Genomic DNA, 217375 nt, shown 5'->3' with positions numbered 1-217375 from the left:
TGTGACTTAGGGAAATCAGAATGGTTAAGAAATAGTAAAGGTGGGAATGAAACTCAGTGATAACTTATGGGAGAATCCCTGGGTCCAACCAAGCACAAAGAACACCAATGTACAGGTATAATCAGGGAAGAGTTTAATGTGGACAAATATTTACTTATACCTGAGTCAAATATTTACTCATACCTGATTACATGGACAGCAATATCCTCATAAAAATTATGAATGCCATATTTACATATCCATACCATATACAAACGGAATCTAGGTTAGGGAGTGAGAGCAAAACCAAAAAGCAAAAACAAAACCTCTGTTCGTCCATACAAACAAACGTTTTACCGCTTAGTTTTCCCTGCTCCCACTTCCATTTGTTAGCGCACGGAAAGGTTTACCTTCCACTACACTGAGACAGAAGCCGGGCGGAGTCTAATAACAGCCTCACCCAGCGCCATCTACCAGAGGGCAGCCGCTGTTACCCCGCCTTCCGAGTGCCCCAGGTCGCCTCAGCAACGCTTTTGCCTGAGGCGCGACGGGCCATGTGACCAGCGTGTCACGTGACCGGTCAGTCGGCGTCCTCTCGCTGGGTGGTGTAGGCTGCGTACTGACCCAGCCGCCCTGCTGCGTCCGGCCTGTGTCATGCAGGAAGCGGGCCGCGCGTGGAGCTGCGCCCCCACCTGAGCTGCTTACGCCGAGGTGCGGCGTGGCGGGGCCGCGCGCTCCCGGCCGCCAGGGGTGTGGCCGCTGGGAGGCCGCGACAGGTGGGTGCGCGGAGGTCTCGGCCCGGGAGAGGCCGCGTGCTGCGGGGCGGGGTCCGGTCACCCAATCCGCGGGCGGCCGAAGGTCTCGGGCGCTCTCAGGTGAAGTCTTGCGGCGGCTGGGCTGTGAGGGCGTGCACCAAGCAGCCTTCCCTGCCTCTGCCTCTGTCCCTGCTTCAGTCTCCAGGTCCGAGATGGAAGTGTGAATTCGCCTTCTCTGAGTGCCTGACGTGGCGTCTGGAGGGTGCTGTTCAAGTAGAAGCGCTGGAGGGAAAGCGTAGGTAGGCTGCTTTGCATTTTAATCGCCGCCCATTCGCTTGTCTTTTAAAATGTTTTTCTTGGAACCGACTGGGATTCTCTTTCATCTGAGTCAAGTTTTTAATAGAGAACTTATTAGGGAAGAATCATAATGGCTCTTGTTCTTGCTCTCACGTTCCTTTAACGCGGCGAAACCTCCTTTAAGAAAACACGCTTCTCTGAAAGCTCATTTGAAAGAAAGAAAGAAAGAAAGAAAGAAAGAAAGAAAGAAAGGGAGGAAGGAAGGAAGGAAGGAAGGAAGGGAGGGAGAAAGCAAGCAAGCAAGCAAGCAAGCAAGCAAGCAAGCAAGCAAGCAAGCAAGCAAGCAAGCAAGCAAGCAAGCAAGCAAGCAAGCAAGCAGGCGAGCCAGCCTGCCCTTTTCAGCCTTATTGTCTCTTCCAAGTAAGGACACACAATGGTTATACAACTGTCAAGATTTATTATGGAGTGTTTTTGTTGTTGTTGTTGTTGTTGTTTTTGTTTTTTTGTTGTTAATTCGCTGTCTCAAGATACATATGATGTATGGCCCTTCCCATTATTCTTTATTTTGTTCGATTATATGTCGTGCAATTAGAGGAATAATAAGTAACTTATCTCCTGGACAAAGCACCAGTATTTCCGATCAGTGCCAGGAGGAGCAAGGGCGCGTTTATATAGTAGATTTCACACCTACTTGCTTGGTTAGTTACTCAAAATGGGAGAGTAATAATTCGTTTAGAATACTCAAATCGCGTTCTGTGAAAAGGAATGTATGAATTACACTTGTCAGAGTTATGGAATGACGTGGACTTTTTAAAATAAATGTTGAAAATCTGAAGCAAGGGAATTTTGAATTTTGAGAGATTCAGTGTGTGAGACCCTATGTTCAACAAAATCAAACAAAACATCCTGTTTGATAGTGAATGAAGGAATGCAGAGTGTGAAATTGCCGAGGGAGTTAAAATAAAGCGCACTTTCCTAACTTCTTGTTTCTGGAGATTTGATTGATAAGAGGTGTACTGAACTTTGATGTTAGAAGGAAAACTGCCGGGCATGGTGGTGCATGCCTGTAATCTTGGCACTGGGAAGGTAGAGGCAGAAAACACATTTTCACAGTTTGTCCTCTTGAGGGGAGTGTGCCCCTTAGGTGCAGTGTGACTTCTTTTCCAAGACAGCGCCTTCCTTTACCTTCTCTTTCAGTTGAGGCAAACTGGGCTTTTGTCTGTTTATTGTTGTTGGTTATTACGTTCTTCTCTGGGTGTGGAAATTGTGTTGCGTGTCTTGGCTACAACCAGGATTGTCAGATAAAATACAGGATTCGCAACTAAATATGAACTTCAGGTAAATACAAAATATGTGAACATACCTAAACTAAAAACAAACTTATCATTTATTTGAGAACGAGGTTTAACTGTTTACTTGCTTCTTGTTGCTAAGTGTGACTGTTATAAGTCCAGCATATTTGTCTCATTTAAACTAGCACTAGGACAAAAATTAGCTCAAGGCCCAGAAAGGATGCAATAGGTGGATTTCCTTGTTAAGCTTCCCTGTTGGGGGCTGCAGAGGTGGTTCTGTCGTAGGGGGATTGCATAGCACACAGGGGGCTTTTGTCCAGTCTCCAATACCAAAACAACCAGTAGTGGAAAGTGAAGAGCCCTCTTTACTGTCAGGTGAACCATCTACTTGAAGGCATCTTCTGTCACAGGGGTTCTGTCCCTCTCTTTCCTTTACCATGTTCTGTTTCTTCACTTTTCTTTCTGAGGAGTGAACATAGATTGGGTCTCACACAAATCGGGCGACTGCTCTGCCACTGGTCTGCATCCCACAGCCAGTTGTTTTTAATTTCATACACGAGTACTGTATGGACATCATCTCCCGCTCTCTCCATTTCTCCCTGTGCCCCCACAACTCCCTCTGAAACGCATGGCCTCTTAGCCTCTTACTCTTTATTATTGTTTTACACACACACACACACACACACACACACACACACACACACACACACACACTTACTTTTGAATATAACCTGTTGTGTGTGTGTGTGTGTGTGTGTGTGTGTGTGTGTGTGTGTGTGTGTGTGTGTGACAGGGAACTTATCCCTGGAGAAGATTGGTTTGCTCTCTGCAGCCATTATTTCCCTGTAGCTCTTTTCCCAAGGGTAGGGCCTTGTGAGATTTCCCTCATCCACATTGTCATGTCCAAAGGTGCTGTCATTGTTCAGGGCTTCTCTGGGAAACAATATTGGTGAGATTTTGTGGCTGCAGCTTCCCCGTCATACACAGAAGACGCTTATCTTGTAGCCGACTTCCTGTCCTGGGCATGTGGCTCCTCCATCTTCGCCCTCTCCCTGTCTTGTTCCTGATGTTCCCTGAGTCACAGTGGCTGTGCTGTAGATATATCAGTTAGGGCTGTTCACCCAGCAGTCAGTTGTTCTCTGCATTTTGCTCACCTTGTGGCTTTGGTTCCTGTGGCTAATGGTTCCTGTCCGTCAGAGAAAGAAGCTGCTTTGATAAGGAGTGAGACCTATGCTTATCTGTGTGTATGAGGGTAAGTGTTTACAATGCAGTTAGAAGTTATGCTGATTTACTAAAGTAGGTTCTTCTCTTGGATCGATGTAGACATCACCAGTCACGGAGTTGGCTAGATTTATATCACTCCTCTTCTGTTGAGCTGGCTTTAAGTCCAATTAGATGGCTGTTACTTCAGCATCTAAGTGCTGGTTCCTTAGTTACTTTGCTATTGCTGTTAAGAGACATAATGACCAAGGCAGCTGGGGGCTTGCTTACAGTTTCAGAGGGTGTTTATGACCATCATGGTGGGGAGACTGGCAGTAGCTGAGAGCTTACATCTGATCCACAAGCACGAGGCGTAGGTGGTGGAGGGTGGGGATGGAGGCGGTGTTGGGATAGGCAGACTGGTGTGGATCTTTGAAACCTCAGAGTCCATCCCAGTGACACAATTCCTCCCTAATCCTTCCCAAAAGAGTTCCACAACTAGGGACCAAACATTCAAATCTATGAGCCTCTGGGGTCATTCTCATTGAAACCACCACACCTCTGTTGCACCTTTTGGAATATCTTGCCTTTCTGATCATTGCTGTGGTTTGTAGGTGGTACAGCTGCATAGCACTGCTGGGTCATTTTTTTTTTTTTTTTTTTTTTTCCGGAGCTGGGGGCTGAACCTAGGGCCTCGCGCTTGCTTGGCAAGTGCTCTACCCCTGAGCTAAATCCCCAACCCCGTCATTTTTGTTTCTTAATTCACTCAACAAACCTGTGTCTTCCAGTTGGGAACTGTGGTTACTAATACAGAAAGTTACTATTTAAAGGTGTTTGTTGATGACCGTCATTTTGGGGAGGGTTGCATTTGCTTTATTTATGTCTTAGTCTTATTTTGTGTTTTAGTATTACAGCTTCATTTGTTTTCTTTGTATATTCTTTTGGATGTGCTTATTCAGTCCTAAGTATTGCTTCTAGTATATTCTAGGGCTGCTTTTATGGAAATGAGTTTATTATTTTATGTGTGTAAGTGTTTGCCACATGTATGTGCACTGCATATGTGCCTGGTGCCTGCAGAGGCCAGAGAGTGCATTGGATCCCTTACAATTAGAGTTACAGGGCATGAGTCTTCATGTGAGTGCCTGAAATTGAACTGAGATCTTCTGGAAGAGCATCCAGTTCTTAACTGTTGGGCCATCTCCTCCACCTTGGAAGTAATTTCTTTCTTTCTTTCTTTTTTTCTATTCTTTTTTTTTTCAGAGCTGGGGACCGAACCCAGGGCCTTGCAAAGCCAAATCCCCAACCCAGGAAGTAATTTCTTTAAGCCTATTTGTATAATGGGAAGTTTTTCTTTGTCCTTCATCCCCAACAGTTTCCCTGGGCACAGTAGTCTAGGTTGTCACCCATGGTCTAGTAGAACTTGAAGTGCATTGCTCTAGGCTCTGGTGGCTTTGGAAATTTTCCATTAGAATGCAACAGTTGCTCTGATGGGTTTTCCTTTACGTGTGATCTGTGCTTTCTCCCCCTCTCTCTCCCAGCACTCTCTTCTTGTAATGTCAATTAAATACTTTTTCTACAATCTGCTGTGAGAAGTTTCTTTTTTGGTCATGTCTATTTGGTTTGAGTGTGTCTTTCCTCAATTTGGGGACGTTTGTTTTGTGGTCTTGTTGAAGATCTGCTCTGTGTAGTTGATCTGGAATTTTTGTCTTCATCTATGCCTGTAGACTTTTGAAGATGACTTTTCAAAGTGTCCAGCTGTTTTACGTGCTCTCTTCATCTGTTCTTTAAAAAACTTTTCATAGTGTTTGCTTGAGTAGTTCAAATCGTCTACATCTTCAAGCCTGGGCAGCCGACTTCTATTTGATCCCCTCTACTTCCGGGCTTTCCCCTGAGTTCTGAGTCATGTCACTGAGTTTCACTTTAGCTCTGTTCTCTTCAGCATTTTTACTTCTTCACTGAATCCAGTTTTCAAATCCTGAATTGTCACTGTCATTTCATTCAGTCATATATTTGTTTTCTTGACTGTCAATCTGGCATATATTAGAGTCCTCGTTAAACTCGTGGAGCAGCCCCTCCCCATCCTTTTTAAATTCCTTTACATGTTTGATAAACTTTGTGATTATTCTTTTAAATTCTGTCCTGTAGTCCAGCTAGGTAATTCTCACTGGCTATCTCCATCCATCCGTCCGTCCGTCCATCCATCGATCTATCTATCTATCTATCTATCTATCTATCTATCTATCTATCTATCTCCATCCCATTTATGTATATATAGATATATGTGTGTAGATATATATGTATATACACATATACACTCACATACATATCAGGGAGCACATAATGTCTTGGTCTTTCATATCGTTTGTGTTTATGACCTGAGCACCTGAGCATGTAGACTTTTTTTTTTTGGCTTGTATGTCTGATGTGAGATTGTAGCCTGATGCAGAAGCTGGTTGAGTGGAGCTGTACCAGGGACAGCCAGTGCTTCTTGATTGCTGAGTTGTGCTTCAGGCAATTGGACTGTTTCACTTTCCTATTAGCAGTGTCAGAAAGTTCCTGTTCGTCTGCCTGTATGCTCACGAGTGTTTGGTATGAGAAAAATCAATTATCCAATGAATGTCCAGTATCGGTGTGTCTAAAGAACTCTTCTTGCACATCAGCCAGACAGCAGTAAGTACGTTATATGCCCTGATTCTACCACTTGATGCCAACCTGACAATGTAAAGAGAAAGCTCAACCAAAAAGCTCGCAGAGGGTTTAAGTGGGTGTTTCTTCAGATAGGACAAACAACTGACCAGTAAACACAGGAACAAGGATGCTGAAGGGAAACACAAAGATCACAGGGAAGAGCTAGGATGTAATCAGAAGTCTAACTTTGGTCGTAATCGCAAAGCCAAGAGTTCAATCCCCACCCCATCACACTTACTAGAATTACTAAATTTTTAAAAAGGTAGATATAAAAAGTGTTGGTGTGGCTGTGAGGAATTGGACTCTCCATGTCCAGTCAAGAGAGAACATGCAATGGTGGCAGTTTCTCCAGTGCTTACATAGTGATACACCATGACGTTACAGTTGCACTTCCAGGTAATATGCTTGTGAAGAACACAAATATGACCACGCCAAACTTTACACATAAACCTGTGTAAGCTCAAATGGAGAAACAACTCAAATTACTAGCTCAATGGCAACCTGGTCTCATAGTAAAACCTCATCTCGAAGAAGACATTGTGGTAAGATGGTGTGGAAACTTAAATACGTAACTCACTCCTGTCTTGCTCTATTGGTAGGCATCTAGTATGCTCCAGTTTCCCCTTTATGTAGTGTTGCAGTGACCATTCTTGTATGTTGATATTTACACATTCGTGGGATGATTATTACACTGTAGAGCCCAGGAAGTAGGACTGTAGAGGATTTGTATCGGGTAGTGGAGCTGTTTGCCTTTAGTGAGGTTCCGCTTCCATTAATGAAATGTAGGTGCTTGTGCATCATGTTTGAATTTTCATGCCGGAGGACTTGGCCATCATAAAATCTTCAGTTACCTTTCCTCTACTCTTAAGTTTTGGTATAATCCTATTTTTAGTGAAATCAATAATTAATATTTAATCAGTGACCCATTGTTGAATCACAGAGTCACTTAGGAGTCTGTGACTCTAGTCCATTTTATTTAAAAAATTTTAGTTATCCAATTTTCTCTCAATTTAATTCTTCAAGTACACATTTCTGTTTTTCCCTGATGTGAAACGTTTGTCATTGTTTCATCATCTCTGTGCTTTTCTGGGGAAATCTTTCCCCACCCTAGACCAATGAAATAGGAACACAGTGATTTGTTTTTACCTAAAAGTTCGAAAAATATATGTTATATGGTATTAGAGCAACAATAGCAGCAACTGCATATTTTTGTAATGCAAAATCCAACAGAAGTTTGTATTATCTCCTTCGTTTGTAGCTATGCCAAGGTGGCAGAGAGTTAGGAGAAGGTTTCGGGTGAATGTGGAAACATTCCAAGCCAGACCTGAAAGTGGATGACCTCACTCACCTACAGTGTGGTGTCCAGGATTTAGCCACATGACATCTAACATGATTGGAAGAAGATGGGAAGGTGCAATCTTATCGATTGCTCAGGAATGGTGAACTGTAGTGAGTGGGAAGCAGTGACCCCAGCTTTTCCACTCCTCAGACGATTTCATTCTTCCTGGGACTCACAGCACACAATATTCTGTGTGAAGAAGCCCGCCCAGACGCCCTTCCAGTCATGGCTGTCAGTTCAAAGTACAGATCTCTAGAAAGATCTGTACTTTGTTCATGGCTGTCAGTTCAAAGTGCAGATCTCTGTCTTAGAAGAACCTCTAGGAAATGCTTGAGACTATGAAAAACTGTCTTTAACTAGGCTTCTCTCCGTGCCCCATGCTATAGCTGACTTATTTTAAGTAAATACTTTAAAGAATTACTAAAAGCCTTAAGTTTAACCCTGTTGTGACAGTTGTAGGGATGTTCTAGGACTTAGCCAGATGGAACATGGGCTTGGAAGGGTGACTAATGTCACTGGTCACTGCGATTTTACCACATCACCTCTGACCTGGGTTTGTCAGTGACATGGGGACTCTACTCCTTCCATAGTGTCCTTGTGGAATTAACTGAGTTACCATAGGCTAGAATCTATGATACAGAGCACACACTTGCTATTGACACTTACCTAGGCATTTATTGTCGTGAGGAGTAATTATAAAAATGCAATTTATCACAAAATGAGGTTTTAAAAAACTTACCAACTTTTTAAAAAAACATTACCACAAAACTGTAAGAAGCTGCAGTCCTGTTACATAATATTTTACTGTTTGGTACAACTCTGAGGGCAGCACCCAGAATCTCCAGTTGACCTACAGCTTTCCCAAGTGGCTGCCTGTGCATTGGCAGGGCCTCGCTTTTCTTTCTGACTCATTGTGTATGTGCACCTGTGTATATACCTCTGTGTGTACCTCTGTGTGTCTCTGTGTTGTGCCTATGTGTGTGTCTGTATGTGTACACCTCTGTGTGTGTGTGTGTGTGTGTGTGTGTGTGTGTGTGTGTGTGTGTGTGTGTACCAGGGTACTCTTGTGGAGGTAAGAGGATAGTTCTCATACTATGTCAGTCCTGAGGATCAAACTTGATGCTCTTGTCATCCATTCATAATTATATGACAGACGTCTGGGTATAACACTTTTCAGGACAAAAGCACATCTCACAGCCTAGAGAAGAGAAAAGGCTAGGATTGGAAGATCAGATGATGTGAGAGAAACTTCAGGGCTGATGTACTGGGAATCATTAAACTTTGTTCATATATTCAGATCGAGGGCGTCTCTATTGATTCATCACAATGGACACATTTCTGTGTTTTTGTGTTTTAGCTGTGCTGGCGATTGGACTCCTGGCCTCAAGCTTGTGAAACAAGCACTTACTCTACCAACTATTATAGTCCCAGCTTCATGTTTTATTGCTTTTTTTCTTTTTTAAAGACAGGATGGAGTTTTGTAGCCTCTTCTGTTCTTGAACTCCTGCCCCAGTGTCCCACTGCTAGGACTGATGTATATCCTACCTTGCTGACTTTAAGAGGCAAGTTTCTAATGGTTCTCCCTGTGTGGTGTTGAAATGAGCCACTTTAAGCTGCAAGTACTCCCCAACACTGGGGACAAAAGTTAAGTTAGACATGGAGGTGATGTTTGGGGGGTAGATCAGAGTTATTCACGTCTTAACCAGTCTGGGTACTAAAGGACTTCCCCGCCATCTGACCTTCATCAGAGGAAATTATGACTCAATAAAAAGAAAATAAGGAGGACCTGCTTTGTGAGTCAGTGGTCATGGGGTTAGTTAACTATGACAGCGTCACGGTGTTCTTGACTGCGTTCTTGCTTCTCTCTGGTTTGGGTGGAAGCTCAGGCTGAGTGCTATGTTACCAGCTTTCACAGTTCCATTCCTGCAGGTCTTCTGTCCCTTCTAATGATTCTTCTGGGAACAGCATTGCTACTTTCTTCTTGGCTGGCCTTCATTACTTGCCACCTTTCTCCTGACTGACCAAAGCTGGGTTTTCCTTCTGCCCTGATGAGATACTCAGCTCAACTTGTCATCATTTTGTGGGTCTTTGCCAGCTCTGCCAGAAGTGTTTGTCAGCCTGGGCAGTTTTGATAGTTGTTATCTGCTCACTCTTGCTGCTCGGAAGCAGCATTTGAAGAAACACAAGATAATGACAAGAGAGCGTACATACCACTCTCGTGTTTCCCATGCCTGAGGAGAATTTTGGTATCCAGAGGGACAGTTCTCCCACCCTGTTGTAGCATCTGATTTAGAGGTGTGTGTGTGTGTGTGTGTGTGTGTGTGTGTGTGTGTGTGTGTGTGTGTGTGTGTGTGTGTGTGGTTTAGAGGTCCTAAACTACACAGCTGTCCTAACCCTGCACTGTCTTTTCCCTGATGAACTGGAATTGGATATTGCTATGATAGTAACTTTTCTTTGTGTGGGAGCTTCCTTGTGCACTGGAGGATGTCAGTAGCATCCCTGGCCCCTTATTAACTGACAGTAGCACTTACGAAGCAGTGGCGAGCAGAGATGCACCGCCCCCATCACTGCTATTGAAGACCACTGAGGTACCGATGCCCGCTCCCATCCCCGGCCTCTGCCAGATTAAGTCACCTACTCCTTGTCTGGGTGTCAGTGTTCCCAGCCTCGCTCCTCTCCTCTGACCACTGTGCTCTGCTAGTGAGGCGGAAGTGTACAGTGGAAGTGAGACTGAGAGGCAGGGCGAGCTGGCACAGATGGGTGTGTTTTGGGTGGTGGCTAGTGATCAGAAGGTTAAATGTCTTTTGATATGAAAGTGAGCAGATGACACTTCACAGAACATAATTAGGTATGTGCTGTCTGTACTGTTCAGAGCCTGCCTTGGGGATTTGGGTTAGGAAAGAAAACTTCAGGGATTGTTTTTCTTAATATTTTTATTCGAAAGAAGCAGGGGAAAAATGAAACTTCTATTTGATTAACTGCCATGTGTAAGATGTCTTTAGTGTAATAGCTGGAGTCTATTCCTTTGGCATGTAAGAAGTGATGTGGATGCATGGGTCAATATGAAGCAGCCTATTTTTACTGAATATAGCTGACAGAGATGTAGGCCTTGAGGTGCTGAGAAAGCAAAATGGGAAGATGGGAGGGCCCCCTCCTCGCAGGGGAAAATGTGAACTTTGAACTGGGTAGAAGGGGTAGGCAAATTAGATCTCATAGCAGAAGGCTAGACCATACTTTAACCCTCATTAATATTTTCATTGCTTGCTCACTTTTAGTTCTTAAAATCTAAACTTTAGTGAATTCCTTTTTCTTAAGATCATCCAGAATACCCATTTTGTGGACTTTAATTTCTTGACACATTTTTACAACTTTTTCTCATCTTAACATCTTTTAGTGATAGGATGTTGATGTTGTGGTTATATCCTAATTTCCACATTTTGAACTTGTGTATTGTTCTATAATTTTATTACTATAACTACCCTTTGGTGAGTGTCTTTTATTTTGGAGTGTTTCTATATGTAGGTATGTGTATGGGTGTATGTGTGGAGCAGGTATTGCTGCACTCATGGAGGATGGAGGAGGATGGGATGTCAGGGGCCTGTCCAGCTGTTGGCACGCTCCTACCACATGTGCTCTCACACACTGGCCGCTCTCTAGCCCCTAATGCATGGGTTTGAGCCTGGCTTTCAATCCACAGTAGAGATTATTTCTTTAAGAGGGCACAAAGTTAAATAATGAAGGTATTTTTAAGGCTCTCGATTTATATTACTGAACCACCTTTCTGAAACCAGCTAATTAGTTATTCCTGCTTTTAACTCCTGTAGGGTGGTCATTTTATGAAGTCTTTGCCAATTTTTTAAAAGGAAAATTACTGATTATGGGAAGAGATTTCATCATCCTGTACTTCCTAGTAAAGCTGACTTGCTTTTCTTTTTTCTTTGTAAAGTTCATTAGTTTGTCTTATGAATTGGCTACAAATTGTGTGTTTCCCATTAATGTGTTGGGCATTAGTATTTTTAAAGCTTTGACTTACACAGTACTTCTCCTTTCTCCTTTCTTTTCTACTTCAGTCTGCCTCTTCCTTTGTCATGGTGGGCATCAAACCCAGGGCTTTCTGGCGTGCTCTAAGTTCCACTTCTAAAAGCTCTTATGTATTAAAGGTCTTTTTTCCTGGGGTATTTGTTTGAAACATTTTTTCCTACTTTTTCAGTTTTTCCCATTGCTGTATGATTTTTTTCTTTTAACAGAGAAGTGTAAGTGTGTACGGATCTGCCGTCCACTCTTTGTTAGAGTCCATTTGCTGTATTTTACTCAGGAGCCAGGCCTTTCTCTTCTCTTATGAATTCTAAAGTTGTCTTCCTGTGCAGTGGTGACCAAACTCAGTGTAGAAAGCCCACGGTTATCCTTTGGGTGAAGCAAGTCTATGGCTGTCTTTCTGGTGTTTTTTGTTCTTCTGTTCTCTCTGCTTGTATCTAATCCAGAATCATCCTGGATTCAGCTGTCATTTCAGACTCTTGACAAGGGTTAGTTCCTTAATCTCTCTTTGTTCTTGACATCAGTGTCTTTGAAGGGTACAGGACAGTTATTTTCTAGAATATTCCTACTTGTATTTCTCTGTAGTTGCTTCATGGTTATATTCAGTTTTAAATTTTAGACAATTATAAAAAACCAAAAATATTTCTGTTCTTTACAGTATAATATAATAGTAGCCATATAATGTTAGTTTATCATATATTAGTGATAACATTGGGAACTTGTGGTGAAATTGGTGCTTTTCTCTTTGAAGTTAAACTCTTCTTTACTTCATCAGACTTTTGCTTATTAGGCCTAGGTTTGAATTGTGTGTGTGTGTTTTTTTTAATCCAGATTTCTTTCTTTATTAATTGTCTCCTATTAAGAGGAAGAATTTTCCCTCCTGCCATGTCCTGCTCGTTTATTCATTCAGTTATTTATTTGAATGACATATATGCATATTCTGACTTAGTAATATATAATCACTATAGTGTACTTATGTACATATTTTTGCACACATCTATATTTTTGTCTTTTGAATCTTCATTTGTTAATGTTTCTATAATAAATGTAAGATTCGGTAGTTTATATAATAAAAATATTCAGGAATATTAATTTTTCAGATGGGTGTGATGCTGCATACCTTTGATCCCAACTGTTAAGACAGATGGAGCTTTATGAGTTCGAGGCCAGCCTGGACTACATAGCAAGTTCCTGACCAGACAAGTTTACATAGAGAACCAATGAACCCTGTATTAGTTTTGACTAATGCACTCTTGTTCCCTGTTTTTTCTCTCCAGTCTTTTTAGCTGTCTACCTTTTAATTGAAACATTTATGTAGTCTCTTTATATTTAATGGTTATACAGCTGAGCCAAATCTTTGGCATCTGAAACAAAAAGCAAGATTGGTTAGTAACCCCGAGTCAGTGCTTTTGAAGTGCTTTTGAGACCTCTGTTCCGAGATGAAGCTGAGAAAAGCCATGGCCACCTCAGTTCTTACTCTGCAAACAGCAGTCTTTCCTGCTCTACTTGCACTCCTCAGTTAGCACTCCCTCTTCTTTCTCCAGACACAGTCTCACAGTATAGCCTTCGTGGCCTTGTACAGGTCTGTGATCCTTCTACTTCAGCTTCCTGAGTGCCGGGCTGAAGGCGTGTGCCACCGTACCTGGCCTGCAGTGTGTACCTTTTGACGGCGACTTGCTCAAAATAACTCCCAACTTTAGTGTAGGGGTTTATTATAGTGTTCCTGTGTGCAGGGAGATGTGATGTCCCTGTGGAAAAAATATTTGTATATAGAGAGAAAGACAGATACTAGGAGACAAAGAGAAAAATAGTAAATTATATTCCTTTATTCACAGATGTTATGTCTGTTTTCTATCTTCTTTGCAATTTTTTTTTTTTTTTTTTTTCGGAGCTGGGGACCGAACCCAGGGCCTTGCGCTAGCTAGGCAAGCGCTCTACCACTGAGCTAAATCCCCAACCCCTGTTTTCTATCTTCTTGATATACTTTATAATATTTCTTTTTATTATGTTATTTCTCTCTATAAAGACTATATAAATTATATATTATATATTATATAGTATGTATAGTAAAATATTATACATTATTTGTTTGTTTGTTTGTTTATTTATTTTACATCCGCAGCCTCTCACTCCCCTCTATCCTCATCTATTTCTCCTCCATTTTTTTATTTTCATAAAAGGGCAGGCCTCCCATGGATATCAACCAGGTTGATATCAAGTTGTAGTAAGACTAGACACCTCCTCTCCTATTAATGTTGGATGAGGCAATCCAGTAGGAAGAGAGGGTCCCAAAGGCAGGCAACAGAGTCAGAGACAGCCCTTGCGCCCACTCTCAGGAGTCCCACAAGAAGACCAGTCTACACAACTGTTACATGTGTGCAGAAGCCTAGGTCAGCCCCACGCAGGCTCCCTGGTTGGCGGTTCGTCTCTGTGAACCCCTATGAGCCCAGGTTAGCTCATAGATTCATAGATTCTGTATGTTTTCTTGTGGTGTCCTTGAGTCCTCTGGCTCTTCCCTCAATCCTTCCTCCCCCTCTTCCACAAGACTCCCTGTGCTCCGCCTAATGTTTGGCTGTGGGTCTCTGCAACTGTTTCCATCAGTTGCTAGGTGAAGCCTCTCTAATAATTGGACTAGGCACCAGTTTGTGATATCTTGAAATAATTTCATCACCCTCCCCCACCCCTTTGCCATCTGTGTTTGGTTCTATCCTAGGTCTCTGGGCTATCTGACCTCTGGTTTCTGGCTCTGCAGGCAGTGACAGGGGTGGGCTCCCTCTCATGTGTGGGTGTCAAGCTGGACCAGTCATTGGTTGGCCACTCCCACAATTTCTATGCCACCTTCACCCCAACACATGTTGTAGGCAGGACAAATTATAGGTCTAAGGTTTTGTGGCTGGGTTGGTGTCCCAGTTCCTTCACTGGAAGACTTGCCTGGTTACAGAAGATGGCCAGTTCAGGTTACATATCCCCCATTACTAGGAGTCTTAGCTGGAGTCACCCTCATAGATTCCTGGGAGTTTCCATTGCATTAGGTTTCTAGCTTGTCCCAGAGATGCTCCCCCACCCCCACCCTATTCCGTTTGTTTCTCCTAGTACTCTCTCCCTCCATCCTCTGCCACCTGAGTCCCTGTTTCCATCCTCATCCTGCATCAAGACCCTTCCCTCATCCATTGTGATGTCTGTTCTATTTCCCCTTCACAGATGAGATTCATGCATTGCCTTTTGAGCCCTCCTTGTTACTTAGCTTCTCTGGGTTTGTGGATTATAGCATGATTTTCCTGTACTTTATGACTAATATCCATTTATAAGAGAGTACATACCCTGTTTGTCTGTTTGGGTCTGGGGTACCTCACTCAGGATGATTTTCTTCTAGTTCCATTCATTTGCCTGCAAATTTCATGATATCATTGTTTTTAATTGTGTAAATGTAACACAGTTTCTTTATCTGTTCTTCAGTTATGGGACACCAGGTTCTGGCTATTCTAATTAAAGCTGCTTTGAACATAGTTGAGCAAGTGTCCTTGTGGGATGAGTGTACCCATAGACTATTCCCAGTTTTCTGAGAAACTACTATGCTGATTTCCACATACTGCTGTTTTCAGTATTTTCACTCTCTTTGTCTTCCTTTTGGTCTTCCTCTCTTCTCAGTGCCATCATCATTGTCGTTGTTGTTGTTGTTGTTGTTGTTGGTGGTGGTGGTGGTGGTGGTGGTGATGGTGTGTGTGTACACATGCATGCTTTGCTGGGACAGTAATATCAGTATTTCCTCTTCATTCTTGAATAGTAATTTTGCTGGCTATGATAAGCTGATTAACAACTCATTTTGTCAGTACGCTGAGGAGAGCATCGTGCTGTCACCTGGGTTTTCTTATTGCTAATGGGATCTAGTTGTAGAGATCACCTGTCTTTCTGGCTATTTTTAAATACTTTCTTTGTATTTATTTTGAAATTTATTATAGCAAGTCCATGTGTAAAGTTTCTTCTCTTTATACTACTTTGTGTGTATTGTAATTCTTTAATCTAGATTGAAATTTTTCTTCTATTTTTATTTTTAAATCATTTTATTTTTAATATTAAAAAACTTATTTTATTGTGTGTGTACAGGTGTTTTGCCAACATGAATGTCTGTGCACCAGTTGCATGCTTGGCGCTCAGGGAGGTCAGAAGAAGGCATTGGATCCCTTGGGGCTGGATTTACAGATGCTTGTAAGCTGCCTTATGGGTGCTGGGAATTGAACCTGGTTTTCTGGGAAAGCAACCAGTGCTTTTTACTGCTAAGTCATATTTTTAGCCCTTTATCTATTTTTGAAAATGCCCAACTCATGTTTCCTCACATGTAACTTACGTTCTCTGTTTCTCTGGGATGCGAATAGTCTTCAGGGAGCTCATGCCTTTTTATTGTCTGCTGTCTGTCTTTAATATTTTTCATTTCTTAATGATGGAAAAATTCTTTAATGGTCTTTTAGCTATGTTTAATCTGTTTCATTCATTTGGCTTTGTTTTAATCATTTTTATTGATTTCTAGAAGTAGTGTTTTCTTGTTTAAAATTACATACTTGTTTACTGCGCGCGCGCGCGCGCGCGCGTGTGTGTGTGTGTGTGTACGCATGCGTGTGTGTCATATCACATGTGTTGAGTCAGAGGACAGAAGTTTGTGGACTCAGTTCTCTCCTTCCATCTGTGTGGGTTGGGTTGGAACTCAAATCATTAGACTTGGCAGTAAGTACCTTGCCCATGGAGCCACCAGACTGGCCCTTATTCCTTTTCAAGCTGTCCAGTTTTGGTGTTTTTTGTTGTTGTTTTCTCATTTAGTTCTTTTATTTAAATATTTAATATTCTTTGAGAATTGAATACTCTGAGGAAATGACGAGAATGGCGTCTGTGGTTTGTGTTGTCTAATGATTCTACCGTATGGAGATCTCTGTGTGAATATGGTATTTTTTGTTTTTGTTTTTGTTTTTTAATTTTTATTTATGTATTTTTATACTCCAGATTTAATTCTCCTCCCGGTCCACCCCTCCCCCTCCCCCACAGTTCCACATCCCATACTGCCTCCCTCTCCCTCCCCTCCACCTCTCCCATGTGTCTCCACAAGGAGTCCACACCCCACCCACCCCACACCCATACCCACCAGACCTCTAAGCTTCCTGGGGCCTCCAGTCTCCTGAGGGTTAGGTGCATCATCTTTGACTAAACCCAGACCCAGAAGTCCTCTGATATATGTGTGTTGGGGGCCTCATCTTAGCTGGTGTCTGCTGCCTGGTTGGTCTGAGAGATCTCAGGGGTCTAGGTTAATTGAGACTGCTGGTCCTTCTACAGAATTGCCCTCCTCCTCAGCTTCCTCTAGCTTTTTCCTAATTCAACCAGAGGGGTCAGCAGCTTCTGTTCCTTGGTTGGGTGCACACATCTGCATCTGACTCTTTCAGCTGCTTCTTGAGTCTTTTGGAGGGCAGTCATGATAGGTCCCTTTTTGTGAGCGCCCCATAGCCTCAGTAATGGTGTCAGGTCTTGGGGCCTCCCCTTGAGCTGGATCCCACTTTGGGCCTGTTGTTGAACCTTCTTTTCCTCAAGGTCTTCTCCATTTCTATCCCTGCATTTCTTTCAGAAGGAAGAATTATGGGTCAGAGCTTTGACTGTGGGATAGCAACCCCATCCCTCACTTGATGCTCAGTCTTTCTGCTGGAGGTGGGCTCTACAAGTTCCTTCTCCCCATTGTAGGGCATTTCATCTAGAGTCCCCCACTTTGAGTCCTGAGACACTGCTACATTCTAAAGGGTCCTCCCAACCTCCTTCCTCCCAAGGTCACCTGTTTCCATTCTTTCTGCTGGCCCTCAGTCCTTTTTCCCCCACTACCAGATCATGTTCCCCTCTCCCCCATTGTGGTTGCTTCCTTCTCCTTCCCAAGTGGAACTGAGGTGTCCTCAGCTTATTGACTTTCCCTTCCCTGTCCCTTCCCCCCCTCCCCCATTGTGGTTGCTTTTTTCTCCTTCCCAAGTGGAACTGAGGTGTCCTTAGCTTATTGATCTTTTTGAGTTCTGTGGACTGTATCCTGGGTATTCTGTAGTTTTTTTTTTTTTTTTTTTTTGGCTAATATCCACTTATTAGTGGGAACATTCTGTGTGTGTTTGAGTTACCTCACTCAGGATAATATTTTCTAGTTCCATCCATTTACCTGCAAAATTCAAGATGTCCTTGTTCTCAATAGCTGAGTAGTATTCCATTGAATTAACAACATTTTCTGTATCCATTCTTCTGTCATGGGACATCTGGGTTGTTTCCAGCTTCTGGCTATCACAAATAAGGCTGCTATGAACGAAGTGGAACATGTGCCCCTGAGGCATGATGGGACATCTTTTGGGTATATTCCTAAGAGTAGTATTGCTGGGTTTTTAGGTAGGTCTATCTCCAATTTTCTGAGGAACCTCCAAATTGATGTCTGTAGTGATCTAAATGACTTCAAATAGAGACTATTTGAATTCTGCCAGAAAGTCAAGAGCACTTTTGTTCTGGGTAAAATTAACCACTTAGCAGAGTTCCAATCCTCAGTTTGTCCTATTCTCTTCCATGGCTTCCTGAGAGGAAGGGTTTTTGTGGAAGATGGGGAGATAAGACAGTAGATGGGAAGTAATTGAAAAACAAAACTATCCAACTGGGCTTTTTGTTTGAAATCAGAAGGAAGAAAATACTTTTGGAACCAACACTGGGCATTTCATCTTGAAATTCAGCCTTGGAAGAGGACAGGCAGCCCCAGAGTTCACCACTCTGCTGTCAGGTTAGGGCTGCAGACTCAGGAGCATAAAGAGGGCTGTGATGCCGCAGAGCTGCTCAGGATGTGCTGGCTCCCTGTGACAACAGAGCTTTTGTTTGAGCAGCAGCGATGAGTTCAGCTACATGATGAAGGCTTTACAGGTTCTCATTTGTTGTTTACAGAAGAACGAAATGAATTCCCTATCCAGATCTTTCTTTCCACCTATGAATGGCACGAGATGCTTATGATGAGTTGCAGCCCTGTGGTGAAGGCATTTAGGAGGTGCTGATTGGTTGGATTTACATAGTATTGGAACACGCCATTGTGCCAGGTAGACTCAAATTCACTCTAGATGGGGATGGCATTCTTTAGAATGAAGGTATTGTTTTTGTTTGAAATAGATTTCTCTGTATAGTACAGGCTGATCAAGAACTTGGAATCTTCTGGGAAATTTATGGTGTTAATCCACTTGTCAACAAGAATTGTGTTTCTTATCTCCCTGTACAAAGCTTAAGTCCAAGTGGATCAAGGACTTCCACATCAAACCAGATACACTCAAACTAATAAAAGAAAAGTGGGGAAGAGTCTCGAAGAGTCACATGGGCACTGGGGAAAATTTCCTGAACAAAACACCAGTGGCTTATGTTCTAAGATCAAGAATTGCCAAATGGAATCTCATAAAACTGCAAAGCTTCTGTAAGTAAATGACGCTGTCATTAGGACAAAATGGCAACCAACAGGTTGGGAAAAGATCTTTATCAATCCTATATCTGATAGAGGGCTAATATCCAAAATATACAAAGAACTCAAGAAGTTAGACTCCAGAGAGCCAAATAACCCTATTAAAAAATGGGGTACAGAGCTAAACAAAACATTCCCAGCTGAGGATTATCAGATGGCCAAAAAGCACCCAAAGAAATGTTCAACATCCTTAGTCATCAGGGAAATTCAAATCAAAACAACCCTGAAATTCCACCTCACACCAGTCAGAATGGCTAAGATCAAAAACTCAGTCTACAATAGATGCTGGCGAGGATGTGGAGAAAGAGGAACACTCCTCCATTGTTGGTAGGATTGCAAGCTGGTACAACCACTCTGGAAATCAGTCTGATGGTTCCTCAGAAAATTGGACATTGAACTACCTGAGGAATATATCCAGCTATACCTCTCCTGGGCATATACCCAAAAGATGCTCCAACATAAAACAAAGACACATGCTCCACTATGTTCATAGCAGCCTTATTTATAATAGCCAGAATCTGGAAAGAACCCAGATGCCCTTCAACAGAGGAATGGATACAAAAAATGTGGTACATCTACACAATGGAATACTACTCAGCTATCAAAAACAATGACTTCATGAAACTCATAGGCAAATGGATTGAACTAGAAAATATCATCCTGAGTGAGGTAACCCAATCACAGAAAAACACACATGGTATGCACTCACTGATAAGTGGATATGAGCCCAAAAGCTTGACTTACCCAAGATACAATCCACGGACCACATGAAGCTCAAGAAGGATGACCAAAATGCAGATGCTTCAGTCTTTCTTAAAAGGGGGAACAAAAACATTCATAGTAGAGGAGGCAGAGTTTGGAGCATCGACTGAAGGAACAGCCATTCAGAGCCTTCCCCACACGTGCCCCATATATATACAGTCACCAAGACTAGATAAGATTGATGAAGCTAAGAAGGGCATGCTGACAGCAACTGGATATAGATGTCTCTTGAGAGACACAACCAGGGCGTGTCAAATACAGAGGCAAATGCTAGCAGCAAACCACTGAACTGAGAATGGGACCCCTGTTGAAGGAATTAGAGAAAGGATTGAAAGAGCTGAAGGGGCTTGCAACCCCATAAGAACAACAATGCCAACCAACCAGAGGTCCCAAACCATTACCCAAAGAGTATACATGGACTGACCCATGGCTCCAACTGCATAGGTAGCAGAGGAAGGCCTTGTTGGGCACCAATGGAAGGAGAAGCCTTTGGTCCTGCCAAGGTTGGACCCCCAGTGTAGGGGAATGTGAGGGGGTAGATGGGGAGGGGAACACCCTTATAGAAGAAGGGGAGGAGGATGGGATAGGGGGTTTATGTTTAGGAAACCAGGAAAGGGAATAACATTTGAAGTGTAAATTTAAAAAAAATCCAATAAAAAAATTGTGTTTCAAGAACAGTTGATGATGCCAAGTATTTTAGGGTTGCTGTGTAGCTAAACTGTGGATATAGACCAGAAGCAGAGCAAGATTGGAGACTCTGCCAAGTTCAGGGGACACATCCTGGCGATTACCAACAATGCATCAGTGATGACAGTAGGTTCTGCAGGTTGAGCCCAGTTCCAGAGTGACATTTCCGTGCTGGGCCCATAGCTCCCTCAGGTCAAAACACTTCTTTGAAGCTATCTGCGTTGAAAAGTTACAGCTTTACCTTTTAAGGATACATTGGGTTGGAATGTTTATTTTATTGGAACAAGGTGAGAATTGTTCTATAACTTCTGTGTTAAATTTTACTGGTTTTTATCACATATTTCGTCCCTTTAGACCTCAATGTGTTCCACTTTACATAGCTTTATTTCTTTCAAAATGGTAGTTTTATTTTATTATAACACTGTAAGTTACCTAGAAACACAGCTTATATAGAAAAAGCAGAATCGTGTGGTGATTTGGCCGCAGTACTGGGTACTGTCTTGCTGCAGTTGGTTGGTATCAGGTGCACGTATACATGAGAGTGAGCACTCTCACAGCCAGCTGATGTGGGGCAGAGTGATGCCCTGAGCCACTGCCAGGACGTAGCAATATTGTCAGTACAAACACCCTGTGTTGACATGGTTACTACCAGGACTATGGCAGCCAGGGCGGTAATTATCACCCATGCTGATGGACCTGGCCAACAGCTGCTGTTTGCTGTGCACTGGCTGCCTTTTGAGGAGTTTTTTTTTTTTTTCTTTTTTTTTTTTTTTTTTTTTTTTCCCGAGCTGGGGACCGAACCCAGGGCCTTGCACATGCTAGGCAAGCGCTCTACCGCTGAGCTAAATCCCCAACCTTGAGGAGTTTCTTGAACTGGACCTACAGCCTCTTTGCTTTTTGTGGGGTAATATGAGTCATGAAGCCCATTTGTCCTCCAAACCACTGCGCTCTCATGTTCTCTTTCAGAGCTGGACTCCTGTTTTAGAGTGGCGTGCTTACCCGTTTGTTCCCGCTTACTGGATGTCAAGGTCATTTTTGTAAGCAGGTTCTCAGTCACGCACAGAATCTCACTATCTTTTTTAGAGTGATCTTAGGTTCAAAATGACTAAGGGTTCAGCTGATATCAAAACTTAATCCAAACTGTAGTACCAAGTGGAAAGGTACTATTGATAATGTTTTTATACACTATGCTAAATTATTGTTATCAGAAATGGTTTTAAAATTTGTAAGCATGTAGTATATATGCAATTGTGCATGTATATATGTGCATGTTTGCATGTGTGTGTATGTGCATGCGAGATCTTGTCTGTGAGAGAGAGAGAATATATATATATATATATTCTCATTGAGGCAATGTCTTCTGGTTAAACCCACAGCCAATATGGCTAATCTAGATTGCTGGCTTGATCCAGGGATCTTCTGTCTTTCCCCAAACTCTGCCATTACAGGTAGCCTGCCACTCACTCAACATTTACATCAGTCAAATGCGATCAAATTCTGGTCCTTTTATTTGTAGGGAAAGTTTTGTTGTTGTTCTGTTGAATTCTGTTGAGCTACCTCCCTGGACCCATTATTAGACTCATAGTTAAGTACACCTCCTTTCCTTTTCTTTTCCTCATCATTATTAAAATTATTAAAACTGAATAAGTAGATTTACCTGGAATATGTGGAAGGAAGAATGGTCAAGTACTTGGTCTGTTAGTTTGCGGCCAAGTTGCAAATGCTAGGATTACAGGCATATGCTGCCGTGCTTGGTTTTTTTATGCAGTCTTGGAGATCAAATCTTGGGCTTTATCTGTGCTTGGTAAGCTCTTTACCCACTAGGCTATGTCCCCAGCCCTGTGTCCTTTCTCTTCTTCCTTGATTTGTTTTCTTATTTTACTCTATAGAGTTTATCTTCCAGGTTTTTGCTTTAAAAAAGTGCATGGGAGAATTGTGCTACACTATGTCTCCTGTACTGTTGGTAGTACAGGTGGACATAGATTTCCATGCTGAAATAGTCTTAGAAATTTGAAGGTGTTTGTATTTTGCAGTGCTGTGGAGAGGTCTGATTTCATTTGACTTCGAGCCCTTTGCAATGTAACACCTGTCTCCTATAGGAAGATTTCTCTTTGTTTCGGATCTTAGAACTTTATGCTAACACAGTGGGTAAGAACTTTTTGCTTTTGAATTCATTGCACTGGGTACTTAGTGGCCTTTCAGCCTGGGGCTTGTCTCTTTTTGTCTTCAGGTTTCTTGAATTCTTCTTGGTTTAATTTCTGTGTGTTTGTAGCCCCTTCTTTCTGAGTGGAACTTTGAATATTCTCATAGTCACAAATCTTTTGTCTGCCCTTTCCTTTTTGATTTTTTTCTGTCTACAACTAAAAAGATGACTGAAGCAAAAAGTACTTAACATTTTCGACTGATACTAGATTTTTTGTTTGTGCATATCTATCTATCTATCTATCTATCTATCTATCTATCTATCTATCTATCTATCTATCTCAACCATTCATTCCGTGTATTTTCCTTGGGTAACTCATATGAAATTGTTTATTAGGAAGGAGATATGCAGGGAAAAGCCTGGCTGACAGAGAAGCTCTTGAGTAGCCAAGTGAAAACAGGGCCAAAGAACTTCAGGTACATCCCCTGTGTTCAGGGAGCTCATTTCTTTACATTACACATGGTAATGTCATGAAAGGATTGACACCTGTGGGTAAGTTCATAGGCCTGGTAGAAGGAAACTGAGGAACTTGACAGTAAATATGTGGACACGCCAAAAGTGCCTGATCCTATGGTCAGATCCAAGGCATCTTAGTTAGGGTTTCTATTGCTGCAAAGAAGCACCAGAACCAAAAAGCAAGTTAGGGAGGAAAGGTCTATTCAGCTTACACTTCCAGATCATAGTCCATCACTGGAGGAAGGCAGGAACAGAATTCAAACAGGCTGGAACCTGGAGGCAGGAACTGATGTAGAGGCCACATAGGGATGCTGCTTAACCTGATTTTTTATAGAACCCAGTACCATAAGCCCAGGGATGGCAGGCACCACCAACCCTGGGCTGGGCCCCCTCCATTGATTACTAATTGAGAAAATGTCTTACAGCAGGATATTGGCGTTTTTGTTTTGTTTTTAGCTATTTTACTGGGTTCTTACACCTCTATCTCCCTTCCAACCTTTATTCCACCCTTACCCTTTTCAACTCCCCAACACTAGGTCAGAGAGAAAGAAGATTAGAGGAGAAAGAGGGCATACTTCCTGCTGATTAGGGCTTTGTGTTCCTTGGGATAAGTTCAGTCTTCCTTGTCAGAATATTCAGCAGTCCTGCAATCCAGCAATAGCAAATGCAGCAGCAATGCAGCCACAGGACAAACCAGCAGGAGTTAGGGGAGCAGTAGCTGCCACAGGTCCTCTCAGGACTCTCCCATTTATAGCCTTCTCTAGAGTCCCCAGTACTCTCGGCAGCTGGCAGAGATCAGCCTCTGCTAGTGTACAAAGCAAATCATAATCACCTCCTGTGAAGCAGCCTCTTAGTCCACACTAGACATCTGTAGTATGTGTGGATAAACAAGCATTGTTTGTTTCTGGCTATTTACTATCCACCTAACTTTGAAAACATATATAAGAGGTTAAATAAAGCTTATTTCTGTAATTAGCTAAACTACAAGTTAACAAGACTACAAGTAAGATTATTTATAGATAACTAACACTGACTTGCATTTCTAATTTTCCTAAACAGTTTGCAATAGTAGTTTTCATAAGACTAGAACTTCAAATTACATTTAAGTGAGTTATATTTGTGTAATACATTGAGCAAGAATTGAATAAAATAACCTTAAATTTCTATCAATATACAGTAATTTATACTATTGTAAAATATTTGAGACTAGTGTATTCAATAATCTACCTTTTACACTATTATCTTATAGCCACACCTTTTCCCCCCTGTTTACTCTTTTTATCATTCCCTCTCCCACTCCTTCCCCCAACACTAGACAGGAGAGAAAGATAGAAGAGAAAAACAGGAGAGAAAGAAGATTGGAGGGGAGAAGAGAACAAGAGAAAGAAATCCATGATTCTAACATCCTTTACTTTGTTTCCTTCCTGTCCATGACCAGTAACAACTTGTAACCAACCCCCTAAAATAATAAACATCTATAACTCACTGAATGAACAGAAACTACCCACCACACCTCCTGGGAATGGGGCCTCGTGTTCTTAAAATTGCTTCCAATTGTTCGGGAGTAAAGACATCTTTTGGGGATCCTAAGAAAATTGGCTAGGTCCTGGGAGAGCTTGCTGTATCTTTTGTTGTCCAGTGTCTGTGAGATAGGAAAAGCTTAACTGAAGCAGTCTATGAGGCTGGGCCATTTGAGACCAGCGGTTTTGAAATTGACCTGTATGCAAATTTTGAGAAAAAATAACAGGGAGTCAGTGAGGCTGGATGACATACATGGTCATGCTTTGTGTTTCGTCTTTTTGCTCTGAAAACACACAAACTTTTAAAGGCAATATAGGTACATTTTTGCACTAACATGTGTATGGAATGTGCAATGTGTACAAATCAGCTAGCCCTGTGTTTGAGCAGGTGAAGTGCATCTTCAACTTTATAAGTCTGTTAGAACTGTGTAACCAAATTGTAATATAAATCTCTATCCATGCTAAATGTGATATGTAGTAATTAGTTATGAAGACCAGGTAGTCAAAAAGATTTATTGGCTATGCAGAGACATTCATGTCTCAGCTAGCAGGAGGTCGTCCTAGTCTTTAGGCCAAATCTAATCCGATACGTTTTGATGGTAACCATATTTTCTTCATTCCCTGTAGAAATGTGAGCAAACAGCATCCTTGCCACAAAACTATTGCAGGCGTCCACTCTGATGTCAACACATACTTCCTGTATATAGGTCGTCTAATTCCACAACCCATTGTCTCTCAGCTGTTGTTCCTTCATTGACATTAAGAAAATCTGAAGTTAACAAAGCACTACTTAGTGCGTGCCTGGGGTGTTTACTCTCCCTTTTTGTTTAATAAGCATCTTTTTAAAAGTGAGATTAGTTGTCTGTAAGACAACTGCTTATCTTGTAGGGTTGTGTGGTGTACTGTGATGTGCTTTGAATTATAATATGCAAAGAATTGCTTTGTCTTATTGGATACATATGTGGGGGCATTATCAGTCTTATTTTGTGCAGGTATCCCCATAATTGCCATTATTTCCAGTAAATATGTAATTATAGAATTAGCCTTTTCAGAACACAATGCAGTTGCCCATTGAAGCCCTGAATATGTATTGGTGGTATGATATACAACCTTCATTTTCCAAATTCTGCAAAATGAAGCACATCCATCTGCCAGATTTCATTTCTTTTGGTACTCCTACAGTTGCTCTCTGCAGGTAATAGAGTTTCGTTATACAGAGAACAAGTAGGACATTTTCTTATAATTTTCTTGGTTTGTCACCAAGTGATAGAAAATGTTTTCTTTAAACCTTTACTGTTAACATGGTGTTTTTCCATGAAATTTTGAGGCTTCTAACACATTTCCTATTAATAATTGGTCAGTTTCCTCATTTCTTTGTGCCAGTGGATCTGGCAAACCTGTATGAGACTGCATATAAGTAATACATAATGGATAGTTTCTATATCTGGTGGCCTGTTGTAACAAAGTTAACTATGAATTATCAGGAATAAATTCAGTTTCTATTTGCACAACAACTCTTTTTGCATATTGAGAGTCAGTAATTGTAGTAAGAGATTCAAGAAGATCTAATAATTCCATAAGGATTGCACACAGCTCTGAATTTTTAATTAAAGTATATGGGCTTTGGAATCTTTGCTTATTTTGTCTGATTTATAGTTTGCCATTCCCACCTCATTTTCATCAGTACAGAACATAAGTGCTTCAAGAATTGGTGATCTCTTTACAATTCATGGGAGAACCCAATTACTTCTTCTTTTTTTTTTTTCCTTTTCTTTTTTTCAGAGCTGATGGACCAAACCCAGGGCCTTGGGTTTGCTAGGCAAGCGCTCTACTACTGAGCTAAATCCCCAACCCCCAATTACTTCTTTTTATAAACTGCAAACGCTTACTCTTAGGATATTTGTTATTAACTTTTCCCAAATAGTTACTACAAGCTCTTTGCCAATTTTCATTGATTACCCATGACATAATCTCAGCATTAATAAGAAGCATTACAGTTTCAGCTGGCTGTTCCTGATAATTGACAGTCTTATTCTACCCTTTATGATTAATTCAGAAATCTTCTCTATGATTTTATCTTTTTAACTGCTTATGTGCTAAGAAAATTCATTCCCTTTGCATAATGAGACAAGTAGGAGAATGTGTTGAAGGCAAAAGTAAACAAAATATGATCAAGGTTATGATCAATTTGATCTTCATATATTCATCTTGCAGTCTGTGTTTTACCAGAGTTAATTATTTTTCTGCTTCAGCTGTTAATCATCTTGGATTGTTTAAGTGGGAATCTCTTTGTAAAGTCTGAAACAAATTGCTTAACTCATGAGTAGTTAATCCAATTGTAGGCCACAGCCAACTAATATCTCCCATTAATTTTGAAAATCATTAAGAATTTGCAACTGACTTCGACAGATCTGTACCTTTTTTTTCTTTCCTTTTTTTCAGATCTGTACCATTTGTCATCAAATTTTTTGTTGACTTATTTTATACCCAAATAATTAAGAGAATCTCCTCTTTGTATTTTTTCAGGAGCAATCTGTAACCTCTAGCATGGAAGAATTCTTTGTTTCCTTAAACATCTTCTAAAGTATGTGTCAGAATCAGTCAACAAAGTTATCTATGTAATAATTAATAAGATTGAGGAAATTGTTTATGAATTATTTCTAGTGGTTGTTGCACAAAATATTAACATAAAGTTGGACTATTTAACATTCCTTATGGAAGCATTTTCCAGTGATATCTCTTTATTGGACCACTGTTGTCACAAGTAGTTACCTTATCATGTTCATGCAGAGGAATTGTGAAAAGGTAATCTTTTAAATCAATTACTATTAATAACCCATGACTTAGGTAACAAAGAATGTAAAGGAATGCCAGGCTATAACAGATCCATTGATTGAATTACTCTATTCAATCTTTAATCTGTTAGCATCCTCCATTTCCCTGGTTTCTTGTTATAATAAACACAGGCGAATTCCATGGGCAGGTAGACTCTTCTGTATGTTGAGTCTCCAACTGCTCTTGTACCAAGTGCCTCGTTCTTAGCTAAGGGCCGATGTTCTACTCACACAGGCTTATCTGTCAACCATTTTTGGGGAAAAGCTGTTGATGTTTCAGCACAGGCCCTTCTTTTAACTTGAAAACTCAATCGCTGTTGTCTTATATTTGCACAGTAGGCACAATTGTGCTTGTTTTGATGACACATATTAATTCCCCCTCAAGAACATCTACCATTTCCCCTAATTTCTTTATGAGCTGTCTCTGGATTGCAGGAATATTAATCTGAGTACCCCACTGTTGTAAAAAAAAATACTTTCCTTATGAATTTGTGGTATGTTAGCCACATAAGATCTCAACTTCCCCGTTTGCCCTTCTGGTCCCACATATTTAACTGGTTGTACACTTTGTCTTATTTGAAATAACTTACCAATTCTTATAACCTCTGTGCAAACCTTCTGAAGTAGTCATTCTGGATTCCAGGATTTTGGAGAAATGATAGTCACATCAGCTCCTGTATCTACCAAACCTATTTCAGTATCATTTACTCGTAGTTTTAATTTGAGTCTCTCATCTTTAACCACTGTTTGCCAGGAAACATGTTTTTCAGTGCTCCTAAATCGCCCTGTTCCCAAATTCCCTGGGAGCGGCTTTGTCCTTCATGTAGAGAAACTGAGCAGTTCTATCCCCAGTCCCATAATTCTTTTTTACATGTCCCATAATTTTAATTTCTTCCTTGCAATCTCCATCTGTAATACCTGGGTGCACAATGAATTCTGGGGAGCTGCTGAAACTCATGGAAGCATTTCCTTAACTGAGATGCCTTCCTTTCTGATGACTCTAGCTTGTGTCAGGTTGACAAACAAAACCAGCCAATACACAAGGCGGCATATGGACCTATCTAGGGTTCCTCTCTCTTGAGAGAGTGATTGGATTTCCTCTAGTGAAAAACAGACTTGTATACAATATTGGAATATTCCTTTTATGATCATGACTAAAAGGAAAATGCATTTACTAATAGTTCTTGCTTATTATTTTCTGGGTTGTAAAAGATTATGGTTCCTGCCACAGACATATTTCTAGCAAAGCCCAGGAACACACAAACTAAAAAAAAATATCCGTGTGAATAATAGCTCTGAAAGCACTGGCCAAATGCTTTCCAGGATGCTTCTATCTCCTATCTCCTTTTCTATTGGATATTTTATTTATTTATATTTCAAGTGTTATTCCCTTTCCTGGTTTCTCCTCTAGAAACCCCCTATCCTATCCTTCCTCCCCCTGCTTCTATGAGGGTGCTCCCTTACCCAGCCACCCACTCCTGCCTCCCCACCCAGACATTTCCCTACACTGGGGCATCGAGCCTTCCCAGGATAAAGGGCCTCTCTTCACATTGATGTCGACAAGGCCATCCTCTGCTACATATGTTGCTGGAGCCATGGTCCCTCCATGTGTACTCTGTGGTGGTTCAGTCCTTGGAAGCTCTGGGGGGTCTGGTTGAATGATAATTGTTTTTCTCTCTGTGGGTTGCAAACCTCTTCAGCTCCTTCAGTCCTTTCTCTGTCTCCTCCATTAGGGACCCTGTCCTCAGTCCAATGGTTGGCTGTGAGCGTCCACCACTGTATTTATCAGACTCTGGCAGAGTCTCTCAGGAGACAGCTAAATCAGGCTCCTGTCAACAAGCACTTCTTGGCATCCACAATAAGGTCTGGGTTTGTTATCTGTATATTGGATGAATCCCAGGATGGGGCAGTCTTTGGATGGCCTTTCCTTCAGTCTCTGCTCTATACTTTGTATTTCTTCCCTTGAGTATTTTGTTCCCCTTTCTAAGGACTGAAGCATCCATACTTTGGTCACCCTTCTTCATGAACTTCATGTGGTCTGTGAATTGTATTTTGGGTATTCCTAGCTTTTGGGCTAATACAATTATCAGTGAGTGAATACTGTGTGTGCTCTTTTGTGACTAGGTTACCTCACTCAGGATGTTATTTTCTAATTCCATCTATTTGTCTAAGAATTTGATGAAGTTACTGTTTTTAATAGCTGAGTATATGTATCCATTCCTCCCTTGAAGGACATGTGAGTTCCTTTCAGTTTCTGGCTATTATAAATAAGATTGCTATGAACATAGTTGAGCATATGCCCTGGAGCATCTCTTGGGTATATGCCCAGGAGTGGTATGGCAGGGTCCTCAGGTAGTGCTATATCTAATTTTCTGAGGAACCTCCAGACTGATTTCCAGAGTGGTTGTACCAGCTTGCAATCCCACCAACAATGGAGGAGTGTCCCTCTTTCTCCATATCCTCACCAGCATCTGCTGTCACCTGAGTTTTTGATCTTAGCCATTCTCACTGGTGTGAGGTAGAGTCTAGGGTTGTTTTGATTTGCATTTCCCTGATGACTAAGGATGCTGAACATTTCTTTAGGTGCTTCTCAGCCGTTTAGTGTTCCTTAGCTGAGAATTCTTTGTTTAGTTCTATACCCCATTTTATAATAGGGCTATGTGGTTCTCTGAAGTCTAACTTCTTGAATTCTTTGCAAATATTGGATATTAGCCCTCTATCCGATGTAGGATTGGTAAAGATCTTTTCCCAATCTGTTGGTTGCCATTTTGTCCTATTGACAGTGTCCTTTGCCTTACAGAAGCTTTGCAATTTCATAAGGTCCCATTTGTCAATTGTTGATCTTAGAGCATAAGCTTTTGGAATTCTGTTCAGGAAATTCTCTCCTGTGCCCATGTGTTGAGGCTTTTCTCCATTTTCTCTTACATTAGTTTCAGTGTATTTGGTTTGATGTGGAGGTAGCTTGATCCACTTGGACTTGAGCTTTGCACAAGGTGATAAGAATGAATCAATTTGCATTCTTCTACATGCTGACCTCCAGTTAAACCAGCACCAGTTATTGAAAATGCTATCTTTTTTTCATTGGATGGTTTTTTTTCCTTTGTCAAAAATCAAGTGACCATAGGTGCGTGCGTTCATTTCTGGGTCCTCAGTTCTATTCCATCGATCTACCTGCCTGTCTCTGTACCAATACCATACAGTTTTTATCACTATTGCTCTGTAATACTGCTTGAGGTCTGGGATGGTGATTCCCCCAGAAGATCTTTTAGTGTTGAGAATAGTTTGTGCTATCCTGGGTTTTTTGCTTTTCCAAATGAGTTTGAAATTGCACTTTCTAACTGTGAAGAATTGAGTTGGAATTTTGATGGGAATTACATTGAATTGCTTTCATCAAGATGGCCATTTTTACAATATTAATCCTGCCAATCCATGAGCATGGGAGATCTTTCCATCTTCTGAGATCTTCAGTTTCTTTCTTCAGAGGCTTGAAGTTCTTGTCATACATTTGCTTGCTTTGGGTCACATGAAGGTATTTTTATTGTTTGTGACTATTGCGAAGGGTGTTGTTTCCCTAATTTCTTTTTCAGTCTGTTTATCCTTTGAATAGAAGGTTACTGATTTGTTTGAGTTAATTTTATACCAAGCCACTTTGCTGAAGTTGTTTTTCAGCCATAGGAGTTCTCTGGTGGAATTTTTGGGGTCACCTAAGTATATTATCCTATCATGTGCAAATAGTACTATTTTGACTTCTTCCTTTGCAAATTGTATCCCTTTGATCTCCTTTTGTTGTCTGATTGCTCTGGCTAGGACTTCAAGTACTATATTGAATAGGTAGGGCAAGTGTGGACAGCCTTCTCTAGTCCCTGAGATTAGTGGGATTACTTCAGGTTTCTCTTCATTTAGTTTAATGTTAGCTACTGGTTTACTCTATATTGCTTTTACTGTGTTTATGTATGGGCCTTGAATTCCTGATCTTTCCAAGACATTTATCATGAAAGGGTGTTGAATTTTGTCAAATGCTTTCTCAGCATCTAATGAAATGATCATGTGGTTTTCTTTCTTCTTTGAGTTTGTTTATATAGTGGATTATATTGTTGGATTTCCATATATTAAACCACCCCTGCATCCCTGTGATGAAGTCTACTTCATCACGATGGATGATCGTTTTGATATGTTCTTGGATTCGGTTTGTGAGAATTGTATTGAGTATTTTTACATTAATATTCGTAAGTGAAATTGTTCTGTATTTCTCTTAGTTGAGTCTTTGTGTGATTTAGGTATGAGCATAATTGTGGCTTCATAGAAGGAATTGGGTAGTGTTCCTTCTGTTTTATTGTGGAATATTTGAAGAGTATTGGTATGAAGTCTTCTTGCAAGGTCTGATAGAATTCTGCGCTAAACCTATCTGGTTCTGGGCTTGTTTTTGGTTGGGAGACTTTTAATGTTTGCTTCTATTTCTTTAGGTGTTATGCGCTGTTCAGATGGTTTATCCAATTCTGATTTAACTTTGGTACCTGGTATCTGTCTAGAATATTGTCCATTTACTCTAGATTTTCCAGTTTTGTTGAGAATAGGTTCTTTTTAGGAGGATCTAATAGTTTTTTGAGTTTCTTCAGCTTCTGTTTTTATGTTTCCCTTTTCATTTCTGATTTTGTTATTTTGGATACTGTCTCTGCCCGCTGGTTAGCCTGGGTAAGGGTTTGTTTATCTTGTTGATTTTCTCAAAGAACCAGCTTCTGGTCTTGTTGATTCTTTGTATAGTTGTTTGTTTCTAGGCTTTAGTTCACCAGCTGTGTCCTTGTGCATGAAGTTCCTATGAAACATTCCCATCTGTCTGGGCGGGCTTCAATTTTTTGATATTTTTTCCAATAACTTATTTGGCTAGATATTGTGGCACAGTCTCACAATTAGAAGACCTCCTGAGACAGAAACAAAATTGCTAAAAGTTCTATGCATAAGTGTTCATATTGGTTTCAGGTCAGTCAGGACTCCTAACAAAACCTTATCTCAAGAGATAGGAAGGAAAAAATACTTTGTATTAACATGTGTAAACAGATTTCTGTCCCACTAGCATGTTTTCCAGCCCTTTGTTTCCTCGTTCATGTCTTTAAGTATAGAGTCAAATCAACACACCTTTGTCCTTTATGACTTTTTAAGCATATGTAAATTCTAGTTTTAGAAAGACATTTCTGTAGTTGAGTTTCTTAATAAATTCATATGTAGTTGAATTTCATTTTGTTTGTTTCATGTGAACTTTCTATCTATCAGAATTTACTCACTTATGTTGATACATTTGGATGTGCAGGACAGACTGTGGTAGGAGAGTCTCTTCTGTCACTTAATTCTAGGATTGCATTCAGGCTGTTCAGCTTGGCAGCACTGCCTGAACCCTCTGGCTATCTCACCAACCCACACAGAATTTATTTTGATGAATAAAATGTGTGAGTATTCATTTACATTCTTTTCAGGATTATCAAGCTATTCCAACCTCAATCATTGAAAAGCGTAGCTTTCGATGTAATTTTAAGGTTGCTGCTTGCGTTGGTTAATGTATTCTTCAGTATGGTTCAGTCTCTGAGCGTTTCAATTCTTGTTCATGTTCCTTGCTGTTTCTCAATAATTATCTTAAAAATATTTAAATATTAAATAAAATCCATCTTATTGATTTTTCCCAACATTTTTATTTAGTTCACCTTGTTTTTTAATATATGATTTTATGATCATTCTTCCATGTGAATTCTGTCCTAGACTTTGAGTTACATTTTTTTTTTTTGTAAATTTCACATCATGCACTTCAATCCCACTCATCTCCTCCCCCGTGTTCCTGCTCTACCCTTAAAACCTCCAGAATAACAGCGAAGAAAAATCTCTGTGGAAACTGTAGTTTGTCACAGCGTGTCTCACATTATAGCCTTTTGTCCACACTTCTTTGCTTGCAAATATTCATTGCACTGACCTTTTGGTCTAGTATGAGGCCTCTGACTTCTGCTATTCTGTCAGTTCTGGAACCTTGTTCAGACTCCTCTCAGGTATCCTGTCGATGCCTTCATCGAGATCCTGTAGTTTTGGATCTGCAGGACTGGCCCTTTCAAGCATTCCAGCAGTTCATCAGTGTGGTGGATGTTGGGGTTGGTCAATTCAAAGATGTGGATCTGGGCTTGAGAAGTATCAGGGCTGGTCAGCCCAGTGGCTTCCCTGCACTGTCACCTGACTTGGGGCTGGCTCACCAGCAACCCCGAAACCAGAGCCAGATCTACCCTGCTGCCTAGGCAAGGTCCAGGGCCTGTTCACTTGAGTGCTGCAGCAGGTGAAGGTCAGGACTAGCTCACCTGTTCCCACGACCCTGTGCCAGTTGTCTCACCTGCCATAGGTGGCAAGGGGTGAAGGTCCAGGGAGGGCATCACTCCCTTGACTTGCTGCCATGTGCCAGACAAATTTTGGGGCCAGCTTTCCCATCCTCAAACCCTTGGGGCTAGCTCACTCATGCCCCTGCTGTCAGGGTCAGCTCTACAGTGCTTCCTAGGTGAGGTTCAGGGCCTGCTGTCCCAAGTGCTACAGAAGGTGTGGAGTAGGCCCTGATTTCTTGTTCTCATGACCCCATCAGGGCCAACTCCCTGACCTGCAGTAAAAAGTAGGGAAAGGGGTCTCTCCTTCACTGACTCCATCACACTGCAGACAAGAGGCAGGACTTCCTTTCCATACTCACACCTGTAGGCTGTTATTTTGACCTGTTCACAGCACATTGTTTGAATGAACGGAATCCTGCATTTATCTCAACTGTCTGGAAAGAGTATGTAGCAGTTGGATTGTTTAGCCACGTGGGGTGTTTTCATGACCAGGCCATTGTGCTAGTGCTCTCGGTTTATTGTTCTTGCTCTTCTGTCTCCATGTCAGCAGGATTGGAGGCCCAAGTTTTATGACTCTTAAGCCTAAGAGGAAAGGTACATAAACCAGTGATGGAAAGGCAGACCGTGCCAACAAAGTCTGCTGGTAAATGTACTGCTTGGGCCTGTGTGTGCACACGCAGAAACAGTTATTTGATTTTCATATTTACCCTTTTTAACTGGTGAGGGGTTAATACCTTTATCTTTTACAAACAGGAAATAGCGGTTTAGAACTTCACCGTTGTGCCGTACCTCTCACAGTTGGTGCCAGGACTTGAACTTTGATTTCTGATTGCTGCTTTTGTACTCTTTCCCTTGTCCTTTGAGGTGGAAGGGAAGGAGAACAGTGTTCATCTCTAGGCTCTCTGGAAAAACTAACTAGGTATAACAAACACAAAGGGAAAATTAAAATGTTTTTCATAGTTCACTTATTTCCTTATTTATTTTTTACAAAATAGCTTTATTGAGATTGTTTACATGAATTACAACTCACTGACTTAAATAGGTATAATTCATTGCTCATGGATTGTGTGACTTCACCATAGACACTTTCAGATCATGCTAATTACTCTAAGGAAAAGCCTGTTTAAGCAATCACACACTCACATTTCCTGACTTTCACCTCGACAAACCCAGCTGCCTACTGTCTGTTGTCTGTGTACCTTTACCTATTCTGGATATGTCATACAAATGCTATCAAGTGTTAGTCAGTCCTTTCTGACTGGCTTCACTTATTAATTTTTTGTTAAAGTTCATTCATATTTTTTATTGATGACTATGATTCAAGTGAATGGGTATGTGCTGTAGCTACTTACTTAGCAGTTGATGGATTTGGGTTTTTTTCTACTTTAGGCTGTTATGGAAATGTAGTGTCATGAATAAATTTAGGGGCAATGTTCTTGAATAGGGAAGATATTTTCATTTCTTTTGATGTGTATTCCTAGAAAATATGGGTCAGATGATTACATATCTATTATCTTGAGAACTAGACTTTCTCAAAGCAGCCACATGCATTCATTCTCGCCAGTAGCGTCTGAAGGTGTCAACGTCAGCACATCTTACTAATGCTTGTCTGTGTGTCTTCCGTTAGTACGCAGTTAGAGCAGCGCCTGTGCCTTTGATTTGCACGTCCTGATTCCTGACGATGCTGAGTAACCGTGTTTTCACTGGGTACTTTTTTTTTTTTTTATTTTTTTGTTACTGCATTGTGAGAAGTACAGGGTTCTTGATGGATATACAATTGGCAAACATTTTCTTCTATTTTGTGTTTGTTTCTTCTTCCTTCAATTTCTCCTTTTCCCTGTTTTGTTTCTAAGAGAAAAGGCCTCACTGTATATAGCTCATGCTGACCTTGAACTCCTGATCCCCTGCCTCCCTTGTGCTGAGTTCTGGGATTCAGACCAGAGAGAGAGAGAGAGAGAGAGAGAGAGAGAGAGAGAGAGAGAATATGAATATGAATGAGAATGAATATGAACCCAGGGTCTTGCATGCTATGCCAGCACACCATTGAGCTGCACGTTTAGCTCCACTCCTCAATTTTATTATGGCAGCTTTCAAAGCACACACAACATTATTTTGACAATTTCTTGTTTTTCTATTGTTTCTTAGTGTGAGGAGGAGATCCAGGTTTATTTTATTTTATTTTTTGCATGCAGCTGACCAGTTGTCCTGGCATTCTGTGTAAAGTATCTTCTTTCTGCTGTGGAAGTGAAATCTTGTTATCTATTTTCTTACTTTTTGATTCTCAGTGATCATTTGCCTAGTATAAGATGAGCCTTTCTGAGTAACGTCCTTGTAGCTCCTTTCTTGTGTGTTGGTCTGTAACCATTCCTCCTTTCCCTGTTGCTTTATGATCTGATCTGTGTGCAGGCATGACTAAACCATGCACAAGCCCCATATCTTCTGCCTGGCTACTGACACTGTTGGAGTTGAGCAGCCTCACAGACACTGCTGTTTCAGAGAGGAGTTTTTAGGGAGGTGGGACAAATATTTGTCAAATATGGCCTTAGGGTGCTCTGGCCCTGTTGTCTACCCTCCCTGTTCACCACCACATGCCCAACACATGGTTAACAAATGAAGGACCCCAAATTAGAGACATTCTTTTGGTTTAAAGCTCTGTCCTGCCAACATTGAAATGGTATCATAAAACATTACTGCCATGAACATGGAGAGTTTGTATGGAGCTGTTTCTGTAGGAGCAGCAAGACAAGAGAATGGGGAGGAGAGAACCCATAATTCGATTACTAACAATGGGAACATATAGAAAATAAGCAAGTATATTTGGTTATGTAAGACAGCTTATATAGACATTGTTAGTTTACATAAAGGCAGCCTTCTCAGGGTCTCAGGAATGGCTATGATTACCTATGTCTTCCCTGAGAAGCCATAATTGAGCTGTAAGTCATGGGCAAAATCTATCCTGCCACCTGTTTTTGCAAATATATTTTTATTGATAAATAATGTCATGGTTTATTTTATTTTACCATAACAAAATATACCCAAGACTGGGCATTTTATTTTACTTTTTATTTTTAAAAAAGGTTTAATTAGGCCACAGTTCTGGAGATCCATGCATTGGCACTGGCTTCTGGTGAGGCCCCTGGCTGTATTGTAACAGGCTAGATTTCATCACAGGGTTGGAGAGGGAAACAGTGAGGAGACAAGGAAAGGAAATAATGGAGGGAAGAGAAGCAGGGTGAGCCGGAAGCTTTGTAACAGCAGTTCTTGAGCTCACTAGTGAGATAACCTCACTTCCAGAAAAACATCTGTCCTCAAGACTTATTCTTAAAGTATCAACCTTGCAGTGCAGGCAAACCATAGTGGACAAGCCATATCTAAACCAGAACACAGTGCCATTCCTGTTTATTTACCCATTAATCAACGGCTGCTTTCGCAATATACAGTGGAGTCCAGTAACTAGAACAGATTCGTCCTACAATGCCCGAAATATTTATCTTGCCCTTTATAGGAGAAATTGGCCAACAGCTGGTTTGAGTAATCTAGACTTTTGGGAGGTCATGCCTGAACCATAGATAATTTCAATTTCAGACATTCAAAACCTCAGTGTTGCCATTATATGAATTTGAGGTCATTCAGATCGACTGACTGACTTCTTTCCTTCCTTCCCTCCCTGTCTCCTTCTCTGTGTCTCCCTCCCTTTGTCCCTCCCTCCTGTCCATCCTACTCCCCCTCTGTTTGCTTGCTCTCTCTCTCCTTCCCTCTCTCCCTCTCTCTCTCTTTATTATTATTATTATTATTATTATTATTATTATTATTATTATTATTATTATTAAACTTTACACTAGGGATTGAACCCAGGGTCTTAGGTATATAGACAAGCTCTACCACAGAATTGTCACTTGACCCTAAGACATCAGTGGTAAGTTTGCTCTTTTTGTGTGTGTCTAATGTTTGTTTTAAGTTTTATTTTGTTTTGTTTATACAGGATCTTACTATGTAGATCAGGCTAGTTTCAAGTTTGTAATCCTCCTGCCAAAGGTATTAGTTTTAAGGAAAGGTTTTTATATCAGGATGAGGTTTGATATTCAGGGGAATAGACAGGAATACTTGCTCATGAGCAAAAATTTAACTTCAAAAATAATATAAAGAGATATTGTTCTTTTATAGTCAAGATGACAACAAAAGACTGCTCTGTGACCCTGCTTCCTTTTCAGACTGACATTTTAGTACAAGAAACAAATGTAGTGTTCCCTAGTCATTTTCTGTCCCTTTTGAAGACCAAGTATTTGGTCAGAATAATTTCCTCAAATTAACAAAGTGCAGTCTTACTGTTAGAAATTAGGAATTTTAGCTCAGCTCTGTTTCTTTTCTTCTCTCTCAGCTTGAAGTCAATGGCCCAAAATGACTCTGCTAGTGGAGACTCACTTCCGTAAGGAGGAAGACCAGGTCAGAGGTTGGGATGAGCATGCCACTGCACCAGATCTCTGCCATCCCTTCTCAGGATGCCATTTCTGCTAGAGTCTACAGGAGCAAGACCAAAGATAAGGAGCAGGTAATGTGAGAACTTCTTCAGCGCCTTCCTGGACCCCCAGGTAGCTGTGGCCAGACACTGGCTGAGGAGCTGTTTTATTTTGAAAGCAAAAATATGGCAGCGGGGAAGCCCTGGCATCAGGAGCACGAGGTGGCAGTCTCATCATTTCCATACAGGAAGCAGAGAAAACACCGCTGCTCGGACCGCTTTCCCTTCTTTATTCTTAGATTGGTTGTCCCACCTAGGTTAACTGAGTCTCTAAATTCTGTCACAGACACACTAATAGCTCTGACTCCTAGGTGATTCTAGATCCTGTGGTGTTTACAGTCGGTGTCAATCACCCACACAAGTACATCATCTGGATACTTGTTTTTCATGTGTATTTCACATGCGCCCCATTTGTAGCAATGGTGTGAGCATGCCATGGCCCGCCCACCAATAGATTCAGTGGACAGCTTTGGAGACTGATGCTCTTCCCCATGTGGATTATTTTATTACAATGTCCTCAACTGTAATCTAGAATAATCCCTGAGCTCTGAAGGGCTGGTTTCCCTGGAGATGTGCCGATGAGCACAATGAGAACACAGCTGGCTGTGTTCAGAAGCGATTGTCTTCTGCAGGTTTCTGGGTTCTGAGGTTTTGGCATAGGCTTCTTAGCGTCTTAGCTATAAGTGACACGGTGGTCTCAGTTGGCTAAGTGTCCTGATCATGTGTTACACATTCCTGAGAGGAAGTTCTTTAGAGTTTCAAAACAAGACGCAGTGTATAGATGCATTTGAGCAAAGATTAGGGTTTGTTACTGCATGTAGGAGATTATAATCAGCCTCTCTCTGTTACCACCCTCTGACGGTCTGCCTGACACATAGAAACATTGGTCGGATAAGGTCAGTGATGGAGGGATTTTAGGACTTCCCTTATAAAACGGGTTTTCTACAGTAGTGCCAAGCTAAGGGGAAAGGAGAAGGCAGAGTGACTCAGGTTGAGAAAACCACAAGGTCAACCCAAAATCTGCAATTTGTGACGTGCCTGTCCTGAGAGTGAAAGAGAAGCTCTGCAAAGGCTCTTCCTCCTCCTCTTCACTGAGGTTCTGGGAGCCGCAAAGACAAGGTCTTTATCTTCGGTTATACCCAAGGTGACTTTAAACACAATTTTCTATAGCATGCACTGCATGAGCGTATATATGGAACTCTGGATTGTTAATGACTTGTACATTGTTATACTATCTATGGATGAAGACAGGTCTCACTTCAGTGGCCTTAGAACTGCTGGGAATACTTTGTAATCTGTAAAGGATTTTCTTGCTATCACTTATGCGTAGATAAACTATTCTTTAAGTGGACTGCTGCATTTAGGTTGGTTTTATTTTCTGAGACAGGGTCTCAGTATGTAGCTCTGGCTGTCTTGGGACTCTGTAGGCCAAAGTGGTCTTGTAGAGATCTACCTGCTTCTGCTCCTGAGTGTTGGGATTAAGGCCAGGAGCCACCATGGGACTTTTTAGGTTTTTATAGACAGGAGCCCATTACTTTTCAGCCTTTAGTCTCCTTTTGGAAACCTGAGTTGCTTCATTAAAAATTTTTTTTGTCTTAATTGTCTTAGAGAATACATTCTTATTTTTCACATCCTAGAGTTAGTAATATCTTGCTTCAAGACTTATTTTAAAGCAACTTTGTATACACTAAGTATTAATATAAAATTACTGTTCTGTAAAAGTCTTAAAGTTTATGGCTGGTCTCCAGTCAGTGTCTGACAGTCATTGTAAGTCCCTTTCCGTCTTAGAGCAGTATTCCATTCTTCAGTCTTAGGTCAGTCTAGCGCACACTGTAAGTAATAGCATCTTTTTCCAAATTAAGGAGATTAGGAGGCAGTGAATCACAAAAGTTCAATTGCTGCATCCTGTGCTAAACATTACCACTATCTTTATTATGACTGAAAAAAAAATGCCTCTTCCGTTACCAACACTGCCACTTAAAAACTGTTGGCGCTGGAAAACCCCACCCACCTTCTGCTGAGACAGGTTTCAGTGTTCACTCTGTTGTCCTCTATCCGCCCAAAGGGTGAAGCGGAGCTGGGACAAATAGGTTGCATGGTTCTTGGTCCCCCTGGGAAAGCTGGAGGTATTAGAGCTTTTAGAAGAAACGCGAGAAGGTTTGGACAGCAGTGAAGGTGGCAGTGATAGCCCCAGCTGCGGGGTGGGAGGTGGGGTTGGGGGTTGGTAACCACAGCTAGGCAGGTCCAAGATCCCATGATGAGAGAGAGAACTCTTCCCTAAGAGTTACACTTCAGTAAAAATAGCCACTCACATATGATCCTAGTGAAATAATGTGTGTGCTTTATTCCACGTGGATAGGGACTATATAAACGTTGCAGAGTAGGGCGGGACCTAGGGTTAGATGTTTCCTATGCTCGTTTGTGATGTTAGTGATGCTCTCTTTGAATGGGAAGGACTCCAGGTGTTTTCCCTACCTGATTGATTGTCATGGTCCTCTCAGTGGGGTGTCATTGTTCCCAGAGCAGGTAGAGATAGGCAGGGAATGACTACACTCCTACCATTTTCAATTCTGAGATTCACAGATCTAAGTTCACTCAGCCTTACCAGTTCTTCTGTCTTGTGGCACAGTTCATTTGCCCCACACTGTCTCCCAGGCTAGTCCCAAACTCCATCCTCTTCCTTTGTTCATCTGAGTGATGCGTGTTCATCATTCCAGATGCGTGCTGCTGCTTCTGCTGTACTCTTCACTTTTGCCAAGGTTAGACAAGCTAAGTGGCTGGTGCATGTTCTGCCACTCTGTCTCTCGCCTCATGTGTGATCAAACTCCGAGTATAAATGGGTGCCTTTCAGTAGAGGACCACATCACCTGGCACCCAATCTGTAAGATTATCCAGAAAATATCCTGTTCTCAGAGCCTCCTCAGGTGCCGTCCACTCCTTCCTTAAAGAACTGGTCCACATCTTTGCATTCGTGAAAGCGTAATAAAAATGTGACCCACAGTTCATTTGTGCTTAGACAACTACATAGAAAGCAAAAGACATTTTTCATACTTTTAAGGAATTCTAATTCTCACACTGTTGATCTCTGCATCTTCCTTTTGAGATCAACAGAGGGATTTCATCATGAAGCATCAAATTGACAGTTATCTAAACAAATTTCAGTTTGCTCTGAGAGTATATAAATGGAGAAGATTTTAATACAAGGAGGTAGATGCTTTATCTACACTTCATATACATTATGTAATTACCTAGGTTATATTCATCTGTACTCAGGGTCTGTAACAAGAGCCTCATGTTGACGAAGGGACAGCAGTATTCTGAAGCGTATTCACTAAACTTTGACCTCTTAACGGTTGCTGCTTTAGTATACTAGATAAACAGTGAGAGCCCACAGGAAGAACTTGCAGGAAATCTGAGCTTTACTATTCCAGACCTTGCTTCCACCGTAGTGCTGGGCCTGCCTGCTTGGTATCTTCAGGGCAGCCTGTTCTCAGAGCCTCCTCAGGTGCCGTCCACTCCTTCCTTCCCTCCCTTCTCCTTCCCTCCCCCCCTCCTTTTCTGCTTCTTTTTTTCTTTCTTTCTTTTCCCACTTCTATTTTTGCCCATCTCCTTACATTTTTCCCACTTTAGTCTCCAAAGTTCAAGGTGGCAACATGCACTAGTGGTCTACCTACTTCTTTCAGATGAGTGTGTGTGTGTGTGTGTGTGTGTGTGTGTGTCTTGTGCATGGATATTTAAACTATTAAGGATCCAAGGTCTCTCATCAACACAGTTTCTAGCCTTCTCTTATTAGCAACTCCACTGTTTACTTCTAGGAACTGTTGTTTTATTTTGCAGATTAAAATTGCTTCTTTAGGCTTGAAGGGGGCTCGAGACCCCATATATGAACAACAATGCCAAGCAACCAGAGCTTCCAGGGACTAAGCCACTACCTAAAGACTATGGACTGACCTGGACTCTGACCTCATAGGGTAGCAATGAATATCCTAGTAAGAGCACCAGTGGAAGGGGGAAGCCCTGGGTCCTGCAAGACTGAACCCCAGTGAACTAGACTGTTGGGGGAGGCGGCAATGGGGGGGGTGGGAGGAACACCCATAAGGAAGGGGAGGGGAGGGGATGTTTGCCCGAAACCGGAAAGGAATAACACTTTCAAATGTATATAAGAAATATTCAATTAATAAAAAAAAAAAAAAAAAAAAAAAGAAAAAAAAAAACCATAGGAAGGGTTATGGAGGCAAAGTTTAGAGCAGATACTGAAAGAATGGCCATTCAGAGCCTGTCCCACATATGGCCCATATATATATAGCCACCAAAACTAGGTAAGATTGATAAGGCTAAGGAGTGCATCCTGACAGGAACCGGATATAGATCTCTCTTGAGAGACACAACCAGAACATGTCAAATACAGAGGCAAACGCTGAACTGAGAATGGGACCCTCTTTGGGGAAATTAGAGAAAGGTTTGAAAGAGCTGAAGGGGCTTGCAACCCCATAAGAACAACATTGCCAACAACCAGAGCTTCCAGGGACTAAACCACTACCCAAAGACTATACATGGACTGACCCAGTGCTCCAAGTGCATATGCAGCAGAGGATAGCCTCATTGGGCACCAGTGGAAAGGGAAGCCAAGGTTTGACCCCCAGTGCAGGGGTATGTCTCTGGGGGTGGTAAGGGAGAGTTGATGGCGGAAACACTTTTATGGGGTAGGGGAAGGGAATAGGAGGCTTATGGGTAGGAACTGGGGAAATGCAATAACATTTGAAATGTAAATAATAAAATCCAATTAAAAAAGAAATATCAGAAAAAAAATTGCTTCTTTACAAGTTTGCATGTCAGTATTCAGCCTACCGTTTCTCTAGTTCTTGGCTTCTTTATAGAGGCCTAATTAAATAAAGAGATGTTTTAGGGTGTTTACTGTGAGTTGCTTCTCTGTTCCCAGATATAAGGACTCTGGGGCTTTACTATTTTTACAAATGCATAAGCTTTGCCTTGTTCTCTGACTAGGTCATAACTTAATATCCCATTTATTTTAATCTAAGTTTTGCCATGTGGCTGGTTACCTCTGCTCAGGTTTCATGTACTTGTCTCCTTCATGCTCCAGGACTTGCCTTCATGGAGCCAATGGCTTCTTGGCCCAATCCCAGAATCCTTTATGCCCACCAGTTGTCCCACCCGCTATCCTACCCTTTCCTGTAGGCCGTAGGTTTTTATTGACAGGTGAAGTATCCATAAACCACATGCGATTCTTACACACACGTGCACACACGCATGCACACATGCACATTTCTACATAGAGATGGATATGCACTTTTGAAATACGAAGTTAAATCATGTCAGGTTACTACCTCGGTCATCATTTGTGCGGCTCCAAGTCATTATTTACCTTTCTCGTGAGAGACTCTCAGGGCATTAATGTTTGCCTCAGCTGATTCTGTTGCTGTAACAGAATACCTGAGTCTGAGTAAGTTCGAACAAGACTTCTAGTTCTGTAGGCTGGTCAGCTTCTGGTAAGGACCTCTTCATGTCCCATGCATGACAGAAGACAGGGGGGTATGAAAAAGGAGAAGGGAGTTCAGAGTGGGTGGAGTCTCTAAGGAGACGTCCTATACTAACCAAAACGCTCTCCTGGAAACCATGCTCCCCCTTTTATGGTGGCAGATCCTTCATAACCAAGTACTTCCTAAAGGCCTACTACCATTGGGGACAAGGGGACCAACCATATTCATAGTAACATTCTCACATCTGGAAATAGGGATGGATTTTCTTGTGGTGTTTGTGGGGCCATCTGTGTAACATCTTTCAAATCTGCCTCCCAGAATGCTCATCCTGTTTGGTAGTCACAGCTAGCTAGCATAGCACAGCTATGGGGATCCTCCTAGTTTGCTCAGCCATATATAGGAAATTGGAGCCTTCTTGTCACTCATGAACCAGAGATGATTCCTTCTTTACTAACTGCCATTTCCAGCTCATTGTCGAGTGTGGAGATGACTTCTGATGGCTTCCCTGGAGATAGAAAAGGCGGGGAGGGTGCTGTTACCAAACGCTAAATTCAGCTTTGCCAACTTTGAGCTGCTTTGCCTTGTTCACATGCTTGGGTCTTAAAGTAATGGCTGTTTACTTCTTTAGAGCTGAACTCTGGGCATTGGTTTGGGGAGGAGATTTTTTAGAGTTCACATTATCTAGATAAAACAGGCAGAATATACTGGAAGAGAAGCATTTGCTGTTGGCTTCATGTGTGGCAAATAAATTGAGTGACGGTTATAGAGTTAGCCGGGTGTCACTGATGAGTATGACTTGTTGTCTGTTGCTACTCGTCTGTAGCTGTTGAGTGCAGTGGTGATGACTTCAGATATGTTTTCAGTAATGTTGAAAATTGAAAACTATCTAAATTTGTTTTTTCATGCAGAGATTTCACAAAATAACACTGTAGGATGCTACTATAGTATTGTAAATGAAATTAGTGCCTTTGAATACCTACCTGGCTTCAACAAGACAACTTCCTTATCTCATATAAGAATAAACAGACTCCCACCCCCAAAGTTATGGAAACCTGAGTTTGAGTGTTTCCCATGTTTCTTCTAAAATAATTTCTTGCAGATGAATATAAATACACCCTACACATTTATATAACTGTAGCAACAGTGTATTGTGCCTTTGAAGGAGCCATTCCTGCCGAACACCTGGGACAGTACATTGTGATAGCTGTCTCAGTGCACCACAGCCTGGCCATTGTTTGCGATGAGTCTTTCTTGGGTTCCAGAGTCTCTTAGCTATTGTTCCCAAGACCCCGCCTCTCATAATCCCTCTACCCTCCCCCTGTGCAGTGTGTTCTGACTGTCACCATAGTTTTCCTCTGGGCTCAGTTCTACCTTAGACATTTTTAATTTTTTTAAATAATTTTCTGTCCTTATAATGTATTTTCACTTTTATGTTTGTGAATATAGAATTATAACCTAATTAGCTCTAGCTTCTTGTTTAATTATTAATTTTTTCCCCTTTTCCCCCTCTGATAATTTTCTTGCATGTTTGGAGCATGAAGAATGCTACTGCTAAGGGTCTAAGTTATTGTAGCATATGCTTGCTTCGTGCTCACTCTGCCTGCTTGTTCTTAGTGTTGGGCCATGTAGACAACATAATCTTCATGTGAGCACTAAGGACACAGACTCTCAGTCTTCTCTTCTTTTGATAGACAAGCCTTAGGAAGCAGCTTGCTTGTTCTCTGTACTAGTGGGTGTAGGTAGAAGTCTCATGTACTCTTCACAGTCATACTCTTTGCTGGCTACTTAGGCCAGCCTCTGTGCCTCTGAGGACCTGGCCTACCTCTACTATCGTGGACTTTGCATGTTGCTAAATTGTCCTGTGTGGTTTACACTCATTATGAAGTTGCCTCTGGAAATGGGATTCCCTATCCCATCACTTCAAACTGAAGAATGTTAGTCTCAAAAGCAACAAGATTCCCTGTCAAGAGAGGGGCTGTTCCTCTTCCCCCAATTCCATGGTGGGGAGAGAGGGGATGACTAGAATGGAAACCATTTCTGACCGAGGTGCTCTTGTTTATCCCGTGATATAAATGCCTGCACCCAAAGCTCAGCAGTCAGAAGCTCATCACAGACCTCAGTCAGGAGCTCCTGCTCTCCACGCTGACTTCCCCAGCTGATTTCTGGACGTCTGTAAGCCCAGGTTGAAATGCTAACTTTTACTGCTCTCTCAGTCCAGATGTTCGAGTTGCCTGTGTTGGATGTTGCAAACTCCTGATACGATGGTGTTTTGTTCTCTGCTGCCCTGTCTGCTGCTTGTGATTTCATCTATTTTTGGTGACTAGAACCTAATAAGCTTACTTGCTCAAAACCAAAGTACTGCTGCCATATATCATTTTCTAGATTATACACAACAATTTGCCATAATTAGTAGAACTTAGTTTCACTGGAATTCAAAGGGTAAAGATAGGAAATAGACAAGGCTGGAGTGGCCACGTGGAGGCTGTGAGCACTGAGAGACCAGTACTGAGGTCACTGAGGTGAGCTAGTTCCCTGGCTCAAGGCCACTTGAAAGGCAGTTACCCAATCTGCGTGATGAGAAAGTTGCTGGGGTCAAGAAAAACTAATCGATTTCATGAAGATGGATGAGAGGTGGGTGGGGCAGGGCTGGGTGTCCACACACTGATGGTCAGGAATAGATGACCTCCAGCCTAGACAGCAGGGTCACATGCACTGCCACAGAGACAGGAAGGATGACAAGGATGACTGTGGACGTGGAAGGTCCGATGTAATTGGCTGCTTCAGCCGTGGAAACCCAGAATTGAGTTGTGTTCGAATCCTTAGAGAAGTCCAAGTCAAGGAAGGTTTGCTATGATCCCAGCACTCAGGGGACAGAGGCAGGAAAAGCTGCTGTTGCAGGCCAGCGAGGCTGTACAGTGTACAGTGTGACTGTCACAGTGATAGAGGCCAGCGAGGCTGTACAGTGTACAGTGTGACTGTCACAGTGATAGAGGCCAGCGAGGCTGTACAGTGTACAGTGTGACTGTCACAGTGATAGAGGCCAGCGAGGCTGTACAGTGTACAGTGTGACTGTCACAGTGATAGAGGCCAGCGAGGCTGTATAGTGTACAGTGTGACTGTCACAGTGATAGAGGCCAGCGAGGCTGTATAGTGTACAGTGTGACTGTCACAGTGATAGATAGTTTAGAATACAAAAAGCCCGGGGAGTACATGAAATTACCCCCAAGTTGAATAATCTGAGAAAAAGAATGGTGTGTGAAGGGCACCAAAGTGGTCACTGAGTCACTGAGAACACTTCTTATCTTACGTAGGGTCCTTGTCCTCTTGAGGCTTGCTACAATTTGGATTACTTTATTCCATTGTTCTATCCTTTTCTTTTAATTCTTTTTTTTATTGGACTATGTTTTATTTACATTTCGAATGTTATCCACTTTCCTGGTTTCCCGTACATAAACCCCCTATCTCATAACCCCTCCTCTTTCTTCTATGAGGGTGTTCCCACACCAATCTCATTCTTCTATGAGGGTGTTCCCACACCAATCTACCACCCCTTCCCACCTCCCCACCCTGACATTCCCCTACACTGGGGGGTCCAGCTTTGGAAGGACCAAGGGCTTCTCCTCCCATTGGTGCCCAACAAGGCCATCCTCTGCTACATATGCAGCTGGAGCCATGGGTCTGTCCATGTGTACTCTTTAGATGGTGGTTTCGTCTCTGGGAGCTCTGGTGGTTGGTATTGTTGTTATTATGGTGTTGTAAACACCTTCAGCTCCTTCAGTCCTTTCTCTAACTCCTCAATGGTGACCCCTTTCTCAGTTCAATGGTTGCTGCATGCATCCGTCTCTTTGTATTTGTCAGGCTCTGGCAGAGCCTCTCAGGAGACAGCTATATTAGGCTCCTGTCAGCATGCGCTTCTTGGCATCAGCAATATTGTCTGGGTTTGGTGACTGTATGTGTATGAGCTAGCTCCCCAGGAGGGGCAGTCTCTAGGTGGCCTTTCCTTCAGTCTGTGCTCCAAACTTTATCTCTGTATTTCCTCCTATTAATATTTTTCTTCCCTCTTCTAAGACGGACTGAAGCATCCACACTTTGGCCATTCTTTTTCTTGAGCTTCACATGTGGTCTGTGGATTGTATCTTTGGTAATTTGAGCTTTTGAACTAATATCCACTTATCAGTGAGTGCATACCATGTGTGTTTTTCTGTGATTGGGTTACCTCACTCAGGATGATATTTTCTAGTTCAATCCATTTGCCTATGAATTTCATGAAGTCATTGTTATTGATAGCTGAGTAGTACTTAATTGTGTAGATGTACCCCATTTTCTGTATCCATTCCTCTGTTGAAGGGCATCTGGGTTCTTTCTAGCTTCTGGCTATTATAAATAAGGCTGCTATGAACATAGTGGAGCATGTGTCCTTGTTATATGTTGGAGCATCTTTTGGGTATATGCCCAGGAGTGGTATAGTTGGGTCCTCAGGTAGTATCATGTCCATTTTTTCTGAAGAACTGACAGACTGATTTCCAGAAAGGTTGTACCAGCTTGAAATCCCACCAAAAATGGAGGAGTGTTCCTCTTTCTCCACATCCCCACCCTCATCTGTTGTTACCTGAGTTTTTTATCTTAACCATTCTGACTGGTGTGAGGTGGAATCTCAGGGTTGTTTTGATTTGCATTTCCCTTATGACTAAAGATATTGAACATTTCTTTAGGTGCTTCTCAGCCAGTTGATCTTCCTCAGTTGGAAATTCTTTGTTTAGCTTTGTATCCCATTTTAATAGGCTTATTTGATTCTGTGGGGTCTTAACTTCTTGAGTTCTTTGTATATATTGGACATTAGCCCTCTATAGGATGTAGGATTGGTAAATATCTTTTCCCAATCTGTTGGTGTCCCTTTTGTCCTAATGACAGTGTCCTTTGCCTTATAGAAGCTTTGCAATTTTATGAAGTCCCATTTGTCGATTCTTGACCTTAGAGCGTAAGCTATTGGTGTTCTGTTCAGGAAAATTTCCCCAGTGTCCATGTATTCGAGGCTCTTCCCTACTTTTTCTTCTATTAGTTTGAGTGTATCTGGTTTTATGTGAAGATCCTCGATCCACTTGGACTTGAGCTTTGTACAGGGCAGTAGGAATGGATCAATTTGCATTCTTCTACATGCTGACCTCCAGTTAAACCAGCACCAGTTGTTGAAAATGCTATCTTTTTTTCCATTGGATGGTTTTGGCTCCTTTGTCAAAGATCAAGTGACCATAGGTGTGTGGGTTCATTTCTGGGTCTTCAATTATATTCCATTGATCTACCTGCCTGTCTCTGTACCAATACCATACAGTTTTTATCACTGTTGCTCTGTACAACTGCTTGAGGCCAGGGCTGGTGATTCACCAAGAATTTCTTTTATTGTGGAGTATAGTTTTCTCTATTTTGGGTTTTTTGTTATTCCAGATGAATTTTAAAATTGCTCTTTCTAATTCTATGAAGAATTGAGTTGAAATTTGATGGGGATGGCATTGAATCTTTAAATTGCTTTCAGCAACATGGCCATTTTTACAATTTAATCCTGCCAGTCCATGAGCATGGGCGATCTTTCCATCTTCTGAGATCTTCAATTTTTTTTTTCTTCATAGACTTGAAGTTCTTGTCATACAGATCTTTCACTTGCTTGGTTAGAGTCACACCGAGTTATTTGTGACTATTGTGAAGGGTGTCATTTCCCTAATTTCTTCCTCAGCCTGTTTATCCTTTGACTAGAGGAAGGCTACTGATTTGTTTGAGTTAATTTTATACCCTGACACTTTGCTGAAGTTGTTTATCAGCCATAGGAGTTCTCTGGGAAGTTTTGGGGTCACTGAAGTATATTATCATATTATCTGTAAATAGTGTTTATTTATTTTTTTTACTTCTTCCTTTGCAAATTGTATCCCTTTGACCTGTTTTTGTTTGATTGTTCTGGACAGGACTTGGCGTATTATATTGAATAAGTAGGGAGAGAGTGGGCAGCCTCGTCTAGTACCCGATTTTAGTGGGATTTCTTATGTTTCCCTCCATTTAGTTTGATGTTGGCTACTGGTTTGCTGTATATTGTTCTTACTATGTTTATGTATGGGCCTTGAACTTTTGATCTTTCCAAGACTTTTAACATGAAGGGGTGTTGAATTTTGTCAAATGCTTTCTTAGCACCTAATGAGATTTTTTTTCTTTGAATTTGGTTATATAGTGGATTACATTGATGGATTTCCGTATATTGAACCATCATCCCTGCATCCCTGGCATGAAGCCTATTTGATCATGATGGATGATTATTTTGATGTGTTCTTGGATTGAGTTTGTGAGAATTTTATTGAGGATATATGCATTGATATTCATAAAGGAAATTGGGTCTGAAATTCTCTTTCTTTGTTGTGTCTTTGTGTGGTTTAGGTATAAGCATAATTGTGGCTTCATAGAACAAATTGGGTGATATTCCATCTGTTTCTCTTTTGTGGAATAGTTTGAAGAATATTGGTGTTAGATCTTTTTGACGGGCTGGTATAGTTCTGCACTAATCCTGTCTGGTTCTGGGCTCTTTTTTTTTTTTATGGTTGGGAGACTTTTAATGACTTCTTCTATTTCTTTAGGAGTTATGGGGCTGTTGAGATGGTTTATCTGACCCTGCTTTAACTTTAGTACCTGGTATCTGTCTAGAAAATTGTTCATTTCCTCCAGATTTTCCAGTTTTGTTGAGTATAGGCTTTTTGTAGTAAGATCTGATAATTTTTTGAATTTCCTCAGATTCTGTTCTTATGTCTCCCTCTTCATTTCTGATTTAGTTAAATTGCATACTCTCTCTTTGCCCTCTGGTTAGTCTGGCTAAAGGTTTATCTATCTTGTTTTTTTGTTTTTTGTTTTCAAAGAACTAGCTCCTGTTTTTTTTTTTAATATTTATTTATTCATTTAATGAATATGAGCAAATTGTAGCTGTCTTCAGACACACCAGACCCCATTACAGATGGTTGTAAGCTACCATATGGTTGCTAGGAATTGAACTCAGGACCTCTGGAAGAGTAGTCAGTGCTCTTAACCACTGAGCCATCTCTCCAGTCTGATTTTATTGATTCTTTGTACAGTTCTTTTGGTTGATATCAGCCCTGAGTTTGATTATTTCTTGCCTTCTACTTCACTTGGGTGTATTTGCTTCTTTTTGTTCTAGAGATTTCAGGTGTGATGTCAAGCTGCTAGTGTATGCTTTCTGCAATTTCTTTTTGGAGTCACTCATAGCTATGAGTTTTCCTCTTAGCACTGCTTTCATTGTGTCCCATAAGTTTGGGTATGTTGTGCCTTCATTTTCATTAAATTCTAAAAAGTCTTTAATTTCTTTCTTGACCAAATTATCATTGAGTAGAGTGTTGTTCAGTTTTCATATGTATGTGGGCTTTCTGTTGTTTTTGTTGTTCTGGAAGACCAGCCTTAGTCTATAGTGATCTAACAGGATGCATGAGATTATTTCAGTCTTCTTGTATCTGTTGAGGCTTGTTTTGTGACCAGTTATATGGTCACTTTTGGAGAAGATACCATGAAGTGCTGAGAAGGTATATTCCTTTGTTTTAGGATGAAATGTTCTATGAATATACGTTATATCTATTTGGTTCATAACTTCTGTTAGTTTCTCTGGCTCTGTTTAGTTTCCCTTTCCATGATCTGTCCATTGATGAGATTGGGGTTTTGAAGTTTCCAACTATTACTGTGAGGTGCAGTGTGTGCTTTGAGCTTTAGTAAAGTTTCTTTTATGAATGTAGGTGACCTTGCATTTGGAGCATAGATATTCAGGATTAAGAGTTCATCTTGGTGTATTTTTCCTTTGATGGATATGAAGTGTCCTTCCTCGTCTTTTTTGATAACATTTGTTGACAGTCGATTTTATTTAATATTAGAATGGCTACTCCAGCTTGTTTTTTGGGATCATTTGCTTGGAAAATTGTTTTCCAGCCCTTTACTCTGAGGTAGTGTCTGTCTTTGCCACTGAGGTGTGTTTCCTGTTTGTATCAAAATACTGTGTCCCTTTTCTCTATCCAGTCTGTTAGTCTATGGTGTTTTTTGTTTTGTTTTTTTTTTTTAATTAGGGAATTTAGTCCATTGATGTTGAGAGTTATTAGGGACCAATGATTGTTGTTTCCTGTTATTTTTGTTGTTAGAGTTGGAATCATGTATGTGTGGCTATCTTCTTTTGATTTCTTTGCCATGAAACTACGTTCTTGCTTTTTCTAGGGTGTGGTTTCTCTCCTTGTGTTGGAGTTTCATCTATTATCTGTTGTTGGGCTGGATTTGTGGAAAGATACTGTGTAAATTTGTTTTTTTTTTCATGGAATAGCTTGGTTTCACCATCTATGTTAATTGAGAGTTTTGCTGGATATAGTAGCCTGGGCTGGCATTTGTGTTCTCTTAGGGTCTATATGACATCTGCCAAGGATCTTCTGGCTTTCATAGTCTCTGGTGAGAAGTCTGGTGTAATTCTGATAGATTTGCCTTTATATGTCACTTCACTTTTTTTCCTTATTGCTTTTAATATTCTTTCTTTGTTTTGTGCATTTGGTGATTTGAGTATTATGTGATGGGAGGAATTTCTTTTCTAGTCCAATCTATTTGGAATTTTGTAGGCTTCTTGTATTTTTATGGGCATTTCTTTCTTTAGTTTAGGGAAGTTTTCTTGTATAATTTTGTTGAAGATATTTACTGCCCTGTTTAAGGGAATCTTCACTCTCTTCTATACCTATTATCCTTAGGTTTAATCTTCTCACTGTGTCCTGGATATTTTGGGTTAGGAGCTTTTTCTGCTTTACATTTTCTTTTGTGATTGTGTCAATGTTTTCGGTGGTATCTTTTGACCCTGAGATTCTCTCTTCTATCTCTTTTATTCTGTTGGTGATGCTTGCATCTATGACTCCTGATCATTTTCCTAGGTTTTCTATCTCCAGGGCTGTCTCTCTTTGTGATTTCTTTATTGTTTCTATTTCTATTTTTAGATCCTGGATGATTTTGTTCAATTCCTTCACCTGTTTTGTTGTGTAATTCTTTAAGGGATATTTGTGTTTTCTCTTTAAGGCCTTTTACATGTTTACATGTGTTGTCTTGTATTTCTTTAAGGGAGTTATTTATGTCCTTCTTAATGACCTCTAACATCATCATGAGTTGTGATTTTAAACCAAAATCTTGTTTTTCTCTTGTGTTGGGGCATTCAGGACTTGCTGTGGTGCGGGAACTGGATTCTGGTGATACCAAGTGGCCTTAGTTTCTACTGTTTAGGTTATTGTCCTTGCCTCTGACCATCTGCTTATTTCTGGTGTTGCTGGTCTTGCTGTCTCTGACAGTGGCTTGACCCTCCTGTAAGCCTGTGTGTCAGCACTCCTGGAGACTGGCTTTCTCCCAGTGGGATCAGTTCTGGGCACAGGAGGAAACTGGAAGGATCCTGTCCCAGATTACTCCTTAGTTCCTGTTTTCAGAGGGCTCTAGGCAGGTTCCTCTCCAGCCAGGAATGTGAGCAGAGGTGGTGGTCTCACCTGTGTTCTCAGGATTGTCAGCACTTCTGAGAGTCCCAGTCTCTCCCCAAGGGATCTGGATATAGAGAGCTGTGTCACAGGGTCAGCTCCCGGTGCAGGTAGAAACCGGAAGGATCCTGTCCCACAGTGCTCCTCAGTTCCTATGTCCTGAGTGCTCCAGATGGGTCTCTCGAAGCAGAATTGGTGACCTTACCTCTGCTGTCAGGTGTGCCATTGCTCTTGGTGACCAGTTTTCAGTTCTGGGTGCAGGCAGAAACTGGAAGGATCTTGTCCCAGACTGCTAGATTCCTGTGTCCAGAGGGCTCCAGGCGGGTTCCTCTTGGGCCAGGAATGTGAACAGAAGTGATGGTCTCCCCTGTACTCTCAGGATTGTCCATACTTCTGAGAGTCCCACTCTCCCCCTCCATAGGATCTGGGTACAGAGAGCTGTGGCACTGGATCCACTCCAGGCACAGATGGAAACTGAAAGCTATCCTTTCGTTTCAGTAGGGGATAAAATATGTTTTTAATTCATGTTCCTCTTTCTGAGTTTGAGAATTTCCCGTTTTTAGTCAGTGGAATTCAGTTTGTCCATTTCAGAAGCCTTTCTTAACTCAGGGCAACTACTACAGTTGGAGTCACCGTACCTCTGAGGTGTGGTGAGAAGAGCTAGTGGTGGTGTGGGATAAGTCGTACAAGGAGGTCCCTCAGTTAGTTTAGCATATGCCTGGCATATGCTGAGTCCATCACTTATCTATCAGCCCCAGGAAGGATTATTTTTTAGAGAAATCCTTAGTCTGCACTTGGGCAAGATTTAAAGTCTTCCTAGAGTGATTCTGTCTCTAGGGATCAGTGTGTAGAGACACTGCAGAAGAACAGAAGATAACAGCTGAGAAAGAGGCAATAGAGAGAAGAAGGTAACAGGTTAATAACTTGAAACGTGAGAAATAGAGACTCAGTTGTTATCATCTTCTACTGGAAGACTGTTTCATCACTTACAGTTAGTATTCCCCAGCAGTCCTTTATGTTTAAGGTTGGTTTACCCCAAGGTCAGTCTGCTAAGCACATGAAGATACAGAGAAATTTCATGAAGGCAGACAGGAATGTGAAAGGCACATCCCCAAACTTCACTGTATCAAGTTTTTGCTTCTTGTAATACTTATAAGCATTTCTTTTGTTAGTTTCATGCAAAAAGAATTTTGGTTTCAGACCCAGAATTTTAAACTGTAGAACTGGACCCATATACATGTTTAGCATTCAAGATGAGACCCGTGCCAGTCAGCACATTTCTCCCAGTGAAAGATAAGTTCGTATATTCCTATTGCCTAAAACTCCACGCTTCGGGGCTTGAGATGTTTTTGGAAAGCACTTTCTGCTCCTAATGCTTGCAGAAGTGTCTTCCCCAGGGAAAGTTGTCAGGATGCTTGGCAATGGGTAGTGGACATGGTAAACAACACAAAACTTTGTGGCCCGATTCGTTCAAATTCTGAAGTATTGATTTGCAGTCAGGTGCTATAGAGAAAAGAATCACACCCTTTCTGTTGACCAGTCCTGGCCAGAGTTTTGGTTTTTTTTTTGGTGGGTCCTATTGCCTTGCTGAGTTGACTTCTCAGATTCAGAAAGTCATGGTGGACTGGACCAGCAGCAGAACACCACCAGTAAACATCATTTGGTTTTGCTGCAGGTCTGCTGAGAAAGGCTTTGCAGCGTCTTAGTCTAGTCACTGATTGAATGATTGTCACTAGGTATCAAATCTGAGAAATAGTTTAATGTGACTACGCTGACTAACAGGATGACCGATGCTTTGTCAGTTCATGCCATGTCACCATGCCAGCTTGCTTCCCTCCTGCTCTACCCGGCACCCTCTCCTTTAATTGTAAAAGGATGAGCTTCCATGGCTGCTCTCAGTTGGTCACTGTCAACTTCTAATGGCAGCCACTATACTTGGTATCCTTTGAAAAACTTCCCCAGCCACCACTGCATTTGCAAGTTCAAGAGGAGTTCCTGGCCAGATCACTGATGACTGCTGAAAGCCGTCCCACTGCTTTATGGCCCTTTGAAACTTAAAAAAGAAAATCATTTGATTATCTAAAATTATCACCACAGATAAAGTAAATATGAGATAAATGATAGGAAAGAAAAAACAAAAAGCTATAAAAAAATGAAATAGCTATAAATGATAACTAACATAGCCACATATTTAAGAGTGTGCCCTAATATCAAACAGCAAATTACAGCTGTGAAAAATTGCAGTTATTTCTGCCCTGACCCAAGAGAAGACATTTTTCTTTTATGTTACTCATATTGTCATTATCAAGAGTGAGAGGAGGCCCTGAAGCTTGGGAGAGCTGATGTATCTGTTGCCCACGAGGAAGACGTTTAACAGCCTATTTAAATGCTGATTCATAGCCCTGTTATCAACTGTTAACTGATGATCTAGTGAAACTGGTGTCCAAATCATGGCATGGTCATGTCATATTATAAATTGAGCTAGACTGTGACACCCTTTAAATCTGCTTTTTTTTTTTTTTTTTTTTTTTTTTCGGAGTTGGGGACCGAACCCAGGGTCTTGCGCTTGCTAGGTAAGCGCTCTACCACTGAGCTAAATTCCCAACCCCTTAAATCTGCTTTTACAGTTCAATATTCCCATTGACATTTTAATGGTAAAGTATAAGCTTGTTGGCAACTAGGTATACTTTTATTTAATAAATAAATATTTTATTTAAGCAAAGTGGATAAAACTAGCTATATGGGAAACTGCTTGGAGAGTTGCTACTGGGAGAGTATTGAAGGGAAACAAGTATGGCTATGAAATTAGAGGATAAAGTGGCTTAGGTTCCTTACTGGTTGGACTAGATAATATTTATATCTTTATTATTTTTCCTTTGAGAACAAAGTTTTGAGAGAGCTGTATGTATCTGTGAACTCATGGTCTTCCTGTTTCCAGGGATCTGGACTCACAGGGATGCAATACTGTGCCCCATGCTAAGTCTCTGTTATTTCTGAGCATCATCTTTCTAAGCATCCTTAGCCATATTTGATTCCTTTATAATGGGTTTGAAATTGTATGCTAAGAAGCTAAGGCAAGTTTCTTTTACAGTAGTAGATGGTTGTCAGTAGCATTCAGCATAGCCCTTGGCTGTGTGTCAGGAAGTGGAGTAGAAGAGAAGCTTCTCATTTTTTTTGTAAGAATAAGGAGGATTTTTCCAGGGGTCTCTAGCAGTTCCCATCAGGAGCTTTCTAAAGTAGGCTCTTGCTAGCCTGATGTACTCAGGGAGGAAGGGTGTTGGCATCCCTTGGGTCATGGCAAACAGAAAGGGAATATAGAAGAAAATCAACAGTTGAGTTGAGAAGAGAGAAGAAAGGGTCAGCTTGTCAGTATCTATCTCTCCATTGTAGGTCTTGTGTCCCAGTACTACATTTTGACATTGTAAAAAGGTGTGTCTGTGTCTATATGTACATGTGCATACATGTATATGTATGTGTATACATGTATATGTATGTTGCCACAGTGAACATGTAGCATTTAGAGAAAAGCTTTATAGCATTGGTTCCATGTTGTGTCTCTTATGTGGGCTTCAGTGATTGAAATCTGGTTGTGAGGCCTCAACAGGTGCCTTTACTCTGGTGCATGTTGCCAGCCCTGGCTTGGACAACTGTTTCAGTGAATCCATTTTAGATCAGTGAGTTTATTCCAGCACTTGGAAGGCAAAGGCAGGAGGATCTCTGTGGATTCAAGGCCAGCCTGGTCTACACAGCAAGTTCCATGAGGTGACAGAGTAACACCCTGTCTCAGCAAGTAAGTAAACAAACAAGTAAACAAGTTAGAAGATTATTGGTTGTGCTTTATTTTCCTTAAGTAATCTCTCAGTTTAAAAAAATAATAGAGTAAAGCCGAATTCCAAAATATCCATCTTCTTAGACTCAGTAGTAAATAGATACAGAGTAAATAGGTTAAAACTGGCAGAAACATACATTGCAGCTTCAGCAAAGACATCAGCTAATGATCAGTGGGAAAAAAATAGTCTTCAAGAATTTAGAGGGCTTGCTTTAGAGAAATTCTTAGCCTCATACTGTGCAGAGAGGCTCTTTGTCAGGAGTAGTCTGTCAGAAACAGAGAGACACATTTGTGTCTTCCTTGGTGTCAAAATTAATTAAATTAACACATTCATATGTGGCTTCAGTTTTCTTGGCTACAGTTTACCTAGTCTCTATTTACCTTGGTAGCTGGATGTTGGCTAGAACTCCTTTATTTCTGTCTTAGTCATGAATATTGGCTCTCAGATCATATTGCACAGGTGTGCATGCTTGCGTGCCTGTGCTGCAGAATTGCTACGGAAGTGTTGAGGCCACAGCAACGCTGAAGGAGTTCAAGGAGGCTGTACAGGAGGCACAGGCAGAAAGCTAATGTAGGTGCAAACCAAGTAGTTGGGTGACAGTGGGACCGTCACAGTGTTAGGTGTCATTTTTTCGGATGCCACCACACTTGGCTTCAGTGTCCTTCTGCTTATGGGGTCCATGAGTATTGTACTCCTCCCTGGCCTGGTGTGTTCAGTAGGTCCTCAGTCCCGTTTTTCCTGACTTTTAAATTAAGTATTTACTTACTTAATCATTTACTCTGTCTGTCTTTCCAACCGTGGTGGCAGTTCCCTAGGGAATGGTTATGCCCGTGTGCTCATATATTCCTGGTCTGTTTTACTAGCTTATGGGTAGCATCTCTTTACTCTTAGGAGTGAGTTATTCACCTACCCCTACATTTGCATTCTAAATAGAGCCTGATGCTGTTTGTTCTCTACACTGTCTGACAGAGAAGGAGCGAGCAAATTCTGAAAAATTATTGACAACCATGGTAGGAATGAGGTGGTGGGCCTCAGCTTTCCTAGCTAGAATGACAAAAATCCCAGAGGACTGGAAGCCTTTGCTGAGTGCTTCCCTCCTGGGACAAAGAAAACATATTTGAGAAGAATGGGGTATTAATGTATGGGCTCAGAAGGAAACAGAAAAGGAATAAAAGACATGGTTTATTCGGGAGCTAAGTGTTAGTGACCAGGACCCAGAACCACAAATACCATATTCCAATGAAGTGGCATTTCGTGAACTCTTATAGAAACAGAGAGAAACCCATAAATAAGTCACATTCAAGTGTGTTGATGGGTACATCAAGTAGGCTGGTGGTAGTGAGATGGGAGTATCCAGCTGTCTAATAGCACATAGCACTCAGCCTTTTAGTTAGATGAAAACTAGAGTTCTGTTAAGGTAATACATACTAAAAGATTTTTATCTGTTAGGTTATGAGGTCTGACTTTATCTGTTAGTCACAGAATATTAGGTCCAACACAGAGTGAGGGACAAGAAATAACTTGTAATTAGGCTCTGCTTCTGCAAAATCCTACCTCCCCACATCACTGAAATTCTGATCAGTCGGTCAGACTGCTCCTTTCCAGAAGTCTAGTTTGCAGGTTCAGTGTAATAGGCTGAAGTGGGGAAACTCAGCTAGTTGGTCTATTGAGATTCTCTGTGTAGAAGTCCTTTCCCAAGTGTGACAGGACCCTTCTGAAGCAATAGAGATTGTATGTGCCACCATGTTCTAGTTCCATTCTGTTGCTGTGATAGACACTGTGGTCAAAAGCAGAGGAAGGGGTTTACTTTAGCCTGCAGGTCACACTGCATCACTGAGAGAAGTCTGGGCAGGGGCTCAAGCAGTAACTGGAGGCAGAAACTGGCGGAATGCTGTTCTCTGGCTCTCACAAGCTCGTGCACAGACAGCTTTCTTCTGCATCCCAGCACCATCTGCCCAGGGAGTGATGCTGATGCCGTTATGGTGGGGTCATGTAGGGTCACAGGAGAGCATCCTTTTTTCTCTGAAGATTTAAAGAATAAAAAGGTAGGAATAATAAAGAATAAAAAGGTAGGAATAATAAAGCCTCAACACTCAATTTTTATTGAAAGCAGCACCACGTGCACACAGGAAACTACACAGAGGCAGACTCCTCCAAGCCTGGCCTGGGGTCCAAGTTTGTCTGGCAGAGCCAAAAACTTCTGTATGTTTAGGGGTAGAATGGATTCCTCTTCTGTCTCAGAACTGAGTAGTTTGTATTACTGTAGGGGATTGGATAATCTAGACAAAGAAAGGGAAGCTGATTCATTCCTACTGCTAGAGATGGTTTATTTCCCCAACCTAGATTTTAAAGTCTCCTGGGGTGCCTAAGCCCACCCCATCCTTACCTTGGAGAGGAAGAAAAACATCTTAAATGTTTAACTGAGAAGTTCATTAATTTACCTAGACCGTCATTTTTGTCCCTGCCTACCTGCTGGGGATCTGACTCTGTATCTCTCAGTGCCTACCTGCTAGCCAATCCTGTATCAATTAACAATCAAGCCAGTCCTATTCACACGTGTCCACTGGACTTGCTTTGGGCAATCCCTCAGTTGAGATTCCCCTCTCAAGTGACTAGGCCAATGAATGTCAAGTTGACAGTCAAAGTTAGCTCGGACATGTCACAAGAGAAAGGCAGGGGGAGGCTTTAAGTAATGTTTTTGGGGCTTATGTCTTGCGTTGGGAGAGTGAAGTTCAAGTGGCTATGGCTAGTTTTGGAGAAAAGGGAATTTTAGTTTCTGTAACCTGCCTTGGATGGTGAGAGGATGTTTCTAAGCCCCTGGTTCTGTCTCTTTCTAGTAAAGAACCACACATTCCGAAGCTGTACTTTGGGTTGTTGTTTTCTCATTCCTGACAGCGGCAGCTTCTTGTAGCATTTACCCCAGCTGACTTCCTTCCTTCACCACTTTCCACAGACCTCCACCCTTCCCCCCGTGTAATGCATGTGTGCTGTGGAGCTGAAAGGGAAGGCCTCCCTGAGCACACAGTAACACAGAAGGGCCGGAATGTTACTGTGGAGCGTGGGCTGATGAAGAGACATGCTGAACTCTTTGAGAAAGGCAAAGGCTTATTAATGTGTTCTAGAGGAAAGTGTTTGTCTGGACTCGAGCGCTGGGGTGTAGTTCAGCAGGTAGAGTGCTTTCCTCTTAGGCTCAAAGTCCTGGTATGCAACATATGTCCTTGGAGCACAGCCTGTGATACATGAGACCCTACTGATAGAACAGACAAAAACAACCAGTCCAAAGAACAGGAGGAGAATTCTTGACTATTCTTGAGAACTTTGGAGCAGACTAATAAGAACTTGAGTTTGGGAGCTGGAAAGATGGCTCAGTGATTAATAGCACTTCTTGCTCTCCTAGAGGACCCGGATTCAGTTCCCAGTACCCACATCTGACTGCTCACAACTACCACCTAAGTCCAGCTCCAGGGGATTCGGTACCCTTTTCTGTACCCTGATGATACCCACATGCAAATGCACCTATGCATACACATATACACATAATTTAAAAATAAAATCTTTGAAAATTTTTGTTTTATTATTTTGTATATGTGACTATTTTGCCTGCATGTTTGTCTGTGCACTACCTTGTGCCTGTTGCCCTCAGAAGCCAGAAGATAGTGTGGAACTGGAGTTACAAACAAGTTCTGAGCTGCCATGTAGGTGCTGGGAATTGAAATTGGGTCCTCTTGAAGAGCAGTCAGTGCTCTTAACTGCTGAGCCATCTCTCTAGCCTCTAAAATTAAAATCTTCATTATTGTTGTTGTTATTATTTTATCTATTTATTTATTTATTTTTGAGACAAGGCCTCTACATAGCTCTGACTGTCCTGGAATTCACTATATAGACCAACCTGTCCTTTAACTCACAGACATCTATCTGCCTGTCTTCTGCCTCCCAAGTACTGAGATTAAAGAATGAACCACCTAACCATAACACTATGTCTAGTTCCGAAAAAATAAAATCTTAACAATAACATCACCTCATAAATTTTAGAAAGCATAAACTCAGAAGTGATATTATAAAGTAACAAAATGAAATGAAAGGAAAGACTCAGGGCCAAAGATGCATTGAAGACCAGTTTGCAAACTAATAAGTCAGAAGCAGCTAGGAGCAAAATACTCCCCCTCCCCCATTCACAGATAGCTCAAACACGACCCGTTTGCCAGCCAGACACCAGTGGAGAGTGAATGGAGCAGGTGGAGAACAAGATCGGTGACTAGACTTCCTAAGGCAGTGGCCAGAGGCGGTCATCCAGTCTTCAGTTCAGGCTTCTCTTGGAATTGAGTTTTGAGTAGTTTTCAGATGCTTTGAATGTCATACATTTGTAAATATGCAAGCATTGACAAGTTGCGGGAAACAAATGTTCATCAGCCTCCTTGAAGGATAACAGTGAGATAAAAGGTTTATTTATAGCCAGGGAGCAGGAAGATCCCCCTTGAAGAGTTCGTTTCCTAGCATCACTGGTCAGAACCCACCTCCCCCAGCTGGCAAGGTTTTCCAAGCACTCTGCTGCTTCTCTCATAGCTCAGCTCCAGAAGGACAAGTTGATGGAAGAAAAAAATATTGTTCTTTCAGATATCTGTGGTTAATTATTTACCATTTCTACCCCTTTTTTGAAGTCTCTCAAGTAAGTCTGGGTGATAGGTTAACATACAAGAACAAACAGACCCGGGACCATCTACTGCCATCGACTGGAGACCGACCTTCAATTATTTGCAAGTCAGCAAGTGTACTTAGAATCTTTACATGCGTATTGTTGTAGGAGGGCCAGAGAATAGAAGTGAAGTTGGTTGCGGGAAGGGACTCGTGAATTATTCATAAACGATCTCATTCCTTGGAAATCAGCTGGAGGAAGCAGTTAGTCCAGTTTGATCACAGAATGTTGCACTGAAGTTCAGCAGTGGAGCAGTGTGGCTCTGCTGGCTGCTTCCCGGCTGCAGGGCAGCTGCGTTCAGGCTCAGTCCCAACCCCTCCCCACCTCGCACTGGCGCAGGGCACTATGCTGCTGGAGAGAGCTGTACTGAGGACACGCCCATGCATTTCTGTTGGAAGATGAAGCTTCAGGTAAGAGAAGTGAACTGTCAGCACTGCCCAGGTTTCTCACTGACTTTAGGGATGCCATAACAAGCCCTGGAACCAAAGAGCTGCTCCAAACAGTAATCTTGCAGTTCATACTGTCAGGGAAGTACGTTGTAATACAATTTATTCTAATAGACTATGTCCTTGCATTTGCTAAACATATTCTTAAAACAATAAACATTTAAATGTCATGTATCAATTTTTGATACTATCTTTTGATGTAAAAAATATTTTTATTAATGTTGACCACTTAATTTTGAATCGTGGAGTTTGGCTTTGTAAAACCTGAGAAGAATAATGTAGTATTTGAATCAATAAAGCTACAGACTCTTTTCTAGAGGAGGTATTGTTTGCAGAAGCCACCTCCTTTCTTTGTGGAACAAAGGGCCTTTGTTCTGTTTGTGGATGTTATTTACCATGTATCCATGTGAGCTTTTGTGTGTGTATGTGCATGTGTGTATGTGTTATCATGTGTGCATACATACACTTGAAAACTAGACCTGTGATTTCATTTGTCAGGGCTATTCTGATAGTGCCCTTTGCTTTGTCTGTTGGATTTTGTTTGGCTGATGCCTTTGTTGAGACTGTGGGATGTTCCAGAACTTGGGACACAAAATTACACAAAGGTAATTGGAACCAAATTCGATGATTTTCTTGTCTAGTCTTCTCTTTGTTTTTGAGAAAGGGTCTTGCTGTATAATCTAGGCTAGGCTTGAACTGATAATCCTACTGACTCAACTTCCCAAATAGTGTGATTTTAGGTAACTTTCCTACTCCACTTTATTAAACTCTGTGAGTATGAGGGTCTCTGCTTTATTTGCCAGTCCATTCTTCAAGGCCTTAAATTAACAGTCCCTGCTTTGTAGTAGCCAGTATGTTTCCAAATTAGTACATTCCTAACTAAGACTTCTAATACCTTTTGTGCTTTATGTGGAATATAGTAAGTGTAATTTCAATAATTTTATAGCAAGTGATTCTAACTTGCATTGATATAGATTATTTTAGCTTTAAGGTTTCACATATTTATCTAATACATTAAAGTGTTTTTTAAGATTTATTTTTATGTGTTTGAGGGTTTGCCTATATGTGCACCATGTGTAAGCCTGGTGTCCACAGAGGTCAAAAGAAGGCATCAGGTCAACTGAAACTGGAGCTACAGACAACTAAAAGCTGCTATGTGGGTATTAGAAATCAAATTCCAGTTCTTTGGAAGAGCTGTCAGTGCTCTTAACTGATGAGTCATCTCTCCAACCCCTATATATAATTTTTAAAAACCAGAAATGTTTGTTCATTTAGTTGTTTGTATAATTATTAATAAAAATCAGTTATGAATACAAAGATCCTTAGTGGAAAATGCATTGGAAAAGATTATATTCTTCACTACATTATTACTATAGTTATTATTTTCCTAATTATACTATATTGTATGTTACAAATTGAAAAGCATTTGTCAGTCTGTGTCACAGAAAACTATGTGTTTATTTACTTATGATTTCAGGAGTTTTAAACTGCATATATATGGTGCTTAGTGATATTAAGGAAAGCAATACGTTCTATTAAGACACAATATGTTTAGCTGGACATGATGGTGCATGTCTTTAATCCAAGCCTTAAGGAGACAGAGGCAGGCTGATGTCTGAGTTTAAGGTCAGTCAGTCTGCTTCATACAGTGAGACTTTCTTGTTTTTTAAAAAGTTACTGTCTTAAGAGCTCAGAGTCACCACCAGTGTCATCTCCTTTAATGCACCCCTCACCCATTAATGAAGCCCCCTCATAAAAGAGAAGGCTGAAGTGGCCAGATAGCTGCTGAGCTCCCTGCTCTTCAGGGGACCCAAGTTCAGCCCTTAGCACCATATCAAGTGGCTCATAACTGCCTGAAACTTTAGCTCCAAGGGACACAGCTCACTCTTCAGGCCTCTGAGGATACATGAATACACATGATATTCACATGGACACACCCGTATATGCATAAGAAAAAATTAAATTAAAAAAAAAGAGAAAGCTGAATTCTAGAGTCTAGATAAATGACCCCAAACAAATCTTAGATATTCTGTTTTATGTTTTGTCATCTCACCTACTTACTGAACGCTTGTCACTTTCTCACTTTATTATTAATTGCTTAAAGCTTTAAAATGAATTGAAGAACAAAAGTATAGCAGACAACCACCTCACTGTTAATGTAGATTACACAGCCTTAAGATAATTAATGACGTATTTGTCTTACTGTAAGTTTACCTTAGTATATTTGTTGAATAGTTTTTAAATTACAGTCACATCTCCTATTTATAAGTGGTGTGTGTGTGTGTGTGTGTGTGTGTGTGTGTGTGTGTGCGCACGCGCGCGCGCTCACACATGTGCATGTATATATAATGCTACCATCCGTATGTGAAGGGGATCATGCAGTTTTTTCTTTCTGAATTTATAAGTTACCAATTATATCTTTTCCTTTCCTTAAATGTTTTTAAATTTCAATTAAAGCAGGGTGCCCATTCATAATCTATAATTCTGTTGTTAGGAATTCTCATTAGCACTCAACAAACAATGTAAACATTGAATGTTCCCCATTTCTTTAATTAAAGCCCCTCTACAGTTTTAAGTTGAATTAACACAGTTATCAAGCAAAACCAGCTGGAGTATCAAAGAGCTGTTTTTTTCTAACCATTTCCTTCATCCTTGAATTAGGTTTTGGATGAGTGGCAGGGGAGACAACTGAATGTTAGCATGTAATGAACTGAGTGCTAGTACATTAACAGACTGAATGGTTCCAGTGCCAGTGTAGTGCTGCATGCCTTTAATCACCTTTAGTCCCAGCACTCAGGAGGTCGAGGCAGGAGGATCTCTGTGACTTAAAGGTTAGCCTGATCTAGAGAGAGCTGTCCAGGACAGCCAAGGCTACTTAGACAGACCCTGTCAAAACAAAACATGAAGGTTTGACCATCAGAAGGAATTCACCAGCCATGAAGCCAGTGCCATGCAATAGATACAAAGTGAATGAGAAAATAAAATAAAAAGGGAAGGACATGACTGCTTCTAAGTATAGTGGACAAAACAATTTATTGTAGATTAAAGGGAGAGCATAGCCAGAGGCAGGAACATTTAAGAGAGTCAGAGGGACATGTCTAGGTTGAGCCAGGCCATGTAAGGAGAGGGAAGAAGGAAGAGGAACTACTGATCAAGAGGGCAGCCTGGGCTAAGAAACCAGCCCAAAGAGTAAAGGGTAGATCAAATAAGGGCAGGTAGCCAAAATGTCTGAGTAACATAGGGAAGGGCAGCCAAGCCCATGGTTTGGAGAAGTTTAGGGTAGGGGACAGGGCATGCCAGCCATACCCTACAACAAGTAGAGACTGGGAGATACTGGGAGAACCAGGCAATCAGGGCCACTTTGCTATGTTAAATAGACTCTTCAGCCATTTGTGCTAGGGTTTGAGACTTAAGCAAAGGGTCAGTCCTGGGGGTTCCATATCAAAGGCATCATGTAACTGAAGATGCAGTAAACACAGCTCCCCGATTAGAGAGGGTGAGATAGTTTATTCTGGAGCCAAATATGAGTGACTGTGACCCAGGAACACAGATTTATGTTATCCCAAATACCATGTTCCAATATGCTAACAGTTTCATGAAGTTTTTATAGTAACAAAACAAAGAAAATAATAAATTATGACCCTTCAGATGAGTCAGGCAAGTGACATCAAAGTAATGACACCTCTGCTGTAGGCCTATCTGATGACATTTTTAGCTCTGGGTAGACAAAAGCTACGAGACTATTTATACATTGATATATAATAATATTTATCTAGTAGTCACTGTTAGGTAGACATTAGGACTAAATAGGAGAGGAAGCCCCAGGATGAGAATAGGATGTGGTCTTTCTTTGGGGAGCTGTTAGCTGTCACACTGCAGACAGCAATCACAGAAAGATCAAGTTCTGAAGCAAGAGAATTTCTAGGTCCACTAGACAAAGCAAGGTGCCAGCTTTTCAAGGTCTCTAAGGGAGGAGGAGGGGCTTAGATTAATGCATGACCCATATTGTCCATGTACTTGTGGGATGAGAGCTTGCCAGGAGCTTGATGCTTGGTCTGTGAGGGGGCATCTGAAGGGTCTGTGATCTAACAAGACAGGGGGACTTTAGGTCACATTCAGCAGTGGGCAGTGAATGATTATTTGAAGGGCTTTAGATACCCCAAGATAGCTTGGCTCTGGATCTGCAATATTCCAACCTCCTCACAATCACTGACAATCAAATATCAGCCTTGTAGAATGTCTAATGTAGCTGTGATTTATTTTTGGGGAACTTTAGCTAACAAAATAAAGGGGTCTATCAGGTAACCCTTTATCCCATCCCCCAGTGTGTCTTTGGGAATGGCAGTGAGGTTTCTGTTTAAATGGGTGGAGAGTAAGTGGTATACTTAGGGAAGCTGTCCTGGTCAAGCTTGTAGTGACCCATCCATGACTGACCCATTAATGTGTTGTTAATGTGTTACTTGTTGTCATAGTGAGGTCACTAGTCTGGTTTCTTCTTATAAGATGACTGAGTCTGCACCAGGTTCACTCCCCACACTCCGTGATTAATGACCTCATGCAGGGGAGAGGGGCTCTGTCTTGGAAGATTGTGCTTTTTCCTGGGATTTAAGGTGAAAGGTTTAGCCAAGGTATAGGGAAGAGACACAGAGAGAAGGTCGAGACACCAGCCTTTTGTCTTGTTGCTTTTTGGTTACCTCTGGGCCAAAGTGAGGAGTTGATGACTTAGCAAAAGCAGCTTCTAAGTGCCTGTTCCAACTTGGAAATATTCTGGCAGGAGTGGATTAATTACAAAATGTCCCTTATTCCTCAGCAGAGACTAGTCTTGCCTGGCGATTTGACAACTTCTTACATGAATAAAAGTTACCCCTTCCCCTTCAGGCCATAATGTTTCCAATATGCTTCATGATTTGTTTATTTTTTTAAGCTCCCTGTCATTTTTACAGTGCCTGCCCCCCCCCTTTCTGTCAACTGAAATGAAAATTGAGGAAATACCTCCATAAGATTGGCCTGTAGTCACGTCTGTGTGGCATAAGCAAGCCATGGGGAGCAAGTAAGCAGCACTCTTCTGTGGCTTCTGCTTTGGTTCCTGTTTCCAGGTTCCTGACTTCCTTCTGTGATGTGGAAGTGAAAGCCGAATAAAGCCTTTCTTCTCCAACTTGCTTTGGGCCATGGTGCTTACCACAGTAGTAGAAAGCAAAGCGAGAGACAGAATTGATGCAGACAGTCGGCTTTCACACAGCGAGCCGTAGCCTTTGTGCGTTGTTCCAGAGTAGAGCTTGCACTTCAGTGTATTCTCTAGGCACCTGCCGTAGCAGAGTAACTTTGGAAACTTAGTGGAAACACAGGCTCTCCAGGCATCTGAGCTCTAAGAAGTCACAGTCTGCATTTCAGCAGGGTCCTCCCTCAGTAAGGTCACAAAGTTGGAGACACCGTAGTCTAAGAGAGAACAGGAAGGCAGGATGTGGTGTTCCAGGGGACTCTTGTGTGTAGCATCTGAAAGGAACCTACCAAACCAGTGGAAAGATGGGAGTGAGCAAGGGAGGATGTGCATTTCAAGGGAAAAGGGGTGTGTGTGTGTGTGTGTGTGTGTGTGTGTGTGTGTGTGTGTGTGTGTGTGTGTGTTTCCTCCTCCCCGTGGTCAAACATGCTGGCACAATTGAGCAGCGACCAAGTGTGTTAAAGATCCAAATAAAAATAATTTGCCAACTTTTTATTATTTTTGGTTTGAAGCTTAGTTTGGGCTCTATTTTATGTCTCTAATGTTTGACAAACTTTTCTTCTTTGAAAAAAAGAAAGGGAGGAAGGAAGGAAGAAGGAAAGAGAAAGGAAGAAGGAAAGAGAAAGAAAAGCTCCATTCTGTCATACTATAGACTCCATAAGGTGCACTAGAGTCATACTCTGCTCAGGGGTTTTACTTTTTTATGCTGTTCTTCAGCTTCTCCATAGTTTGTATAGTCTTCGTCAGTACTCTGTTCCAAGCAGTGTTGTGGTAATGTTAGGTAATGTTACCAGGCTAGGGGGCATATTTGTTCTGTATCTAATGCAGATATGTGTAGGAATACCACAGTAGATCAGTGTGGAATGAAGATGACTTTGAGTGGAAGTCCATATTTGGCTCTGTTGTGCTCCTAATTGTTAGATTTTTCTGTTGTATCTAAATCCATAGACGTTAAATAGTAGTGTTTACAGAAGAGTAAAGGAAGCAATTCTTTTTAATATTGGAGAAGCAGCCCTAAGTAGTGAGGCTCAACCTTTACAATACCAGGACCTTCTAGATGTTTCTCTTTACTTAAAAAAATTTCACAAGAGTTTGCATCATGTCCCGCGCTATCGTCTCGCCAGCAAGAACGCACGCGGACACACGAATCCTTCTGCAGCAAAACGTTTATTGTATCTTAAAGAGGGGACGCGGGGCGCCAGCATGGCGCGGCTTATATACACCCTAGCGCGGTGCATCCACACCTCATGATCTCATGGGCACGCCCCGGAGTGGGCAAAGACCTGGCACAAAGACACTCTTGCACATGTGCTCACAGTTAACTTCCTGAAAGGAAGTCGGGCTGGCGCAGTGGAAGCCAGCGCCATCTTGTGGTGGCGAATGTTATTGTGGCTCTCCACATCTCCCCCTTTTTGTTTTACTAGTATGAGGCTGGTCTAGGTCCCTGCAGTTACGTACATCTGTTGTGGCTCCTGTCTTAGGTCGTTCCTCTATGTCACAGCCTTATCCGTCGTAGGGTAACCCTATCGCCACCGGGCCCCGTGTCTTAGATTGGTCTGTGCATGAGGAAAGTTGCCCGTCTCTGGATACCGCAGTGTTGTGTGACAGTAACTGTTAAACGACCTAGGGAGAACTCTATAAAAGAGGCCAGCCAGAAAATGAGTTAGTGGGGAAATCACCCTATCGAGTGTAATGAGGAAACCTCAGCGATGTAGAAGGGCTGATCAAAGAATCTATTGAGTCTCTCTCATCCCAGTGTAATGGATCCACAAATCCATGGGGTGCAAGAGCAGAGAACTCAGATAACCAAATTCCAGGGGAGGCCCCTTGTTCAATGGCCACAAGTGTTTGAGTGATAATGACCTTGTCACGTTTTTGTTGAGATCTGAGTTTGTAAACCAACCATAGCATGAACACTAATCCACAGCATAGGGCTGCACCAAACAGAGCCACTCTCGATAAGTAGTGGGCACCTCATCTGGTTCTAGCAACTACTCCAGAAAGTTCTGTACAACCAGGGTAGAGTTCCCCAGTCCACAGCAGCTTCACGCAGATAGCATTCCTGTGAAGCTGTAGACTGCAAAATGACAACACCAGTTAAGGCAGCAAGAGTCACCAGGGGAATAAGGGGGGCAGTAATGGCTGGAGTCCAGTCTTCTCCAGAAAGCAGCAGTGCACAGAGGGTCTGTTTTCTTACTTGTACCTTTTCTCTTTGAGCTCTTTAATCTTTTATCCCGCTCTGTTTCTGACATGCTGTCTTGTAACTCCCCTAGCACTCCCTGTCCTGCTATCACAGTTGGGCGGCATTTCTCACCTTCTAGGCACGACCTCTGATGGTGCCTAGCAGCAGCCACAAAATCAAAAACCAAAAGAGAAAGAATGAAGGCTGCTAAAACAATAACAAAAGCTTCCGCCGCATCTTCTAGTGGGGGAGAGAAGTGAAAGAGGTCAAGACCAAACATATCTCTCAGAGCTTATCCGCGTCCTGTAGCTTTGGATTCTCTCCACGGACAGAGGGCCCCCTCGGTGCCTGGCGATGGTGTGGCGTTTCTTCCGGGTTTCGGCACCAGATGTCCCGCACTATCGTCTTGCCAGCAAGAACGCACGCGGACACACGAATCCTTCTGCAGCAAAACGTTTATTGTATCTTAAAGAGGGGATGCGGGGCGCCAGCATGGCGCAGCTTATATACACCCTAGCGCGGTACATCCACACCTGATTGGTCGCTTACCCATGATCTCATAGACACGCCCCGGAGTAGACAAAGACCTGACACGAAGACACTCTTACACATGTACACACAGTTAACTTCCTGAAAGGAAGTCGGGCTGGCGCGGCGGAAGCCAGCGCCATCTTATAATGGCAAATGCTATCCCGGCTTTCCACGTGGGGCGCAGTGGAAGCCAGCGCCATCTTGTGGTGGCGAATGTTATTGCGGCTCTCCACAGCATCATCAGATTTTTTTTCAATTTACTTTTTCTTTATGGTGGAAAAAGAAGTATATATTTAGAATTAGCCCTCTGGACTCACTTTAGATGATGCCAATCTTGTTGGCAACATCTAGAGCATCATAATCAGGAGCCAAGCGAACATACGCCTTCTTCTCTCGGTCAGGCCGTATCAGGGTATTGACTTTGGCCACATCAATGTCATAGAGTTTCTCCACGGCCTGTTTGATCTGGTGTTTGTTGGCCTTGACATCCACAATGAGCACAAGCGTGTTGTTGTCCTCTATTTTCTTCATGGCTGACTCGGTGGTCAGTAGGAATTTGATGATAGCAGAGTGGTCAAGCTTGTTTCTCCTGGGTGCACTCTTTCCAGGATATTTTGGAGCCGCAGGGTCTTGGGCCGCCGGAAAGTGGGTGACGTTCAGATCTTCTTTTTGTGGCTGTGGACGCCTTTCAGCACTGCCTTCTTAGCTTTCAAGGCCTTCGCTTTGGTTTCAGCTTTGGGAGGGGCAGGAGCTTCCTTCTTTGTTTTTGGCACCATCTTGGCGAAAAGGGTTGCCCAGCCTCAACTTACTTTTTAAAAATCAATTTATTCTCTCATACATTATATCTCTACTCTAGTTCCCTCTTCTTCCTTTCCTCCCAGTTTTCCTACCCACCTCTTCCCTCCCCATCCACTCTTCCCCTGTTTCTCTTCAGAAAAGGGCAGGCCTCCCAGTAATGTCAACCAAACATAATATATTAAGTTGTAGTAAGATTAGGCACCTCCCTTCATAAAAAAGCTGGATGAGGCAATCCAGTAGAAGGACAAGGGTTCCCAAAGCAGTCAAAAGCATCAGAAATAGTGCCCCTCCCCCATTGGGAGTCCCACAGAACACAAAGCTACACAACTATAACATATATACAGGACTAGGTTAGACCATGCAGGCTTCCTGATTGTTGGTTCAGGGTCAGTGAGTCCCTATGAGTCCAGGTTAGTTGATTCTGTGGTGGTTTGTGTGTGTGTGTGTGTGTGTGTGTGTGTTGTACCTTGACCCCTTCTGACTCCTACAATCCTTCCTCCCCTTCTTCTGCGGGATTCTCTGAGTGCCACTTAATGTTTGGCTGTGGGTCTATGCGTCTGCTTCTATCAGTTGCTGGGTGAAGCCTCTCTGCTGACAATTGGGCTAGGCAACAATCTATGAATACATCAAAAATATAGCAAAATATCATTAGAAATCATTCCATTGACTTTTTCCAGTCATGTTCGGTTCTATCCTAGGTCTCTGGGCCATCTGGCTTCTGGTTTTTAGTCCTCCAGGCAGCGTTTGAGGTAGACTGCCTTGTGGCATGGGTCTCATGATAGTCCAGTCATTGGTTAGCCACACTCACAGTTTCTGTGCCACCTTTACCTCAGCACTTAAGAACCAAATAACATCTACAAACCAAACAGTCTAATTAAGAACTGGGGTACAGATCTAAACAGAATTATCAACAAAAGAATTACAAATAGCTGAGAAACACTTGAAGAAATATTCAATATCCTTAGCCATCAGGGAAATGGGAATCAAAATGACTATAGGATCCCATCTTATACTTATCACAGTGGCTAACATCAAAGCCACAAATGTTAACTCTTGGCTGCAAGGATGTGTGGAGCAACGGGCACATTCCTCCAATGATGGTGGGAATGCAAACTTGTACAGCCACTTTGAAAATCAAATTGCGTTTTCACAGAGAATTGGGACTTGATCTACCTTAAGACCCAGTTATACTACAGCTGGGGAAATAACCAAAAGATGTTCCATCCTATCACAAAGATACTTGCTCAGATATGTTCATGGAAACTTTATTTATAATAGCCCCAAACTGGAAACAACCTAGATGTTCTTCGACTGAAGAACTGATTTATTTTTTAAGTTTATTATGCAAAGAGCAGTGTTTGGTTCTTAGTATAGATTATCCGTGTTATAGAGCTTAAGAGCTGGGACCCTCCCACCCTGGTATTTATTGCCATTGGAGTCGTGAAAAGGTCTTAGTGGATGATTTATTGATTCTTTTAGTTCCTCAAAACTTATCTGTAGATTTCCTGATGCCACCAAACTGGCTATTTTATTTGTTTTGTGGAAGGTGTCTTAGTTACTTTTCAGTTGTTGTAATAGAATATCATAACTAAGGTATGGCAGCCGGCAAGCAGGCAAGGCAGCAGGCAAGAAGGTATGGTGGCAGGCAGGTATGGTGCTTGAAGCAGTAGCTGAGAATTTATTGATCCACAAGCACAAGGCACAAAGAGCTACCTGGGAATAGCATGAGTATTTTTGAAACCTCAAAGCCCCACCTCCCAGTGATGTACTTCTTCCAATACAGCCACACCTCCTAATCCTTCCTAAACAGTTCCACTAACTGGGGACCAAGCATTTAAATATATGAGTCTATATGTGGCCATCATCAGCCAAACCACCACAGCAGGTAATATGATACTAGATATAACTCGTTTTCTGTACAGATAGTCCAAAGCATGGTATTTTAATTTAATGAGCTACTTAAAATCTGGTGTCAAATCACCAGTACATTCATTGTGAAGCTAGAATTCATTATAGAGCCTTTTATTTATCTACAGTACATTTTCAATCATAAATGATGCTTGAACAGATACAGAATTTTTGGACAATCATTGTATTTCTATTAGGTGAGTGTATAAATAATGTGATGGAATGAAGCCTAAGTTCTTAAAAGCTATCTTAGGTGCCATATTCTGAATTCTTTAAGTACTCTTTATAATTTTATCCTTTCCTTTATAATAGTCTGGCATAAGATCAAGAAGTCTTTCATTAAGGGTAAACGCTTAATAATAACAGGGACTATATTGTACACTTAAAAGAGAACTATGTTTTGTTTCTGTTTAGATTTATAAAAGAATATGATAAAATATTTAGAATTTGCATAAACACATATTTTTGTAACACCAAAGAAAAGAACATTACCAAAATAGAACTGGTAATTGATCTGAAGACTTCTTTACCAACATTTTAAGAACATTGGGCATTCCAAGCAAAAATATGAGAAAGAGGGCAGTGTGGAATTTGGTATGTTGAAAAAAGGGAAAAATTTAGCTTCTTTCACTTGCTTCTCAATCCCTTCCACCTATGTTGATGATTACTGGTCTTGTGTGTGAAAGTGCCAGCAGACCAAAAGATGAGTCAAGTGCCTAATCATCTTCAGGCATGGATGGATGGTGGAAAAGCCTAAAGGGGGATTTTGAAAGACCTTTTGTACCTCTGACAATCATAGCTGAGGTAATCAAACAATTTTTACCTCAGTAAACTTTACTTAGCCTTTCATGGCTTGAGTGAATGTAAAAGAAAATGGATCATAAAAATAGAAGTGAAAACTCTTCATTTTGAAATAGATTTTCTTTTGTTTGTATTTAGTGGGAGGTTCTCAATAAGACAAAAGTGCATATAGGAATACTTCTTTGTTTGCTAAGTCAGAGGCTCTCAACTTCTGGGTTGTGATCCTTTTGGGACTTTAAACAACCTTTTCACAGGTGTCACTTAAGACCACCAGAGTATACAGACATTTACATTATGATTATAATAGTAGAAAAACTACATTTAGGAAGTAGCAATGGTTGGGCGTCACCACAACATGAGGAGCTGTAGTAGAAGGGTTTGTAGCATTAGAAAGGTTAGAACACTGTACCAAGGATACTGTAGCAAAATGGCTTAAGTAACCAAAAATTTCTCTATTTGGTGACTGGATGTCTCAGCATAAAGTACCAACAAGATTGGGTTCCTTTGAGCTTCTCTCTTCTGTTTCTGTGTCTGTATAGTACTTTCTGCTTGTCCTGTTCCTATCCCTTCTTAGAAGACCACCTCTGTCCTAGTAACCCTAACAAGCCAGGCTTGGCCACCCATCCTCAGTTAGCCAATTGAAGACAGTGGTGAAAAGCAGAAAGAGAATATTCAGTGTGGCTACACTAGGAGCACACAGAAGTCCAGTGATCAAGTTCTTCTCTGAAGTCCTAGTAGGTTAGGTTTGAATAGAGACCAAAGGTACGCATAGTATGATGTCATGACTAAAGCAACATGTAAAAGAAAGAACTTACTTTGGGACTTGTAGTTTCAGAGGGTTAGAGTCCAGAGCATGACAGCAGGAAGAGCTGAAAGTTTATATCTGAATCAAAAGTAGGAGGCATAGGCAGACAGACACATAGAGACAGACAGACAAGACACCTTTGAAACCCTAAAGCCCATCTCCACTGACGTACTTCCTCCAACAAGGCCACACCTCCTAATATTTCACAAACAATTCCACCAACTAGGGGTTAAGTATTTTCAAACATTTGAGCCTGGGGAGGCTATTCTCATAATCCTAGTCAAGACATGGCCCTGCCTTTTACCACGGTGTCAGCTCCAGTCTCTATGGTAAGGATGTCTGACAAGTTGTTAGGACATGTGAAATTTGGGTCTGAGAGACAAACTCTCCATTTTGCTGACACCATACTCCTAGTCTTTTCCTTTCCTGCATGATATTCTTGGAATTCCATTGTTTTGAAGTCTCTTTGTTTCCAGCACTGACTGCCAAAAGGAGAGGCACAAGTGTTTCTTTAGAATATCTTCATTCCAGCCCGGATGTTTCCATTGTTGGACTGTGGTCCTCTTTAATGACCTCTTTACAATTTAATCACCACATTGCAGGCTCCTGTCTCTAAATATGGTTATAGTCCAATTTCAGGATGTAAGGGTTTGGACTTCAGTGTATAAAGTTGGATGAAAGGGGGAAGTTATCTGTTATCTGTTGAGAGGGACAATATAGAAAGTTATTTTTAAAATTTCACATTAGAATTCAAAAGATCTTCAAATATTAGCAAGTAAAAATGGAGATGAGCTATGAGATTAAGAGGCCAAGAGGGGAGAATTTCCTACATGGGTTTGTGATGGGCTGTGATCACTATGGGAGGGAGGAGACCAGTGATCTGACAGACTTGATGGAGAGGAAGGGCATTGGGCATTTGACAGTCGGAGGTGGGGTCACACACCCCACCCTCTTCCTTGTCTTTTTAGTGGTCTTTCATAACACAGACCCTGTCAGGTATAAGGGTATATAGGATTTCTCACCTCTGAACTATGAATTTGAAAGTGTCTGTTGCTGTGATTTTATTTTTATTTTTCCAAAATTCTGTTCTTTCCATGATAAGTTTCTTTAGGTCAGGGACCATTATTTTATTTACTTTTGCCCAAATTTCTAATGTCTTATACCTAGGAATATATATCTAGTAGATTGGTTTGTGCTTGCTTACAGGAATAACATCTTATTAGAATAATTGATTACTTGTTCTTTGCATGCTTTTAATTGGAGCTTAATTACTACCTTTTTGTCTTACAGAATGAGAAGACTTTGGGACATTCCATGAGTCATCCAAGCAACATTTCTAAGGTGAAGTGCTACCAAAATAAATTATTTTATATCTTGGGACTTTTGTATTCTTCCACTTTGCATGTATTCATTGTCATGTTTTTAAAGTGTACATTCCCGTGTGCATGTTAGTGTATGTGTAACCTGGAAGGCAGAGGTCAGGTCAATATCTTTCTCTATTACTCTCTATTTTATGTTTTGAGAGCAGGTCTGTCACTGAGCAGGACTAACTGTAATCCAGGCTCACATCCTCACCACCTGAGCCCCTTTCAGCCCTCTTTTCTTGACGCATTTCTACAATCTACTCTGGGCCTGGATATGATATTTTTCCAGCGAAGCAACTTTGAGTGTGTGCTAGCGGAGACGACTTATTGGAAAAATTCTATTTCCAACCCCTCAAATTACACTTTTCAGGCAGAGAAGTCTTAGGTACCAGAGTCTGTTTCTCCACTTAGGACCGTGTTTGGCTGGAAGTGGATTTATATGACTCTGGGACAAGATTTCTGAAAGCAGTCTAGATCCAGGTTCAGAGTCGTTTCCAGGCTCACTCTTCTCTCTGTTCTACCTTTCTTACTATGTTGTCATCATCCTGCTTAGCCGTGGTCACACAGTGCATCTGTGCTTCCTGCAGTGTTTACATAGGTAGCTTTCTAGAAGCACAGTGCATGCTAGAATCTGGCCCAGTAGACACCAGCTTCCCACACAGTGGGAACTACAGCATAGGCTCTGCAACTCTGGGCCTGAGAACTTGAAGCAGATTCCGCCCCGATGTGCATGGTTTCTGAGGTCAGTGGGAGCGGCTAGTTGAGGGTTTATAATCCCTTCTACACACCAACATTGCTACAATAGCCACAGAGGAGAAGAAGTGTTCGCAGGACCAAGGGCTATGTACAGCATGGATAGAGAGGAAGACCAGAGATGGATATGAGCCTGAAGCAGAGTCCCCTGCATCACCAAGGAGCTTCCAGCAAGCACTTTTACCTTCACCCCTTGCTCCAGACCGTGCTGGAGAGAGAAGCCGAAATGGTGTAATATATAGATTAAACCACAAGCGTGGTAGACCAAGAACAGGGATTGTCGGGGCCTGTGGACTTGGAAGCTGAAGTGACCTTTAAGGTACCCTGGAGGACACCCTCACTGCCACATCAACTGATGATGTGGGAACCAAGGGCTACACAGGTGAACTGGTGCTGTTTGGTACATGAAGCCTCTGTAGGAGGGAAGGAGTTCAGAAATGTAGTCACTAATAGGAAATATTAACTGGTGCGATGATTTCTTAATCTATTTTATATTAACTTCACTTGGCTCTCATTGGTTTTTTTATGATGCACACTTAACATTTAAGAGTCTTAATTTAGTTCTGTACCGCTCAGGCTTTGTAGTTGTTCTATATGCTTTGTACTCATTGTGCTGTGCACTTTTTACTATTCTTCCTATGCACAACCCATATCCACCTCTCTCTCCTCCTTACCTCATTTCATCCTTCCTCACGCCCTGCTCTTTGTGAGTGTTTGTGTGTGTGTGTGAGGAATAAGAAAACAATCTCATTTGTCAGTCCTCACTGTCCACATTGTTTGCCTGGGAGCTTCCAGGGCTCTCCTGTCTCCACCTCCCAACCTCCCATCTCCACATCCCAAAGTAGTGTAAACTTATACACTACTTTGACAGTTTATGGGGGTTCTGTGGATTCAAACTGGTGTTCATATGCTTGTGCATCAATACCTTACGCACAGCGCTGTCTCCCCAGTTCCTTTACTTCTTACCTCTAACCTTCCATATCTTTAATTTTTAAATTATCTGAATCCTAACTATCTCAGCCTCCTCATATCTGCTACCTTTTCCTCCTCAGTGCTTCCTCAGTTGACATAATACTAATCCCTATCTCAGTCCAGGCTAGTTTCCTTCTACATATAAACTTAGCCTTTTTGCCTGTCTGTCTGTCTGTCTGCCTGCCTGCCTGCCTGCCTGCCTGCCTGCCTGCCTGCCTGCCTGCCTGCCTGCCTATCTATCTATCTATCTATCTATCTATCTATCTATCTATCTATCTATCTATCTATCTATCTATCTTTGAGAATCTCATTATGTAGCTCTGGATGACCTGGAGATCACTCTGTAGACCAGGCTGACCTACCTCAAGTTCACAGAGATCCTCCTGCCTCCGCCTCCTGAGTACTGGATTAAAGCTTGCGCCACGATGCCTGATAAGTATTTAATATCTAACCATACACTTACTCCTGTGATCTTTTCCCTCAGTAGTTATGGAAATTAGAAGTGAGGAGGTTTTAAAACCTCAGCAGTATATTTTCACAGTGGGCCGATCTAGTAAGTGTGATTGCATTCTGGGGCAATGCAGGGTATTAGTACACTTAGTTCTCAGAACATGTAAACCGGGAATTTAGCTAGTGATACTATACATAAACTAGTCCCACCTGAGCATTGCAAATACTTCAATTAAAAAAATACAGCTGATTAAAAACCCAGCCAAGGAAATAATTCCTGATGCACAAGCCCCAGTGCAGAGATATAAGGAGCAAGAAAAACTATATGCCCCCTCTGATACTGGACTCCAGTGCAAGAGAATTAGATACAATTCCAGATGAAGAATCCAGGAGAATAATTATAAGAGTGTAGAATAAAATCAAAGAGGACACAAACTTTTGAATGAACTGAGAGAATACAAAGAGCTGAATGAAATAAGGTCAGAGCAGGATATGAATGAAGAATTGAACAAAACTATGGAAATACTGAAGAGTCATACTGAAATTTTAGAAAATTTTAGACATGAAATACTCGGTTGAAAAACTCACCAATTTGGAATGGATTAAGTGAAAAGTAGATATGAGGAATGTATGGTAAGGTAGATTGATTAGAACATTCAGACATTGACAACAATACAGTAATAAAGTATAAAATACAACACATGATGTGTTGGATACCATCAAAAGACTGAAATTATAAGCCGTGAGCATAGAAGGAGAGATCTTTAGGCTAAAGGTGTAAATAACATATTCAGAAAAAATCTAGCAGAAAATCCTCCAAATCCAGGAGAAAAGATTTGGATGATTCAGGGCATTTACAGCTCCAAACAGACCAGAGCAGAGTAAAGTGCTGAAAAGTGAAGAGCACTTGTAGGTCACGTGTAAAGTCCATCAGAATTGCTAGGTACAAAAGGAACTGCTTTCAGACCATGATTTTAAGTCATTGTAACTAGTCCCAGACACATGTGCATTAATCAAAACAGGAAGATTACAGTCAACACAAGAAATAAACTTGATTAATATTATGAAAGCACATATATTAGACTCAATGCAATTTCAATGGAATTCTAATAGAAATTTTTCATGGAAATAGAATCAAAATCCTTAAATACATATGAAAGTGCAAAAGTCCTTGGGTCTCTAAGGCAATACTGAGCAAAAGAGTAGTGTTGGAGGGAGACACCACTGTGTCTTGATTCCAGGTTAGACACCAGTGCAGGGCCCGGAGATCGGTGGAATAGAATAAAAATCCAGATACAAACCCACTGTTCTTCCTGTGGACTGGAGTTCTGTTCCCAGTGCTCATCAGCCTCTCACAACCACCTGTATCTTCCACTTCCAGGGAACCCAGTGCCCTCTTGTCTCCACAGGCACTGCACTTATGTATAATAAACACACGGACACACACACATAAATAAAATCAAAACAAGTTTTTTAAAAGAAAAAAATAACAGTACATGCTTTGGAAGATGTGGATAACCTATTAAGTCTATGTCAGGAAGACAAATGTCACCCTTTCTCTCATTTGTGGGTCCCAGACTTATAGCAACAAAAATATGGCATGTATATGACATGAAGTACAGGTGTGATCTATAGGAGAACAAAAAGGACAAGGGGTGGGCAGAGGTGAGATTGGGAGGAGCAGGGGATGGTGGAGGATAATGCTCAGAATTCATTATATGCCTAGATTTAAATATCCACATGAAACTTCCTATCATTTACAATGGATAAACATCAATTAGGAAAAGATTATTTGCAAGATTTAGGTTTTTAAACTAAAAGTATAATGCGTCACCTCCTATAGGGTATGACTTGCTCCATCCTTTAGCTGTGTATAAGAAAATCTTTTTTAAGTTTAGAGGGGTTTTGGCTGTTTTGTTTAAGGAGTAGCACAGAACTGGGCATGGTGGATTGTGCCTGACTGAGACAGGGGGGTTGTTTTGAGTTCAAGGCGAACTTGAACTATATAATGAGTTTCAGGCCACCTGAGGCCTGTGTATAGAGTTAAAACCTTGCTTCAAACACACAAAGAAAGCAGGCTTGTCCCCTCAAAAAGACATGTTTTGTTGAAGAGGGAGGAGCCCCACTAGGGACATGCTTCTGTATTATTGGACATTAATTGCAGGACCCAGGTAGCCCTGGCTCATCTCACCTTGCCAAGGATTCATTAGTCTGGTAGGCCAGCCCACCTTGGAGCCATGCTCATCAGAAACATTGTCTGTACCTCACTTCACCCTTATGCTTACTGTGTTGCTACCAAATAATTTGAGAACTCAGAATTTTACATTGGTTTATAATGTCTGAAATCACATTTACTTAGAAATCACATTGATTAGTTTCTACCTGAAATTAAAATGTAACTATTACACAGTATGTTCCTCAATTTATCATAACCAAGGAGCTCCCAGTTGTCATAATGCTGCCACTTTATGAGATAGCTCTTACTGAGATGGGGATTTGTGAGACTGTGAGAGAGAGCCTCTTCCTGTCAGTGCTATCACTGGGTTGGGGCAGCACTATACTGAGCGCAGACTCAGAAAAAGTGCCACTGAGATCCTACCCCCTGTAGGTTGCCTCGCCTCACTGTAAGATTTGTCCTTGCTTGTAAACACAGAGAGAAGTAGGTATAGTATAGCCTTCTGGCAGTTGCATGAGCTTAGATTTTGTCCAATACTTGACTATGTCCTAGACATTGCCTTTGGTTGAGAAAGATTTCCATATGATGCTTATCAACAGAGAGGACTCCTAGAAAAGAGGAGACTGAAGCTGAGGTAGACATGACAAGAAACCCAGGGTAGAAGAGCTGCTCAGAGAAGGTGTGGATAGAGAGGGAATGCTTAAAACAGAAGGGAAAAGTCAGTCAGGCTGGAGCTCAACTGTGGTAGAAAGATAGTACACACACACACACACACACACACACACACACACACACACACACACACCACATGCACACACACTGGGGAATCTCAGCTTTCAGTTAGCAGGTGGAAGGCAGCAGTTACTGTCGTGGCACCCAATGTGGATGTCTGGAAACCATGATCCTGTATTGGCTAAGTCTATTCCAGTGAGTCCTTTAGCCTTACATCGGACAGAGAAGGAGTGTAGTTCCTTGAGGAGGCTTGAACACATCTGCCAACTGGAACGGCTTTAGATGCCAGGAACTGGCCTAGGTCAGCAAATCACAGGGGCCTCTGCTGTTGGATCTTGACGTGATTTTGTAGTTCTCAGTGTAATTTTAATTTGTGCATGGAATGAGCATAGAAAAGACAGCACCGAAGCACAAATACACAAAGGTTATTTGCCCCAAGGGACCCTGTGAATCCCTATTCCAGGTGACACATATTTCTGGCATGAAGGATTTCCAGCACTTGGTGTAGTGAGAAGGAAATGAAAACCTGGTGTATGGCTGCCTCCTCGGGGTTCTCTATTCCTGTAGTGGCAGAGACCAGCACTTCATTCAGATCGTTTTCAGAGATTTGAAGAACTGTAGTTGTATACCATGAGCATCATATACCCCTTGTTAATCAAGCATTCTAAGGTAGAGGTTAGACTGGACATATTTAATCTCTTTAATTATTGTAGTGTTAGTTGGCAAGCATATCTCAGAGAAATTGAGTCTTATTTGGCTTCTTTTAATATTTTCTAGTTATTGTGTTTAAAGAGGATTGATACACGTGTGTGTGTGTGTGTGTGTGTGTGTGTGTGTGTGTGTGTGTGTGTGGGGCATGGATGGAGGCCAGAGATTGACATCTAGAATTTTCTTCATTTGCTCTCTGCCTTGTATTATTTTGAGATAGGATCTCTCATTGAACTTGGAGCTCAAATTTGGTTAGACTGGTTAACAACTGAGCTTCTGGGATCTGCTGTCTTTATCCTTATCCCAAACACTGAGCTTCAAGTGTACACCATGCTTAGCTATTTACAAGAATGCTGGGGATTCAAACTTACCCACTGTCATCCCTCTAGCCTCATAAATGAGCCAGGTATAAAGATATGGGAGAGGAGGGTTAAGAAACCCAAGGCAGAGCCACCCCTGCAGATGGGTATAGGAGCATCCCCAGAGACAGAGGTGGCCTAGGGCTGAGTAAGACAGTCTGCTGGGAGCCCCTAGTCTGCTGAGGCTGGTGAAGTTTTAAGGCAGCCTCAGAACCTTCTTTTGTTAAGGCATGTTGGAAGTTACTCAGTGGTAGGCCGCTTGCCCCATATGCACAGAACCCTGGGGCTGGTATGTGTTTACCTAGAGAATATGTGTGTGTGTGTGTGTGTGTGTGTGTGTGTGTGTGTGTGTGTGTGTTTACCTAGAGAATGTGTGTGTGTGTGTGTGTTTACCTAGAGAATGTGTGTGTGTTGTGTGTTTAGGAAGAGAGAATGGGTGTGTGTGTGTGTGTTTGTGTGTGTGTGTGTGTGTGTGTGTGTGTGTTTACCTAGGATGGTTTTAAAATGGATGGTTTTAAAGGGGAAGCCCTGGTCCTGCTAAGACTGAACCCCCAGTGAACGTGATTGTTGGGGGAGGCAATGAGGGGAGGATGGGAGGGAACACCCATAAAGAAGGGAGGGGAGGGGTTAGGGGATGTTTGCCCTAAACCGGAAAGGGAATAACACTTTCGAAATGTAAATAAGAAATACTCAAGTTAATAAAAAAAAAAAAAAAAACACTACAGAGGAATCTCAAATGGCTGAGAAGAACTTAAAGAAATGTTCGTAGACCTTAGTGAGCAGGGAAATGAAACTCAAAATGACCCTGAATTTCCACCTTACACCAATCAGAATGGCTGAGATGAAAACCTCAAGTGGTAGCTCATGTCGCTGAGGATGTGGACAAAGAGGCACACTCCTCCATTGCTGGTGGGGTTGCAAATTGGCACAGGTACTCTGGATATCAATCTCAAGGTTCCTCAGATAATTGGAAATAGATCTACCTGAAAATCCATCTTTAACAGAGTTACAGAACAGAAAGACTTTGCATAGTAGGTTATAATGAATAAATCAGTGAGCATACAAAAGAAAAAAATATGGATGGTTTTACTTTACTTACCGCCCTCAGCCTCCCCTGGTTTGGGAGTCAGGTCTAGTGTAAGTCCTGTGTTCTGACTGGCAGCATTCTCAGCCTCTGGTTTAGTCTTAAAGTTTTGTACCCCTTGGACTAAGGCTGGCAAGACAAGGAGCCCGTGCAGAAACTCTCTCAACCTTAGGAGGGTAGGTGGGGCTGTACTGTGAGAAGGGGTCTGTCCTAGCATAGGTGGAACCTGTGGACTCACTATGTGAGTCATCAATGGCAGAGACACTTTCCAATAATCACCGTGATGCTGTGTGTGACCCTCCTGCCTTTCCTCTGGGTTTATTTGATTCGCGCAGCAGGTTTATGGGTTGACTTGATAATTAATTTATTGTGTGTGTACCCTTATGTGTGTACAAGTGTACAAATGTATGCATGTACATGTGGAGGCCAGAGGACAACCTTGGGTGTTGCATCTCAGGAACTGCCCGCCTTGTTTTTTTGAGACAGGGTCTCCCACTAGCCTGGAACTTGCCAAGTAGGCAGGCTGGCTGGCTAGCAAACCCAGAATGCATCTGCTCCATCTCTCCTGTGGTGGGACTAGAAGTGGACACCATAATACCGAACTTCTTCCCACCAGCCACGTAGGAATGCAACTCAGGTCCTCATATTTGTTTATTGACAGAGCTGTCTCTTCAGATCCTCAGCCTGATATTTAAGTGAGATTAAACTCTGCTTGGTGTATGCTCAATGGAGTGGCCCCAGAGCATAGTGAGAACTCCCGGGTCAAAAAGCCTTTTCTGCCATTACCTTAAAACTCTGTAAGAATTATTTTTGGTAGTGAAAAATTAACTATTTAAGGGAAGTTAGAATAGTGAATGGTCCTTTTGAGTGATACACAGATACAGATACAGACCTTTGTGTAAACCCACACTGATGATTTTGAACCTTTATATGGTCACAGTTTTAGTTTCTGGGTCTATGAAGACTTCTTTGCTCAGAAATTGTTGCCTTAAGTATTCTTTATGCTAAACATGCATTATTCAGTTGAGGATCCAGCTGTGGAGACTTCAGGAAGACAAGTCTTAAGAAAGCATTTTTGCCACAGCTTTCCTTCCTGATACTGTGTCCTTTGCCACTTATTGTACTGGCGACATACTGCTGTCCACAGGACTGGGTGCCACAAGGCCAGGAAAGAAGGGAGCCCAGTGTTTGTGTTCCTTGCTAGGCAGCATTGAGTCATTTGTAATGCAAATACTTTTGTATCCAGTAGTTCTTTATTATGCATTCTCCCCCATGAATTCTATATTGTTTCCATTTACTTTTAATGGCCAGACTAGTTAATTGTTCTTGGGAGGCTGGTTCTTGGCACTGCCTTCCAGCAAGAGCCACAGTGTATGTGTCAGAGCAGCCACAGAGTGACCCTCTTCTTTAATTGTAGCTCACTGTTTAGGTTGGAGACAACTGGGTATTTATTTATAGAAGGGAGCAGTGGCTCTCACAGAGTAATTTCACTAAACGCAAGTTTTCTGAGACATAGTCTCAGCCTGCATTTCTCAGTGACCAAAACATCAAGTGAGGCGTGTCTATTTTATGAAGTCAGGTCTGTTGAGGGGGTGGTTAGCAGCAAATCACTACCTTTTAGTTTGGAGTGGGAGGACAGTAACCTTTAGCAACTTCCTGGGAAGGAAACACAAATTAAAAGGTACCCTGATAAACAGGATTCCTAAAATACTGTGCTCCAGTATGTGCCACCCTGTCTGTGGAAGCCTGAGATGCTCTTCCATTGTCATATAACACAGCTGCCTTTGATAGAGAGACATGCGTGGACTGTACACATGGCCTTAGTGAAATGCTGTGACTGTTTAAAAGGAGAGAATTTCCATGGCTGGTCACAGAAAGGGAATTTCAAGAGTCATAGCAGAAGTGGGCCTAAGGCTAGAGAAGGTTGTGAGATGGGACACCCATATGGCCGTGAATGGTAAGTAGCAATCAGTCTGGGTTCTGCTTTTGAACAGAACTATATCCTATAAGCAACCATCATGAGGGTGGTAGAACTACTGCTCCTGGGGCTTGTGAGCAGAGCTTCCTGCCATGCTACCCCCAGGGCTCCTCAAGGACTGTGACAATTGACTTCTGTAGGTGCTTCTGCTGTCATCATTGTTTGGGAATTTGGTTGGCTGGTTTTGGTTTTCTTTGCTTTGCTTTGTTTACTTGGTCTTGCTGTAAAGCTCTGACTGTCCTGGACCTTGTCCTCCTACCTCTGCCTCCTGAGTGCTAGGATTATAGGCTTGCACTACTATGCCCAGCTGATTGGTAGTTTTAAGCCACCCAATTGTATTGATTTGTTGCCCAGCCAGAGGAATCTCACATAGGTGGTGTTAAGATTCTGAGGTCCCTTTACTCAGTGACATCAGGGAAGCACAAGGCCCTGGGTTCAACATGAGTCCCTTTTTGAGTCTTTTCTCAAAAGAAAAATATTTGTGTTTCTTTGTAGAAATAACATTCCTGTAGTTACTTTTAGTTTGCTTTGACCATGATCCGTAGTGAGATATATGTTGTATATTAAAACCTAGTTGATACACAGACACAAATGAAAAATAACATTGTTTCTAAAAGGCTTAGTCCTATTTTAGTTTGTCTTTTAGTTTACTATTTCCTGTTTTTAAAAGGTAGGTGTCTTCATTACTTTTCTACTGCTACAATGAGACACCATGATAGAGACAACTTATAAAAGAGCTTATTAGGACTCTTGTGCCAAAGGGTGAGTATGGCGTGCTGTGTGACAGGGGATATGGAGCAGGCAGGACAGCATGGACCAGTAGCTAAGAGCTCCCATCTTGACCCAGCATGAGGAAGAGAGGGCTAACTCAGGACGTCATTGGCTTTTGAAATCTGAAAGCCAGTGAAACAACTCTTCCAAGGCCACAACTCATAATCTTTGCCAACTGTTCCACCAACAAGGGGCCACACCTCCAGGCCAGGCCTGGCACAGCAAGGGCCCAACTCTCTGGTACCAGCGTCCGTAGTCCGTATTAGTTTCTCTCTCTCTCTCTCTTTCTTCCTTCCTTCCTTCCTTCCTTCCTTCCTTCCTTGCTTCCTTCCTTCCTTCCTTCCTTCCTTCCTTCCTTCCTTCCTTCCTTCCTTCCTTCCTTCCTTTCTTTCTTTCTTTCTTTCTTTCTTTCTTGCTATAATAAACTACCATGACCAAGGAAGTTTATTAGAGAAAGCGTTTATTTGGCTTTATGGATCCAGAGGGTTAAGGGTCCCTGTGGCGAAGCGTAGGCATGGTCACTGGAAGCTCACAGAAGTAGAGAGCAAATCAAAAGTGGACCAAGTTTTTTAGCTCAGAAAGCCCACTTCCAGTGACACATTTCCTCCAACAACACACCTGAGCTTCCCCAAGTAGCTTCAGCATCTAGGGACCAGGTATCCAAATGCCCAGGGTGTGGAGGATACCTCATTCAAACCACCGAAACTTTGACTTGAGAATCTACTGGGAAAGTGTTAGGAGCTGTAGGCTTCTGTTTCTTGTGGTCATACCAGTCCTCTGGATCCCTGTTAGAGAAATGGTAGATTTTACTGAGCTTGATGCCAACAAGAAGTCCGTCTCTTTAAAAGCATTTTGGTATACAGATTGGTTCTTCAGTTTCTAAACATGTGCTCACATCTTGCTGGATTTTCTTGTTTTTATTGGAGGAATAGACATTTGTTGAAGTCATTTATATATAATAATTATAAGTATGTTTTAAGTTTTTCTTTAAACTTTCTGATCTAACAAGAACATACATGACAAACATAACACTTGTCTTTGGCTTGTGTGTCACCTGCTGAGAACATCCTGTAATGTTTTTGTGAAACTGACGAAGGTAAAATCAGGCAGATCCATTAGTAGGGGACTGTTCTTGTTTCCTAACTAAAGCGCGGCCTTGAGCTTTACCTCCATGCTTTTCCTGTCTCATCTTGCTGTTCTTGGTGTCTGCTGCCTCGTGCCCGCCCAGCACTAGGTGAGCGCTCTGTGATGCAGCTGAGGTAGAGACTCTGTAGGAAATGCACAGGCCTCACAGTGTCTCAATGGTTGTTGCTTCCTCCATGGCTGTCAGGCTCTACCCTTCTACCTCCCAGCTTTGCCCCGTGCCCTTAATCTGTATATGCATAGATATTGTTATTCTGCCATTAAACCCTTTTAACATAAATTACTTGAAGTTGAAAGGGGAGTAACAGGCAACTTCTTTTGAGCTTCAGCTTCCCAAATGGAGCCTACCTCTTCCCAGGACATTGGTTCTGGTTGGGGACAGATCAGACCTCATCCTCCTCCACATGGGTTACCTTCCTTTCATAATATGGAAAAGTAAATTTGGTTCCATGAGGATTCTGTCTTTCTGAAACAACAGGAGGAACTGACTAGGTAATTCCTCCTGTCTTCTGTCCTTCGGATGCGGGGGTTTTCTTCATACCTCAGTGGCACCCAGCAACTGAGTTTGACCTCCCCCAGCACAGAAGTGGTTAACGGGTGTGAATACACATTGGCGTTCTGCCAAGTTTGCATGGTGGTGGGGAGAGGGGATTAGATGATGACTCTTTTCTCTCTTATGTACTGTGTCTTCATGATGTATTTTTGGCTTTTCCTGTGGCAGCTAACCAGAGCTGGATCATGAGGTTTTTCAGACTCAAAGTGGTTTGGGAACTAGAGAGCAGAGAATCCTAGAGTTTGCTGGAGTTTGGATATTTTAAGATAGGTCTCACACTGCCTGCCTGTGTGTGTGATTGACAGTAAAGCTTTTTTGCCAAAGACCTTATGTGCTTAACTCAGGACGGGAGGAGCACCCAAGGAGTGGATGGGCCCTGGATCTGGTGGCTGCTGTGGACTGAAGATGCTGGGAAAAGAGAAGGGCGGTGATGTAGATAGGCTGTGAGACATGAGGAGGAGCACTGAAGAGATAGTGCCCATGTATGTCCTGAGACTCCTCTCACTGCATTTCAGGGAAAGTCTGAGGAGTGACAGAGGCTAGTCTGGGGTTTTTGTTTCTGTATCTCCAAGTAGACCAAACTTTAGATTCTTGAGAACTCTGTCTATTAATGTGTTTAAAGAATATGCCTTTCTTAGTTTATTTCATGTTGCTGTGGAAAAAAAAGCAAGTTAGGGGAGGAGAAGGTTCACTTCATCTTCAGTTTACTGTCCCTAATGAAGAGACGCCTGGACTGCTCAAGCAGGCAGAAGTCTGGAGGCAGGGACTCAGCAGAATTATGGAGGGACTTTTTACTGGCTTGCTCTCTCAGGGATTGCTCAACCTGCTTGCTTGCTTGCTTGCTTGCCTTCCTTCCTTCCTTCCTTCCTTCCTTCCTTCCTTCCTTCCTTCCTTCCTCTCCTCTCTCCTCTCTCTCTCTCTCTCTCTCTCTCTCTTCAATCTTTATTTAAATTGGATATTTCTTATTTACATTTCAAATGTTATTCCTTTTCCCAGGTTCCAGGCCAACATTCCCCTAACCCCTCCCCCTCGACTTCTACCTAGGTGTTCCCCTTCCCATCCTCCCCCCATTACTGCCCTCCCCCAAAGAATCTTGTTCACTGGGGGTCCAGCCTTGGCAGGACCAAGAGCTTCCCCTTCCACTGGGCCCTTACTAAGCTATTCATTGCTACCTATGCAGTTGGAGCTCAGGGTCAGTGCATGTATAGTCTTTGGGTAGTGTCAGCCTGCTTTCTTATACAGCCTAGGACTACTTGCCCAGGGATGGCTCTTCCACAGTGGTCTAAGCTCTCCCTATATTAATTCCTAATCAAGAAATGCCCTCACAGACTTGCTTACCAGCCATTCCGATGAAGGCATGTTCTCAATTGTCATTCCTTCTCAGATGGAATCTGAGTATCAAAGTGACAAAAAACTAACCAGTACAATTGATCCCATGTTAATTTGACATACAGACACATCACTACTAAACCATAACCTTTCCTTTTTTATCCTCAAGATTCCATGTTACTATTGCACTAATAAAGCATAGTGTATAATTTTAAAAGTCCTCTGGTCTTCAAAAATGCAGACACATTAAAAGTTCAGTCTCTTTAAAATATCCAAAGTCTACTAAAATACCCATTGAAACAGAACCCAAGTATAGATGTTTAAGTAGCCCAATGTCTGAACTCTGGAACTCACAATCTTTTTGTCTCCAAAGGGCTTTGTGCTGCCCTGCTTCTCTGCTCTGCCATCATCAGCACATGTTTTATAGGCTATGCTAGTTATTATACTCCACACCTGCTGCCATCCCTGTTAGTCATCCCATAGTCCTGGATCTCCAATATGCTGTGGTCTCTACAGGCTACACCTACACTAAAAGCCTCACGGCCTCTCTTTGGGACCTTGACCATGCCACATGGTGTCATAGATTTTCCATGCCTCCTTTAATCCTGGGGTCTCCTCTGCAACTGAGACTGTAATTTCATCAGTGGCCTCTCCTGGATTTACACTGTGCCAAGCCTTAGCCGTTGTCCAGGGATGACCCCTTCAACCTGTAGCTTTCATGCCATCAAACCTGTAGCATCTAGAAGATTCTTATATATATCAAGTTCAGCTACAAGTTTAAGTTGCAGCTTGTCCATCTCTGGACCACAACTGTGTGCTCATCATGAGGGGATGCTTCCCAAAAGCTTCCACATTAATGATGCTGGTCTCTTTTAATCCTTGCTGATTTTTTTTAAGCTCCAGCATTAATTATCCCAGTAAAGCAAAAGTTTTACTTCAGTAGTTCTGGTCTCTTGTGGATCACAGCTCATTCTTCAGTCATGGCTGACTAGAAAACACAGATTTTTCAACTCAAAGTATGCAGTGAACCATCTTCTGAACTGATCTCAGCATTCTTCTAACTCATTAACTTCTAAGAACTTAATGACTTTTCTATCCCAAAGTTCTAAACATTTTCATAATCCTCCCTCAAACATGGTCAGATCTGTCACAGTAATACCCTGTGATCCTGGTATCAATTTCTGTCTTAGTTTGCTTCCTTATTGCTCTGAGAAAGACTATAACCATGCAACTTGGGGGAAGAAAGGGTTTTCCTCATCTTACTGTTTACATACAGTTTTGAAAAGGGAAGCCAAGGCAAGAATTCAAGCTAGGGAGGAACCTGGAAATAGGAACTTAAACAGACGCATGGAAGAACATTGCTTACTGGCTTGCTCCCTGTGGGGACTACTTTCTTATTATAACCTGGGGCTACCTTGCCCACTGGTGGCACTGCCCACAGTGGTCTGGACCCTTATCTCTCACTCATTAATCAAGAAAATTCCTCCACAGACTTGTCTACAGGTCAGTCTGGTAAAAGCGTTTCTCAGTTGAGGTTCTCTTCCCAACTGACTAGTTCTTCCCCCATTAAAGGATCTGTAGACAATATAGACAGTACAGATAAACTGACGGCTCAGGTGTGCTGACTGAATAATACCAGTGACGTTACTGTGTGCATACATCATATCAACATGTGTCTTCTGGATCAAATTTCTTGAGATTAAGTTGGATTACAGATGTTTACTTTTGTGTTATAAGACTTCTTTCTAGGCTGGTATGCTTGGACATTGATAATGTAGGGCAGAGGGCAGTGTTTTGGTGATGTCAATGCTGTTTAATGCCTGATATCCTCTTGGTAGAGTGCCAAGGTAAGAGTATCCTTCTAGGTTACACTCAGAAAGTGAGGCTAGTTCTCACTCTGAGAATTGTGGGCCAGCATGGCATGCTCTGGAATCACAGGGCAAGTTCTAGGTAAGGTTGAACTGTGATGGGAGTTTACTCAAGGACCATGACTCTGTTTCCCGTAGCTTCTTGGGTTTCATGGAGCAGACTGTCACTCAGGCTGGCTGTTCTCAGTAGGCGTGGAGTGCTCATGGATGTGTGCTGCCCTGTGATGTTTAGACAGCAGTGCACTGAATAGTTATGGCAGTGGTTCCACGAGATCATGATGCACCGGGAAAATTCCTCCAGTAATTTTCCCAGAGTTGGAGCCCAGAGTTGACAGTGCAGTTAGGTTTTGAGGCCCAGTACTTGGGTTCTCTGTGTGAAATGGTCAGGTGGAGAACCACTCGTCAGCCTTGAGAAGGGTTATCTCAGGAACCAGGGGAAGACAAGACACCTCATATGCTTTCTTTCACATTGGTGGAGTGTCTATAGGACTAACTTTCCTGATTTGCATATGAAGTAATTAAGTTTGTGTGCTTAGGGGAAAAGGCTACAGGATCTTCAGAGCTTGGAAGTGATATTCTGTGGTCTCAGAGTATCTTTAGTTATATTATTTTCCACAAGTAAGAAAAATTAAGAATTGCTTTGTCTTGACGTGTAGGAATCTAATGATTATTCCAGCCAGGCATAGTGGTGCACACCTTTAATCCCAGCCCTCATGAGGCAGAGGCAAGGAGACAGGGGCATGGGGACAGGGGGAGAGGGGGAGAGGGGCAGAGGGGCAGAGTCAGGGGCGGGGGAGGAGCAGAGAGGGAGAGGCAGAGGCAGACTGATCTCTGTGAGTTCAGGGTAGCCTGGTCTACATAGTGAGTTTCAGACCAGCCAGAACTACAAAGTGAGACCTTGTCTCAACAAAACACAACAAAGAACCTAATACATATTCTCTTAAAGTAGTGGGAAATAGCAGATGTTATTTCATTTTCTACCTTTTGCCATTCACAAGGAGACAGTGTGTCTGGGTCTCTTGGCTTCTTTATAAACACTGACTGAAAGTGTGTCATTGCAGGCTGGGAGTAGTCCTCCATCCACGACCGCTCCAGTGCCTGCCTTCTCTCGCACTTCTGTAACACCATCCAACCAGGACATCTGCAGGTAACAGTCTGCTTCACATGTTCCTGTGGCCTGTGGTGGCCCAGAGTTCTCAGTTTTCCATCTGCTTGATCATTCCACCTTTGGTCTAAACAGCCCGGTTTTCTGTGCTGTTTGCTTGCCAAGTTACAATACAGTCTCATTTCCCCACTTTGATGTCTGCTCTCTTTAAACTTGTTTTTCCTTTCTGTGCTTTATTCCACTGTTCTGCATGCAGTTCCAGTGCAGTGTTTTCTGAGTGTTGTCACTACAGTCCTGTGCAGTCTGCTGTTGTCTTGAAAGCTCCTCCATGCCAGAGTTCTCTGACACAAGGGCTCACTGTGACAGTTATCTGTAAAGACACATTACAGGCATCACAGAAAAATCCCTTTGGTTCAGACTGGGACCAAGTCTTGAGGCCTGCTAAAAATACCAAGGCCAGAAGAGCACTCAGATTCTCAAAGTCACTAAGTGATGTGGGTGAGAAGACCCAGGATACTTTGGAAAGCTTTGACTATATGGAAAGAACTTGTTCTGAAGGGAAATTGGTGCTTCCTCAAGGTCCATCTCTCAAAAAGAACAGGCTCCATCATAAAGACAAAGGAGCAGAGCACTGCCCACCCCTCAGCCATTCCAAACACTCTCCTATCTTATCCCTTGCTACCAGCCATTCAGCTGTCTCAAAGAGGGAAGCTGGCAAGGGAAGCGTGCGCATCCCACTTTTGGAGGAGAAAGCTGATGGTGAGGCCAGGTTGAGAAGCCAGCGACTGCTCCGGTACCTGTTCTCACTCTCCCGTGGCTCAAGTGCCAGCAGCCTACCTAGGTTCCATGAGCTGGAGAACCATGCCAGCCGTCTGCACACTGCCAAGTCGTCCAGCTGGCTGGCAGGGAGCATGGGTTTCTGTTCCGATGAAATGGGAGACGACGACGTCTTTGAGGATGCATCATCTGCCAAATTGAAGAACAGGGTCCTGCGTGCACCCCTATGCTCAGTAGAGAAGGATAGTGACCTGGATTGTCCTTCTCTGCTCTCTGAAAAATGCACTCCTATCTCTCCTGTGTCTACTTCAGGGGATGCCTGCAGGTTGGTTTGCCAGGAACCACCATCTGGCTGTTTCTGTTATACCTGTATAACCTTACCTTGATTTAATATGTGAAGTTTCTGGAAAATGAAGTAGCAAGACATTTATTGTCAGCAATGGGACAAATTATGTTTCCTATACAGTGACACCACTTGGAAGCTAATTTCATAAGATGCAGAAACTACACATATTAAAGACTATGCCAACTCCACTTAGCAAAATAAGCAGGCTTTGCCTAGACATGTGGGGAGAAATAGCACCTCCATCTTTCTAGCTTGCCCCGTGAGTGTGGGAGGGCTGGTCTCCTGTGGCCTGCCCACACTTTCCTTCCCCCCTTGCCTCCCTCTTACCTTAGGGCTGTGTCCAAGTCCAAACTCTTCTTCCCAACTTCATCTTCCTGTACAGCATTCTCATCGGTCTCATCTGTCCCCAGTACTGTGCCTCCCTCAGTTTCCCTTCTCAGTGTCAGTTGTTAAATGTCTTACTGTTGGATCAGAAAACCTGTTCCAGAAACAAGTAACCCAACCCTCTAGCCAGGCTGGGCCAGGCCCTTTTCAGAACACCTGTTCTGCCTGTTGACCAGCTGCTGGAAACAGTGTTCTCAAGTGCCTGAGTCCATGGAGGTTAGTGGGTGAATCCAAGATGATTCCTTGGGAGTAATGACTTCTTTAACAATTCTTACTCAGTGCTCTGAGAGTCCCCAAAAGAAATGAAGTTGCAGAACCATGGTGAGTTTTAAATGCAGACAAAGTACTTGGTCTCTGCTCAGCCCCCAAGAGAGGGTGGGAGGGTGTGGCTGTTGTGCATGTGACTAGAGGGTGTGATTTCACTAGAAAGCAAGCCTTTTAAGCCACTGTAGTGTTGTAGAGATGAGAGTGCTTGTTTTGGTTTACATAGACTTCCCCCTCTAATGTCTTATGTTCTGGAAGGTGTCTTTATTGTTGCCTAAATTTTATCTTTGAAAGTTTGAAGTCTTCCCTAAAAATGCGGATCTTGTCATTTTTTGTATCCCTTTCTGTTGCCAACTGCCATCCTGATGTTGCTGCTGTGGTAAGCTGATGTTCAGCTAATCGTGGTTGTGCTCATCTGTGCTTGTGTGTCTCTGTGCTCACAGCCACCTTTACAGTTTTCATTTCTGAACTTTGGTTTGTGGAGGAATTGGCCTTCTGACACACCATCATCTTCCCTCTTAGAGCCCTTCGTTCACTGACTAGTTTTCCTTCCACCACAGGATCTGCCACTGTGAAGGCGATGACGAGAGCCCTCTGATCACCCCCTGTCACTGTACAGGGAGCCTACACTTTGTGCATCAGGCTTGCCTGCAGCAGTGGATTAAGAGTTCTGACACACGCTGCTGTGAACTCTGCAAATACGAGTTCATCATGGAGACCAAGCTGAAACCTTTGAGGAAAGTACGTAAGAAGGGGTGGGCGCTCGGTAGAGTCATCCCTTCGGACTATCCCGGCCATCTGTGTTCACTGCTTTAGAAGCCAGGGCCTGGAGTTCATGTCGTAGATTCTCTTCTGATCTGATGACTCGGGTCTGACCTTCACTCTTGATGCTGTTCTTTCCTGAGACTGTTTTCCTCTTCCCCTTCTCTCCTCTGGCCACCAACTATCCTATGACATCTTGCTCAGCATTTTATTTGTGTGTCAACTGATTGGTGTCTTTTGTTAGGACACTTAGTTATGAATGTCTCTCTCCAACACTCAGCCTAGTTCAGCACAGTTTGTTTGTGTATGTCTGCACTAAGTATTTGCTAGCTGAAAGGATTCCTACCCAAGGAGGTCCCCAAGTCACTGCTGCCTTCCTGGTGCTGGCTTCCCATCCATACTTGTCAGTATCATACTTCTCTCTTTGTACCCAGCACAAAAGATTATATTTGGAAGGAGAAAAAGGCCCCTGCTGTGCCAAGAGCTTTAATATATAAGTTGCTAGGGAACTTACACATTATGGGGCTGATTAAATGCTAAGTTACCTGGCAGTGGAGCACACAGAGAAAGACATGATCCTCCTGGGACAGTCTCCTGGGAGGAGGGGCATTGTAGATGGTTTGGCTTGGGGAGTGCTTCTCTCCAGTGTGTAAGATTTGCAGGCAGAGTGAACAGGCTTTAAAGGGCCTGGTTGCCTGTGGAGAAAAGTATCCACTGAGGTAGTAAATGTGAGCACTTCAGGAGTGTGAAAAGCCTGGAGCCGTGGGTGTCGCAGGAAAGAGTGAGAACCCAGGCACAGAAGACACAAGGTGCTGATCCCAGAGGCCTGCTTCTTCTGAAACCCCAACAGAAGGCAGTTGGACGTTAGAGAAGGCAGGTGCAAACTGCCCAAGAAAATGCTTTGCCTGGTCAAAGGCTCCTGGGACCCACTCTGTGCTAATCCGTAACACTTGGATAGCATAGATCATTAATGAAGCTCTGTTTGCAGCTTAGCCTGATAGTCTGTGCCCATCATTAACAGAAGATATGTAGCATGTTTACACTTTCTTCTTTCCCTCTCATGTCTTCTGAATCGGGAGCCAGTAAGTGACAGGCCAGTCTGTCTGGAGTAGGTTAATGAGCTCCTTGAGGGACAGCACTGACGGAGTTCCTTGTACCAAGAACTCTTAGGCATTGATTTAAAGCTGTTGCTGCCAAAGTAGCAGAGAACCAAAGAGTGAGAGCCTTCTGCCATTCCCCTTCCCAGCACAGATGCGACCCGTTCCTAGTGTGTTGCGGGTCATCTCTTTTCTTCCAGTCGTCCGTGTCAGTTAGCACAGACCTGACCACAGCAGCTGGGTCTCAGCTGACGTGCTCCCTTTGTCCAGCTCTTCACTGTCTGACTACAGCCCACGGAGGCTGCCGTTCATCTCAGGCCTAGCTTCTCTTCATTGCACAGAAACTTGGCTGTGTCTGCTACCTCATTGGAGCCAAGCGGCTTAAAGGAGTTTGGGGTGTTTGGGGAAATTGATGTGGCCTGGGAGAGGGAGGGAAGGAAGCTGGTCATAGCTGTGAGCAACCAAAGCTCTCTCCCATCGTGATCCTTCCCTCTGACGCTGAGCCCCATGTCTCTGTGTTGTCTTCCAGTGGGAGAAGTTGCAGATGACGGCCAGTGAGCGCAGGAAGATCATGTGCTCAGTGACGTTCCATGTCATTGCCATCACCTGTGTGGTCTGGTCCTTGTATGTGCTCATTGACCGCACAGCAGAGGAGATCAAGCAGGGTCAGGTGACAGGTGAGCGCATGGGCCATGAGGGCGGGGTGGGGGATGCTAGACACAGGTCCTGGGACCTGGGGTCAGAGCTCTGATTGTATAGAGGGTGAACACTCAGGAGACGCAAGCATCCCTTTATTTCTCTGTGTCTTCAAAGCCACTGACATGAGATGAAATTGAGACTCCTGAGAGAGCAGGGTAACCTGCATTGAGAGCCCTTCATACTCCTTTCGGGGAGGGAGGATTTGATGAGTAAGAAATGTACATTCAGAAGCTCTGTCCTATTTCCTTCTGACCTGAGATCCCATGCGCTAACTGAGTCTCCCCCTGCAGGAATCCTAGAGTGGCCTTTCTGGACTAAGCTGGTAGTTGTGGCCATCGGCTTCACCGGAGGACTTCTCTTTATGTATGTCCAGTGCAAGGTATACCTACAGTTATGGAAAAGACTCAAGGCTTACAATAGAGTGATCTATGTTCAAAACTGTCCAGAAACAAGTAAAAAGAATATTTTTGAAAAGTCTGCACTAACAGAGCCCACCCTTGAAAATAAAGAAGGACATGGAATGTGTCATTCCACCACAAATTCTTCTTGCACAGAGCCTGAAGACACTGGAGCAGAAATTATTAACGTCTGACCATGTGGAGGGTGCCATTTCCTTAGTGTCCATCAACAGCTGAAGGGATTTGTTTACTGCCAATTGTGTTCCTTCCTCTGTCGTTTAATAGCATAGACTGGGCAGGTGACTATTTATAGTGGTCTCTTTTTCTCAACCTTCCTTGGTGTGAGTGTCCTAGAATTCCTGTGGAGCAGGTACCACTGGGCCCCATTCTGTCAGGCTTCTCTGTGGTCTGGGAAGGTGGGAGACCCCATGTATCCACAATGAGGAGCTGGCTGTGTTCCAGCCCCTGGTCTTGAGCAGATTATGGAAGTAAAAAGCTAAAGTAGAAGACAGAGCAGCATGAGGGAGATGGATGATGGAAGATCCCCAGAGGACAGAGCAGCATGGTACGGGAGGCTGCTGGTTGGGAGGGTTCCCTCTGACTAATAAGAGCTAGGGGTGGGAAGGGAACAGTGCCTACAAATAAGCCCCTGCCTCGTTCAGCTGATGCTGCCGCCTTGCTCTCAGGCAGATGAGGCCTTGGAGCCCCATGTCTGCTGGTGTGCGATTCACTGAGCAAACAGCACTTTACGGAAGTTCTTATTTTGGAATTCCTGTGTCTAATGGGAGTGACACTTTTAAAAGCGTGTCACATTTAGAAATGTTCTCTTTATTGCCTGTTATCTCTTACATCAAAATTGAACTGAAACCATTTCTGCCTTATATATTCTGAGTAGTAGATGTCCTTCCATGTCAAGAAAAGACTTGAGACTTAAAGCAAGACAGGCAGGTCTGAGACTCCATGGGAATTAATGGATGCCATGGCGTAATTCCTCTGGTTTTGAATCTGTTTCCTGAAAAGCCCTATCTCACAAGCCCACCCGTATATTTCTATGTTGTGAGCATTGAAATGGAAGGGGTTTGAGATCTAATGGATCTGACTCAGCGTGAGCATTTAGAAAATGCTCCTTTGACTGACAGATATCTCCAGATGGGGTGGACACATGTTGAGGACACCCCTGTGATCCAGCTCTGCTGTCTGCTGTGCTGACAGAGTTCTGTGGAGTCACTGCTGAAAGATACGAGGTAAACAGGCCAGCTCTGGGTTGAGGCCTTGGCCTGAGCAGCCAGCTAACTGCATGAGCCACTGTGTCACTCACCTTGCCCCACACCCACTTATCGCCTTAACCAGACTTGACAGGATCATTTAGGGTCCTTAGCTCCACATATGATCTAGTCTGTCTTTGGGGTTACCTCCTGCACTTTTTTTTCACAAGACAGACAAAACCAAATCACTATTGCTAAATGGCCTTTGCCCCTTTAAAAAGTCTGTTGAACATTTTTTTTCTTGAAGGCCATTGTCACAGTGCCAGACAATAGTCAACTCACAATGTGACAAGGGGAACCACAGAAGTGTCCTCTCCAAGTGGCTGCTGTCGGCTACAGGGTCTTCAGATTCTCTTGAGGTGGCCAGGGCAATGCCTAGGGTCTGGTCCATCTCCCCGAGCTTTGGCTGCTTCACCTGGCTTCTTCAGAGACCAAGGCAAACCGAAGATAAATCTTTCTGAGTTCCTAGTAGAAGCTCTGTGTTTAGTTTTCAGGAGCAGGTAGAGGCTAGAAGGCTTGTGGAAGCAAGTTCTGTCCTGTTCTCCCCTTGTCTGCTCTCTGGAGTCATCGGTTTCCTTGTGAAGCTCTTCTGCCAGGGCTTTCAGCCATTGTCTAACGGGCCCACTCTGAGGTCAGCCTGCCCTCTCTCCCAGACCACATAAGCCTCCTGTGCTCACTGTGCCTGCCCCAAAGTGCAATTACTCACATGCAGTGAGGGCACTGGGAAGCTACAGACTGCCCACTAGGCCCTGACTATTCTTTTTAGCAGCTGCTGCCTCTGAGTCTCTGGTCCTATCCATCTGTCTGTGACATGATGCTTCAACAGTGGGTGTGCAGTCAAATGAAGACGGAGGCTTTTGTAGAGAAGAGAGCTTACCTCAGTGGCGGTTGTCTCTGCACAGCTGACCAGGGCTTGTACTCCCACCATGGCATCCATGTCGTTCCCTTCATTTCAGGAAGCCTAATGGTATGTCTTCTTTGGCTTCTCTGATGAACGCTGTCCTTCATCCTTCTTCCTCTCCCAGCCACCCCTTGCTTCTCCCCCCACCCCACCCCCAGGTTCTCTGATCTAGAAAACAACTACACGTGGGCGACTCAGTGCAGGTGACTGGCAAGGCATGGTATGAAGGCCTAGCAGAGCTCTGGGCTCTTCCAGTCTTCTCTAGTCCTGGGCCTCTGAGTAATTTGCAGGGCTATCTGTCTACCCCACTGCTCCTCACTTTAGCTTAGATGCAGTGGGAAGATGGCATGTAGTTGGACCAAGCAGATCTAGGATGATGCCCCAGGCCAAGGAGGGCTTGTGCTTGTGGGTCCAGTGAAGAAGAAGTAGTCTCAGGGTGTCACTGGCCGCCCTCTCTAACTTGGCCTTTACCCCGTATGTCATAGACCCGTTCACACAGCTCTGACTTTAGCTGCCACAAGTGAGTAGTTGGGGGTTGTGCTCAAGTGTATCACAAGAATTTCCTGGAAATGTAAGCATTCTCTTCCTAGTCTAGGTTTCTCTGACTCTCCTTTCTGGTTTCGGTACACTCTTCAGTCTTGTAGGCTTAGTTTCTAAACCTGTGGGTGTGTCCAAGTGGACACAGATGTGCAGGCTCAGGCAGTTGAGGATAGAATAGTTTAAGGCCTTGGGTCATGTCTAAGTGACAGGAGAGTGAAGGCTGTGTGGGCAGGGTGAAGGTCTTGTGGGTGTGGCTAGTGCACATGCATATTTGAAATACTCCGTGTTCAAATCTGGTTTGAAATAATGCAGCTCAAGGAAAGCCCAAAGCATAGGGAGGTCAAAGGCACTTGTCTGTGGGGAGTGAGTGATGAAGGAGCGTAACTGGTGCACATTTAGATGCAATGTTTCAAGTTGATTGTTAATAAAAACCAAATTTACACTGGTGTGTGTAGTGTAGTTTCTAAAAAGCACTTCACATTTTAAATTTTTCTTGGAAAATTTCTAGTAATCTAAATGTCTAATTTTTTAATCTTTTTGTGTATGTTCATGTTTCTCAGTATTACTGCTTGAACGACTCTCTGTACGGGGATTTGTATGTGCTATACACGGGGTGTCTAAAGGTAGCAATAAAGCCTTTCGTTAAAAAGGGATTTTGTGATGAGAGTGTTTTCCAGTGGGAAAGCTAGGATACCCTTTCCAGCCTGCACATCAGTAAAGAACAATGAGGCTATAGGGACGGGGGTCCAGACCTGAGAGGGCTGGGAGTAAAGAGGATTTGAATTGATGTTAAGATCCATGCGATATTTGCTTTTGTGTGAGTTACTTCACTTAGTCATTAGGAGAGCAAGCATCAGCCGGATGCCCTGCTGGAAGGAAGAGGAGGGATGCAGACAGTGAGGCCTGTGCTAGCCTGTGACATTGGAATAAATGAGGTGGGTGCCCTGTCCTTCCAGGTCTCTCTTCTTTAGGGGAAGGCCGTTCATTCATTGAAGGCAACAGCAGAGACAAGGAAACAGCCTAGATGTCCTTTACCTGGTGAATGGATAATAAAGATATGGTACCTATTTATAATGCGATTTTTTTTGTTCAGCTGCAAAGAAACATAAAACCTGCTGGTCAACGGATGGAAACACTCTCTTAAGTGACATGACCCAGACACAGACACATGCTGTGGTTCTCATATATATAGCATAAATTCAGATCTTTAGATTTGTGTATTTAATTTGAATACCTGTAGAGTCTACAAAACCAGAAAGGGCCACTGGTGTGGAGTGGGGGCAAAGGTCTTGTGAGTTGGGGGAGGTAGTAGACTGGCTTTGTTATTGGTGGTCGAAGGGAACAGTGGGGTGGGGGTGGGGGTGACTGGAATGCAGCCTGTGGAACGACGCCTGTTTTAAATGAACTTTATTTTATAACAAACTCTTAATCCAAGAAGTTTCTCTAAGCACCTACTGTATGCAGGCAGTTGGAGGAAGCATAAGTAGAATGACGGACCCCTGACCCAGTGGAACATTATCACTTACTCTGTTGCTACTGAGTGAAGAGGCACTAAGCTGGACTGGGGGACACAGCCACACACCCCTGCTCTGGATGGGAGGCCCCTGAACTATGTCACCGAAGACAGGAAGAAGTAGCATGTGCTGAAGCTCTGTGAAATCTCCCCATCCTAGAACAGCCTTTAGTTTACAACCACACCTGGGCCCAAGAGCGGCACTGCTAGCTTGGGAGAGGCACCAGCTGCTGGAAGATCTACAGCCTGCCAGGCAAGCCACTGGCCTGCCCAGAGAGCTGCTGGGACAGGGACGGCAAAGCCTTAGATGGCTACACTGTTTGGAATCCTGTCTGGTGACAGGTAGTAGTAGGGGAGCTTTTTGTTCTTATTGCGCTCGGCGATCACGCTGACGATGGCCTCCAGGTTCTTGCGGAATCGAATCATGGCTTCTTTCACTGGCTTCTCGATGAAATGCTCCTCTGGGTACATGCCCAGAAACAGCTGAGAGTCAGACATGGAAAGATAGTTTAGGAGGGGTCACTACTCAACTCTACCACCTTTGACCTTGGCTACCTACTGGGGGTGCATGTATGCATGTGATGGAACACTATGTGGTCACACAAAATCCTGTCTTTGGAACATAGATGAACTGGGAAGCCGTAGTGTTAAGTGAAAAAAGCAGATGCAAATACCATATATGGAATGCTAAAAACAGCTGTCTCAACAGGTGCACTGGCACACACCCGTCTTTAATCTAGCAAGTCTCTGAGAGTTCCAGGCCAGCTAGGGCTGCATAGTGAAACCCTATCTAAAAGAGTTAAGTCCTGCCTCATCATCTCAAAGAAGTTACCAGAGAGAAGGAAAAATGGCAAATTAATGATTCAAAGGAGGCCTAAGTAATGTTCTACAGCATGGTAGGGTAAATAGTTCATACTGTAGTGTGTGTCTCTAAACTAGAAGATTCTGAATGTTACACAAGGAAGTGATTTGTTTGGGGTGATAGGTCAGATGCCATAACTGAGCAGTATCACTCTATACACACATCACACTTCTATCTCATAAGTATGCAATTTACTGTGTGTCAATTAAAAGAAAAACAGATTATATAAATCCCACCTTATTTTCCCTATGAAAGGCTCAGGGCTGGAGATTTGAAAGGAAATTACTTCCTTGTTGCCAGGTGGGTTTTAAGACAAGGAAAGGTGCAGGGTAAACCTGGAGAGTCCTAGCTCTGAAAGTTCTGTGGCCACAGGGTCCTGCTGGCCTGCCCTTGGTCGGACAGGCAGGGGTCCTGAGCACTAAGAGGTGGAGGATGGGCATCCTGCAGGGTAATGTGCTTACACCAATGTCTGCAAAGGGTTCAGTGGCTAGAAGGGGGTAGGAGATCTGGGGTTTAGTTTGCAGAAGTTAAGTCAGACTTGTCATCCTTTGACTAGGAAATTAGTCTCCTAGGAACAGCTCTCTGGTCACACTCAGCACAGACCCAGCACATTAGCAGGTCTGGGACAAGCTGGAGGTACTTGGATGGGAACAGCACCGAGACATTGCAAAGGGCTGCTTCCACCAAGACCTTTACTTAGCATAGCTGTGAAGGATACCTAAGCACACATAGGTGGAACGGGAGCTCCGATTCTCCCTGTGGGGAGCCAGGAAACCACATGGGTGAGATTTATCAACAAGTGGGTATGGGGTATAGGGTGATGTCACACACACACACACACACACACACACACACACACCCCTCTGGTGACTTGGAGCAGAGCCTGTGCCTCCCACTGCCAGCCTAGCCTAGGCACAGGCCCAGGCTGAGGACCTTGAGTGGAGTAACCCCACCCCCAGCCCCATCCACTTCTAGCAGCTCCACCTTAGAAATCAGGATTCTTGGCTACAGGTTTCCAGCTTGAACCAGAGCCCCAAAGCCGTGGACTGGAGATTGAGTTGAAACTAAAGTGATCTACACTGTTTCCAGCAATGCCTGGTCTCACCTCATTCTCTTGAAACTGGCTCAAGGCCCACACTGCACCTAGATGCCAACATGAGCGGCCACGGTCTGGTAGAGTATCCACAATCTGCTCGATGGTGACCACACCCTTGGCCGTGGGTGGTGGGGCCCGCATAGTTGGAGGAGCGTTGGGGATCCAGGAGCACCAGTCATACTGTGAGAACAGTAACAACAACATGGGTGCCCAAGAAGCACAGTGGCTTCCCCACCTCAGATCCACATGTCTACATTTCCTTGGTTCATAGGGAACCAGCTTAGCGGGCTCCACTCCTCCCTGTGGACACCACCCACCCTTCTGATGTCCCCACTGCACCTGCCTTGGCCCTCTCCTCTCCTGGTTTCCCAAGCCACACCTTTGACATTGTTCCCCTCCTTTGTGACTCACCTTGCCTTTCTTCCAGGGTCCCTAAGCCTCCCTCCTCAGACCCTATCCTTTCCTCCAGGGCCTACAACTGCCCAGGCCTGGCGGTTGCCTCAGGGGTGCATGCAGAATTCATGCCTGCTACTGCTGGGTTCAGGCTCAGAGGCTGCGTGGTTATGGGAAGGCCAGAAGGACAAAAGCCTGGGCCAGAGGTGGGAAGTTGGATATGGTTCCCACTGTGAGGTACCTAAGGTTGTTCTTCCCCAGAAAGGGTTATCAAGACCTACCTGGCCAAAGTTTACAGCTGCATGCTGGGCCGAGGCTGTGAAGATCACCACCGTCAGGTACTCAGACAATTTCTCCCTGCTCTTGATGGATTTGGGGAAACCTAAGACAAAGCCACAGACCATGAGCTCAGCTCTGTGAGGGACACCCACCTCTGCCTCTCCACCCACACTTGGCAAGATGCTCAGAGAAAGGGAGGTTGGCTGCTCTGAGGGAAGCTCTGGTGGATATGGGGGAGCAGGGGTTGGGTACCCTTGGGAGCTGAGTCACCTGCCTTCTGTTCCTCATGACCTTGAGGTGCACACATGCCCTGCAGCAGAAGCAGAAGCAGAGTGTCGTGGTAGCTTACCTGAGGCCTTTCTGCCCCGCATGCCATAAACGTAAACATCCTTCACGAAGTCCTGCAGTTCCTGGTCCTCCTCCACCACCTGGTCATCCTCATAGTAGATGCTTACCACCTCAGTTGTGAACCTGGTTCAGGAGGGCTAGCAGGAGTGGGTATCCAGCAGGTTCCTCTCCCAATCCTATCAGTTCTTAATATCTGACTCTGGATGTCCTCCGCCTCCTCCCTCCATCAACAGCCAACCCAGGAGCAAGCTTGCCTCATCATACTCTTCTTTAGGGTTTCCCCCTCCCACAAAACCTGGTCACACTCACGACTGGATAGCTTCCCACACGAGCAGTCCATCATCACGATAGAAGTAGTAGGGGATGTCCTCGGTGTTGTCCATGCCCCGGGCCTTGATGGCCTCCGGGAAGCACAGGGAGGAATAGGTCAGGTCCTGGACAGCTCTCTGCACCATCTGCACGTGCCCACCACCTCCGGTGGCATTGGCCTGGTGAGAGATCCGAGAGCCTGAGCTTGGTTTTCCCCAAGAACTGTCCATATCCAGACCTCCTAGATTCCTCTGGAAGACACTTGGAGGCCAGTGGGGTGGCTGGCCACAGAAAGGGCCAGCCTGTGTCCTGTGATGTGGAGTGAGAGAGCTGTTCAACTTTAAGCAGGTCATGCTCCCACTCCCCGGATGGGATAACATGCACTGGACACTCTATAGCCATAATACAGAGAGCAGGCTTTGTGCAGAACATAGCTTTTGGGCATCCAATCAGCTTCCAAGAGATGGGAACATCAAGGACCCGGGTAGGCAATTATCGGGCAGTTCTGTTTAAGTGCCCTGAAGGTCACAGGCAGGATGACAGGGATATATGGTAGTGTGGGAGAAGTCACGGGTGTCTTGTAAGGTAGAGGTTAGTGGCTTGTGTGGAGGAGGCTCAGACACTGGCACTGGACATAAACAGGTGACTGAGAGACAACACCGGGAAGAGGAGAGCTGGCTGTGGTATTGGTGGAAGGACCAGAGTTCCCCACACTTTTCAGATCTCAGATAGGGATGGAGCCACAAGGCAGGGCTTGTTCAGGCTCCCCATGAAGAGAGGGCACTCACCTTGTCAAAAAGGCCGTACTCACAGATAAGCTGTTCCCGGGCCTTAGTGTTGATGGCAATGGTGAACCTCACGTGGGCTACCAGCAGCTGGGTGGGGAGAGATCTCACTGAGGGACTCAATCTCACTCTGCACTCCCAGCCCAGCCAGCCCACAGGGCACAGTCACTCTGCCCCCCCCCAGGAGGAAGTGCCTGTGTGGAGACCTTCCTGCCCAGTAGCTATAGAGGCCCAGTGGCCACCATTGTGCTGCTTAGGAGTTAGGGCCCTGGTGCTTGCTTCCTATTTCACTGGGAACAGATCCTGACCATCATCCTCTAAGGCGGAAGTCCTGCTGTGACCTCATTTACAATGAAGAGACCAAAGCACCAGCTCATTTGCTTCCTCCCTCTCCCTCCCCCTCTCCCTCCCCCTCTCCCTCCCCCTCTCCCTCCCCTCTCCCTTTCCCTCTTTCTTTCTTTCTTTCTTTCTTTCTTTCTTTCTTTCTTTCTTTCTTTCTTTCTTTCTTTCTTTCTTCCTTCCTTCCTTCCTTCCTTCCTTCCTTCCTTTCTTTCTTTCTTTCTTTCTTTCTTTCTTTCTTTCTTTCTTTCATGGTTTTTCTAGACAGAGTTCCTCTATGTATGTAGCCCTGGCTGTACCAGAATTCAGCCTGTAGACCAGGTTGGCCTTGAACTCAGAGATCTGCCTGCCTCTGACTCCCAAGGGCTGGCATTAAAGACTTGTGCCACCCGTCACTACTGCTGGCTTAGCAGCGGTATATTTTAGCCTGTAGTTAACCCAACAATCAAGTGCTGGCAGCATTTGGGAAGAGAAGGAAAGTGACCTAACTGCCCTTTCAAACTCTGCTTTCTGGCCAGCAGGTTGTGGCAGGCTCCTTGTAACTTGGCCCTTGAGTATCTGTTCCCAGGCCCCTGTAGCTATCACCACCCCACCCGCACACACCCTGGGATGCCAGCTATACTCTCAGGTATTCTTTCCTTGTAGGCAGAGCTGTGGCTGGCTGTACCTTGAAAAGGGGGTGCACAGCAGGCAGCTGGCGGTACATGGCAATACCGAACACCTCAGACACCAGATGCGTGCGCAGAAGATGGGTGATTGTTTGATGGATATGGAAGTCACTGGAACGCACCCAGATTTTGGCCAAAAGCCAGTCGTATTTTGAGTCCGTAGGGAGGAAAATTGGGTTCTTCTCTCCAGGGGTTTGGTTGAGCTGGCATGTTGAAGAAAGAGAGCACACCACTTTATTTCTCCTTTATAGCTGTGGGAGAGCCCTGCCTCTGGGGAAGTTCCACAAGAATCTAAACATCGACTATGAGGACTTTTAGACCACACGAAGTATGTGGTGAGTGGTGGAGGGCCCTAGTGCTGTGTCTTACAACCTGTTTGTGAACTGTAGGTTCCTTGTCTGTAACTTGAAGACAGTGGAACAGACCTCAGGGAAGGAACAAAGCTGCAAGGGGCCATGACCCATGCTTTCCTCATTGGCTCTCCCCAGTGCCTGGCATCCTCCCACTTTGCCCACTTCTGCTTAGCAGCTCCCTCCATCTTCCTCCCCTCTACCCTTACCTTTGCACCTTCTGGGCCAAGGCTGGGGTCTCAAGCTGAGCCCATTTTTGCAAATCAGGATTTGCATCTGGAGCCCTGTTCTGAGCCCCAGCTCTGAAACCAGGTACACAGGGGCCCACAGGGGCCCTGTGCCTTTGTCCTACCAGTTTCACTCCATGCTTGGGCCAAGTGATTTTTCTCTAAAATGTAAGAGTTTGCTATCTGTTCTTTAAAGGACCAATTTCTTTAAAGCCAGAAGCCCTTGAGCACGCTTAGCTGTATCCCCCTAACTAATATGGGAAATGGTTTTGCAGTTAAATGTGATGTCCCGTAGGCTCCTGTGTTGAACACTTGGCTGCTAGCTGACAGTACTGTTTTGGAAGGTTTGGAAACTTTAGAAGGTGGACCTTGCTGACTTAGCTACTGACACCACTGTATAAGGTGGGGTGTAAGTGGTGTGTGTGTGTGTGTGTGTGTGTGTGTGTGTGTGTGTGTGTGTGTGTGTACATACTCATGCACACATGCACTAGCAAGGAACTTGCCCGTGCAAGGCAAGTACTTTGTTGCTTAGCCACATTCTCAGCTCCTATTTGTGACTCTTAACAAGCTTCATTTCAGAACCTGGGGGTGAGCTGCCCTATGAGTCTGGAAGGTGGCGACCATGCTACCCTATCTTTTCAGACATGGAAACTTTTAAAGAAATGGATAACCCAGGAAAGCTTCTGTGCCAGAAGTAGGTTCTGTGGGGGCCTTCCAGAGCTTATAGAGACTTTTAGTAGAGGCCTGGGAACAAATTTAGCTGTCTCTAATATGGAAGATGGCTTTGCTGTTTGAATAAGATGTCCCTGTAGGCTCCTGTGTTGAATACTTAGTCGCTGGCTGGCAGTGCTGTTTTGGAAGGTTCGGAACTTTTAGGAGCTGGAGCCTTGGGTTTTGAGGTTCCACAGACTGGCCCCACTTCCTGTCCATTGGCTTCCTGATTATGGATGGAACCAACCACTTCCTATTTCTGCAGCTATGCCTTACCCTCCACGACAGACTGTACTTAACCTGAGCACCAGAATAACTTTCTTTTCCTTAGACTGTTTTCACTAGAGAGGCTAGAAGTGACTTCCTGATTTGGCTCTCCATCCAATAGACCACTAGCCAATAGAAATATAATGCAAGTAACACGAATTCAAATTTCCAGGTAGTCACATTTTTTAAATTATACTTTTAGTCAGCCATATTTTTTTTTTAAAAGAAAAGGAAGCACATAACCCCTGGGCAGATATTCACCCACTTTTCTACAACATGAGACCGTTCTGAAACTAGTTGGGGCAGGTATCACTCTTTGACTCTTCTTCTAAGTCTATGGACTGTGAACACATGGAATTTCCACTGCGTTTTGGTCTGGATTATCTGCATCTGGAGAACGCCAGAGCAAGGAGCTCTGTGTCCCAAGCCACTCTGCTGTGGGGGAGAAGGCAGGGCCACTAGAGGAGAAGCTGTCTCCTAGTGCCTGGGGATGGACAGGGAGGGCAGGGAGACACCACCAATCCTCATGGTACTCTTAGCACTTGTTCGCTTATGGATTTGCCCTCTACCTTTATGAGAGAATTCAGGTTACTTAAGTGATCAGGTTTAAGTCAGAACTCGCATCCTCACAGGACAACAGCCCTTTGCAGGCAGGCCTAGTGAGCAGGGTGGTCCCTCAGAGGACTGCTCCTCCCAATGGTCACTCTGTTTCCTTAGTTGCGTGGCCCAAAGATAGCTGCCCCTGTGGCCTGCTTCCTAGAGCACAGGGGCCATCTGTCCTACTCAGGCGTCCTCAGACATTGACTCTGGAGGCTTTCTGCTGTGTCCTGAGGTTTGACTTACATGTTATCACTAAATCCTCACCACAGCCTGACCAACAGGTTTGCAAAGAGAGAAAGTGAGGTTCTGAGTGACTAAGCCACTCTCCAGGTCATGCAGAGATCCAGAGCTGAGTGGTGATGCTCAGCTGCTCTGTCTGCTATAACTCCATCGCACTGTAGTTCCTTCTCCTCTCTGTCTGACCACGCCACACAAGAGCCCCCATAGTGGACTTTTATGCACAGCCTGCCCCACCCTCCTTCCACCATTCCAGGTTTGGGCTCGTCCCAGGTCCTCTAGATATGCCCAGGACATTATTTTAAATGCCTTTGAAGGAGGCCATCCTTTGTTTCTGAGTAGAAAATTATATATGCTTGTTATATATGCTTATTATTATATATGCTTATTATTGTAAACTACTCCAGCATTTGCAGAGAAGTCCAAGAAATAGTGAGCATGTCACTTTGATCCAGCCACAAGGGGGCGCTGCTTCCCCAGGTCTCTGCATATGTGCATATTTATGTCTGATTTTCATAAATAGAAACTTACTGTGAGGAACTTAGGCCTGCCTGTCCTTACCATGTCCAACCTGTTCTGTATGCAGCCTGGTGACCCTGTGTCCTGCGTTTCACCAAGTCAACAACGTCTACCCATGTGACCATAGCCTACCCATATATGGTTTGTGGTATGCAATGTTGCTGCATTCATTTTGCATAAATGAGCTGACGTCACCCATAGTCCATGCCTTGCTTGTCTGCTTTGGTGCTAGCCTTAGGAAGGACCAAGCCGGCTGAGAGTGGATGCAGTCCTCTTTGAAGGTGCACAGCACTGCAGTGTTCCATCCCCTCAGCCTCTCCTACGTTCAGTCTGTCTGCAGCTTCACCCAAACCAGAGCCATGATCTCCACCCTCTAGCACGATATTCTATTGATCCTCGGAAAGCCTAATTCAGTGCAGTCTTGGCAGAGAACCTCTCAGCACTGTTTCAATTGTCCTGGCCTTGCCAGCCTCAACATGGAGACCCATGGGCCTCTTACAGCACGGCCTGCAATTCAGCCTGGTCCAGCACCTCTGGGCCCTGCTCAAGGGTTGGCCCAGTAACTGTGTGGCTATCACAGCCCTGGGCTGCATTAATTCTTCTGGGCAGCCATAGACAAAGGGTTAACCATGTCCTGTGGCTTGTCCAATACCCTACTTCCTGCTAACGATGGAAAAAGCTGAGAGTTGAGCCAGGTCCCTGGCTCTAATAAAAATATGTCTGGGACAGGCGATTTCAGAACACCTGTCAGTGGTAATCCATCCCTCTCCTGGCGTCTTCCAGTGGTGATTTCCCACATCTGCTGTGCCTTCATTTGATGCTTCAGCTTCTCACACATAGAGCTTTCTCTGATAAGAGGCTCAGGACTCCTGGAATGCAGAGGGTGGGGGCCTAGGAAGCTGGGGGGTATAGATACACAGCCAACTGATTTGATTAATTAATTATTAGACAATTTGACCCTGGGTGTCACTCTGTAGCCCAGGCCGGCCTTGAACAGACAGCCTGGGATCGCAAACATAAGCTAAACTTCAGCTTGAGACAGCTGGCTTGAATCTCAGCTCTGTGGCTTCGTAGGGGCACCTGTGCCTTAGTCTGCCTTTAGCCTTAGTCTGCCTTAGCCTGGGTAAGATGACTGAGAGCAGGAAGGTGGTAATTACACAAATGGAGACTGGTACTGTGTGAAACCCCATGATCGTTGTAGGACCCAGACTATTTGGGATGTCAGAGGTACATAAGTCTCTTTACGTGGCAAGTTCCTTCTCCAGGTCTAGAACTACGCTCAACACAGCCATGTTTTACAGTACCCATTTGGGAATCATCCTGAACAGAACAAAAGTTCTAAACTGCTTCTCCGGCGGTTCCAGGCTTTATTCGAAACTAACAACTTTGCTGGAAAATTTAAAATGTGTCACAGTTTTACTGCTTCTTGGTCTTATGGCTAAGATCAAGCACGGTGTCTGTTCTTAGACCCTTAACCTGCAGCCGTTTCCAGGGTTTCTAAGCTTCTCCAGGCGAAGGCTTTTGGACTGTGCTGTGTAGAGGCCTGCACGTCACTGATATTATTCCCATTACACCCAGGCTCCAGGTCAAGACACGGTGCTAAATGCTCAACTTTCCATCCCCCGTGGGCTCTCTGAAAAGCCCTATTCCCAGGGACCTTCACATAGGCCTGCTTTGCCTTTCCTGGTCTCCTCTTTGTAGTCTGAACATCAGCTCTCACAGTGCAGGTAATGAAACCCTGTGCCCGCCTGCCCCTCCCCCGACTCCCACCCCCACACTCATGAGGCTGCTCCCATGGCCCTCCACGGTCCTTGGGGTTACAAGAATCTTCTTGTATGGAAGACAATGTTCCGGGATGGTGAAGTCTCCGATGTAGCTCAGTGGCTTCTGTTTGCAGCTTAACCCCTGGCTTCATCTATCTGGCTTGTGTGGGCATGTCGATTTGGGAGCACTCGTCAGGAGGTGGGCGGGAGGAAAAGCATGTCATTGCAGGACAAGCCCTCCCCAGTACTTAGCGTCGGAGGGAATTTCTCAAAGATACCCCGGAGAGCCACTGTCTGCCTTTTGTGGTGCAGACAGCCGTTTCACAGCAGCAGTGAGCCCCAATAGCTCATTTTTCTCTTCCACCTTAGAGAAAGCTAGAGTGAAAGCTTCTAGCTCCCCTCAGCGGAGTGGAGTGGAGGGTGCCGCCCCAGACAACCCCACCCCCACCCCCACCCCAGCACCAAGCCCTTGAGGTGCAAGTCCTACAGAAGGGTGGAGCTGAGCAGCCACTTACCTGGATGGCGATGGGAACAATCTTGTTGGCTAGGTTCTTATACAGCAGGCAGATGGGGGCGGCCAGGAACTGGTGTGTACAGGGGTCAGTTTTGTTAGCATCAATGCCATCCAGGAGCTCGTAATCGACGATGAAAATGTTCCCTTCCTGTGGGAGGCAGCCAAATATAGTCAAGCTACTTTAAGCAGAAATGGACCTGAGGGCCAGGGGCCAGGGGCCGGGTGGGACTGGTGGTCTTCAGGACATGCTCACCGCACCCCCGTACAGGCACCTTCTCTGTAACCTGGTGGGTAACAAACACTCGAAACCGTTTTACTAGGAATGGGTGATTCCTCACTTGACTGCACAGTAACTAAGTGCTGGCTGACAGCCGGCTATCCCTTCCTTTGTCAGACCCCTGCTGGCTCTGCAGGTCAGTGTGCTAATCACTGGAGGAGTCTGTCTAACCTACTTTCCTCTCTCTTCAAGGCTAAGGGCACAGAGGTAAGTCCTCACTGTCTCCTGCAGTGTATTATTATAACATCATACTCTACATTTACTTTCAACGCAGCGATCCATTCACCTATCATATTGGACAGAATGAGTTCCGAGCTTCCTCCTTTGTGGTTCAGAGATGTATTTGAACCAAAATATTTGCTGCAAACATTTAAAATATGTCACAGTCTTGGGTCCCAGAAACAGGTAAACAGGTAACACCTATCAGAACAGACAGACAGACAGACACTCACAGACACAGACATAGACACACACACACCACACCACACTTGTACCAGGATAGTACTACCACAGCCTGGAGCTGAAGTAATCATCTTGTGGAAATCAGATCCACACCGTCAATCAGTAATGAAGACTTCTTTGGACAGTTGCAGTACCAAAACAAATGGTCAAAAAGACTGGGGCTTCTTATTAAGTCACATCTTGTCCTCAGGCCCAAGACTTCCTCTGTTTAAACCTAAAGCTCACGCCAGTGTCCCAAGATGGATTTAGGGGTCACTGGACCCCATTATCTCCTCCCTGCTGTGTGTCCATATTGACTAAATATCTCTCTGCTTTTACCCATGTTACCTATCTCTTTTGTTTGCGTTAGGGGCTGGGTGGCCAAACCTACCCTGTCTGGGCCTTGGGAACCTGGGCTTTTACCCTAAAACTTTGGGTGCAAGTGGAATTCAAAACACATGGGTCTGGGTCTCCAGCTTTAAAGCCAGTTTACATATTTGTTTTCTATTTTCTAATTATTTATTTTCAAAGCTAAAATGAAAGACTGGCCACAACTAACTCAGGTTCATTGTCCCCGAAAGCTGCTCGGTGCTCCTGGAAGAAGTCGAAAGACTACTCTGAGGACGGTTTGGTGAGGCTAGAGGGGGTCGATGGGAAAAGTCAGACACCCAGATGCTGCTGTAGGACTTCATTTAGACCAAGTTCAACACTCGGCAAATTAGCCATTGCCACCCAGGACAGAGTCCTCCAGGAAAGGAAGAGATGGGAGGGGTGGGGCTACTCTCTACAGATATGGGTAAAAGAAAGGTCCTTGAAGGGTTCTTCTATTCATGTTCTAAAACTAAATTTCATTGGAAAAGATTTTAAAAAAGGGGTTGGTAATGCAGTTCAGTGGAAGAGAGCTTGCTAAGACATGTGGGGCTCTGGGGCCAATTCTCAATACTGAAAACAAAGCAATTTATGACCTTTGAGCTTAACATGTCACCGAGTTTGTCAAAGAAAGGTGTCAAGAATGATGGAGGGCCCCATGAACTGTGCTTGGTGTGCTCGCTGGGGACAGTGTAAGAGACAAGGTGGTATGCACGTGAGAGTCTAATCAGTATGCACGTAAGAGTCTAATCAGTACTGGATGTTAGATTACTAGCTTATTTCCTCGTGATCTAAACCACAGCAGAACATCATCATCATGTGTTTGATGGGCCAGCTCAAAGCGAAGATAACCCATAAGCCACCTTGCCTGGAGTTGGTAGGGGCTTACCAGTAAGAGGATGTTGCCTTGTCTTGGAGAACAGGCAAGGTCCTGCTTTTGAGTGGTTAGGGACAATTATGGCAGTTTAGGTCCCCCTCAGTTCTAAGATATGCTTATTTCTGTGCATGGGGTGGGTGTAAGGAGTTATTATTGTGGGGTGGGTGTAAGGAGTTATTATTGTTGCTGGATGTCTGCATGCCTAGAAGTATGACGGGTCTCATGTAGGTCCTGATGAATGGGGAAGGACTCCCTACGTGCACCAGGACCCCAACTTCAGTTGGTTAAGTAACACCCAAAGGCAGGAAGTTAGGGCTGAATGATATGTGTTTGGAGTCTCAGTGTGGGCCGGGTACCTAGACAGGTGACCAGAGGCAATGGGTCATATGAACAGCTGGAAACGGAGGCCCAGTGGTGCTGGCTGCAGTGGGGAGATGGAGAAGACAGTACGCAGAGGGTTGTTGAGACTGTCAGCAAGCAAAATAAAATCTAGCACGGGAATGCCTGACAGATCTCATCAGATACAAGCCGATTCGGTTTGGACTGCATCCATCTCAAGATCAGCCTTGGAGCTGGGGATGAGGGCTGGAGCCTGCAAGTGAGAACTAGGAAAGACTGGCTTGTGGAAGTGGAAGGTGTGCAAGGGACGAGTAGTGCCTATGTTTCTAATTTGCAATATACTTCTTTTCCCAGGTTCCTCACATTTACAAAGTGGGTGACAGTTGGGTGAAGATGTGTAGAACACACCTGTTACAGGGAATGACACACTGTAAGCCCTCTTGTAATCATTGATATGGACATTGAACGCACTGACACTGTCTTTGCAGATGTGAGGACTGTGTAGATACAACACCTCCTGGGACTGAATGTGGCTCGCACAGTGCCCAAGACCCTCCTGGATACTGCAACCAGGAAAAGGAAGAAACTACTGATTTCACACTGTCAATCAAACACAAGCCAGTAGTAGTCTGGGGATCAGCAAGCACTGGGCAGCAGGAAGTGGCTTCTGTGGAAAGACTAGGTCTCTTCAGCAAGCAGGCCTACCTGTACTTCCTGTTCTAAACTGAGCTGCCGCTCTAGGCTGCACTCCACCATCTCTGTGGTCACTGGGAGCTTCTTAGGCAACTCTGTGCAGCGCTTGATGAGTACTGGGTTGCAGCCATTCAGGAACTGGTAGCCAAACATGAGGTCCTCCTGCCAGTGGTTCTTGACTCTCTCTGTGGGGAGAACAGGAGGGCGGACCCTCTACATAGGATGGCGGGGCAGCCCCTCATGGCCCTGCATGAGGACAAGTCTTTGTAGGGAGCCTTTTTGGGGTCATCAGGATCCTCTCACTTGTCAGTCCCACTTGCTGTATCCCTACTCATGGTTGAGTCAGACTACGCAGCTAGTCTTCCTTGAGCTACACCTCAGTGAACAGTGAGACTCCCAAGCACCTGCTCTTTTCAAGGTCTCTGGTCCTTCAGCCCAGCATGAAAAGAGGGGAGAAAGCTGGTCCCTTGTGCTGAGGTCAACGTCTTTATCCAACCATTTCTGCCTCCTTAAAGAGTGATGGCTGTCATGACTGCCCAGGACAATGCCAGAGCTCCAAACAAACAAACTCTGGTCCTAAGGACCCCATTGCTTTAAATTTTATTTTTACTACCGTTAAGTGTGTGTGTGTGTGTGTGTGTGTGTGTGTGTGTGTGTGTGTGTGTGTGTGCGCGTGCACAGGTGTCTTCAGAGACCTGAGACTTTGGATCCCTCTGGAGCTGGAGTTCTTGGTGGTTGTGAGCCCCCCAGTGTGGATGTTTGGAACTGCACTTGAGTCCTTCACAAGAGCAGCCATCACTTCCACCTCTATTTTGATGTAGCCCAGTCCTGCCTCGGCTCTGGGTAGAAGAGCCACAAATATAAAGAAAATGTATGTATGTATGTATGTATGTAAGGAAAAAGTCCCAATGGCCTTGAGACTTCTGGTGAGATGATGCCAGGGTGCTTGGCTTGGATGTCTGCAAGTCTCAGACAGAAAAATAAACTCTTCTGCCCACAGAACCCCAAGATCCCACTTACCAGAAATAGTGTTGCTGATTTTGACGAAGATTTTCTCAAAGTCAGCAAAGTCATGCCAGGAAGACTGGAACATGTGCATGAAGCGATTGATGAACAGGTTCTCCATCCTGCAAACCAGGGGACAGGTCACCGTGCCCACCACTATGCCTGGCAGAGTGTCTTACTTTGTACTCGGGAGCCTCCTGATAGCCCAGGCAGTTCCATGGGATAGGTGCTGGCCTCGTAGGACCAGGGAAGAAGTTAGTGTGTGGCAGATACCATTCCTACTGCACCTCAGCTGTGCAAGAGACCGGGCTATGAATCACACCTCTGCGCCTGTTCATTCCTTTGCAGAGCACAAGCCATAAATGGAGCAGGACTTTTAAACTCTTGAAACCTGCCCCTAGTGCTTTCTTTCTGCAGCAAGGCTGCCCCTCCTAAGCTTCCCCGAATAGTGCACCAAATATTACCCACCCCAAGCCTGTGGACATTTCTCACTTAAACCACACTCAACCCCCTGGCCCCCCTAGGTCTGTGGCCATATCATAGTCCAAAATGCATTTATTCCAACTGCAGAAGTCTCCAGAGTCTTGCAAGCTCCACCCTGTTAAAAAACTCAAAGTCTCTTCTGAGACTCAAGGCAATCTCTTAATTATAACCCCTGTAAAAAAGGAAACTGCATACTTCTAACACACAGTGTCACAGAATGTACATTACCATTCCACAAGGGAGGCAAGTGGGCATAGTGAAGAAATACTGGGTCAACGTAAGGCTGAAACCCAGCAGGGCACACACCAAATCCTTCAGCTCCACGCCTATTGTCAAAGGGCTTCGATGGCTCTGCCCTTCTGGCTTTGCTAACTACAACATATATTTCTCTCTTGGGCTGATTCCAATCTATGTATGCAGCTCTCCTATGTATGTATCTCTCAGCTCTGACATCTCCAAAATCTTGGGGTCTCCACTGCAACCCAGGCCACACTTGTACAGCTTGATGCAGTAGCCTCTCAGAGTATTTTGCTCTTATGGTCTTCACACAGGGGCACCCTTCTAAAACCATGGAAGAGGAATCCACAACCCCTTCATTCTTGCACACTCCATGCCTCTAAAGTCAGTACCATATGGATGATACAGTTAAACTCAGCTGTCAGCTTGGGACAGACCCTGGTCTCTTGAATCACGGGAACAGCAGCTCTTCCAGTCAGTTCCTTTCTAGGAGCAGAAATCTCCATAGGCTCCTGTTCAAAAGTCGGAAGCTTATCTGTGTGACACCCTTCCTGGGTTCCAGGGCATAAATACCTATGCTAAGTTCCTTAGCAATGACAGCCTCTCCTCTAACACATGCTTGGCTGCTAAACTTCCTGTGACTTTTCTCTCCCTAAATTGTACATTTGTATTTCTTACTGCCTCACTTTCTCTTTTTCTTTTGTAGACCTGCATAAGTATCATTGATAATACATTATGTAGTCTTGACATTTCCAAAGATTAAATATCTACTACACATTGCTTTTCAATTCAGCCTCGGGTAATCTCTCAGGGCATGGACAGAAATCAGCCAGACTCTGCCAACTATCACGGGAGTGGCCTCCAGCTTAGTTGCTACTTTAGCCCATAATTCTCTCTGACACCTTTTGAGCTTGGCCTCTATAATCTACGTTGCTCTCATCACTGGTGGCTTTCAGACTCCTATGTAGACTGCCTGTTAAGCTATTTACAACATTCAACTGCTTTTCTAGTTCCAAGTTCCAAAGGCTTCCTCATTTCAAAGCAAAGCAAAGCAAAACAAAAACACCCATGGCCAACGGAACAAAACCAAATAGTAAGAACCTACTCTCTGCGACCATCTTCTGTCTAATTTAATTTCCTGTCGATGGGATAAAGCATCATAACTGTGGCAAGTTATAGAGGGGAGAGTTTATTCGGGCTCATGGTCCATAGGGTTAGAGTCCATAATGGTGGGAACAACATGGCAGCAGGCAGCAGAGAGCTGACAGTTCTCACATCTTCGATGGCAAGCACAAGGCAAGAGAGTGAACTGGAAGAGGAAGCCTTCAAAGCCCACCTCCGGTGACACACTTCCTCCAGCAAGGCTGAACCTCCTAAATAAACCTTTTCAACGGTCTCCACCAACTGGGTACCAAGTGTTCAAATATCCAAGCCTACAGGGTCATTTCTCATTCAGACCACCACGGCTACTTTATATATAAATTATGTATTTATATATAGGTGCATATATGTGTGTGTAAATTAGTTTATCTTGACCCACTGGGATCTTGATTTCCTTACCTAGAAGTGATCAATGATACCTGTGAAAACACCCAGTGCAAGCAGACTGATTTGTGGTCCTCAGTCCTGGCTGCCTGTTGGGCATGCAGGTAATCAAGTCCCTCTCTCCAAGACTTGTCTGTGGTTGTGCTGGATGCAAGGAAGTGCTAAAAGTCCCTCTGGGGTGGGGGTGGGATTTAGCTCAGTGGTAGAGCGCTTGCCTAGGAAGTGCAAGGCCCTGGGTTGGTCCCCAGCTCCGGAAAAAAAAAAAAAAAAAAAGAACCAAAAAAAAAAAAGTCCCTCAGGGACTATAAGGCTCAGTTGGGCTTCATGAATTTAGGGTTTTCTAGATTTGTATGATTATAAAAGTTCTCCAGGAGTCAAAGTATAGCATGAAAACTATCCTTGATGTGGTGCTGAAAGGTCAATGTTTTTTGACAGAATATCCGTGGTTGTGCCAGCATCCTGCCGTAGTAATAGTGTGCAGACATGTAACCCAGAGTTCAGTGTCTCTGCTTTTTATTAGCAAAGGACTTTAGGCAAGGTCCTCAACCTTCTTATTCCTTCTCAGGTTCTTCAGCTGCAGAGGGGGCGATATGTGCTGTGGTGTTTGAACGGCCCCCATAGGCTCCTATATTTGAATGCTTAGTCATCAGGGAATGGGACTATTTGAAAGGATTATAAGGTTTAGGAGGTGTTGCCTTGTTGGAACAGGTGTGTCCTTGTTAGAGGACACTGGGGTTGGGCTTTGAGGTTTCAAAAGCCCACATCTGGTCTAGGTCTCTCTCTGCCTGTGGACCAGCATGTAAAGCTCTCAGCACCTTCCCCAGCACCATGTGTGCCACCATGCTCCCTCTCCCCACCATGATGATAATGAACTAACCCTTGGAAATGTGAGCAAGCTCCCAGCTAAATGCTCTCTTTTATAAGAATTGCCTTGGTCTTAGGGTCTCTTCACAGCAACAGAACAGTGATAAACCCATGTGCCTACTTCATGAGGTCCCTATGACAAACGAACAGGAATCCAAGTCATGGGACCAACAGTGGCGTCTGAGTCATTGTCACTATAGAATCTGGCCCCTGGCATCAGCCTGGGCACCATCTTCAGGTAGACTGGCTGCAGGAGTGAACTGGAAGTGGAGAGGGAGTGTTATAAGCAAGAAGAGCCTCTCTGTGAGCCGAAAGCACAGTGCTGTCCGTGCTAGAGAGCTTCTGGGTCAAGGCTGTTTAGATATCCGTCATCTTAAAGTTGGCGGGTCTCTACCTCCTGGCCTTGATAGAACAAACACATGGGGAATGGTGGTCAGCTGACCTGCTCCCCCAGCTCAAGGCCAATAAAGGAAAAGAATGAGGGTCCTATTATAAGAAAGACCAACTGTGAGTCTTTTCTATCAAATGCTCTAAAACTTGTATTCAGGACAAGGAATTAAACTATTTTTACTCCCCCCGCCATAACCTTGGACTTTTATGGAAATGCTTTAATTTCCCCTCCCCCAGTGAAATCTTGATTTAAAAGTCCACTGCTGTATTTTAGGCATTTGTAGTGACCTCTTCCCCCTTCCTTAATTTCTTGAGCCAGCTCCGTTCAGATTAGCTAGTTAAGACTGCGAGTGGGAATCAAGCAAGTGGAATCCCTGTCTTGGTGTGTGGCGCCCCCTTCTGACCAACAGTACTGCTTGTCTTCTCCAGACACTTGAGGTGGAGTGGCGTGCTCTTTCTTTGAGACACGAACTCTTTTCTACCACTCTCCCACCCCCAGCTACCAGATGGGCCACCCACACCCTGAAGTCCCTAAAACTTACGCTTTTGAGTAGTTCAGAACAAAGTCCACTCCCTTTTCACTATCAAACTGGATATCTCGGGGCAGATCCTTGTGGCATTTAGCATCAATACTCAAAGGGAAGCCAGGGTTCCACTCCATCCATCTGGCACAAGAAAAACGAAAACACTATGTTAGAGATGGCCCTGTTGGGTGTCCCCTGAGCGGAGGCTGCCATGTTGTCAGACAAGGTTATACACGGTGGTCTCTTTTCCCACTATAAGCTCAGTGCACTATAAGCAGAGGTGCCAGGAATCCTTCCAACGTAGTATGGCAACCATCTGTGCTATGACATGATCACAATGTTACAGATATGAGGCCCGCTTATACTGAAGATTTAGTGAATGGAACAGATTGCATTGAAAGGAGTGAGGAAGATCCCAGAGACATTATTTAACACAGGTGACTTTGAATGGCCCCAGAGCCTAAGAGGGGCCTGCCTTGACAGTCAAAGGTAGAGAGGGCTTTAAGGCTCCCAAGCCACACTCAGCCAGAGTGTCAAATGTCGTTCCAGCTTGGTCAGTGCACATCCTGATCCTGTGTGCAGTGGTTGGGGAAGGAGATAGCTTTCACGGTGGAATCAGAGGGCATTAGAGGAAGTGAGAAAGAACACTGGGTGCAGAGCACTGAGGGAATGCCCCTCTAACATCTGGCCTGCAGCAGGGTTAGAGGTGGTCACAACTAAAGTAGTTCCCTCTGAAGAGAAGCAGACACCAACTCCAGTGAGAATGTTTAACTCCTACAGCCTTCATGCATCAACTCACGGAACACTCTCTGAGAACAAACTAACAAAAACAAAATCATGTTCATCCATTTGGGACAGAGAAAATAAATTGGTTTTGCTTAAATGCCGAAATATTCATTCTGAGCTCAGTTTCCATGTACATTCCCAATTTTCCTTGCCATTAAAGCTCTCTTTAGGGATGCGGGTTTTGGACATCGAGAAGTCTTCAGGACTTTAACATGACCTGTGCTCCCACTGGGGCAGACTTCTCCTCTTCTCCTTGGTGTCTAGCTGGTCCAAGGACCCTCTTAGAAACTGTGTATAAACAGAGCTGATGGATTAATTGAAACTTTGATGAGTTTGTGGAGTTTGGAATATTTCAGGTCCAAGAGCATCATCAAAATATAGCCTCTTCTTCATAATTAGGGGTTTCCGGGTCTTTGAGGAATGTGCCTCCTCTAATTTAAGTTCATCAGCCTGAAAAGGGCTGACTGATAGGCCCTTTTCTTAGTGTTAACCTCCTAATCTAGCTTTGAATTTGTTGGCCAGTCTAACAGCAGGGGGCCCTGTGGCCCTACTGGTGGGAGAAATAATCTCCAGGCCTTTATGGCTTTGTCTCAGGTCAAGAGTGTGAGGAAAAAGCTGGCCATCACCCCCCCTTTAAATCTATTTGGGGTCCCACTGTCTATCAGAGATCTGTCTAACTTCTAGACCTTCCTCAGCAGGCTTTATGACCTTCCGTTTTTATTGTTCCTGTGAGCTTTACCACAAATACATTAATAAGCACAAAAATAAGAATAGTGTACAAATGTTGTTTATTTGGAAAAATGAATAGAGGTGTCTCCAATACACATCCAAAAGTGAGCCAGTCATTGGGGTCTACACTGTTTGATCATCCATCATCAACTCTCATCGGTCACTTAAATGTGAAAAGGTCTTCATGCTTGGCAGTTCCAAGGATACAGAGCGGAGCTGACATTTCCAATGATCCAGTGTACCAGGCGCCATGTGTACCAGGGATAGCATTCACACTTTATTTTTAAATTATATTCATTATTAACTTGTGTGTAGATGATATGTGAGAGCACATGTGAGTGTAGTTGTGTGCACAACAATGAGTGCAGGTTTAAAAATAAATAGGGAGCTATCTAGATGGTACACTTAATCCCAGCACTCAGGAGGCAGAGGCAGATGGATCTCTGTTGAGTTTGAGGCTAGCCTGCTCTACATAGCTACTTCCAAGCCAGCTAACGCTATACAATGAGACTCTATCTCAAAACCAGAAATGAACAAAAATATCATGGAAACACCATTGAAATGTATTTCAGATAAACACATCCTTTATTAATGCTGACCACCATAGTGGGGACTTGATCCCAGATTGCTATTAAGGAAGAATGGGGAACAAAGAAGATTCTCTACTTATGTGTTTTCCTGGAAGGGGTAGATGCCATGAGGTACTTTGGTCCAGAATTCAGGCAAGAGTTGATAAGGAATGGGCCACAGTTCAAAGTGTCCCTGACCTTTGGGAGTAGTAGGAAGGCTGGGCTCGTTTGCAGTAGGGAAGAGAGAAAGCACCTTTGTCAGTACCCAGGGCATTGTGATTTTGGCAGGGTTTCAGGAGGTGCAGCTGCAGCTCTCCTGGCTGCTTAGTTTCCTGGCTGCTTAGTTTCCTGGTTGCTTAGTTTCTTAAAGCTCCAGGTTCCTAAAGCATCAGCTTCTTGATGGAACAGGACCTCCCTCTAAGGTCTGCTCTGGGGAATTGGTTCTCTCCTGCAGCAAGTCATGAGTTAAAGATGGACTCAGGTCATCGAGCTTGCATGGCGAGTGCTTTTACTAGCGAAGCCCTTTCACCTTCCCCAAGTTTCCATACAAATTTTCTGCAGAGTTTGGAAATTGTTTCGTCAGCTCAGAAAGAACTTTCTCAAGACATGACATGAGGGGGCTCACATTTACCTTCTTTGCAGATGAGAGCACTGCATGAGAATGGAACAACTGGCCAGACAGCTTGCTGCTGGCCTCCAAAGCCAGACACCACGTCCCTGCTACTGAATGAGACATACAGACAATTCAACCCACAGGAGCCAAAGACATAAATAGGCCGGGGAAAACAAAAACCTCACACTCCATGGAGGAAGACCACAAGGATCAACTAGATAGAAATAGGAAGAGGTAGAAAAGACATCTGGTTTGGAGGGAGAGAACTTAAGGAGGTGTAGACTACAATTTAATGAAAAAAAGAAAAGACATCTGTCCTCATAAAGACATGATTTATAAAGTCAGAATTCAATAAAGAAATAGGAAAAGAGTACAGTTAGTGTGGGAACTGATCAGTCTCTTAAAGGACAAAGTGTATTCATTCTATAATGAACTATTTGAGCACCATCTTTGTGCCATGAAGCACTCTTGACGTCTTGCAATCTTGGAGGCAATGTAACACAAGTGGATAGCAGTGCTACAGAGAAATGCAGAAGAGCTGTGGATGGAACCACTAGACACGAACACCAAATCAGAAAATTTAGTAAACTTCACATTTCTCACACTTAAAGGGGTAGACACTGTAAAGTGTTTGTGGATTTTTCTTTCGGAATAAAGCCATTCTATTTTTATTACATTTTTAAAATTATTTGAATTTTTTCATATAACATATTTTCATCATAGATTTCACCTTCCTCAACTCCCAAGTTTTCCATACCTCCCTACCCACCTAAAATTCACACTTGGAGAAAATGGATTTTCCCTCTCTGAGCAGGTATCAATTTTAATTAGCATCCTGGTTAGGAGTGGGACTTGTGCCCACTTCCCTTTATCTAGCTTGGATTTGTGTAGTCTTTGTATATCTGCTACTGTCTCTGTGAGTTTCAATGTCCATCGGCCCTTTTGTGTCTGAAAGACACTGTATTTTTGGAGCCTTCAGCTCTTTCTGCCTCTTCTGCATAGATCCCCAAGGACGGGAGAAGGGGTTTGATAAAGACTCCATTTAGGATTGAGTATTACAAGACCTCACATTGTCTGCACATTCTCCAGTTGGGAGTATGTGTGTTTCTGTGTTAATTCTCATCTACTTCAAGAAGAGATGTCTCTGATGGGGGTTGAGTCCTATATATTAACCTATGTCTTTAGGAGTTGGCATACTTCTTTAGCAGAGTAACAGTAGTAGTTGTTCCTCTAGGGCCTATGACTCAGGTAGTCTCAAGTTTCTGGCTTCATTAACAGTTTTTGGATGTGGGTTTCATCTCATAGAATAGGCTTTAAATATGATTTTTAAAAAGTGGTTGGTTATTGCATAACGTCTGTGCCATTATTGTACCAGTGTATCTTGCAATGCAAGATACAGTTATAGGTTTCTGGGTTTGTAGCTGGGTAGGACTGATGACTACGTTTCTCCTCTGGTCACATGTACAGCACCTTCCAGCACTATGAATGCCAGTCAGTATGGCTAAAGTTTCTGGTTGGGCACCAGCTTAATTTTTCCATGTTTGATGACATAAGTAAGTGGTGTCTTCAGCAATAGGGACTTTCTGTTAGGTTCTGAAGGATAACTAGTAGCTTTGACAATAGCCTATACTGTTTATGAGGGACTGTCTGTGGGTCACCTTTAACCAGTGATTCAACAAGAAATAACCCATTCCTGATACTGGGGGTTTTACCTGATAGCATATGATGTCCAGTTGGGGCATTGTCTCTTCCATTATATGGTAACTCCATTTAAATCTCTGTTATACAATTTAGGAAGCTTTGAGAGTTGTGAGTTTCCATATGGCCATTCAAAAGGCCTTTAGTGTTAGTTGTCCCTTGCATAATTTCTCCTCTCCCCATTTCAACTTTCTATTTCAGTTTCCTTTATGTTTATCCATAACACTATATTCTAAGTCTCTTTTTTTGGAAGATTCCTTCCTCTCTCTGGTTTCATATGAGCTACCTAACTTCTGTGGCTATTTTAAATGAAAAGCTCACATGGAAAGCTTAAGATCTAATATCCACATAGAAGAGAAAACATGCAATATGTGAAATTATAGCATATGGAGGGATAATATGGCTACCCAAGAGCCAAGAGAAGTTAACAAAAAGTTCAGTACCATGCATGAAAACCTCCTTTTGAGCTGTTAATCAGGGAAATCCAAGAGAGCTCCTGAAACAATATAGGCTATTGCTATTGTCATTGATTGCTTCCCAGAAATGAAAGGCAAGTTCTTACTGCTGAAGACAGCTTGCACTCCATACGTAGAACATGGAGGATTTGAGCTGGAAAGGAACCATAAGAGTGGCCCTGAAGACTAGTTTCCACAGTACCAGAAGGTGGTTTTATATGTAGGGAAGGAAAGTGTCAATAGTCTTTACCAGCTGTGGTTGCCTATAAACTACAATGACCACCATGGCCATTGTATCCCACCTCGGAAGTAACCAACAGCTATTTACTTGGACTCAAAACCTGCTGAACAAGAAAGAAATCCTTCTTAGCACTGGAAACCTAGCCAACTGCACTTGGCTAGGGAGGTCATAGATTATATTACAGCCAATTTTCTGAACCAGTGTAGTTTTTAATGGAATTTGGAATACTTATTCAAACACTCACAGGCAAGTGGCAAGGAACTTGTTTTTGCAGCAGAAGGAGACCATTACAGAAAGCCACAACTAGTCCAAATGAAGAGAAGAAATGGTTCTGTGGTACCCAGGGGATGTATCTACCTCACATCGCTAGCATCTAAGACTCAGGAAGCACCAAAGAAGAGGGGGCAGGAAGATCGTAGGAACCAGAGGAACAGAAGGTCTGCTTTGTGATGGTCTCTTCTAACTATGACAGGAAAGGTACGTCCATAAAGTCCCAACAACATGGCTGCCAAAAAGGAACCCAAACAATTCCAAAACAAATGCCATCCCAACACAGACGGGGGGAATCTCAGGGCCCCACTCCTAGATGAAGAGCTACAGGCAATTACCAGCTGTGGAGAGGAGAGTCAGTCAGTCTTGGGCATAGATGGACCGCGTGGTTTATGTAATACCAAGTGGTCAGCCCTAGAAACACACACATGCGGGCACCACTAGGGAACAGGGGCTCCGCAGGCTGTACTTACATGTTGACTGGTTTTTATGTGTATTTACCAACAAGGGTTAAAAAAAGAGGAGACTGAATTGGGGGATGGGTAGACATTGGAAGGGGAGGAGTTAGGGTAGAAGTGATGCAGTTGTATTTTAATTAAATTATAAAAAGACTTAAAAATAGTTATTTTAATTTAATTATCTTAAAGCTTTTATTCATTTAGTTGACAATTAAAATTATACATATTTATAGTGAATTTTTTAAAAAATGGACTTTTTGTTTGGCTAGCTGCCTGCTTCTCTTATCTATTACCTTTTTTCCTTTAGGCTCTGTGTTTCTTAACTGACCAGATTATAAAAATACCAGGGATGGCACCTTAGTTCATCCGTCTAATAAGCCTGTTTATCTGGTCTTCTCTGTTGCCAGCATCTCCATCTTCTACAACCTCGTGGGGAAGACAGTTTGAAGGGCCACAGGAAGTTATTTGCTTCCTTGAAGCATTTCTCAACGGTATAGATCTCATGAATTAGATCCGCTATGCAAAATTTACCACGCGACTGAGCAATCAAGGAATTAATCTGTCAAGGCAATCTGCCTTTTATTGATTTTGCCATAGCCTCGCTTGTAGATGAGTTCATTTACTGACTTCAGGCTGGGGTGCCCCCATGCAATGTACGGTTCCGCAATCCTCGGCATGTTAACTGAAGCCCTGTCGAGCTTAACAAAGGTGCCATGGAGGATCTGCCTAGGACGAAGCAGCTGCAACACCTTGTGCGCCTTTGGGCTAACTCCACTGATACCTCGGAGTCTGGTGACAAACTCCGATTTTGGTTCTGCGGGCGCATAGACGTTCCCAGCAATCCTTGCCGTCCCAGGCATCCGAATCTCAGCCCAGTCTATCGGCCTGCACTCCTCGTGAGAGTGCTGTGCCTTCTCACAGATGAGCTTCCTCCTTGCCTTTCGCAGTGTCTCCAGGGCAAGCTTCCTCAGGCTCTTCACCTTCTGGTTTTTGGCACAGCAGGAGCCTTTCTCTTAAGAGTTTCTGGCACTAAGGCAACCTTCTTTTTCCTCTCTGGTACAGCCTCCATGGTTCCAGCCGGAAGAGCAGGGTGTTTAATTGTTTAACTTTAGGGATAATAGTACTCTTTTTTGTTATACATAAATGTCTTGTCAGATGCAGAGGGAGGAAAAAGGTTGTATTGAGATCATAATTGCTAGTAAAACTGGTATAAATAAAGGATGTCTTCCTAAACAACTTTACCGTATTCTCTCTTCTGGAGACTGCTCTCCTGGCTGTTCAGCCCCCTGTTTATCAGAGCCTCAGAATGAGCCTTCCTAGCGTCAGGAGATATAAAACAGCACTTGGCTTCTGCATGTGCAAAAGTTACCTGACGCAACTGTGAGCTAGTGTTCTCAGAAAAGAAAGCTTACGCGTATTCGAAAGGTTTTACAAGGCTGTTCAGCTTATGGGAACCTTGTTATTATAAAGAATTGGTGTGCAGAGCTAGAGAAAAATTATCCTGGGCCACCTCTCGTCTCTTTAATAGCCAATCGTTGCCTGCCTCTGTATCTGATTTATCATCCTTCCAACTATCAGGTAAAATCTTTGGACTGTATAAACACACCAGTTAACACCAAACTGAGACTACCACCAGGTGACTCTCATACCTATATCAGATTTTCCCCAAATTGGTGTAGCTCATGCAACCAGAGTTCCCACTGATGTGTTTGCAAATGCGTTGGTTTAAGGCTGTCTCTCATTCTGTGCGTATGGATGTTTATGAATTGGTTCTGTGTGGGGATGCAGCATTCAGAGCACCCACGTCAACCAGGGCCATTCATATTTGCCTCACAATACATAATTTCATTTTATGTGAGGCAAGAGCTGTTTTGAGACAAGAGATTAATGTTCTGGAGACAGATCTGCCAATGATTAAGTGACTTACATATCAGATATACAGGTTGCTTCTCTGTTTGTAATATTCAAAACAAACATAAGTAGGGATCAGGCTGAGTGTTCACCAGTAGGGGAGTCATTGGCGTTTGTAGCGCTTATGTATAAAGCACAAATACGTAGCAATTTGTGAAGAAGAAAACTATGAGACACAATCCCACCCATTCCACAGGCAAGAATGAAAACATCTCATGTCGAATGTGTTGGTGATGCAGGGGAATGGCATCTTATGGTAACACCAGCTAAGGGCACAAAGTGTCTGGGCAGTTAGGCAAACGACTATTAAGATTTAGAGAACTCAGACGATGCACACACTTGGTAATCTCACAGATCTTTGTCTAGACATATTCCCCAGAGTAATTCTCTCACGAGAGCACGGACAGTCAGAAATCTCACTGTGGCTCAGTCTGAAAGCACTAGGAGGTACCCATGTGTCCATCAGCAGGCAGGCAAATCAACATAGTAGAGTGGTGTCCAAGAACGATGCCTCTGGGGCTGGGGGTAGAGAGTGCTTGCTTGAAAGACACAGACATATTAGATCAGGGATGTCCTCAGACCATGATGTACTGTGTCACACCCATGGATGGTGCAGTCAGGGAAGCCATGGGCCACTCTCTCTGACCTGGGCCTTTTCTGTGCCCTTTCCCAGATGGGCTGCTGAGAAATGCCAGCAGAGTTCTTGGAAGTACTCTCGTGCTTAGCTTCCATACTCTGGAAGCCCAAAAATCTATGTGAAAGGGGAACTTCATGATTGTGCAGACAGTGCAAAGTTCAGCATTTCCTGACCGGAAATGGGGCCATGGGTAGGGGCAGGGCTGCTGAAGAGAGCAGCTGAGTGGAAGGAAGGAGTAAAATAAGATCTAAGAAAGGGACGAGATATCTCACACCCCACTTCTCCTCTCCACAAGACCCAGGCTGTGATGAAGTAAACAGTTTCCAGGAGGTCAGGTTACACTGTGATCTCTTAGATGAATGGATAAGAAGTCCATATGTGTGTACCAAACCACACTAAGATGTTAGTGGCTGGCAATAGATTAAGTCCCTCTCGAGTTTTGTCTTAACCCACCCCACAGACTACAAGTCTTGTAGAATTCTATAAAGGGCTTTGTCACAGGGGGTTGAAGTGAAGAAGAGAGCTGAAGAAACTTTCTTCAGTCCCATGGGAGGGAAGACAGACTCTGGGACAATTCTCTGAATCAAGTACAGAAGTCCCAAAACACGTCACAGGGTACTGAGTAGAAAGGCTTGCAAACACATTGAATTTTTGAATTTTTGGCATGAATACAGTATAATCAGGTTACTTTTTCATACCAGGCAGTGACGGTGCAAAAGGTTTTTTTTTTTTTTTAACGTTTTAATTGTGAACTAGGGTATGTAGACATATGCATTTGTCTCTGTCTCTCTCGATCTGTCTCTCTGCCTGTTTTTTCTCTCTTTATCTCTCTCCTTCTTTCTTCCCCCTCCTCCTCTCAGACTTGAAGCATCGCTATAGTCACCTCCCCAGTCAGTGAGAGTACGCTCAACCCTTACTCTTAGCATTGGTATGCTTAATTTTCTTTTCTTCTTTGAAACAGGCTGGCCTTGAACATCTGGGACCAAATGGTTCTTCTGTTTAGCCTCCCAAATAATCTAGGACAATAGGCACGGCACCAAGCCCAGTCACCCCTGTGATGTGATGTCACTTCTTTGTTATTGGTCATAGCTCCACTGCCACATGAGTTCAGGGCCAGCCGCGTGTGCTTATGATATCTGGCCTTCATCGTGTGATTATTCATATTGGTCTCTTATTGGTTCACTGATAGATATTACCTTGCAGTATGAAGTGAAATAAACTCTTTCCTTCCCAAGTTGCATTTGGTTATTGTGTCATTACACCAATAGAAACTCTAAGGAAGACAGTTGCCATGAATGTTTGCATAGAAGTGTTTGGTGTAGGCATATGGCTTAGTTACTCTTGTTAATGTCATTACAGTACAGGGGACTGAATCCATGGCTCTTATATATACTGGATAAGTGCTCTGCCATTAGCCACACCCCTAATTCTGGTTGTATTATTCTTGGAAACACCTATGACAAGAAGTGCTGCTAGTCACATGGAGATACTATCTATAATTCTGAGAAAGAACTGATGTGTCTCTCAGAACGGCTGCGGCTGTTTGACCCTACCAGAGGGCTGGGGTTTGATCCCTGTCCCCTCCTTGGCAGCATTTGTTATGATCTGATAAATTTTGTTAGATTTCTCTGTATATTTTGAATTCAAGCTCCTACCCAGTCTGCATACGTTGGCCCACTCTGTCTTTTTACTGTTCTGGCGGAGTCCAGTGAAGTACAGAAGATTTGTTTTGACCAAGTCCAGTGTGGCAATTATCCTGTGCTGTGTGTGCTTGGTGTCATAGCTAAGAGGTTTTGCTGAACTTGGTTATGATGATTTGCTCTTCTGTTCTCTACCTGTTGTATATAGATGATATTCCTACATTGAAGTCTATGCTACAGTTTGAATTAATTAAATTTTTTTTTACAGATTTATAGGCATATAATTGTTATGCCATAAAATCACCCAATGACAGTCAATAATTAGTCTTTTTAAAATATCATGGATATGGGCAACCATCACCATAGTCAATATTAGAGCATTTTTAGATTCCCCAAGGGAACCCGTATCTTTAGCTATCATTGCTACTACTGACCCCTCTGTCCCTAGGCAACATCTGTGGCTTGGATAATAAAGGCTTGACTCCTGCTAATGGTCTTCCCGGGAAATGGTAGCCAGAAGTTCAGTCACAGGGCACACGTTGAGGGGCTACTGGACCCTGGGCCCTTTTGTCTGTCTTCCAGCTTCTGTGAGGTAAGTAGCTTTGTTCTCTACCACAACGACTCTGTAATGGTGTGCTTCTTTCACACAAGGTTAAACCATGGCTCCTCCTGGCTAAAAACCCAAACCTCTAAAACTACGATCTAAAATAAACATTTCCTATTTTAAGTTATTTTACCTCAGATATTTTTCAATTGGAGAAAATGCTAGCAGTGGTGGTTAATGTTGATGGTCAACATGATGGGGCCTAGAATCACTTGGGTGATAAACCTCTAGCATGTTTGTGAGGTAATTGCAAGAACCACCCCAAATGTAGGTAGTACTGTTCCATGACATGGGGACCTAGACTAAATACAAAGGAGAAAGCGAGTACTAGGCTTCATCTCTCTCTGTTCCCTACTACGGCTTCAGTGTGATCAGCTCCTCATGCTTTGCCTCTGTGTCTTCTCTTAGACTGTACAAAACCACAAAACAGCAAACAAACCAAAGTCCAAGGCAAAACGATCTTATTTCAGTTGTTTTTCTTGAACATTTTGTCACAGTGATGAGAACAGTAGATAATATATAAGATTGGGAAGTTAAGATATTACCATACCAATGCCGATCATGAATTCTCTCTCTCTGTCTCTGTCTCTGTCTCTGTCTCTCTCTCTCTCTCTGTCTCTCTCTGTCTCTGTTTCTCTGTCTGTCTGTCTGTCTCTGTCTCTGTCTCTGTCTCTCTGTCTCTGTCTCTGTGTGTGTGTGTGTGTGTGTGTGTGTGTGTGTGTGTGTGTGTGTGTGTGTGTGTGTGTACCTGCCATGACATGTGTATAGAGGTCAGAGGACAGCTTTTCTTTCTACAGATAGTGAATGAAATACTACAACATGCACGGGCCCAGAAACTATCATGTAAAGTGAAACAGCCCAGTCACAAATGTCACCAATTATATTGTTCATTTTATAAGGACTGTTCAGATCAGGGCAATCCTTAAACATACTAGTCTATGTGTGGCTGCTATGCTAGTTTAGGTATTATTTATTTCTACCTTTGTTGTGACAAAGTATTCAACAAAAGCAACTTCCTAAGAGAAGGCTTACTGTGGCTTACAGTTGAAGGGTGCACTCCATATTGGTGGGGAAAACACAGAGGGATGGGGTTCTTACCACCTCAATTAACTCAATCTGAAATCTTCCTCACAGACATGCCCAGAGATTTGTCTCCTAGGTAATCCTACACCTAGTCAAGTTGACAAGATTAACAACCACAAGCCCAAAATCCTTGTCAATTTGGTATCAAACATGTCACTTTAAAGCCATAAACTCCCACCCCTGTTCTCTATAGGTTCATACCAATCTTATAAAGCCTCTTCTGAGACTCTCTCTCATTGGACACCTGGATAAGAGCAGCAGACAAGAACAAGCTAGATGCTATTGTGTCTTGAAATTTCTGCTGCCAAACATATTTTCATTAATTGAACCTCATTCGAGTTCTCAGGCCATGAGCAGAATGAAGCCAGATCCCATGCCATAGTATGACACAAATGGCCTACAGCCCAGTCACCAGTGGAGTCCTGTTTCCTCACTGAAGACTCATGAATCAGGTCTCTACTCTTTGTACTTCTCTTGGCACTTCAACCTTCTGAAGTTCTACCAAGATGATCCGGTAAGCTCTGGTTGAAGCATCATGGGGCTTCTCTAGCCCAAAGGTTCAAACTCTTACATGTTCCTCCCACTAACCAACTTCAAAGGCTTTTAAAGAACTACATAGTAGGGCTGACAAGATGGTCAGCAGGTAAAGGTGCTTACCACCAAGCCTGATGGGTAGAGTCTGACCCCTGGAATCCACATCAAATTACACAGATATATGACGTTTTATCCATCCATCCATAGATGACATTCATCCGTAGACATTTACGTTGTATATATCTTTGTGTTAGTGGGGTTATTAGGACAGCGATTATGCATGTAGAAATCTTAGTGAGGACATACATATTAGTGTTTTCTCATTACCATGACTTTGATAAAAACTTCAGGGAAAAAAAGTTATGTTTTGTTCAGTTTGAGAGATCTCATCCATTCTGGTGGGGCGGGTGAGGTGTAATGGAGCCATTTACATCTTGGTGGGGAAGGTGAGGTGTATAGAGCCGTTCATGTCATGGTCGCCCATGAAGTGGAGAAAGGGGAGAGCCAGGGATCTCCTTGCTTTCCCCCTTTCTCCCTTTGTTATATTTAGGACTCTGGGCTTGTAGGATGGAGCCACTCATGCTCAAGTTGGGTCTTTCACACTCACCTAATTCTCTCTGGAGCTCGCAGGCACACTGACCTATTTGTGCCTCATTCTCCAGTCAGTGAACAGTAGCCATCTGAACATACATCTTCCTTTTTAATAGGTACATAATCAAGACTGGGGTGGCTGGGTAACATAATTACTCTATTTGATAGTTTGGGGAATTACTAAGCCATTTTCCAAAGCAGAAGTTGAGAATGTTAACATTCTCAACAGTGGTATATGAATGTTGCAATGTCATCAAAATTTGTAATAATGACTTTCTGATTCTTGCTGCCTAAGTGGGTTTGAATTAACATCTCACTGTAGTATTGATATACATTTCCCAGACAACTAATGTAGCACCTGTCTTTTTTATATGTTTACCCAGTTATATTTTTCTTGGAGAAATGTCCATTTCTTTGGACTTTGAATTCTTACCCCTTTTAAAACTGTATTATTGAGCAGAATTTGAAGGAACAGCCAACCTGTGATTGGTGTACTTGAGACCCATGCCATGAGAGGGAACCCAGCCCTGACACTATTAATGATATTCTGATATAATTTTAGACAGGATCCTAGCATCACTGTCATCAGAGAGGCTTCACCCAGCAACTGATTGAAACTGATACAGAGACCTACAGCCAGATGTTAAGTGGAGCTTGGGGAACCCTGCAGAAGATGGGAGGAAGGATTGTAGAAGCTTGAGGGGTCAAGAACACTACAAGAAAACCTACAGAATCAACTAACCTAGGCCCATAAGGACTCATTGAGATGGAACTGCCCACCCGAGAGCATGCACAGGACTGACGTAGACCTGCACATATGTAACAGTTGTGCAGCTGGGTCTTCATGTGGGACTCCTAAGGTAGGAGCAGGGACTGTCTCTGGCTACATTGCCTGCCTTCAGATCCCTTTCCCCTAAGTGGGCTGCCTTGATTAGCCTCAGTAGGAGAAGTTGGGCTTAATCTTACTGTAACTTGATATAGCAAAACTGGGTGATATCTATGGGAGGCCTGCCCTTTTCTGAGAAGAAGGGGAGTAGGGGGAGTGAGAGGGTGGAACTGGAAGGAGAGGAAGGAGGGGGAAGATGTGATTGGGATGCAAAGTAAATAAATAACTTCATAAAAAAGAAAATTGTATTATTTCTCTCTTGAGTTTTAAGAGTTCTTTATACAGTTTGGACATGAATCTTAAGTCACACAAATGTCTTGCAAATATTCTATCTCCTCTGTGGGTTCTTTGTGTGTAGGTGTGTCTGGATGCACATGTGTGCCCTTTCATGCAGAGGCCAGAGGACAACTTACTGCTGCCATGTTTTAGGAATCCCTTGTTTTTGAAATACGCTCTCTCCCTAGACAGGAGCTCACCAAGTAGGCTAGGGTGGCTGGTTAGAGAGCCCCAGGATCTACCTGTCTCTTCATCCTCAGCACTGGGATTACACATATATGTTACCATATCTGATTGTGTGTGTGTGTGTGTGTGTGTGTGTGTGTGTGTGTGTGTGTGTGCAGTTAGAGGAAAGAGGTTGATATTGGGTGAATTGGGTCACTCTCCACCTTATTTCTTCAGACTGGATCTCTTCACTGAACCTGGATTCACTGATTTAGCTAGACTAGCTGACCAGTGAGCTCTGGTGTGACACCTGTCTCTGCCCCAGAAGTGGTATAGTCACTCACTGTATGTGTCTCTGGACTTTTGCATGGATGCTAAGGAAACTTAACTCCTCCTGCTTGTGTGGCAGGCATTTTATTCTGCGGCCCCCACAGCTTTTTTAAAATGTGAATTCCGAGGGTTGGACTCAGCTCCCCATGCTCATCAGGCAAATACTTGATCAACAGTCTTTCATTTTCTTCACGCTGCCCTTTGAAACGTTGGTGATACCAAGTCGTCTGATCTTTCTCTTGCTATGTATGATGTGGCGTCCTGTCTCAGAGTCCTTTGCCAACTCAAAGCCATGGATGTTTACTCTTGTGTTTTCATAGGATTGTGTGTTTTTAATTCTACCATTCAGTTAATCCATTTGGTGTTAGGTAAGCATCCAATGTCATTTGTTTGTACTTTGGCTGTCCAGTTTTCTCAGTGCCATTTATTTAAAAGGGTACTCTTTACATATAGATTTGTCTCGCTGATTCTACCAAAAATCAATTCACCATAAGTATTAAGGGATGTTTCTGGACTTGGAATTCTATTTCATTGTTCTGTGTATGTATCCTCATAATATGGCTATATTTCCCTGAATACTATGATTGTGCAGAAATCTGGATGTTGGGAAATAAAGATTCTTTAACTTAGCTTTCTTATTTTCAAGATTGGCCTGGTGATTTTGTATGCCTTTGATTTCCGTATGTATTTGAGAACATCTTGTCAATCTTGTGTCAAAAATGCTAGCTGGGATTTTAACAGCGACTGCACTGAACCTCTACATCATCCATCATTCCTGGGGGAAGCACTGCCACTTTAGCAAAGCTGCGTGAACTTGAGATGTTGTCTGCTCACCTAGGTTTTCTTTAGTGAATCGTTTTCAACTGTGTTCTAGGGTTTTGTGGATAGTTTTACACTGCGTCCGCTAAACATCTCACTAAATAGTCTATTGAGTTTTGAACTTACTGTAAGTAGATATTTTTCTTCTTTTGTTAAAATGTATAGAAGTTTTTATTCAGCTTGTATCTCATAATCTTACTAATTTATTAGTTATTTAATTATTTATTAGCCATAAATAATTAAACTTTGGTGAATTTATTAGTTATATGTAAGACTGTGTCCTCCATGAAAGGTGACTGTGCACACAGTTTTCTTCTTTCCTAACTGACCAGATAGACCCTTCAGTGAAATGCCAAACAGAGGCAGCATGAGTGGGCATCCTATCATTTTCCAGATCTTTCTTACCATCTTGGGAGTTTCCTATAGATGTTCTTTATTGCGTTGAGGACAATCTCTTTGATTCCAATATTTTAAATGTTTCAATTTGAAAGGATGTTGAGTTTTCTCAAATTCATTTTTGTGTATATAGTATATTGTATTATATCATATTTAAATATATACACATATATTTACATGTTTATAGGTACTTTTTAAAGATTTATTTATTTATTTTATATACAGCATTCTGCCTGCATATGTGACTGCAGGCCAGAAGAGGGCACCAGATCTCATTACAGATGGTTGTGAGCCACCATGTGGTTGCTGGGAATTGAACTCATGACCTCTGGAAGAGCAATCAGTGCTCTTAACCACTGAGCCATCTCTCCAGCCCCAGGTACTTTTGATATATATAAGTATATATGAATTATATATATGAATAACAATGTATTGAATGTTCAAAAGTGCTGTATCCCTAGGGAAAATCTTGTCTGTTAATACCATATGAACTTGGCTTGCTAATATTGTGTTGAAAATTTCTGCAGTTGTATTCTTGAGAGATATTCGTGTATTGATTTATTTTTAATGATGCCTTTGCCTAGTTTTTGCACAACACTGCTATCATACAGTGTGTTGGAAAATATTGCCTTCTCACTCATTTGGGGGAAAAGATTGATATTTATTCCTTAATGTTTGCTAGAATTTACCTATGAAGCTACCTGAGCTTTTATTTATAGGACATTTGAAAATTATTAATTCAATTATATTACATGAGATTGGCTTATTCTGATCCTCTATTTCCTTAAAAATATTGTATGTATGTTTGTGGTAATGTATGTGGGTGTCTGTGTGTATCTGTTTGTTCAGGCATGTATGCATGACATTGTGTGTAGAGGTCAGAGGTCAACTTTGGGGAGTTGGTTATGACCTTTCACCTTTTGAGGTTGTTTCTAGTGCTGGGCCCTCTCTATATTCCAGGCTGGCTGGTCTGAGAGCTGGTTGGTTCTCTTGTCTCCATGACCATCTTTCTATAGTAGTGCTGGGATTAAAGATGTACACACTACTACATCCAGATTTTATGTGTTCTAGGGGTCAAACTTGGGTGGCCAGGCTTGCATGACTTCTGTCTTTACTTGCACAGTCAAATCCCTGGCCCTGGCTCATTTAATTTTTGAGTAAGTGATGGGTTGTGCCTTTCTAGGATTTGTCCATTTCCTCCTACATTGGCATGCAGCTGTACACATCTTTTTATTCACTCAAATTCCTACGAAGTATTGATTTTTTTCCCCTCATGTTTAATTTGAATAATTTGGACCCTTTTTTCTTGATCACATGTAATGACCTATCAATGCTGTTGTAGATTATGTATCACTTTTATAGTTAAATATTACATGAAGACATAAGTAGCTAAGGCAGTCCATATAATAATGGGAAAGGAGACCCACTCTCTTGGACACATTCTCCCCAAGCATCATGTGGTTCTTCTCAAACTTTTTCCTTGACTGCCTTCACTCTGACTGCCTGAAGGTGGAGGTAAGATGATGGTGCCTACACTCTGGTCAGGCTTGTCTCCTACCATGGACCAGGTACAGGAGGGCAGCCACTTGTCCATGCCATAACTCACCGATACTGTTTTTGACGCGCTTCCAGTTCTTTCCGCCTGTGCTGCTTGAGGATGTGGATTTGGTCATCTCGGGCCAATTTTGCTGTGAAGGAAGGACAAGTATGAGAGCAGCTTGAGGAAGAGCAACAACGTCCAAACATTGTCCAGTGGTCAGGTTTTCCCAGATCTCTTCCATTAGCCTTCAGTATGCTGCTTATGCAGGAATCCTGGGACCCTTTGTTTGTAGCTCGGCTGGCCTGGAACTTCCTATTTGCCCAAGGCTAACTGTAAACTCTTGATCCTCTTACTTTTGCTTTCCAAGGGCTGGGATTATAGGCATTTACCCCCCCCCTCCTCGTGCCAGACTTCAGTGGATAGTAATAAGCCACTTCAGAGTGGTCCAATAGCTGTTATTTTGATATATTGGGATAAAAGAGTGGCTGACTTTCCTGTCACCAGAGAAAACAGCAGAACTCATGGCTCTTACGCTTTTAAGTCCATTTGGTTGCTTCACAGAGAAATGCATGCCGTAAGCCCAATATGCAGGACACTGTCCAGTCCCTTGTGCTATCTACACAGAAGACAGGCTCTACTCTAAAACAAATGTGCTCACCTAGGTTACACCTAGGGTGTAGGAAAGTTATAGCAGGCATGGACTTAGACAATGTGGTTAAAAGTCACGTGACCCAGAACAAGCTGCCTTGACTGCCTCATATAAAAATGTAGATTATAATACCTACTTCTCAGGATCTTATGGGGGATGTTAGTGTGAGAACATTGTAAAGCATTCTGCAAAGGGTTGGTCCTCTTATGTGTCTAATATTTGAGAATAATGGTTATTGTTGGTTATCCATTATGGGGGTAACCCATAACCTCAGGGTTTTTCTGTCTCTCTGTAAGTCTGAGAGTCACAGCATTTTGTCACGTGGCCTGTCATGTCATCTCTCATTTCTGGAGCTTTGGCAAGTTACTGAAGGTCCTTTCTCAGAGCATTCAACATAGATAAAACTGTAATCAGCTATACTCTAATCTGAGGTAAATCCAGCAAACACAGGGTGATTGTTTCAAGGTGCTATGAATGGTTCTCAGACACCAACTCTCAGTTCTCTTTTCCCTTATAGCAGACCCATTTCCCTCAGTTCTCGGAAAACTCCAGAGCTCTCTAGATCACTGAAGTGTTCCCAAAGGGGAAGATCAAGACAGTAGAGCAGGATCAATAGCCCTGAGGTTGAGATGAGTCTAAACTGTGGCAATGCCTATTGTCACTGACTATGCTAGGCACTGTTGGGAACATTTGACATTTTCTTTGCTAAGTGCCTTAGATAACCAGATATTCCTTGGGCACCTTGACTCTAAGAAGTTTCATTTATTTACCTGCATTTGGTATGAATAGATTTCCATGGAATTCAACACAACAAGTTGACCCAAGAGACTGGCTCAGTCTCCCCAGTTATGAGACTCCGGCTAACAATGGACAGAACTTCCCAGGCTGTAGGATGACAAATCCAGTTGCTTCTGAACTGAGTGTGGCAGAACACATCCCCAGGGGCTGGCATGAGCCCTGAATTAACCATTTCCACATGCATATGCTGTAGATCCTGGGACCACAGCGATAGTATCACTTTTATGATAACCTAAGTGAAGGGGTAAAATGCTAGATGTAGGCCATTGTATGGTGTGTCAGAAGTCATCTAGGAGGGGCTAAGCCTATAGAATGACTTTCCTGGAGATAACTCACTGTTTTTTTACATGGTCTGCTATGGGTGAGCTCTGGGAGGTGAGGTCCCAGAAAACTTCATTCCAGAATGGCTTCTTGTTAGTGATATGCCTCTCCTATCACTATTATATAGTCTAACAACCTCTGAGCATCAGTGCACCCTATTAGGCAAATTTCCTGCCAATCAACATGAAGAACTTTCATGAATTAATGCTGTTTAAATGGAGTAATGATTTTACATTTTATATAGAACTCGTGATTTGATTCAAATAATTTTCAGAGGAAAGTTCTAAGAGATGGTTTTAGTTGTTTTGCTGGGAAAAAATCTAATAAAGTTAGAATCAAGAATAGAATGTACCCACTCCTCATAATAGCAAGTAAAGGCTGCATAATAAGAAATACAGTGAGCTTCCATAATTACACTAAAAAGAGAAATGGCTTGGGACAAATTCGTGTTCAAGGAAAAACATTCAGGTCCAAGGATGAAGCCACAGATGTGCACTATGATAAGACCAGGCCATGTAAAAACTGGTGCTTTGAACTTATAATGACTATGAAATACTGCTTTGATCTTGTTATTGAGAGTGCTAACTGTACTGGGTTTCAAGAGACAGAGTTTCAAGGCCAGAGATCATCAGTCTTTTGGTCTTTGTTCAACTTTGTGTTCCACCTCAGCTGGTTCCCCTGAAGCTGGGTAGGCCCCCAGATGTGGTGGGAAATGGGGTCACTTGTGGGGTGGGCCTTCTTCTTGTCGAATTGTTCAAGGCATTGATTGTTGTGCCATATAGGTTTATCATGGTCACCACTCCTTTGGCATTCTTTAAATTCAGATATTTTGGTGTCCTTCACAGGTGGTAGAGTTACACTATACTGGTTCCAGGCATGGGCCTGGAGCCTGGCAGGTTCTATTCTCTGTTTCTTGGAATACTTCCTCCTAGAAGTGAGCTACCATGTAAGAAATGAAGCTACCCTGAGTCCATCATGTTGTGAAACTCCTTAAAAAATGGAGCACTATGCAGAGATGGAGGCCATGGAGGCTGAGCCATGGGGGAGAAGAACCTCTTCAAGGTGAAGCTTGCAGTCCAATGGGTTAATGGCACAGAGGACATAGATGAAGTATTTGGCAGATCCTTTCCTTCCATGATTCTGGACCTACATGATCATTAGCCAAATTAAATGACTGCTTAAAGTTAAGATGGTTGGTTACCAGCAGAGGTTAATGGAACTTGTCAGCCAGATTATTTGTGTCCCTGAAGACCCCCTTCCATTATATCTTGTTGATAAAGCTGATAAGAATGGATTGCATCAGTGGGCTTCCCATCAGACTCAGCTCTGGAGACAGGCCTGAGGGGAGGTCCTGGGAGAGTGTGTAGGCTGAGGGTGGGGCTGTGGTTTCTTCTCCACTCTGCTCTTCCTCCTCTCCAGGGATGTCCACTTCTCTATCGAGGTCACAGCTCTGCACAGACTCATAAGATGGAGGCTATCTTTAAAATGTTGCCTTTCTACATTGTTCTTAAACTCTTTCTCTCTCCCAGCTTATCAGGATTAGCCAAGTTATTATCCCTATACACAGAGGTGGCTCTGGATACTTCAGTGCCTTCCTAAAGTTCCTCTCTTGATGCCTCCTCAAATCATCTTACTCTGCCTGCATTATCGTGCATACTGCTATGCAAAGTTACAGAATCTGTAGGCAGGAAAGGCTTACCCACTGAGATCTTGGGTGGGGCAGACAGAAGAAAGATTCTAAACACTGGGTTAAGAGAAGCACCCTGTCCATAGCCTTCATTGTTCTAACCACAGGATGACTTGAACAACGTGCGTGTAGGTGGGTGAGTGGGAAGGGGTTCCCAAAGAGCTTGGGGGAGGAGGTTGTAAAACTCCTTCTAAATGCAAGTATTCAGGTCAGAAAAATTCCCAGAATTTGGTTTAAGTCAAGTTCCACATCAAGGACAATGGGATGAGATCTGACGGCCAAAGGACTATAGAGGGAAAAGAACAATAATAACTTTTCTTCTTCTTCTTCTTCTTCTTCTTCTTCTTCTTCTTCTTCTTCTTCTTCTTCTTCTTCTTCTTCTTCTTCTTCTTCTTCTTCTTCTTCTTCATCCTTCTTCTTCTTCCTTCCTCCTCCTCCTCCTCCTCCTCCCTCCTCCTCCTCCTCCTCTCCTCCTCCTCCTCCTCCTCCTCCTCCAACTCTCCTTCTCCAACCCTCCTCCTCCTTTCTTCCTCCTATTCCCCCTCTTTTTTTCTTCTTCCTCCTTCTCCTCAGTTTTCTATCAAAATGGTGGTGGTTTAATTATCAATCTCATCTTGTCTACATCTCCTCACTGTGAAGATGAGTCATGGCAGAGGATCCTTATCAGAGAGGTGCTCAGCTGCCATAAGCAGCAGCAGCCATCCTCACGGCAGTGGCTGTCGGCAGATAGAGGCTCATCCTTCCTCATGAGACTGAAAGCAAACTCCAGGGCCAGGACTAAAAGATAGAAGTTTGCCAAGGCTTAGTTTGACCCATGCATATAAGCAGCTAGTGTGCAAAGGGTGTCACTCAGAGGGGGGTGAGGGGAGAGTGCAAGCAGCCTTAGCTGACCTTTGACATCATCTTCCTTCTCTGACCCTCTGTATCAGTTGGCTGGGGCTGGGGGCTGAAAAAGAATGTCATCTTATGGAAATAACAAATTGAGCCCTGCATACCCAGGATTTTGGGAGGCTAAAACAGCAGAACTGAAAGTTCAAGGCCAGCCTGAGGTATGCAGTGAAACTGGGCTTTGTTTCAAGGCAAACAAATAAACTGGGGAATAGTGAACTCCAGCTTGCCTCTGGCCCTTGGAGCTAGCATTCCATTGGCAATCTTAGTCTGATCCTTTAGTGTTCAGGTCTTCAAGAGGGGTCCTCTGACCTTGAACACTTCCCCCCATCTTAGGACATTCAGAGAATTTGGCTTCGGAGGCCATGTGCTAACCTGCAGCATTCCCCATTTGCAGGACTCTTGTCACAGGTGCCTGTTAAGAGGCCCTCATTAACTGGTGGCGAGAGGAGAATGTCTCTTTCCACACTTTTCCAAGAGAGTGTGCAGAGGGAAGCCACAGTTGGTGTGAGTCCTCATTAGGCTATTAGCTCAGCTCTAGAGCTGGTTAGAACTGTGGAAGACCATATCTCCTATAAGGGAACAGGATACAGAGATGTGCTCCATCCAAGATGGAACCCTAATGCCCAGAAATACAGCTCTCTGAGAAGGGGAGACTTTCTGGTTTCCAGGAAGCCTGTGAGTGGCAGGGGGTCCAAGCAGCTTACCACATCCATCCCTCAGGACAATCTCGCCCTCGCCTGTGATCCAACGGTAACAAGGGAACTCTATGTAGTCCCCGTGGGGTGTCTTCAGTGTGATGTATTTCAAGTACCAGTCATCATGGAGCCAGTATTTGCGCTTCTCGATTTTGACTAGGTAGATCTCACCCAGTTCTTCATCCACAGTGACGTCATAGGAGTCCACCTGGGCAGGAGAACGGGACAATCAACTGCTGTCTCCCAGGCCAGAATTCTGACTCTGCTGAGAGCATTTCTTCCTAAATGTGCTGCTCTAGCACAGCAAATATTTGAGTTCAGTGATATAAAGTGGCAGTTCAAGGTCATTCTAATGTTTGCCTTCTTGAAGAAACCTGTACAATTAGACCTGGTTGGCCACCTCAAGCATCCAGTCACTCCTCTGATGTTTTCCATACAATTCAGTGTGCAAGCAGTGGACTCCCACTGCCTTTGGGAGTCCTCATTTGGTCTTAAGTAACATATGACACACATTACCTCATTAGGCACGTTGGTCTCCTTTTCTCCTATTATTTTTGACTTATGCTAGTTTAATTCTCAAGCTTGCCTTATCTGAAATGGGATGAGGGAGTGTTGCTTTTTATATAATTAATTTTTATGGCTGATGCTAATCATAAGTTTGTGGAGTATAGTATGACTTCTCAGTACAAGTATAGAGGAAATATTGGCAAACCAGGGTAATTGATATTTCTGTTACCTCAAATACTCATCTTAGAAACAGTAAATTTGAGATATACTACTTTGAGATATAAAAAAATTATGAGTTATTGCCACTGTACTGTGCCATGAAAAACTAAAACATGTCTCCTACCTAACTTTATTTTGGTGCCTAATCTCAACCCCACCTCCAGCTCCTTCCTGGACATTACTTACTGTGACTCTTGTCTCTATTTCTATGTAATCAGTTTTGTGGCTGAAGATATTACTGTGTCGCTAGAGCCCATCTGTGTAAAGTCAGGGTCCAGGTTCTTACAGGGGGTGAGGCTACCTAAATTACCAAAGAGATTCCTTAAGAATTTTGGCTAAACAATGAATAGCCTAGTAAGGGCACCAGTGGAAGGGGAAGCCCATGATCCTGCCAAGACTGAACCCCCAGTGAACAGGATTGTTGAGGGGAGGGTGGTAATGGGGGGAGGATGGGGAGGGGAACACCCATATAGAAGGGGAGTGGGAGGGGTTAGGGCGATGTTGGCCTGGAAACCGAGAAAGGGAATAACAATTGAAATGTAAATAAGAAATACCCAATTTAATAAAGATGGAGAAAAAAAAAGAATCTTGACTAAAGATATATGAGTGAGTACTCATATGAATGAGTACAGAGAATATAGTGCATGTGAATGTGATGGAATATTGTTCAGTCTCACACATGTACATATGAGGATGCATGTACGAGTCTGCACACACATGAGCCCAGAAGAGTTGGGGTCAACGAAGGGGAATTGGGCCAGAGGGATAGATGACCTGGGGTTTGGCACTCTGAGTTCACACTGTAGGTGCAAACTTGCCAGTCATATGGCTTCATCAAATTGCTTTATTTCCTTCTCCTCTTCTTCCTTCCCTTCTTCAATCTCCTCCCCACATCTTCCTCTTCATACTCCCCCTCTTCCTACCCTTTCCCTTTTTACCCTCCCTGTCTTCATCCCCTTTTCTTCTTCCTCTGCTTCTTCCCCCTCCTCATCCTTCCCATTCTTTGCCTCCCTTCCCTCCCTTCCTCCTCCTGCCCATCCTCCACTTCTCCTCCCTGTTCTTCTCTTCCTCCTCTTAGACCTCCTCCTATGCTTTTTGGTGTGTGTGTGTGTGTGTGTGTGTGTGTGTGTGTGTGTGTGTGTGTGTGTAAGGTGTAAGAGAGAGAGAGAGAGAGAGAGAGAGCGCAACCTTGGATGTCATTCCTCCGGCATTGCCACTCCCACACCAAGTCAGTGTCTCTTACTGGCCTAGAACTAAGTAGTCTAGGCTCACTGCCCAGAAAACCTCAGAGATCCACCTGTCTCCTTTTCCTAGGAGCTAGGATTACAGAGTAGCCTCAGGATGACTGGCTTTTTAAAAATATGGGATCTAAGAATCAAACTCGGGTCCTTGTACTTGCAAGATGAGCACTTGACTGCCTGAGGACCTCCCTAGCTTGTGTTTCTTCAGCTTTCAAGAAGAGATAGCAACCTGCTCGCAGCACCATTGAGAAATCAGAACGGTGGCATACGTGAGTAGCTACTCTCTCCAAGGGCACACTCCACTGGGTGTATATGTTAGAACTGACTGGTGTACGTTCTCAGACTCCATGGGAGCTCATAAGGCGAGGAACCCTGCAGTGTCTATAATCAGCCCCAGCCAAACCTTTGCACTGCAATTTATTCATAGTTCCCTATGCCTGTGGAGTGAGAGGAACACCCTATGTGTTTAAGCCCTAGACTTGGTGGATGGGGAACTCTTATAAGGACAAGGGACAGTGGGAGGAATTTTTCATGCATGCAAAGGAGAGGGAAGTCAGCTTGTGGTCAGGACCAAAGGGCAGCCACCAAGAATGCCTGGACCCAACCCCAGAGCAGCTGCTTCAGGGGAAGTGGTTTTCTGTGGCATTGAGAGGCTAGAGAGAATGTTCTTGAGGGTTGGAAGGGATGACATCAGGAAGGTTAGGGTGAATGAAGAGAGGGCACTCACTCCAAAGTAATAAGAAAGATATGAGGAGAAAGCCATGCACTTTGAGGCCATCTATGCAGCTACAAGTGGCGACCTGTAAGAAAGTTACTGCGTAGCTGGGTGGTGGTGGTGCAGGCCTTGAATCCCAGCACTTGGGAGGCAGAGACAGATAAATCTCTGTGAGTGTGAGGGTAGCCTTGTCTACAGAGCTGCAGTTCTACGACAGCCACGACCACACAGAGAAACCCTGTCTCAAAAAATCCAAACCAAACCAAACCAAACCAAGCCAAACCAACCAATCAACAAAACAAGCAAATAGCAACCAAAAGAAAGACAGACAGAAAGAAAGAAACTGAGTAGCTTTTCCGGGAGTGGGGAGACTGACCCTTTAGCACACCTATAGTATAGTCGCAGAAAATGAGACCTTACAGGTCTGGCTAAGGGCCTCAGAGCTGCACTGGGATGAGACCACTATGCAATCTTAGAGGGACTTAATCTGCTCTTCGATAGGATCTTTCATAGAAGATGGAGGTCAGGCCTGTAGTCTGGCTTATCTTTGGTTAGGCCAGAGACCTTGCTACCCTGGCCTCAGGCCTGAATGTGACAGGCGATAAACAGGAGTTGAGGGGTTCAGTTAGAACCCAGGAAGTCTTAGAGATAAAGTATGTTGTTTGTGGGTCTTGAGTTCCAGAGTGTAGCTAGAACAAGATCACAGAGAGCAGAGAGAGGCTTCCCTCCAGGAAAGTACAGGGTGACGTGTTGCCTCACCCAAGAAGGCTTTAGGAGGGCATGTGGAGTCACCACATATGCTGACATTTTCCATCTTGTTTTATGGTTGAGTGTGCTGGGATGGCATTTAAGTCCTTGACCTACTGAGTTCCTTATGGCGAGCGCTAACACGGTGCGTGGTCCAGGTGCTCAGTGGATGCTGAGCACGTGAATGTTAAGACGGTCGCTCCATTTCACAGGTGGGTCTGAGACTCGGCTGGCGAGCAGGATGTGTTAGTGAGAGGTTGACCACCTCAGAGCAGGGAGGAGTGAGCAGGAGATTTCAGATATGGGGAGCTGGCAGAACAATGTTCTCAAATCAGGGAATTCACACAGAGGAGGACACAGCTGGAACACAGCTCCCAAGACAGGGATGTCATGCATTGGTCAGAAAGCTGGGGAGAGACACAGAAGCACGTAGTTCACTAGCCCAAGTCAGGAGGGGCCAGAAGACTGATTTCACCCCCCCCTTTTTTTTTTTTTAAAAAAAAAAACTTTGTTGTATATTAGGTTTTAAAGTTTCCATATACAGTCATACATCAGTGATAGGGCTACATTCTGGAAAATGAAGTGTATGGTAAGTCATTTTATATGTAATTCTGTCATTTTATATGTAATATATACATATATATGTAATATGTAACATTTTATATGTAATATATACATATATATGTAATATGTAACATTTTATATGTAATATATACATATATATAAATAATTACATATATATGTATATATTACATATAAAGCATAGATATATCCTACTATACACCCAGCCTACATGGTATAACCTATTACTCCTAAGAAATATATATGTACTGAATATTGCTGTATTGAATACATTAGGTAATATATAATAATAAGTATGTATGTAAACATGCTGAATTTAGCTGTTAAATGAAATTTAAAATGAAATTTCAGCTGTTATAACCTTATAGCATACATGCCACCATCATATATGTAACCTGCTTTGACATAAGTATCATTATGTGGTACATGAATATCTCAGCAGTGTTGCGATCAGCCTCTGAGCTTTCTATCGCTGTTCTATAAACAGAGGTCCATGGCTTGTGCCTCCATCTCTGCATTTCTCTAGCTCACCGTCCACCTTTAGTTCTGTCACCCTTCTGTGGATGCGTGGGAGAGAAAATGGATCTCTCCTGCAGTGAGGGCATGGCTACCTGGGCTGTCCATCTTGGATGGGGTATGAGACACTGGTGGAGGAGGAGGAGGCTGCAGAGTGTGGGGGGAGGGGGGAGGGGAGGGCAAAGGAGAGACAAGGGCAGGGGGAATGGGAGCCCAGAGGGCAGCAATAAGAAGACCAAAAGTCGCAGAGAATGAGAGCATTGGGAGCAGTAGTCAAGAGGATGTGGGGACAGAGCGGGAAAATGAGGTTGCACTGTTGGGGCTGAGAGGGGACAGAAGTTGCAGTTAGGGGAAGCGGAAGGAGAGAGGTAAAGGACATTAGAGTAGTAAAGGAAGGAGAGTTGGAAGGTGAGCAGGGGGAGAGAAATTGACCATTGGGAGGATAAAGGAAGGTGAAGAAGAGGATGAAGGGCAGATGCAGGGGAGATGGACATTGAGAGAGAACTAGTATATGAAGGTTAATGAAGAAATATTTGTTCTCCATCAATATTCTCTTCCTCATAAGCCCTTGGTCCTGCCAAGACTGAACCCTGAGTGAATGTAATTGTTGGGGGGAGGGCGGTAATGGGGGGAGGATGGGGAGGGGAACACCCATATGGAGAGGGAGAGGGAGGGTTTAGGGGGATGTTTCCCTGGAAACCAGGAAAGAGAATAACATTCGAAATGTAAATAAGAAATACTCAAGTTAATAAAAAAAAACAAAAGACAAAAAAACAAAAAAAAACAAAAAACCACCAAAAAAAAACCAAAAAAAAAAACCAAAAACAAAAACAACCCCCCCCCAAAAAAACCCCAAAAATATTCTCTTCCTCATGAAGAGGTACTACAGAATCTACTCTCCATAAATATAAGAATATGTGTTAGATATATTTAACTGTAAGATATATTATCTGTAAGATGAATTTACATGTACTGAATATGTTCAAGAACCATGAACTCAACAGCACACCCTACCCTCAGCTTTACAAAGTAGTGTTGGACAGATCAATTAGCCAAGTAAGATGCCCTCAAATGTTCAAGATTTGTTAGGACTGTCCCATGGAGGACTGGCTTATGAAACAAGGTCATTCTAGGTTCTGTCTGGGCTCTCCTCAGCAAACAACAGGGACCACTGAATGCCTGATACTCAGGAGAATTCCATCTGCAAAGGTTCCTAACCTGAATCCCTATGCAGAACTCTTGTGGGGATAATGGGGGATGGGCAATAGTGGAATTTATTAAAACAGGTTAGCACTGACCATTACTCAGTTGTACATTAGAAAGGGGTGCTGGGAGTGACTGTCTAGCCTTCACAGTGGCTGTTATTCACGGAAACACTGTGGCACTTTTCTAAGAACAGTGGGATAGCCTTATCTTCTCGGCTACCGGTTCCCTTAAGGTTTCTTGTCTACCTTTACCCAAAAGGGACATCTGGACTTTAAAGATACACTGGCCACAGAATGAGGAAGTAGCTCTGGACTGTGCAAGACCAAGTATGTAGTAACTTTGCATCAACAGGAACTTTCTCAAAGGCTTTCTTTTTCTCTTTTTTTTTAAAGGCTGTTTTTGCGTCCAGCCATAGGACAGCAGTTCCACCAGCGCTGCGGTTCCCTCCCCACAGTGGAGATACGTATGCAAATCTCTCCTGAAATTTGCCTCTGGGGTTCTTGCTAAGGTGTTTAATTACTGTCACCTGAATGGCTTTTCAGATTGGCAGACAGGATAGAAAGGCAAATGATGAACAGCACAGCCCTCTTACCTCCTGTCCAGTCTCTTATGATGGCCACGCTGCTCGCCATTCTCCTCCTGGAGGAAAGGACACAGGAGGTGTCCTGTGCTGCACACAGCCCCAGCCCACTGATAGCTATGTATGTGGAGAAGATCCCTGCAGTCCATTTATAAAGAGGAAGCAGTCTGCCTTCTCTCCTTCCCCCTATATACTGGGGCGCCCCAAAATAATGAAAACAAACACAAGGGCTTCGGAGGCTGCATAGGTGTCAGCCTCCCAAATGGATGCCACACTTAGTCTTTCTGGGCCAGCTCTCTCACTGGTAAAGCCAAGCAAGAGCTCAACACTCAACTCTGCCTGAAGGCATTCAAGTCTGACTACAAGTTTGTTAATCACGGCTAAGTACCAGGTCCCAGCATAGGAATCAAGCAAGCATCCTGCTTAGAGTTTGGGACCCAGAAAAAAGGCTTAACTATCATTTCCTTTGTTTAGGCCGAACAGATCTGAAGTGAACTTTCCCCAGGAAGCATATGACATTGTCATTGTGCTTATCACAAATGGTTAAGTATAAGCAATTTCATGTGGGTTGACTCAATAGCAAACCTGGTAAAATCTAAGATCGGTATTTTTAAGGGCTGGAGAGATGGCTCAGCAGTTAAGATTGCTGGCTGCTCTTCCAGAGGTCCTGAGTTCAATTTCCAGCAACCACATGGTGGCTCACAGCCATCTGTAATGGGATCCGATGCCCTCTTCTGGTGTGTCTGAAGACAGCAACTTACTGATATACATATATAAATAAATAAATCTTGAAATAAAAAAAGATAGGTTTAAAACCTAAACGTAGTTTAGGATCTGGAAGTAGTAGAAGGAAGAGGACCTCCTCCCCACCCCCCAGTGTCGGCAGTCTACAGTCTATTACAGACTCACTTACTGATCAAGTTTGATGTCCTAGGCACTTAGTGGGTCACTGTAAACCATGACCTGTTTGTAGTCAGAGAAAGCCATGGGGCTAGAATTTACACACCAGTAGTAGCATCCAAGCTGAATGCCCCCCACAGTGCCTGGGTGGGGCTGTCGATGCAAAAATCTCTGACTGCCAGACTCCAAAGTCTGCATTAGGAGGAAAGAAAGGAAATCTTTCTTCCTTTTTTCCTTCAGAAGTTAATACTCAGAGAGAAGTGTCTCCTTGCATGCACCCTGCTGACAGTCTTTCCAAGGGCTGCTCTGCCAGACCTTTCCTCCTTGAAATTCCTCCACCTAGCTGGGTGCAGGAAATGTAGGATACTCATTCCTAGGTGTGGGGGCAACTCCTAGATTCATTCCTAGCCACCAAATGGGACTGGACTCCCCCATGACTCATGGATAAGATTGGACCTAACCCTATTTTCAGCTTGGTAAACGGAGGTTCACAGTAGGGACAGAAGAGTGATTAAGCCCAACTTGACTCCCCACCCTGGATCTCTGACTTACCCTGGACCACTGTCTACACAAATGGATAGCTGTGGAACAGGGCCTTCTACGCTTTGCAGTAGAACCGAACTCTGGAGCGCTGGGACCTCAGAACTCCCGAGTGAAGGGTCCTCTCACATATTCTGGGTCCCATTGGTGAAAGTTTGTTCCTTCTCTCACTTAAGAAGCCAGACGCAAGCAGACCCCAAATTAGGAGTCCTTTGCCCCTTAATGGATCCGGGCCATCAGGAAGCCTAGGGTGCCTCACTACTCAACTATCACTTGCCCTGACATGCACCGATTCTGGCGATTCTGGCGACTCTGCATCAGGTTCCCAGGTGCGCTCACATAGCCTTTCGGGCGCGATGGGACAAGACAGTCCCCCCCAACCCGCCCCGCCCCCGCGCTCCTGCCTGCCCTTCCCCACCACCCGCTCTTTGCAGTCAGCCCTGGGTCCCAAGCGCGCCTTCTCACCGCGCCGCGCTCGAAGTCATTGTAGAAAGCTTTGTCAAGAAGATGCTTCTCACTGCAGCCTGCAGAGCCAATGAGGCTGAGGTAAATGTAGTCGTCGGTGCCCGCGAACCACTGGCTACCGGTGGCTACTGTGACAGTGTAGGAAGGCATGGCTCTGGGAAGTGAGCGCTGCTGGCGTGGGCGCAGGAGCCCGCGAAGCTCAGGTGGCAGCCCACCAGATTCTTGACTCTGTCACTCAAGGCAGCTCCCTGCCACAGTGGCCAGCAGCGGGCCAGCCTAGGTTTTGGGTCTGGCCCCGCCCAGAGACCGGCCCGGCCTTCTGGCTCTGGCTCCGCCCCTGGCCAGTCCGGGACGCAGGGGTGGTGGTGGTGGTGGGGTACCCCACCTTCCAACTCATCCTTCTGTCCTGTGGCGCTGGTGGGACAGTAATCTCATCTCTGCTAGGCAGGGCCCTTGTTCTTGTGCTCCATCTCTACCTAGCTTTTAGTCCTCATTCACTTATGCTTTCATTAGTCAGTTAATCCCTTATTACTTCCACCTTTATGGTTCCCGCCTGCGTCTGTGTCCCTCATTGCCAGCTCAAGGGCTGAGAACTACCTCTGTCCTCGTTCAGTTGCAGCACAGTGTATGCAATAGTTAACTTAGAGCAGGGAGTCTGAAGCCCACAAGAGAGACCACGTGTAGCTGATGCCAGCGGTGGACCTGGACCACGGAAACTTGCTTTTCTTCATCTTCACAAGATGAGCAAAATCTTCTCCTTTTGGGTAAGGTACTGGGGAGGGGCACAAACTGGGGACAATCTGGTTGGTGGTACTGGAAATCAGCCTTAGAAAATAGTGGCCCGAGTAGGCGACTTGTAATCTGCGCCCGTGGGACTGTCAGGAACTTGAATGGCAGGCTTGCAGAGGGCGGGCTGGTGATGGGAAAGCAGTTTGTCTTGTCCGGAGATGCTTAAGGAGTTGGTCAAGACTGGGAGTCTTAGGGAAAAGATTGGGAGCCTCTTCAGCGATAGTCAAACTGTCCTTTTTGGGGAAAGGTAGAAAAGGAACCGTTAGGAAAGTAATCGCTGGAAGGTGAGGAAGTCTATCCCACTGTGCTCAGAAATAAGCAACAGCGTTGCCAAGGAGAGCAGGAAAGACAGCTGCTCAGGTCTAGAAGGTGGGTGGTCAACACACCCTCCTTAATTTACAGTGAAATGATGGGTGATATTAGTTTGTTTTTAATAAATTGTATTACTACTTCTTGGTTATTTTTTTCAGTTCTGTTCTTCCTGGCTTCCAGTTGATTGGCTGGGGCTCACCTAGATAATGAGACAATGTATAGTCAATTAAATCTCCAAAATCCTTTAGTAATACCCTAATCATGTTGATGGGATGACTATATGCTAATCATTGGTCATGCCACAGTCTAAGTGAGCCCTTTTCTGAAAGTTTGTATCTTATTTCCACACATTCTTGGTATATTTCCTTCCCTTCTGGGTTTCTCCTGTCTTTCTTCTGTACCTCTAGATCTTGTGCAAACTCCTTCCCAGATGCTGTGACTCCCTTTGCCTCTCCTTTGCTGATACCCCACCACCGTTGATCAGACTTACGGTCACATTGCCATTCTGTCCCAACAGGATCTGCTCTGTCGTCATTTCTCCCATCATGTTATGAGCTGCTTGGGGACTGGGACTGTATTTTGCTCATCTCCTAGTTTAGGACAATGTGGGGTACAAAGAAGCTAGGCATAGGCCCTAGTTATTACTATTCCTCTATTATAGGGGAACCTGTCGTTTGCCAGGAAAGCAGGTATTTGTGGTTGGAAAAGCAGATGGGAAGGGAGGAGAAAGAAGACTGGCCCTTACTTCCCCTCACTGGTGGCATGGTTACCTGACTATACAGTGACATGTCTGTGAGAAGCCCTGGAGCCTCTGTACTCCAGTGCAATTGCAACAGGATGACTCTGCCCCACCCCCTTCAGAAGGACAAAGCAGACCTGGCCTCTGCTGGCCAAGGAAGTGACTAGAAAGTTATTTGAATAGTCACTTTCCTCAGCAGGTGTGGACCACGCCTTATTTTAGCCAGCTTAAAAAAAATCATAGACCCACAGTCAGACATTATGCAGGAAGTGAGAGAGAGAGAGACCTTGGAACATTCAGCACCTTAGTGAGTTATCTTCATTAAATCCCTCCTTCAGGGCACAGGGAACTCTCACATAAGAAGGGGCAGAAGGATTGTAAGAACCAGACGCCATGGAAGACACCAAAAAAAAAAACAAACAAAAAACCAAAAAAAAAAAAAACCTCAAAAAACAACAACAAAAAAACCCCCAAACAAAAAAAAACCCCAAAAACAAATAAGGCCCCTTAAACCCACATGAGCAAAGCTCGTTTGACTTCACAAAGACTGAAGCGGCATGCACAGAACCTGTGTGCCTCTATACCACGTTCAGGTTCTCTGAGTATATATTGTGGCTTCCAGATGAGTGCTTTTATGGGATCCCTGAGTGTGAGAATAAGTGGGTCTCTAAGTCTTGGGCCTTCTCTTGGGCTCTTCTTCAGTTGGTTTGTCCTGTCCAACTTCAATGTGATCACTTTTGTTTTATCTTATCACATTTTATTTTGTTATATTTCAGTATCTCTCAGAAGAGCCTGTTCTTTTATAATGAGAGACAGAAAGGGAATGGATCTGGATGGGAGAGGGTTGGGGATGAATTGGGATGAGTAGAGGGAGAGAAAACTGTAATTGGGATATATTATGCGAGAAAGGAGTCTATTTTCAGTGAACGGGGAACTGTATAGCCTCATTCAGGAGAAACTAAGATAAGAGGATTGAATGGGGAGCAGGAAAAGAGAGCAAGGTAAAGTAAGGAATATGGGGGGGCAGCTTAACTAAAGGTCCTATAGAGAAGCCTACTACTGTAAGAGCTTCTAAAACATGTACATATAGGAAATGAATATATATATATATGTATATATATAATATTATATATATGTTCAGTGGTGAGCTGTGCATTGTGGTTATAGTTGTTGGGGCAAAACATCATGAATAGAAAGCAAAAAAAAAATAATAATAGCAGGATACTAGTGTCTCACAACCCCTTCTGTCACCCCATGACCTGAATGGGACGTGTATGATCGGCAGTTTAGGAAGATAGTTGATAGTATGACTCATTGTGGCTTCTGTAGACAGCCCTAGTGTTATTTTACCATCCTCCCTCCTTATTTTGTATAAGATCCACTCAACGTCTGGAAACCTAGCCAGTGACCTGAAGCCATGGACCTTGCAGGAGAATCTACCACTTTACTAAATTAGCACAATCCTAAACTCCAGTCCAAATATCTGTGCTCCCAGCCACAAGAAAAGCACAGTTCTCATTGCTCATCAAGAAACGTCTCTTTGCAACAGACAGAGAGGCTGCTGTACTTCTACAAGCAATCAAAATGCAGAGCTGGAGAGGTCAGAGCCCACTGATACATGTACACTCCTGCACCTAAGGCTTAGGGATCACTGCAGACGAGAGGGCAAAGGACCGTAAGACCCAGAGGAACAGGAGATTTGCTATGCGACTGTGTTTTCCAGGAATGTCAGAAACTATACTCATAATGTCTCAGCAACATGGCTCCCTGAACATGAGCCAAACGGGGACAACAATAGAAATGCTAACGTGGATGGGGAGGTGTGGGCTGAGGGAGCGCAGGAGACCTCAACCTTAGACAAAAAAAACTACAGGCAGCAAAGGAAGGCTGGGGGCAGGAGAAATAGTCTTTCAGGAAAACCCAATTGGTTATCCAATAGCAAATGTTCATCCCTTAAAATATGCATGAAGTAATATTATAGAGACCGAGCAGGTTGCACTTTGTAGGCACGCACATACCAACACACACACACATACACACACATATGTAACAACAACGAGTAAAAAAAAAAAAAAGGACCATCAATTTGGAAACCAGCCAGGAGAGGTATATGGGATGGAGAAAATGAGAGGGGGGAAGGATAAAAAGTCCAAATTAAATTCAACCATAACTTACTTTCAAAGTTTCCTCACCAGAACAATGTAAATCCAGCAGTAACAACCCAGGTCTTCTCAGGAGTGAAGTTAGAGCCCTTTTGAGGAAGCCACTTGAGGGGAGCACAAGCATTTGTTCCTTTAAGGGCTCAAGAAATGTTGAACAAACAAACCTTGTTCTTGCTTAACTCCTGAAGTTCTTTGATGCTTTTGTACTTGTTGCCTGTCGTTAGTCTCATGTGAGAAGCTTTGGGTGTTTTGCTTCTGGGCCAGTGAACTGACAGTACGATATATCATGTCACTCTACTGTTGGGGATTGGTTCTAATTCTTTGAAACAATCTGGAGCCTGAGTGTCCAAATGCTGAATGTTCTTGTTCCCAATTGGTTTTCGATCGATCAATAAAGAGTCAATGGCCAATGGCTGGGCAGAGAAGTGGGGGGCTACAACTTGGGCTAGAAATTGGGAAAAAGGAAGAGGAGATTTGGAGGGAGGTGGATCAGATTTAGAGCTGCAGAAGGAAAATTATCCCAAATGTATGTGAAAAGGAATGCAGTCCCCAGGAGGGCTGCCCAGAAGTGTCTTGGGAGCCAGGACTAAGGAAAGAAATGTGTGTTAGCTGTGAGGATCACTAGAACTGCCCAGCCTTTGAGCTAGCCAAGGCACTTTAAAATCAACTGGTGTGTGTGTGTGTGTGTGTGTGTGTGTGTGTGTGTGTGTGTGTGTGTCTGTATACACTCGTGGGTGTCTTTCATTTGTGAATCCAGATAACCCCTGGGTGGCGCTCTTGTGTAACCTGCTGGGAGCCAAAGCGGCATAGCCAATCTACCACTATACTCTACCAACCTTGAACTTCAGTTCATAGGCACTTAATGCTTACCCCTAAGGAAATAGATGCAGTCATGAAAGTCTCCCAACCAAAAAAACCAAACCAAACCAAACCAAACCAAACCAACCAAACCAAACCAAAACAAAACAAAAAACCCCCCAAAAACCAAAAACCAAACCAAACCAAAACAACAACAACAACAACAACAACAACAAAACAAAGTCTGGTTAGCTCAGAATTCTATCAGACTTTCAAAGAAGAACTAATGCCAAACTCCTCAAACTATTCCACAAAATAGAAAGAGAAGGAACACAAACTCATCCTATGAGGCCACAGTCACCCTGATACCTAAACCACACAAAGACTCAACAAAGAAAGAAAATTTCAGACCACTTTTCCATATGACCATCGATGTAAAACTACTCAATAAAATATTTGCAAACTAAATTCAAGAACACATCAAAGACATTATCCACCACACTCAAGTAGGCTTTATCCCAGGGTTGCAGCGGTGGTTCAATATATGGAAATCTATCAACATAATCCACTGTAAAAATAAACCGAAAGAAGAAAACCACATGGTCATGGTCATCTCACCAGATGCTGACAAAGCATTTGACAAAATCCAACCCCCATTCATGATAAAAGTCTTGGAGAGAGGAGGGATACCAGGTGCATAGCTAAACACGATAAAGGCAACATACAGCAAGCCAATAGCCAACATCAAATTAAATGAAGAGAAACTTAAAGCATTTAACTAATATCAGGGCCAAGACAAGGCTGCCCATTCTCTCCCTATCTATTCAATATAGTACTTAAGTTCTAGCTAGAACAATAAGACAACTAAAGGAGATCAAGGGGATACAAATTGGAAAGGAAGAAGTCAAAGCATTGCTATTCGTAGATGATATGATAGTGTATATAAATGACCTCAGAAATTTACAAGAGAACTCCTACAAGTGAAAAACATCTTCAGTAAAGTGGCTGCGTAACTCAAAGAAACTCAGTAGCCTTCCTCTACACAAGCGATAAACAGACTGAGAAAGAAGTTAGGGAAGCAGCACCTTTCACAATAGCCACAGATAACATAAAATACCTTGGTGTGACTCTAACCAAGCAAGTGAAAGATCTGTATGATAAGGACTTTAGGTATCTGAAGAAAGAAATTGAGGAAGATCTCAGGAGATGGAAAGATCTCTTGCTCAGCTAGGTGTATGGGTTGAGGCGAGGGGAGAGAGAATTCAGGCAGGGAAGAGGAACAACTTTTGCCCCCCTCCCTGCTGGTCCTTCTTTGTACCGTTGCTGCTTGGGTTGCTCTGCCAGGTTGACAGCAGGAGACTGACTAGCCAGTAAGGGGTGCAGGGGAGCTTCTGGCTGCAATGATTTTGGGAGAGCAGATCTCTTCCCCAAGTGGCAGTGTTACGGTTCTTATGACAGAAGCTCTCAGATGATGGAATAATTCCTGCGCACCTTTAATTCTGTACAAGCTACTTAAATACAATTTTTTGGATGGGTCAGTGTCTGAGAGCAGGTACTTCCTATTGGTTTGGCCTGAGAGCTTGGGAAGGCCTTATGTATTTATTCCGGGGCATGGTCCTGTTTCTACAACTGATCTGTCTTGGGCCTAAGTAACCTGAGGTCACATCCTCACCTGTGGAGGAGGGGCTTGGGGTGTTGTCCTCTGTGACTGATCTGTATTGGGCCTATGTAACCTGTGGTCACTTCCTCACCTGTGGAGGAGGGGCTTGAGGCATTGCCCTACGTGACTGGTCTGTCTTAAACCTCTCTACAGGGGTCTTTGGGAGGGGGGCGCAGCTACATGAGGCCCTGATATCCTGGGATACTGGGAATGCACCTGCTGTCCTTTTTAGGGTCTCCCAGGGATTTGACCTATCTTGACCAGGAATCAAGGTACCTTTCACCGTCCACCGCCCCACACGGGAGCTCTGGCTGATCAGGTGGGAAGTAGTCCTTGGCTGGAGTGCAGGAAGGCCTTCTTTGGGAAATTAGACTCTGTAGGCAAGGCCTTCTCTGTGGCTCCCCATGGTGGATCCCAATAAAAAGAGGCAGGCCATGGTTTCAAGGAATTTATTTACTTGGCAGAAGGTGGATGAGTAAAACCGTACCCCATTTCTCAGAGTGGGCCTGAGATTAAATACCTTTTGCCTGGAAGAGTGTCTGGAAAGGGAATTTCATTGGCTAAGTCTCCAGGCCTTTAGGTACCTTATTATAATGGAGATCTGTCTTGAACCTACAGGTCATGTGGTCAAATTCTCTACCTGTGAAGGGGCTTGGAGCATTGCCCTTACATGACTGATGGTCACACATCTATGGAGGGCTGTGGGCTAGTAACCAGCCTGGTTTCCTGGGAGTCAGGTGAAACACCTACAGCCCCTTAGGGTCTCTGGGGTTCAACCCTCCTCAGCCAGGAACCAGGCTGTCTTGGTTACAGAGCTAAACAGAGAATTCTCTAATGGTCAAGAAGAACCTAAAGAAATAACAGTTTTGCATTAGTGATCCAATTCTTCCCTCCTTTTTGTATTCTCCCCCAATCCACCTGTGTCTGAACTGCCATTATCATGTTAAAAACACAAATTAAAGATCAAATCAAGAGATTAAACAATTTCTTTTTTTTTTTTTTTAGAAATGTTTAACATCCTGAGTCATCAGGGAAATGCAAATAAAAAGACTCTAAGATTCCACTTTATACCCTTCGGAATGGCTAAGATCAAAAACTCCAAGGACAGCACATACTGGTGAGGTTGTGGAGTAAGGGGAACACTCCTCCACTGCTGGTGGGAGTGCAAACTTGTACAACCACTCTGGAAATCAGTTTGGTGGTTTCTTTTCTTTTCTTTCTTTTTTTTTTTTTTTTTTTTTTTTAATTAACTTGAGTATTTCTTATATACATTTCAGTGTTATTCCCTTTCCGGTTTCGGGCAAACATCCCTTCCCTCCCCCTTCCTTATGGGTGTTCCCCTCCCCACCCTCCCCCATTGCCGCCCCCCCCGACAGTCTAGTTCACTGGGGGTTCAGTCTTAGCAGGACCCAGGGCTTCCCTTCCACTGGTGCTCTTACTAGGATATTCATTGCTACCTATGAGGTCAGAGTCCAGGGTCAGTCCATGTATAGTCTTTAGGTAGTGGCTTAGTCCCTGGAAGCTCTGGTTGCTTGGCATTGTTGTACATATGGGGTCTCAAGCCCCTTCAAGCTCTTCCAGTTCTTTCTCTGATTCCTTCAACGGGGTCCTGTTCTCAGTTCAGTGGTTTGCTGCTGGCATTCGCCTCTGTATTTGCTGTATTCTGGCTGTGTCTCTCAGGAGAGATCTACATCCGGCTCCTGTTGGTCTGCACTTCTTTGCTTCATCCATCTTGTCTAATTGGGTGGCTGTATATGTATGGGCCACATGTGGGGCAGGCTCTGAATGGGTGTTCCTTCAGTCTCTGTTTTAATCTTTGCCTCTCTCTTCCCTGCTAAGGGTATTCTTGTTCCCCTTTTAAAGAAGGAGTGAAGCATTCAGTTTGGTGGTTTCTTAGAAGAGTGGAGATAGTTTTACCTCAAGACCCAGCTATACCATTCCTGGGCGTATACCCAAAAGATGCTCCACCATCCCACAAGGACACTTGCTCAACTATGTTCATAGCAGCTTTATTCATAATAGCCAGAACCTGGAAACAACCTAGATGTCTTTTAACTGAAGAATGGATATAGAACATGTGGTATATATATACAATGGAATACTACTCAGCCACCAAAAACAAAGACATTGGAGCTTGAGAGATGGCTCAGTGGTTAAGAGCACTTTCACTGGTTACTCTTCCAGAGGTCCCGAGTTCAATTCTCAGCAACCACATGGTGGCTCACAACCACTTGTTATGGGATCCGACGCCCTCTTCAGGTGTGTCTGAATTGAGTGACAAGTATTCATATACATAAAGTAAATACATAAATCTTACAACAAAACAAGGACATCATGAATTTCTCAGGCAAATGGATAGAACTAGAAAATATCATCCTGAGTGAGGTAACACAGACCCCAAAGGTCATCCATGGTTTGTACTCACTAATAAGTGGATATTAGACATACAGTACAGGATAACCGTGCTACAGTCCACAGACCCAAAGAAGCCAAATAACAAGGAGAGCCCAAGGGAGGATGGTTGAATCTTTTCTCAGAAGGGGAAACAAAATAGATATCAGAGGTCAATGGAAGGAAGGAACTAGATGGGAGAGGGAAGTAGGGGGAATCATATGTAGGGAGAGCAGGGGAGAGAGAAGGGAGATCAGTGGGGTGGGGCAATCTCTAGGACGTGCCAAAGATTTGGGATGGTGAGAGGCCCCAGAGGTTCTATGGGGGTGCCCTTAGTTGAGACTCCTAGTAGTGGGGGATATGTATCTTGAAGTGGCTACTTCCTATAACCAGGCATGACTCCCAGTAGAGATATAAGGACAGCAACCCACTCACTCATAAAACCCTCAACCTAAGAGGTGTTCTGCCTACAAGATGTACAGGGACAAAGAGCAGAGACTGAGGGAATGGCCAACTAACGACTGGCCCAGATTGCGACCTATCCCATGGACAAGAACCAATCCCTAACATTATTGATGATGCCCTGTTATGCTTGCAGACAGGAAGTCAGCAGAACTGTCCTCTGAGAAGCTCCGCCCAGCAGTCAATGGAAAGAGATGCAGAGACTTGCACCTGAACATTTTTATGGAAGGAATGAGGGACCGAAGAATTCAGGGACTCCTCAAAAGACCAACAGAGTCAACTAGCCTGGATCTTTGGGGGCTCCCAGAGATCGAATCACCCACCACCAATGAGCCAGCACGGGCTGTCCCTAGGTCCCCTGAATATGTGTAGCAGATGAGCGGCTTGGTCTTCAGAGGATTCACCAATACCTGGAGCAGGCGTTGTCCTTGAGCCTGCTGCCTGCCTGCCTGTCTGTGGGCCCTGCACCTCTAAATGGACAGCTTTGTATGGCCTCAATGGGAGAGGATGCTCCTAGTCCCACCCGACGTGTGTGTGTGTGTGTGTGTGTGTGTGTGTGTGTGTGTGTGTGTGTGTGTTAGTGGGGGGGTGACACCCAGAGGAGGGCTTCCCCTTTTCAAAAGAGTAGGGGAAGGTGGGATGGGTGTGTGTGTGAGGGGTTACTGGGAGGAGGGGAAGGGCTGATATTGAGTTATAAAGTGAATAAATAAAAAAAACTTAAAAAAATAGGTAATAAAAGAACTGTTTCTCCATTCCCTGTGGCCCTTTCTTGTTTCCTGGCCTCCACAGGTGCTCCTAGGTGAACAAATTCTAATGATCCATATGAGTGAGAGCATGTGGTGTTTGTCTTTCCGGGTCTGGGTTACCTCACTGAGTATAACTTTTTCCAGTTCCATTTACGTATCTGAAAATTTTATTTTTCTTTACAGGTGAATAAAATTCCATGGCACATAGGTGCCACATTTTCAGCACCCATTCAGAAGGCGATGGATGTCTAGGCTATGACCATGTCCTGGTTATTTTAAATGGAACAGCGGAGAACATGGATGAGCACACATCACTGTAGCAGGATATAGAGTTCTTTGTGTGTTTGGGCATGAGGTTTTTGAATGCAGATTTTCATTTTTACCTATTTTTATTTATTTGAACACCTAACCACTAAACAAATAAAATATATTCAAGGTATACAGTGATAGTTTCATGTGCATTCTGTGCTGATTCATATGGCATTGACAATTTGATAAGGAAGTAGATTTTAAGTATTCTTAGTGCATGGGCATGCACACACACACACACACACACACACACACACACACACACACACCACAATACTTCTGGGAGGTGATGGGTAATTCATTTGACTTCTAATTAATTTTTACTGTAGTAACTAATGTACAGTATACAACTGTATAAAATCAACAGATTGAATATAGAGTTCTGGAAGAGCTAGACATTATTTCTCACTAAGGAGACTTAGGGCTTCTTGGAAAAATGGTGAATTTCCAATCTAGGGTAGGAAATCTTTAAGATAAACCTGGAGTTAGCCTGCCTGCCTTTCTTTCTTTCTTTCTTTCTTTTTTCTTTCTTTCTTTCTTTCTTTCTTTCTTTCTTTCTTTCTTTCTTTCTTTCTTTCTTTCTTCCTTCCTTCCTTCCTTCCTTCCTTCCTCCTCCTCCCTCCCCTCCCTCCCTCCCTCCCTCCCTTCCTTCCTTCCTTCCTTCCTTCCTTCCTTTCTTTCTCTCTGGCATTTTTTATTTATATTTCTCAACCATTTCATATTCCTCAGTTGAGAATTCTTTGTTTAGCTCTGTACCTTTTTAATAGGCTTATTTCATTCTCTGGAGTCTAACTTCTTCAGATCTTTGTACATATTGGATATTAGCCCTCTATCAGAGGCAGGATTGGTAAATATCTTTTCCCAATCTGTTGGTTGCTGTTTTGTCCTAAGGACAGTGTCCTTTGCCTTACACTTTGCTTTGTAATTTTATGAGGTCGCATTTCTTGATTCTTGATCTTAGAACATAAGCCATTGGTATTCTGTTCAGGAAAAATTTCCCCAGTGCTCATGTGTTTGAGGTTCTTTCCCACTTTTTCTTCTATTAGTTGGAGTGTATCTGGTTTTATGTGGATGTCCTTGATCCACTTGGACTTGAGCTTGTATAGGGCGATAAGAATAGACTGATTTGTATTCTTCTACGTGCTGACCTCCAGGTAAACCAGTACCATTTGTTGAAAATGCTATCTTTTTCCCCACTGGACAGTTTTAGCTACTTTGTCAAAGATCAAGTGACCATAGGGATGTGAGTTCATTTCTGGGTCTTCAATTCTATTCCACTGATCTGCCTGCCTACCTCTGTACCAATACCATGCAGTTTTTTATCACTATTGCTCTGTAATACTGCGTGAGGTCAGGGATGGTGATTCCCTCAGAAGTTCTTTTATTGTTGTTGATAGTCTTCGCTATCCTGGGTGTTTTGTTATTTCAAATGAATTTTCAAATTGCTCTTTCTACCTCTATGAAGAATTGAGTTGGAATTTTGATGGGGATTGCATTGAATCTGTAGATTACTTTTGGCAAAATGGCCATTTTTACTATATTAATCCTGCCAATCCATGAACATGGGAAATCTTTCTATCTTCTGAGATCTTCAATTTCTTTCTTCAGAGACTTGAAGTTCTTGTCATACAGATCTTTCACTTGCTTGGTTAGAGTCACACTGAGGTATTTATGTTATTTGTGACTAATGTGAAGGGTGTCATTTCTCTAATTTCTTTCTCATCCTGTTTATCCTTTGAGTAGATGGAGCCTACTGATTTATTTGTTTGAGTTAATTTTATATTCAATCACTTTACTGAAATTGTTTATCAAGCTTAGTAGTTCCCTGGTGAAACTTTTGGGGTCACTTAAATATACTATCATATCATCTGCAAATGGTGAAATTTTGACTTCTTTTTTTCCAATTTGTATCCCTTTGACTTCCTTTTGTTGTCTGATTGTTCTGGCTAGGATGTTGAGTACTATATTGAATAGGTAGGGAGAGAGTGGGCAGCCTTGTCTAGTCCTTGATTTTAGTGGGATTGCTTCATGTTTCTCTTCATTTAGTTTGATGTTGGCTATTGGTTTGCTGTATATTGCTTTTACTTTTACTGTGTTTAGGTATGGGCCTTGAATTCCTGATCTTTCTAGGCCTTTTATCATAAAGAGGTGTTGAATTTTGTCAAATGCTTTCTCAGCATCTAATGAAATGATCATGTGGTTCTTATCTTTGAGTTTGTTTATATAGTGGGTTACGTTGATGGATTTTCATATATTAAACCATCCCTGCATCCCTGGGATGAAGCCTACTTGATCATGATGGATGATCGTTTTGAAGTGTTCTTGAATTCAGTTTGTAAGAATTTTATTGAGTATTTTTGTGTTGATATTCATACAGAAATTGGTCTGAAATTCTCTTCCTTTGTTGGGTCTTTGAATGGTTTAGGTATAAAAGTAATTGTGGCTTCATAGAAGGAATTAAGTAGTGCTCCATCTGTTTCTATTTTGTGGAATAGTTTGGACAGTATTGGTATGAGGTCTTCTATGAAGGTCTGATAGAATTCTGTATTAAACCTATCTGGTTCTGGGCTTTTTTTGGTTGGGAGACTTTTAATAAGTCTTTTATTTGCTTAGGAGTTATGGACCTGTTTAGATGGTTTATCTGATCCTGATTTAACTTTGGTACCTGCTATCTGTCTAGGAAATTGTCCATTTCCTGCAGATTTTTGCAGTTTTGTTGAATATAGGTTGTTGTGGTAGGAGCTGATGATTTTTTTTGAATTTCCTCAGTTTCTGTTGTTATCTCTCCCTGATTTTGTGCCCTTTGGTTAGTCTGGCTAAGGGTTTATTTATCTTCCTGATTTTCTCAAAGAACCAGCTTCTGATTTCGTTGATTCTTTGTATAGTTCTTTTTGTTTCAACTTCGTTGATCTTAGCCCTGAGTTTCATTATTTCCCGCCATCTACTCCTCTCGGGTACATTTGCTTTTTTTTTTTGTTGTTGTTCTAGAGCTTTTAGGTATGCTGTCAAGCTGCTGATATATGCTCTCTCCTGTTTCTTTGTGGAGGCACTCAGAGCTATGTGTTTTCCTCTTAGCACTGCTTTCATTGTGTTCTAGAATTTTGGGTATGTTGTGCCTTCATTTTCATTAAATTCTAACAAATTTTTAATTTCTTTCTTTATTTCTTCCTTGACCAAATTATCATTTAGTAGAACGTTGTTCAATTTCCATGCGTATGTGGGCTTTCTGTCATTTTTGTGGTTATCAAAGACCAGCCTTCATCTGTGTTGATCTGATAGGATGCATGGGATTATTTCAATCTTCTTGTATCTGTTGAGGCCTGTTTTGTGACCCATTATATGGTCAATTTTGGAGAAGTACCACAAGGTGCTGAGAAGAAGGTATATTCTTTTGTTTTAGGATGAAATATTCTATAGATATGTATTAAATCCATCTGGTTCATAACTTCTGTTAGTTTCTCTGTGTCTCTGTTTAGCTTCTGTTTCTATTGCTGATGTTTCCATGATCTGTCCATTGCTGAGAGTGGGGTGTTCAAGTTTCCCACTATTATTGTGTGAGGTGCAATGTGTGCTTTGAGCTTTAGTAAAGTTTCTTTTATGAATTTAGGTGCCTTTGCATTGGAGCATAGATATTTAGGATTGAGAGTTCATCTTGGTGGATTTTTTCTTTGATGAATATGAAGTGTCCTTCTTTATCTTTTTGATAACTTTTGATTGAAAGTTGATTTTATTGGATATTAGAATGACTACTTCAGCTGGTTTCTTGGGACCATTTGCTTGGAAAGTTGTTTTCCAGCCTTTCACTCTGAGGCTGTCTTTGTCACTGAGATGTGTTTCCTATATGCAGCAAAATGCTGGGTCCTCTTTCTGTATCCAGTCTGTTAGTCTACGTCTTTTTATTGGGGAATTGAGTCCATTGATGCTAGGAGATGTAAAGTAATAGTGATTGTCATTTCCTGTTATTTTTGTTGTTAGAGGTGGGATTATGTTTGTGCGGCTCTCTTTTTTTGGGGGGGTTCATTGTTGCAAGAAGATTACTTTCTTGCTTTTTCTATGGTGTAGTTTCCCTCCTTGTGTTGAAGTTTTCCATCTATTATCCTTTGTAGGGCTGGGTTTGTAGAAAGATATTGGGTAAATTTGGTTTTGACATGGAATATCTTGGTTTCTCCATCTATACTAATTGAGTTTTCCTGGATATAGTAGCCTAGGCTGGCACTTGTGTTCTCTCAGTGTCTGTATAACATCTCCCCAGGATCTTCTGGCTTTCATAGTCTCTGGTAAAAAGTCTGGTGTAATTCCGATAGGTCTGGCCTTTATATGTTACTTTACCCTTTTCCCTTACTGCTTTTAATATTCTTTCTTTGTTTTGTGCATTTGGTGTTTTGACTATTATATGACAGGAGGAATTTCTTTTCTGGTCCAATCTATTTGGAGTTCTGTAGGCTTCTTGTATGTTTATGGGTATCGCTTTCTTTAGGTTAGGGAAGTTTTCTTCTATCATTTTGCTTAAGATATTTACTGGCCCTTTAAATTGGGAGTCTTCATTCTCTTCTATACCTATTATTCTTAGGTTTGATCTTCTAATTGTGTCCTGGATTTCCTGGATATATTGGATTAGGAGCTTTTGAGTTTTACATTTTCTTTGATGGTTGTGTCAATGTTTTCTATGGCATCTTCTGCCTGTGAGATTCTCTCTTCTATCTCTTGTATTCTGTTGGTGATGCTTGCGTCTATGAGTCCTGATTACTTTCCTAGGTTTTCTATCTCCAGGGTTGTCTTCTTTTGTGATTTCTTTATTGTTTCTATTTCCATTTTTAGATCCTAGATGGTTTTGTTCAATTTCTTCACCTGTTTGTGTTTTCCTGTAATCCTTTAAGGGATTTTGTGTTTCCTCTTTAAGGGCTTTGATTTGTTTACCTGTGTTGTCCTGTATTTCTTTAAGGGAGTTATTTATGTCCTTCACGAAGTCCTCTATGTATAATGAAATCTGGTGCCCTCTTCTGGCCTGGAGACATACATGCACACAGAATGCTGTCAACATAATAAACAAATCTATGAAAAAAATATTTTAAAGTTCTCTATCACGAGATGTAATTTTATATCTAGGTCTTGCTTTTCTGTTATATTGGGATATCCAATATTTGCTTTGGTGGAAGAACTGGGCTCTGATGATGCCAAGCATTCTTGGTTTCTGTTGCTTAGATTCCTGTTCTTGCCTCTTACCATCTGATTGTGTCTGGTGTTAGCTGGTCTTTCTGTCTATGACAGTGGTTTCACCCTCTTATAAGCCTGTGTGTCAGCACACCCCTATAGACTGGCTTTCTCTCAGGGGGTTCTGAGTACAGAGAGCTGTGGTACCTGGTGAGCTCAGGGTGCAGGAAGAAACTGGAAGGGTCCTGTCCGAAACTGTTCCTGGGTTTCTGTGTCCTGAGGGCTCCAGATGGGTCAAGTCAAGCAGAAGTGGTAGTCTTATCTCTGTTCTCAGGTGTGTCAGAGTTCTTGGAGTCTGGCTTTTAGCTCTGGACTTAGATAGTGACTGTAAGAATCCTGTTCCTGACTGCTCCTAGGTTTCTATGTCTGGAGGGCTCTAGGTGGGTTCTTCTTGGGCCAGGAATGTGAGCAGAAATGGTGGTCTCCACTGAGCTCTCAGAATTGTCCACACTTCTGAGAATCCAGCTCTCTCCCCAATGGGATTTGGTATAGAGAGCTGTGGGACTGGGTGAGCTCCAGGCACAGCCAGAAATGGGAAGTGTCTCATCTTAGACTGCTCCTGGGTTCCTGTGTACTGAAGACTCCTGGTGGGTCCCTCAGAGCAGAAGTAGTGGTCTTACCTCTGCTCTCATGTGTGTCCTCTTTCTTTTCTTTTCTTTTATCTTCTTTCTTCCCTTCCTTCTTTCATTTCTTTCTGTTTGTCATCGATATTGTTGTTAGAGGTCAGACATGCATGTAATATATTCTGCAGTCAAATGCTCTACCACTGAGCTATACCCCCCATGTAATATATTCTGGAACCCCTCATCCCTTCACTCTCTCTTCCTCTCATCCTCACCAATTCTCTCACTAAGTAACATCTTACTTTCATGTCATTTTGGTTTTGTTTTTTCCTTTGTGACCCACTGGATTTAACCAGGGCCACTCAGATGGGAATTGGCGTGAAGCTATCTACTGGAACATGAATAACTCAGTACTAAAGACAATGTTTTCTCTCGTCTAGCAGCCTTAATTGCCACTCACTCTCTAGGTATGGTGGGTTCCCATGAACCACTCCAACCTTCAACTGAGTGTTTACTAGTTCAGTATTGTTTCAACTCTATACAGGTAACCAAAGCTGTTAAGAATTCATGAGTGCCATGAGGATGCTAAGCACATATTCATTGTCCTCCTTGTTGGTTTGGTCTTACATTCTTTTGGTTTCCTTGTCCTTGATGGCCTTTACAGATTGAAGGAGTGCTATGGATACCATGCTTAATCATAAAGACTCAACAGCCACTTGTTCTCAGCACTTTGCCCATCCATGGGTCTTTGCATTAACTATTGTTCATGGCAAAGAGAGGCTTCTTTGATCAAGGCCAAGGGCTTTACTTGTCTATTCACATCGTAAACTTTCAAAGAACAGTTCAACATGTCTATTTAGCAAAATATCAGTAGTAGGTTCTCTCTAGTGTCTGATTTCCAGAGTCATGGGTCTATGACCAGGTCCATGGCACCAGCTATGAACTCACTTGTACAGGTCAATCCTCAAGTCCTATGAGAAATTAACAGATTACTTCTATAACAGCCATGCTGCTCTCGCACCATAAGCACTTCTCACCACACATCTATAGCTACATGTTTTTTTCCCGAACAATGTTTCCACTCTTGTTATAGATGAAAGAGAGCTGGGGAGGGAAACCATAAACTTGTTTACAGACATACTGTGGATGACACTCTGAATGTTCTCAACTTGGTTATCATTTTTTATAAAGGAGAGGAGAATATTCTGGACTGACAGATACCCCTGTGCCTCAGTGTTAGGGGTCCAAAAGAGCTAGCAGAATCAGAAAGCTTTTCAGCTCTCTAAAGAAGATGATGTCTGCCAATGTATTGTCAGAAGCCCATACACAAAGGTGAGAAGCCCAGGACCAAAGCACGTAAGATGCAGTATCTTGTTATTCCTCATGTCTTGCAACATAAACACTGACATTGCTCTGAAGAAACAACACACTGAGAAAAGCAAGGAGGAGGCTGCACAATGCACTAAACTTTGGGCCAAGAGAATGAAGGAAACAAAAGAAAATGCCAGGAATAGACTTCAAAGGGGCATAGACTGTCCTGTCTGAGAGCTTCTACTTCTAAGTCTGAGCCAGGCCAAATGTAAGTCTTTAAGAGTAACAAACAAATGAACAATCAGACTTGGATTTTTCAAAACTACGTTAAAATTTCACCAAAAGGCCAATATCAAATTTACAAGTGACAACAAATACTGGGATGTTTGGAAAAGTCAACCCTTGTACAGTGTCAGAGTGTAAACAGTATAGCCCCTAGAGAATTCAGTATGAAGTGTCCTTAAAAACAACTAGAAATAAAACTACTATACTGCACAGATCAGCTACCACTCCTGATCAGACACCCAAAAGACTTCACAGCCTACCACAGAGATTTTTGCACACATTCACTGCTTTTTTTTGATAGTAACTGAGAAACAGAACCAGCTTAGATAACCACTAAAGTGAACAGGTAATGAAAACCCTGATGCAAAGCCACACAAAGACCCAACAAATAAAGAGTATTACAAACCAATTTCCCTTACGAACATAGATGCAAAAATACTCAATGACATACTCACAAACCCAATTCAAGAACACACAAAACATATTAGCTACCATGATCAAGTAGGCTTTATTCCAGAGATTAGAGATGGTTAGATATATGAAAATCAACAAATGTAATAAGCCATATAAACGAACAGAAAAACAGAACCACATGATCATCTCATGAGGTGCAGAAAATGTCTTTAACAAAATCCAATATCAATTCATGATAAAAGTTCTAGGGTTGGGGATTTAGCTCAGTGGTAGAGCGCTTGCCTAGCAAGCGCAAGGCCCTGGGTTCGGTCCCCAGCTCCAAAAAAAAGAAAAAGGAAAAAAAAAACGTTCTAGAGATTAGGGATACAAAGGACATACTTAAATATAATAAAGGCAGTTTACAGCAAACCCATGGCCAAAATCAACTTAGATGGGGAGAAACTCAAAGCAATTGTACTAAAACTGGAATGCCAGGGGCCAGCCCTGGCAGGGTCTTCTTTCTTGTTGGTTCTTGAGGTTGTAGAGGGGGTAGAGCATTGGCAGAGGATAAGACTTTTGTCTTATGAGATATGGCAGTAAGAGTTTTGTCTTACGAAGATATTTAGGGTTGCTGTATAATAATTAAAAGTTTACTTATCTGAGCCTAATTTACTTGGCTACTGTAGCTGACCTGCTTTCTGTGTTCCACTGAGGCCAGAAGTCGCAGTCTCTGGCATTTAGGGCCTCATCCTAAAACAACTAGGGATTAAGTAAAGCAGCCTCTGTTCTACCTCAGGAACTGCATGGCTCTACTTTCAGCCCACTCACACGAAGAAAAAGGGACACCTAAAAAAGTGATCTGAGCATTTATTACTAGGTTGTAAAAAGTTTCCTAGAAGGCTCTCTAAGAAAAAGGGGGAAATGGAATGAATGAAAAAGGGGATAATGGAAAATTCTTCAGGCTCCTGTCTTTCTTCAGCACTTATATATCTTTCAGAATGCATGATCACATGGTTAAAAAGTTCACCACAAGTTCACGCATCAAATTAAATCATAAATTGAGTAAGAAGTTTACAACAGAGAATGTTTATATGCATATTCATAAGGAGTAATTTCCTGCTAAACATCCATCATCTGTCATAGCTTCATAGGTTCATCGAGGGTCAAAAACCATAGCTAAGTTATTAATGAGGTTTTGTATAGATAAACCCAGTTAATGTTTTATCTTCTGTCCCAGCACATATAATAAAGCATTAGTTCCCTTTTTCTGACCTTAGGGTAATGGGTTTACAACCTCTTGGAATGTGCTCTGCATAGTAGAAAGTCTGGTTGCTATCTAGAAACAATTAACTGGTGACACATGGGAGAATGGCAGAGTTCTCATTGCAGTTTTGACTATCAGAAAAGGACCTAATAGCAGTCCCACTATAAAGGAGCTTAATCAATACTGATATAATTTTAGGAATTCTTATAGGATCATCATTAAGAAACCATCTATTTGTCTGCATACCATCACTACAAGACAGTACATCTTTGTAGATCTCAGAGATCTGCTCAAGAGGGTTGACTATACCTAGTTATTGTCATATATGTTCAAAAACAACAGGAAAAGCATATTAATAGTAGGAATCTTTCCTAAAATAATTTTCTCCTGGCCCTGGCCCACCAGAGTTCCACTATGGATTTTAATCTAAGGCAGTGATCTCAGGAAGATCAACTGCTAGTTATTAGCTTGTCCTATGGTGGCTCCTACACAGGAACAAGACAAGGATGTTTACTCTCTATACTTATTCAATATATTATTTGAAGTCTTAGCTAGATCATAAGACAACTGAAGAACATCAAGGAGATACAAGATGGAAAGGAAGAAGTCAAGGCACCTTTATTTGCAGATGATGTGATAGAATGTGTAAGTGACACTAGAAATTCCACTAGGAATCTCCTACAGCTGATAAACACTTTCAGCAAAATAGCTGGAACAAAATGAACTCATAAAAAAAATCACTATTCTTTCTATGTACAAATGACAAATGGAGTGGGAAAGAAATCAGGGGAACATCACCTTTCATAACAGCTGCAAGTAACACGAAACTCTTGGGGTAACTAACCAAGTAAATGAAAACTTTAGTCTTAAGACACTGGAGAAAGAAATTGAAGAAGATATTCAGAAGATAGAAAGACTTTTCATATTCATGTATCAGTAGGATTAGGATAGTAAAATTGGCCATCCCACCAAATCCATCTATAAATTCAGTGAAATCAAAATTTTAGCAGAATTTTTCACAGGTCTTGAAAGGATAATTATCAGCTTCATAAGCAAAGAAACAAACAAACAAACAACAGGCTAAAAATGCTGAACAATAAAAGAGAAGTGCTGGAGATCTTACTCTTCCCACTTCCAATGTGCACTACAGAGCTATAGTAATAGAACCAACACCTTATTGGCATAAAAACAGATGTGTTGATCAATGGAATCTAATTGAAGATCCAGACATTAATCCATGCACTTCTGGATTCTTGATTTTCTTTTAATAAAGAAGCCAGAAATGCATATAGGAGAAAAGCGTCTTCAACAAATAGTCCTGGTCAAATTGGATGTCTACATGCAGAAGACTGCAAATATATTCATACTCATCACCCTGCACAAAACTCAATTCCAAATGGTTCAAAGACCTCAACATAAGACCAGATATGCTGAACCTGATAGAAGATAAAGAGGGGAATGACCTCTTCATTGAAGAAGATATCAGAAGATAGACCTTTCATATTCATGTTTCAGGGGGATTAAGATAGTAAAAGATAGCATTAAGATATTAAGATAGGATTCAACCATGTTCATTGTAGCTCTAGCCATAATAGCCAGCAGCTGGAAACAACCTAGATGTCCCTAAACAGAAGAATGGGTAATACGCTTCACAATGGAGTATTACTCAGTTAAGTCCACTTAATGTATAATTACCATATCCTATGTGACTCAAGGGATTTGACTTGATTTAATCAGTGAGGAAACAAAGAAAGGATAAACAAGGGACAGAGAAAAGATAGGATCTGTGTTCAGAGCTACCTGATGAAGAAGCTGCAGCAGTCTGGGAACTCAGATGCCTTTTTGAACAGAACACCCATAAGGCAGACACTAAAATTAACTATTTTAAACGGGACCTCATGAATCTGAAAAGCTTCTATAAGGCCAAGGACACAGGAGAGCATTCATCTATTGCTGATGGGAATGCAAACTTGTACAACCATTATGGAATCAATATGGAGATTCCTTAGAAAGTTGATGTGATGCTTGGCCAAGGGAATGGCACTATTAGAGGGCATACCCCTGTTGGATTAGGTATGTCACTGTGAGTATGGGCTTTAAGACCCTCATACTAGCTGCCTGGAAACAAGTATTCTGCTAGCAGCATTCAGATGAAGATATAGAACTCTCGGCTCTGCCTGCACCATGCCTTCCTGGATGCTGCCATGCTCCTGCCTTGATGATAATGGACTGAGCCTCTGAACCTGTAAGCCAGTCCCAATTAAATGTCTTTATAAGACTTGCCTTGGTCATGGTGTTTGTTCACAGTAGTAAAACCCTGACTAAGACAGTTGGGAACTGGTCCACCTCAAGGTCTAGCTAGTCCACTCTTGTGCATATATGCAAAGGACACCTCATTCCACCACAAGGACACTTAGTCAACCATGTCCATTGTAGCTCTAGCCATAATAACCAGCAGCTGGAAACAACCTAGATGTCTCTAAACAGAAGAATGGATAATACGCTACACAATGGAGTATTACTCAGTTAAGTCCACTTAATGTATAATTACCATATCCTGTGTGACTCAAGGGACTTGACTTATTCGGTGAGGAAACAAAGAAAGGATAAACACAGGGACAGAGAAAAGATAGGATCTGTGTTCAGAGCTATCTGATGAAGAAGCTGCAGCACTCTGGGAACTCAGCATGCTTATTATAGACATCTGAACATGGAGTCAGGGTTATTGCATAAAGCTGAAGAAGGATGCGTGGTTTATGGCACTCAGCTGAACAATGGGGGCAGGTTTAGCCACCAATAAGCTAATGCTTGTCAGGCTGTAACCATCCAGGATGAGAATACTAGAGTGGACATTTTCTCACCCACATGGGCCAGGAAGGGAGACTTTGGCATTTCCCATGGATCTAAGATGTCCTTGACATGGCCCTGCCCATGTCAATAGCAGACATTTACTAAGGACTTTGCTTACTTAGCGCTTCCTCTGCTCTTCACATCTCTCTCTTTCTTACTTCTCAGATGTTCAGGATGAACCTTCAGGTTTAGTCCAGAAGCTGTTTACTGCAATGCCCAAAATCAGACTGTAAGGATGTTAAGAAGGAAGATCAAATGGCCACTGTGCCAAATAAACACACAAGGAGTGTCTTAACAAGGTAAAGGTATTGAAAACTCAACAGAATACAGGGAAATAAAGCTAACATTACCTGCTGTCTTCGTTCCTACTTGGCTTTTATTGTGCTGGAGGAGAAAAGTAGTCATCAGCCTTACCCAGCTGCAAATTCCATTAATGAGTGACCTGGCCAGACACACCTGCTGGTGCAGTCGCAAGACAAATGTCATGGCTGTAACCAAACACTATCTGATTGGACTTAAGGCTCACTTCAGGAGATGGACCCATATATGGCACTGTTATCTTGACCAAGAACCCAGAAATAGATTGTCCATGGTCTGTTGAGAAGAACCCACTACTATTCTGTTTAATGGAATTCAAACGATTCCTAATGGCTTATCACTATACCCATAGATTAATCTTTTTTCCGTTAATTTGGCACATTGGCTATTTGATCTTCCTTCTTAACATCCTTACAGTCTAGTGTTGGGCATTGCAGTAAACTGCTTCTGGACTAAACCTGAAGATCCATCCTGAACATCTGAGAAGAGAGAGAGAGAGAGAGAGAGAGAGAGAGAGAGAGAGAGAGAGAGAGAGAGTGAGGAGAAGAAGAGCTTCTTTATCCAGTGGGCAGTGAGTAACACAACTGTCTAAGGTCAGAGAATAAAAGATTGTGGAATATTCAAAAATAAACGGAACATCTACATTTCACCCCTCTTCCCTAGGCTTTGGTATCAGTGTTGAAGGGTGAGCAGAAAGATTGTAAGAGCCATAGGTGGTGGATGAGAAAATAGTGTCCTCCAGACACAGCCGAGCAGTTGCATATACACTCACAGAGGTTGTGTCAGCACACACAGACCTGTGTAAGACAAAAATCCTGGTATAGAAACAGTCTTCTCAGCTGAGGGGCCACTAACAATGGATAGCTGCTGGGAGAAGTAGATTCAGGTTGGTTTTTGTTGTTGTTTTAAGGGTATAGCTCCTGGTAGGTGGAAAGCCCACATTCATGAGTATTTAGGTAGCACAAATTAGACTTGGTGAGTTAAGAAAAAAGGATGTCACAAAGTAAAAAAGGAAAACTGTAGAAAAATGAAGATACTAGAAGGCATATCATGTTATGAATCTATAAATTAATATCACAAAATGGTTAAATTGCCACTAGTGATCAATACATTTAGTGAAATCCCTATCAAAATCCTAACGTCATCCCTTTTTCAGAGAAACAGAGACAATAATCGTACAATTCATATGGAAGTGTGAAAGTCCGAATTGGCAAAATAATGCTAAAAAAAGAACCATGCTGACCTCAAGTTACATTACACAGCCATGGTAACATGACACAATACTTGAACAAAACTAAAAATATACATCAGTGGAATAGTTTAGAGGAACCAGAAATGAAACCACACAGCTACACCCATCTGACATAGTTTATTGACACAGGGTTTCATGTAGCACAAGCAGATCTTGAATTCACAATGTAGTTGTGGATGACCTTGACCACCTGACCCACCTGTCTCTAACTCCTGAGTGGTTTGATTACAGGTACATACCACCTTGCCCAAGAAGCCAATGGACTCTTGACAAAGTGTCAAAAGATGTTGGAAAAAGACTTTTCAACAAATGGTGCTGGGAAAACTGGATATCTACATGTAGAATTATGAAATGAGATCCCTATCTCTCACCCTGCTCAAAAATAATTCAAGATGTCTCAGTTCTCTTAATGCTTTGGATTTTTATATCTGAATATTTAACCCAGAGTACTTGTAGAGGTCAGGAAGCTAGAAAAAAGGAGCAGTGGGGTAGGGAAAGAGGCAAGAGGAATGGGGCACAGAGGGGAGGGGCATAGAGGCAAGGGGCAGTAGAACCCATGTGATCTACCTGTGCCACATCCCCAGCTTTGCTCCTACCCCACTGACTGTGACCACAACCCTTGCTGTTTCCTTTCACAAACACTTCTTCCATCCCTTTATCAAAGATCTTGGGATAAACAATTGCACATTTTGTGAGATGATAAACATTTCGACATTACCATCTCAACTAAAGGTGCTAGTTTGAGGATGTCTCCTGTGAGGCTCATTGGTAGGTGCCGCTGGTTGCTGGGAAAAGTGAGAAGGCCTGGTCCTTGAGCAGTAATGCACAGGAGTTTGTAGCAAATAAACATCTTGATGTACCTAAAATTCTAAAGCTATTAGTGCAAAACTGAAGATACAGTCACAGGAAAGGGCTTTTGGAAAAGGATGCCAATATAGCTCAGGAAATAAAGCCAAGAATTGACAAGTAGGACTTCCACAAAATTAAAAACAAATAGCAACAACCACAGGGCAAAGGAAACAATGAGAAAGAATAGCCCATGCAATGGGAGAAAACATGTTCTTAACTATAGCTCTACAAAAAAATCAATATCTAGGTAATATAGAAGACTCAAATTACTAAATACTACAAAACTAAATAATTCAATAAGTAAATGGGCTAATTAACAATCAACCCTGAAAAGATAACATACAAGGAACCAATAAACTTGAAAAAATACATTTTCTTAGCCATCAGAGAAATGCAAATTAAAACTACATTGAATGGCCACCACTAAAAGCATAAATAATAATAAGTGCAGGAGAAGACACAGGGAAAGGAAAACCCTTATGTGTTGTTGGTGGGAATACATATCAGTCCAAAGACTATGGAAATCAGTGTGAAGTTCCTTAAAAAACTTTCTAAGAACCATCCATAACATGCCTGGGGCTTTTACTGAAGGACTGTAAGTTGATGTACTACACACAAATTATACAATTATGTTTATGGCTGCATTAGTTGTAATAGCTATTATTGGGCAAGCATAGGCTTCTATCAACAAATAAATGGATAAAGGAAATGTGGCATATATAGACAATGAAGTTTTATTCAAGCATCAAAAAGAATGGAATTATTCAATTTTCAGGAAAGTGGATAAATCTGACCATCATTTTATTGAGCAAATATATTCAAATCAAGAAAACTAAATGCCACATTCTAAGTGTGAGTAACTGAGCTTGGGTCTTCCCTGACCTCAATCCTCTGAGCTGGGACAGTGGGGATGTCCTGACATCTCCCACTGGGGCTTATATTCTGTTCCACACATTTGGCTTGAAGCCCAAATGGCACGTATGTGTCCACCAGTGACAGCCAAACCCCAGCAAAGAGGGATTTAATTTAATTGCTCCTTCTGGGTCCATTTAAAGGAGAGGATGTTTCCCATAAACAGGGACAGATTTTACTGACGATGAGCCTAAACGTCTTGGCAATATGAACTTATATAGGAGGACGAAAACCCTCATTGCCTGCTCAGGATCTCAGCTCCACCTTGTCCCCAGCTGTGGTTGACAGAGAGAAAGTCAGACATGCATTGCATTTACTGCACAAGGGGGAAGATTATCAAGGTAATGGCGAGTATTTCAAGGACTGTTTGTTCCACGGGGTAAGATAAAACGGTGGGGAAAGTTTGACTTGTAACCCTGCCTGCTTGATATTAGTGAGTGGCATAGAAACAACCTGTGTTTCCTTAGCTAAATGTATTTAGTTCCATAGCACCAGTGGACATGGAAATATTTCTCCATCTACCATCCTTACTGTTTGATCCAAAAATGTGGCAAGGTTGCAAATGTGATGCTAATGAAGCTAAGAGTTTAAGGTTTGGACCCCGCAGCACAACCAGAAAAATACCCATGCCGGTTGTTGACAGATGAACCTTTTTTTCTTAATTCTGCTTTAGCATGTGCTAGGCTCTGTGTGGTGTCTGAGTGTGGCAGGCGTTTAAATCGCACAGCTGATTTCAGAAACCTTGCTCTTTCCATTCACTCCCTTCGTGATAATTCTGAGGCTTGGTGAGAACTGAAGCCAATGCTCTGGAATCCTCACAGGAGAGCTAGTGTTTTGCCTTTCAGGAGAAGAGACTGGTGAGGTAGACCTCATGTCATTCTCATAGACGCTCTTGTATCCTGATTCCGGGCTTGCCCGTTGACTAGCTGGACCAGGGCACTGCCCACCTTGCCTTAAAAAATCACTTGAAGTGGGTAGTTCTCTGTAGGGGAATATGCTTTTTTAGTTTAAAGGGATTAGTTGAAACTACTCTATCCCTGTAAAGACCCTTCATTCATCAAAGACTTGTTTATTTTTTCTACCCTCACCTGAAGAAAAAGACGCAGGCTTCAACTTTACTGTGTGGTGCTTTTCTTGGAGCTCAGTAACACGTGACCGATGGAGCACTCCACTGCTCTGCAAATGAAGGGAATGGGAGTGCTGGTCTCCTCCCAGTGTAGCTATGGCAACACACTCTGGCCAGTCCACAGTGTATGCTGTGGAGGGAACACGGTGGCTGGAAAAGCCAGTGTGTAAATATTTCAGGGTAGAGTGCAGACACCTTGCAGTAGACCATCAAAGCCAGCAGTGCTCCCCTTTCACCCTAACTTTCTCAGCCTCAGCTTTTCTGTCTCCCTTGCTAATGAACAATTCACCCTCTGGGCAGTGGTGAGGAACTCATATCGTCACATATTTCTCTTGATCCAAATAAATTAAGAAAAGGAATACTGTCCAGTATTTTGTTCTCAAGCAAAAATGAAATCAGTGAAACAGGCGTATTGTGCTTATTTTATTCATGCAAACAATTGGGGTGTCCTGATCCTCAGATCCCAGGAAGATACGGAGATGAAAGGACGGCAGGGTGGCCAGCACGGGCTTCATCCTGAGTCAGCCTGTTGCTGTATGCCATTGTGATGCCATGCTCTTCTGCTCAAAGGACATTTGTCATCTTTCAGAAGAGCACTAGACCTGACTGTAGCTGATGCTTAGACATTTTGTGTAAGCCTTTAATATTTTGGGACAAATGCATCTCTAGAAGTTTGGCAAAAGATGCAGTTCTTAGCTTGAAAAGAACTATTCTTATCCTTTTAATGAGGAAGGGATTGAGAAGACAGAAGGTACAAATGTGGCACCCACTCTGGTTTCCTCCCCACTCACAGTGTGCAGAGCCTGGAGAATGAAACTGTGCTTGCTGTCACCGATACCAAGATTAGATGTTCTTTAGCATTGAAGAAACAGACATCGTTGAATGTCAGCACTTGGGGCGAAATCACACACGGGCACTTGGACCAACGTTAGGGAGCCAGCTTTGTAATCGAGTCAACAGCACCTGCACTGGGTCCTAGGACAAAAGTCAGTACTCAATCCTGAGGGTTCACAAAAGGGAGAGTCACCGTTTCTCACCAGGGAGGTGATGTTCAGAAAGAGGAACAGGTGACCCATTTGGCTTTTGAGGAGGAGGAGAACCTTGCGGCTGAGGAAGCTGTGGGATCTATCCCCTCTCCCTGCAACTGATGTGGCCTAGTGAATTTGCAGAGGGCTGGCTGTGGCAGTGGCTGTAGCTGTGACTGTGACTTTGAGAGTTAAGACAGGTCAGAAGAGTTTACTGTAGGGGAAGCTTCCAGAAGTACTGTATGGGGGTGTTTGGGCTGTCAGCAGTGAGGAGTCACTGAATTATTAGAAGGAGATTACCTGGAACACCTGCCTTTCAGAAAAGCTACTCTAGAGAAAAATCAGAAAACACATTAGCAAAAGCAATGAAGTGAGAGCCATCCTGATCTATTATGCATAGCTCGTTTTGCCTCCAGATATGTACACCAATGCCCCCTTATTAATTTTTTGTTCTTTAAATCTTAATGATTGTGCATACTATTTTTACATCTTCAATGTACTTAAAAAGAATCAGTAAGAGGCTGTCAGCACATCATTTTGAAAGTATCTAGTACTACATGGATATACAATGATAAATTCATCTTAAAGAGTACAGGTAGTTTTGTAATTTCCAGTCCTAAATTATTTTGTTCTGAGAAGATATTTTTTAAATTTTATTTACTCAAGAAGGTTTTTCAGAAAGGAAAGCATTGTTGGAAAACATATTTGTGTGTGTGTGTGTGTGTGTGTGTGTGTGTGTGTGCATGTGTGTGTTCATGTGTTCTGGTGCATTTGTGTGTGCAGATACCCATGTGCAATGTCCAAATGTATGTGGAGGCCTGGGAACAACTTTGGACATTATTCCTCAAGCTTCATCTTCCTTGTTCGTTGGAGCCATGTGAATACTAAGTCCATCAACGTCCTAGGTTGATCAAGTTATGGATGACAGAGTGGATCTTTGATTCAGTTTGCATTTCTCTGACTGTAATTGGTGACTTGCACTTATTTGTGTAACAGTGGAGTGTTTATCTTAGTGTACCCCAATAAAGCTGCATGTTATCACTTGTTCATGCCACGTTGTCTGGGAAGGAAACAAGGTAAACACATTTCTTAAGAAACCTTTCACTTCTCTTTCTTTTAGCCCTGAAAGCTTATGAAAATGTAGGTCCATAATCATCTACTAGTCTCTAACATCCTTCTCAGTCAAGGGCGATGAGAAACCAGACACTGGTAACAGAGTTCATCCTTCAGGGCTTCTCTGAGCACCCGCAGTACCAGCTGCTCTTGTTTATCTGTTTCCTCTCTCTCTACTGTGTGGCCCTCTCAGGTAATGTCCTTATCATCTTGGCCATCACCTGCAACCCTGGGCTCCACACCCCCATGTATTTTTTCTTATTCAATTTGGCTACCATGGATGTCATCTGTACCTCCTCCATTATGCCCAAGGCCCTGAAGGGTCTGGTGTCAAAGAGGAACCCTATCTCCTATGGTGGCTGCATGACCCAGCTCTATTTCCTTACATGGTCTGCTTCCTCAGAGTTGCTCCTCCTCACTGTCATGGCCTACGACCGTTATGCAGCCATCTGCCATCCTCTGCACTACAGCACCATGATGAGCAAAGCATTTTGCGGCGTGCTGGCTGCTGGAGTGTGGGCGCTTTGTGCTTTCAACACAGCCATTCACACAGGACTGATGACGCGCTTGAATTTTTGTGGTCCCAATGTCATTACGCACTTCTTCTGTGAGGTGCCTCCCATGCTGCTTCTCTCCTGTAGCTCCACCTATGTGAACAGTGTCATGATTGTCTTGGCTGACGTCTTTTATGGCATATTGAACTTCCTGATGACCATCGTGTCGTACGGCTTCATCATCTCCAGCATCCTGAAGATGCGGACTTCAGAAGGGAGGCAGAAAGCCTTCTCTACCTGCTCTTCCCACCTCATTGTGGTGTGCATGTATTACACTGCTGTCTTCTATGCCTACATAAGCCCCGTCTCCAGCTATAACGCAGAGAAGAGCAAACTGGCTGGTGTGCTGTATACCATGCTGAGCCCCACGCTCAACCCTCTGATCTACACCTTGAGAAACAAGGAGGTCAAGGCAGCTCTCAGGAAAATTTTCCCTTTTCTCAGAAATTAAAATGTGATTCCCAAAGCTCTTCTCTTGGGCTTGTAGTTTCACTGTGCATTGGCTATCCCATGGGCATAGGACAAGCTTGTTTGTGCACGGAAGGTTAGCAAGCTAACCTTTTCTGTCCACTGCAATGGTTTTGTAGATGACCTCCGAGTTCTGGTGACCTGCCACTGATTAATGGAAGTGTGTGGTTGTGTGTGAGCGCATACAACTCTGAGCCTGAGAAATGAGGTCTCTGTGCCTGATGGCAGAGTGATAGAGTTCTGTATTGTCAGGGAATCAAAAGCTCTCCATGAGAACAGATGTGCCCCATGAACTTTAGTCTTACAGCTGTATGAAAATGTCTTTCCTTTCTTCAGACGTACAGCATCTGAAGAATGTACCTCTTCAGACGTACAGAAGTGGGAATTACACTTAGAATCGAAGTGCGTGAGCCTCTGACAGACTTAGGTGGTGTGTGATTGACAGACCCCATAGCAGTTTGAGAATTGTTGGATAATTGCTTCAGGTGACCTCCGGTCTTCAAGAAACCCACTACTATTTTTCTCTAATTCTTCCCTTTGGACCCCTTAAAGCTTCCAAGGAAAAAATTGATGTTAATGTGAGCTACTGTTTTTGCTTTTTCCTTCTCCTCTCACTAACATTAGACTCAAAATTTTATGTTCACCTCTTGGCCTTACCCGTAAAAACTCCATCTTTATTACATGATATATGGCTTATGCGCCTGGATAACTACCCAAGGTTTCTCACCTCTTGAGTTAGTTTTTGCATTCTGAGAGTTTGAGCCACTTTATTTGTCCTGGAATGGGGACAGTGATAAGAGTTAGCTGTGACAAAAAGCATGGGTAAAACAATCCTTCTGTTGTTTCTGAATAAATCTGGATAAATCTGTATCTGACACAGAGAGATCTCGAGTCTGTTCCTTGTGTTAGAAACCCTTGTGGCAAAGTCCATTCGTTTGGTCACGGTGACAGGAAAAAATGGGACTATTTAGCTGTATCTTTGGAAATAAATAAAACCACATATTTTTTGCTAGATCAGATGGAAGCTAAAAATAGAAGTTGACATTTGATTTGGGAGGGCTGAACTGTCTTTGAGTCTTCCTGTGTATTTTCATTATCCTTCCTCAGAAACAAATTGATTTTGAACCTGAAGTTTGAGATTAGATGACTTGTAGTAGACTATGGTCTGAAATGTAGAGTCTTATGGGCTAAGTCTAAACTCCATGGAGTGATGACACCCTGATAGCATTTTGATTCTTTCAGCGATCAAGATTTTTTTAATAAACATGACATTATCAACAACTTCTGATGTCTCAGTATGATCCTAATAGATTTTCAGCATCCAATGAGGAGTATTTATTATTTTTCACCTTAGTCTCTAATAATTTTCTGATCTTTATATTTACAATAGATTTTAAAGGAATATTGAGATGAATATTGAGGGTTTAAAGAGCATTACCAGAAATTTGACAAAGTATATATCTGATATATATATCATATATATGATATATATATATATATATAATTTGAGATGTGTGTGTGTCACACACACACACACACACACGAAGCAAGTACTCCAATCAAACATGTATTTAACATGACAAATACAGGCATAAATGTAGTGCTGCATCTCAGGTGCCAAGAAATGCTGTCATCCAAGGTCAGAGTGAAAGTGAGAATGTGACAGGAGTCTTGATTTTGCTTGGCAGAAGCACAGCATCAATGTGAATTCCAGTTTCCTTCTAAGAATAATAAAGACACAGATCAACCTGGGCTTGAGTGAAACAACTGACAAAAACATCAAGTGTTTTGTGTAATAAATCACTATTTTTAGTGAGCATCCACTGAGGACCAGAGTAGTTGTGGAAAACTGCACATTACACTCCCTGGTTTGAAATGAATATTAATGCCTGACTGGGTTAATGGGGTTAAGTTGTATGAGACCACAGTGAACTCTCTGAATTGATCAGTGGAGACTGGCAATGGGGTAGGTAGATGAGAGACCTTATCCCAGAGGTTTCTGGAGCCACAGCTAAATCTTGGGCACCTCAATAAATTGCAGGGTTCTGGATGCCACCATCTCTTTTAAGGAGATGCCAAAGGGGAGGGTTCCTTGGAGAGAGAGATTCTCTGCTTCCTCTTAATCTCAGTCCTTCCCATAGCCCATCCTCTCCCTCCTTCAGTCTGGAGATGTTTATCCCATTCTGCAAGCTCAACCAGCTCCATTTGTGTTCAGACCATGGTTTCTCCTCTTCACAGTTGAACCCTAGTTTGGCCTCCACTTTACCTTGTTGCTTAAGCCTTTTTATGTCTGCTGGAACGCCTTTATCTTTTTCCCTTGTGTTGCGAGGACATATGTGTCTTTTACCCCAACAGCCCTAAAAGTTAAGACTTTATTCTTCTGTGGATCATTTTATAGGAACCAGTGACAGCTTCCCACAGGCAGGAAAGAACAATTCCTTCCATGTTGTGTTATTCCTTGCAACCTAACAGAAGGAGCCACAGAGAAGAAAGGACAGAATTTTCATTCCACCTGTTTCTCTGTCTTCTGTCACTGACTAAGCCCACCATCCCCCAACCACAGGTTCTTATTCTCTTGAGATTCTCAATTCAATTTAATCACTTCATGTGGTAGGAACCAGATTCGTTTGCTAGTACCAGCTTAAACACATATGGCTAGTCTGGATGGAGGACACTATGGGACTTTCATGTACTGCACAAACTCTATAAGCAGCATGTAAACAATCCCAGGTTCCAATGTTTCCGTACCCAGGCTTCATGTTTAATTCAAGCACCGAGGTGAGAGGCCTAGAGTTTAGCTTAGCAGTAGGTGAGCGTGAGGCTCAGGATTTGATCTCCAGGGCTGGAAATCAAACAAACAACACGAAAAACCTGGTCTCTGGGTCCTGCTCTTTCTGTTATGAGGGCATGAAGGCCTTTGAGACTTTAGGAGGGCAGAATTCCCAACCTTCTGCATCTGAACCTATTCCAAGGGTCCAGAGAAAGTGAACAGACCACAAGCATTCATCTTTCTCTGCTTTCCAAATCAGATGCCGTATGACCAGCTGCTTCATGTCCTGTCTTTCTGCCTTCCATGCCCTGATAGGCCATATTGTGAGCCAACATAAAACCTCCATTGTGTAAGTTTCTTTTGTCAGGTATTCATCATACCAAAGAGAAAAGTCACTAATACACGCATTCATTAAAATCAGGAAAAAATTTAAATGTACAATGTGAGAAACTTTTCATTCACCTAACAAATTTCTAGAATATATGAGATGCTATAAGAGGGAGAAACTCTGTAAGTGTAAAAACTGTGGAAATACTTTTTGTTGTTCCAGGTAACTGAAGAACCATCAGAGAATACATTTTATTTACTTGAGTGTAAGTCAGGTGCGAAAAATTCTTACATTGCCTTGTCCTTACAAAAATCAAACATCAAAGCTATAGAAAAGGTGCTCATTAAAAAACACTTTCAAAGTCATCTGAAAATTGCCAGTAGAGAAAGATAAATTTACTCATATTAACTTCATATTAATTAACTATATTAACTTTACATTAATTAATATAAATTAATTCAAATATGATGTTGGAGAACATTATATGATAATGTGAAAAAATGCTGTAAAAAACACCTCTCCTACCACTGCATGGTTTTGTGTTAGAGTTCTCTGTCATTTCTCTTATTCTTTTCCATGGCTTTATCTCACTTGCACTTCTGTTTTCTAACTTTTCAAGCTCCTAATGTTTCTTTACACAAATAAACATCTTTTAAAATCCATTCTTTGTATGTTTCATCTGTAACAAGGGGTGGGTGAATTGTACTAATTATGGACTTTTATGACATTGTCACACATGCTTGTTAGTTTTTGTTCATATTCAATCCTTCATCTGTAAAGTAGATTTCTGGGTGGTAGCATTCCTCTTTTGTAGTTATACTATTTAAGAAACATATGTAAGTCTAGTAGATATGATTTTCATGTAAACCTTAAAAAATTTTTACATTTTGAGAAAACAAAGTATATGTTACAGTGAAGGGACTATGTTTTAACATGCCACCCAGGGCCTCTTTCAGTTGCAACCACTGAAGGTTCACTTCTCTCAAACATGAACAAAATGTACAAGGAATGAATTTAAAAAGGCATTTACTCGTGTAAAGAAACATTAGCCCTCAGTGTAGGGGAATGTGGGGGTGGGATGGATAAGGAGGTTGGATGGGGAGGGAATGCCCTTATAGAGGAAGGGGAGGGGAACGGAATAGGGGGCTTATGTCCAGGAAACCGGGGAAGGGAATAACATTTGAAATGTAAATTAAAAATCCAATAAAAGGAAAAAAAAAAGAAACATGTGAACTTGGTAAGCTAAAGACAGAAGTGGGAGTGAGAAAAGGCTATGACAAAAGAATAAGAGAAAAGGACAGAGACCAGGGAGTATGGAAAATGTGGTGGAAGTGTTGTGACATGCTAGAAAAATGTTACAAAAAAAAGCAAGATAGTCATCAGCTGGTTTCTTCCTCCAGCAAAGTCTCTTCAGTGTCAATCTTTAGCTCATAGGACATTCAGGTAGTTGGAAGATACCATCTGAGACATGATTCAAGGACGAGCATGGCAGTGAGAAAGGCTGAAGGTGTGACTACAGTCCTCTGATTCTGTCTTGACCATGCAGCAGACATAGGAATGAGGAAGGTATCTAAATATTTCCAGCCATTGTTGACCAGTCTTAGGAGAATCCCAGAATAGAAGCCAGGAGTAGTGGTAGGGAGAGGGAGGAAAAGGTGGGGGTGTGTGTGTGGAGAATCCCTGAGTGGAAACCAGCTAAGCTACCAGCTGAGCTTAGTCAGTTTTCAGAACTCAAAGGGAAAGTAGTAAAAAGGGTTTGTTTTGTGTTTTGGTTTGTGCTATTTGGATTACACTGTGTGAAGATAAAATTCCCTCTTTCTCTTGTTCACTGAATTTTATTTGCCCTGTCCCAATACTCTTTTTATTTTTCAGAGCTGGGGACCGAACCCAGGGCCTTGCGCTTAGCTAGGCAAGCGCTCTACCACTGAGCTAAATCCCCAACCCGTCCCAATAATCTTGATGTAGAGACTGCAATGGAGCACAGCTGACATACCATGGCCTATCACATCCTTAAGCAAACCTCATTCTCCCTCCTTCTGCAGCTACAGATTGCCAATCTCTCCTCAGCTAGGGCTGGCACTTCCTACTCACCTCCTCTTTCCTAACCGAAACCATCCAGGAAATCCAGGATACAATGAGAAGACAAAACCTACAAATAATAGATATAGAAGAGAACAAAGATTCCCAACATAAAGGGCCAGTAAGTATCTTCAAGAAAATTATAGAAGAAACATTTCCTAACCTAAAGAAAGAGATGTCCATAATCATACAGAAACCTACAGAACTCTGATTGGATCAGAGAAGAAATTCTTCCCTTCACATAATGGTCAAAACACCAAATGCACAAAACAAAGAAAGAATATTAAAAGCAGTAAGGGGGAAAGTTCAAGTAACATATAAAGGCAGATCTATCAGAATTACACCAGACTTCTCACCAGACTATGAAAGCCAGAAGATCCTGGGAAGATGTCATACAGACTCTAAGAGAACACAAATGCCAGCAGGGATGGTTTAATATATGAAAATCCATCAACATAATCCACTATGTAAATAAATTCAAAGAGAAAAAAAACCACATGATCATCTCATTAGATCCTGAGAAAGCATTTGACAAAATTCAACACCCCTTCATCTTAAAAGTCTTGTGAAGGAGCTGGAGCCCGAACCTAGCTGATCCCGGCCCACAGCTCCCTGCTCCCAAATCCCGTGGGAGAGAGAGTTCACCACTCAGACAGGTGGGCACTCCTGAGACTACAGGGCAGAAAGACCACCAATACTGCCCACCCCTGCCCACATTCCTGGCCCAAGAGGAAACTGTATAGGGCCTCTGGGAACAGGAAGATAGGGGCACTTAAGCCACAGGTCCCCTGCGGTCTGGACACCACGCAGATCTGAAGGGACCCGGTAAATAGCTCCCTGCACCCAAATCCCTTGGGAGGGAGAGCTAAACCTTTAGAGGGGCAGACATGCCTGGGAAGCCAGAAGAGACTACACTCTGCCCACATTTCTGACTCCAGAGGAAAACACCATCTGGGACCCCTGTGCACAGGGGCACAGGGAAAAGGCAGGGCCGGACCTTCTGGTTGCCGCCCTCACAGAGAGCTCAAACACAATGCCCCAGGAGCAGCTTCAGCCCCAGGAGCAGAGGTAAGAGCAACTTTTCTGCTCCAAGTGACCTGCCTGGTAGTCTCAGGATACATGCCTGCCCACAGGAACAGCTGAAGATCAGTAGACAGGAAAGACTACACGCCTAAAAGCAGAACACTCTGTTCCCATAACTGACTGAAAGAAAAGAGGAAAACAGGTCTACAGCACTCCTAACACACAGGCCTATAGGATGGTCTAGCCACTGTCAGAAATAGCAGAATGAGTTAACACCAGAGACAACCTGATGGCGAGAGGCAAGCGTACGAACCCAAGCAACAGAGAACAAGATGACATGGCATCATTGGAGCCCAATTCTCCCACCAAAGCAAACACTGAATTTCCAAACACACCAGAAAAGCAAGATCTTGATTTTAAATCACATTTGATCATGACGATGGAGGACTTCAAGAAAGACAAAGAACTCCCTTAGAGAAATGCAGGAAAACATAAGTAAACAAGTAGAAGCCTGTAGAGAGGAATCACAAAAATCCCTGAAAGAATTCCAGGAAAACACAATCAAACAGGTGAAGGAATTAAAAATGGAAATAGAAGCAATAAAGAAAGCAATAAAGAAAGGGAAACAACCCTGGATATAGAAAGAGACAAGGAAGCTGTAAATACAAGCATCACCAACAGAATGCAAGAGATAGAAGAGAGAATCTCAGGAGCAGAAGATTCCTTAGAAATCATCGACACAACTGTCAAAGATAATGTAAAACGGAAAAAGCTACTGGTCCAAAACACACAGGAAATCCAGGACTCAATGAGAAGATCAAACCTAAGGATAATAGGTATAGAAGAGAGTGAAGACTCCCAGCTCAAAGGACAAGTAAATATCTTCAACAAAATCATAGAAGAAAACTTCCCTAACCTAAAGAAAGAGATGCCCATAAACATACAAGAACCCTACAGAACTCCAATTAAATTGGACCAGAAAAGAAACACCTCCCGTCACATAATAGTCAAAACAGCAAATGCACAAAATAAAGAAAGAATATTAAAAGCAGTAAGGGAAAAAGGTCAAATAACTTATAAAGGCAGACCTATCAGAATCACACCAGACTTCTCACCAGAGACTATGAAAACCAGAAGATCCTGGACAGATGTCATACAGACTCTAAGAGAACACAAATGCCAGCCCAGGTTACTGTATCCAGCAAAACTCTCAATTAACATAGATGGAGAAACCAAGATATTCCATGACAAAACCAAATTTACACAATATCTTTCTACAAATCCAGCCTTACAAAGGATAATAAATGGTAAAGCCCAACACAAGGCGGCAAGCTACACTCTAGAAAAAGCAAGCAAGAAACTAATCGTATTGGCAACAAAACAAGGAGAAGAAAAGCACACAAACATAATCTCATATCCAAGTACGAATATAACAGGAAGCAACAATCACTATTCCTTAATATCTCTCAACATCAATGGACTCAATTCCAATAAAAAGACATAGACTAACAAACTGGATACACAATGAGGACCCTGCATTCTGCTGCCTACAAGAAACACACCTCAGAGACAAAGACAGACACTACCTCAGAGTGAAAGGCTGGAAAACAACTTTCCAAGCAAATGGTCCGAAGGAGCAAGCTGGAGTAGCCATTCTAATATCAAATAAAATCAATTTTCAACCAAAAGTCATCAAAAAAGATAAGGAAGGACACTTCATATTCATCAAAGGAAAAATCCACCAAGATGAACTCTCAATCCTAAATATCTATGCTCCAAATACAAGGGCACCTACATACATAAAAGGAACCTTACTAAAGCTCAAAACACACATTGCACCTCACACAATAATAGTAGGAGATTTCAACACCCCACTCTCATCAATGGACAGATCATGGAAACAGAAACTAAGCAGAGACATAGACAGACTAAGAGAAGTCATGAACCAAATGGACTTAACAGATATTTATAGAACATTCTATCCTAAAACAAACGGATATACCTTCTTCTCACCACCTCATGGTACTTTCTGCAAAATTGACCATATAATTGGTCATAAAACAGGCCTTAACAGATACAGAAAGATAGAAATAGTCCCATGCGTCCTATTTCCTATCAGATCACCACGGGCTACAGCTGATCTTCAATAACAATAAGGGAAGAATGCCCACATATACATGGAAGTTGAACAATGCTCTACTCAATGATAACTTGGTCAAGGAAGAAATAAAGCAAGAAATTAAAGACTTCTTAGAATTTAATGAAAATGAAGATACAACGTATCCAAACTTATGGGACACAATGAAAGCTGTGCTAAGAGGGAAACTCATAGCTCTGAGTGCCTGCAGAAAGAAACAGGAGAGGGCATATATCAGCAGCTTGACAGCACACCTGAAAGCGCTAGAACAAAAAGAAGCAAATACACCCAGGAGGAGTAGAAGGCAGGAAATAATCAAACTCAGAGCTGAAATCAACCAAGTAGAAACAAAAAGGAGTATACAAAGAATCAACAGAACTAAAAGTTGGTTCTTTGAGAAAATCAACAAGATAGATAAACCTTTAGCCAGACTAATGAGAGGACACAGAGAGTGTGTCAAAATTAACAAAATCAGAAATGAAAAGGGAGACATAACAACAGAATCAGAGGAAATTAAAAAAATCATCAGATCCTACTACAAAAGTCTATATTCAACAAAACTGGAAAATCTGAAGGAAATGGACAATTTCCTAGACAGATACCAGGTACCAAAGTTGAATCAGGAACAGATAAACCATTTAAACAACCCCATAACTCCTAATGAAATAGAAGCAGTCATTAAAGGTCTCCAAACTAAAAAGACCCCAGGTCCAGATGGGTTCAGTGCAGAATTCTATCAGCCCTTCATAGAAGACCTCATACCAAGACCATCCAAACTTTTCCACAAAATTGAAACAGATGGTGCAATACCGAATCCCTTCTATGAAGCCACAATTACTCATATACCTAAACCACACAAAGACCCAACAAAGAAAGAGAACTTCAGACCAAGTTCCCTTATGAATATCGACGCAAAAATACTCAATAAAATTCTTGCAAACCGAATCCAAGAGCACATCAAAACAATCATCCATCATGATCAAGTTGGCTTCATCCCAGGCACGCAGGGATGGTTTAATATATCGAAAACCATTGACGTAATCCAATATATAAACAAACTGAAAGATAAAAACCACATGATTATTTCATTAGATGCTGAGAAAGCATTTGACAACATTCAACACCCCTTCATGATAAAAGTCCTGGAAAGAATAGGAATTCAAGGCCCATACCTAAATATAGTAAAAGCCATATACAGCAAACCAGTAGCTAACATTAAACTAAATGGAGAGAAATTTGAAGCAATCCCACTAAAATCAGGGACTAGACAGGGCTGCCCACTCTCTCTCTATTTATTCAATATAGTCCTTGAAGTTCTAGTCAGAGCAACCAGAAAACGAAAGGAGATCAAAGGGATACAGATTGGAAAAGAAGAAGTCAAAATATCATCATTTGCAGATGATATGATAGTATATTGAAGTGAACCCAAAAGTTCCACCAGAGAACTACTAAACCTGATAAACACCTTCAGCAAAGTGGCTGGGTATAAAATTAACTCAAATAAATCAGTAGCCTTCCTCTACACAAAAGAGAATCAAGCCGAGAAAGAAATTAGGGAAACGACACCCTTCATAATAGTCCCAAATAATATACAATACCTCGGTATGACTTTAACCAAGCAAGTGAAAGATCTGTATGATAAGAACTTCAAAAGATGCCCCAACATATAACAAAGACACATGCTCCACTATGTTCATAGCAGCCTTATTTATAATAGCCAGAAGCTGGAAAGAACCCAGATGCTCTTCAACAGAGGAATGGATACAGAAAATGTGGTACATCTACACAATGGAATATTACTCAGCTATCAAAAACAATGACTTTATGAAATTCATAGGCAAATCGATGGAACTGGAAAATATCATCCTGAGTGAGGTAACCCCATCACAGAAAAACACACATGGTATGCACTCATTGATAAGTGGCTATTAGCCAAATGCTTGAATTGCCCTAGATGCACGGAACACATGAAACTCAAGAAGGATGACCAAAATGAGAATGCTTCACTCTTTCTTTAAAAGGGGAACAAGAATGCCCTTGACAGGGAATAGGGAGGCAAAGTTAAAAACAGAGGCAGAAGGAACACCCATTCAGAGCCTGCCCCACATGTGGCCCATACATATACAGCTACCCAATTAGACAAGATGGATGAAGCAAAGAAGTGCAGACTGACAGGAGCCGGATGTAGATCGATCCTGAGAGACACAGCCAGAATACAGCAAATACAGAGGCGAATGCCAGCAGCAAAGCACTGAACTGAGAACGGGACCCCTGTTGAAGGAATCAGAGAAATGACTGGAAGAGCTTGAAGGAGCTCGAGACCCCATATGAACAACAATGCCAAGCAACCAGAGCTTCCAGGGACTAAGCCACTACCTAAAGACTATACATGGACTGACCCTGGACTCTGACCTCATAGGTAGCAATGAATATCCTAGTAAGAGCACCAGTGGAAGGGGAAGCCCTTGGTCCTGCCAAGACTGAATCCCCAGTGAACGTGATTGTTGTGGGGAGGGCAGTAATGGGGGGAGTATGTGGAAGGGAACACCCATAGAGAAGGGGAGAGGAAGGGGTTAGGGGGATGTTTGCATGGAAACCGGGAAAGGAAATAACAATCAAAATGTAAATAAGAAACACCCAAGTTAATAAAGATGAAAAAAAAGTCTTGGAAAGATCAGAAGTTCAAGGCCCATACATAATCATACTAAAACAACATATAGCAAACCAGTAGCCAACATCAAACTAAATGGAGAGAAACTTGAAGCAATCCCTCTATAATCAGGGACTAGACAAGGCTACCCACTCCCTACCTATTCAATATAGTACTCAACTTCCTTGCCAGAGCAATCAGTCAACAAAACGAGGTCAAAGGGATACAAACTCGAAAGGAAGAAGTCAAAATATCACTATTTGCAGATGATATGATACTTAAGTGAGAGAGAACTACTAAGCCTTATAAACAACTTCAGCAAAGTGGCTGGATATAAAATTAACTCAAACAAATTGGTAACCTTCCTCTAGTCAAAGGATAAACAGGCTGAGAAAGAAATTAGGGAAACACCCTTCACACTAGTCACCAATAATGTAACATACCTCGGTGTGACTGTAACACAGCATGTGAAAGATATGTATGACAAGACTTCAAGTGTCTGAAGAAAGAAATTGAAGAATTTCCCAGAAGATCCAAAGATCTCCCGTGCTCATGAATTGGCAGGATTAATATGGTAACAATGGCCATTTTACCAAAAGCAATCTACAGATACACTGCCATCTCTATCAAAATTCCAACTCAATTCTTCATAGAGTTAGAAAGAACAATTTGTAAATTCATTTGGAATAACAAAAAATCCAGGATAGCAAAAATTATACTCAACAATAACAGAACTTCTGGGGGAATCACCATCCCTGACTTCAAGCAGTATTACAGAGCAATAGTCACAAAAGCCTATCCTTAACAAACCTGGAAAATTTAGATGAAATAGGTGATATTCTAGACAGGTACCAGGTACCAAAGTTAAACCAGGGTCAGATAAACCATCTAAACACTCCCATAACTCCCAACGAAATAGAAGTAGTCACTGAATTCTTCCAACCAATAGAAAAAGCCCAGTGCTAGATGATTTTAGTGCAGAATTCTATCAGTCCTTCAAAGAAGACCAATACTTCTAGAATTATTCTTCAAAAATACAATAAGTAGGAACGCTACCCAATTTGTTGTATGAAAGCACAGTTACAAAGATACCTAAACAACACAAAGACACAACCAACAAAGAGGACTTCAGACAAATTTCCCTTATGAATATTGATGCAAAAATACTCAATAAAATTCTTGCAAACTGAATCCAAGAACATATCAAAATGATCAATCACCATGGTCAAGAAGGTTTCATTCCAGGTATTCAGGGATGGTTTATTGTACAGAATTCCATTAATATATTCCACTATATAAACAAACTAAAAAAAGCCCCAAAACCACATGATCATCTCATTAGATGTTGGAAAAGCCTAAGACAAAATATAACATCCATTAATGTTAAAAGTCTTGGAAAGATCTGGAATTCAAGGACCATATGTAAACATAGCAAAAGCAATATACGGCAAACCAATAGTCAACATCAAACTGAATGGAGAGAAACTTGAAGCAATCCCATTAAAATCAGGGACAGGAGAGAAGGCTGTCCACTCTCTCTGTATCTATTTAATTTAGTACTGGAAGTTCTAGCCAAGAAATTAGACAACAAATGAGATTAAAGGGATACAAATTAGAAAGGAGGAAGTCAAGATATCACTATTTGCAGATGATATGATATACATATATACATATAAGTGACCCTAAAATTTTCACCAGAGAACTCCTACACCTGATAAACAACTTTAGTAATGTGGCTGGATATAAAATTAACTAAAACAAATAGTAACCTTCCTCTACTCAAAGGATAAATGGGCTGAGAAGGAAATTAGGGAAATGACACCCTTCACAATAGTCCCACATAATGTATAATATCTTGGTGTGACTCTAACCAAGCAAGTGAAAGATATGTATGACAAGAACTTCAAGTCTATGAATAAGGAAATCAAAGACAACTTCAGAAGACGGAAAGATCTCCTATCCTCATGGATTGGCAGGATTAACAATATAGTAAAAAAAAAAAAAGACTATCTAAACAAAAGCAATCTACAGAGTCAATGCAATCCCCATCAAAATTCCAACTCAACTTTTCACAGAGAGAGCAAGAGTGATTCTCAAACTCATCTGGAATAACAAAAAACATGTGATAGCAAATCTAGTCTCAACACTAAGAGAACTTCTGGGGGGAATCATCATCTCTGACCTCAAGCTATACTATAGAGCAATAGTGACAAACTGCCTGGTATTGGTACAGAGACACGTAGGCAGACCAATGGAATAGAATTGAAAACCCAGAAATAAACCCACACACCTATGGTCCCTTGATCTTTGACAAAGGAACTAAAACTATCCAATGGATAAAAGACAGCATTTTCAACAAATGGTGCTGGTTCAATTGGTAGTTCACTTGTAAAAAATGCAAATTGGTCCATTGTTATCTCCTTGTACAAAGCTCAGGTCCAAGTAGACCAAGGACCTCCACATGAACCAGATACACTGAATAAAATATATGAGAAAGTTTGAAAGAGCCTCGAACACATGTACAAAGGAAAAATTTTCTGGACAGAACACTGATGGCTCATGTTCTAAGATAAACAATTGATAAATGGGACCTCATAAAATTAAAAATCTTCTGTAAGGCAAAGGACACTGTCTGTAGGGAGAATGACAACACCCAGATTGGGAAAACAACTTTATCAACCCTACATCCAATAGAGGGCTAAAATCTAAAATATTCAAAGAACACAAGAAGTTAGAGGTCAGAGAACCAAAAAACTCTATTAAAAGTGGGGAACAGAGCTAAATAAAGCATTCTCAACTGGGGAATCTCAAATGGCTGAGAATCACTTAAAGATATGTGTTCAACATCCTTGTCATTAGGGAACTGCACATCAAAATGACCCTGAGATTCTACTTCACATCAGTTAGAATGGCTAAGATCAAAAATTCATGTGACAGAAGATGCTGGAGAGGATGTGTAGAAAGCGGAACAACCCTCCATTGCTGGTGGAATTTCAATCTAGAAAAACCAATTTTCAAATCAAAGTCGTGGTTCCTCAGAAAACTGGAAATAGTTTTACAAGACCAAGCTGCACCACTACTGGGCAGATATGCAAAAGATGCTCCAACATATAACAAGGACACATTCCCCATTATGTTCATAGCAGCCTATTTTTATTAGCCAGAAGCTGGAAACAGCTCAGATGTCCCTCAACAGAACAATGGCTACAGAAAATGTACATTTACACAATGGAGTACTACTCTACTAGAAATATCTATGACTTCATGAAATTTGCAGGCAAATGGATAGTACTAGCCAATATCATCGTGAGTCAGATAACCCCCACACAAAATAATGCATATGATATGTACTTATCAATAAGTGGCTATGAGCCTCAAATCTCAGAATACCTAGGATACAAGCCACAAAGCGCATGGAGCTTAAGAAGAAGGAAGACCAAAGTATGAATACTTTAATCCTACATAGAACAGGAAACAAAATAATCACAGGAGGTAGAGGGAGGGAGGGACCTGGAAGAAAGAGAGAGGAGAGGGAGGGAAAAAGGGAGGGGCAGAATCAGATGTTGGAAGGGAGAGAAGTACAGAGACAGTCTGGAAATTGAATAGAAATATGTAGCAGTGGGGTATTGGGAACTAGAAAGTCCCAGATTCCAGGGAAGTAAGAGGCTCCCAGACCCAGTGGGGAAGACATTAGTTGAAATACCCAACAAAGGGGAGATAGAACCTGTAGAGACCAGCTCCAGTAGATAGGCACAGCACCCCCAGTGGAAGAATGTGGTCACCCACCCATCTCAAAAATTTTAACCCAGAGATGTTCCTGTCCACAGGAAAGACAGGAACCAAAAATGGAACAGAAACTGAAGGAAAGGCCATCCAGAGACATCCCCGCCTAGGGACCAACCTACTTGCAGACAGCAAACCCTGACACTATTGCTGATGACAAGAAGCTCTTGCTGACAGGAGCTTGGTGTGACTATTTCCTGAGAGTTCCTACTAGCAGGTACCCACAGCTAACCAATGGACTGAGTGGCCAGAACCCAAATAAAAGAGGTAGGGTAAGGACTGAAGGAGCTAAAGGGGATTGCAAACCCATAAGAACCATATCAACTACCCAGACTACCCAGAGCTCCCAAAGATTAAACCACCAGCCAAAAAGTAGAAATGCAGGGGTCCATGACTCCAGATACATATGTGGCAGAGGATGGCCTTATCTGACATAATTGGGAGAAGATGCCCTTGTTCTTGGGGAGAATTGATGCCCTAGTGTAGGGGGATGCTGAAGTAGTGAATAGTGGGTGAATGGGTGAAGGTGTACCATCATAGATGCAAAAGCGGGAGAGAGGGGTATATGATGGGGGGTTTGTGGAGAGGTAAAAGGGAAATGGGATATAATTTGAAAGGTAAATGATAAAATGACTTTCACTCCAAAAAAACCCAATATTATACAATTTGGAAATTTATGAAACTTGAGAGTTTATATATAATTCATTTTAAAGTATTTTATGAAGACATTTGGAAACTCAAATTATATTTTTGTACACAATGGAAGGGTAACAATTATAGTTTCTAATCATTATGTGTTATCAGATATAATAATACTTTTTATAAGCTTACTATTATTATCATTAATCAAGTGATATTTCATTCACAACACTGTTAAATTACCAATCATAAGGGATCCTAGACTGACACAGGTCTGTGAGGGCTTTGTTCCAGCCACTAATTATACTTAGTGTCTCTTGGTGATGCCTACTGGACTTGGTAGTCCCTGATTACTATCAAGAGACAGTCCACTACTAAACATATGCTGGAACAAATTCATATCCCTTCATTTCTGCTCCTGGTGTTGTAAGTATCCTTCTCACTCTGGGGACATGCATGCTTTGGTGTTGGTGGTAGCAATAGTGAGAAATTCAGTGCCTTGGAAAGCATTTTAAAGAAATAGTATAAATGTAGAAAATATCTATGTAGTTTATTGAGTGAAGAGTCTCCTGCTTTCTACCCTGACTGTATTATATTGCTAGCACTGAGGTTCCTTTTGGATCTGGCATAGGACAGGTAGCAGGATGAGGTGTGGGGACCTGGAGACTCAGAAATGTTTTCTGGAATTTCAGATGAACTCACTTGTCAATTCTCAGAGAACAATGAGGAAATGTGTGTAGTTGTTTTTCCATAGTTACCACTCAAGATTTGCACTGAGATGTGCTTAGTTTAATGCAGTTCTTAGTCTGTAAGTTGATTGGAGAAGAATATCTGGCAGATGTTGAATTTACCTCTGGAGAAATTATGAGCATTAGAATAGAGGTGGTGATTTACTTACACTTCAGCTGTCAGGACTGATGTGTTGACTCTTTTTTCCTTAGCGTGAAAAGAGCAGAGGGCAGAGTTCCGGGTGCAGTGAGCTGCTTGTGACAAGGGTGTGGCCCCAGTGTGAACAGAGCATCTTGCCATTTGCTGTAAATGGCAGTGATGTTTTTCTTCAACCTGGTTTCCCTACAGGTCTGATAACAAGATTGAGAGCATTTGGTTGTTCTAAGTCAGATATCTAGGTCTTAGACAGGAGATCAATGCTCATGGTCCAGAATGACAAAGTCTCACATACAAGGACTTTATCCATTTACAGGGAAAGAGTATTTAACTGCAGATGTTCCTGTAGTAGCCAGAGGTTGATTTTGGATACCCCCAGTCATCACTGTTTGGTGAGCTACAGTGTCTTCCTGAATGTAGGGCTCATTGTTTCAAGTAGACTGGCTAGTGTGTCCTGTGGGCTCCTGCCTCTCTGTCCTGTCCAATGCTGGACTTACAGCTGCACTTCACCACTCCTGGCTTTTTACATGGTGCTGGGAATCTGAATTTTCATCATCTGTTTCATTCTCTATAAGAAAGCAGCCAGACATGAGCCTTTAACTACTCAACTAGATGTAATTGTGTAGGTCTTCTAATCCAATCTACTTCTTAGAACTCAGGACATGACAGGACTATACAACTACAGGAGGTTTTGTTTTGTTTTGTTTTACTAATAATAATATGGCCAAACATAGAAACAAATGCTAAGGTATGATGAAGGAATATATTTTGTTAGATGAATGGTTTCTGACTTAAAATCTTCTGAGGCATCTTTATTTTGTATTTTGAATATTTTGCTTTCTGTGTATATGCATTCCACCTGCTTGCCTGTTGCCCTCGGAGGTCAAAACAGATAGGTGAATCTTCTTGAACTGGAGTTACAGATGATGAGATGTCATGTATAATCTGGGAACTGACCCCAGGTCCTCTGCATGAGTAACTAACACCCATAACTGCTGAGCCATATTTTTTGTTCCTGTGACTGAAATGTTGGTTTGTCTGGCTTGTTTTATTTTCTTTCATTTTGTGTCAGTAGAAATTAAAACCATAGCATCATGCTTCTTAGATTGGTACACCACCCCTGAGCAACACCCCCAGATTCAGGATGATTCTTAACTTGTAAGTTTTCATTCACAGTACTTATCTGTTTTGTTGTTCTTTTCCTGGGTGCAACAGTTTTTTTCCTTATGGCTGTGTTATCCCTGGACCGCTTTCTGGCCATCTGCAAACCTCTACATTATCTAACCATCATGAGCCCAAGGATGTGCTTCCTTCTCATTACTGTCTCTTTAGTTTTGGGGTTCCTCTTCATGGCCAGTCCAGTTGCGATGCTTTTCCAGACATTTTACTGTGGCCCCAATGTTATTCCTCACTTCTTCTGTGATTTTGGACCACTGGCAAATCTCTCCTGTTCAGAAACCAGGTCTATTGAGATGCTGTTTTTTAACCTTGCTTTCATTGTGCTTTTTACTTCCCTTCTGATAACTATCTTTGCATACATCAATATAGTAGTCACAATAGTGCGTCTCCCTTCAGCCAGGGAGCGACAGAGAGCTTTTTCCACCTGTTCCTCTCATCTCATTGTCCTCTCTCTAATGTTTGGCAGCTCTATATTCATATACATGAAACCAAAGCAGAGAAGCAGAGTGGACAACAACAGAGAGGCTGCTCTTGTGAACACTGTATTCACACCCCTTCTGAACCCTGTCATCTACACCCTGCGCAACCAGCAGGTCCACCAGGCTCTGAGGGATGCTCTGTCCAGGGTTCAATTACACAGATATCAGAGGAGCAACACACCTTCCCTTTGACTTAGTCTAACACCATTTTCATTTAAATGTTCTGTATAAATCATCAGTTATTATCTCATCAAGTTCTGCTTGTTTGTTATTGCAACAATGGCTGATGTATTCAGTAACTTCCTCTGAAGGCATTAATAACCTTGTTATGAAAAATATTTCTATATCTGCTTTGGTGGCAATATTGCATACATGTTACAGTTTAGCAAAGTGTCTCAAATTATCCATGCATTGATTTATTGTGTATTTTGGTCTGATTTTTATGTACACTCTTGTGGTTATGGAGGAAAAAAGAGAGACTATGGGAGTAGAGTTGTGTATAGAGAATTAAATTAATGAGTACTGAGAATTTAAAATTTATATGAAGACAGATTTATGTGATCATCACAACAAAATGTCAATGATCCATGAATAATAACTGTCATGATATCAATAATAAATTTCTTTACCCCACTTACTGCATTTGTTTCCCAAAAAGAATATTTGCATATAAACAGACATCATCACACCTCTAGTTTTCACTAAGATGTAAAGCATTGAAATAAAAATTCTAAATTGCTTTCATTCAATTACCCAGACTGAATTCAGTCTGAATTCTAAAACTGAAGGACCAACAAAAGGTCACAGGAATGATGGATTGTTAAGCATTCTAGAGTTGTATGATGGTTCCCATGTTGATCAAATTCAAATAACTTGGGGGAAATTACCTCAGATGTGTAAATAAATCTACCTATAACAATAATACTTCTTGAGATGAATTTATGGAGAAGGTCAGGCCTCCATCTTAGCACTAAGGGAAAATAAATTTATTGATGAATTATGATCTCTGTGAGTTCAAGGTCAGCTTGGTCCAAAAGAGAAAGTTTTTGTTAAACCTTGGGTGGAAACCACCTAAACACCCAGCTGAGCCCATTCAGTTTTCAGAGCTCAAAGGAAAAGTAGTAAAAAGAGTTTGTTTCATGTTTAGGTTTGTGCTATTTGGATAGTACTGTGTGAAGGTAAAATTCCTTCTTTTTCTAGTTCACTGAATTTTATTTGTGCTGTCCCAATACTCTTGATGTGGAGCCTGCAATGGAGCAGAGCTGACCTACCATGACCTATCACATCCTTAAGCTAACCTGATTCTCCCTCCTCCTGCAGCTACAGATTGCCAATCTCTCCTCAGGTAGGGATGGCACTTCTTACTCACATCTCCTCTCCTTGTTGGGATTTTATCTTGTTTGAATATGTGCAAGTCACAACCAGTGTGAGTTCACATGGACAATTTCCCTGTTGTGTCCAGAATACATTTTTCTTGTAGTCACCCACTATCTATGACTTAAACAATCTTTCTAAACCTTCTTCCATGATGATCTATGAACCATAACGGGAGGGGTTAGGTATAGGTATCCTGTCCACTGCTGAGCACCATGGAGATTGTAATCTCTGCATAATGACCACAGTGTGGTCTGCACAGTGTGGTTCTGTGAGTTAGTTGCCATCTATTGAAAGAAGAATATTCTTTGGTGAGGGTTGAAAGATTCACTAACCTATGGATGTGTTTGTTTGAATAAGAATGCCCTTCAGAGGCCGCAAGCCTCAACACATACTAGAATATTGAAATGATCTCATGCATATCATCAGATATCATAGAATAATGCTGGTCTTCAAGAAAAACAGAAAAGGCCCTTATACATATGGAAGCTGAATAAGTCTCTACTCAATGATATCTCAGTCACAGAAGAAATAAAAAAGAAATTAAAGACTTTTTTATAATTTAATGAAAATGAAGGTACAACATGCCCAAACTTATAGGACACAATGAAAGCGGTGCTAAGAGGAAAACTCATAGCTCTGAGTGCCTCCATAAAGAAATTGGAGAGATCACACATTAGCAGCTTAACAACACATCTGAAAGCTCTAGAACATAAAGAAGCAAATATAGTCAAGAGCAGTAGTTGCCCAGAAATAATCAAACTCAGGGCTGAAATCAACCAAGAAGAAACAAAGAGAACTATACAAAGAATCAACAAAACCTGGAACTGGTTCTTTGAGAAAATGAATAGGATAGATAAGCACTTAGCCAAACTAACCAGAGTGCACACTGACAGCAGCCAAATAAGAAAATCAGAATTGAAAAGGGAGACATAACAAAAAAACTGCAGAAATTCAAAACATTATCAGATCCTACTACAAAAGTATTTATTCAACAAAACTGGAAAATTAAGATGAAATGGATGATTTTCTAGACAGGTACCTGGTATCAAAATTAGATCAGGATCACATAAACAATCTAAACCCTCTCACAACTCCCATGGAAATAGAAGCATTCATTGAATTCTCCCAACAACAACAACAACAACAACAACAACAACAACAACAACAACAACAGCAAGCACAGGGTTAGATCATTTTAGTACAGAATTCTATCATAACTTCGAAGGAGGCCAATACTTCTAGAACTATTTCACAAAATACAAAAAGTTGGAACGCTACCCAATTTGTTCTATGAAACCACAGTTATGCTGATACTTAAACCACACAAAGACTCAATAAACAAAGAGGACTTCAGATCAATCTTTCTTATGAATATCAATGCAAAAATACTCAATAAGATTCTTGCAAACTGAATGCAAGAACACATCAAAATGATCATTCACCATGGTCAAGTAGGCTTCATTCTAGGAGTGCAGGGATGGTTAAATATATAAAAATACTTCAATATAAATAACCATATAAACAAACTCAATGAAAAAAATGATCATCTAATTAGATGCTGAAAAAGCCTTTGACAAAATTCATGTTAAAAGTTTTGGGAAGATCATGAATTCAAGGTCCATACCTAAACATAATAAAAGCAATATACAGCAAAACAGTAGTCCACACCCAACTGAATGGAGAGAAACTTGAAGCAATCCCACTAAAATCAGGGTCAATACAAGTCTGGCTACTCTCCCCATATCTATTCAATATAGTACTCAAAGTTCTAGCTAGAAATTAGACTACAAAAGAAGATAAAGGAGAAGCAAATTGGAAAGGAAGAAGTCAAGATATCTCTATTTGCAGATGATATGATAGTATACATAAGTGACCCTAAAATTTCCACCAAAGAACCCCTACAGCTGATAAACAATTTCAGCAATGTGGCTGGATATAAAGTTAACTAAAACAAATAGTATCCTTCCTCTACTCAAAGGATAAACAGGCTGAGAATGAAATTAGGGAAATGACATCCTTCACAATAGTCACAAATAATATAAAATACCTTGGTGTGACTCTAACCAAGCAAGCAAAATATCTGTAGGAGAAGAACATTAATTCTTTGAAGAAAGAAATCAAAGAAGTCTTCAGAATATGGAAAGATCGTACAATCTCATGGGTTGGCAGGATTAACCACATAGTAAAAATGGCCATCTTACCACCTGTAGTCTACAGATTCAATGCAATCCCCATCATAAATACAACTCAATTCTTCACAGAGATAGAAATAATATTTCTCAAAATCAACTGGCATAAAAAAACAGGACAGCAAAAATTATTCTCAACATTAAGAGAATTTGTATGGGAAACTTCATCCTTGACTTCAGGATGTACTACAGAACAATGCAATGCAATAGAATTGAAGATCCAGTAATAAACCCACACACCTATGTTCACCTAATCTTTGACAAAGAGACCAATATCATCCAGGGAAAAAAAGACAGCATTTTCAACAAATGGTGGTGGTTCACTTGGTGGTTTGCATGTAGAAGAGTGCAAATTGAACTATTCTTATCTCCTTGTACAAAGCTCAGGTCCAACTGGACCAAGGAGCTCCACATACAACCAGAAACACTGAATCTAATAGAAGAGAAAGTGGGGAAGAGCCTAGAACACAGCGGCACAAGGAAAAATTTCCTGAACAGAACACCAATGGCTTATGCTCTAAGATCAAGAATTGACAAATGGGACCTGGTAAAATTGACAGACTTTTGTAAGGCAAAGGACCCTGTCAACAGGACAAAATAGCTACCCACGGATTGGGAAAATATCTTTACCAACACTACACCTGATTGAGGGCAAATATCCAAAATATACAAAGAATTCAAGAAGTTAGACTCCAAAGAACCAAATAGCTCTATTAAAAATGGGGTACAGAGCTCAACAAAGCATTCTCAACTGGGGAATCTTAAATGGCTGAGAAGCAATTAAAGAAATGTTCTACATCCTTAGTCATTAGGGAAATGCACATCAAAATGATGCTGAGATTTTACCTCTCACCAATCAGAATGGCTAAGGTCAAAAATTCAGGTGACATCAGATGCTGGAGAGGATGTGGAGAAAGAAGAACACTGCTCTATAGCTGGTGGGAAAGCAGGCTGGTAAAACCACATTGCAAATCAACGTGTTAGTTCCTTAGAAAATTGGAAATAGTTTTACCTGAAGACTCAGCTATAACACTACTGGGCATATATCCAAAAGATGCTCCAACATATAATATTGACATGTTTATAGCAGCCTTATTTATTTTTTCCTCCATCTTTATTAACTTGGATATTTCTTATTTACATTTCAATTGTTAATCCCTTTCCTGGTTTCTAGGCCAACATCCCCCTAACCCCTCCTCCTCCCCTTCTATATGGGTGATCCCCCCCATCCTCCCCCCATTACCACCCTCCCCCCAACAATCACATTCACTGGGGGTTCAGTCTTGGCAGGACCAAGGGCTTCCCTTTCCACTGGTGCTCTTACTAGGCTATTCATTGCTACCTATGCAGTTGGAGCCCAGGGTCAGTCCATGTATAGTCTTTGGGTGGTGGCTTCGTCCCTGGAAGCTGTGTTTTGGCATTGTTGTTCATATGTGGTCTCAAGCCCCTTCAAGCTCTTTCAGTCCTTTCTTTGATTCCTTCAACCGGGGATCCTGTTCTCAGTTCAGTGGTTTGCTGCTGGCATTCGCCTATGTATTTGCCATTATCTGGCTGTGTCCCTCAGGAGAGATTTACATCTGGTTCCTATCAGCCTGCATTTCTTTGCTTCATCCATTTTATCTAGTTTGGTGGCTGTATATGTATGGGCCACATGTGGGGCAGGCTCTGAATGGGTGTTCCTTCTGCCTTTCTTTTAAACTTTGCCTCCCTATTCCCTGCCAAGGGTATTCTTGTTCCCCTTTTAAAGAAGGAGTGAAGCATTCACATTTTGGTCATCCTTTTTGAGTTTCATGTGTTCTGTGCATCTAGGGTAATTCGAGCATTTGGGCTAATATCCACTTATCATTGAGTGCATACCATGTGTGTTTTTCTGTGATTGGGTTACCTCACTCAGGATGATATTTTCCAGTTCCTTCCATTTGCCTATGAATTTCATAAAGTCATTATTTTTGATAGCTGAGTAGTATTCCAGTGTGTAGATGTATCACATTTTTTGTATCCATTCCTCTGTTGAAGGGCATCTGGGCTCTTTCCAGCTTCTGAGCTATTTATAATAACCAGAAGCTGGAAACAACACAGATGTTCCTCAGCAGAACAATGAATACAGAAAATGTGGTACATTTACACAATAGAGTACTACTCTTCTAGTAAAAACAATGTCTTCCGGATGATCAAAATGTGAATGCTTCACTCCTTCTTTAAAAGGGGAACAAGAATACCCTTGGCAGGGAAGAGAGAGGCAAAGATTAAAACAGAGACTGAAGGAACACCCATTTAGAGCCTGCCTCACATGTGGCCCATACATATACAGCCACCCAATTAGACAAGATGGATGAAGCAAAGAAGTGCAGACCGACAGGAGCCGGATGTAGATCGCTCCTGAGAGACACAGCCAGAATACAGCAAATACAGAGGCTAATGCCAGCAGCAAACCACTGAATTGAGAATAGGACCCCCGTTGAAGGAATCAGAGAAAGAACTGGAAGAGCTTGAAGGGGCTCGAGACCCCATATGTACAACAATGCCAAGCAACCAGAGCTTCCAGGGACTAAGCCACTACCTAAAGACTATACATGGACTGACCCTGGACTCTGACCTCATAGGTAGCAATGAATATCCTAGTAAGAACACCAGTGGAAGGGGAAGCCCTGGGTCCCGCTAAGACTGAACCCCCAGTGAACGTAGACTGTTGAGGGGAGGGCGGCAATGGGGGAAAGATGGGGAGGGAAACACCCATAAAGAAGGGGAGGGGGAGGAGTTAGCCCGGAAACCTGGAAAGGGAATAACACTCGAAATGTATATAAGAAATGTTAATAAAAAAAAAAAACTCTCACTCTTCCTTCCACTCTTCCTCTCTCTCTCTCTCTCTCTCTCTCTCTCTCTCTCTCTCTCTCTCTCTCTCTCTCTCTCTTTTCCTCTCCTGGCTTGACACGATAACCTGTGTGTGTGTGTGTGTGTGTGTGTGTGTGTGTGTGTGTGTGTGTGTGTGTGTGTTTTCTATTTTTAAAAAAAAAAAAAAAACAATGTCTTCATGAAATGTGCAGACAAATAGATAGAACTAGCAAATATAACCCTGAGTGAGGTCACACAGAGACAGAAGAATACACATGGTATGTACTCACTGGTAAGTGGATATAAGCCTGAAAGCTGAGAATACCCATGATGTAATTTACAAATTCTATGGAGTTTAAGAAGAAGGAAGATGAAATTGTGGATGCTTCAATACTACATAGAACAGAGAACAAAATAATCACAGGAGGTGGGGTGGGGAAGGGACCTGGAAGAGAGACAGAAGGGCGGACTGAACAGGGGAGTGGCAGGATCAGGTGTTGGACAGGACAGGAGAGAAGTACAGAGGGTCTGGAAATTGAATAGTAATATGTAGCAGTGGGGTATTGGAACTGGAGGTATCTAATAGAAAGTCCCATATTCTAAGGTAGTAAGAGTCTCCCAGCACTCAGTGGGGATGACATTAGCTGAAGTATCCAACAAAGGGGAGATAGAACCTGTAGAGAGCAGCTCCAGTAGATAGCACAGTCCCCCAATAGAGGGATGTAGTCACCCACCCATTCAAAATATTTAACCCAGAAATGTTCCTGTCCAAAGGAAAGACAGGGACAAAAAATGGAACAGAGACTGAAGGAAAGGTCATCTAAAGAATGCCCACCTAGGGATCATCCTGTCTGCAGACAACAAACCCATCACTATTGTTGATGACAAGAAGCTCTTGCTAACAGGAGCTTGGTATGACTATTTCCTGAGAAGTTCTATCAGCACATGGCCAATACAGATGTAGGTACTCACAGCCAACCATTGGAATGAGCAGCTAGCCCACCCCCCACCCAAAAAGGAGCTAGGGTAAGGACTGAAGGAGCTGAAGGGGATTGCAACCCCATAAGAAGAACAATGTCAACTAGCCAGACCACCCTGAGCTCCCAAATACTAAACCACTAACCAAAGAGCATAAAGTGAGTCCATTTCTGCAAATATATATGTAGCAGAGGATGGCATTATCTGACATCATTGGGAGGAGGTGCCCTTGGTCCTTTGGAGGTTGATGCCTCATTGTAGGGGGATTCGAGAGTGGTGAGGCTGGAGTGGGTGTGTTCGGTGGAGGAGCACCTTCATAGAAGCAGGGTTACAGAGGATGGGATAGGGTGTTTCTGGAGGGGAAACCAGGGTAGAAGATAATATTTGAAATGTAAATAAATAAAATATCCAATATAAAAACTACTTGGTCTTAGGAACTATTTAGAGTTCCAATATAATAATAAAATGTGTACATATTGCCCTTTTGCTGGTCTTTTCTGTTGGGACAGACTGCTACCCAGATAGTCTGTTCCCTGGAAGAGGCTGTATCCTGAGACATACCAGAAGTTCCACTGCACTCACCCTCTCCCAGACTCCCACAGTAGCTGCTGGGGGCCAGTGGACTTGGGGACATACCATCCTCCCAATCCCCCACCGCCGAATACCAATCACCTCCCCACTGGTACTTTCTGCTGGGACAGACTGCTAGCTAGGCTGCTTCCTGGAGGAAGCTGTATCTTGAGGCTTACCAGAGGATCTGTTGCACTCAGAACATTTGACGTCATATCCTGAAGCATACCAGAAGAACCACTACCCTCAAAACATTTGAAACCACATCCTGATGCATCCCAGGGAGTCTGCTGCACCCAGAAAACCAGCTTGAAGGCATCCCAGGAGTTCCTCTGTATACATGGCAACTGGGCAATTCACACCACAGACTGTAGATCTCTCAGGGGCTGTGTGACATGCAGGGCAACTGACCCACAAGACTCAAAGACTCCCTGGGGTGTGGCTGCACACAACGAAATAGAAACCACAGTCCTAGGGTTGGGGATTTAGCTCAATGGTAGAGCGCTTGCCTAGCAAGTGCAAGGCCCTGCTCCGAAAAAAAAGAAAAAAAAATAGAAACCACAGTCCATTAATCCCGCCACCACCACCAAAACAAAAAAACCACCTTCACACAGGACAACAGTGTGGTTGCTCCTCTGAAGACCCAACAGTCTGAAGGCCTCTCAGGAGATCTACTGCAGCCAGGGCAACAAATCAGCAGCCTCTCTGCCCCTCTGAAGACCCTCCAGTTGGAAGGCCCCACAGGAGGTCTGCTACAGTCAGGAGACATGATGTAAAAGGGAAAAAAGAGGAAGACTCTAAACAGAGTCATCCAGAACAGCAAACACTAAGGATAATCAGATGGCAAGAGAGAAGCACAAGACCATAAGCAAAAGAAGTCAATATACATGGGTATCATCAGAACCCACTTCTCCCACCACAGAGAACACCAACACAATTGAAAATAAGGAAGCTGATCTAACCTTCTATCTCATAAAGATAATAGAATTTTTTAATGACTCACTGAAGACATATAGGAAAACACAGGTAAACAGGGTGAAGCCCTTAAAGAGGAAACAAATAAACCTCTAAAAGTAATACAGAAAAACAGAATCAAACAGGTGAAATAATTGCATAAAGCAGTACAAGACCTAACAGTGGAAGTAGAAACATTGAAGAAAACACAAATGGAGGCAAACCAGGAAATGGATAACCTGGGAAAGAGGACAGGAATTACAGATGTAAGTATCACCAACAGAACACAAGAGATTGAATAGAGAATTGCATGTGTAGAAGATACAGTAGAAGAGATTGACACAATGGTCAAAGAAAATTCAAAACATGAACCACTCCTAACCAAAACATCCAGAAAATTCAGGACACAATGAAAAGCCAAATTTCAGAATAATTGGAATAGAGGAGAACGAAGATTCCTAGCTCAAAAGACCTTAAAATGTCTTCAACAAAATCATAGAAAACTTCCCCAACCTAAAGACATAGATGGCCACAAAGGTACAAGAAGCCTACAGAAAACCAAGCAAATGGGACCAAAACAGAAAATCCTCTCATCGCATAATAGTCAAAACACTAAACACGCAGAACAAAGACAGAATATTAAAAGCTGCAAGGGAAAAGGACCAAGTAACATACAAAGGCAGATCTATCAGAATTACACCAGACTTCTCAACAGAGACTATGAAAGCCAGAAGAGCCTGGTCAGAGGTCATGCAAACTCTAAGAGAATACAAGTGTCAGCCGAGGCTAATATACCCAGCAAAACTCTCCATCAACATAGATGGAGGATCCAAAATAGTCCAGGACAAAACCAAATTCAAAGAATATCTATCTACAAATCCAGTCCTCCAGAGAATCCTAGATGGGAAACTCTAATACAAGGAGAATACCTATAGCGAAGACAAGAAATTAAGCATCTCACAAAGCCAAAAGGAGAAAATCACAAGCACATAAAGCTACTACAAAAATAAATATAACAAAAACAACAGTCATATGTGTTTAATATCTCTTAATATTAATGACTCCAATCACCTATAAAAAGACATAAGCTGCCTGCCCCGCGCCGCCCGGCCCCCTTCACAGAGTTCATCACTCTTAGCGGAAGTGCCGCCAGCATGGCTGATAAACTGCCCTACAGAGTCGCGGACATGGGACTGGCTGCCTGGGGACGGAAGGCCCTGGACATAGCTGAGAACGAGATGCCAGGTTTGATGCGCATGCGGGAGATGTACTCAGCCTCCAAGCCACTGAAGGGCGCTCGCATTGCTGGCTGCCTGCACATGACTGTGGAGACTGCTGTCCTCATTGAGACTCTCGAGGCCCTGGGTGCTGAGGTGCAGTGGTCCAGCTGCAACATCTTCTCCACTCAGGATCATGCAGCGGCTGCCATTGCCAAGGATGGCATTCCAGTGTTTGCCTGGAAGGGAGAGACGGATGAAGAGTACCTGTGGTGCATTGAGCAGACGTTGCACTTCAAGGACGGACCCCTCAACATGATTCTGGATGATGGCGGTGACCTTACTAACCTCATCCACATCAAACACCCACAGCTTCTGTCAGGCATCCGAGGTATCTCTGAGGAGACCACGACTGGCATCCACAACCTCTACAAGATGATGGCCAATGGGATACTGAAGGTGCCTGCCATCAACGTCAACGATTCTGTCACCAAGAGCAAGTTTGACAACCTCTATGGCTGCCGGGAGTTCCTCATAGATGGCATCAAACGGGCCACAGATGTGATTATTGCGGGCAAGGTGGCAGTGGTAGCAGGCTATGGTGATGTGGGCAAGGGTTGTGCCCAGGCTCTGCGGGGTTTCGGGGCCCGAGTCATCATCACCGAGATTGACCCCATCAATGCACTGCAAGCTGCCATGGAGGGCTACGAGGTAACCACCATGGACGAGGCCTGTAAGGAGGGCAACATCTTTGTGACCACCACGGGCTGATATCATCCTTGGCCGGCACTTTGAACAGATGAAGGATGATGCCATTGTCTGTAACATTGGACACTTCGACGTGGAGATTGATGTGAAGTGGCTCAATGAGAACGCCATGGAGAAGGTGAACATCAAGCCCCAGGTGGACTGCTACTTGCTAAAGAATGGGCACCGCATCATCTTGCTGGCTGAAGGCCGTCTGGTCAACCTGGGTTGTGCCATGGGCCACCCCAGCTTCGTGATGAGCAACTCCTTCACAAACCAGGTGATGGCACAGATTGAGCTGTGGACCCACCCAGACAAATACCCCGTGGGGGTTCACTTCCTGCCTAAGAAGCTGGATGAGGCAGTGGCCGAAGCCCACCTGGGCAAGCTGAACGTGAAGCTGACCAAACTGACTGAGAAGCAGGCTCAGGACCTGGGCATGCCCATTAATGGCCCCTTCAAGCCTGATCACTACCGCTACTGAGAGCTGGAACTGCCCTTCACCTTCCAGCTGCCATCCTTGTTCCAGGCCCTACCTCTCATTCCCAAGAGCAAATGTCACCAACTTTGCAGTTGCTTCTCCAGTGTTCTGTCCCCTCCCCCGGCCCTCATCCCCACTGTGACTGGTCTTTCTGTCTTTGGCTTCTGCTGTTACCCCTCATACTGTTCCCTGTGTGGCAGAGGGAACAGAGAGGTACCTGGGAGGCATCCACAGTGGATCTGAGCTCTTGGAAGTCCTGAGGCTGGATGTTGCTGGTGGTCACAAGCCCATGCACCTTACTATTCAAACTCTCGCTTGATCTTTAGATCTGTGTGCTTGGTTTACAGACCAATGGTTTCTCGGCCCAGGACCTGAGAAGGAGCTCTACCATGGGGGAAGGAACCACTGGAGTTTGAAGACTCCTGAGAGCTTGGCCTTTTTACTGTTGGGCCGTCTCTTAAACCTCCTAATACTGAGTTGGTACTTTTGGTCCCTGTTGGTAGCCGCCCGTACCGCGCCCAAAGATGGCGCCGATTTCCTGTGAGTGAGTCAACACGGCACAGCTGTTGTCCACCCCGAAGGACGCAGTGCGCATGAGCCAAGCACGTCACAGCCTGCTCTCGGGGCATGCAAATTGGGCATTGGGGCTTGCACCAATCGGGTAGCAACACGAGTCTCCTAAGCATATATAAGCAGTGCCTTTTCCTCCCTTGGGGTCCCTGTTCAAGAGAGCTGTACAATAAAGGCTTGTTCGCAGAAGAATCCTGTTGCCGTGCGTCGTTCTTGCTGGCGAGACATTGGGCGCGCGACAGGTCCCTATTTCACAAGGGTTGGGACAGATTAACCAAGAAAGGACAAGTGACAGAGACTGAAAGGGGCTGGAAAAACAAATAGGGAAAGGCCTGTCACTACAGTATAATTGATGGTTCCTATCACAAGCCTGGGTCACAAACAGATTAATTTGTTCTATGTTTATATACTGTTTAGAATGTTAACACAGGAAGGTGGATAAAATACAGTTTCTAGTGCCTCAAAAAAAAAAAAAGACATAAGCTAACAGATTGGTTAAAGATCCAGCAGTTTGCAGCATACAACAAACATACCTCAATAACAAAGACAGACACCATCTCACTGTAAAGGATGGAGAAAGGTCTTCCAAGTACATGGTCCCAAGAAACTAGCTGGAGTCACTATCCTAATATCCAATAAAATAGACTTTCAACCAAATATTATCAAGAATGACAAGGAAGGACACTTTATATTCATCAAAGGGAAAATTCACCAAAGAAAGGCTCAGTTCTGAACATCTATACTCCAAATGCAAGGGCATCTACATTCATAAAAGAAACTACTAAAGCTGAAAACACACATTGAATTCTTCCTAATAATAATGGGAGACTTCAACACCATACTCTCACCAATGGACAGGTCATTAAACAGAAACTAAACAGAGACTCAGTGAAACTGATAGATGTTGTGGACCAAATGGATTTAACAGATATCTACAGAACACTTCACCCTAAAACAAAAGAATATACCTTCTTTTCAGCACCTCATGGTACCTTCTCCAGAATTGACCATATAATTGGTCACAAAACAACCATGAAACAATTAAAGAAGATGGAAATAATCCCATGCATTCTATCAGACAGCCATGCCTTAAAGCTATTCTTCAATAACAGAAAAAGCAACAGAAAACCACATACATATGGAAACTGAACAACTCTCTACTCAATGGTAATTTGGTCAGGGATGAAACAAAGAAAGAAATTAAAGACCTCCTGGAATTTAATGAAAATATTGACACATCATACCCAAATTATGGGACTTAATGCAAGAGTGCTAAGAGGAAAATTCGTATCACTAAATGCACTGGTGAAAAAATTGGAAAGATCTTACATTAGCAACTTAACAGCACACTTGAGTTGTAGAACTAAAATAGGCAAACTCACCCAATAGGAGTAGACAGCAGAAAATAGTCAAACTAAAGGCTGAAATAAAGAGAACAACAAAGAATCCACAAAAACAAAAGCTGGGTTTTTTTTTTTGAAAGAATCAACAAGATAGATAAACCCCTACCCAGACTAACGAAAGGACACAGAGGTGTGTCCAAATTAACAAAATCAGAAATGAGAAGGGAGACATAACCACAGAAACAGAGGAAATTCAAAAAATATCATCAGATCCTACTACAATAGCCTATACTCAACAAAACTGGAAAATCTAGATGAAATGGATAGTTTTCTAGACAGATACCATATACCAAAGTTAAATCAAGAGCAGGTAAACTTTCTAAACAGGACAATAAAAGAAATAAAAGAAGAAATGAAAGAAAGAAAAGAAGTCATTAAAAACCTCCCAACCATAGAAAACCCCAGGGCCAGATGGATTTAGTTCAGAATTCTACCAGACCTTCAAAGAAGACTTGATACCAATATTCCTCAAACTATTTCATATAACAGAAACAGAAGGAACACTACCTAATTCATTCTAGTCAGGCCACAATTACTCTGATACCTAAATCACACAAGGGCACTACCAAAAAAAGAGAACTTCAGACCAATCTCGTTTATGAATTTTGATACAAGAATACTCAATTAAATTCTTATAAACTGAATCCAAGAACACATGAAGACAATCATTCTCAAAATCAAGTAGGCTTCATCCAAGGGATGCAAGGTTGGATCAATATACAAAAATCTGTTAATGTAATCTACCATATAACCAAACTCAAATGAAAAAAAAATCACATGATCATATTTTTAGATGCAGAAAAAACATTTGACAAAATACAATACCCCTTCATGTTAAAAGTATTGGAGAGATCAGGAATTCAAGGCCCATACCTAAACATAATAGAAGCAATTTAGTGCAAACCAACAGCCAATATTAAATTAAATGGAGAAATACATGAAGCAATCCCACTAAAATTGGGGACAAAGATGCCCACTCTCCCCATATCTATTCAATATAGTACTCAAAGTGCTAGCTAGAACAATAAGACAACAAAAAGAGATCAAGGGATACAAATTGGCAAAGAAGAAATAAAGGTATTACTATTTTCAGATGACATGATTATATACATAAGCGACATCAAAAATTCTTCCAGAAGAAAAATTCTTCCAATTTCTTCAGCTGATAAACAGGAAAGTCGCCAGATATAAAATTAACTCAAATAAATCAGTAGCCTTCCTTCATACAAATGATTAACAGGATGAGAAAGAAATTAGGGAGACAATTCCTTTCACAATAGCCACAGATAATATAAACTATCCTGGGGTAATTAACCAAACAAGTGAAATATCTGTATGATATACTTGACAGAACTCACATGCTCATGGATTAGCAGAATTAACATAATAAAAATAGTTATCCTACCAAAGGCAATCTACAGATTCAATACAATCCCCTTCAAAATCCCAACACAGTCAGAAGAATGGATACAGAAAATGTGTTTCATTTGCACAATGGAATGCTATTCTGCTATTAAGAATGAGAACATTCCAAGTTTTGCAGGCCAATGGATAAAACTAGAAAATATCATCCTGAGTGAGGTAACTCAGACCCAAAAGGACAAGCCTGGTATGTTTTCACTAATAAGTGGATATTAGCCAAAAAAAGTACAGAATACCCAAGATACAGTCCACAAAACTCAAAAAGTTCAACAAGCTGAAGGGCCCAAGTGAGGACGCCTCAGTTTCACTTGGGAGGGAGAAGAAAGCAACCACAAGGGTGGATGGAGGGAGGGACAGGGGAGGGAAAGGGGATGGGGTAGGGGTAGAGGGGAACATCATCTGGTATTGGATGAGAGGAAAGGACTACAACCCCGAGGTCCAGCAGGAAGAATGGAAATAGGCGACCTCCAGAGGAATTTGGTTGGGAGGACCCTCTAGAATGTACCAGAGACCTGCAAAATGAGAGACTCTCAGGACTCAAAGGGGGGTACCTAGATGAAATTCCCTACAGTGGGGAGAGGGAACTTATTCAACCCACCTCCAGTAGAAAGAGAGGGTGTCAAGTGAGAGATGGGTTTGCTCTCTCACAGTCAAAGCTCTGACCCATAATTCTTCCTCTCTGAACGAAATGCAGTGTTAGAAATTGGAGAAGAGCCTGAGAAAAAGAAGGTTCAGCAGCAGGCCCAAATGAGATCCAGCTCAAGGGGAGGCCCCAAGCCCTGACACTATTACTGAGGCTATGCGGTGCTCACAAAAAGAAACTATTATGACTGCCCTCCAAAAGACTCAAGAAGCAGGTGAAACAGTCAGATGCAGATACATGCACCCAACCAATGAACAGAAGCTGCTGACCCCTCTGGTTGAATTAGGGAAAAGCTAGAGGAAGCTGAGGAGCAGGGCAACCCTGAAGGGGGACCAGTAGTCTCAATTAACCTGGATCCCCCATATCTCTCAGATACTGGATCACCAACCAGTCAGCACACACCAGCTGAGATGAGGCCTCCAACACAAAGGTAGCCTAGGACTCCCAGGTCAGGGTTCAGTCAGAGAAGATGCATCTAATTCTCAAGAAGATGCATCTAAGTCCCTAGAGGACTCAGGAAGTTTAGAGGTTTGCTGGGATGGGTGGGGTGGGGACAGCCTTGTGGAGACACAGGAGGAGGTGCTCTGGGATGGGAGAGGTATGGGATGTGGAACAGTTGGGGGGAAGGTGGATGGAGTGGGAGGGGAATAAAATATGGCATGTAAAAATAAAGAAATTAAAAAAAATTGTACTTATCATTAAAAGAAGGAAAGAAAAATGTCATTCCCCCCCAAAATGAAAGGGCAACCATTTTACTTCCTAATCAATTTGTGTTATCAGATATAATAATAGTTTATGCAAGGTTACTATTATTGTCATTAATCAAGTGCTATTTCATTCACAACACTGTTAAGTTACCAATCATGAGGGATCCCAGAGTGTCAGGTGTGTGAGGGCTTTGTTCCACTCACTAATGAATCTTAGTGTCTCTTGGTGCTGCCCACTGGACCTGGTAGTCCCTGATTAGTGTCAAGAGACAGTCCACTAACTAAACATATGCTGGAACAGATTCATGTCCCTTTCATTTCTGCTCCTTGTGTTGTAAGTATTCTTCTCAGTCTGGGAGCATGCATGCTCTGGTTTCGATGGTAGCAGAAGTGAGAAATTCAGTGCCTTGGAAAGCATTTTAAAGAACTATTATCAATGTAGATCGAGTCTATGTATGGTGTATTGAGTGAGGAGTGTCCTGCCTTCTACCCTGACTGTATTATGTTTCTAGCAGTAGGGTTTCTTTTTGATGCTGGCATAAGAAAGCTCTCAGGATAGGGTGTGGGTACCTGGAGACTCAGGAATACTTTTTTGGAATTCCAGATGAATCCACTTGCCAATTCTCAGAGAACAATGAGGAAATGTGTGTAGTGGTTTTTCCATAGTTAGCACTCAAGATTTGCACTGAGATGTGCTTGGTTTAATGCAGTTCTTAGGCTGTTAGCTGATTGGAGAAGAATATCTGGCAGATGTTGGGTTTACTTCTGGAGAAATTATGAGTATTAGAACATAGGTGTTCATTTACTTACACTTCAGCTCTCAGGCCAATGTGTTGACTTTTTTCTTTTGAATGAAAAAAGCAGAGTGCAGAGTTCTGGGTGCTGTGAGCTTCTGGTGACAAGGATGTGGCCTCAGTGTGAACAGAGCATCTTGCCATTTGTTTGCTGTAAATGCCAGTTATGTTTTTCTTCAACCTGGTTTCCCTACAGGTCTGATAACAAGGTTGAGAGCATTTGGTTGTTTTAACTCAGATAGCTAAGTCTTAGACAGGAGATCGATGCTCGTGAACCAGAATGACAAAGTCTCACATACAAGGACTCTATCCATTTACAGGGAAAGAGTATTTAACTGCAGATGTTCCTGTAGTAGCCAGAGGTTGATTTTGGATACCCCCAGTCATCACTGTTTGGTGAGCTACAGTGTCTTCCTGAATGTGGGGCTCATTGCTTCAAGTAGACTGGCTAGTGTATCCTGTGGGCTCCTGGTACCTGCCTGTCTTTGTCTTGTCCAATGCTGGACTAACAGCTGCAATTCACCACTCCTGGCTTTTTACCTGGTGCTGGGAGTCTGAATTTTCGCTGTGTTTCTGGGGCTTTAGATGAAAGCAACTAGACCTGAGCCTTTAACCACCCAGCGAGAGTAACTGTGTGGGTCTTCTAAACTAGTATTCTTCATAGGTCTGCAGAAGAGACTATGAACTACAGGATTTTCCCCCCAATAATAGTATGACCAAGCATGAAAACAAATGCTAAGGTAGGATGAAGGAATATATTTTCTGTAATGAATGGCTTCTGATTTAAAATCTTTTGAGAATTTCCTATTTTATGCATACTATATATTTTGGTTACCTGTGTGCATGCATATAACATGCATGTCTGGTGTTCTCAGAGGTCAGAATAGAGATCCAGATGCCATGGAACTGGAGTTCCAGATGACGAGATGTCATGAACAATCTGGGAACTGACCCCAGGTCCTCTGCATGAATAACTTAATGCCCATAACTGCTGAGCCATCTCTCTTGTTCCTGTGACTGAAATGTTGGTTTGTCTGGCTTGTTTTGTTTCCTTCCATTTTGTGTCAGTGGGAATTAAAACCATAATATCACACTTGTTATATAGGTGCACTCCCAGAATCTACACTCCCAGAATCAGGCTGATTTGAAAGTTGTAAATTTCACTTTGCAATATTTATCTGGACCTGTGTGACATGAATATGATTTTACTAGAAACATGTCACATGACTGCATAGATAAAAGTGTATAACCTTGCTTTCAGTAAGCACCCAACCACATGGGAAAGTGGTCAACACTGGTGAGTGACTTTATCAATAATGCAGGTGCGTGGCACAAGCATTTCTTCTATAGACAGCATCTTAGGGTACAGGTAATATAAAGGCAGTCATAGTAATATTCAGTATTTTTCCTTCAAAATGGGCAAAATGACACATTGGACTCCCTGTTTACCAAATGTCATTTACAGTTTTAGGAACACACAGTTCTCCACCTTCAGTCCTTGTTCTGCAAAGTCCCTCAGTGACAGACTGAAGAAATGGAATGGCTGATGGCAGAGGAAACAAGGAATGGGACTTTGGTCCAGGAGTTCATCCTTGAGGGGTTCCCTGTGGCCGAGCACCTGAGGATCCTCTTCTTCCTACTGCACTTGCTGGCCTACTTGGCCTCCCTCATGGGCAACATGCTCATAATTACCATCACCTGTGTGGACCACCGACTGCAGACGCCCATGTACTTCTTCCTCAGCACGTTCTCCTTTGTGGAGTGTTGTTTTATAACTACTGCTATCCCCCAGCTCCTCACCATCCTTCTGTCAGGGAGGCAAAAAATTTCCTTTGGGGCCTGCTTCTCACAGGCCTTTGTCTATCTTGTCCTTGGGGCAACAGTTTTTTTCCTTATGGCTGTGTTATCCCTGGACCGCTTTCTGGCCATCTGCAAACCTCTACATTATCCAACCATCATGAGCCCAAGGATGTGCTTCCTTCTCGTTACCGTCTCTTTAGTTTTGGGGTTCCTCTTCATGGCCAGTCCAGTTGTGATGCTTTCCCAGTCATTTTACTGTGGCCCCAATGTTATTCCTCACTTTTTCTGTGATTTTGGACCACTGGCAAATCTCTCCTGTTCAGGAACCAGGTCTATTGAGATGCTGTTTTTTACCCTTGCTATAATTGTGCTTTTTGCTTCCTTTCTTATAGCTATCTTTGCATACAGCAATATAGTAGTCACCATAGTGCGTCTCCCTTCAGCCAGGGATCGACAGAGAGCTTTTTCCACCTGTTCCTCTCATCTCATTGTCCTCTCTCTAATGTATGGCAGCTGTGTATTTATATACCTGAAGCCAAAGCAGAGAAGCAGAGTGGACACCAACAGAGAGGCTGCTCTTGTGAATACTGTACTGACACCCCTTCTGAACCCTGTCATCTACACCCTGCGCAACAAACAAGTCCACCAGGCTCTGAGGGATGCTCTGTCCAGAGTTCAATTACACAGATATCAGAGGAGGAAGGCTCTTTTCCTTTGATTTCATCTAACACCCTTTTCTTTATATGTCCTATATAAGTCATCAGATATTTTATCTCATCAAATTCTGCTTGTTAGTTATTGCAACAATGGCTGACACATCTGGTAATTCCATCTGATGGCATTAATAATCTTATGATGAAAAAAATCATTCTATATCTGCTTTGGTGGCAGTAAAGACCAAAGTCTCCTATATGGTACAGTTTCAACAAAGTGTCTCAAATTATCCGTGCATTGATTTGATGTGTGTTTTGGGTTTGATTTCATGTATCCTCTTATTGTGGTGGAGGAACAAAGCAAGATTCCAGGGTAGTAGTGGAAATGCGTAATTTCCACTGGAGGTGGGGGTCTACAAGTTCACCCGCTCCAGTGTAGAGCACTTCATCCTGGAGTCTCTTGCCTCCCAGATCTGTGGTACATTACAAAGGGTCCTCCCACCTC

The 217375-nt window shown here is 42.8% G+C and overlaps 5 protein-coding genes and 2 pseudogenes across 14 annotated transcripts; 5 read left to right on the top strand and 2 right to left on the bottom strand.

Annotated features, from left to right (window-relative positions):
- Nucleotides 1-500: 500 nt before the first annotated feature.
- On the top strand, nt 501-100058 carry Marchf8 (membrane associated ring-CH-type finger 8). Of its 8 annotated transcripts, XM_032905847.1 has the most exons (9): nt 501-755; nt 933-1033; nt 38262-38432; nt 75918-75968; nt 91929-92014; nt 92229-93074; nt 94304-94484; nt 96132-96279; nt 96592-100058. In XM_032905847.1, exons 3-9 carry the CDS (start codon nt 38340-38342, stop codon nt 96891-96893), a joined length of 1707 nt encoding a protein of 568 aa, XP_032761738.1. In that variant the 5' UTR covers nt 501-755; nt 933-1033; nt 38262-38339; the 3' UTR covers nt 96894-100058. The 8 variants fall into 8 exon arrangements, with proteins under 8 accessions (XP_032761738.1, XP_032761739.1, XP_032761744.1 ...); XM_032905848.1 differs by lacking the exon at nt 933-1033; XM_032905853.1 differs by lacking the exon at nt 92229-93074 and having other exon boundaries at nt 540-755.
- LOC116903368 lies at nt 70634-71091 on the bottom strand (annotated as a pseudogene).
- A 737-nt stretch (nt 100059-100795) lies between the features above and the next one.
- Alox5 (arachidonate 5-lipoxygenase) lies at nt 100796-149980 on the bottom strand. Its single transcript, XM_032905854.1, has 14 exons — nt 149720-149980; nt 141511-141709; nt 136527-136608; nt 119248-119370; nt 115202-115308; nt 114194-114366; nt 111187-111333; nt 105997-106200; nt 104994-105080; nt 104206-104384; nt 103898-104019; nt 103551-103651; nt 102886-103056; nt 100796-101401 (listed from the first exon to the last, which is right to left on the bottom strand). Exons 1-14 carry the CDS (start codon nt 149867-149869, stop codon nt 101222-101224), a joined length of 2025 nt encoding a protein of 674 aa, XP_032761745.1. The 5' UTR covers nt 149870-149980; the 3' UTR covers nt 100796-101221.
- Nucleotides 149981-171918: 21938 nt separating this feature from the next.
- Nucleotides 171919-179564, top strand: LOC116904628 (olfactory receptor 13A1). 2 transcript variants are annotated; one of them, XM_032907419.1, is made up of 2 exons: nt 171919-171932; nt 178643-179564. In XM_032907419.1, exons 1-2 carry the CDS (start codon nt 171919-171921, stop codon nt 179562-179564), a joined length of 936 nt encoding a protein of 311 aa, XP_032763310.1. The 2 variants fall into 2 exon arrangements, with proteins under 2 accessions (XP_032763310.1, XP_032763311.1); XM_032907420.1 differs by lacking the exon at nt 171919-171932 and having other exon boundaries at nt 178638-179564.
- Nucleotides 179565-193796: 14232 nt separating this feature from the next.
- LOC116904256 (olfactory receptor 6C76-like) lies at nt 193797-197725 on the top strand. Its single transcript, XM_032907210.1, has 3 exons — nt 193797-193874; nt 195932-196067; nt 197052-197725. The coding sequence occupies exons 1-3, from the start codon at nt 193797-193799 to the stop codon at nt 197723-197725; spliced, it is 888 nt and encodes a 295-aa protein (XP_032763101.1).
- Nucleotides 197726-207586: 9861 nt separating this feature from the next.
- On the top strand, nt 207587-209909 carry LOC116903363 (annotated as a pseudogene). The gene is made up of 2 exons (XR_004388274.1): nt 207587-209367; nt 209691-209909. The product of XR_004388274.1 is annotated as an adenosylhomocysteinase-like (transcript).
- Nucleotides 209910-215951: 6042 nt separating this feature from the next.
- Nucleotides 215952-216935, top strand: LOC116904627 (olfactory receptor 6C74-like). Its single transcript, XM_032907418.1, has one exon. The coding sequence runs from the start codon at nt 215952-215954 to the stop codon at nt 216933-216935; it is 984 nt and encodes a 327-aa protein (XP_032763309.1).
- The last annotated feature ends 440 nt before the right edge of the window (nt 216936-217375 follow it).

The sequence above is a fragment of the Rattus rattus genome, chromosome 6 (genome assembly GCF_011064425.1).
Source record: "Rattus rattus isolate New Zealand chromosome 6, Rrattus_CSIRO_v1, whole genome shotgun sequence".
NCBI lineage: Eukaryota > Metazoa > Chordata > Mammalia > Rodentia > Muridae > Rattus > Rattus rattus.
This window is presented reverse-complemented; position numbering and strand designations above follow the sequence as displayed.

Coding starts and splice junctions, on each gene's coding strand:
- Marchf8 (XM_032905848.1), top strand. CDS start 38,340: ATGAGCATGCCACTGCACCAGATCTCTGCCATCCCTTCTCAGGATGCC. Junction 75,969..91,928: donor ATCCAAGCAACATTTCTAAG/GTGAAGTGCTAC, acceptor GTGTCATTGCAG/GCTGGGAGTAGTCCTCCATC. Junction 96,280..96,591: donor CAAGCAGGGTCAGGTGACAG/GTGAGCGCATGG, acceptor CTCCCCCTGCAG/GAATCCTAGAGTGGCCTTTC.
- LOC116904256 (XM_032907210.1), top strand. CDS start 193,797: ATGGAGTACTACTCTACTAGAAATATCTATGACTTCATGAAATTTGCA. Junction 193,875..195,931: donor TAGTACTAGCCAATATCATC/GTGAGTCAGATA, acceptor TTTTTTCCTTAG/CGTGAAAAGAGCAGAGGGCA. Junction 196,068..197,051: donor TCAACCTGGTTTCCCTACAG/GTCTGATAACAA, acceptor TTTCATTCACAG/TACTTATCTGTTTTGTTGTT.
- Alox5 (XM_032905854.1), bottom strand. CDS start 149,869: ATGCCTTCCTACACTGTCACAGTAGCCACCGGTAGCCAGTGGTTCGCG. Junction 106,201..111,186: donor TTGTTCCCATCGCCATCCAG/GTAAGTGGCTGC, acceptor TCAACATGCCAG/CTCAACCAAACCCCTGGAGA. Junction 104,385..104,993: donor AGTACGGCCTTTTTGACAAG/GTGAGTGCCCTC, acceptor ATCTCTCACCAG/GCCAATGCCACCGGAGGTGG.
- LOC116904627 (XM_032907418.1), top strand. CDS start 215,952: ATGGAATGGCTGATGGCAGAGGAAACAAGGAATGGGACTTTGGTCCAG.